Source organism: Rhinolophus sinicus, linkage group LG06 (assembly GCF_036562045.2).
Source record: "Rhinolophus sinicus isolate RSC01 linkage group LG06, ASM3656204v1, whole genome shotgun sequence".
Classification (NCBI taxonomy): Eukaryota; Metazoa; Chordata; class Mammalia; order Chiroptera; family Rhinolophidae; genus Rhinolophus; species Rhinolophus sinicus.
The window spans coordinates 10,311,972-10,598,652 of record NC_133756.1 but is presented as its reverse complement, the minus strand read 5'-3'; the positions used below and the strand labels follow the sequence as shown (position 1 = coordinate 10,598,652).

Here is a 286,681-nt window from a genome sequence, read left to right as displayed (position 1 = left end):
AGCAACTAAGTATTATCTCATTTTCAATGGTCGTGGCTGGCTGGAGCTCTGGGCTGAAGTAGTCTCAATGAACATCCAGCCTTAGCAAGAAGAGGGTCATGATCGATTAGTAATGTCTGCCACAGCAGAGTATGAAAGATGGTTGACTGTGTCTTTCTGCTCTAAAATGCTCTATAGTAGAAGGAAACATGGGACGAAGCTCCAAACACTAGCCAGAGTGAAGAAACATGTTTAAGGTGCAATTGCCAACCTTTGCCTTCTCAGGCCAGTCTCTGGGTGCACAGCTGGCTACAGTCCCTTTCAAGGATTCCTCTTTTTCAGCCTCCCCTAAACTCTCAATTAGGCCGTTTCCCAGGCCAGATCATAGCTTGCACATTGATCTGTAGGCATCTCATCGCTTAAAGTCAGCCAATCATACCCTGACTGCATTGCCATGGGGATCGGCTCTCCCATAAGTGACACTGAGATGACTTTGCTAATTGTGTGGGCTCGGGCTCTGAGGACATCGTTAGTGGATGATTGTCTCTCTGGCTGCCCTAATTCATCCTAATAGCCACGTATGGAGGGGCTAACATTGATAAAATGGGAGCTCCTGAGCAGAAGCCCAAATGATGCTTTATGTGCGTGTTCTGGAATAATTGCTGGTGTTTGTAGTAGCACCTTTTTGGCGGCACAGCTGTTAAAAAGAAACTCTGATTCCCGGATTTCCTCTTAATCAGTTAAAAATAGTCCTGAGTCTATGATTACACTGTTCCAAGAAAATAAGTAGGCCAGGTGCTGGGCAGAGCAAACACCATGGCCAGAATCACTCAGTTTCCCTAGCATTGATTGCAAATATTGGTGTGCTGGGCCCAAAACCAGCAAAGACGGGATGCACAGATGTGGTATCCTGTCCTGTCCTATGTGGGCTCAGGCTCAAACACTGGCCACTTGTGACCAGTGCCAGGACATTGCACTCCAAAACCAATGAGTTGTGAAAGTAGTTGAAAGGCTCAGAGATTTGCCCTTGATTGCCACGGTAAAGTTCAATCTGGCCTTCCAAGCCTTTCACATTGTTAGAGGTTATATTCACTTGGGGTCCAAGGCCCTTAGGATAGGTGTTGTTATCTAAAATAAAACCACCATCTAGCCTTAAGAGTACCAAGCTTGATTAGTGATGTCTGTCACAGGCAGAGGATGAAGAATGGTGAATGTGCCATCAGCTGAGCTTCATCTCCCTGGTCCCAAACCATCTGAAGCGAGCCTCACTTATTTGTCTAACTCCTATTGAGGGAGTTAGGGTCCCTGTAATCAGGGATTATTACCTTTTTTTCTGTCGTAGGTGGACGAAAGAACTGACATACTCTTGGGCTGTGTAGGATAGTCTACTCAGGGGCGCCTGTTGAATTTCACCTCTCTCTCTCTCTCTCTCTCTCTCTCTCCCTCCTCTTATCTCACTATGTCTGTCTGTCTCACATCAGCCCAGCCCAAGCCATCTCCAACCACAAGTAGCCTCAGAGTAATAGACGCTCCCTTGTCCAGGAGGAGACCTTGGGTGAGCAGACCACAAACATCCCACCTCAACCTGCTCCACCTGGGTTTCTAAGCCCTTCTCTGGGGCAGTGGGCATGAGGGAAACTATGATGTTGTATTTAGAGTATCCGGCAGGACACCTAGTCCTGAGAGGCAGGGAGGCCCGTGAGGAAGTTTCCAAGTCCTGTGACTGTGGGCTGTGGAGTCAAGTTCACCTACATGTGAACCCGGGGTGGCCATGCACTAGCTATAGAGTCTCCCAAGGTTGTGAGTTCCCTGTCATTGGAGGTTTACAAGAAGCCCTGGCAAATTGTTTCTTGGGGATTTCTCACCAGGCAGAGAGCCAAGTGCCCTTATCGTCTGTGTGTAAAAGGGACACAAGGTTGTGTGTGGATTAACTGAGCTGTGCTCAGTTCACATCGGGTCTCTCTGGTCTTGCGGAAGCTGGTGGCCCCCTCTGACTATATGGCCCCCATCCTGCTTCGAAGAGGTCACACAATTTGGCAGGACTCTCCCAAGGCTCTTCTTGTTCTCACCCTTGCAGAGCTTTTACTTAACCAACAGCAGGGCTTCTTCAAACCTCACCTCCTGCAGTCATGAGCTCAGGCCCGGCTTCTGGCTCCTTCCCCACTGTCTTCTCTCCTCCTGCTCCTCATTTTCTTCCCTCCTCCCGGCTTTAATCCTTCACCCACTGTTTTGCTTCCTCCCAGTCAATCTCCAGCCCACTCCCAATTTGCATTTATAATCAATCTTATCTACATAGAACACCCATCTGGTGGCTCCTGGATAATGGGAACAGGTGTGTGACGCTGCACAGGCCTCTGGGAAGGGACTTTGCACCTCACTCTTTCGAGCTCTGGGTGACTCTCTTTATACAAACGCCAGGAGGCTTGTTGATGTTTAAAAGATCTGGGAGGCAGAGAGGACTACAAGCTTTATGTGAGCCAAGGAAGTGATGTGGCTGTGAGGCTGTATCAGTAGAGGCCTAATGACCAGAATGATGGAGGAGATGGCCTCTTTCGGCCCTGCCCGTGCCTGGGGTTTGATGCCATATTCTAGGGCACGTTGATGGGAGGAGGATCAGGCTCAGCATGGCCAAGGCTATTGTGGCAACCCTGGGAGGGAGGTACTGTCAGGGCCTCGTTGTACAGATAGGAAAATAGAGACTTAGGGAAGTTCATATACCATGTCCAAAAGCACCAAGGTAGTAGATGACTGAGTAGGATTTGGACCTGGGCAGTGTGACCCTGGCCAGATCGGCCAGGAGAGAATCTAGATGGGCCTGAACACTCTGGGTGCTCAGTGACCCGTTTCTGGAAAACCCTGGGAGGAAAAGCACTTAGAGGTGCTGTGGAGTGCTTTATCAATGGACAGGCTGAGCTTCGCGTCCTGTCTCTGCCATTTCCCAGCTGGGTGACCTTGGGCAAGTTCCTTAACTTCTCTGAGCCTCAGTGCCATCATTGGTAAAATGTAGATGAAAACAGTACTGTTCTGAGTATTAAATGAACTAATGTGTGTTTAGTGACTGGCACAAGGTCTGGCCCAGAAACATGAGCTGCTGGGATGGAAGGTTTGTCCCCCCGCATTGTCCCATGGCACTACTGCTGCTGTGGGGAGGCTCAGAGCAGGAGCCAGAGCAGGGGAGGGAGAAAGAGGCCCAAGCTGACAGCTGCTTCTCCTTTTCTATCACGCAGGCACCTGAAGGCACGGGAAGTCTGTCTGCCTTCCTCTGAGGGGTCTGACAAGTGTAATCACGCAGTTTAGCAGTAACACCAAAGAGTCTCTGGATATGAGATTTGTCACTGGCTGCGAGCAGGGCTGGCTGCAGGCATTGCCTCCCGTAGACACCTGCAGGAGATTTCCACCTGATTCCCAGCCACTGAGCTCCCGCCCTATGCCCTGCCCACTGGGGCTGGGTGGGGCAGGCCACGTGGGCTGGGGGCAGGCTGGATGGGGCTAGGCTCTCTGAGACCTCCTGATCCGTTTCGGAAATACCTTGTCAGGAAGAGTGCTGAGAGGTGCTGTGGAGGGTCTGGGTGCTAGTGGGGCACCCTCAGGGCCCTCTGGGGTCCTGGGCAGGTGTCGGGGTGGACAGAAGCTCAGGGCAGAGGCAGCTCTGTCCTTTTTACCTCTAGTAAGTCAGGAAAGATGCAGTGTGGTCCAGCCCATGGGCTACCCAGGATGAAATAGTCTCGGGAGAAATCACCTCTAACCCCTCCCTGCTCCCCACGGTCAGCTGACAACTTTACCTTTTATTTCCCTGAGAAAACAGATGCAATCAGAAGTGAACTTCACAAACTCCCATCTCACAGCTACAGAGCTCCCTGTGCCCACGCAATCTGTCCCCTCTCCTGTGACTATGGAGAAAGCACCTGGCGCCTGTGTAAGGCCAACCCCTGCACTTTTCCCCTGACTTTATCCCTTGAACCTACTCATGGACACCCCCTCCTCATCACCTTTCCCCCTCACAGCTGGATCATTCACATCATAGACACATCTCTCTAATTATATGATTCGATTAAAAACAAAACAAAACAAAAACACCTCTCTTGACTTCACCCTCCCCAACGCTGCAGGACTGTTTCTCTGCTTCCCTTTGCAGCAGACTCCCAGAGAGAGTGCTCGGTGCTGGTGGGTCCAGGCCTTCTCCCTACTTTCTCTCTTGAGCCTATTCCACCAGAACTACTCTGCTCCAGGGCTGGGTCTCTTCCACGTCCGCGCTGCCAAGCCCGGTGGTCAGGCCTCCACACCCTGCAGCAGCAGGTGACACGTTGGCCAGTCCTCCTCCTTGAAGCCCTTTCTTTACTTGGTTTCCTCTGCTGACTGTCCCTCAGCCCACCTGTCATGCAGGGCGGCCTGCGGGGTCTCTGGTCCCACTCCCCACATAAGAATGCAGGACATAGTGAGGCCAAAAAGGAACACCCACGGATCCATAGATACGGGAGTCATGCCACTATAGTCTCGCTGGCGGCTGGGTTGGAGATGCAGGAAGCAGGAGCCATACTGTCCGCAACCCGCTGTCCTAACTACAATCCGCACTTGCCAGCCCAGCCACCATCTTCTTGCCAGTCCCCATTTGCTGCTAGCATAGCCACAGCAGTTATATTAGTGGCCAGTGGCTCACTGGTTACAGCTGACGGCCAACTAGCCACAGCTGATGGCCATCCAATCACAGTTGATGGCCATTTACTACCCGAGTGAGCACCTTCCCATGTGAGGGCGAGAGCCTGGAAACTGCACTCCTGGCTCTGTCCGCACAACCACCTTTGCAGCTTCCTCCTCATCTCTCAGGCCTGAACCTCAAGGGGCCCAGGTTCAGGCTTCAGACCATTCTTCTTTCCCGTCTGTTCCCAATCCCAGCGTGATCCAATCCAGTCCATTCATTCTACCCGCCTACCCTCTAGTGGCTTCCCCAGATCACTTACCGCATTTCCTGGAAAAGAAGACCTCGCCGGACAATCAGCTCTAATGCGTCTTTTGGAGCAAAAATTAATATAAGACCCGGTCTTATTTTACTATAACACCAGGTATAATGTAATGTAATGTAATGTAATGTAATGTAATGTAATGTAATGTAATGCAATGCAATATAATATAATATAACATAAGGCCTTATATTAATTTTCGCTCCAGAAGACGCATTGGAGCTGATTGTCCGGCTATCTTCATTTTGGGGAAACAGGGTAGAATTAAATTCAAAGTCCCCACTGTGGCCCACAGACCAGCATGATGAAGCCCCTCTCCAAACACAGATAGTTGTTAAATGGACAAATGGGAGTGCAGAATTCTAACCCCACCCTGGTCTTTCATGGGCTCCATACGACAGCTGCCAGACCAAGCCCATCCCCAGGCTGGGGCTGCTGGCTTCCTCAGTACTTCTCTGCTCCTTCAGCCTATCTTTCCATGGCGGCCACAGGAGCGGCCTGTTGTTCCTTAGCCAGGTCAGGCTTTTTCACACTTTTGCAGCCTCGGGTCTGTCTGGAGCTTGCTTTCTACTCTCCCCCCTGCTTGCACCTAGTCTTCATTCAAGACCCAACTCAGGTGTCATCTGCTTCAGGACTACTTCCCTGCAGCCCCTAATGAGAGGACCAGCTGAGATGCTGCCTGGGGCACTTCGTCAGAAGAAGCCCTAACTCACCATTGGAAATTTAGACATGGAAGACAGTTTTGTTTAGCAGAGCTCCTCCTGGGCAGAGGCCTGGAAGGCTTCCTTTGATAAGCAGCTGGGGGTATGGATGTCAGTGGGGAGTGAGGACCTCAAAGGTGAAGGAGAATGGGAGGGTCTGCTGTTATCTTTTGGGCTTTTATTTTGAAAAGTGGGATGCAAATGTGGCAGCAAAGCTGAATTGCACAGGACCTAGAGGACAGGCTGAGCCTCTCAAGACTGAGCAATAATATTGGTTTGAATAGGTACAGGATTCCGTCTTCTGGGGGGCTCCTGTGAGCGTCCATTTGGCTCTGCTTGCCTGACCTCTCCAGTCTGGGTTAGAAATCCCCAATGCTCCATTCACTTAGCGTTTCCTATCCCACTAGAAACTGCCATGCACTGTGATTTTCTGTCCATATATCTGTCTCTCTCCTAGACTGCAGCCCCTTAGAGAGGGCAGGGTCTATATCTTTTCTATCTTTAGGATCCTAGCAATAGCATCGAAGACTGACATGCAGTAGGTGTTTAATAAATGTTTGTTGATCAGGTGGCTGGATTTTTCCCTTCCCACCCACAAGAACACAGGCTGATTGTTTCCATGCCTGAGACTCGAGGGCTGGAATCCATCCTGCGCTGTGCGTCATGAGCTTGCAGTTGCACAGATTAGATCACGTATATGTCGCAGGATGTTCAGGGGCCCTGAGAGGATGCACTGGCCTCAGATCCAGGAAACACAGGGTCCTCCTCACCGTGTGGCCTTGAGATAGTAATTTTTCCTCTAAAGATCTATCTTTTCACGAGAATGAAATTGGAGTAGCAGCTTTCAAAATTCCTTCTCACTCTGAGAGAAGCTATGGGGTAGTGGAGGGCACCTGAGATTTGAAGTCAAAAGAGCTGGTTTCTACTCTGCAACTCTCAGTTTCCCCATCTCTAAAATGGGGGTAGTGGTGATGTAAACATGCTTGGGTAGCTACGTGGGGCTATGTGCATGGAAGGGATTGTAGAAAATGGTTGTTCCACATGATCACTACCTGATGTCTAGCAGCTCCCATCTGCCTCATAATCTAACCCTGATCCATGTCCCTAAAGATCTTGGAGACCTTCATTCAAACTCATTCTGTCTTCTATGTCATCATTCATTAGTTCATTCATTCAACACTTTTACTGAATGTCTGCTATGTGTCAGGCCCTGGGGCTACAATTGTACAATATTGAATGAAACTGGTATAGCTCCAGCCCTTACGAGCTAATGGTTTAGAAGGGTAGTAATAGCTATTACCCTTTACTGAGGCTTCTATGCCAGGCACTGAGTCAGGGGCTTTCATAGTGATGATCTCATTTCATCCTCACGTATTACTGCTCCATTTTGCAGGTATGAAAACTGAGGTGCAGAGAGACTAAGATTCTTGCCCAGCTACTAGTGGTAGAGATAGGATTAGAATCTTGGTCCTTTGGTTTAAGAGCCCAAGCCTCCTTCCCCACCCCCTTTAAGCTATACCACCTTACTGGGCCCATGTTCACACCTAGCAGCTAATAATGGAGGAGTCTGTGACATCTGTCTAGAGCGCATGTTCCCCACCCCAGAGGAAGTGAGGAGGGCCCAGCCCAGCTCCGGCGTAGACATTGTGTGAGGCCTCCTGTGGGATCAGCCTTACTGAGCACTTGGACACACACTCACATGAGGGAACAACCCAGGACACAGACTGAGGGGACCTAGGGCCTATGCCCTTGGGATGCCCCCATTGGTGGAGCAGCCCTGCCCCACCCCACCCACGCCACTTCTGCAGTTCCCTTTGTTCTTGCTCCCAAGTCACAAGGTGACAGCTTGTTCCTCCTTCCTGAGGAAGCTGCAATCTGAGCCAACACTGGGGCCTTTGTTAGAGCTGCTCAGAGAAGGCTCTAGAAAAATTCTGCCTCTGTGGGGCCAGAGACTTCTCCCCTTGAAGTCTATAAAAGAATTTTGGGTCAAACACCTTATACTCACAGACTCTCCGCTGACAGCAAGAAAGAGCCTCCCAGAGACGAAGGTGGGTTAAGATAGGGTTCCACTCTCACTGTTGTCCCCTACAAGCCCTTCTGTTGGTAAAGCCCTTCTATTGGTAAGCTAGTGCTTGTATTTGAAAATGTGCTTGTGCAGAAAAGTGCCTGTGTGTGTGCAGGTGCATGCATGTGTGTGCTGGGGCTGTTTGGGTGCATGTCTTTGTGTTTCTGTTCACGTGTCTCCCTGGATGTGCCTATTGGTTAGCTCTTGCTACATAACAAACCACCCCATTTCTCGCTGCCCACGCGTCTGGCTTGCCTGGGCTGAGCTGATCTAGGCTGGGTCCTCTTGGAGTGGCTCTTCTGCAATGTGTCATATCCTCCTGCTGCGATCAATGGCCTGTCCCAAGGATGTTCTTCTTATGATGTTGACATAAAGGCAAGAGGGCAAGCAGAAACATATGCGGTGTCTTAGGACCTTGTCTTAGAACTGGTACTCCATCACATCTGTCTATTCTATTGGCCAAAGCAAGTCACGTGACCCAATGCAAAGTCAAACGGCAGGGAAATACATTCTGCTCCCCTCAATGGGAAGCACTGCAGAATCACATGGCACAGGATGGGAATACAGGGAGAGGTAAAGAATTGGGGGACAGTGTTGTGTTCCGTGTATCCAGGCGTGTATATTTGCATATGCTCATGCATATGTAAGCAATATATGTGGGCATGTACCTGAGACTATGGAGCTGTATGTGTACACGGGCGTCCTGTTGCATGTATGCCAATGTATGTGTAGCTGTGTAAATGCACGAGACTGTCAAGCTGAGCATGTACCTGTTCTGTGTATGTTTGCACAGAAGCATCTCAGACACACACATGCAGCGCCCGGCCAGGCCACGCTGGAAGAAGGGGCAGGCCCATCCTGTGATGTGAGGCAAACCCTTACGGTGAGGGATACCTGCGGGACCTCCAGTGAGTCTTCTCAGGTAGAACTTGCTCTGTGAGTGGCCCTGAGAAAATTCACTGGTCAGTTGCTTTGTAGTCTATTATTACCCAGATGTCTGTGTGTTCCAAACAATTGTTTTTAAATTGCTTCATTAGTCTGTCTCGGCAGACCCAATCCTGCTACACTTGACTGGCTGAGATTCTCCGAGACAGAGCCAGTGGGAGCTGGGCAGGCTGCTTGCTCGCTGTTGCGTCTCCTAGAAGGGGGTGCCCCCAGAGGAGATGAGGAGGAGGTGCCCCACCCACCCCACAGAAGAGGCAGCTTTGGAAAGTGTAGACTCCAGAGTTAGAGACAGCTGGTTTTAAGTCCAGAATCTGCAATTTACAAATCGCATGACCTTTTGTAAATTCCCTGAGCTTCAATTTTCCCATCTGCAAAATGGAGTCATTGTCCACATGCTGTGGATGGGTGTGGGGAAGGAAGGAGATGATGGGGTATGTGAAGACCTCCCATGGTGCCTGGCTCACCTGGCCAGTGACCAGAAGGTGGGTGTCCACAAAGAGCCTTTGATCTCTCTGCAGAGGGGGGGCCACAGCAGGTCTGAGCAACTGGGTAGGTGGCAACAGTGACCCCCAGAGGTCCACTTGACTCAGGTGAGTCATTGATGTTCCAGGTAACTTTACCTGAGGACCCACATCTAACTGATCCTGCCCTGTCCAGGAACAGCCCTGCAGGCAAAGGTCAGGACACAGGACTGAGGGTTATGTGGCCTGGGCTCGAATCCCTGCTTTCTGCTCACTGGCCGTGTGACCGTGGGCTGACTGCCTGTCTTCTCCAAGCCCCAGTGTGCTCCTCTGAAAGCAGGGATATTAATACTACCCAACTCACAGGGCACATTTTCTGCGTAACTGAAGCTTTCCCCTGCAGCCCCAAACTCCATCTTACTCTCTGGGATGGAAATCATCCCAGACGTCCCACCCAGGTCCCCACCTCCCTAGCCAGAGCATGTGGAGACAAAGTCTTTCTCGGGGACTCAGCATCAGGAGTGTTGGCCTCCCTGTACAGTGCAGGGAGACAGCCCTGGGCTTCTGGGTTGTGTTGTTTCCTTCTTCCATTCGCTGTTTGTCCTCCAGCAGCCAGCGTATGACAGAGATGCTCCCGACTCCTGCCACGGACACTTTTTCTGTAAAGAGCCATATAATAAGTATTGTAGGCTTTGGGGCCATGTATAGTCTCTGCCACATACTCTTCTTTGTGTGTTATTGTTGACTAGTTTCAACCCTTTAAATGTGTAAAACCCATTCTTAGTTTGACAGCCACCCAAAAACAGGCTGTGTGTGGGCTAGATGTGGTCCATGGAGAGACAGGTAAAACATACTAGTTAAACATGTATGTTAAATAAATGTTACCTGGGCCATGAGTGAGAACACTGCATGGCTTTGGGTCAGTCATCCCAGCTACTTAACAAAGGCATTTTCTCCTCATGTCAGTGAGAGGTTGTGCTTCCAAGGCATCTGGATGCCTGGTCTTTTCATCAGTGTGGCATGCTTGCCCCACCAACAAACATTCATTCAGCACTGAATATGTGTGGGGTATGGTCCACGTGCCTCCACATAATTAATCTTATTGTTCAAATAACCTTAATGAGTGGAAAGTCTCATCATGGCCATTTTACACAGGGGGTCTGAGCTGACATTTAAACTCTGGTCACTTCACTCCATAGCCATCCCAACAGAGAGGGCCCCTGCATGAGAATTTGGCTGTGACACAGAGAAAGGACAGGTAGGAAGAAGGAGGAGGAAGAGAGAGGAAGAGAAAACACAGACACCCTTTTGTCCCCTGTCCTATATCAAAACTAACTAAATAGCATATTGAGTTTTTGAAAAGTGTTTGTAATTTTTTTAAAATAAATATGGTCTGTGTTCATGATTATAAAAATCAGTCCCAGAAACGAACCAAGAAGAAAGTAAAAAGAATCATTTGAAATCCTACTTCCAGAAACAACCCCTGGTGCCGTTCTGGTGAACGTTCTCAGACACCTCTGATTGTAAACACATATGGACACAGTTTTAAACGAACAGGAGCAGACTCCACATGCTGTCATGTAAAATGCTTTTTATTTCTCTCGACAATATGTTGTGGACGTCTTTCCATGTCAATAAATATAGAGCGACAGTTTTGCATTAAGTGGCTGCGTACTATTTGATGGCATGTACTAACAGGACGTGTGAATGCCAAAGAGACATTCATCCAGCATGACTCCCAACGTGGGTGTCTGTGGGATGGGGCGTCCATGGCAGCCCTGGTGCCTGAGTCACGACCCGTAGCTGCCAGGGCCAGGGACTTGGATTTATCCTCTTAGAGACCAGGTCACTCCAGGATGGGTTCTAGGCGCAGGTGCGGTCTAGAGCAGGGCTCTGGAAGAGGATCGTGGCCCCTGCTTGCTCCACAGCAAGGCACTGCCATCCTCACGGACCCAGCTTTCCTGGGGTTTCTTTGTGAGGTGCCCCAGTGAGGCATCTCCATTTTCTGCTATGATCATCCAAACCCGCATGCACATCAGAAAAATGACCACGATTGCTCCTCGGGAGATTATGAGCAGCTCACAGCTTTTGTGATCCTGGGCCAGTTGTTGAAATCCCCAAGGTGCAGTTTCCCCATCTGTAAACTGGGGATAATAATAGTCCCTAAATTATAGAGTTGTGGTGAGGATTAAATGAAATAATGGAAGCAAACTGAATGCACTGTCTGTCTGGCATATGTAGGTGTTAGTCAGGGTCAGTTCCCCTCCCTCCGCAAACATTCCCTCCTCCTTCTCCTCCTTTGCATCCTCTCTGGAGACCTGCCGCTGCCCAACACCAGCCCAGATACACAAGGGTGGACAGCAGCCTCTCTACGTGGGACAGGCTCTCTGTGCAATGGCTGGGAGCTTGGGGAGGTCGGACAGGAGAAAAGAAGACTTGGGGGGATGATCTCGGTTCTTCAATCCCTGCAGGGAACAAATAAATAGGGGGGGATGAGACACTCGAAATTAAACCTCCATCAATGGGGGGAGGTGCTGGGACACCCAGCATGGGTCACCAAGGGCAGAAGTTTCTAACAGGAGAGCCTCAGTGGGCGGCCTCCAGGGGTAGTAAGCACCCAGCACTGCAGGGCTGTGGGCATAGGTGGGGTTGACCTGAGCGAAATCTTTCCAGGTCAGACTCTATGAGAACAAAGGTCAGCCGCCAGATGGTCCCCAGCTTGGAGGGAGGCAGAGGGGACGGGAAAAGGTGCTGCTTCTCACCTGCTCCCCAGGGCAGGTGGGGGTGGGGGGAGCCCAGCTGCCGCCGCTGTGATTTGCATTCAGCCTGAGTCCCTGACTAACTCTGCATGCAGCAGCCTGCTCCCCAAGATGAGCTATTTTAAGTGCTTCCCCTCCGCCCCTAAGGGTGCCATGTGTTTATCTTGCTTTCGAGTTAAAAGGGAAAATCAATTTCACTCTTACCTTAGGAAGGTTTGGGGGTAGGGGCTGTGGAGTGGCTTCATTTCATTAAAATGAAAGTGGGAGTGGGGGCAGGAAGGGCTTCAGATTCCCACCCCCAAGGGGAGTTATGAATAAACAACAGCCTGGGTCCACGGTCTGTTTCCCTGTCAGCCCTGACTGTGGGGCCCCTGGAGGCCTGGAGTTCGCCTGCGGTGGGGGACTGAAGTGTGGGTTACAACCTTGTATCTCAGGGAGGAGCCAAGCTCATGCCTGGTTTCCTGTTTTTGTTTTTGTTTTTGTTGAGAGAGAGAGAGAGAGAGAGAGAGAGAGAGAGAGAGAGAGAGAGAGATTGAGAGAGAGAAAGGGAGAGGGAAATGTCTTTGAGTCTTTGGTTCCCTGAATGCCCATTTAGAGAATAAACGCAACATTTATTGAGCACCTATTGTATTCCAGGAAGTCTGACAGTGAACAGTTTTCAGTCCCTTTCTGTGAAGAGCTGTCCGGGAGAGAAAAAGAAAGGAGGCAATAATTGCTAAGCTCCTAACGTATGCCCAGGATGCCCAGACATTTAGCGTTATCATTTCACTTAATCTTTGGGTCCCGATTACCTCTATATGAAATGTAAGGAAATCGAGCTGTGTGTTCCTGAGGAGGACAAAGGCTCTCCTGTTTATGGCTGTAGCTCCAGCCCTTGGCATGGTGTCTGGCACTGGTACGGCTAGAAGGGGAGGAGATGGGTGGAGAGGCATGGAGCGAGTGTTGTGTGTGACCTCATACTATCCTCACACTTCACAGATGAAGAAATGGAGGCTCAGAGAGATGACTTGCCTGGGCAACGTCACACAGCTGAAGTAGCTGGACTCTGAGCGCCGCTGCTCCAGGCAGCCTGGGCTCAGGCTGCGGCTGAGGGAGGAACCCGGTGCTGGGAGGATGCTCGGCCAATCCTTTGCCACTGCTCTGAGAACCAGCACCAGGCACCAGCATCAGGGCTGCTGCTGGTGGGGGCCTGGCTGGAGGGGCAGGGGGCTGTAGAATGTGAGTGGTCAGGGCCGCAGTTTGGTTCTGGACTGCCATTTCCCAAGTCAGTTTCCTAGACCTCCTACTGTAAGATGAAGGGCGTGTGTGTGTGTGTGTGTGTGTGTGTGTGTGTGTGTGTAGCTAATCGAAATATGTATGTATGTATGTATGTATGTATGTATGTATGTATGTATGTATGGGCCTGGCATCGCTCTGGGCTCCGGGCACCATTCGCTTGAATGGACATGGGCTCTGACCTAGGATCCAGGTCTTGGCTGGGCTGTTTCAGGCTCCACTTGGCTAGACTGGGTCTGCGACCCTCGCTCTCCTCCACTTTTATAGCCCCTTGGTAGTCTGCATTTCTACCGCTGATTTTCTCAGCAGCTGACAGAGGATCCCAGCTCCAGCTCTTGGTCTAAGAAGCTGTTCAGGCTGCCTCCCGCGCTGAGGCCTGGGGCCCAGGAATTGGGATTGCTCCAGAGGGAGGCGAAGGCAGCCAGGCAGAGCTTTCCATCTACAGGGCAGAAGGATCAACCAGGGGCCTCTTTTTTCTGTCTCTGGAAATTTTCATGAGAAAAGCCTTTGTGGTTGAAGATTTAGAGAATTCCCTTGGGGAAATTCTGGAGGTGGAGCCTCCTTGCAGAGTGGTAAACCCAGTGTAAAAGGTGGGTGGCAAACCTACCTGTAGAGCTGTCTCTTCCCAAAGACCACGCACCCCAGGGCTTCATTGGAAGGTTGCTGGGGTGAGACCTAGGGTTTGGCTGACCACTTTTCTTTCCCATCCATCCACTTATTTAACTAACATTTAATGAAAATACTTAGGTTCAAGCTATTTAAAAAATCTCCTTACCTTCCCATTGAATGATACTTCCCACGCATGGGGCTCACAGAGAGAGAAGCAATGAACTAGACGAGGTCACTGTCCTCAAGGAGCTTACAGTCCAAAGGGAACCAGACACAGAAACAGAGTCAACAAGGCAGATGCTCCAATGTAGACATGATCAAAATGCTGTAGGAGTGAATGTGTGGGGACAATTCATTCTGGTGGGGACCTGCAGGGGAAAGGCTCACAGAAGAAGTGGGGTTTACCTGCCCCGAAAGGATGAACAGGGGTTTAAAAGGTGCTGAACCAGGTGAGGAGTGAGCCAGACTGTGGGAACGAACTTGACCAATGGTCAGCAACCCGATGTACATGGTGGGCTGGGGGCAGTGGGTGGGCTGGACCAGGCAGGGTGAGTGGCACCGTGGTGTCCTGAGGCCACGGTGATCAGGCCTCTGTTAGAGACTTCACAACTCTCATTCTATACTCGTGGCCATTTTTCAAGGTCAACATGATCACCCCCAATTTACAGGTAAGGAAACTGAGACCCAGAGAGGACAAATGATTTGCCCAAGGTCAGGCAGATACGAAGTGGCAGAGCCTAGATTCAGACCTGAGTGAGTCTATGTGACCCCAGAGGTCGTGCAGCCAGGAACCACAGGTTTAGACATTTGGGGTTTATGATGGAGGGAGTGGGGAGGGGCTGGGGTTTGGAAGGTTTTTGAGAAGAGGATTGGAAGGATATCCACTGTTGCCTTAAGAAGACCACTTTGTAAGTGTGGTCTGGGGGAGGGGAGGGGCTCAGAGAACTATCAGTTGGCTATTGAAATAGTCCAGGCTGGAGAGAACGAACGATGGTGATGGAAATGGATTGTTAGGTTGTGTGAAGCAGGGCTTGGTGATGGCAGAGTGCATGGGATGCTTGTAGAACTGACACTGGACAGGGCTCTCCCCACCGTGTCACAGAAGCCACAGGTTGTAAGTGCCCATTACGTCATGCGGTCCACACTCCTGCCCCCACCTGATGCTTAAATTCCCTTGTAAATTACCTGGGCTTTGGGAATCCAGTGAATGACTCACCAGGATTCAAAAACATCTCAGCATCCAATCACACTCCTTCAGTTCAGTGGTGTTCACTTCCTTCTGATTCTTGGATGTTTTCAACTGTTAGAAAGGTCTCCTTTCAATTAAGATGAAACCTATCTCTCAGCAGCCGCCACCCAATCAGCCCAATTCTGCCTCTTGGGACAAGACAGAAAGGATGTGATGCATATTTCATATGCCCGACCATCAGAAACTTGATGACCATTCTCATGTCCTCCCAAACTCTTTTCATCTCTAGGCTTTATAGTAACAATGGCAATAATGTGAACATTTATTGTGCTTTTCCTGTTCCAGGCATTGTGCTAAGAGCTTCACATATGCCATCTCAGGGGCTAAATCATAAGTAGCTTTGAACTGTCTTCGTAAGGAGTGCCATTGTAATCCCAAAGGAGTGAGGGCTTATTGCAGAATTTTAAGCAGGAGAGGGGATACCTTAGGAAGACCACTCGGGTGGCCAGTGTGAGGAGTGTTCTGGCGGGAAGGATAACAGACTGGGAGGCTGTTGGAATAGCCCAGGGGAGAAATGAACAGGATCTGAACTTCAGCGGTGGTAAAGGATATGGCAGACGGGCTAATGTGACAGACATTCAAGGGTAAAAGCAATAGAACCTGGAGAGTAGTTAGACACAGGACATGAAGGAGAAAGAAGAACCCAGGTATGTTCTAATGTCTTTTTGTCCCAGGTGGATTCTGTGAGACAGAAAGTCTATGAAGATTTTCTGGACCACTCGGAGGTGATTAGAAGATGCGAGTACATTGAGCTGTGAACAGATAGAGCTGTAGATGCCAGTGGGATATTTTTCATTGACTTCTTAGCTTGTTCATGCATTCATTCATTTAACAAGCTTTTATCAGAATTAACTAGGTACCAGGCACTCTGTTAGGCACTAAGTTTACGAAAACTTGTCATCCCTGTTCTTGAAGGGCTTACTATCTAGTAGACGGAGACAGATATGTAACCTGACAAGTATAAAAAGTTTGTATTACAACTTTTTTCAGTAGGTGAATGAATAAATTGTGGTATATCCAGACAATGGAATCTTTTCCAGTGCTAAAAAGAAAAGAACTATCAAACCATGAAAGGACATGAAGGAAACGTAAAGGCATATTACTAAGTGAAAGAAGCCAATCTGAAGCGCTTGCATACTGTATGATTCCAATTAGTTGACGTTCTGGACAGGACAAAGCTGTGGAGACCGTAAAAAGATCGGTGGTTGCCAGAGGTTGGGGGGAAGGGAGGAATAAATAGGTGCAGCCCAGAGGATTTTTTTAGGCAGTGAAACTACTCTGTATGATATTATAATGGTGGATACATGTCATTGTACGTTTGTCAAAACCCATAGTCCGTACAACACCAAGAGTGAACCCTACAGTAAACTATGGACTCTGGGTGATGATGAGGTGTCAGTGCAGGTTCCTCAATTGTAACAAAGGCATCATTCTGGTGAGGGGATGTTGGTATTGGGGAGGCTGTGCACGTGTCCGGACAGTGCGTATATGGAAACTACCAGTATTTTCTGCTTAATTTAGCAGTGAGCCCAAAATTGCTCTAAGAATAAAGTTTATTTTAAAAATTAGTATTACAAGATGCTAAGATTAATCTGCATCGGGACTAGAACTTGGGGTGGTCAGAAAGGGTTTCATATGGAGGTGATCCCTGACTTGTAAACGATATTAAATGGAGATAATGGATCTATGAGTTGATCGCTTAGGAGAAGGCTCTAGGCAGGCGATAATGAGTCGGAAGCCAAGGGAACCCAAGGAAGAGGGTGTCAGGTTCAAAAGACAAGAGACATGAAGGTGGGACCCAGGCTGTGCCAACGCCTGAGGGAAGGGAAGACCTTGGCTAAGATGGAGGGCATGTTCTGAAAGGGAGGCAAAAAATGAGAAGAGAGGGACACTAGAGGATGCTGGAAAGTGGAGAAAGAGGCTAATTTTGTCTGTAGTAACACTGGGAAACTCAGAAATGAGGGAAATAGATAAGCCTCTCAGAGTTAATTTGAATCAATGGACTAAAGCAGAGATATGCTGGGTCATCTAAAAATGAAAAATAGTTTGGGGGCTTGGAGCACAGGACTGTAGCCTATTTTGTATGTCTGGCAAATCTAAAATAAGAATGTGTTGGTCAGAAGAAAGTTGGTCAGAGAGCAGAAGAGAGTGAGCTTCCCCAGAGCAAAGATGGGCAGTGCCCATCCCAGGGCTGTCTAGAAGAGAGGAAATCTTGGCCTTGTAGTCTCAGAAAATTCTGTCCCTAAGGACAGGCACAGAGGGCTCCAGCCATAAGACCTTTGAGCTATCTGGTTCCAATGGCAAGACCATCCCATGGCAAGATGGATGGATGCAGAGGCTGAGGTGGCCTCCTTTGTTCTGTGTATGTTCACTAAGCAGCCTTCCAGCCCAGGTAGATCTGCTCCTAAGATGCCAGGTCCTGAAGCCAGCCTTTCCCAGTGGAGACTAAGAAGTTGCACTTTCAGTGTTTACCTCAAGCTCCTCATACTACATTGACAAAATGAAACTCCGTCGCCATACGCCCACCAAATCACCTAACCTGCTGGTATCTGGAATCTGAATCCACACTCGGTATCTTCCCTTCAGTTGCATGGATGAAGGACTCCTATGTCGATCACGTCCAACTCATCCATTTGTGCCCTGGACGCCACCCCAGCTCGCCTTCTGAAGGATGTCATTCCTTCCACCCCCTTCCCCTGTAACTAGATAATCCTCATCTGCATATGTGCACATTCTGGAATAACCCAACTTTTAAAAACCTCTCCACGGACCAGACATCTCCCTCCAGGTGTTGTCCCATTTCCCTGCTCCTATGCACAGCAAGACCTTTAAGATATATAACTGTCTAGTCACTATAACCACTTCTCCAGCTCTGATTCTGCCCTTGAACTTTCCTATCTGGGCTTCCATTCACATAGTTCCACCAAAACTGCTCTCGTCAAGGTTACCCATGATCTCCATCTTGCCAAATCCAATGGTAGCTTCCCATTGGCACTCAGACCTGATGACTCTTCCCTCTTTGTTAAAATAGCTCCTCTCCCGGCTCCGGAGATCCCCATTCTCCTTGATTCCTTCCCACCGCATGGGCCTCTCTTGAGTGTTCTTTGCAGGTTCCCCATCATCTATTTCTTGGAGGACTGACAGCTCCCCAAACTATGACTTCAGCCTTGATCTCCACTGAGCCCCCCACTCACCTGTCCCACTGCACAGCTGACAGCATCTCATGGATGTTTATCTGCCTTGTTGGATGGCACGAGGCCAAAACCAAACTCCTCATTTCCTCACAAGAGTCTGGGCCCCATCTCAGGAGGTGAGCACTCAGGGTTACCTTTGATTCCTCCCGTGTTCTTCTCTCCTACAACCAGGCCAACTAGGAGTTTTATTGATTCTGCTTAGAAATTATTTTCTGATTCTGTCTAATTTTCTGCATTGCTACGGTATCACCTATAGTAGATGCTGTGGAGTGTCCAAGCACTCATTCCTCCAGCTTCTGAATCCGCAGCTAAGAGAACCCCCTTGCCTGATGCTATGCCCCCTCCCCAGGCCTACATCCCACATCCAGTGACTGGTTGTTTTGAGGGTAGGAAAACCTGGGCCTCTTGCCTCAATCCAGCATAGCTCTGAGGGGCTCTGCCTGCTTTAGAGCTTTCCTTGGGTTGGGATGGGGGCTCTGCTGCAAGTTCATCACAGTTTGACTTCTCCCTCTGCCCAATCCTGTTTTCCTCATTCCCCCACCAGTGTTGTTCCTGAGTTCACTCCCTAGTAAATTACTTGCATGCAAATCACAGAATTTCAAAGTCTGTCTCCTGGGAAACCTGACCTCCAACACGCTAGTCAAAAACACCATGATTCCCTGCTCCCACTACAATAGCCATCCAACTAGTCACCCTACTTTGGCCCTTGCCTCTCTATAATCTAGTCTCCATGTAGGAACCAGAGTGATATTTATAGACTAAAAATCACATCAATGACTCACCGGCTTTAAACCTCTACTGATTCATTGCTGCACTTGGAATAAAACCCAAACTCCCCACCAGGGTCTGTGGGGTGCCATGGGGTCTGGCCCTGTGGATGTTTCTGGCCTCATCTCCCACTGCTCACTGCTCGCTCAACTCACTGTTTGGCCTTCTTTTGGTTCCTTGGACACCCCCAAGATTTTTCCCACTTGAGAGCCTTTGCATTGTCTGTTCCCCCTACAAAGATCTTCCTTCAGCTCTTCCCATGGCTGGTTCCTTATTTTCATTCAGATACCAGCTCAAATGTCATCTCCTTAAAGAATTACTCTCCAGCCACCTAGTCCAATGTAGCCCTTTTCTGTAGCATTCTCTATCGCTTTATCCTGACTTCTTATCATCCTAATCTTTCCTACTCTCTGAAATCTTGTTGCTTATATATTCTTGGACTTATTTTCATCTGTGGCCCCGTGCCTAGAACATAATCTCCATTGGAAGTAGAGACCGTGCCTATGCTATTGACTGGTTTAGTATTGCACGTGCAGGACCCTGAAGGGTGCAAGTGTGTGAATGTGTGAATGAATGAATGATGAATAAATAAAAGTGGCCAGGAGGCAGGCTCTCAGGGGCTGATCTCTCTTGGGTCCTCCTGAAAGAAGTTTAGATTTAGTGAGTGTCTCCTTGGGCTAAAGCTCTAAGCCACTTCAGTCATCAACATCAAAGGCCACAGAGAAGTCAAGTCCAGGAAGGACCCAAACCATCCATCTGATGTAGTAACTAGGAGATGCATGGTGACCTTGAAGAGAACAGCTTTGGGGGAGTGGAGGAAGTAGAGGAATTAAATTGCAGAAAAACGGGAGTGAATAGAAGAGCAAGAAGTAAATACAGAAAACTATTGGAAGAAATTTGTCAGAAATGGAAAATCTCACTTGTTTCCAGTGATTTTTCTGAAATGGGCTTTGCTTGGTTATAATCTAAGGGAAAATAGCTGATCTGGTCCCACCGTGAGCACCAACTAACATCATAGCCTGCTAGCTGTGCCAGGCTCTCTTTTAAGCAATTTGTGTATTTTCATCTTTTATTGCTATGTAACAAATTGCTACAAAGTTAGCAGCCTAAAGCAACGAGCATTTATTATCTCACAGTTTCTGTGAGTCAGGAGTCCTGACATGGCTTTGTTGGGTTCTCTGCTTAGGGCTTCACAGCCTATAGTCAAGGTGTCAGCTGGGCTGCATTCTCATCTGGAGCTCAACTGGGGAAGAATTAACCTCTAAACTCACTCAGATTGTTGGTAGAATTCACTTCTTGTGGTTGAGACATTCAGGGCCTTGCTTTCTTGTTGGCTATTGGCTAGAGGCTTCCCTAGAGGTCCCAGGACCTACAGATCCTACTGGCCACTTGTAGTTGCTACAGGCTACCCACAGTCCTTAGAGGATGCTCAGTTTCCTCCATGTGGCTTTTCCAATGTGGCTGCTTACTTTATCAAGCCATCAAGGAGGGTCTATATCTCCATCTTCTAAGACACAGTCTTATATAATGTGACATAATTATGGCAGTGACATCCTGTATTCTACCAATTAAAAGCAAGTCGCAGGTCCTACCCACACTGGGAAGGAATTACACAAAGGCCTGAACAGCGGGAGGTAAGGATCCCGGGTACCACTTTAGAGTCTGTCCACCTTAATGTGTATTGACTCATTTTATTCTCACAAAGCACTATGAGAAGGGTCTTATTGTGGAGGGGAAGGCTGCTGGTGATGAGAGAGAAGGGATGTCTGATAGACAAGACCCCTAAGGCAACCAGGAAGAAGACAGCGCCCGCCATAGCTGAGGTATTCTCCCATAATTGGAGGAGAGATACGTCAGTCTTTGATGCTGGAGTAGAAGGTGGGAAAGATACAGATTAGCTTGTAAGATCTGGGGTAATATCCTAAGTATCTGCCCAAGAGAGATGAAAATATATTTCCATGCAAAGACATGTGTGTAAATGATTGTAGCAGCATTATTCACCATAGCCAAAAAGTGGAAACAACTCAAATGTCCATCAACTGGTGAATAGGAAAACAAAATGTGTTGCATCCATACAACGGAATACTATCCCGCAATAAAAGGAACCCACTACAGTTACATGTTACAGCATGGGTCACCCTCAAAAGCATGATGCTGAGTGGAAAAAGTCAGATACAGAAGGTTGCATATTGCGTAAATGCATTTATGTGAAATACCTGGAATAGACAAATCTACAGAGATGGAAAGCAGAGCAGCGGTTGCCTAGAGCTGGGGTTGGGAACAGAGAGTGACGGCAAGTGGGCACAGGGTTGCTTTTCGAGGTGATGTAAAAGTTCTAAGATTAAAATGTGGTGGTGGTTGCACAACTCTGTCAATACAATAAAAATCAGTGAATTGTATACTGCAGATGGATGGATTTTACAGTATATAAGTTACACCTCATAAAACTGTTTTAAAAAAAAAAAAAAAAAGGATTGGAGCAATAAGTTGACAAAGTACCTCTCATCTCCATAAATTGGCATGTTTCTCTCCAGTGGAGGTCAGGTCATATGCCAAGAGTGAGGAGGGAGACGCTGGGGTGAGGGCTCTTGTCAAGAAGGGACAAGAACTGAAAAAGCTGGTGGGCGGGGTGACTATTGCCAGCCGATGTGTAGAAGGTCATTGCTGGCAGAGCTGAGGGTCCAGCCCCGGGGGACGGGAATATGGACTGGTTGTGTCCTCAGTCTACAGTACAATATTTTCCATTCATGCTCCCCTCAAAAACTCAAGTCCCTAAGAAAAAGAAAAGACCCATTGGATTAAACTTTTCCCGCTGGGTAAAGTGGGGAAAAAAGGACAGAGAGGCTGAGAGTGTTGTCAACATGGGGATCAATCTGATGGCTGTGGCAGTGCTGTACGCAGGGAAGGAAGCAATGGCTCTGGGGAGGAGAGTGGGCTGAGCACTGAGGACAGTTCAGAGAGTAGAGGTCTCAAGAAGGTCAAGGGCTAAGCATCGTGGGAATGCGGGTCTGCAGGGACAGCCAGAGGGGGCTATTGCATATGCTTTACCCTTTATGGCCTCAGTTGTCAATATTCTTCCAGAAGCATGGTGCTCAGATCCCATCCCTATGTGCTGTGGCCCGAGCAGGGTAGAACTAAGGATGCTATCAATCTAAGGATGATAATAGTATCTTGTAGGGCCTTTGTGAGGATCACACGGGACATTGCTGTAAAGCACCCCTCTAAGGAGCTACCTGGCCTGAAGAACGCACTCAAACAGTGAGTGCTGTTGTTGGTACCCATGGCAGAGAGCGGACCTGCTGAGCTCACTTGTAACTTTCAGCCTTAGCGCTATGAGGAGGAGGCTGCTGTAGTCAGAAGTTGGGTTTGGGACCCACAGGCGACGTTGCACCTTTACACTCATGACACTTCATCTGTAAATCCTAGCCTCTTGGTCCAGCCTGGGGATGTCTGTTTGATCCCACCTCCTCAGCAGTGCCTCCACAGTCTCCTGCACCTGTGGACTCTGTACCTGTCTGCAAGCAGGTGCCTTTTGGCAATCTCTAAGTCATGGGTGGAAATGCAAGCTCCTGGGCCACTGGAGCTCCTGTAGCTGGGCCACTGGGATCCTGCATCCAAGAAAGGAAAATACAAAAAAAATGCAAGCCCTTGCATCCTCAAACACTTGCTTGGGGGCTGGGGCAGGGGGAGAGTGGGAGCCACCTCTTACATCAGGTGTCTCCCTGTCTTCAACCAGTGGCGCCCCTCAGAGGTGAAGGCGATTTTTCCCCAGACTCCCTCCTGGGGTGCCTTCCACTCACGCTCCAAGTCCCACAGAAGGGGGATCAATGCTTTCTGTCTCTGCAGGAGACAGACCGTGCATTCCTGCAGGACTATTGACAGTTTTGCCTCTGTCTCGTATCTTCCATACTTCATTTGTGAAAAGAACTGTAATTACCCTCGAGGAGTCATTGGAGAAAAGTGTACAAATTGAAAAGGACTGGAAATGGGCACCTCTGGCTGCAGAGAAAACACTTTCAGTATTGAACCGTTCTCTCTCGGGCCTGTGCATTCCCATTTGGTTGGTCCTTAGCATTTTCTGCTGCAAACTGTGGCAGCCTTTGTGCTCACCCTGACAATGGGGGTTTGACACGGAGGGCAGCGAGATTAAGGAAAGACCAGAGTTTTCCATTTCTTTCTTCAACAGCTAACTACTTTCTTTTCAACTCCTACTGCTAAATAGCTTGGACAATTAATAAAGCTTTGGTTGTACTTTGTTTTTTCTCTCTTTTCTTCTTTTCTTCCCACACAGTTGCTTGTTTACGCTGCCTAAACCTGACCGTCCGGTGGCCTTGTTAACTGGTCCAGAAACTTGGTTCTTGCCAAGTGTGGAGAGTTCTGGGATTTGTGGAAGAAAAGGTCCTTGTTATGGGGCAGTTATCTGAGGACAAGATGCTGAAAGCTTTGTCCCAGGCCCTGAAAGGTGACCCTGGGCCAGGGCCAACCTCTGAGCTCCCCACCCAGCTGCCTGGTCTGATGGTGCCACTTGGCCTAGAGGTCTCTCTGTCTTGGGAAGTATATTGGTTCCTAGGGCTGCTGTAACCACTTACCACAAACCTTGTGGCTTGCAACAACAGAAATGTATTCTCCCACAGTGCTGGAGGCCAGAAGTCCAAAATCAAGGTTTTGGCAAGCATGGTTCTTTCTGGAGGCTCTGAGGGAGAATCTGTTCCATGCCTTTCTCCTAGTTTCTGGGTGCTACCAGCAGTTCTTGGTGGTCCGTGGCTTATAGCCGTATCCCTCCAATTTCTGCCTCGTTCCCCACCTGCATCTCTGTGTGTACTTTTCCATCTCTTATAAAGACACTGTTGCTGAATATTGGGCTTACCCTGATCTAGGATGATGATCTCATCTTGAGACCCTTACCTTAATTGCATATGCAAAGACCTTTATTCCAATAAATTCACATTCGAAGGTTATCTGAGGACAAGATGCTGAAAGCTTGGACATATATTTTAGGGGGCACGATTCAAACTATTGTAGGAGCCAACACAATTCTTGTGTCCCTGTAACTCAGAGCCTGAGGGGCTTTAAGTCCTTATTCTCTGCATAGTGCCGGAGGATAAAGATTGTCCTGAGCTCTCCTGGGGCAGGTGGCGGTGGCCCTGGGGCAGGCAGGGATGGAGGAGAGTAAGCACGAACCACTGCGGCAGGGACTGCCACTGTCCACCCCACTCACCTACTCCCTGGCTGTCCACCCTCCATAGAGCGAACCCTCAAATACCAGCAGGGCTTGAGGCAACTGTTCAGGACCCCTCTCCCTCAACCCATTTCCTCTTCATCTTGCCTCCCCAGCTCGGAACTTACAATTCCGGGACACTGAAGTCAACCTTGCCTTTGACCTCTCCCCTCATTTCTGTCCTTGGACCTCTGTTCTTGCACAGACTCTGCTGGCCTCTCTCCGTCAGCCCTGGCCCCTTCTGTCCTGGGTGACAGCCACGCCATCAATAGCACATAATGTAATCCTCATACATTAGCTCATTTAAGCCTCATATATTAGTTCATTTAGTCCTGAAAGCAGTCCTATGAGGAGGGTACTGATAGTGCCACCCCCATTTCAGAGGTGAGGGGACCGAGGCACAGAACTCTTCAGGGATTTGCCTGAGACAGGGTTTCTCAGCCTTATCACTGCTGTCATTTTGGGCAGATGCTTCTCTGTGGTGGGAGCTGTCCTGTGCACGGCAGAGTGTGTAGCAGCAGCCCCGGCCTCTGCCTATTGGATGTCAAGAGCACCCCACCCCCTCGGTGGTCGCTATGAAGAACATGTCCAGCTATTGCCAAAGTCTCCTGAGGGGCAAAATTCCTCCCAGCTGAGAACCACTGGCCTCAGGTCCTACGGTGGTGAGTGGCCAAGCCGAGGTTAGAGCTCAGGAAGGTTACACCTGGTCCTCCCTCTACTTTCCTCTCTCTGATGCCTCTTCTGGGCTTCAACCTGTGCTGGCACTGCAAGTTCACAGTCAGGGCTAAAACTTTATACCTCATAAAATCTAATGCCCTCTGGCTTTTCTCTTAGTGCCAAGCGAGGCTAATAGGGCACTCGGAGGAGGGGTGCACACTGTCCAGAGCAGCATGCGCTCTCTCCAACCCTGCGTGGCTCCTGGCTACGGCCATGCCTCCTGGCTGCCTGGCCAGGCTCAGCATTTGGGCCTGAACATGGCAGCTCCATGTGCACTGTGACCCTAGTTCATAAGTGTATCCCAGGATTCTCCCTGGTCTCCCACTGTCAGGTTGGGGGGAGGGGATTCAACCCCACAATGGCTTCCTACGGAAAGTGCGAGGATTCCACCTTTATCCTTAAGAACATGAGAGATTCCCACTGTACTCACAGGGGAGGGGATGACCTTTCAAGGTCTCTTCACTCTGGCTTTTGTTGATTCTAGAAATGGTGAGGATTGGGGAGTCTGCAGAGAAAGACTAGTCATTAAAATGCCGAGTTAATTGCCCCTGGTGGTCATGGCTACTGCCCTTGGCTTATGTTCATCTCCTTTTCCACAAAGAAGAAAGGAAAGTATTAAACTACTAGAGCCAGAGATGGTTGTTTGTTCTGTAACCCTACCCCCCCCACACACACACACACGTAAAGCGATTGTGTAAAGCTCTGTATTTCTTTAACAAGAGCCCCTTTCTGCCTGGTTCCATAATGAACGAGAAGGGACCTGATCGTGTCATTCTCCAGAGAAATGTATCTGCACTTTCTAAACATACAGTGGCTCCAAGGCACTAGCTACTTTTCATCGTCTGCTATAATCGCTCGTTTTTTATTGGCACATAAAAGGGCTTCCTGTAAAACATATTAAAGCATCCAATTCTGAATGAAAAGCCCTTGATGTAAAATCTCTCCATGAACAGGAACCGCAGTCAATGTGGGGCTGATGGCATCTCCCTAGGTGGAAGGGACAGAGCACCCTGCAGCGTGGTCAGGCACCACCCTTCCAAGAAGCTAGGGCTTAGGAACTCCTCCTGGGGAGGGCATCGCCTGGCCAGGTCCTCCAGGAATCTGGGCATTTGCTCCTTCTCCTATAGTGGAGCCCTCCACAGATGTGTTGAGACATGTATTAAGGAGGTTCCAAAGCCCCAGGCAAACATGATACACAGCTCCCAGATGCCTGTTTTATTAGAAGAGTCAAGAAAAAAAAAGTTAATATCTTCATGTGCAAACAAACATGGCAATATTAGGGAGTAGAATATAAAATACGTATGCGTGTTTAAGATTAAAACACAGGATTTTGGAGAAACTGCTTGGCTCTGAGCAATGCTTCCGTCTAGTAGGAGTCCTTTGGTGGAAAAGTTTGAGCAGCATTGACCTCTGGATCCGAACTCTAATTCCTCAGCAGTTGGAATGCTTTATGATCTGGCTCCATCACTGGGGTGAAAAAGTCCACCCACTTCGAACATAAGCTCCCCAAAAGCAGGCCCAGGTTTTCCCCAGGTGAGAGAAGTCAGGCTCAGAGGGGAAACTCCCAGCCACACACAGCTAGCAGTAGTGTCAGAATTCAAGCCTGGAACTCCTGACTGACCCCTGTGCTGCCTCTGGAGGTCACTAGCCAAAGGTCACCAGCCCCAGCTTCACCAAACAGTGTCATAGTTAGGGCCACAGGAGCTAGGTGCAGCTTCCCTTTACTACCTGTATGGGCATGGGCAATTACAGTGTCTGCTCACGTTTATCAAGTGTTCCCCATGTGCCAGGTACTCTTCTAAGAGCTTTGCATGTGTTAATTTATTTGCTGTTGGTAATAAACTTCTGAGGGTGTGATTATTGTTGTGCCCATTTTACAGATGGAGGAACTGAGGCACAGAGTGGTTAAGCAACTTGCCAAGGTCACACAGCCAGGAAGTGAAAGAATTCAGGACCTGAACTCAGGTAAGCCTGCAGAACAAGCACAAAACTGCCTCTTAAGCTTCATTGGACCTACTTTTCTTTAGACCAGATTAGTTTTCAAAGACTAATCCCCAGACCAACCGCATCAGCATTCTCTGGGAACTGGTTAGAATGCACGTTTTCAGGCCACATCCTGGACCTCCTGAGTCAGAAACACTGGGGCTGGGGTGCAGCAGCCTGTGACTTGGTTCTCCAGGTGATTCTGAATCATGCTGAAGTTTGAGAATCACTGCTTTAGAGGGTTAAAATGAAATAATGTGTATAAAATTCTCAGCACAGCCTTCAACAAATGTTAGCTATTATCATGGCCAGCTTTGTTTGATAAGAGTGAAAAAACTGTTGTGGGGAATATTAAAAAAAACCACCTGCCTCCTTGGTAAAATGCCATATAAAGCAATTTAAACTGGCCAAAAAGAAAAAGGAAAAAGGAAAAGAAAAGTATTCAAGCAAAGACTTGGGGTAGGGGGATAGAGATATTGATAAAACCATCATGACATACCTGACACCTGGCACCTGATCCAGTCCAAATGGAAGCAGCCCACCCGAAGGGGCAAACCATTTTGTCATTTGAAAAATGCCTTTGCCTCCTCATGGACCCAATATGGTTTGGTTAATGTGCTGGCCAGCTGATTGGCTGGCTGGCTTCAGAACTAGACCCAACCCGGTTCCCTCCAGGGCACCCCAATCACTGCCCACATGGCTTCCTGGCTCAAGAACAGGATGACACAGTCCCCAGCTCCTGTGCTTGCTCATATGTCAGGAAGACCCTTCCCCTTCAGGTATTACCTGCTCCATTGTCACTGCATGTCACCCTCAATGGTGACGTGCCTTCTTTTGCTCAGGTTGGGTGTGTAATTTGCCCGGCATTACCCAGCAGTCTCTGGGGAATTGCTTCTGTCGGGAGTGGAACAAGCGTATTTGTTTAGCCTGAATTATGTCACCATGTGTTCAATGTAAATCTGACGGCCTTCCCGAAGCCCTGGGCCTGCATGGATTTGTGAATCATTTTGCCACCAACAATTATTTTACAATTTTTGAATCTTCACTGGCAATTGAATGCATAGTTTGCAGCAAGAAGCTGCCTAAATCAGGACTTCAAACAAAGGCTCTCCAATCAGGCGAGGGGCTTCCAGTCACGCCTGAGAGGCTGGTGAGCCCCCTACTGGGGGCCAGGCTTCCTGCCCCCTCCCCACCCAGGCCACGCCCCCAGCGTAAAGCTTCGGTCTGCGCAGCGACCTTTGCAGTACTCTCCAGGCTAATTTTTTCTCGTTATCTTAGTATTTTTAGTTGATTTCCACTTTTATAAATGGGAGTGGAGGGTGATGGTGGCTTCGCCTCCTCCTTCCTGCCTCTAGAGCGACCCTCCCTAATCTCCGCACCCTCCAGGACAGTATATCTGAGTGAGCAGGGCCCGGCCCACAGAAATGGTCTATCCCAGCATTTTTCAATGCCTGTCCCCTGAGGTCCCAGAAGTACTTCAGGGACTGCCTTGGGGGGCAGGAAATGGGTTGGGGAGAGGCTCTGGGCTCTGCTGTGTCAATAAGGGCAGCTCCCTTTTTATTTATTTTACATATTGAGGTTCTGTTTGAGTAAAAGGGTTCAGCTGCTAAAAAATTCTAAAAACCCAAGGTCTAATCTAACCCTTTTGTTTTATGGGAATTTGAGGCTCAGAGAAAAATGGTAAATTCTCTGTAAAGCCCACGGGTTAGAAAGTCAGGCTCTCAAACAGGTCTCCCAAACAAGCTTCTTTTATTCAATACCTTATGCAACCTTAAATTAAGGCTACTTAACCCCTCTAAGACTCAGTATCCTCATTTACTAAATGGGAATAACAATAGATTTATTCTGTTGATTAAATGAGGTCATGTGTAAAGTGCCCAGCCCAGCATCTGGCACATAATAAGTACTCAATAAATCAATGTGTTAGCTAGTAGTATTAACTTGGGTTTGCTAAATCCCAACCACAAAACGACACATCAGAAACTATTTTGTGACAGAGTCTGTAAGGAAAGAAGAAACTGGCAGGGGCTGAACGCCTAATACCTGCCAGCCTCTTATCATTTCATCTTTATAGTCAGCATGTGGGTCTTGTCTGCATTTTGCTGGGAAGGAAACTGCAGCTCCAAGTGGCAGGCTGACCTGGGCAGCCTCCCGAAGTGATTCCAACTTCCTTACTCCAGACTGGTTGGGCAGGGGCTTCTGTAACCATTTTAGCTGAAAGGATTCCGCTGGCACTCAGGCTGCGCTATTAGCAGTTCCTTTAAACCCTGCTAGTAGTTGTTTTCCCCAAATACGTCTTATTAACAGACGTTAGTCTCTATGCTGCCTTTTGACCGTGTTTACTTTTATAGCATTCTGCATCTGCACTGGTTCTATTAGCTGTCTTCTCCCTCTGCCCAGTTTTGTTTTCACACTCTCCCCACTTTTATAGGTGAGGAAGGAGACTCATGAGGGGCTTGACAGGGGGGAGGGAACACCCAGCAGAGTGGACGGTGCTGTTCTTTGCAAGTTTTAAGGCAGTAGACAAATGGAAGTTGTTCTTTCTCTGTACATATGGGGAGGGACTGCTCAGGCGTTATTCATTCAGTTATTTAACTAATATGCATCAAGCAGCTCTAGGCGCTGAGGGTACAGCAGTGGACAGGACAGACCTGGTCTCTACCCCGCGGAACTCAGTCTAGTGGGGAGTGGGGAGGGCAACTAAATGATGTGGAAGGGTTGAGTGTTGCTTGTCTTGTCGTGGCTCCTGGGAACACGTGGCTGGGCTCCACCCCAGCACGCAGCTCAGAGTATGGGCCAGAGGGGGTCTCAGTAAAGATGCTGAATGAGCATTTGTGAGAAAACAGCAGTGGCATCAGCTAATCACGCCTATGCTCAGTCCTTCCCTGGGCTCGACAGCCAGTGTCTGCTCACACGTGCAGCCTTCCCAAGGAGGGGCTCCACTGTCAGGGGTGCAGGCAGCCCTTTGGGGGTTTTCTCTGCTTGCCTTCAGGACAGTGTCCCATTTCTAGGCCATTCTGGTCACCCCAGCTTTTCTTCCCTGGAGTCCATCTGGGACCTGGGAGATCCCCACTGGAACTGGGATGAGCAGAAGAAATAAATTCCTGCCATTTTTAACACACGCTGCCATACATGTATGTACATGTACAGGTGCCTACTGTACACACCTGCAGACAGACCTGTGCACACAGATAGGTGTGGCCATCCAGAGACATGCTCCCCTACTCAGAGGCGCGCACACACACACACACACACACAGAGCATAGATTCATCCAGTCAATTCTTGTTGTAAACCTATTATGTACCAGACACTCCTGGCGAAACAAAGAGTAGACAAGCTAACACACAAATAAATATATGATAACAAATGGAAATAAGTGCACGGAAGGAAAATAAGAGGTCACCGTGAGAAAAAATAGCAGGGAATATGTTCTTTACGTTGGACGAGGGGATCGATAGCAGGGGAAAGTGTTTCAGGCCTGGGAGCCCACGTGCAGAGGCCTGGAGGCAGGAAAGCACTCCATACATTCAAGGAATCGAAAGACGGAATCATGGTTCCTACGAACCCAGACTGCACCTACATACAGGGAGAAGTACACACCAACGAGCGTGCTCAGCAAGCACACGTCAGGGGCACGGAACGCTCACACATATTCCGAGGCACATACCTGCATAGACAAGCACAGGCACGCACACGGCACAAACACGCAGAGCAGTACGCAGCAGTCCACAGAGCCGTGGAATCAGGGTGGCCGGCTAGAAATACACAAATGAACAGGAGAATGCCCGAGAGGCACCTGGCAGGCAGATGCGTGTGCACACACAAGTACTTACCCGTTTGCCCATATGTACCCAGATGCGAGATGAGTGTGTACCATAGCTGCACGGGTCTGTGCACACTCACTCTGCACACGTGGCACGCACACACACATGTACACATGATGCGTGAAGGAAACAGCACGTGCGTGCTCCTGAGCAGCAGGAAACGTGGTGATTTGTGAGCCTGGATCATCAAAGTCAATGGCCATTAAGTAGCTAATCCCTCATTCAATTCTCAGAACACTTGGGGGCAGACGCCATGGCCTCCTCCATTTCTCCCCAGCTGTGAAAGGTCTCTGGAGGCTGAGCACAAGCCAAGGGAGACTGGGGTCTTAGAGCCCTCGGCGTTGTTAAGCCTTTTCCTGCAGCTTCTCCCCTGGGCTGTATGCAGAGGGAGTTTTGCTCCATAATCCATTTTTCTCTGCCTTTCTTTGGAGATTAAACAAGTGCCCTGCTGGCCACTGAGGCCGGCCAAAGCTCCCAGGAGCCTGGAGGCTTTCTTTTTCCAGTCGGAGAAGGTCTGGATGTCAGTCTCCACTGCTGGGTGAACAGGGAAAGTCTGGGGGCCCTGCTCTCTTGGGACAAGCGGCCCAGCCGAAGGTCTAAAAGATTTAGCCAAAGTTAATGAATTCATTAGTTAATTAAAATAAACCTTAACAAAATCACGTGAGGCCTGTCTGGGAGCAGTGCCAGCTAAGGACCAGCATTTAATGTGTCTGAACCTCAGTTTTGTCATCTATAAAATGACTTCTGTCATCTGATGTTTTGGCTCCCACCTCAATGGGAAGTTGGGAAGACAAATGAGATCATGGACTTCCAGTTTCTTTGCTGGACCTTCGAGGCGCCTCTGTCACCCCACTCCTCTTACTGCCCTCCCCGACCTCATGGCTGGCCTCTGTCTCCACCCCAACCCTCTCTACACTGCAGTCCAGTCACAATGAGCAACCTGATGATCTGCCGTTTCACCCTGCTCCTTCTTGCAGTCACACCTTTCCCCAGGCCCTTTTCTCTCCTTGGAATGCCCTTCTTGACTTGCTTCCTCCATATGTTTCTTCCGACGTGCAAGACCCACCTGAGGTGCAGCCTCCCCCATGGAACCTGCCCAATCCACCCAAGCAGGGCACACAGGACGTTCCCTTCTCTGTGATCTTACCGCTCCTTGCTCAGGCCCCTGGTAAAGCACCTCCCCCTTTGCTGCAACCATGTCACCACGTTCTCCTGCCCCATTTAGAACCCCATAAGGAACTGGGGCCGTGTCCTTGCCATTTTCGTATCCCCAGGTGTTCCATAAGGGCTTGTCAGCTGCTGAATGGATGATAAAGCACAATAAAAATGTAAGGTCCAGTAGATTTTAAAAAGATAACGACTTATTTTAAAAGCCAGATGCAGAGTTTCTCTTCAGGAAAAAAACCGCCAGTGTTTGGGAAGGTGCCTCAAGGCCCTTTTGGAAATAAAAGGTGAAGCCCACTGCAGTCCTACCCATCTCAAGGCAAGATAAGCCAGAAGGAGAAAAAGAAAGAGGGAAAAAAGAGGTGAATTGCTTTACAAAGCCAAGTGGAAGAATTTGGAGTTTCAGCAGCAGCTAGGAGAGAGGAGAGGTAGGACTCAGGAGTGGCGAGGGGATAAAGCTGGGCAGAAAGGACCTAGCAACATAACAGGACCCGGGAGGAATGGCCAGTCTTTTGGACGTTAATGAGCATACTTTCAATTTGTGCACTGTGCTGGCCAACGTGTCATTCCTCTCCATTCCCACTTCTCAAACTCCAGTCAAGTCAGTACACACAAATGCCCTGTGTTGGTGGTGTCTGGAGGAAACCAAAGGAAAGGGGCTGTACTCCATGCCAGGAGGGTGAGGCCAGCAGTTCCAGAAGAGAGATCCAGGCAGAACTGGAGATCAGCAGGGAATGAGAGGGAGAGGCAGCCATGAAAACCTGTCTCCACCAATGGGCAGGAATCTAGGAACCTCCACACTGGGTGGGTGGGATGCAAGTCCAGCCACAGCCGACAGGCCTTGGGGACACTGGGCTGCTGAGAGGTCGATGAGGGTTAGAATAGAAATCACTGGTCTGAAGCAGGGCCATAATCTGGGGAGCGGGAGTGAGGTGAGAGGGGGAGCAGGGGAGATTCCCAAAGGTGGTGGGGCCTGGATCAGCCCTCAGAGAGGAGGGGGGTTTGGAGGAGCACAGCAATGCCCCAAGATCTGGAGGGGAAGCTGGCCAAGCTGAGTGTGCAGCTGATGGGGCTTGTCAGAGGGTAGGGGCACTCGGCCTGGGATCTGCAGGTCCGGGGGAGGGGCAGCCTGCCAGGGACCTGAGAGGGCCTGTCCCCTGGCCAGAGTGAGCTGACACTGTAGAGGCAGCTCTGCTGCAGCCCCTCTGCTGCTGCCACCTGCCCCGCGGCCCACAGTGAGCAGGAGGCTCCAAACATGCCCATCATGCCTGCCCTGGGAAAGCAGAGCAGAGTTCACTCGGCTCCGCCATTCAACACGTCTATTAAATTAGATTGAGCAATTACTTGTGGTTTAGAGGCAGAGTGATGGAGCGAGAGGAAGGCATGTCAGGAAAAGGGAATGCAAATGCGTCCCTCCAGTTACACGCGCTGATTCTTACTTACAGGGCCTGGCTCACACCGCGAAGCCCACGGCCACTGAGCCATCCTGCCTTCCCGATGGGCCAGCACAGGCTGAGCCAGGACATAACTTCAGAGAAGGCAAAATGAGAAAACATGAGCGATGGGCGGAGACAGCTGGAGGGTTTGACGCTGGTTGATCAGAGAGGAAGATACAAGGAGCGGGCCTAACATATGGAGCAGTTTAGAAGAAACTCCTTAGGGACTCTGTTCCCAGGAAAGCGAAGGAAAACAGCTCATTCATTCATTCAATAAATATTTACTGGGAACCGGCAAGGTGCCAATTCTTTGCATTCCTGGGAGAGTTCAGGACAGCAATTAGGTTGGGATTTAAATGTCTGCACAAAGAGCAAACTCCTGAACTTGAATAGTGAACTTGGAGTCCCAAGTTCAACTGCTCTCATTCCTCTTGATCGAGAGAGCTGGGAGGAAGAATCCTTGACTCGACAGGGAGGTGGGGACAGGGAGAGGAGCCAAAGGTGGAAGTAGGAAATGAACTTGGAGATGTCTGTAGCAGCCTGACTAATGAGCCTTCAGTGCCAACCCAGCAGACGTGCCCGTGCCTGTGGCTGGTGCCAGCTACCTCTGCAGACAGTGATGGAAGCCTTTGAGCTCTGACCAGCTGGGTGAGACCATGTGTGTGCCGGAGGAGAGGACAAGAGGAGAGAGCTGGGGGCAGAGAGAGTAGGATGACAGGATGGGACCAAAAGCTCACCTTGGGCAGTGGCAGCAAGATGAAGGCAGGGCTTGCATGAGTTTGGGGGGCCTGGGGCCGTGTCCATGGTGGGAGACCTAGCATTTGCTTCTAGCTGTGCTGCTACAGAGTCTTTGAGGTGGGCCCAGCAGGCAGCCAGAGGGAAGGGAGGTTTTACTCCTGGGTGGGGGTGGAACAATCTGGAGGAGCTGGCATCTAGAGGATGCAGAGCAGGTACGTTAGACACCGCAGAGCACAGCCCTGGCCTGACTCCTGCTCTCTATGCCAGGCCAGGCCTGGGTCAGGCACTTGGTGAGTAAGTGGGCAGAAGGGGCCAAGGAGGACGGGGCAGATGGAGAGGTGGGGAAGAGATGTGGCAAAAACCAGAGGGAAATGGTTCTTTCCCCAAGTGATGCTGTTTGGATGGCCTGTAGATGACACGAGCTCTCCCTCTCCCTCGAATAGGCTTTGACCCATTTCCATGAAAATGTTTATTTGTCTTGAGGAGGGTGAGCGGGTGACCAGGGGAGAGGGACTACATACGTCTCCAGGAGAGGAGGGGAGGAAAGAAAGAGAGGTTTTATAGGGTCAGAAGTGTGTGTGTGTGTGGGGGGGCGGATTTGAGGGGACAGGGAGCTTTTCAACGCAGCCTGCACTAAGGTTGTGGGGCCCTGGGCCCATTTTGGGTCAAGGATTGAGGGCTGGGTTTGGCAGTTAGAAAAACAAACTCAAACACTCCACCCCCAAGCCAGTGGCAGAACTGTGAAGGTGGAAAGAAGTGTGAAGCATTTGGGAAAGGCCACAGTGCGCTACCATGTATGCCCGTTCAATCGGTAAAAATCAAGATGCCTAACACCACCTGTGGAAGAGGATGTGGATTGATGCGCCTTCAAACTTTGCTAGAAGGAGTACACATTGGCACAATTACCCTGGAAAAGAATTTGACATTGTCTCATTAAATTGACCACTTCAAGTACCTCTGGCCCAGCACTCCACTCCTAGGTATATACACCTGTGCCCCAGGAGACATATTCACGAAGGCTCAGAGCAGCAGTGTTCATAAAAGTAAACATAAAGACACAGAAATCTGGAAGCAACCCTAATGTCCAACGCTGGAAGAATGGCTAAATAAATTGTGGCAAAACTCACACTACAGAATGATATAGGGCAATGAAAAATGAATGAACTGCAGCTACTCACAATAACTTGGGTAAATCCTGGTAACATAACGTAGAGTGAAAAAGCAAGTCTCCAAAGACTACATCCCATTTGATGCCTTGTTTATAACCATCAAAAAGAAGGCAAAGTAAATGAAAATATCTTTAGGCATGCATCATGTGTTAAAACTAAGGGAGGAAGGAAGGGAGGGGGAAGGAGAGGGAATGGGGGAGAGATAGAGATAGATGGGGGGGTAGATGGAGAAGGGGGAGAGGAAGGAAGAAAGGAAGGAAAGAAAAAAAGGAAGGAAGGAAGGCAAAGGGAGGGAGGGAGGGAGGAAAATTAAGGGAAAGAAAATGAGAAACAAACTCACTGTAGTAATTATCTGAAGTGGGAGGGAAGGCCGAGAGGACTAGGGAACAGCGCACAGGTAGATGCAAGTTCTAATTTGTGCTTTGAGTAGTGGATTCATGGTTGTTATATTACTAAACCAAAAATAAATTTAAAAAATCAATAAAAGAAGGTCATAATGAAACAGAGCATATCCTGAACAAAAGTTTCTGATTAATACCTTCCTGTGCTCTGAGGGACACAAATAGTCCCTCCTTGGAGGTGCCTTTTAAGACCTTCCTCCAGCCCTCCCAGTGTCCTCAGGATGCCCCTAGGTCCCACCCTGCCCGTTTTCTATGTCACCTCCTCCTACCATCATCCCATCACTTCCTCTGAGCATCTCTCTAAGCTCAGCCTGGAGGGATGCTGAGGAAGCAGGGCTGTGGAAAGAAGGGACCCCTGGAATGCAGGGCCAGCACTGTCAGATTCATCACTGTGTCCCCAGACCCCAGCACAGGGAGAGCTGCTGGACGTTCAGCAGAGAGTGGATGGAGGATTGTTGTTTCTGTGTCTGCTTTTGATCCTTCCTTCCTTATGTTCTTAGCGAATTCCTGAACCCCCTTGCTGCACCTTTTGCCCATAGTGGGGTGAGGGGACCTTACTGTCAAAGATCTACAGCCTCAGAAATCATTGAATGCCCCCCACCCCGGGTCCCTGCCCCAGCTTCATCAATAGCTCTTCTTCTGTTCATTCATGTACTCAAATATATTTGCTGAGGGCCTGCTGTGTGCCAGGCACTGCCCTAGACACTGAGAACATAACAAACTTTCTTGCCCTTGTGCTACTTGTCTGCTTGGTGAGAGGAGGGTAGGCGGGTGACAGCCAACAACAAGATACCAGGAAAAATACCTAGTGTGGTACATAGGTGCTGATACCTGCTGTGGGGGTAGAGAGGAGGTCGGGGGTAAGTTTTAAATAGAGTTCAAGGCAGGTCCTGTTGAGAAGGTGATGTTTTACTGACAACCTAAAGGAGGCGAGAGAGTGAGCTATGGGGAAAAGGGGTGGGGTCGCGGGGGGGGGGGAAGGGAGGAGCCTTCCAGGAAGAGGGAACAGCCAATGCAAAGGCCCGGAGGTAGGGGTCCTTGGACAGAGGGGAGCTGGGGAGGGGAGGAGTAGGTGATATAAGGGCCAAGACAAGGGGACAGATAAGGAGGCTAAGGTGCCACCCTGGCAGGAATCAGTGGTGACCTGAGCCAGGCCCGTGGCTGCAGAGGTGGTGAGAAGGGGTTGGGTTCAGGATGCACTTGGAAGGTAGAGCTGAATAAATATGTCCCATAACTACAGGCACATTTTCAGAGGGGTCTTCTAGAGACAGTGGCCCATCTATGGCAGGAAACTGGCACTTGGATGGAAATTGACAGGGCAGGGGTTTCGGGGGTAGGTGGCAGCGGTAGAGTAGGGTTCAGGGTGCTTGTGCTGATACCACCCTCCCCTGAGGCTGCTTGTCATTCTCAGGGAGGGAGCGAGATCTCTGCAGAGGCCTGGCTTCGAGGCAGACAGCACCTCCTTCCTCAGGGATCGCCTTCTCTTTCAGAAGGTTTTGTCCAGCCCAGTGGTTTTTAAACCTTCTTTTTTAAAGTCATGGGCCCTCTAATGGAACTTCCCTGGTGGGGAGGGAGGTTGGAGAATCCCAGGAGCATGGGACCCCAGAGTACAGTTGGAGGATAGGAAGCCAGTGTCCTCAGCTGGGCCCCAACCTGGAGACTGAGTCCACGGGTCTTCTTGCCGAATGAGTGAGCGCCTGGCCTCCAGTTTCCAATCCTGTTTTCTGAAGTCTGTGATTTGGGTGAAAATCTCGTCTTCTCTTCCTCCTGTAAAAACGAGGATTGTGTTAGTACTGTCCTTATAGATGAGGATTCGGCAAGACAAAGCACCTAAGGCTGTGACTGTTTTCTATTGTGACGAATGAAAGGCTCCTCCAGGTGGAGCCAGGTTTGGGGACAAGTAACTGGAGGTCACCACCACCCTGAGGAGGCCATTGTTGTAGGACTTCATTCAGCTCTTCCACCGTCCTCTCTGTGTTCAAGCACTTGTGTTCAGACAGCTGCGACTGCCTCTCTCCTCACCCTTTCCCCCTCCCTCCTTCCCTCCCTCCCTCTCCGCCTCTCACCTGCCTCCTCTCACCCCCACCCCCACCCCAGAGGGAGGCAGCCATTCTGTACAGCATCACCTGTGAGACTATCAGGGGCTGTGGGCACAATGGACTTCCGGGGTTTCTCTCCCTTCCCGGGGCCTCGCAGAAATTGGGGGCAGCTTCTGAAGACGCTGTTTTTTGGCGCGGGCACCACCAGCCCAAACAAAGGCATTTTCTATGGCTGTTGGGAAGGCGACAATTGTTTCCATTTAGCAAACATTTGCTGCCAGCCCCAGTGTTTTCTGTTGGAAGCCAACGTTTGGTTGAGAAGACAATGCCAAGCTAAATATTTTCTCTGCATAAAAATCCCTTTAATTTTTTAATCATTTGGCAAACCTCCCCTTCCTCCCTCCCCTCGCCCTTCTGTTCCTCTTCTCCCCCTCACTCTATCTCTGGCTGGGTATCTGCCATACCCAACATCTGGGTAGGAGGAGAAGGGTTCGGTGGGCCACACAAATGTTCACAGACCCACAGAGGGGCTTTGTGCAGACACACATCTGGCTGATGTGTTCACATTGGGTTCTTGGGATGTTTTATCTAGAATTTTGAGGTTGATGCAGACATGGCCTTTTCAGCTCCCCCCACCACCTGTCCTCTCCCTGCCCCTCCATGCTCCCCACCAACCTAGTCTCATTCTAGCTGCTCATATTAGACCCTAGTTAAGAGAGGCCAAGCAGACAGTGATGAGGCGCCCTTATGCCGCCAATCAGGGCCGGGGGTGGGGGGGGCCATAGTTCTCCATCACTGATGGCTGAAGCAGCTGTGGGTAAACCAGCCCTTCTTGCTTCCTTCATACCCCCTGAGGAGGATGCCCCCATCTCACGCTCTGTGCCATGGCCCCGGGGTACTTGGAGCTTCCGGCCTCCAATTTTCCTGGATTCAGGAGGGAGAGTTCCCTGCTGCAGGCCCCACCATGCCTACGTCCTCACAGCACCACGGCTTGGGGATGGACCACACTCTCCCTCCTCCCTCATGGTGCAGCCTTTCTGAAGCAGCCCTCCCAACACACTGCCGGCTGTCAGGCTTCCTCCCCACCCCTTTGTATGCTAATGCAGACCTGGAATACCTCCGTTGGGACTTGACCCAGGTCCCTCTCCCTGGAAGCTTCAATTTCCATACCACAACCCAGAGGATGAAGCACATCTGGGCAAAACTTGCAGAATGAATGGATAAATGAATAAATCAATCAATGAATGGACAGGGAGATGAGTTAGTGAACATGGGAATCAGTGAATGGGTGAGTGAACAAGTACCTGAATGTGTGAGAGACCAAGTGAATAAATAAACTCATCTCTGCCTCTGTGCCCAAGGGCACAGCGTGTGCACTGACATTGGAGGTGAGTCCCACAAATGTGCAATTGCGTGGAACGCGTCTCCATGGAGCAGCTCACTGGTAAAGGGCAACTGCGTTATTCCTCATCAACGAGAAAAGTTCCGCCATCCGCAGGAAGAGCACTGGCTTTGGAACTCAGGCCGTTCATCTGGGCTTGATTTCTGGCTTTGTCATTTCTTGGCTTACGACCTTGAGCAAGTTGCTTCACTTCTGTGAACCTTGGTTTCTTCATCTGTAAAATGGGGAGAATGCGTACCTATCTTTTGGTTTGTTGGGAGAATTCGGGGATTTGAACATAAGGCATTTGCTAAGTGTCAGTTCTTGTCTCTCCAAAGGTAGGTGAAGTTTTCAGGTAAATGGGAAACAACCTTTCGGGCCAGATGAGGGGTGGTCGACGTCATCTGGCAATGCAGTGGGTGAAGGCTCCCTTTGGGCTCCAAGGGAACATCTCTTCTCTCTGTAGAAGGACATCTGGGTATGAAGATCTCAGCAGGAATATGGATATACCCAGAAGATGCAGCCAGACTCCTCTGCCTTTGCCGTCCCGCCCTAGCTCCTGGTGAATGTTTCACAGCACATGGACCAGGCCAGGGTGCGTGAATTCAGGGAAAATCCTTCTTAGTATGAAGGAGGGAATATCCTACATAGAATCACGACCGAATACTAACAGGGGCAGGTCAGAGAGAATGTTCACTGGAGCTGAGCATAAAACCACCAAAGCCAACAATCGCTGTAAACCAAAGACCAGGTGATGACGTGGAGCCAGGACAATGCTGATGAGGGACTTACTGGCTGTGGCCTTGGCCATGTTATTTAACCTGTGTGCCTCTGTTTCCTCATCTTTATAATGGTGATAGCAGCATCTACTCCATTGCTTGGAATAGAGCCTGGCACAGAATGAGCGATATATAAATCTTAGCTATTATGATAGACTGGATTATGGTCCCCATCTCTTCGCTCTCTCTCCTTGCAAGAGGATTATACAACCTCTCCCCCACTGACTTTGGGTTTGGCCAGGTGACTTGCTTTGACCAGTAGAATATAGGTGTGTGTGTGGGGGGAGGGTGAGTGGGGGGAACAAGGTTCTAGTTCCCAGAAGAGCTTTTAAGAGCATCTTCTGCTTGCTGTCTTCCTCCTGCTTCCATCATGAGAACAACATAGTCGAGATAATGGTGGTTTCTTCAGCCTAGGACCTAGGATGAAACGATACACGGAGCCTGGCCAAGTGTGGTCAAGGGCAGGTGAGCTTCAGCCCTCACATAATGAGAGCAAGAAATAAACATTTGTTAGTATACGCAGCAAGATAATGGGGTTGTTGTTTCTGCAGCAAAAGCCCACTAGTGCAGCTGTTACTATTATCCTCCTATCCATTTTATAGCTGAGAAAGCTGAGGTTCTGAGAGGGTTAGTGACTTGCTCGTGGTTCCAGAGTCCTTCAGGGGTGCAGACGGAATTCAAACTCAGAATCATTCATTCATTCAACAATTAGTGGCAGGCATTGAAAAGGTAGAGAGGGTCCCTGCTCTCTTGGAGCTTGTGTTCGAGTGAGCAGAAGTAGAGAAATACTAGTCAACCAGTAAATAAACAAGAAAATTTCAGGCAGTCATAAATGTTTGAAGGATATAAAATGGGGTGATGTGATCATGATTGGGGAAGACGTGAGGGACTGACTTAGAAAGATAGAGAGGACCCCTAAGGAAGTAACCCCCTAAGAAGGGTAGTCAGGACCCCTTGAGATGTCAAGGATGAGAAAGAGCCAGCCATGGAAGGAGACACGGAGGACAGCAAGCAAAAGGAAGAGCAAATGCAAAGCCAGGGGCTGGAACAAACGTGAGTGTTCCGGGAACAGAAAGGGGCCCAGGGTGGCTGGAGGGCAGTGAGAAGCAGAGTGGAAGACGAGGTGCAGTGAGAAAGGCAAGGTGACAGATTGCTTTGTCATTTGCTCTAAGTAAAGAGTTTGGAACGTATCCTGAGTGCATAGAGGAGTTTAAGCAGAGGAGACATGTGTTTGGATTTACATTTTAGAATGATTGTCATTTTGTAGGGAGAAGGATTGTGGGAGGCCGGCTGGAGACCGTGGCAGTAGGAGGGACATGGCGGCTGGGCCCCAAGGTGGTCAGGGTGGAAATAAGCCAGGTGAACTGACGGGAGATATACTTTACAAGGAGAGGCCACATGTTCATTGGACGTTTGGAGGTGGAAAAGAGATAATGACTCAAGGATGACCTTTTTGTGACCTTGGGTGGAGGTGGTACCAGCCTCTGACCTGCAGAAAGGTGAAGTCAGGATGGATCTGGGGGAAAGCGTTTCTACAGATCGACCTTAAGAGGCCTGTTCGCCATCCAGGGGCTGTCCTGGGCTGGAGTTCAGGCCTGGAGGCGTCCATCTGGGCTTCATGGGCACATAGGTGTGATTTAAAGGGGCAGGATGCCATCACCTAGGAAGCGAGGAAGAGGGCAGCGGGCTGGGCTGAGGCCCGGAAGTCAGCTGGAGTTAGAGGAGTCAGTAAAACAGTCCGAGAAAGAGGAGGCAGCGATGCACCTCTATCTAATACCAGAGATGGAGCTCATTATTGAAGAAGCTCTGTGACCCATGACCCCTGAGGCCGTGCTTCCTGATCCAGTAGCCACGGTAACAAGTGGCTATTGAGCGCTTGCAATGGGACAGGTCCACGTTGGCATGTGTTGTGTGAAACACACCAGATTCCAAAGATGTGGTATGAAAAACAGAATAAGAAATATCTCATTCATAATTTTGATATTGATTACACGTTGAAATAATATTTCAGATATATTGGGTTAAATGAAATATAGTGATAAAATCAATTTTACCTTTTTTTTTTTTTACTTTAAAAAATGTATTTACTAGAAAACTAAATGTACAATGGGGCTCAGCTTTGTGGCTTGCGCTGTTTTCTATTGGACAGTGTTATCTCAGAAGGACCACGATAGGGTGTCACCCCCACATGATGATATGATTGCTGAAGTTCTGCCCAGAGCTGTCCCCAAGACTTGTCTTCTAGTCCTCTAGGGTCCCTGGGCTTCCCCAACCAAGAGTACATGTCAAATGTCTCTGCAAGGACTCAACTGACAAGTTCTCACTCTAGCCCATCAGGACTTGTTTTTGCCTAGAAACCACATGCAGTTTTCATCAGAAAAAAAAAAAAAAAAAAAATGCACACAACATGAAACTAAAGAAAGGAGCAAAATTTCCCTGATGCACTGCCAAGCAACTGTTCCATTTCCCACACGCCCTGCAATTTCTTCAAACACAAAGCTGTTTGCCACATGGTCAATGAAAGCATTTGCAAAAGTGTTAACAGACCGTACATGGCGTTGGGAAGTTTGGGAGCCATGAGATTTCCCCATTCCCCACAATGGTCTTAGAATCTGTGCCTATATCTCTACCTATATCTCTAGCTTAGACCTCCCTGAGGTGGGGAGGGGGGCTTCCTGATATCACATATCTATACATTCACAGCCCATAGAACCCTGAGCTCACAAGAATTGCCACTGAGGGTCTGTATGGGGGCACCTTGGGGCTCTGAGCAATTATTTCTCATAGTTGGAAGAAATTTAAACTCAGCAGGGTCAAGCAATTTTGGGGAAGTGACATCTTCCCAGACTGGGCATGTCACCTTGGCCTGGGGCCATTAAACAATGTGGACCCTCAGCAGAGCAAGGAGGTACTCAGGCAGGGCCAGGCCCAAAGAAAACTCAGAGGAAGGGAGTGCATTCATTTATTCACTCACTCACTTACTCACTCACTCAGGAAAGCATAGCTGAGTACATTCTAGGTGCCGATCACTGCACTAGGTCTAGTGACAGTGAGAGCACTAGATCTGGTATCTGCCCTCATGGACTTATAGGCCAGTTGGGAAGACATTAAACAAAGAATGTGTGGGTGTGTTTATCATGAAAACTATAAGAGCTGTGAAAGACAGGGATATTCTGCTCTGAAATCTGCAGCAGAAACATCTGAGCTAAGCTGGGAGACCAGGAAAGCCTTCCTTGAGGAAATGGCATTAGAGTTGAGATGTGACAGGTGACTCGGGGATAATTGCACAAAAGGGAAACTGAGCATGCCAGGCAGAGAAAACAGCATGTGCAAAGGCCCTGTGGCAGAGGGAGCAGAATGAATTTGAGGACTAGAGAGCAGTGTAGCTAGAACAGAGACTGTTAAGGAAATCATGGTAGGAGATAGACCTGGAGAGGAAGGCAGAAGCCAGACCACAGGAGGCCATGGAGATGTCAGAGTCAGGCTGGGAGGTAGAGTTGATACCATGAAGCTAGAGGCTGGAAAGAGCAAGAGACTTGTCCATTGCCAAGGTGAGCTGGTGCATGGTAACCCCCGGTTGAAGCAGTGATAGGGGATGGTATTGAACCTCAAGTCAACCGTGAGTCCCCTGAAGCCAACCAGATCTGAGTTCATACCCCCAAGATAAATTTCACTTTGTAGGGGTATCGTGAAGATTCCATGAAATAATGCCTGGGATGCACTTAGCAGACCATTGGCAAATGGTGAATGAATACTTTATAAAGCTACGATTTCTCTATTATTAATATTGTGGAGATGGGATGGGGGACCCAGACAGGGAGCTCCATAGCAGAGCTGGGACTTAGGGACAGGACGGTTTAGGTCCATGGAGGACCAGGGTTGGTGAGAGGCAAGCCATGAGTCAGGGGCAGCATGCCTGCAGGGAACTTTCAGGCGCTCCAGGCCCGGCCACCACAGCCTGGGACCACAATCCCCATCTCTGCTCCTACCTGCCAAGCAGGCAGGCAGGTGGGCAGTAGGCGGGGCTGTTGGCTGGTGTTTCCCATGAAGGAGGTAGACAGAGGGCCTCCTGGAGCTCTGTCCTGGTGTCTTCCTTCCTCTGACTAAGGACCTCAGCTTTGGAGCTGGAACTGAAGGAAGAAGACCCTTGTTTCTCATGTGGTGACCTTGGCATCCACTTCAGTGGCTGCCTCTGTGGAAAGCCGTCACCCTGGAACCTCTGGGCGGAGCCTTGGGGGTGGCCAGGGAGATTTGCTTCACAGGACCCTGGACCTCAGGGCTGGGAATAATGGGGTTTAGGGTATTTTAGGCTTCTAAAGATTCCAAACTCTTAATCTGTCTTAAAAAAATTTTTTTTTTTCAATTTCAAAGGTTGGAGATGTTTTTTAAATGATGCCTATGTCTAAAGAAATCTAAACAAAAGGACCTGGGGATTTGGGAGATAATTAATGTAAGTGTAATATTTGTTGGGTTTTCCCTTAATCATAAAAGTAACATGTGCCCAACCTGGAAACGTAAAACACAGAAAAAGACAAATTAACCTAAAACTGCTATTCACAGATACTCACTATTAATAGCACATGTATAGTATATTTAGATTCACAGATACTCACTATTAATGGCATATGTATAGTATATTTATATTCACAGATACTCACTATTAATGGCATATGTATAGTATATTTATATTTTGAGCTCTGATGGCAATATATACCAGCCATTGCACTTGAGCTTTTCACACACGCTCTTATTTTGTCCTCACACAACTCTGTAAGGTATTATAATTATTATCCCCATTTCACAGATGAGGAAAGTGAGGCTTAGAGCAGCTTTATAGTTTGTTCAAAGTCATTCACACGAGTTGCCAAGTAGCAGAACTGGAATCCACACCCATGCCTGTCTGACACCGAGCCTGCCCAGATCACTGCATCCAGCCTCTGCCTTGGGGCACGTCCTCGCAGCCTTCCCTTCTAAGCAGACTCATGCATTTATAGTTACATTTACACTCGTGCTGACTGCATCGCCCGGACTGCTTTGCAGGCCACCATTTTCACTTTGCAACATATCATGTGTATCTTCTCCAATTGACGTATATTCTTCTACAACACTGTTTTTAATGTGTGCATGGTATTCTGCAGTTTAGACTAGCAGTGGTTCCCAAACATTCATTCCAGCATCATCTGGGAACTTGCTGGGAATGCGAATTCTCAGGGCCTACCCCAGACCTACTGCACCAGATGTTCTGTGGATGGAGCTTAGGAATCTGTTTTAACAAGCTTTCCAGTGATTCTGGTGCAGTGTAAGTGTAAGACGGGATCCTTTGGACTTTCTGTATTTTTCTTAACTGATACCCTGTAGTTAGTACATTCAGACTGTTTTCAAGTTTTGCCATCAAAACAAGGCAAAATAAGCATCCTCATTTGCCCATATGTAGAAAGTAGTTTTAAATAAATGTCAAAACCAAACCAAACAAAAGCCATAAATTAATAAATTTGTCATTTAAAAAGGAAACTAAAGAAGAGCAGGACAGATTTTAGTGAGACCTAAGGAAGTACTTCCTTTCCCGGCAGGACCACCTGGCAGGAAGAATGTCTCTGGAGCCCTTGAAGTCACCTGTGGGGCAGCTCAGTCCTGCGGCCGTCCAGGTAGCCCCCCAGCACTGCTGATGAGTCCAGGCCTTTTCTAGCCGTTTCTGGGCTTTAAGCATAACGGCTGAGATGGTTATTAAAGAGACAGCTGCTGTCTGTGCCCACCCAGCAGGGGGAGGGCAGAGTGGGCAAAGATGGATCTAGAGGGCAGGCTGGCCATTCACCTCCCAGCTGGTGATTTCATTAAGCAGGGGGCTTGCTGAGAGGCCCTGCCCCAACTCTTCACTGTTGCCCTGCCAAGCTGTGTGGCCGTTAGCCTGAGGCCAACCCAGACTTCTGAAATACACTCCAGGCTGTTCCCTGGGGTCTTGGAAGACACCCTCCATCTGATGCCAAGTGGAGATCTGTCAACAGGGCATTTTGTTGCCTGTTCTGGAAACCAGTCTCTTGCTAACGCCTGCCAGTTCTCATTTCCCTCCAGCCCCCTGGCCTGCTTGTTGCCAGAAAAACTTTCCCAGAACCTGATGGGCCTGAGGGATGCCGTCACCGAGAATTAAGAAGAGCAATTTTAACTTTCATCAGTTTTCTCGCCTGTAAAATAGGAGTAACAGTCCCCGTCCAGTGAGACAAGGCACCGAATGTGGGTTGTAAATGCTAAATCTTACATATTAGATGGGTTTTTGATGTCATTGCTGTTTGTTTGATTCTGGAAGCTACTGCTGCTTCTGGCTAGTAAGGAAAGCACAGGTTTGGGGACGTATTGGCCTGGGTTCAAACCACAACACTTGCACTTAATGACTGGGTGGCTGTGGCTAAGTCACATCTCCCTTCTGAGCTTCTACTTCCCCGTCGGTGAAACAGAGGCAGTAACATGTATCTCACAAGGTGAATATGAGAACTGTGTGGACTAATGGGGGGAGCACCCAGCACAGTGCCTGGCACACAGTAGGCTGCTCAGTAAGTGTTTGTTGAACTCAGGTCTCCATCCTTCCTGCTTCGAAGAGCTCATCTGCTTTTCCGCCTGGGAGACAGTGTGGTCAGCAATTTGTACTTTGACGTCACGTACCTGTACGTTTGGGTCCTGGCTTTTCCAGTTCGTGTGTAGCCTTGGACACATTACTTCACCTCTCTGTGCCTCCATTTCCTCATTCGTAAAATGGGGAAATAATAGCACCTCCTTTACAGGGCCCTTGGGAGAATAAAATAAAGTCATGTTCTTAAAATGTATAAGTGATTGTCAGGTATCATTGTTACTATTTTTCCAGATGTGGGAAAGTCTGCGTCCTGCACCATCAAACATCTGGAAATGTGGAAATGCCGGAAGAGCTGACTGCTTTTCAGTTTTGATTGGACATTCAGCCAGCAGATATTTACTGAGCACCCGCTGTGCAGCAGGCTCCTTCCTGGCCCATCAGTTCCTTGAGTTTGGGGTTTGTGGAGGGTTTTACACATGGCAGAGAGGCCTTGGGACAGGAGAGGCAGGGGATAGAGGGGTCATGGGGAAGGTCAGAGGACATGAACAGCCTTTTGCCACCCTCCAGGGAGGAAGCCAATTTTTCGGCCGTGTATGGACGCATCTCAGAACAGTGTCTCTTTCTGTCAGCCCTTCTCTCACTACTTCCAGAAAAGTGAGACCTGGAGAAATTTCAGGTTAAACACCAGCCCTCAAATTCCACTGTAAGTTATTCAAAGGAGAAAAAGAATAAAAATCAATGTGAACCGGGTTTCCGGTTCTGAGGAGCAGTCGCTTTCTGTTTATAACATGAAGGGATCAATAAGAGATGCTTCTTCGGGTCCATTTTTAAAGCTCAATACCATGGATGTAATTTGGTTGACAATTATGAACAATCAGTTACCTGTACAGTCTTGCTCCTACAGCCAGCCGCCCATTTGGGCAATCACGAGCTATTACCGAGGGGGATGGTGTTGGCCAGAGACTGGAGCCTGCAACACGCTCACCAACGATCACTCAGAAGTAAACGGAATTTGCTGATAAATTGAGTCACGGAAATGGAGAACTTATGAACACTTCGGTGCAGAAGCCTAGCTTCTTGAGTTTTCAGATGCATTAGCCCGGCATAGATTCCTATTGATTCAATCATCTATCTCCCCGGCTTTGGCAGTCTCAGGGGTCAAGTGTCTAGGTTAGGACTTAACAAGAGTTCAGAGAATCAAGTACCCCCTGCTACCATCAAGAATGCAGAGGGACAACTGTCTTCTCGACACAGATGTCTGAGTTGGGTAGATTAAAGTCTGTGGGTGCCTCTGGGTGTTGGTGCCCCAGAGACAGGCCTGAGCTAGAGCTGGGCAGTTCCCTTGTAGGGAACATTCCTTCAAGATTCTTGGCATGTGGCCACTTTGCTGCAGGAACCCACAGGAACAGAGCTATGCAGAGTGCCGGGGGCCTCAACCCCTTTTGGGTCATGGAGCACTATGCTGTGGGCTCTTCACTCTTTCTCTAGAAAATTGCTCAGATACCCCAAATTTTGCAAATGATTTTAGGGTGGCTTATGAAACCGGGGATAAGAATGTCAAGCCAAGGGTTTTGGGTTCAGATAAATCTGAATTCCTTACCATTTGCAAGCTGTGTGGTCCTGGGCCAGTAACCCTGGTTCTGCAGCCTGCAGTTTCCTCCCTGTCTTGGGAATGGTAAGAGCATCAACTGGATAGAATTGCAAGATGACGCATGTGCAGCAGTAATCCATATGCTTAGCATGGAGCAAGTGCTTAATAAACATTCACCAGTATAATAATTAACGTGAATAATAACTATGGGTGGGAAACAGCTATCTATCCTGCAATCTCTCGATGCTGCATCTGTGAAATGAGGATATAATAGGACCTACCTCACAGACACATTTAAGGAAGTGTTACTTAAAAGGATGTGTATAAAGCACTCAGCCCAGATCTGGTTGTACAGCCCAGATTGTAGTGTTTAGCAAATAGCTGCTTAGCGTGATTAGGGTTGTTCGTATTTTTTTTTACTAGTAAATATTACTGATTATTTCCTTTCACCCTTCACCTGCCTCGGACTGGGTTGGGGTTGAGGGGAATTCTGAAAAGGCCCTGGTGGCAGGCAACTGACAAAGATCTTGGTGTTCAAGATGGACTCTGGTAGGACGGTGGGGGATGAGGAGGCAGCAAAACAACCGCCTGATGCAAGCTGCCTGAACCCAACTCTGTCATGGATTATGCTGTGTGATCTTAGCTAAGCCTCTTTCCTTCTCTGGGCTACTTTCCCCAGATGCATGGAGGGAGATTGAACTTGATGAGCTCCAATGGCCTAGACTCGAGTTGGTTCAACACATCTAGTTAGTTGCTAGAGAGATTTCCTATGGCTGATCTGGGGTCTGAACAGGTGTGGCTCGATGCTAAGGGTGGACCCGGAAGCAGTGACAGATTGGGCAAAGACAAAGCATCCTTCTCCCTGGCCTTCTCCTTTCCCTTGGAAAAGCAGGGTTCGCTGCTATAGGCATTTCCCCAAACCTGGTCGTGGCGGATCTCCTCCCATCACATTTGGAAGCTTCCATGAGGCCAAGGGTCATATGAATGTGTTTAGGTCACCCTTGTATTTACAGCTGCTGTACATGCTGCCACAGAGTGGGTATTCAATATTGATTTATTGAAAATATGTACAGATGAATGGGTGGTTAGATGGATAGATGGAGAGGTTAAGAGGGAGAGTAAAGACTTTCTATAGAGCCAGCCCCTTACAGGTGTGAGTTCAAAGGAAGTTAGCAGGGGGAAGGGCCCTATATCAAGAGGTCGATGTTTTGTACATGTCTGCGAAGAATCCCATCTCTGAATCAGAACCCAGGTCTCCTCCCAGCTCAGAGCATTGCCGGTAGGAACAGGACGGACCACAGGGTCCAGGTGTACCCCACCCCCCTTTTCTACTGCCCCTATTTTTTTCCCATTGGATGGCAACCTTGTGCTCTTGTGTGCTTCTCCCAAACCATCTTGCTTTTAGGAAATGATCTAATCCTTTCAGGAGCACCTGAGACTTCCCTGGATTCCATTTTCGGGGTTATCTGCATTTTAATGACCAGGAAAACACACTTTAAGTCCAAGAGGTGAAGCAGGTGGTGAGACAGCAAGCCCTTCTGCGGAGGCTCTTCCTGGTGTTTAGAGAGAGGTCTTTGGTAAGGAGGGCTTGGCCCCTGCTGGTTGATGTCCTACTGGCAGGTTTGTGGGCCATGCAACTTCTCTTTCCACCCCGTATCTCCAACATCTACTTTCCAAAAACATTATTTCCAGAATAGGACTGTGCTTTCAATGGTGGGCATCCTGGAAGCTTACAGAACCCAGCTGCAGGCTTTCCTTACCTGCCTCTCCAGCCTAGGGTCCCTCTACCTGCCTAAGCCACCCAGCCTGGCTGGAAGCCCCAAATGAGCACCCGTCACCCCAGTTGTAGCTTCTGCATAGAGACTGCAGCTTCTGCAGAGGTGGGACTGGAACAGCCAGTCTGTGAGGGAGCCAGAACTGGGTTTGCAGGCAACCCCCAGCCCCTCCCTGTGATGAGGCAGGAGCTGAAGGCGAGGAGGAGGGGAGAGAGAACAGACATGTGGCACCAGAAGAACAGCCTGTGAAGTGCCTGTGGATTCTTGGTTTAAACAGTCTCCAGAAGGCCCAGATGGCTCTTAGCGACCCCAGGGAGAACCTTGGGGTGGAGGCAGTGGGTGGAGATGGGTTGAGAGGAAAGGGGCCTTTTCTCAGCCTCCCTGGCATGGGGAATTGCTCTCCCGATAAAAAGCAGTCCCACTTTAGCCTAAGTAGCTGGCCTGTGCGATGCATGCATCTGGTATTCATGAACCTGGCATTAACTGTAATGGCAAGACACCGCGGGCTCTGGCAGTGATACTCAGCACGGCTTTGCCACTCCCTTCTCGGCCACTCTGATTTCCCATTAGTGAAATCGACATGCAGAACTTAGATGACAGTAGCTCAGGCTGCCAGGTACAGGCACACACACACATGCACACATGTCTGCACACATAGGCAGGTCAGGCTGCGTTCTGACCCAGTGCCTGGATGAAGGTGGCAGGAAGGCAACTCCAAACCCAGCTAAGAATCCTCAGGGAGCTGGTTGGACACTGACGCATGACAGAAAAGAGCTACAGAGCAAACACACTGATCTGAAGTCAAGGGACCCAGGTCAAGGCCCAGCTAAGAGCTGAGATTTGCCGTGTCACTACACCCTGGCTCATACTACGTGGAGTGTGTGCCTTATCTCCTCAAATTCTCACAACGGATGCTCAAGTAGATATTATTATCCCATTCTACAGATGAGAAACTGAGATCAAATAACCTGCTTGATGTCCTACAAGCTAAGAGACAAAGCTGGTATTCAAACCAGATCTGTCAGATTCCACCCAAAACACGAGGCAGAATTCCCACTCCACATAGCAACCCTTCCCTCCCATCGTCTATGCCTGAGCAAAGCCACAGCCACCTGCCTGGTGGGGTGGAGGGGTGCCCAGCTTGCTGGTCTGTCCCATCCACACGAAATGTCCCAGCCATGGGCGCCTGGAGATGTGTACATACCAAGTGAGAAAGGTGCCGGGAGAGAGTCATGTGATGAAGTTGATCGGCTGGGGCCCTGGTCCCAGACCTGGAGGAGGCCACAGGAGACGTGAGTGTGGGCCCTGGAGAGAGACGAGCTGGCTGGAGCCATGTTTGGTTGACGCTCACTGACACTCCCTTATTTCTGCTCAGGCCCCAGCAGCAGAGGAGCCAAGAGCTTCCTCCCCTCACTTTTCCTGCAGGTCTCCTCTCACCGCTCTTTGTGAGAGGTTCTGGCCGCGTCCTCATCTGGTTACACCTGGTGGTATGAGTCAGAGAACATTTATAAAGATACATATGTGTATGCATACACGCATATTTGTACATGTGCATGTATATGCATATGTAAGCATGTGGCTGTGTATGTACAACACGTGTAAGTAGTGTGCGTGCATATGGGTGTTTGATACAAGCACGAGCCCCTGTGTTTGCACATGTGTATGCATTCTTAGCCCTCCCTCCTCCCGGCTGCTTTCTCTGCTGGGTATTGTGGCCTCCCAGGCCCTGTTTTTGCTTTTTTCTCCCAAGCCTGCGATCTCATAGGGGATTCCATTCTTGTTCATGGCTTCTTTTCCCCATGAGGATAGAACTGCCAACTCTATACCTCCAGCCTCTGACCTCTTCCAAGCTCTAAAGCCTTGTTTCCAATGGATGCTCTGTGTTCATCGATGTCCCCAGTTGTCCCTTATCACCTTCTTTCCCAAACCAGGTTCCTTCCAGTCCTAACTATGCCTGACACTGGCATCATTGCCCTCCCATCTTCCTTCGTCCCTCACATGTTAGAGGCATGTGGCTCCTTCCTGTGAAATGTGACCTTCTCTATTTTACCACCGTGGTCCTAGGCCAGGCTCTTCTCAGCACTAAGCAGCCCCTCGCTGGTCCTCCTGTGTCCAGGCCCTCTGGCTCTGGTACACCCAATTCAGGGAGAGCAGAGCTCTTCTTAAAAGCGTGAGCTTCCTGCTCCAAACCTTTTGCTGGGATCCTGTGGCCTTGGGAGCCAGTTACACCTGAACGCAAATTTCCTGTCTGATGTTTGCTATGTGTGGGAAACTGGCCGTGTCCCCAGACCTCTCTGAGCCACACCATGAGTTTCAGTTATGGTGAAAGAGCAAGACAATATGCTAAAATACTGCAAAGTGTCTTTTCTATAATATGTATGTTATATAAATATGTTTTATATGTATTGTATAAATATCTACACGTATTATATAAAATATGATTTTCTTAATTTCAGTTCCTTGGTTTAGGGGGAGACGTTTGTGCATGTGTGTGTGAATTTACAAATATGTAGGGGAATGAGTGTTGCATATATGAATAGTTGCATGTGCAGAAATACTTTTACTTATCTATTTTGTTATTCATGCATTCGTTCCTTCCGCAAGCAAGCATATGTTGACCCTACTATGTAACACGTGTTGGTTCAAGTATAGAAAGACCCAAGTTCCAGCCACTTAGAACTCGGCATCATATACTAACTTCCTCTTAAGTCGTAAGCCCTGAGAAAAGTCCAGATTCACCTGTCAAATCCTAGTTCCCTTGTTCAGTCAGAGTTCACGGGAGTGTAATAATGTTTTCAAGGAGGCCTGCCGGTCTCTGTCTCTCCATCACTGAGGGACCCCTCACCTGGAGTTATTTGCCCTGGAAACCACCAGGCTCCACGGAGTCCTCTTTGCAGCCCGACAGGCCTGGCCTCTGCCCTGCTTTGCTCTGCTGAACGTGAGGCCCTGGTCAGCGCAGAGGGTGGTGGCCTGAGCGTCGGGGCAGAGGTGAGGCAAGGCTGCTGTACACAGACCCTGGAAAAGCCATGCTTGCCTTTGTGGGGGGCGGAAGGTGGAGGTCGCTGAGACTCCATCAAACTGAAGTCTCTCCAATTTACTTTCAGGAAGGAGCTCTATTAAGGCGAGCGTTTGGGGGAAAAAAACAAAAACACTAATCACCACCCGAAATGTACATGCTATTTCCCATCTGGTGTGCGGAATTGGATCGCCTTGGAGTCTCGGGGAAACGTGGCAGATGGGCTGGGTTTGGAGCTCATCTCCCCACAGGCAGTAGGGAGAGAGGCAGACTTGGCACGAGGAGCTGGCCTGTGTGAGGGATGGTGGGCCCTGCTGGGCCCCATCAACGGGGTCCTGGAGGAGCCCTCCCCACCGTCAGATGCCTGATGCAGCCAGAGCAGCTGTGTTGGCTGCCCCTGTGGCTTCTGGTCCATTCTGGGAATCAGTGGCTCATGCTCTCAGTTTGCAGAAACTCTGCAACTCAGGCTGCGGTGGTGCCAGGGGAAGATTCGAGGGGATCAAACGCTTGATGGTACTGCTTCCTAGCTATGGAGAACAGGCCAGTCCCTCACCAAGGACCATAGTTAGTACCTCCCAGAGTCACCAAGAGGCTCACTGAGGTTGATGGGAAACGCCTAGCACTGTGTCTGCACACGTTATTTCATGGTTCACCTGTCCCCAAGCAAGGAATTTAGGGGTGTCCCAGAGAAGATGGAGGCACAATGATAGACCCCTGCTGGCGGGGAGGGTCCCCTTGAGCTTCTGGCCTTCCAGGCTGAGAAAAGAGGTTTCCAGGGTCCCCACACTGCGTCACTGCAATGGGGCGTGTGTGTCACAGGCAACAGCTCGTCCTGTGGCCTTTCAGTGGAATCCGAAAGGAGAGGGGTATGTGCAGCAGGCAGGAGGCTGGAACAGCTCCCATCAGGTGGAAAGAGAGAAACTGGAAGAGAAAGAATTGGGTAGGAAAACAGGGACCCTGGAGAGAAGGACCCTGGAGAGAATGCAGGGAATAAACTATGCTCTTTGAATTTTCCACTTGTGGGACCCCTTCTAGAGAAGATGGCCCCCTCCTCCTCCTCCATCTGACCCCACTGGTGACTGCTGTCCTATCAGATGGCAGGGTGCCACCCGCACCTTTCTTGTCTGCAGTTACTTTCAGTCTCCCTCTCTGAGGCAGCCCTCCCCTCAACATCTAATTAAAGAGAGGAAAGTAATTAAGAAGGGCATGTAACATTCTCTGTAACACTGAACTGAATAGTGCCCCCGGCCCCTCCCCCATTCCGATCCATAAATATGACACGTACAACAACTTGCCGCAACACCAAGTTGTTTATTGCTTGCTAAGCTGGAAAGCACTTGAATTAACCTCCTACATAAGTGGAGTTAGGAAAGATCCCGGCATCTGTAAGTGGAAAGAGGTCGTGAGCCAGACAGAGTCCTTCAGGGAACTCAGGGGATGGAGCCTCGCTCCCTCCCTCCCTCACTCACTCATTCATACAAGCATTTGCTGAGGACCTACCATGTAAAAGAGCGTCTGGTAGTGCTCAGAATATAAAGGAGAATAAACCAGTGTCGCCTCTGTAGTTTGAGACATGTTGTTCTTTGCAGTTTTAAATGTGGAAGCTGTGATCCAAGGAGGAGAGGGCCTGCTATGTTGGGAGAGGACCCTTCCAAGCCCCTATTCCTGGCTGGACCACTGCTGTTCAATAAGCCTCTTACATACACGGGCACTGTGGGGTTATAGCGATAAAGCAGACACTGCCCTGACCTAGAGAATGTCCCAGTCACATGGGGAAATGGACTGGGCCGCAGCATGAATTGCAGTATTAAGAGAGCCACTCCTTAATGGAGATGTGTGCCAAGTGCAGGGAAAACAGTGACCAGAACAGGAAGATAACGTACAACCCATGAAGTATGTATAATATGGTCTAGCGGTTGGGCTGCCTGGATTCAAACCCTGATCCCACCACTTCCTAACTGTGTCTCAGTTTCCTCAGCAGCAGAGTGGAAAGAATAATAGTACCTACCTTATAGGATAGTTGTGTGGAATAAAAGCGTTAACACATGTGAGGTACCTGGCACGGTGCCTGGCATGTAGCAAGCACCAATGAATGCTTATGATGGCTCTTTACTTCTTATCACCACCTGGCCTTGACATACTGGTCCAGGAGCCACTGGAGGGTTTCGAGCAGAACAGCAACACCCTCTCTATGGGTGTTGCATTTGAGAATGATCCGTCCAACACTGGTTTGGATCCAGTATGTCACCAAACACCACTGTCCCAGAATCTCCCGGGGAAACGTGTTCAAATACGCATTCCCAGGTCTGCCTCAGAATTACTGAGTGAAAGTTCCCAGATAAATGACCATGAGGGAGATCTCTGGGGTGATTGAGATGTTCTACAACTGAATTGTGGAGATAGTTACACAACTGTAAGTTTACTGAAAATCATTGAATTGTACATTTAAAACGGGTGAAGTTTATGGTATGCAAATGATACTTCGATAAATCCATTAAAAAAAATATCCCCCTGGTAATTCTGTAAGACAGCTCAGGCTTAAAGCAGGGTCATGCTGGTGTGGGGAACTCAGAGCCTGACTGTGCAGGGCTGGTGGACGAGGTGGAGGGAAAGGGACAGGGAGGTCCAGTAACTCCTTTGGGCACGAGGCTTGTGCGGGGCTCCCTTGCGTGTGAGGCCGCTTCTCTAGGCTTAAGCTGCTCTCTCATCTTTATCAAGGAAGCCATGGGATTTCCCTGAGGGCTCTCCCCCCTCAGGGCTCCCTCAGCATCGGTGTCAGCCTGCTGCCGTGATAGCCCTCGGCCCCATCTGTGGAAGGCTCTGCTTTCAGGCCTGGCTCTCCAGGAGTCCTGAGAGTTCAAGGGCAGGTACAGTGAGGGCACAACCGAGGTGGTCGCCTAACCCCCCATAGTTCATGCGCCCCCCCCCCCCGGGGCTTCCTCTGTGTGGGGTGTGGACAGTGCTCCAGAACCTGGGTGGGGCCCCAGGGATCTGGCCCTGCAAACATCTTTCTAGGAGCAGATGCTAAACTTGGCCTTCAATTCCTGTTCCTTAGAAGCCACTCTTGGGAATACACTTCTTCATCTCCTCCTCTTCCTCCTGATGTCAGCCTTCAGCTGTGTCTTCTCCTCTTCAGGCTGGGAGCTGATTACAGGGGACATTTCTCCTCCTATATTCCCAAGCCCCTGACTGTGTTTCCTCTACTCTTCCCTGGGTCATCACAGCTCCTACGTGTCTTCTTCCAACTCTGGCCTGGGTTCCAAGAGCTCCTAGCTGTTCCTTTTGTCCCCTGTGTGGGTTCTCACGTTCTCATCTGTCCCCTCAAGCTCCCCACATATTCCCTTTGTCCTTTTCTGTGACCTACTTGTAGCTCCCCTGTCACTATCAGTGCCCTGTGGTGTCAACCATTTATCCCCATGGATTCCACTTGTGACCCTGTAGCTGTCCCCATGTCACCTCAGCCCTTCCCTGTCTCCCCATGACAGTGGGTCACCAGCAATGCTTGTTGAAAAAGAACAAATGAATGGATGAGGGAAGCAGCTATGGAGATATTTGGTACTAGCTTGAAGGTGTAAAAGTGTTTTCCCTTGAATTATCTGGAAAATTGTGTCTATTTTTCGCTCAGTGGTATGTGCGCAGATGCCCGCACGGCCCTCTCTCCCCATCATGAGCTTTGGAATTCTTGTCCACACGCTCTCCTTCTGTTCTGGCCTCTGGCCATGGGAGCAAGAACCAGCAAGATAACCATCTAGTTCAGGGCTCCTGACGCCCTGTGGCACATCCCACACGTGGCTCTCTCAGGGGGCATCCAAAGGGGGAGGAGGGTAGAAACCCATCCGGGACCCCAAGCTAGCTGCCTTGTCATGCTCCTCTCTTCCCTGGGGCAGTGAGGCCCAAGTCCCCTGATTGGATGCCGTGGGGAACGTCCTGCTCTTGGCAGGCAGAGCCAGAGGGCCATGCGACATTCCCTTGTTCCCCTGAAGAACAGCCATCAGCATGATGTTCTCCTCCCCACGCCCAGGTTCTCACGTGTCCTCAAGATGCTCAGAGCTTCTGGGCTGGTCTGAGTGTTTCTGAGCATCCTGGTGCTTGGAAGGGATGTCGTGCATGCTTGAGAGCAAAGGGACTCGGCTGGCTGAGTCAATAGAATGACATGAAGCCAAGTCAGAACAATGAGGCAGTGGCCACTGGCGCCTGTCACTGCCTGCCCAGTGACTCAACCCAACCCAACACAGGTTGGGGGCAGGGGGCTGGAAGTAACTGATTGGTTACCCATCACACAGCCTTCTGGCACCTCAGAGATAACAGAGAGCTGGGTCTGGCTTCTGTTGACGGGCGTCCTCCATCCCCAGTGCACGGCTCCTGCCCAAGCCACCTCTCCCTGCTGCCTTTGGCAGCTGCATGCTTCTGTTCTCCGGGAGGCACAGCAACATTCACAGCTAGGCAACAAGGCTCTGGAGCCTCGGGACCCCAGCCCTCCATGAGGCTTCTGAAGGCTCTGGGTCAGGGTGGGGAGGGCGTGTTCTCTTTCTAAATGGGATCTCCTGAATTGTTTTTCAGACCAGAGGCTGGGAAGTTCCCCTGGGGATAAGAGGATGCTGGACTGAGATGCAGAAAGGGGTCAGGTTCATCACCAAAATCAAGACCAAGAGGAAGCCCAGGGGAGTAGAAGTGGGGGCCGGATGGGGAGGAGGGAGACTGGAGAAATGTAGAAACCCGGCAACAGGTCTGGGGTACAAGCCTTAGACTTCCCTTCCCCCTGGAAGGCAGCCAGCCTGCCCACTGCAGGAACACAGAGATCCCCCCACCCCTGACCCCGCCCACACACACTTAGCAACCATGCAGCTTCTGTGGGCATGTTCCTTGTAGTGGTGGGTGGGGGAGGGGAGTAGATGGGTGGCTTGATACCCATCATTCCTTCTGAGCCCCTCTCCCCGCCCCACACCCGTCCCAGTGGGCCCTGAGAGGCCTGGAGTGACTGTGTGTGTGTAAACACACTGCCCTTCCCATCAGAAGCTTGCAGGAGAGAGGGTTGTCTCCCAGAGTCTGTGCAGGAGTCCAACGTGTTCAGGCACCAGAGAGTTAATCAGAGCACAGGGCGCCCTCTCTGTGTGTGTATGTGCCATTCTAAGCGCATTGCAAATATGTGTGTATTTATTTAATCCTCACAACAACCCCGCAGGACAGATACTATTATTACCCCCATCTTACAGACTGGAAACAGAGGCACAGAAGATTAGGTAACTTGCCCAGGAGTGCTCAGGTGGGGGAGACAGGGCAGATGTGAAGCCAGAGGCCTGGCTCCAGAGCTCGTGTTTTCACTAGTCCTAGGTGGATGCTAGTAGCTCTGTGTTCATGTGCGCGCGCGCTCACACGGAGTCCTGTAGGCCTGTTCCAGTACTCGAGGGTTTGTGTGTGAAGGCACAGCACGAGGCACAGGTACCCTGTCCTCAGGCCTGCCCAGCGAAATGCAGTGACATCCTGAGGAATGTGCCCCTCCCCCTTCCCCAGAGGAGCCTGCAGCTCTCGTCAGCCCAGCAGCCCCTGCCTCTGTCCAGCTCCCTGAAACTGGTGCTCAGCCTCTTCGTGCTCTTGTGCTGATGGGAGGCGCCGGGAGTCGGAGGAATTGATTTCCAGCACCTGCTACAGCTGGAATTCTGGCCACTCCCAGCCCATTTCGGGCACTAACACCAAGACTTCATTCCACATTTGGCAGTTACTGAAGAAAAATCTTCTCCTCTAGAGCAGGGTGGGATACGGGCTGTACCATGGGCGAGCCTCTGTACCATGAGGTGGGGCTAGGTGTGACATCATGGGGAGGTGGGGACCCAGTGTCCACTGCCCTATGGAGCTGGGCAGCGAGGCAGCATCTCTTCCCAGCAGCCTGCCACCCCCCTCACCCTCTGGGTCCTCCTCCGGAGTGTGGAGGGCACGTGCTCTACTCCCCTCCCGGCCTGGCTGCCTGCCACCTTGCCTGTCTTGCGGGCAGAGAAGCGCCGTACCTGTGTGCCAGAGAGGCACAGGTGTGCTTGTGCCGCCCCCACCGTGTACCACCTGCTGGAATCTTGGCGGAGGGTGGACTCGGGATGGGATCCACGGGAGAGACAGTCTGTGGCATAATTAGGAGGGAGCAAAACACAAAACAAAACAGTGTTTTCCTTCCTCTCTCTTTTCTATCGCTTGCCCTGATTATTTTCCCACTTTAAAATTCTACACCAACTTTAATTAAGCTGGCCTTTGGGCAGGAAAGTCTGGCAAACTTGGAGAAGTTCACTTGTTTATTTTCTTATCACTGTGTGATTGGATTTCCTCTCTCTCTCTCTCTCTCTCTCTCTCTCTCTTTCTCTCTTTCTCTCTCTCTCTCTCTCAATGGCAGCCGTCTGCCCGCGGGGGGACAGGTGCAGATAAGAACTGCTCATTGTAGCCTCTGAGGGAGGCACTTCTCTAGAAAAATCTACCATTGGCCAAATTTGCTCTAGTTTTGGCCCACTTCCCCCTCCAACCCCTGCCTCCTGCCAGACACTACAAGGTCAGGGTGTGGTAGAGAGGAGCTGGGAGAGCTCCAGAAACTTGAGTCAGAAGCTGAATTTTGCCTCTTATTTGTTGGGCACAGGTCATTCATGTAGTTGTTCATTCATTCACTTGTTCATTCCTTTGCTCACTCATCCACTTTCTCCCACCACCTGCCTGCTTCTGTCATCACCACCCCTACCCCCAGCCCCAGAAAATTATTTGTGGGCAAGTTATTTGACTCCTCTGAGCCCATTTCTTCATCCCTGGGTTGTTTCGAGGGCAAAGAGATAAAATGAATGAAAGTCAGTGTGGCTCAGAGTGGTGGCATCACGTGGCACCTCTAAGTGACATCTGTCATCATCAGACCTGGCCCTGGGTCTCAGTCAGTCTTCACTTTGCCGGCAAGTCAAAGGCTGAGACCATCTCCAGGGTCAGGGATGTTAGCGGATCCTGAAGTGTGCTGAATTTTGTGATAAAGCGCTGGATATGAGAAGTGGAGGCTCTGAAAGAGCCAAGAAGCCTGGGTGGCTGACTGGGGAGCTTGGTCCATCGCTGGGGCATCTTGGGCTGTACCCTGAGGTTGGAGGGTGTGTGAAACTCAGTTTGTAAAGTGGCTGAGGACAGGAGAAGCAAGCAGGTGACTGCTCAGTCTGGTGGGGAGGCAATGGATGAGTGAGTGAGGGAGTGATTGGGCAAAGGACTGAATAGATGAATGGATGAGTGACCAACTAACTATGTGACTGAATAAAAGAGTAGATAACTAAATAAGTGAATGAATGAATAAATGGAAAAGTGAGCGGATGAATGTGAGTGAATGAACAAGTGAGCATAAGTATGGGAATGTGAGTAAAAATTATGCAAAGGATTGAGTGAATGGATAAATGAGTGAATTATTAAGTGATTGGATGAATGACTGAATGAATAGGTGAGTGGACAAATGGGTAAGGGACTGAGTAAATGAATCAATGAATTAGTGAATGACTGAGTGGGTGATCCTATGAACAAATGAATGAATGTGACTGAATGAATGTCTGAGTGATTTCATGAATAAATTAATTAGGGAATGAATGAACGACTTGAATGAGTGAACAAGTGACTCTGATCCCCACCCCTTGTATAAGAAAAGGGCACCTGCTGCCAGGGAATGGGGGTGGGTAGTGATGTTTTCCTGTAGGCAGTCCGCCCCTCCCCCTCTGGCAGCAGACCATCGGTGGCTGTTCCATTATGTATAGACACAAACAGGATTGCCATGTATCATTTACTCCACCTAACTGCACCCGAACTATTGAAACGCAGATGTCAGTAAAATAACATATCTCTGGTGGCTTGTCTACCTGTCTCCCTCACTGCTGAGAAATAACTCGCAGCAGCGGGTTAAGCTGACAATAAACACAGGAATTGACTTCAATGGGAATGAACTTGCTTGACTGTTGACAAAAATCTAAGGTGATGCAACCTTCACTGGGCTTGTTGCTTGCTTAGGTGGCAGCTGGCAGCTGCTGTGCTTCTTCTTTCTTGGGAGAGGGATGAGGGACAAAGGCCCAGGCTGCTAAAAGTGTCCCTGTTCCTAGGCCTAGAGGCAGGTCACAGGGTCCTGAAAGGACCAAGGCTTAGCTGTTGTGGTTGGCACAAACTCTGATGGGGAAAGAATGCTGTGAAGAGTGGGTATGAGGAAGGCCTCCCTTCCTCTCTGCTCAGGCAGTTAGCAAAGCTCACAGAGGGGATGGCAGCTGCCTCCTTCTATTCCTGGCTCCTCTCCAGAGTGAGATGTGGAGCCTCTCCCTCCGTTCTCACCCAGGCACCCCAGCACAGGTCTGCATGGCTGCCACGTGAAGGCCATAATGGGACACTTAGAGGTGTGGGCGGAGACCCTGGGTTTCAGTGTCCGGTCACTGCCAGCAGCCTGCCCGCTGGGCATCTTGAAGGGAGACGAAGGTAGGCAGGCTTCAGCAGAGGGCACTCAAGTCCTAGGAATCTGCACTCAGCTAACGGCACGCATGTGCTCCGTGGTTTCCCCGGGAAGCGGAGATCATGAATCTCGGTAACTCGAGCCCAGGGTCTCATCACTCACCGTGATTGTGGGGGGATTGAGAGCTGAAGTGGATCAGTCTAAACAAAACACACACACGGGGGACTCGTCCAAATGAGCCCTCTTGGCCACCACTGGAGAGCCCCTCCGACCCCGCAGAAGCCAGGAAGGGGTTTGGGTAGGGGGCTAGGAGGGGCTGGCAGTCTAGGCTTTCTTCCTCCCCCTACCCCCACCTGTGAGCCGGTGGGAGACATGAATCTCGCTGGCAGCGACTTGGGCCAGCTCAGCCATTTTCAGGGATGTTAATGAAATGCGGGAGCACTTGTCCTTTCAGACAGCGGCCCCTTTTATTTTGGAATGAAAAGCTGCATTAGTCTGAATGAGGTTTGGAGGCCTCATAAATCCGGAGCTGGCTGCCTTGTGGAGGAGCGAAGAGCCCAGACTTGGCTGGTGGGTACACTTGTTTACCAACAATTCGAAAAGCCAGGATTGGTGCCTCCCAATCCCCAGAGATGCAGCTTGAGATCTATCATGCCAGCCCCAGTGCCTGCTGTTGGCAGGACAGCCTGGAGAGGCACACGATGACAGGGAGAGAGGGATGCAGGTTTCTGGGGACAACGGAGCTTCCCAGTTTGCTCTAGTAAAGGGCCCAAATCCTATACTACTCTTAGCCTTTCTATAAGCAGCCAGAAAGCCCTGGTGTCCTCCAGCAGAGGTGAAGGACATCTTCTGCTAGAGCCTGTCCTCTGCTCATCCCAGGTGGGATAGGACAAGGCTTAAGCCTGCAAGCTTACGAGGCAGATAGGCCTGCATTGACATGCATCCTGGCTCCTTACCCGCAATGCCGGGCAGTGATGGCCAATACATATTAGAGGGAGGAAGGAAGGAAGGAAGGAAGGAAGGAAGGAAGGAAGGAAGGAAGGAAGGAAGGAAGGAAGAAGGGAGGGAGGGAGGGAGGGAAGGAAGGAGAGAGGGAGAAGGTCGCATACTAGCTGTGTGACTTTGGACTTCTTAAGCTCTCTGAGGCTCAGAGTCTTCATCTGTAAAATGCAAAAATCACACAGATCCTATCACAGCCAGCTGTGGAGAGGGTTAGATGAAGTGATGCATGTAAGGTACATGAGTGCGTATACTGTCTAGAATATGGAAAACATGTAATAAATACTAGTGGTCATTATTATCATTGCTGTTTTTGTTTTAATGCTTCCCACCCTCCCCTAGACTGACTGGGAGGGAGCAGGCTGCTGTCAGTTTGGGGAGATCTCTGTGTTACAAAATGGCTTGCAGCTAGGTCCAGAAGAAGGCGCAGTCCTGGGCTGGGGGCAGCTGGCTTCTGTCTGACCCCAGGGCTCCAGATGGGCTGCCAAGCCCAGGGGCTGAGCCCTGCAGCCCCTGCAGCTGGAGACTGTTTCCCACCGCAGCCAACATGGCAGCAGAGGACAGCCTCCCTCCACAGTGCTAGGTAATTCCCACCCGCTCTGAAATGTGCAGGAGCAAGGCCCAGCCTGTGAGGCTTTCCTGGGGGAGTCAAGGAGGCCCCATGTGACAGGGCCACACTCTCATGCCCTGGGTGCCTCAGATTCCCCCTCAGCCTTCATCCAGTCACTTCGCTAGTACCACTCTCGTGCTGGTTTTCTTGGAGCCTGCTCCTCTTCCCCCTGCTCCTCACCCTTCACGTCTCCCTCCCACTGGCCTTTCCCAGAGTTCTGGTTCAGGGTGCGGATCTACCCTTTCCATGAGTCACGCCTCTGCTCTTCTGTTTCTTCAGTACCCCAGCCAGTCCACTGTTTCCTGCACCCTGCCCGTCTCATGGCAAGAGGCTGCCTCCAGGATAACCAAAACAAAACTAGCGTCCAGGCGCTCCCCTCTTCCCCCATCCCCTAACCATCCTAGGGCACTGCTGGTGATGCCTTTTAAGCCCTTCATCCTTTACCTTGAGTTCAAGTCCTGCCAATCCCCTTTCCATTCCCCCGTCAGGGCACAGGAATTTTCTTCTCTAGAGAACAACCAGGACGTTTTGGTTTCTTTTAGCAACTAAACCAGCTGTGGAAGCTGATAGATGATGGAGATGGGTGTTCAGTCTTGAATGAAGACACACCTCCAGCTTTATCCTAGAGGACGGGGCCTTCTGCTCCCCTTTCCTGTGCTTTCTCCTTGCTGGTACCCACTGGGACCCCGTTACTCTCTATCAAGAGGTGGCAGCTGCTGCTTCTCTGGCTGTGGTCTACGTGTCCTTCCCTCTGGTCTCTTGGGTGACATTTTCCAATGGCTGCTTGGGAAACCAGCCACTCCTGCTCCAGGGTGAGGAAGGCCCAAGTCTGGAAAAGACAGACAGCCAGTACCCTCCCTTTGCTGCTGGATCTTTGAGAATGGCCCCCAAAGTGGCACACCTCTTTCTCTCCTTGGGAGAACCCCAGGACTCTCACCTCATCCTCCCACAGCCACAGCTGCCTCCACTTCAGGTGGGAGAAAGTCCCCTCCTAATTGGCAGGAGTGGCCAAGCTGCAATATTCACATCCCCACACAATGCCATGGTCCCCTAAAGGCAGACAGGGAGGAAAAGAAACGACCTGGAAATTAACAGGCCAGATAGAACTTGACTCATAGTCTATTTGTAAGAAAATTAAAGATTTGCTTCTCAGATGTTGGGGGCCATACTCTTACCAGACAGCTGGCAAATGGGAGAGATTGGGAATGATGGAATAGATCAAATTATTTAAATGAGAAAAATAAATTCACACACAGCCTAGCCGCTGCCGGTGACAGATCCGTTTATTTATCTACTGTATCGGCACCGCTTTGTCTCTGTCAAAAAGGTCATTAAACTCGCCTAACTGCGTAATTCGCAGCCTCCTGCTCCAGACTCGCTCCACAGCTCTTCCCTTCCCTCGACACCCAGCGCCACTTGAAAAAAATTTATTATTGCTAATAAACAAGGTTTTGTTTTTTTTGTTTTTAACCCTTACTAGCTTGCTTCCCTACGGGTCCTGCTCCACCCCACGGAAAATCACAGTCTCTCTTCTTTCTCAGGAGGAATGCAGGAGGGAGGCCAGCGCCTCCTGCATGGCTGGGGAAGAGGGTGGGAAGGACCAGGGTACGTCTCAGCCACCCCTCTGAGTCTAAGGGTTTAGCGGTCTTCCTCCGACGCCCCTGTCGTTGCACTGCGTGCTCAAGTCTTGCCTTCCACAGCAGAGGGTCCGGCCTGGCTCTCTCGCCCCTACCAGTTCCTGCAGCTCCCCTAGCCCAGCTTGGACAATTCTCTTTGAATTCTGTCTCCCCGAGCCACAGCCCCAACTCTGCTTCCACGAGGGATGGGGTTAGGGAGGGAAACCGGTTCCTGAGTCAGTCTCCAGCCGCCGCCGTCCAGCCACCGCAGGCGACATGCGAGCTGGAAGGCGAGACTCTGCAGATCGCGGGCTCCGGGTCCCTTTGCTCCTGGAGGGCGCGTCTCCTCCAGCTGGTCGGGTCGCTAGGCTGCCGCGGTCTTCCAGCTCGCGGTGCCAGCTCTCGTGCTCCACGCTCGGCTCCTAGGCTCCGCGCCCTCGCAGTTAAAGGGACTGGGGTTGGCAGGACGGATGGGGACGTCTGGGAAGCGAGGAGAGTCCTCGTTCTCCGGGCGTCCCCCAAACCGCGTCCAGGGTCCCCTTCCCCGCCCCCTGCGCAGGTGTGAGCGCGCGAGTGTAGCCTCAGCGGGTGTGAGTGTGAAGTGTGTGTGCGCGGGGGAGTGCGCGGAGGGAGCGCAGGCGGCGGGTGGCGCGGGAGGCGGGAGGCAGGGCGCGGGGGAGGGGGCTGGGAGTGTGTGCGCGCGTGCAACTCCACTCCGGGGCTTTGTGCGAGCCCGGGCGATAGCATCGGCGGCGGCAGGAGGAGGAGCGGCCGGAGACGCGTGCAGCCCTCCCGCCAGCGCCCGGCAGCCGGGGCAGGTGGGAGCCCGCGCGGGAGCGGAGCCGACGCAAGCCAGAGCCGAGTCCGAGCGGAGCCCGGGCGGAGCCCAGGAGCCTTGCTCGCGGGCGGCCCGTGGGCGGCAGCCGGGCGGGGCGGGCGCCCGCGGGGCGGCCCCCCAGTAAGATGTGCGCAGCGCCGCGGGGCGCCCCCCACTCGCAGCGGCGCTCAGGAGCTGGGCAGCTGGGCCAGGCGGCGCCTCGGGGGCTGCTGCGCGCCCGCGCCTAGAGCTGCCGCCCCAGGGAGCCCGCCACGGCCGCGCCCCGGGCACGCTCGGCGGCGCCCAACGATGACCGCTCCCTGGCGGCGCCTCCGGAGTCTGGTTTGGGAATACTGGGCCGGGCTCCTCGTGTGCGCTTTCTGGATCCCGGACTCACGCGGGATGCCCCACGTCATCCGGATCGGTAAGAGCTCCCCAGAGCCGGGGGTCTCCGTGCACCTGGGCGGGGCGGGAATGGGGGGGCGCTGAACGCGAACCCAAGAGATTTCTCCAGTCTCTCCTTGATGCCGGGGCCGGGTGACCACCAGGAGCTCTTTCCTGTGAGGACAAAGTTCCAAGGCCGGGGTCACGGGCCTTTCTTATCGGGGAGGAGGCAGCCGGGCCGCGGCGAGTAAGAGCCAGGGGCTCTGGTCGCTCTCCTGGGAGGCCAGACTTGGCCGAGTGTAGCGAAGCGTTCAGCCCCAACTCGAGTCGCGGGCGCATTTCCCGGCTACTGCCAGCAAGACCTGCCGCAGACCGAGTTCTGGGACCCGGCTTCTCCGCGGAGCGGGAACCCTGGGGAAAGGCGCCAACTTCGTTTCCCTCCTCGCTCTCCGCGGGCCCCTTGCCCTCCGCCTGGGGCTTGGCTCCAGCGGCCGCAACGGGAACGCAGGGTACGGCTTCGCCTGTCGGGGGCAGCCAGCCTCCTCTCTCGGTGGCCGCCCTTGGCCTCGGTAGCCCGCATTAAACCCTGTGGCGTGGGGCAAGGGGAGGGCAGCCCGTTGGTCGCTCCAGCCACTCCTCGCGACGGAGCCCTCTCTCCAGCCTGGGGCAGCGCTGGTTGGGGGAAGGGAGCAACGGAGCCTGCCCAACGAAGCCAGGGAAGGCGGCGAGAGGGACGCGAGTGGTTTTTAAAGTTAACCGAAATCCCTCCGCAGCTGGCGGCGGCTGGCGGGGCTGCGCGCGGCTTTCTGGGGCTCTGCCGTCTCCGCGTCTCTTCTCGCCGGAGACTCTTACTTTGGGGCTTTAACTTTGTTGTGGCCGCCCCCGGCACCCTGTAGGCAGCGCTCTGGGCTGTGCGGGGCGTGGGGAGGGGGGAGCGGTTCTGCGTGTCCCAGGCTTGCGACTGCTGGGGCTGGGCCCGGCCTGGCCACGCTGGAGCCTCCGCCACGCAGGCCCTGCACACGCCGCCAGGCCAGAGACCTGGGCCGCCTGGGTTCGCCAGGCGCCACCACCAGCATCTGGCAGAAGGCAGGCAGAGCTCTGCTAAGCCAGGGCCACTTTCCTTCCCTGTGGCCCTTCTCCAGGCACGGTTCCTGGGCTGCCAGAGGCGTGAGGGGTGCAGGGAACCAGTGTCAGGCTTGGTTTCATACTTGAGGTTTTCCTAGGAGGCAGTCAGAAATCCTGGGGGTCTCCTCCGAGGCTCTCTCCTGGATCCCAGACCCTCTTGGACTCGACATCTGGAGGGGGGTAGAACACGGTCCTCAGCTCTGCCAAGGCTGGGGTCTTTCAGCCCTTGCCCAGGATCCTGGCAGGTGCACACCTGGAGGCAGAGGAGTCTAGTCACTGGACTCTGGGGACAGCCCTTAGGGTCAGATTTAACCCTTTGCATCCTGGGGTGTTCCTGGCAAGTCAAAAATATCTCCTATCTCTGCCCCACAGCCTCGTTTAATCACCATTCCAGGGGCAGGCAACGCCTTAGTAGTGGGCCAGCACTTCCTTTATTCCCTGCTTCTCTCCTTTTTTGGGGGCCTGCATGGTAGGGTGCCCTTGGGAGAAAAGACAGGAGACCTAAAAGGTGCTCTTTGCTCAGCCCATGCATTGTAGTTCCTCCTCTGTGGTCCTTCCTCTGTGGGGGTGCGATGGGCATGCTCCCCGCCCAGCCTCAGGGATGGAGATCTTTGGGGGCCCAGGAAGGCAGCAGTAGGTGAGGGCAGCCCCAGAAGAATTAGTGTAGTGAAAGGATGATATATCCTCACCTGCCTCCTCTTACTGTGAAATCGACTTGCACTGGGGGACTCCGCACTGCCCTGAGGGGAAGCCCCAAGCCTGCCTGCCCTATCTTGGGTTCAGCGTGTGATAATGCAATTAAGGATGGCAAAGCCCTCTTCTCTTCTAATCTTCTTCATATTAAGCCCCAGGATTAATTAGCGTGTTGGCCCAGGCCATTTATATCTGAGAGCCTGGCCCCATTTGATTCCCAGCCCAAGGAATGGGGTGCTGTGCCCATGCCAATGTGACCACCTACCGGAGCTACGCCAGCTGGGACAGAGGATGGGGAGGCCCTGAGGCCCCTGGGCTTCTCTGGGGAGCTAAACTTCTGTCCTTCTGAGCTCAGACTGGAGCCTCAGCTGGAGCCAGGGAACTACAGAGGACGTGGCAGAGAGAGGGAGAGAGAGAGAGAGAGAGAGAGAGAGAGAGGCTGCCTTTCATGTTGAAACCCAAACACACCGCTTTGGCTGGGCCCGATGCCGTCTTCCTTTCCGCATCCTTTCCCACCCCTGTGTTCCCAGGGCGCTGGCTCCAGGAATTGAGGCCCCAGATATTGGGCTCCAGAGTGTGCTGGGTGCTTCTGGTTTCTGAGACTGGTGCCTGAGCAGGCTGCTCTTGGAGCCAAATCCTTCTCCAGCAAGCAGGCGTTGCCGAGCACCAGCCAGGGAGAGGGTTTTCCTGCAGGTGCGCAAAGGGCTTCTCAGGGCTGGGGAGCATCTTACCGCCCCCTCTCTTTGTGCCTCTTTTGGGGGCTGAAATTTCCTTTTAGACAAGGAGATGGATAGCTCAGCAGTGTGACAGAGTGTTCAAACAACCCTTCTTGAATAGATGAATTGCATTGCTCTGTCTTTTTGTAATTGTGTCTATCAGAGGGAGAGGTCAAGGCATTGATTGCTTGGATGGTTTGCAAGTAACAAAGGAGAGAGTGAGGGAGAGAGTGAGGGAGAGAGAGTAATTGGATTGTAGTCTGCGGAAAAAAATAGTCATTGATTATTTTATATGAATATGTGGAAGATGTATTCTGCGTGTGATTATCGTGTTGCTCATTGAAGGTTTTCAAGGCGTATTGTTTGGCGTTTTATTATTATTATCATCGTTATTATTGTTCAGATGGATCCCAGTCTGAACTCATAGAAAGCAGTTTAATGCATGGGTCCTCTCAGCCAAATAGGCTTCAGTCACCTCATGTGGGGACTTGGATTCTCTTGTACATTACCTAGCAGTTGAAGTGGAGGGGACCCAGGCTGGGAGCCAGGAGGCCTGGGTTTTCTGCTCTGTCTTCCCAGCTTACTGGGCCACCTTGGTCAAATCACACGCTCCCCCAACCTTGAGCTGCAATTTCCTCATCTGTAAACTGTTGGGTTGACGGTGATAGTTTGGACTATTCTGTGGCTTCAGAGTTCCTTTCAGTGCAGGCTGGTGGGGATCGTCAGCGCCATAGTAGATTTCATGTTAGATCCGTTGTGTTTCATGGGGCTCCCTCATGTTACAGACATACTGTAGGATCGAGGGCCAGCCTAGGATTTGAAAGAGGAACCAGACAGCGGTGGCAGCAGCTGGGAGCTCCAGTGGATGGTGGTGGTCTCTAGTCAGCCAGGGGGAAGGTTCAGAGCCAAAACACTGCAGAGACGTAGAATAGGTGTCAGTGCCTGTGTGGGGATGGGGGAGGGGTGCTGGCTCAGCCCCAGACTCTCAGAGGCTCTACAGACAGAGCTGATCTGAGCAATGAGTCCCTGAGCCTAGGCTGGGGGGCCCAGCAGGCAATTGCAGTCTGTCCCCGGGGAGTGAGGTGCCCTCCCCCACAGTTCCCAAACCAGTCCTGTCTGCATCTCCTCCCATTAGTTCACCCAAATGGTCCTGAACTTTTGTCTCCTCAGTTTGGGAGCCGCTTAGTGTAAAACAATGAGAAATTTCTCACAGTGACTGGTGATGCGCTGAAACATCACGCCTTGTAGGAGCAGACAGGAGCTGAATGAAGATCAATAGGGTTTTCCCCTCTGGAAGTAAATAGCTTCAGACAAGACCTGGGAGTGGCCCGAGGGGCCTTAGAAAGCATTAGCTTGAGGAATTTCTGCCTCCACTTTCTAGCCCAGCTGTTCCTGTCAGCGGAGGCTTCCCTCCTTCTCTGAGCTGGAGTTTCATTTCTTCTCGATGGCTGCCTCGCACTGCGCTAAACAGTCTTTTGACGTCAGGATGATCTGGGGTTTTTAGAAGTTGTTTATGCAGGATAATCCAGGCAATGCGTCCTGACTACGCTCTTCCAAGGTCACTTGCATCCCCCTGCCACCAAGCAGGACAGCTGACTTCAGAAGTCCAGCCCGCTGCGCTATTGCGAAAGGATTTTGAGGAGCTGCTCTTCATCCCCACCCCTTCAGGAATGCAAGCCTTCTTGGCTGCTTTTAAGATCCTTTGTGGGGTCTGTGAGCCTCCCTGAGTGTCTGCGTTCCCACAGGCACTCTCTGTTCCCTGCCCGTGGGGGAGGGGGCACAGATGCCCCTGTGGGCACTAGAACAACCTTTCCTCTTGGGGGAGGTGCAAGGCCATATGCAGAGGTGGCTGCAGGGCTGCTGGGGATGCTGTTTTAGGGGGAGACCTGGTTGTGTCCCACAATGGAGGCCAAGCTTTCTCCACCCTGTCACAGACCTCTGCCTTTGCCGTTGCCTTCCGCAGTTGCAGCCTGAGCCCCACTTTGCTCGCTCAGGACCCTCCAGAGGGAACTGAGAAAGCTGACGCTCCACTTGGCTGGGCAGCAGAGAGGAGCGCGGAGCTCCCAGGCCCTGCCTGGCAACAGGGAGGACGGAAGCTCCAGGATCAGGGACCTTCCTCCGGGGCCAGCACCCAGCAGACCCTGGCTCATCTTCTGGAGGCTGGTGTGGTGGGGCTGGTGCTTTGGCTGGGCGGTGGGGCTAAGGGCCTGGGGCCTATGGGGGCTTCACATGGCCTTGTCGCCTTGAACAGCTCTTCTCCCAGGTGCTGATGCCCAGCAGGGGCACCAGGGGGCAGTGTGCCCGTGCTGAGGTGGCTGCGTTGGTCTGGTCTCCTTTCTGGGCCCCCCTGGGTCTGGAGCACAATCAAACTAATGAAACAACACGACAACAACACACTGCTGGGCTGCAATTCATTCGAGCACTTACTGCAGGTCTTGTGCTAAGTGCTTTTCAAACAATGACTAACAATGTGGGTGAATAGTAAGTGCTCAATAAATGTAGCTGTTGTATTTTTCCCATCATCTTCCTTAGTCTTCATTGCCTCAAAGGCATTATGCCCATTTTGCAGATGAGGGAACGTAGCTTGGTGAAGTCACTGGCCAAAGACCACACGGCCAGTGAGTGGTAGAGGCAGGGTAAGAACTTCTCCCCTGTCCCCTGACTCCAGATCCAGTACTTTTAGCTGTCTGTGTGTTTGGAAGACAGAAATCAACAATTTTTGTAGCCGCTGAGTGCAGCGCCCCACCCCCATGGTTCTAGGTGCCGAGCGTGGCCTCACTGGGCTGGGCTGTTTGTCCTGCTATGGGGGTGGCTGTACGGGCTCTGTGACATTTAGCCCTGCCAGTGCTGGTTTTCAGAGTCAGACTGTCCTTGCTAATGGACCACGTGGCAGATATGCTTCCTTGAGAGGCAAAGTATGGATGGTCTTTCCCACCCCTTCCACTAACACACATTCTGATACTGACTGCACCCCATCTTGTCTGGGCTTCTGCCCTCTGCCTCATGCTTTAATTCAAGCCTGAAAGAAATGTGGGACTCTCCTTTGGGTGTGGTCCATCGGCCCACAGGAATCCCTCTGCTCTGGGGACTCCGCATACATGTCCCCTTAGCAGCCACTGGGCTGTTCTCAAAGATAATGTCAGAGCCTTGAGGAGGCCCCAGGGCCCCATGTCTCTGTCTCCCCCTCACCTCTATCATCTTCAGCTAGTGACCTGGCCAGAGAAGGTGGCTGGTGAATTAGCTTTGTTCTCCCTTCCTTCCCTCACCTCCCTTTCCCCTCCCCAATTCCACACCCTAATCTACCCTCCCCCATGAGGAAGACCCCATGCTTCTTTTCCTCTGTGTTCTTTCTCCCGGGGGACACAGGGATAATGGTGGCTGCCAGGGACTGAACTGTTCTGGAAGTGGGGTAAACGGCAGTGCTCAGAGCCCTTTCAGAGGTGACAGATTTAGGACAGGCTCGATCAGAGGAGTCATGGTATTTTCTAGGGCCTCAGTTTCCCCATCTGTAAAATGGTGATGGTACTGCCTGCCTCATAGAGTAAAACAGGTGTGATGTCTTTTCAAAAAAGCTTCAATGCTGTCAAAGATGAGCGTTTCTTCTTGCTGGTCAAGGAGTCTGACTCACACAGGGCCAGGACCAGGGTGAGATAAGTGAGGCCGCCAGGGAGCAGGCTGTAAGGAGGCGCTCAAGTGGTGACCCTGCACTTGAACAACTGGCCCTGAGCGTGAGCGCCTCCTTACATTTTGTGCCTCTAGGCGCCTCCACGGGCCTGCACCAGCACTTGTGTTTGCTCCTGGAGACAATGTTTTCTTCTGTTTCTCTTGTACTCCAAAGGCAAAATCCTAATTAAGGGTGATTGGGAGAGAGGAGCCTGGATTGAGGGCAAGGGTTTGAGGACAACAGGTCATTCTGAGTTTGCTTTTGTTTTCCAAGGGCCACACGTTGTAGCAGCCATGCCCAGAGCACTTGGCCCCACCTTACCTTGTTGTAGTTCCCTTGGGATTATTAATACCTCCAGGGTCTATATTGTCTCCTGCTCCATCCAGCCGGCACTCCTCTCTCCCGAAGCTCATTTTCCCACCTCCTTCTCCTTGGTTCCTTTGACATTTAGCCCTTCTTCACTAATGCTTACTGACCTTGGCTGTAGTTCTGCTTGTGTCTAGGGCTTTCTCTAGTGCATGCGTGTCGTGCGTCTCCCATTAGACAAGGAGCTGCCCAAGGGCGCCTGAGGCGCCTCTCCCCCATCACTACCCAGAGGTAGAATGAAGATTTTGGAGCCACGTAGTAATATATCTCTTTGATTCTGAGATGGAGGCCCCCATTTTCACATCACTAAAATCAGTATGTGTCTCACATGTCGTGTCTGAGTGTACTGTGGTTTTTTTCTCTCTTGGCACTTCAAAATATAATGGTGTGTCTTGGGTTGGATGAAATGTGGTGGATTTGAGTTTGAGGCTAACATATACTGGCTGTGTGACCTTGGGCAAGTCGTTTCACCTCTGAGCTTCCATTGCTTAAGTATAAGATAGAAATATTAACATTGGGTTCAGCCATAGTCAGCTGTTTTTCACCTACAAAAATTTCATGTGGTTGAACCTTGTAGTATCATAGGGTTAATGTGAGGCTTAAAGTAGATAAAGTGTATAAAGCTCTTTGCACAGTGCGTGATGCTTCACAAATGTTAGAAGAAAAGGATTCCCCAAGGGTGGAGGCCATGTCTCCGCCATCAGACTGCAAGCTGTAAGGCTGTCTGCTTCTCATGTCTCACCCGCCTTATGCCAACCCTGGTGCTCAGTACTCTGTGCAGCTCAATATGTTGCATTGCCCATTACCCACACACCCATGTGCCTGCAATGCGATGGATGGGTCCAGCAGCCTATGGCAATTACCTACCACGCTAGGGAGCAAGAGAGGTGCCCCTCCTAGGAGGTTTCCTTGTGTCAGCACCCAGACTCCTCCTGGCCTATTATTTGTCACATATCTGCAGCCCATAGGATGCTGTTTCTTTCCTACATTTGCAGTGTTTTCATTGAAATGCATTTTGCATGTATTTGGAGCTGGGAAGATTCTGGTTATGGGACGCTTTGGAGGGTCCAGGGAGTCTTGATTGCGCCTTCTTGGGTGGGGAGTCCAATCTTGCTTCCTGGGCAGGCAATAGGTGCAGCCCAGAGAGGGTCTGGGCCAGAGGCTGGGCCCCAGGGCATAGACACTGCTGGCTCTGCCGGGAGACACCAGGTAATGAGGCTGCGGCAAAAGCGGTGGAGGAGAGAGCCCCCATGATGATAATTCAGATTGGAGAAAATGAGATGGAGCGAGATCCGGGGGGAGTGGCAGCTCTGACTCCAAATCCTTTGGTGCCACACTGACTGGTGTTTAAGAAAGGCAGAGGGGAAAAGGGGATGGGGAAGGAGCTAAGAGTCTAGTTTGTGTGAAGGGGGTCCCAATCCATAGGAGACAATTAAGTCTTGCGTTGTTAAAGCGACTGACGCAGACAGGCTGCTGATGGAAGAGGGTTTATAGAGTTCTCAGAACAACTGCAGGGATACGTTCTTTAAAGATGGGAATGAGGGAGACTTCTGCAAAGCCTTCCTGCATCTACTTTGCAGAACTGAAATATGCTATTCCGAAAAGCCTGCCCAATTGGGCGGAAAACCAGGAACAGGCAGCCAAGGGCTTCCCAGGGCTCCAGGCATCACATTTCCTGTATGGTGAAGAATCACAGAATGGAAGCTGAAAAGAACCCCAGGGGTCATTCCAGGCCTCTGGTTCCCAAATATTAACATGTATCAGAATCCCCTGGAGCTCTCAGTAACAGACAGATTGCTGGGCCCCACACCCACAGCTCCTGATTCAAGGGGTCTAGGGTGAAGCCCGATCATTTGCATTTTATCAGGTTCCCAGACAATGCCGACAGGTTCATCTGAGGACCACACTTTGAGAACCATTGTTCTGAACCCCTCCCCTGCCCCTGTAGGTGCATATCTAATCTCTGATTGCATATCACCTGTAACAGGAAGCTCACCACCTTTTGACCCTGCCTCTTCCTGATTGCAGATGTTTTGGCCCACTCCAATCTTAGTTGCAAAATTTCTTCTCAAGTTTATCTCCCTGTAGTTCCAGGGAAGGCAATATAACTTGGACGTTGAGAGTATAGGTTCTGAAATTCATCTGAGTTTAAACTCTCATTACCTCCCTCCAGGTCACATCACTTAGGTTAAGTCACTTCATTTCTCTAAGCCTAGATTTCCTCACCTGTAAAATAGGGATAATAATAGATTTGGCTTCATGGGATCATTGTGAGCCTAACATGCTTGGCCCAAAGGAAGCTCTCAATACATTTTAGCAATCTAGCATTGTGGGTAAGCTCACAGGTTCTGGAATCTGACGGCCTGAGTTTGAAGGCTGTCTCCATCGCTTCCCACCTGTGTGACCTTGGGCAAATTGTTTAATCTTGCAAAATAATAACAATAATGATACTACTACTGCTACTATTAATAATAATGCCTGCTTCGTAGGGTTTTGGTAAGGATTAAATAGGTAATGCATGTGAAGTGTTCAGATCATAACCGTGGTAAGCACCCAATAAGTGTTACCCATTACGCTTACTGTTATGATCACCCTGCTCACTGATTCTGGTTCAGATTTGCTCCCTGTCTGTCCCACTATGCAGCTCTACAGAAATGGAGAGTCGTTTCTCCGGATTAAAGATGCCCAGTTCTCCCGCTGTGGTGTCAAGAGCTAACACAGTGCTGCTCGGGTATTGAAACCAGTAAGCCCATCACCTCCTCAGATCTCAGCTTTGGTGTCTCGTCAGACAACCTCAGATTATTTCAGCCTTTTCAGCAGCCATTTTGCTGTGTTGATTTATACTGAGTCGGTGGTCTCCTGAGGTAACGAGGTCTCTTCCACAGGCGTAGCTGCTGATCTATAATTTCTCTCCTCCTCTCTTTGGCTGATCTTTTGAGCCTAAAGGTAGGACCTGTCATTTATCCCTAGTAAATCCTATCATTGAACCTCAGGCGGTTATTCTTCTCTTTGTTTCTGGACCACCACAGCCTGTTCCCATCTCCCCATCCTTGGGAGGTAGGTATAAAGTTCACCCTCTTCTTCTTCCCTGGCCTCCCTGCTTGGGTCTGTGATAGAGAGGTCAGGTGGTTGTTGGCTACAGTATGGCTGGGGCTGGGAACGACTGCTCTAGGCAGTGAAGCTTCTGTGGCTCCGTTTCTGTGACCTGGCATGCTTTGTCCCATCTGAGCCTAGAATGAACGTGCCTTCCCTCACTTGAGCTATGTCCGCCATGAACACACAAGGCAGGAAATGACCAGTGTCAGAGTCTGTCAGCTTTATTCAGTGGTCTTGGATCCACTACTCTATACTTTTTTCCCCCACACAAATATTTATTAACTTTATTAAACTATTTATGTTGACATGTTCAAAATAAATAAATAAATAAATATTTAAACAAAATTTAATATTTATTTTTATAAATCTTTATATTTATAAAAATAAATAATTTTAATATTTATTTATTTATTTAATTTCAGGGGTACAAAACAACATCATGATTAGACATTCACACGCCTCACCAAGTGATCACCCCCAACACATTAACCAACTCCAAAATCCCGCTGGTTTCCTTATGCTTCCAGGCCCTTTACGACCTGCCATGGGTGGCATCTCCAGACTCATGAACTGTCCCTTGTTGCCTCACACACCCTGTCAGCTCCTCTGCACCGAACACCCAATTCCTCAGGAGGCATGGCGTTCCTCACGCTTGGGGCCTCTGCTCTTGCTGCTCTTTCTGGCCAACTTCTCGTCACCCTTCAGGTCTCAGCAAGCATGTCTTTTCCTCCAGGAAGCCTTTCTTGACTCCCACCTCCTTCTATGAGTCCCCACAGTATTGCTGTAGCACTTACTGTACTGTAATTCTTAGTTACCTTAGAGGTAAGCGCTGTACAACCATGAAGCACAGCTGGCTGGCTTGCTCCCCGCTTTGTCCAAAGCATTGTGCGTGGCACATAGTAGGTGATGAGTAACTATTTGTTGCATAAATAAATGCATTAATTAATAAAGTCCTTTGAATGTACGTCCAACTGCCTTGTCATTCAGCTCAACACTTTTTCCACGTGGTCAACAGGATTTCATGGAAGACATTGTTCGATTCTTCAATGACGTTAGTGTCCTAATGGTGTCCGTGGTATTCTTCTGATATAGCAATTCAGCACCTTCTATACCAAGACCTTTTCCATGTAGACTCTTGGGAAGAGCTGGAGTATTTAAAGGAGTGGCCCTTCTTTCTCAGGCCGAGGACTGGTCTTTACATTCATTGTCTGGTTCATATATGATTCTCCTGTCGAGAGACACAAACTGTCTACTTTAAGAAGAGACAGAGGAAAAGACCATGACCTACCTGCCTTTTCTGGCCTCATCCCTCTTTCCTTCCCACTTGCCCCTCAAAGAAGAGGACGTCTGCTGTCCCATCCTTAATAGGCTGGTCACTCAGGACAGCTGCCAGGCAGAACTGTAGCTGTACCTATGTGCTGCCACCAGTATTAGTGTAGGGCTCCTTTTTTCCTGTCTTTACCACATCACTGGATCCTGCTAGGATGTGTAGACAACAGGTGTACATGACAGCTTTCTGAAAAGTGAGGGGCTGACAGTGAACCTGGAGCTTCAGGCTGTGTAGACAGTCAGCCGGGGCCATTTAGCCCTGGGGACATACACATCATCCACACCGGGTTCTGGGGAGTGTGAATGTGTGTGCATGTATACGTTTGTGTACCTGTAAGAGATGACCAATTGGAGGTTTGCTTCTCTAGCACAGGCTTCCAAAATTGGGGCTCAACAGCCATTCTTTATCCCAAGCCTGATGAGTAAATACAGTGACTTTCGTTTGGGTCAGTAGAGCAACAGAAGACGTAAGTGATGCTTCCAATTCCTGACTGGCTGGGCTGATCTGTCTGTCATCTTAGTGTACTGAGAGTGGGGGTGGGACAGGCTTGCAGCGGGGCCCTGAGCATCCCCTCCTGAACATGGCAGGACCGGGATCTTCCCTGAGGCCAGGCCCCCCCTTTCTTGCTTTCCTCCCCAAGGAAATAGATGATGCATTATGAGCAGAAAGAGCCTGTTGCCTACATGGCCATTTTTTCCTGCCCAGTTTAATAGAGGTGACAGCCGTCTATTTTTGTCTCGTAACATCGAATCAGTAAATAAAATATGGGTGAACTCTCAGGTTTAGCTGAATTATGGCTGGTCCACGGGGACTGAGGGCTGGGGGGGAGTTGAACAGAGATTGAATCCCTGATTTCTTGCAAGAGAAGCTGAGCTTCGTGTCTTTCTCTGGATCCAGAAAATCTTTCCATGCTGAAGGAGGCCAGATGCAGATGAAGTCATCCTGTTGGACAGTCTCTGAGTCCATGGAAGAACACAAGTGGAGGCACCCCAAGTACTGGAGCTACATGAGTACAATACCTGCTCCCACTCTTTTCTATCACAGTTTAGGATATTTAGGACTGAGAGAAAGAAATGACTGGTGCCACAAACCTTGGTGAGCCATGGGAGAAATCAGATAAAAACATGGGCCACTGACCCCTAGTCTATATAAGAAAATCTCACACACCTCCCTAGTACAGACATACACACACACGCGCACACACACACCTGAAGCTTTAAATTTGCAGTCTTAAAAAAGATAAGACTAGATTTTTCTGGTATGGCAAAACAGACTTATAAAACCCTTCTTCACATTGAGGGAGACATACAAATCAGATTCAGATGTGTTTATAAAAGCTCCCAGATGATGATACCCCCTGTGTGGCTTGTGTGGTTGGGCAAGAAGCAGGGAAGTTAAGGTTCACCCCTCACTCCTGAGTTCAGCACCACGGAGAGCAGCCAGGCCCTGGGGTAGCGAGCAGGCACCATTTGCACGCTGACTTTTCTCCAGTAAGGGTGATGTGGTTTTTGTAAGGTCTTGCTAAACAGGCATTCTTTTTCCAAATGCTATTCCTCTAGGACTCTAGTGTTTGTTAACGGGACTGAGGTGTTTAGCAGGCACACAGTAGGCTCCTAAGAACTATTATTTGTGGTGGTTCAAATTGAGTAACTCACAGAAAAAGAAAATGAAGTGAATGGATGGAATTTCCTCCTGCTCCCCCCGCCCCAATAAATTGTTCTTAAATCTTTGATGCCTCGTATGGCTTGTCTGCTAGGGAGCAGGAGCAGATGACTAAACGAGTGAACATTCCATTGTCAAATAGCACACCTGACACCATGCGTCTTTGCTCAGCTTCTCAGCAGCATCTTTCACATGGCACTTGGCAAGTAGGCTTGTGTTGTGTGTCTTTATCCTGCTAAATGTGATTTCTTAAAAGTATTTTGGGGGGTTATTACTTCCTGCGTGTGGAGCCCAGCATATCCGTAATAGAGCTGTATTTTCTGCTGGTAAATAAAATGACTTCTTGTTCAGGCGATGGGAATTAAGTGTGTCGCAGTTTTGTGGCATTCCCCAAAGAAGCCAGCAGTACCGGGTGCTCCTCCACCACCTGGATGTGTCCCAGAAGCTTTGCGATTGGGCTGGCCATTGACAAAGGTCTCTCCCAGATGGGAAAGTGACCTTAGCATGCCTCACAGAAAGGGGGCGCTTTTGTCTGTCACTGGGGTACTGTGAGTTGGCTGGAATACCTGGCCTAGACGCCAAAGGGCAGGAGGCTAAGCGTGTTAGAATGATAGCGTCAGAGGAATTGGCTTTTGCTCTGAACAAGGAGTGAAGTTTAGGTAAATTGGGCTCCAGGGATTTAGGAGGCAAGATGGCACCTTGAAGTCATACAGCAGCTAGAAAGATCTGGAATAGGCAGGGAGGAAGTGAGTCTATCAAGTAGGGCATTCTAGGGGCTCAGGCTTAAGACAACTCAGTAAGAGAGGATTGGGGTTTTTGCTGTTCCTGCTTGTATTCGCAGAATCAGAGAAATCTGCTTTGGAAAGGTGGCTATTTTTATACTGGTTGTAATTTAGTGTTTATTTCCTGTCTTTTTCACATGGACTCTGGGCTGACTCATTGATTCACCGAACATTTTTGGAGCATCCCCTCTGTGTACTGCAGAGTACAAAAAGCAGGGAATTGCAGGGGTCTGCGGGAATGGGGCATCATTCCTGGACCTGCTGGCATCTGAGTGACCTCATGGATGACTTTCAGGGGTAGCCATGGTTCCTTGAACAGTTAGGTATGTGCAGTTCAGAACACAGCCCTACCTTTGGACCTTCCTCATTCTCCTGTGTGCTGGGAGGAGTCCTGAGGCCCAGAGAGAAGAAACAAGCTAAAGGTTACCCAGTAGAGCCTCAGCTGTTTCCTTTCACCCTTCACTCCCACCCTCCTTCCTGCCCTTGCTTCTTCTCAATCATTCTATCACTTACATTGTTCCGAGAATTCTTTCACTCCTGAGCTGTCACACCCATCCTCAAGCCCCACTCAGCATTCGTTTTGACCAGTTCTCCATCTCCTGGCAGAACTAGACCTTCGCTTTTCTAGATGGAGTGTATGTGTGTGAAATGAGGAAGGGGGAGGTAGAGGCAGGGGTTAGTATCCAATTTTTAAGTCTATGAGGGATATGATTCTGTCCCCTGGGTGTGAAAGTTCTTCTTTCTGGCTAATTCAGATTCTTCCTGCTGCAATGTAAATCCATCTTATCCATGACCTCACATGGCAATTGGTGGAATCTGGGAGGGAACATCTAGATTGGAAGCCAGTAGCTTCAGGGACTTTCCTTTCAGAGGCCGAGCAAAGAAGCTCTCAGACAATTAAACTGAAGTGGCTATACTTTTGCTCACATGGGCTTGGACAGATTTATAATATTTTCTTTTTTTTAAAATTGGGACTTTTTTCCCCATGGAGACAATGATTTATGGAATAATCAATTTCTTTAGCTACATAATACATTGGAGTGATCCGTCAATGCGGGCATCCGTCTCCGCCAGAGGCTGGGGAGGGCAGACAACCTTTGAGCCTGACTCACCCGGCAGAAGGCAGCTTTTTCTGTGAACTACTTTCATCCCAGACCTGGATCTGAGGCCCTTAGTAAGAAAGGTCTGGGGCTCCTGCAGCCTCACTCTTTGAGCAAAAATGCTAATGCTTTCTCCTTATCAGTCTCAGCCTTACCCAGGGAGGAGTAAGGTGCAGCACTGCTGTCCCCATTGTGCAGATATGGAGATTAAGTGCCAGAGAGGGTGCGCAAAGAACTAAGCTTGGAGATGTGAATGCAAGTGTGCCTACCTCTAAATCTCTGAGGGCTGCAGTGTGGAAGAGGGAGAAAATTGGGTTTTAGAGGTTCCAGGAGAGAGAATTGGGACCATTACCAATGGGATGATGGTCCAAGAAGGCAGAATTTGGTTCAGTACCAGCTATGTCATATTCAGTAGTATTTGAAGGTAAAGTAAGATATCTTGTGGAGTAGATGTCTCCTGCTACAGGAAATATTCAAGAACAGATTGGCTAAGGATGTTACAGAGGGGGCTCTGGATTGCTTTCACTGTGATATTCTAGGCACCCCCAACTGAGCAACTAGAGATGCTATAAAAGTCCAGGCTTTCTGAGTTCCCCGGAAGGCCAGGGCCGTGGCTGCTTCATGTCGACAAACTCCATGAAGGCTGAGCTCTGCGTGGTGGTTACAAGGAATACTCTTAACATCAGACTCTTCTCTGCAAGTCTGTTACAGCAGTTCATCCCTTGGCAGTGCCCATGGGTTAGGAAGGAGACTGGGGTTGCAGCCAGCTCCACAGAGGGCCCGTCCACATTTTTGAGCAGCATAATGCCAAATATACTGGCGTCTGATGTCATTTAATTTTCACATCTGTCTGGTGTAGGTATGATTATCTTATTTTGCAGATGTAGAAACTGATGTCTAAAGGAAGTGGATGGTCCGAGGTCATACACCTGGTGGGGTGGAGCTTTCTCCACTCATCCTCACAAGCAGTTGTTGACTCAGCAAGCCTTTACTGAGCACATACTATGTGCCAGCGCTGTGCCCGGTGCTAGGACTACAAAAGGGAGCAAAGACATGATCTTTGCCCTCCTGGAGCTTGCAATCTGGCAGGAAAGACTGACGTCAAAGAGTCATTCCAAGTTTAAAGCACGTTACAGAAGGGAAGTGCAGGCTGCTGGGGGAGCGTCAGGAAAGGATTTCCTGAGGATGCGACATTTGGGCTGAGACAAGGGACCGACACTTAGGTGAAGGCCATAAGGGGGCGTGAAGGATGTGTTCTAGATAGAGAGAATAGCATGTACAAACCCCGAAGTGGAAGACATGTGCTAAGTTGGACCACATAAACTACCAGCTTTGTAAGTCAGACATGGTCAAATGGCAACAATTTCTTGTTTCAAACAAGTGTTTCAAAAACTCAAGGAAGTCCGGTGTGAACAGAGTGAGCAGAGGGGCATATGGGACAAGAAAGGCTGAGTGGGTCTCATGGAAGGCTGTGTAAGTCAAGGAAAGGAGGTTGGACTTTATCTCAAGGGCACTGGGGGCCACTAAAGACTCTGTGAAGGGGAGAAACGTAACCAGATGTGTACCTGAAAAGCTGTCCTGGTGGCTGTGTGATGTGATGACAAGGGGTACAAGTGGAAGCTGGGGGACCATCGGGACACTGTGTAAGTAGTTCAGGTGAGAAAGGACAATGAGATGTGGGGGCAGAATGGAGGGTTGGTTAGAGACCAAGTTCCCGGACGCCTGGTCCAAGGCTCTCTGAAGAAGCCTGGGGTCCCCGGAGCCCTAGGCCTGAGCACTGGAGGCCAGGCACATACGAGTGGTCCGTTCCTGGAGCCATGCATCTGTTTTGTGAGATCTGCACTGACGCATGCCACAGTTGGCTGTCCGCGAGCTCATCGGGATCTCCAGCACCATTCCACGGTTCCCTGGTTTGACTAGAGTCCCCTAGGAGTCTTTCCCCTGGCGTCAAAGGTGGGGTAGCTGCTCTCCCCACAGTCTCCTCCAGCAGGCAGGCGGGTCCTGAATGTCTGTCTGCTCAGCCAGGCCTTCTGTGGGTTCTCGGTCCCTATGACCACCTGGCAGGGAGGCCGGAGAAAGGGGCTCTGTCTGGTCTCAGCTTTTGCCTTAGAAGTCTCCAAGTGGTCAGGAGCTTCCCTGTGGCTGAGCTGAAACCCCTTCGCCCACGGAGGTGGAGCCCCCCTCCTTCTCCTTGGCCGACTTGGAGGGAGGAGGGAGACCTCTGCCTGCGACACAGGACTGCGTGGCAGGGGTGGGAGTGGCAGGCCCACGCAGATCGGTTGGGCTACGCTTCCCTTGTGGTTTCAGTGCAGCACCCTGTGCTCTCACAATATGACTATATTCATAAAAATACCAAGAGACCCCTCGAAGGCTTACAATGTGCCAGACACTGTGCTAAGCATCTTTCAGACATTCAGTCCCGTAATCCAGCAAATCCAAGAGATGGGGACCCTATCCCCACTTTATAGATGAGGAAACTGAGGACTTAGGGTAATGCACACAGGAAAAGCACTCCGTAGATATTAGCTGATATCATCATCATCATCACTGTGGTCATTGTCACGAGTGCTGTTGTTATTTTAAATGATGGATGCCAAGAACTATTACAGTGACTGGTACACGTTAGGTGCTCAGGAATATTTGTTGAATCTGTTTATACAGATATAGGCAGGAAATGGAGTGAGTGGTCTGGGTTGGGAAACCAGCTTGGGACAGGGCTCTTCTCAGCTCCCTTGATCCCTGAGGATTTTGGCTCCCATTCCCCTCGCCCAGGCCTTTCTTAGTCTTGTCCTGCCCCTTTCTCATGCTCCTTGCCTGTCCCCCATGCCTCTAGCCAGGACACCTGGATTCTCTGTGCCCTTTCCTGGCAGCTGCAAAGAATGCATGGACAACCTCGAGTGCCTTCTCCTGGGAGTGGGGGGTTTGCAAGACCCTCCTCCTTCAGAACTTCACCTTGTGGTTGTTCTGCCCACACAGCCCTCAGCCACTAGCAGATCCCTTCCACGGCCCCACCCAGCCAGGACTCCACGGAAACCACTTCAGAAAGAGAACCATTATCAACTCAAGGCAAGGAACGCTCTCCGTGCTTCTCCATTCTGTGCTTCTCACTTGGGATGCCCTCCATCTTTGGCCTCCTGCTGAACGTCTTCTTTCTCATATTTCATTCCTACTGTAAGTCTCACCTCCTCCAGGAAGCCCCCTTTCCTGTACCCAGGTCATGACCACCTGCGCCTCCCTGGAGTCCTGCTCTAGCCTCCTTTTCAGAGCACTTCTTACTGGTACAGAAATGATCTCCTTCCCCTCTGCTCTTCCTCATGATCCCAGAGCTCACAGTGTTGAAGCTCGTGGGCCTATTGCATTTACCTCAAATTTGTGTGTGTTTTTTTCAATTTTGTTATGGAAACACCACCACCACCAACAATGCCTTTTAACAGCTTACTCTCTTGAAGGCAAACTCCTTAGCCTAGAATTCAAGGAATTCCCTTTCTGAACTGTGTTTTCAGGCTCTGCCCCCACCCTCATCAATTTAATTTTAAGTTGAATTAGCCAACATTCAAAAATTGGGATGTTTTATATAAAATTTTGGATTTCCAGCGTTTTACCCCACATGCCCACATGCCACAGCCCCCACCTCTCCTTCTAGTGCGTCCCCTGTGTCAGGGCCGTTCACTGTCATGCATGTGCTGTTTCTCGCAGGAGAGTTAGGAGGGAAAAGTAACATATTTTGTGTACCTGTGTTTTTATTATCAGGAGTAAACAAAAGACATAGTCAAAGCGTCATTCATTTCAAATGCTTTTTTTTCACCAGTTCTGCTTTACTTTAGGTTTCCTGTTGCCCGCCCCCACCCGCCCCATGGACCAGGAACTTCTCAAAGGCCAGGACCTTATCTCATTCCTGTTTACCATGGTAACAACTATCATTTAACCCTCACAACTACCTTAAGGGATATCCAATCATTCCCACTTTCCAGAGGAGGCGTCTGAGCCCTGGTGAGGTCAAGCCACCCCTTTAGTAAGGGATGGATGGTGTCACCAACATTTGAATGCTGGTCTGCCTGGCTCCACCTGGGTTCCCCTGTGTATTCCCTGCAGCCACCCCAAGCAAGGAGCACAGTAGGTAATTAATAAGTGCCCCAACGAATCAAATGGAATTCCAGAGTCGCCACAGGTGGGATGGAGCCAGGTGTGACTGCCCCCCCCCCCACCACAGTGAATAATGGCGGCTTAGGATGCTTCTGGTGTTTCCTTCCTTTTGGCACCTGGCTGGCTCTGAGCTGATGCTATATATCGCTAGGGCGGTATTACCCAGAATTAAGTTAACATGCGCCAGGCAGAATATCTGCTGTGAGTCCCTTCGCATTACCATGTCTTTGAGGTGCCAGGACATGGTGCGGGCATCCGAGCTCTGCAGGAGCATTTTAACAACCTTCACAGTGGCCGCAGGCCCATCGCTCCCACACAGTCCCAGCAACTAATTGGGTCTGGATAACAGGCCACACAGACATGTGTCCTTTCCCATCCCCCTCCAGGCTCTGAGGGGCGATACAAAGTCGGAAGCCCCGTAAAGCTGCTCCTTCTGCTTGGCAGGGTTTGGGGAGAATGAGGAGGAGGGGAGAGTCTGTGCCTCTACCCAGGGAGGCATGAGGTGCTGGGCTGCTGGCCAGGGCACCTATAGTGAGAGTGTGGGCTGTCTGATGTCAGGAGTCTCCTATGGACAGTGTTGGGAGGTGGCTGCACAAGGAAGATTTAGCAAAGAACGAAGCGAAACGCGAGCACCACACTTAGAATAGTGTTTGTAAGTCACGCCTCGCCCAGCTCCTGCGATCTCATCATCCCACCGGCCCCTTGGAGCCAGGTGGCAATGGGAAGCTTCAGATTAATTTAGGAGATGTTTTCTTTGGAGAACCTCCAGCTTTCTGTGCGAGTGGATTAAGTTCTGGATCAAATGGGGGCTCTTACTTACTTTGTATTTGGGGCTGGCTTTCCCTCCTGCTGCTGAGATGTGCTTTGGGCATATGGATTATTCCCTATATCCCGACTCAGGGGTCCCAAGACTCAAACTTGCTTCCAGTTTGAGATTCCAGACATCTGGCCTTCCTGGTTCTGGAAGCGGGTCGCTTTCCAGGGAGAGAGTATCCTTGGTGACAGTGTTGAATGAGGAGTGGGTGACTTACTCCTGGGTACACACTTTCCTGGGCTGAGCTTAGATCCACCCCCTGTGGGAGGTGAAAGGTCTCGACTTACTAGAATTTGCAGTGACCCTAGAGGTCAGATGGGGGCCTCAGCTTCGGTGAAAGTCTATCTGAGCAGCCTTCATTCTTCCCAGCTCTGGGGGGTCATGCTGGAGTCATCGGCCCCACCCAAGGGTCAGCAGATCTAGTTTTTCCATCTCCTGGGTAGTTAGACCCAATAGAGGACAGAGGACCGTGAAACATTCGGCGTCTCTCAGGCTCAGGGGTTCCTGTGCCAGCTTGAAGTGGCTTTCCAGTGCTGTCCAGGGTAAGACAGGGGCCTCCTGGCAGGGACAGACCCCCGCCCCCTCCAGGGTTTGGTCAGCGAACAGTCCAGGTTGGGGCCTCCCAGACCCCTCAGCCCCCTTTCTCTCTGTGCCTTTCTCTCTCTGCTTTAGCACATGATCTCCAGCGAACTAGGGATTCCCTCGCTCTCCCACTCGGGGTGGACAGCACTACCTTTCCTCCTGGCCCCAGCCTAGGAGACGGGCTTACACTAAAAACAAACAAGCAAAAAGGGAACTAAAAGACTACAGCCAGAAAAAAACACTATAGCCAGTATTTACTGGGCACTTACTATGCCAGAGAGTGTTCTAGGTACTTCTATGCATTCATTCTTTAATCCTCACAATGACCCTAAGAAATGGTCCTGGCACCCTCACTTTGCAGATGAAGAAATTATGGCCCAGAGAGATGAAAGGACCTGCCCTGAGGTCATGCAGCCAGTAGGTGGCAGAGCCTGGATTCCAATCTGAGGTCAGGCCTCAGAGCCCTGGCCCTTAGCCATTTCACTCCAGGCAGTCTCTGCTTACTTAGAGAAAACCTAAATTATTGTTTAGTGTAAGTTTTCCAGATTTCTAAACCTAGAGTCCTGATAGAATCTGGGTAGGAGTTTCCTGGGCTTCAGGATCCCTTGATCCTGAGATCGGAACAGGATGTTTAGACTCTATTTTGACCCCAGTGTTTTAACCCCTGAATGAACCAATGTGGATGAATTCTTACTGAGCGATAAAGAGAAATAGGGAGCCACTGATTGAGACAGATACTCAGAGACAGAGACACAGGAAACAAAGAGAGAAGAGAGAGAAGAAAGGCAGGTTAGATGGGTTCTGGTACTGGGAGACCAAGCTCTCAAGTGCCTGGTGGGGTCAAAACACCCTCACAGTGAAAACAGCAGGTTTAAACGTGCTTGGGCTCATGTCACGCTGCTCCTGTGTTTCTGGCCTCCCTACCTGTCTCTAGCTTCTCAGCAATGAGGCCACTGGGTGTGGCTTATCTTCTATTGGTGGACGAGTGCCATATGTCCAATACTTAAGGTTGTGCCAGCACAGAGTGGGGGTCAGTGAGTTTTCCTGGAGGGACCAGATCGTCTAAATGGAATCCATGTGAAGAGATATCCGAGAATCGGCCAGAAAAGGAACTCTGTAGATGGAATACACCCGTCCCTGTTGGCTCGAAGAAGCTGTGTGCAGTTCGTCTTGCCTGGCTCGCTTCTTTCCCCTTTTCCTTCCTTCTCCCCTCCCATCCCCTCCCTCTTCCCCTCCCCCCTTTCTTTCCTCCAGTAAATGCTGCTATGTGCCAGGTATACTGGATGCTGGGTATAGAGCGATCACCCAAGAGATGTATTCCCTTCTTCATGGGATCTTGTCTGCTCTACTTAGGGTGACAAATAATAAACAGGTAAGCAAACAAATAAATACGTATTTGTATTACAGCAAATGGTGTGCCTGAAAATAATTGAGGGACTCCTCTTTGGTTTGGCCACAGGCAGGGCCTCTCTGAGGAGGTGGCATTTAGGCTGAGTCCTGAAGAACAGGAGGAATGTGCCATGTGAAGAATGCAGAGAGAGCATTCCAGGCAGAGGGAAAGCATGTGTGAGGGCCTCGAGGTAGGAGAGAGCCTGCAATGGTCAGAGAACAGAGAAGGTCCGTGTGCTGGACTTGGAGTGCAGGGGGGTGGGGTATTGTCATAGGCTGAGGCTGGGAGGTGGTGTGCCCAAGCGCTGCCCTGGGGCTCTCCTCAGCTGGTCTAGGTTCTGGTCTGAGCACACGCCGCCCTGGTACTGCAGACCATGCTTCCTCGGGCCTTTGCAGGCTTCCGGGCTTAGCTTCCTTCTCCCTTCTCTGCATCTTTTTGTGGAGCTGCTCATGGTGAGTGGCACCCTCTCCCTGCAAGGGACCTCCTCAGCCAAGCCTGTCCCAAGCATGCGCCTGCTGCCACCGTGGAGGAGCTGACATTGCGCAGGGGAGGGGCACAGCTCTCTGCAGGGGAAGGGCTGCTCTTCTAGGGAGACTTTTGTCTTCAGGCAAATCCCCAGTGTCCAGGTGAGTGGACCCATGGAGGCCTAAAGGTGTCAAATCATTATGCGGGCAGGTGGGGATCAAAGTAGCAGAGGCTCTGATTGGCTCCTTCCATGAAGCATGTGCCCGAGTCTGTACCTATGCATGGCCCACACTTCTGGGACACCAGGCCACCTGTTTCAATCCGTTGATGAGTCATTCCACACGTATTAGTGTCTGGGTCCAGGCTAGGTGCTTTGGGTGATTCTAGGAAGAGAGACTGCCACCTGAGTCGTAGAATTCTCTTTGGAATGCCAAGTGCATTCATATCTGTGTCCTTCCTGCTCAATGTTCTCAACAGTGAGCTCAGCAGGTGAGGCAGAACTGGGGCTCCCGACGTTGCACATGAAGAAACTGAGGTTCGGTGAGGCCGAGTCATTTATCCAAAGCCACACTCGTAAGAGCTGGGTCAGGAAAGCCTTAAAGACAGAGCTGCGTGTGAATCATTCCTTCACCTTTTAGTTGTTCCATGACCTTGGGAACACAGTACCAGCTTGATTTTTCTCATCTGAAAACACAGAGAGACATGGTATGTTTTGAAGCACTGAGCTCGGGCGTAGTAAACAGTAGCTGCTTAGTAAGTGCCCAGCTCCGTTTCCTGGGCGTCTTCTACTCCGTCACCTTCTTCCCTGCCGTGAGGGTGTCAGGTTCATGGCTGTGACCTTGCACAGAAACATCTTGATATTTGCTTCCAGGTAGACAGAACATCTGGCAGATTGGCCCATCTTTTTTCTCTCCACCCCAGTGTTTTGGTGTCATGAAGATTAAGCCACAGAGATGTAACTGCCAGGGCCCACTTCCCAGAAGGCCATAAAACATGGGTGATTCTGCCTGGCCCCGCTCGCCACAATCCAGTAAAGTACTCCTCACATCCAACACATGGTTATTTTTTGTTTCACAAAATCGCTGAACTCGCCATATTAGCTGTATTGATCAATAAATTATTTTGATGAAAACTCAATAGGCACCGGCCCGCTGGCACTCATTCCAACACAAAGAAAGGGCTTTACACTTTTTCCATCTCAAAAACCTTTGTGTCATTTTCCATCCCATTTTTCTCCTCTGCCTACCTCTCCCAGGGGCCGTTGCCTGAGACAGACAGAACTTGCCTGTACAGGGCTCAGATATTTCTGGGACTACCAGCAAGGTTTCTTCTGGCCCAGGCCATCGGGGCTCTGGGAGGAGAGTTGATCCATCCACCCAGGCCTGAAAGAAGAGTTTTGCTTTCCAGGGCACACTGGACCCATAGCCACCACTGCTCCTGGGCATCCTGTTAGATCCCTGAGACCATAATTAGCAGCCCAGCTCCCCTGCTTGGAAGAACCAAGAGCCAGAACAGGCCCATGGTCGTCCCTTAAATTCATTCATTCATTCATTCGTTCATTCATTCATTCATTCATGTGACTTTTTTGAGCCCCTGTTTTATGCTGGGAGCTTTCCATATGTAATCTTATTGAATGTTTGTGCTTGAAGTTAACTTTTCACCTCCTTAGGCACAATAATGTCCCATACTGTGTGCTTAGAAAAGGCAGGTGCTGTGTTAAGCGTATGAGCATTGGGTGAAGCAGCAGGGCTGGCTATGAGCCCAGACACTGAGGCCTCGCTGCCTGGATTCAAATCCTGGCTCTTGACCTTGGCCAAATTCTGAATTTCTCTGTGCTTCAGTTTTTCTGTCTGTAAAATGGGGATGACAAGGGGTTGTAGAACAGACTGAGGTACTGTGAGTAAGCAGCACATGCCATACGAGTACCATAGAAGTGTTGGCTGCTTTTAGCTGGTGAGGATTAAATGAGCTAATATGTGTAACGTGCTTAGAACGGTGTCTGATACACACAGCTCGATGCATATAAGCTAATATCATCAATGTCTCCTTTAATCCTCCCAACGATGCTATGAAGCAGAAACTATCAGTCTCTCCATTTTATAGATGAGAAAACCAAGGTCAAGCAAATCACCTGTGAGCTCAGAACAGAGATTTAAACGTGGCTGGTCTGACTCCAGCCCCCGGCATTTTCCTATAGTGCTGGACTGCTTGGTGTAAACATGGTGTTTTGAAGTTAGAAAGCACCTGTGTGCTGTGTGGACCAGCAGAAAAAATGTGGCACAGATGGGAAAACAGGCCCAGAAAGCCACGGGCAGTTGGTCAGATCAGATGACTCTTGCGTGCCTCCTACACACATCATAGCCGGTGTCCACTTGTCCTGAGGTTGTCTGGGTTGTCCTGGTTAGTCTATTGTCCTACGTAAGTGTGAATTGTGCCACTTCCCTCCAGGTGCGTCTTTAAGAGCTCTCTTAGCATAGCTGTTAAGTGTGAAGGTTCTTGAGTCAGACTTGCTGGGTGTGAATCTGGAGCCACCATTTCCTGTCTGTCACGCTTTCTGTGCCTCAGTTCCCTTGGCCTGTAAAAAGGATCGAGTTGGATAAGATGCCTGATGCATAGACAATACGCAGTAGATGTTACCTAGTATTTATTCTTTTGAAGATGAAACATTAACATAAAAAGAATAAATGCCCATTTGTACAGCTCTAAACGTGCTTACAACTCACCTGACCCTCAGGCAGCTCTGGAAACTGGAACAGGTAGAGTTTATCTTTTCTAATCTGTAGCTGGGCAGAGACAGGTCCAGCTTCGGCAACTCAGGTCACACACCTGGCTGGTGAGAGAGGCAAAACTCAGACTCACATATACCGGTATTAGGATCTACAGAGCAGCCCTCTTCCCTGCACTACACCTGTCTGCTTTCCAAAGGCCCAGCCGCAGGGACAACCCAACAATCTCTGAAGAAGCTGGAATCCAGCAGAGCTGGCCTCGCAGGCGACTTTTCCCCTCTTCCCAGGCGTCGGTGCTCTCTTAGTAAGCACATGGCCGCCATGTCACTGCTTACGGCCCTGCTGGGCAATCCCAACACTTGGCTTCTCTTCTTCATCATCAGGACATTGGCCACCCAGTCCACACTCCACCCCCACCCCCAGCACCTGCCCCTTCCCCCCATCAGCATCCTCTGGACTGTGGCTGCAGGCCAGGGGACATTATTCCCAATTACTGCGATCACCCAGGTTCCTGCCTCAGCCAGGCCCAACTCGATTTGCATACCATTAGCTATGATGCCGTGCATTGTGAATTCATATTTAATTTTGGTACTTTTTGGAGGCAACTCTAACCTAATTAAAATGTCCTTCTCTGAGAATCTGACATTTCTCCGAACTCTGGTAACATGGACTCTGCACAGATGGAACACACACACACACACGCACACACACACACACACACACACACCTCCAGCCATAGACACATGCTGCCATTGCAGCCCCCATTCTGTGGATTCCCTTTTTTAATGAAAAAGTAAAACTGAAAAAAGTTCTTTCCCTCCGAGTAGATTTGTATGCAGACTTAGCTCTGTGGGTCCCTCCAGCGTGAGCCTGGAGAGCCAGGCTCCACAGAGAGTCTGGGGCTCGGGGATTGACGGGACCCAGGCTCTCGCCCAGCCTCCACCTGCCTCCGTCTGGGAGTCACCGAGCTTGCCCAAACCTCAGTTTCCCTCTTTCTTGAGATCATCGAAAGATAAAAATCTCAAATCCCACATCATACCATTATCCTTAGCCCAATTCCACTCAGGCAATGTGAAACGAAGTATGTGGAAATCTTTTTCTTTTCTTTTTTTTTTAAAGATTTTTTTCTTTTATTGGGGAAGGGAAACAGGATTTGTTTTATTGGGGAACAATGTGTACTTCCAGGACTTTTTTCCAAGTCAAGTTGTTGTCCTTTCAGTCTTAGTTGAGGGCACAGCTCAGCTCCATGTCCAGTTGCTGTTGCTAGTTGCAGGGAGTGCAGCCCGCCATCCCTTACAGGAGTCGAACCGGCAACCTTATGGTTGAGAGGACGTGCTCCAACCAACTGAGCTATCCAGGAGCTCAGCGGCAGCTCAGCTCAAGGTGCCTGTTCAATCTCAGTTGCAGCGGGCACAGCCTACCATCCCTTGCGGGACTCAAGGAATCGAACTGGTAACCTTGTGGTTGAGAGCCCACTGGCCCATGTGGGAATCGAAGCGGCAGCCTTCGGAGTTAGGAGCATGGAGCTCTAACCACCTACTGGACCAGCCCCTGGAAATCTTTTTCTTTAATCAAATCAACATCAAATAGCTGGGGTGAGGAAGGGCTGAGTAGATGGAGTATGGGATATTTAGGACAGTGAGACTGCTCTGTGTGAGACTACAGTGGTGGATACATGTCACTGTACAGTAGTAGTTCCCTCCTTACCTGCCAGGGATACGTTTCAAGACCCCCAGTGGATGCCTGAAGTCACGAGTACCGAACCCTATATACATTATATTTTTTGTACTTATATACCTCTGATAAAGTTAAATTTATCAATTAGGCACAGTAAGAGATTAACAACAGTAATTAATAATAAAATGGAACAATTATAACAATATACTGTAATAAAAGTTAAGTGAATGTAGTTTCTGTCCCTCAAAATATCTTACTGTACTGCACTCACCCTTCTTGTGATGGTGTGAGATGATACAATGCCTAGGTGATGAGATGAAGTGGGGTGAATGGTGTAGACGCTGTGACGTAGCGTTAGGCTCCTATACGGGTGTTGTGAACCCAAACGCTGCGACACCATGACAGTCAATCTGATACCCGAGACGGCTACTACGTGACTAATGGGCAGGGAGCTTACGCAGTGTGGATATGCTGGACAAAGGGGTGATTCACATCCCTAGTGGGACGGAGGGGACAGTTCGAGATTTCGTCATGCTACTCAAAATGATGTGCAATTTAGAACTTAAGAATTGTTTATTTCTGGAATTTTCCATTTATTATTTCTGGACCATGGTTGACTGAGGGTAACTGAAACTGTGGAAAGGGAAACTACGGATAAAGGAGACCAGTTGTCTAAACCCACAGGCTGCACAACACCAAGAGTGACCCCTAAGGCGATAGACTCTGGGTGATAATGATGTGTCCATGTAGGGTCATTGATTGTAGTGAGTGGACCAGTCTGGTGAGGGGATATTGATATTGGGGGAGGCCTGCATGTGTGGGGGCATACTCTCTATACGTTCAGTTTAGTTTTGCTGTGAACCTAACATGCCTCTGAAAAATTAGGTTTATTAAAAATAATAAATTAAAATAGCTTAACATTTCTTGAGTGCTCACCATCTGTCAGGCACTTTACATGCATTAACTAATTAATTCTCATGACAACAGTTTGAGGTTGACATTATTTTTACATCCCCACTTTACAGATGAGGAAACTGAGGCTCAGAGGGATAATAGCTTGCTCAAGGTCACACAGTGAGTAAATGGTGGAGATTGAATTTGGACCTAGACAGCCTGACTTCAGAGCCTGTGGTCTTAACTGTACTACTGCTGCCTCTTCCTTTTTACCAAGGAAAGCATCAGGGAGATGTGCTGCAATTACTTCAGTGCGCTAATTCTATGATAATGACTTAATTCTTGCCTAACTCAGGGGCAAGGTGTGGGCCACCATTCATCTCTCTGACATTTCTCAGAAGTCAGCAGGTCAGAGTTTTCTGACGGAGCTACATTGGAGGTGGTGGAGCTCAGACCACACCTGGGCAAAACGGATCTTCCTCATCTCGGGGTGGGGGTGGTGAGAACACAGAGCTTCCCATGGAGGGAGGACCCTGGCCCTGCACCATTCCCAGTCTCTCGCCATGACCTGCCCAAACTCCTATGTCACTGTTTCCACATGTGGGGTAGCCAGAAAGATGCATCAAAGTGGGTTGCTTTGTCTGGATTTGACCTGGGTTTGTAGTGTCAGGGGAAGAAAACATGGTATTTATTTTCCTCAACATTTCATGATGAGAAATGTTAAACATAGAATAGTTGCAAGAATGTTACAGTGAATGCCCGCATTTCACATGGTGTTTCTTCAACCGTCCTCTGCCTTGTGCTGTGGCACCGTCCTGGGTGATTTGCATGCAGGGTCGTTTCAGGCCTGGTGGAGTGGGGCTTCTCACTGGCATTTGACAGGTCAGGATGCTGAGGCCGAGGCAGATGAAGAAAACTGTGCAGGGCCACCCAGATGGGCAAGGATGGGGCCAGGAATTGCACCCAGAGCTGTCGGACCCCCCAAACCTGCTCTTTTCACTACTCTGTCCTCTGATATCCCCACAAGACTCCAGAAGTCTCCTTTACAGTGGCAGGCAAAGCTCTTCTGGCCTCGGCCCCTCTGGATGCTTGGGGGAGATTCTCACAGTGGTCAGAAGATACAATGAGATGTGGCGGTAAGATACAGGGCTTTTCTCTTGGGCGAGCTTGCACTGGGCACAGTAACCTGTAAGCAATGGTTACTACCTGTGGGGCTGCTGGCCCAGGTGGGACCCACAGCTCTGAGGAACAATTGATCCTTCAGTACGGCTGGGAGGCTCCTGGGCCCCAGGGTCCTCCCTGCCCAAGATCCATTCCCACCTTCCCATGGCTGTCTGTATGGTTTGCTGCCCAAGGAAGGCTGGATTAGAGCTATGTCCCATCACGCCGTCCTCAGAACCCTTCCATGGCTCCCACAGAGCTCAATCTCCGACCTGGGCCTCCTTGGACAATTCACTTCACTTCTTTCCCAGGACTGCCATTGTCCAAAGCGGAGCAGATAAGTAATCATTGAACCAATGCACGTGTTTGATATTGTTAAGACAACTCCTCGAAAGTGCTCAGCCCAGGGCCTGGTACACAGTAGGTACACAAGACTGCAGCTGTTCTTGTGTCTTCTGCCTTGAGCTTCCCAGCAAGATGTACCCCTGTCTTCAGCCAGGCCTTAGGTTCCCCAAAGCCACCACACACTCAGGCCTCCTTACCTTTGTTCATTTGGTCTGCTCTGCCTGGAATGGCCTTCCCAACATCCATCCAGGTCAGATCCCACCTCCTCCAGAAGGTTTTTCAAGGTCCCCCCATAGGAATGACTCTTCCCCTTGTCCCTTTGCCTGGCACTTGAGCTGGGTCATTAGAAGCACAGAGGCTTACACCAGCCTGTCTGGTGTGGCTTTCAGCTCTGTCACTTCAGCTCTGTTGTGTGACCTTGGACAAGTGGCCAATCTGTTCTATACCTCAGTTTCCTCATCTGCAAAATGGGCATGATGATAGCACCTACCTCATCACGAATCCTGAATGACATACGCTATTAATAGAGCACTCTCATGGCACGTGCACATAGCATCTCAGAGCCGCGCGCATAGTAGGGCCACCCATGCTTGTTGGCTGAGTTGAGACGACTCTATGGTCAGCCTCCCTGTGTGAGACTCAGCAAGGAGGAGGCACCGCGGGTAGCAGGATGCTTGGAAAGGCAAAGCTCAGGGCAGCTGGCAGATTGGGGTGGGGAGTGGGCATAGCGCTGAGGCAGGGGCTTCTGTCCTGCATGGGGGGCATCTGAGTGAACGAATGGGCTTGCAGGGCTGACGTGCCAGCGGTTAGGGGCTGGGGAACACTGTTTTGGCCATAAGAAGCAGCTCTGGTGACAGGTGAGCCTGAGTTCAAATCCTGGCTGCAGCACTGGCTCACTGCCTGGCTGTGCATGGTTCCTTAGCTCCTCCCAGGTCTGTCTTCTCTCCTGTGAAGTGGGACGGTGTCATCCCCAGCGCCTGAGGTACTCAGCACAGCAAAGCCACAGCCCTTCCAGCATTCATGCCATAGCTGCTCACTTCATCACTAGCCCTGTCTTGACTGCTCCGCCTGCCCCAGCCCACAGCCCCGCAGGTGACAGGGAATGGGCCTCCGCCTCTCAGCCACGTGCCTGGTTTGCATGGAGACTGTTCTTTGTCCAGAAGGATTTAGATTTTTGACGAATAAGTTCACCTGAGTCCTGTGGGGCATTGACCAGGAAGGTCTTTGACACGAACCTCCCATTAGCCGCGCTTCCTCTCATGCTGTGGCTTTTGCAGAAAATCATTTAATGTTTTCTCTGTTTCAAGGAGGCTACGAGGGCCCATCAGGCTTTGCCTGGCTGGCCTGATCTTGAAACAAAGTGCAGTCCCCAGAGGAACACGCCAATCTCTGCTCTTAAGTAAATTCAGGGGAGCATTTCTGCACGTGGCCTGGTGGGCTATATTTAGGCCTTGCCAGGCCTTTGAGTTCCTCCCCCACTGCGTTATTAAGGGCTCTGTGAGCCTGAGAGTGCTGAGGTCTGGGGGGCAGGGAAGAAACCCTCCCCCTGTGAGTACAGCTGGAGTTTGCCCTGCAAGGTCTGGGATTCAAACTTGGCTCTGACAGCTGTGTGTTTGGAGGGAGAGAGGGTCACAGGCCTGGATGAAGCAGGGGGCCTTTCGCGTGAGGAGGCTCCCTCAGCCTCAGGTCTCCCGTCGTCATCGCTATCCCCACTCACTCACAGCCCTTCCCTTCTCTCTGTTGCTGCATCTTCTCCCTTAGCTTGGCCTGTGTCACCTTTCATATCCATGATTCTCAGTCTCCCTTATGTCCCCGCATGTCACCTTACCCTCACTCAGGAACCCTCAAGGGCTCCCCAGTGCTTGCAAGATAAAGCCCAAGCTTCTCAGCCTGACATTCGAGACCCTCCTTCCATGATCTGGCCTCCACCTACCTTTGCATCCTCATCAGCAGCCATGAACCCCCGTACGTGTGAACTCCTTAGGGCCAGTGCTTTTGTCTGCTGTAGTTACCACAATATGCCCCGTGCATGGAAGGGACCCTAGAACCTTGCATAGGTGCTCAATGAATATTTGCTGAATGAATGAATAAATAAATGAACGAACGACTAAATGAATGAATGAGTGACGCAGTGATCTACAGCTTCTCCACTTTCATGCTTTTGCTCTGGCAGCCATTTGCTGCCCTGCACTCCCCTGTTTGCTTACCTGAGTCCCACCTTTTAAGTCCCTGATCAGATCCTGCTTCCTCTGTGATACCTCCCCGCCCCCAGTCCCCGTAGCCCAGCCCCCGTGGTCCCTCCTGCTGGCCTCAGCACCATCTGTTGTCAGACTGTTAGTTCTCAACCTCCTCCAGAGCTTCCCGGGTGTCTGAGACCAAAGAGGCAGACCACTCCTGATTGGTAGGTGGCAGGTTTTGATAAATGAGGAGACTTACTCACAAGGCTTGTTTGGGGCGACCACAAGATGAGTAGATCTCCCCACCCGACTGCCAGAATCTTAAAAGTTCATATAGAGTCTCTAAGTGAGTTCAGTCACGTACACCATCCAGATAGTCTCCACACCACGTTGCTGTGTCATGGCTGTATCCTTGGGGCAGCTTCTGGGGCTGGAGAAGACAAGCAGAACACACATTCCAAAGGCAACGGAGGGGGTGGAAAGCCTCAGATTGCCCTGGCCCAGCTCAAGGGTCAACTGGCGGTCATATCTTCTCAATGACCTCCTCTAGCAGACACCCAGTGCCTCCTTGTTTGGCTTTCTTGAGACCACATCTGCTCTTAGACTTGGCGGCACATCCTGAGGTCCAGGACGGATGAATGTGCTGCCACCCCTGGCCCCGTCACAGAAGGCCTGTGTGGCCTGCAGTGGATGTGGGAGGGGAGATTGGCAGGGTAGGATGGCACTCGGGCTGTCCAGTAGGCAAAGACACAGACACAGGCAAGGCAGGGCCTGCTCCTTCCAGGGCAGAGCGTGATGCCCAGCTGGGCTGGCATCTGACATCAGGTGGGGCCTCAGGCAAACAGGGCCATAAGGGAAGTACAACATGGGGCAGTGGAGTGTCCAGAAAGTGACAGAGCCCAGAGGGGGAATCCCAGCATAGGTAAGGTCCAGAGGTCCAAGGTAGCATGCAAAAGTGGGCCATAATTGGGGGTCCTATCATTGGAGAAATTTTCCTTAGAGGGAAAAGGCTATTAGGCAGATGTCAGAGACAGGAGGTCAAGGCCAGCAAACAAGGCAGGAATCCTGTGCCACACCCAGGGGCCTGCAAGTGAGAATCCAGTGGTCTCAGGGGGGAGGGAGATGAGGACACTCCAGTTACGCACAGTAGGTGTTTTATAAATGTGGACTTCAACCCCTGCAGATAGATAATTGTTGTCCCTTTTATGGTCACCATGCCTAAGCCACACATGAAATCTCCATTAGAAGGCTTTAGAGGACATACACAGACACATATGTGCACAGAGATATACACAGGCACACACACATGTACACAGAGGCACACACAGTTCAGTGACAAACAAAGGGGTGACAAACAAAGGGACGCCAAGTGTGAAGCATGGGGAGGGACCAAATGACCTCCCAATGACCTCTGGGGACCCCCCTCGCTGAAGACTGAAGCCTGTTGATTTAAGGGTACAAATGAACAAGGGAATGGTGATTCTCTTTGGGTGAGGGGCAGGGAGGGGGCCTGGGAGCCTCTTAACCAGTGTTCAGACCCCCCCACCCTGCCCACTCCAGATCCTGAAGCTCAGTTTCTCCCGGTTCTTCTGGGGTCACTTAGCTCTCAGAAGGAACAATTGCAGTAACAATTCTCTTTTGCTTTGTGTGATTCTTTATCCTTTTCAAAGCCCTTTTGTGCACAGTTTTCCATTTGATGCCCCCCTCCCCCCTGTGAGATAGGCTGGTATTCTTGTCTCTGCTTTATAGATAAGGAAATGGACGCTCAGAGAAGGTGCCTGGTTGCTCTGAGCCCCTCAGAGGCTGGGCTGTGGAGCAGGGATTAGAGCCAGGCGCGTGTGACTCTCTGCCCTGTCTCATTTTCCTCCGCCCTCTGATGTGTGGTGTTTTTCAAGATAGCTTCCTTTGGCCCATAGGAGTCCATGCTGCCGTGGTGATTTCTGCGGTATGTGTGTGTCTGTCTGAGGCAGAGCTGAAAACAGAGGCTGGTCAAGTGCTGCCTCAAGTATTTCATCTCCTCCCCCTTCAACCTTTCCTTAAGTTGGCTTTGGGGATCCTGGTGGGTAGTCGGCACTGCTCCCAGTTCCCTCCCTCCTCTCCCCTCTGCCCACCTGGGGCAGTGCCTGGCTGAAGAGTGTGGGAGCAGGGGAGCCAGTAGGGTGAGGAGGGGAAGAGAGACTAGAGATGGCCCCATCTGTCTAGAAGGATGGCAGCTGATGGGCTGGACTCAGAATTTGCCAATGTGGAGAAAGCAGAGAAGCAGAACACCCCAGCTCCTTGGTACCCACAGAAGGGGTCTATCTTGGGACTCCAAAGGACAAGTTTCAGGATAATTTCAAAGGGTGGGGGGTTAAGAAGAGTTGTGAGAGAGATGTGGCTTTATAGTCAGTTGCTCAGAAAGGCCAGGAGTTGATTCAAGGGTCCAAATGAGAATAAAGGGAGTGGTGATTCCATTTGGTGAGGGGCAGGGAGGTGGCTGGGAACCTTTTGGCCAGACCCTGGACCTCACACTCAACCCCATATCCTGAAGCTCAAGCACCTTCGCCTCTTGAGGCTGAAATCATGGAGGTCGAACAAAGGACCTTTCTCTTTCTCTTGTCCAAGGCAGACTCAGTGTCTGAAATATCGTGGCTCTGACCCAGCAGGGCATTGTTGATGTTTCGTATTTGTGTCCAAAAATGCTATTTGGGCCACCAGCTGGGCTTAATTTTTAATTAATGAATTAGTAACAACATCTCATTCCACAAAAGTAATTTGAAGTTGTTTACAGGAGTTACATTTAATAAGATAGCTTCTCATTCAAAGAATTCAGGACTAAGAAAAACACAAATTAGAAATACAATGTTTCCTAGGAGGGAAAAGAAATGTTATGTTTAAGTCATAATGTCGATTACAGTTGCTATAATTGGGCCAAGCATTTGAGTCTGTGCTCCCTGGTGGCCAGAGGGAAAAGAGAAATACTACTAGTTACATACATTTTACCTTTTCTGTGTGAAAAAAAAAATCACCCTAGTATCTCTGGGACTAAATTAAGCTTTTATTAACCCTTCATTTAAAATAATTGTTTTCATCTAGCGCTTTATATAGAAGATGCTGAGACATGCAGCATCCTTTTAACAAATGGCAGTAGCAGATTTCCAAAGACTGTGTCTGGTATTGTCTGTTCTCTGTGTCAGCTGAAGGCATAGTGACAAAACACATAATGACGAAACCAAGCCAGAGGCCTAGCTACTCGGTCCAAGGAAACAGCTTGACTCAAGGATAAATCCTAGACTAGCTGGAGAAATAGGCGGCTGGCCTGCTCTTCTGTCTGTTCTCCAAAATGTCATTTCTATCCATCAGCTTTTTGATTCGTGCAGGGCGGTCTGTGGTTGAGGTGACCATCTCTGGCAAGGCAGTTGTTTGGTGGTGGTGGTGGGAACCGGTGGGAGCTGCTCCCATTTAATTTGGAGCAGTGATCATCACGCTTCTTTGATTGATAATGGTCGCCCATTAGTAACAAAGCTTAGCGTGCACCCTGATAATGTAGTTTATTCTTTACAGGTTGTATGTACGTATTACCCAAGTCAATCTACTATGTACCTTATAAACCAATCCTACATGAAAATAAGCAATTAAAAGGGATGAGATTCAAATCAACACAGGGAGAAGTTAATACTTCCTTCCTCTCCCCAGTGGGTCCTGTCGTGTACTCCTTAAATTAGGCACCTCCGCCTCTGGGTTCCTCTGTACACCTGGGCTCCTGGCGGAGAATACCTGTGGCTCTGTGAGCTGCAGGGTGGGGTGAATGCCACCTCCCGCGACAGGTGAGGACGTGCCCATCGCCGTCCCAGCTTCCTCACCCTCAGTTGGGCTAACCCTGAGGCAGGTTCTGCACCACCTCCCGAGGTCCCCAGTGACAGTGGCATGGTAGCTGTGGTAAATTTCGGGATAATGCACCCAGCATTAGCTGCCTGCTTTTTCCTGTCTCTCTTTCCTCTCCCCGACCAGTGTATCCTGAGATGATATCCCAGATAAATTACTGGCACTCAGCTATCTTGGATTCTGTGTCTGGGGAAACCCAAACTAATACAGGTTTCTTTGGTGGGAAAACCCATCAAGACTCTTATTTTCTCACTTCATGGAGAAAGGCCCTGGTTTTTCCTTCAAAACTAGTCCTACGGCTTTTCCCACAAATAGACAATCCTCTATCTGATGTGAGGATTCTGGTCTGGAAACATTCCCTGTCAGCCATGCCGGGCCCCCACCGTGAGGAGGAAAAGTTCCATGCAGCTCCTGAGCATGGCCAGGATTGGGGTCCTGTGGCTTCCCGCCAGGGAAACCGGGTGCAGGATGTCCCCCAAGTAACTACGTTAAGCTTCCTGCTGTACAGGCTTATTGAAGATAAACTCATTAAGTTGGAGAGGACAACTGCCAAATGCCATTGATTTTTGCTTTAGAACAATTGATCTCAGACAATTCTTTCTGACAATAGGAAGATGGAGGACCACTTGTCTGTCATGGATACTCCTGGTTTGTGACAACAAAGTAGAACCATGGGCTGATGGGAGCTCATCTTCCTGCGCGCTATGGGCAGTGGAGGTGGGGGACATGGGACATAGATTTGCAGCATCTGAAGGCATTTTGATTCTTTAAGTTACAAATGAAAATTACTGGCTGGTCATCCCAGGAGTATCCTTGGATCATTATTGACAGAAATTGAAGTAGGAACCACTGTATCCTTACGTGTTTGAGTCCCAAACCTCTGCAGCCAGGTACAGGTGCCAACGTCCCTGACTGAGGATTAAATGCAAACAGAGCCCAGCCCAGTGTCGTGGTGTATGCCAGTGGGTATTCATCGAACGTTGATTTCAGAGATGGAAGGCTCCCTACAAGCATTTTGGCCCAAGAAAGGGTTTGGGACCTGGGCCACTGTTTATGCCCACCTTGATCTCAAGTCTCTCTGAATGCCCACTGCTGACAAGAAGCTTCCTGCCCAGCCGGGCATAGAGGAAAGGAGGCAGAATTTGGGTTCAGACAAATGTGGGGTTGAATCTTGGCTCGCTGGGTGACTTTTGACAAGTCACTGCATCTCTCTTCACCTTCATTTCCCTTTATGTCACATAGCCTGGTAAGACCACTGCAGGCGTGACAGGATATAAGCCATGTAAAGCCTCAGCATGGTGCCTAGAGCGTGGCTGTGTGACCTCGGACAAGCGACTTTGCTTCTCTGAAGTCCATTTTCCCCACCTGTCAAATTGGGATACTCGTACTGACCTCAGAGTGTTGTTGTAAAGACTAAATTATTAGACTTATATGTGTGAAGCATTTATCATAGGACCTGGCTCACAGGAAGTGCTCAATGAGAGTTAGCTATTATTACTGTAATTATTATTCCTTCTTACACAGTAGAGGCAATAAAAGTAACACCTGTCTTGTCAACTTTAACCATAGGAGACCTGAAAGATCAAATGAGATGATGGATTTCTGAAGATCACTCATTCACCCATGCACCCATTCAATAAATATTTCTTGAGCACTTACTTTGTGCCAGGCACTGTTCTCAGTACTGGGGAGTAACAGAGAGCAACACAGAAAAACCCTTGCTCGCAGGAAGCCTGCCTTCCGGTGGGAACACTAACCCCAAGCACAATAATTACGGTAAAATATAGTGTGCTTGATAATATTAAGTTCTAAGGGGACCGAATAAGCAGAGGTGAGAAATAGGAGGCAGAAGGAGGGGTCGTGTGAACCGTGATCTGGGTCCCCAGGCTTCAGGCTGGTTGAGCAGAAACCTGAAACAACGCTTTGAAGCTGGAACACGTCGTCCACATGTGAAGGCCTGAGGTTGGCCTCTGCACTGCAGATGGCTTCCGTAGGAGTGGACTGAGGTGGTGCTCAAGGTGTAGCCAGACGCTGCCCTGGCCTGGGATGGGCTGTGCTTCTGGGGAGGAAACTGAAAAATCTGGGCTGCGCTGGGCAGATTAAGGGACCAATCCTGAAGGCCCCTTTCCAGCTGCCTCAAGCCTCTTTTTGAGTGGCGAGTGGGGAATGAGGCTTAGACTTAGGGCTTCGGGGTGCTTTGCAGAGAGGACCATTTCAGAAAGCACCCTAAAGGTTGGATGCTGAGTGCTGTGCGCTCTACCTGTCCTGGTACTCACCTGGCTCCTCACACCTGGCTCCTGACTTATGGTTTCCTTCCTCCTGAGAAAGCACGGTCTGGTCCTGGTCTGAGAGAGATCATCTTCTCCTCCACCTGCCCCTGCAGCTGCCTCTCCCACATCGATGCACCTGGGCCCCTCCCCTGGACTATGCACCTCAGCCCCCAACTCTGCTCTGCGCCTCCTCCCTGATCCCTGGGGTGTCCCTCTGTGTGCAACTGACTCACCTTTCCCCACCCCCCACTTTATGCACTCAGGCTCCAACCTGGGGCACCTGAGCCTTCTATTCTGTACCCCGTATCCCAGCAGTTCACTGAGCGGCCCATTCAGGTCTGGTACCTGTGGGGCCCACATTCCCTCAACCCCCTGCCCCCCACTTCTGAAGTTCACCAGAGTAGGGCAGGGCAGAGTTAGAGGGGTGTGATGGGAACTACAAACCCTGCAGACAGACATCCAAGGATATAGCAGGAGCCAGAGAAGCCCCTTGGGCTTTAGCTACTGGGAGGTGCCCTTCAGTGGTTCTGGGGGCCTAGAGACTTGCCTTGCTCCCCTTACTGCCTTGAAGCGAAATTCAAGCTGCGTTCAGAGGCTGGGAGAGGGGCTTTCACACTAGCAGGATACGAAGCTTTGAAAGGAGGAACAGAGTGGAGTCAGGGGGATTTCTTTGAGATTTAAGCTCCTCTTCTATAAAATGAAGATGGATGATAACCCCGCATCGCAAAGCCATCAGGAGGGCTGTGTGAGATGGTACAAGTGAAACGCTGAGCACAGTGCTTGGCACGTGGTAGGGAATCTGATAGATGAGAAGATGCTGCTGGTTCTTGCACGTCAGGCCTCTGCTCATGCATGAATTCCCCCCATTGAGAGTTATCGAGTATCTTCTGCATGTGGACCCTTGGATGATGCTGGAGACACAGAGTAAACCAGACATGGGGCTGGTTCTTGGGGAGGCCACAGTCTTATGGGGAGGCAATGTTAAGTGACAAGGCCTTGGGGTCTTGCCCTAACAGAGTAAGATGGCGTGCTGGGAGACCAGCAGTGGGTCATGGTCAAGGAAGGCTTCCTGTTTGAACCTGATGGAAAGGGCCCCATGGGGCTGGGGTTTTAGGCCACTTTCCTAGCAGGAGGCAACATTTTGACCAGGGCCTTCCATCCCCAAGTCTGGATCACAGTCATGACCACCTGTTTTACGGGTGTTCTTGGGTCCTCCAATCAGACTGGGCTTGAGGGAGTGGGATGGCCAGCTTCGACCCTGGTAAGATGGGCCTAGACACCACTGCCCCTCCCATGCATTCATTCAGCTGTGCCCACTATGTGCCAGGCTCTCTGTGCTTTGAAGCTACAGCAGCGAGCAAAACAAATCCTGGTCCCTGGATGGATAGCGCTTCAATTCTAGTTGGGGGAGAGATGGTTGATAAAATGGGCCTGTCTCCTCCCTGGATGGGAATGGCCATTGTTGGCTGGATTTGGTCGCATCCCTTCCAGGGCCTAGGCTGGACTTGGCTGGACACCACACAGGTCAGGCCTGGTTTGGGACCCAGACTGGAACCAGGGCACCGCTCAGGCTGGGTGTGACCCCTGGCTCCTCCCAGGCTAGGCCTGGTCACTGTGATTTTCCCCAGAGGCAGCCTAGGAGGCAGGAGCTGGCAAAGGCTTTGGACCGAGTCCCTCTGTGAGGGGCACCTCCACCACCTCTGATGTGGTTGCAGCCTGCCTCTCCTGGCCAGTGCTGCAGTGTGTGGGGTGGGGGCTGACTTCCTCTCGCTGTGTGTGGCGTTGAGCTCTGAAATTATATTTTTTTCTGACTTAACAACTGCAAGTGTTTGCTGCAGCTTTACTGCCTTAAAAATGTTTTCTAATAATCCCCAGGTGTTTCTCTCGCATACAATAGCCTGGCTTGTTACAGCCCAATTAAATCCTTATTTGAGACGCTTAATTAAAACTCTGAACAGAACAAGCCATAAAGCTTGCTCTTTGCCAGCCTCATGCCAAAAGTGACTTTCCCAGGCCTGCCTCTGGCATTTGCAGTTTCCCATTTTGACTTGGTAGGGAAGGGGACATGCAGTTTCCCACCTGAGGGGGGGGGGGCATGGATGCTGAGCTCCCCAGGGATGGGCTCCTTGAACCCTTGGTTCCCAGTTCCCCAGTTGGCCTCTTCTGGCTCCCCCAGCGCAGGATTTCTCAGCCTCTGCACTATAGACATTTTGCGCCAGATATTTCCTTGTTGTGAGAGCTGTCCTATGCATTGTGGGATATTTAGCAGTGTCCCTAGCCTCTACCTACAAGATGCTAGTAGCATTCTCCCCCCACGTTGTGGCAACAAAAAATATCTCCAGACATTGCCAAATGCCCCGGGGGTGGGGGCAAAAATGACCCTCTGCTGAGAATCACTACCTTAGAGGGAGGCATCGTCCCAACACTAGGAGCCAGGGCACAGCTGGGCAGCCCCCGGAGGCTAATCCCACTGCCCACCTCACACTAAGTTCTAACAGAATGGGGAGCTCTAGGCAATAGAGAAACCTCCGTTCGCCCTTCAGGAGCATGGATGCCCCAGGACACCAGGAGAACGCCTGGTGGGGAGGCTGAGAGGGGAGCCCTACCTTGGAGCCCACACACACACGCATCTCTGAATAAAGAACCAACTTTTCTTCGTATCTCTTGGTCTTCCCCTCTTCTCCTACCCCCTACTCAGCTTAGGACAGAATGGAGTCAAGTCCCTTTGAGCAGAAGCTCAAGGTAGGTTGACCAGTTTGTCCCGGTTTTCTGTGACTCCTCCAGGTTTAGTACTGAAAGTCCCAGGTCCTGGGAAGTTCAGTCTGAGCAAACTGGGATGGGCGGGAGGCCTGCTCATTACCCATCTCGTCAAGTGCTCCATAAGCGACTGCCCTGGAAGAATGAGTTATTACTGATAAGCCATGTGCTCTGCGAGCATCATCTCATTTCACCCCACAACCCAGTGGGTTTGGTGTTAGCTTCGTTTTATGGGTGAAAGAACCGAGGCCCAGAGAGTTGCCCATATGACACGGCAGTGGAGAGCCGGGATTTGAACCAGTTGTGCGTCTTCTCACTCCACTCGCAGAAGCTTTTTCCACAAGATCCTGGACGGGGAGGACTTGTACACTTTAGATTCGGATCCATGAAGAGTCTCTCTTTGGCCTTGGCCTGGCCGTGGAGGAAGTGGAGCCACTTTCCTGGTGCTGACCACAGGCTGACGCAGAAGCCCGGTAGTGGAGAGGGGAAAGCTGGACCTCAGACATCAGCTATGAGATCCTTGGTCCTTCACAGAGCCTCTGATAACTTCTTTACTTGCGGGGTGACAGTTCCACCTCCCATAACAAAGACAATGTGACCAGAGGGGCTGCTCAGGACCTAATTCTGACCAACAAGAAGGTGGTGAAGAGACATGACAGGAACCAGCTCTGTTCGTAACGTCCGGGGAGCGTGCAGGTGACATATTGAAGCTCAGAGGACACATGGGCAGGGCTCTGTGGCCTGAGACGGGAAGCTCAGAGAACTGGGAAAATCGCAGGCTCCTGTTTCTGACAACGTCATTGCAAATTGGCCCAAGGAAGTAGAAGGGGTGTGGGGTGGTTCCTACCATCTGTGTGGTTGCACAGGGAGCTCTCTGAAGAGATTGGATTTATAGTGGTCACATCCAAGGATGGAAAGCAGGGAGGTTAAATCAAGAAGGCACATCGGAAGGGTATGATTCCTGGGACACACAACTCCCTAGGAGGCGTTCCAGATGCTGCAACTTTCAGGCAGTATATAGAATATGCTTAGAAAAAATCACCATAAGTCATAATAATGGCTGTTATTTGTTGAGTGCTTACTATGTGCCAGACACAGTGCTAAACATTCTCCATGTAATGTAGGAAGTCTGGGTCACCTGTGCTTTCTGATGAGAAAGCTGAGGCAGATCATGGCACCTGCCCAAAGGCACACATGTTGTCAGTGGTGGAGGCAGGATGCAGAAGCTACGCAGACCTGGGTTCAAATTATGGTTTGGCCACTTCCTCGCTGTGTGGCCTCTGGTCAATTGTCGATTTCTCTTTTCTAGAAAGGAGGTTGTGAGACTTGAAAGAATTCATCCATGTGATAAGTCAACACAGTGATGGGCGTGGAACTTATGTCCAATAAGTAAGAGTTCCTTTCCCTCTAAGAGACCTGTAATAATAACGCAAAAATACCTGAATGGGCTCTGACGTGGGAAAAGAAAGGAGCCAAAGGCAGGCCAGAGAAGAGGACGATGTCTTTTCAATTGGTATTGAGAACGAGAAAAGGATTTCATGTTGATGGGTGACAAGGGGCACAGAGGTGACACTTTACTCCTGTTTTGCTTTTATGATGGAAGGAAAGGATCATAGGCCTAAAGGGGGCAGTCCAGACCTCGGAGAGAAATAGCCCCAGGGTGGGCTGGGCAGGAGCCCCAGGCCTGGGCCCTGAGACAACTGAGAATCTTGAACCACTGACTTCTGGAGAAGAGGATGCGAAGGTCCTGGGAGATAGGGTGAGCACATTCCAAAAGGGAGAGTGGTTTCCAGAAACTGCAGATCAGGGAGCTTGCTGGAGGCCAAGTTTGTGAGCACCTAGACCCAACATGGGTTCACCATAAACAAAAACCGCGCTCTCCTGAAGACCTGTCATGTGTCACGTGCTATGTCAGATGTGAGGGCCAAGCCCTGCCTGTCCAAACTTTCTTTCTTGAACAGGATCAGTAAACTTCAGACCAGGGAAATGTTTATGCCTGAATAATGCATGGGTATGCCTGGATAATCTCAAGCTCTCCTTGTGGACAAGATGGAGAAATGTAGATATCAAGAAGGGCAGTAAGGTGGGTCAGGAACTGGCCCAGTGTTTGCCTTCCAAGGGTGCTTGCTCATTAATGATTCTGTCTCCCCGTAAAAGGGTTTCTGCTGGCGTGCCACATGGCTCTGTCCTTGGCTCGTGGCATAGGGGGTGGGTTGCTAGGTACATGTGCGCAGGACTCAGTAAAAGTGAAGGCACCAGGGCTCGGGCAGAGCAGAAGCTGAAGGGTGGGTTGGGTCCAGGATGTGCCCCATTGATAGGACTTAGGTTCCCCGGTTTCCACCCTGGTTTCCTGATTCCCAATTGCCTCCTTACCCTGTTCTCTGCCTCAGCGCTTATACTCACACGTTGTTCAAGCCCTTCTGTGCCTATGAATTGCGTGTGGTCTGTCGTGACCTCTCCATTCTCTCTAACCTCCCCCTGCCAATCGCTTCATGCTCACCATTGCCTAGTTCAGATTCCAATGAGAAGGTGTTTGATAGGACCATCAACTTTTCATATGAGGACATTGTCATGGGCCTTGGCCAACCCGTGCATCAGCTGCCAGCCTCCACCAATCATTTGAAGCCCCAGGGAGGTGGGCTGGGTCACAAGATGCGAAAAAGAGGTGGCCAAAGGCTGCCCTTCCAATAGATGAGGTGGATTGAAAATGACCACCATGAGCAGCAATGATCATTGTTGTGATTCACGGTGTGGCAGGTGTAAGGATGCTTATTAATTTCTTGTGTAACATGAAATTGTGGGAATTGCAATTACATTGGATGACAGCAGCGATAGTTACAAGGATTTTGATGGCTCTGTCGTTTTTTGCAACACCGCTCCCTCCCCGTGGTGGGCGTCTGCACAGCTTCCGTCTTCGGCAGCTTTCTCCATCCCCACCGCTCTGCAAAGGTCACTGGCAGTGTCTCTCCATCGCATTTGTGACTTCTCTCTGTTCTTCTGTTTGTGAAGGGCTTTCACCAAGCTGAAGCCAATCAAAAAGGCTAACGGTAACAGAGACAAAGGTGGTGCCTTGCGCAAGGGTTCAGATTCCAACCTGAGTCAAATGGCAAAGACATGCTATGAGAGAGTGTGTGAAAGTTTTAGGGGTGCTTATTGTTTTGTTTGCCAGGAATCGTAGAATGACGCTGAGTGTGGAGTGCTGGCTGAAAAGAATCATTCCCCAAAACTTCTGGGCAGCAGCATTAGAAGTAAAGAATCTAAAGCAGGTGGAGATCGGACCACATTGCTTTGCATGGGAGAGACCATAGCCAGTCGTATTGCATTTAGCTCTTGGTACCAACTGCTAAAAGAGTTCTGGAAGATCATAGGTGACATTTATTGAGAACCTACTGCATGCAAGACACTGTTCTACGAATGTTCTGTGGATTAAATTACTCATCCTCACATAACTCTCTGAGATTGATGCCATTCCATAGACAGTGAAACTGAGGAACAAAGATTGAGTAACTTGCTTAAGGTTGCTCAGCTTTAAATAACTCGGCACCTGGACATTTGTACAATTATTTGAGAAACTGGGAATGAGAAAATGTAATGGTCCCTTGGTTTGAAGGCAGAGCCTGTGTTATATACCAGGCCATGCATGGAGCGCTTTAGAAGTGTTTCCTGTTGTAACACCACACCTGTGTGCAGTAGGGGTTCTTATGCCCATTTGATGGGTGATGAGACCAAGTCTCAGAGAGGCGAAGTAACTTGTTCAAGGTCATTGAGCTAAGAAATGGCCAGGGAGATAACTGGTGTTGACCACACGGCTGGACAACACGTGGGACCCTCAGAGAGGTTGAGGCAGCTCTCTGGGCGGAGAACGAGATAATGGCCATCACCGTGGACTGCCCAGGGAGGTGGAGTCGCTGTCACTGATGGGTGCAAGCCTGGGCTTGGTGATCTGTCCAGGTGTTTATTAGGAAGTGTTCACGGGACCCATCCTGAGGGGAAGCAGGATTCGGCAGAGAGAAATGCTGCAGTGCTGTGGCAGCAGGGGCTTCTGCGAATCCCCAGGGGAGCTCTGGAGCTGGCTGGTGCTGCTGAGTTGAACTGCACTGGGATGACAGCACCCAGCCATGGACCCCTGCGCAGATCAATTATTCCTTCTATACGTGCCGCCCCTGGAAGGAAGCATGGTGGTGGGGGAGGCCATGTTCGTTAGCTGACTCAATCTCCAAAGCAGGTGGCTGGCTGAAGGCCATTCCGGCAGTGGGGGAACAATCTTCCTCCTAAAGGGGATCTGTGCGGTGTGTCACAGATCCACCCCCATCTCGCACGTGTCACTACACGTACCTTGCCCAGACTCACATCCCATTACCATTTCTGGGAGGGTGCTTATTAATATCCATTAGATTTCTTGTTAACAAAAGGCTTTTGAATGTTCTGTTGCATTTTATCTTCCTAAATGCTCAATGAACTGTGTATTTTATTACAAACGCCCCCCACTTGATGGAAGATGGGCTCAAATGCTCAGAGAGTTAAGATATTGATTCAAGGCTGCAATGTAGGACTCACCAAATCTGGCTCCCTGACCCTGACCGCTGCTGGAGTGCTCCTTACACCAGGCCTGGGCACTCTCCTATGGCACATATGCAGATGGCACCCTCCATTTGCCACACTTGGTCACGCTGCCTGGCTTTCCCTCTGTGGCTGATCCCTTGAATGTCCCCAACACGACCCCACCCCAGGGCTTCTTCTCTCACGTTCGTGCTAATGCCTCCAAAACAGCCATCCCTTCTGAGCCTCAGGCCCATGTTTTCTCCCTGTTCATCCACTCGGATGTCCTGGGACACCTCAGACTTGCCATATCCAGAACTGACCTCATCTGTGCCGAGGGCTACAGGGTAGTCAAGTGGCATGAGCTCAGGTCCCGGGATCAGATGGGGGTCTAATCCTGGCTCACTACTAATTAGCTATGGCCCTGGGAAGCTACTTACTCTCTTTGTGCCTCAGCATACTCATCTGTAAAATGGGGATAAAGATGGTGACCCCACCTCACGGAGTTGTGAGGCTCAATGGGGCGAATGCATGTAAAATGCTCAGAGCAGGGCTTGGCACACAGGCAGTGGTCCATGAATGTGAGCTCTTTTCATTATTGCGGATGATAGTGCTTGAAAGTGCCGCCCCCCATGGAGTCCCAGGTAGGAGCACATGCTCACTTACTCTTGACATCAGATGGGTCTCTGCCTCCCATGCCTTGGGCATGCATCCCCTCCTGCCGCCCTATCACCACTGCCCAGGTGTGGCCGGCTCTGTCTTCCACCTGGACTCAGTACATCCTCGGAGGTCCGCCCAATCCCTCTTTCACTATTCAGCCACCAGAATTTGACTTTTCTAACGTCAGTGTTTGATCATGGCCTCTTCTGCTCTCAATCCTTCCATGGCTCCCTATTGCACTCAGGTTAAGGACCAACTTCCTAAGGCCGGCATTCGAGGCCCTCTGCCATCCTACCCGCAGCCCCCACTCCAGCCGCTTCCTACTCCCGCAGGGCCTGGGCTTCTGCCTCACTAAACGCCTCACGTCTCTCTTGTGCCTCCTGCCTTATGATGTGCTCTTCTCTCACCCGAGTGCTCCTTCTTGCTTGAGGTCAGGCTCCCTTACTTCCTCACACTCCAGGAAGGTATTCATTTCTATACCTTGGGGTCCACTCATTATAGGTGTTCAATAAAGTTGGACACAAGGAAAAGCAAACAGGAAAGGTGCCAGCTCCACCGGGGCAAGAGTCAGGCTTTCTCTTGGGAGCCGCCCTCATCAGGCTCCCCTTTTCCTGCCAGGCCTCATGCTGCCGCGATTCCCAGGCCTCATCCTAGCCCTGTCTGCTCTCCCTGGCAAGGCATATACTATACTGTCCGCCACTGGGAGCAGCTGAGGACCAGCCATACCAGCTCTCCCCGGCATGTGGCCCCAAGCCAAGCCTCTCCCATGAGGTGGGCATGCATCCCCTCCTGCCGCCCTATCACCACTGCCCAGGTGTGGCCGGCTCTGTCGAACCACACCAGGATACAGTACCTCTGTACAGAGGCTTATACACTGGTCCCGGGCTATCCCTGCCACCTGGCTGACAACCTTTGAGTTTCCATCACCTTTTGTTTCCTGGGCCTTGGCTGAGCCCTCAGCTGACACCAGGAGAGGCCAAGAGCCTGAGGCTGCAGCCCTCAACATCTTAGAGTTCGTTTGAGAAAAAGCACTTTCCCACAAAGAGCTCCTTTTGGAGTCTGAGAGACTTGGGTTCAAATCCCAGCCTCTCCCCTTGCTAGTTGTGTGGACCTCCCCAGCCTGGTTTTTCACTGTAAAATGAGGGCTGTTGCCAGGAAGTTCATAAAGCCGCCTGTTGGGAGGTGAGCCAATGCGGGCAACCAGGGTGCCAAGGGGAGGGTCAGGACCTGAGTTTGAGTGTGGCCTCTGCCACTGTCCTACTCTGGGACTGGGGCTGCTCACTTCCTCTCTTTCTAACTGTCAAATGCAGGAGTTAAAGAAGGTGGTTTCTGGGGCCCACTTCAGGCCTCAACCAAGGGTGGTCTAGGATTCCTGAGAAAGTGAGTCCAGGAGAGAAGGAAGAGTAAGGAACTGACACTTATAAAGCACCTACAAGGACTAGCACTGCACTAGGCACCTCATGTGTATGAGCTCGTTGAATCCTCCTGGCAACTGGATGAGGTAAGGGCTATTATTCCTGCTTTACAAATGAGAGGACAGGCTCAGAGAGGTGCAGTGACTTGCCTAAAGTCACACAGCAAGGAAGTGGTAGTGCTGACTCTGGAGCCCATGTACTTCTCTTAGGCAGCTCAGGGTAATCTGCAGCCTCCCTTATCCCCCCACACACCAAGGAAGGGGCAGCTGGGAGCAGGGTGATGGACAGGGGCGTCTGGGCCTAGGACCTAGTATTTGCACCCACACATTGCCCCTTTCTAGGAGGCTCATGGCCCCAGCAAGGCCTGGACTTGTGTCTACAGATAAGAACTCTCCTTCTCATTTGATCCCTGTGGCCCTTGGGGCTGCCCTCCCCACCCCCTGGATCTCTGACCACCACCAGCAGCCAGGGCCCTGGGCTTGGCGGTTTGCAGCTGCCCATCTGCCGCAGACCTCACACCAGTCCCTCGTGATTGAGTCCATGCACACCCTCCCTTCCTGTAACAGTTCTCAAGATCCGGTAAATGCTTTTATTTGCCATCAGAGAAGGAGTTTTGTTTTCCTCCTTTATAAGTTGGGCCCCAGCCCAGGAAGCTCCCTGGAGCTCAAATATTAAAAACAGCAAATTAATGGGAACTTGTCTGGGTGGAGCCTTCAGGGGTCCAAATGCTTCTCTGGACCTTCGGGCCAGTCCTCCCAACAACCCCAGAGGCTGTCTGAAGACAGCAACTCCTGGAGATCTCCCAGTCCCCAGGGATGTGCGGAATATTGCTGGTGCCAGGGTACTGGTCCTTCCAAGCTGAGAAGCAAAGCAGGATCTCATGATGGGGGACGCAGATAGTGCAGACGTGGCTGTGCAGGGGAAGACTGCCTCCCTCCCTGTTACTTGGTCAAATCCCCACTTCCCTGTTATTTGGTCTAAGATTTTCTTCTTTTTTTTAAACAGGTTTTTTGTTTGTTTGTTTGTTTGTTTTTTAATCTGGGGAAGGGGAACAGGACTTTATTGGGGGACAGTGTGTACTTCCAGGACTTTTTCCAAGTCAAGTTGTTGGCCTTTCAATCTTAATTGTGGAGGGTGCAGCTCAGCTCCGGGTCCAGTTGCCATTGTTAGTTGCAGGGGGCGCAACCCACCATCCCTTGCAGGAGTCAAGGAGTCGAACCAGCAACCTTGTGGTTGAGAGCCCGCACTCCAACCAACTGAGCCATCTGGCACTGGCCCATGTGGGAATTGAACCAGCAACCTTCGGTGTTAGGAGCACGGAACTCCAACCTCCTGAGCCACTGGGTCTGGCCCACTTGGTCTAAGATCTTAAAACAAGTCACTTAACCTCTCTGTGTGTCAGTTCACCCTTCTGAAAATTGAGGATGAGAAAAACAGTACCTACTTCACAGAGTGTCAGTGAGACTCAAAGAGGAATGATGTCTGAAAGGGGCTCAGCGTGGGGCCTGGGATGAAGTAATTGCTCAGTAAAAGGAGGGTGTGCTTGCCACTGCACTGGGGTGCCAGGTAGGAGAGGCTGTGGGTTAGTACTACTTCAGGCTGGGCCGTGGTTGGGATAAGTTCTGGTCCCAGCAGGACATGCAAGGACCTGTGGACCCCAGGTGGGTGAGCATGAAAAGCAGCCTAGCTTTTCTGGGCCACAGGGGGACCTGGCCCATGTCCACTGTGTGGTGGGCAAGGCTGGGCCAAGAAGTGGTGGGGGCCCAGGCTTGGTCTCCCCGAAAGGATCCCAGAGATGAGCATGTGATTCAGAGGGGCCATTTTGCTGACAGCTCTTTCCCCCACACCAGACTCCAAGCAATTAACTAGCCAGGCCCCTGGGAGGAATGCTCCATGGCAATCAGATGGTAACCTTGACCTCCTTTGCACACTGCCTCAGCCTCCTACCTCCCATCTCCAAGGTGCTCGAGTCTTGTTGAAGGGCAAATCCTCCCCAGCGTGGGGAGCACTCCTCTTCTGCCAGCCAGATCAGCGGGCCAGGGTGCCTGGGTCACAAACGCTGGCACTTGGGTCTCCCATCAGGACAATTGGCCTCATTTGGCCTTTAGCCCAGGGCAGCTTTTTTGGGTACAACATCCTCAGCTGTGTGTGTGTGTGCGCGTGTGCACGCAAGCACAGCACAAGCATGGAGAAGGAATGGAGGGTGCAATGGACGCGAGTGTGGGGGTGGAGACACCTGTATGCGTATTGTGCAGGTAGGGGGCGTGTGTGTGCTCAGCTGCAGGAATTTGGATAAAGTGTGTGTGGGGGGTGGGGAATAAAGGGGGAGTGGGGTGTGTCTGTGGGGAGGGTGGGGCTTGTGGGGAGGGTGGAGCTTGTGTTGAAGGGATGGGGGCCTGCACTTGTGGGGAGGAAGGGGAGCATGTGTGAGCATGACAGGAGCAGGAGGCTGGGGAGGGGAAGATGGGTTGAGGGGTGTGTAGTGCTCGTTTTAAGGATGTAGTGACAGTAGGCTCTCCGCCACCCCCTCTCCACCAGCTCGGGGCCTGTACGTTTCAAATACTTCATTGTCAGTCCTGGTAAAGCCTTTATTTATAAAGCGCGGGTGTTTCATTCAGCTTAACTGAAAAGGCCTTTAAATCACCGCAGCTGGGAAGGGCTAATTGCAGTTCGAGTTGTCAAGGAGTCTCTTGTCTGCTTTTGCCATCTGTGACACCGTGAATGCAAAGATCATTTTAAACATAGGCAGTTAATGTAGAGAATAATTTGAGAGCTTTAGATATTTATGGTAAATTATTTAACTTTACGGTTGAATTTTATTGCCTCATTATTCTGTGTGTGAAGAATCTTGGCGTTTTCTGTGACTCGGCACTTTGTGGAGTTTCACTTCGTGACACTCAGGAGGAAAGTTGCTCTGCACTTGCATGAGATCCAAGCACATTGCTTGTCCTCCCACGGAAAGGACTCTGTGATCTTTGCCCATCTGGCTGACGGCCACGGCGTCGTTTGGCCCTGCCATCAGGGTCTCTGAGTGGGCTTGGGTGCTCAGCAAAGCTTTCGGGTGCGTCTTAGTACCAAACCAGCCCCACTGCTTCCTGCTGCCCCATAGGATAGCAACTCTACCCATGGCACATTGCCATCCTGTTGTGAACTCGGTAGGGAAGCCCAGGCGACCAGGAGGATGGGGGCTCTGGGAGGATGGTACCCAGGCACCTTTCTCCTTTGCTTTAAAGCTCTTTGGAACCTCTGTCTTGGTGCTCGAGGGCAGGCACTTGACAGCTAGATGTCATTTATCTGCTTGAGTTGTCACTGGTCCCTATTCAGAGTTGAACCTTCCCAATTACTTATGTCTCTTTTGAGTGTCTGAAATTGAAGACTTCCCTCATCCTAGAAGATGACCTTTCCTCCCTGCCTTGTCAGAGGTGGTCCTGGCATGGGCACTGCAGCAGAAACTGTTGGCGCTGTGCCTGTGTCCGCATGGCACTCACCATTCTAGTCCTGCTGATGGGCTTTTGCAGCAAGCACTCCTTCCCCAGTCAGAGAGCTGTGCGCTGATGGCTCAGGAGCCAAAGGTGGACAGGAATTGGAGGATGAAGTGGGGTTTCTTTGCTCCTCTGGTGGCATCATCTTCGGGCACAGTCTGTCTGTCTGTCTGTATCCCAGAACGTACCAGAGGGATTGAGCCTGAGTTGCCCTTGGCCATAACCTACTCAGCAACACCCTTGTTTGACTTTCTTCTCTTCCTTGCCTCACTTCCCCTTTCTTCACCAGTGTTTCCTGGCGTCACCTCCTAAAGAAAACATTTGAACTCAAATCTTTGTCTCAGGGTACGCTCTTCGGAGCAACTCACCGAGGCACACATGCAGTTGGCCCACGCACTGTTCACCTGCGGGGCTTGGAGCTGTGACCTTTGAACTCTGCCTCCTCAACCCATGGGCTTGACTTTGGATGTGGCATGTCCATTGCTTTGGGCTCTGCTCTTGACAGTTTAACCTCGATTGGAATTTCTGTGAGAGGGCAAAGGAGTGCCCCACTAGCCAGAGCTGTGGCATGGCCCCCGATATGCACGTGCTGGGATTTCTAGGGGAAGATTGTATCCTTGGGAGGGGTGGGTGACTATTTTCTGTGAGGCTCCAATTCTTAGTTCAAGGTCTAAAATGACTGCGTCAGGTTCCAGGTCAATGGCTGGGGAGAATTTAGATTGAACCCCAAAGTGATTAGTTGTAGAGCTAAAACTGTCACAAGTCACCTCTGAGGAATGTCGCATGAGCCCTCCCCCACATCTCCGGCTGGAAGACTGCCACTCATTCTTCAAGACTCAGCTGAAATATCACCTCCTCTGCCAAGCCTTCTCCGGCAACTCCAGGCTTTGGCCGATGTGATTTCCACAGCTCTTTGTTCATAGCTTGGTAATTGCACTTATCACATTGTCTTGTCATTTATCTATCTCCACATCTGGTCTCTGACCAGGCTGGGAGCTCCTCGAGGGCAGTGACTATGTTGATTCATCTTCTTTGTCCTGAGAGCTCAGGGTCTGGCACAGGGACATGACCTAAATTGACTGACGGATGGATGGATGGATGGATAGACTAATGGACGAATGGCTGATGGAGAGAAGGGCTGAGGAAGGGAGGGAGGGATTGGCTGGTAGGTGAATGGATGATGGATGGGTAGACAAACTGGTGGGTGGATGGTGAAGAATCGTGGCATTCTATGCTCAAGTTGAGCGTCAGACCTAAGAAACATCCACTTTCTCCAATAACCCCATATTCTAGGGCAGTCAGCTCCTTAGGATTATCTCTGGAAGCTCAGAGAGGAGGAGAGAGTGAGTCTGGGTCCCTGGGTCTAGGTGAGGGGCCCTCTAGGCTGAAGGGTGGGGTCCCTTCCTCTTGAGCTAGGTGAGGAATAGCTGGGGTGGGAGCTGTGGTCCAGGGAGATTTCCACACTTTTTCCTGGAGCCAGCATGTTTCTCCGCCACCCCTGCCCCACAGCTTTACAAAGACACCACAGTGAGGAGGCAGGAGGGAGATGAGCTGCCCACACCCTTCACTGAGGGTCCTACTTTAGGGAAGATCAGACCGAGAAGGGTCCCAAGTGTGTCATGCGCAACGGGCCGGGAGAGGTAGCCCACCTATAATTCCAGCTTTACGCCAGGAGGTCTGGGGGTGGCAGAGGCCAGCAACAGCCTGGAGGGCAGGGAGCAGGAGTGCCTTTGAAGTTTAATAACTTCAGCTGGGAACTGAGGGTGCAGCCTCTGTAAAGCCTCCTTCTGCCATTTGGTGGTGGCTGTTGCGTGGGAAGGCCAAGATCCCAAGTCCTTTCCTCTGCCCGGAGATGCCCCAGTGGGGAAAGGTTATCCCACTACCACACCTGAGACCCATCCTGGCCACCTTGGGAATGGGCAACACGCACACCTTTTGCCCAGCAGCGATAAAGGAGGCCAAAGAGGATCAGAGGCACGGGCGCCATGTGGGTGCCCAGTGCCCATTTCTTTCTGTGCATGTCATCACGCACGTGGGTGTGAAATTTGCTGTGCCGGCTCTGGCTGCCCCTCCCGCCCCAGACATCCAGGAGACGTCCATGAAGACCGCGCTCCGAGGCCCATGTCCCAGAGTGGTGGCGGCCCCTGAGGCCGGCACACAGGAGTGAGCTGTGGCTGATACACAGCGTGTGCCACGAGCTCCAGTTGCAGGGTAAGATGAGGCTGTCAGTGCTTCAAGAAGCTTCATTAGGGACAGGCGGGAACAGCTTTGGAGCCCCCGGAGGGAACAAGGCAGGGCAAGAGCAGCACCCCACACCACACTCCCACCCTCGGCCTCATCCCTACCCCAGAGCTCTGAGGAAAAAGGCCCTGCTTGTCATCACCCTGGCCCTCTGTTCCTTTCCCCCCTCCTCTCCTTTCTGATCCCAGTCTTCTCTCTTACCCCTTCTCTCTTCCCTCATGGTCTCCAGAGCCGGAAGCTATCCCTTCCCCCAGCACTCCTGAACATGCAGCATTGGGGTAACCCTGTTTAGGGGTGCTCTGAGTGTCAGTGCCTAGCACGTTCTTTCTGCTCATGCCCTTGCTTGATGGAGCCTGTGGCCCTCGTGCTGGTCCCTGCCCAGCTTCAAGCCATGTCCCAGCCCCTGTCCAGCCTGCCCTGCTGCCCTCTTGGCTGCCTATTCTGCATGCACCGGGCTCTGCCTGAGGTGTCCCTGAGGCCCTGATTAATCCTCAGCCTGCTCTGTGTCCTGTGGCCCTCCTGGCCTGGGACCCATACCCTCGCCACCCGTATGGCCAGATGACTCTGGCATGGACGAGCTACCACTTCAACCAGGCCAGAGGGGTTGCCATGGAAGGGAGGGAGTTTGGTCCTCACCCCAGGGCAGACCCCAACAGCAATTCACTGCTTTCTTTCCCTTCCCTCCTGGCTGCCAAGCCCAAGGCTTTGTAGCTACTACCCCCAACTCATTCATTCCCACACCCACAGTTTCCTGCTAGACCCAGGCTCATTTAAAATAACATCCTCAAAGCACCTAATCATTCATACTGAATCAATCTCTGTGATTCCCAGAGGTCATAAGTCCTGGAGTTTGGGCAAATAGGAAGTAACCATTTAGGGATCTGGGGGCAAGATGTCTGTCTGCCTGAGAGGGTCACTTCCTGTGGCCATGTGCACTAACCACTAGGCCAAGAGAGGCAGCCGTTCTGAGAGCACTGGCGGCCTTTGGTGTGTGCGTGGGGGGCGGGGGTGGAGAATCAAGTGTGCCCATGCAGTCCCATGTGTGTAAGGATTAGAGGGAACGTGTGATTATGTGACTGTGCAAGACAGCGTCGTGCGTACCCCAAGAAGTGGGCTGGAGCAGGAGCCACCCAGCAGCAGGTGGGCGGGGCTGCCAGGCTCGCTCGGAGACAGCCGGGTTTTAATTGTCCGTGGAGATGATGGTGCTCTGGGGAGCTGTCAGCAGCCGCGGAGGCTGCAGTTAGCTCCATGGCCTACTTGTTGGCCAGCATCCTTCAGCTCAGCTGGCAGCCACTTCCTCTCCTTGCCCTCCTCCCGTTTCCTGCTCGCCTCCCTCTCTCCTTCCCTTTCCAGCCTCAGAGCTGACTGACGCCCTCTCTTCTCATCTCCCTCGCTACTTAAAGACACTCAGCTCCCTGTGCTGTCCCTTCCACTCTGGACCTGCCTTCAAAAGGCCTGGCCAGTGGTCCTGGGAGTGGGCCCTGCCTGCTCTCTACCCTCTCCCTGCCCCCTCCCTGCAGGCCCACTGGATGTTTCCTTTAGATAAGTGACCGAAGGCAGTGCTTCTCCAACTTGAACAAATGGATTGTTTGTTGGCAGACCTGATTCTGTGGGCCTGAGCCTCTGCATTTCTAACAAGCCCCCCAGGCAGTGCTGGTACCATGTGGTCTAAGTACCACACTCTGAGTAGCAAGGACCCGAGGCCTTCAGGGGCCAGCTGTGGACCAAGTGGTCTTTCCCAAGTGGCCCTTGTCCTCCCTGGGTAGTCGGCCAAGCCAGGCCACCTCCCCTGGCAGCTACAGGAGCAGTAGCTGCACATGAGACCCAGCTCTGGAGGACCACAGCCACAAAGCACATCCTTTCCTGGGAGCTACCTCCACCAGCACCCACCTACCGACTGTACCCACCCCAGCCAGTTCAGCTGGACAAACTGGGGCATCAACCAAGACTGTATAGGAAATTTGCCTTCTGGGGTGTAGTAACCTGTGTTGGCTAAGCTGGCTGAGGTGGTGACAGCAAGAGTGGGATTGAAGAGCTGGTGGGGGGAGTGGGAAGGATTTGGGAGTAGGTCAGGGACCCTGGGAGGACTCCTTCCCACCTCAGTGCCTCCTCCAGGCTCCCCAGTCACCTTCCTTTGCAGTCATATTCCAGAGATACACAGACATGCTGTTCCCTCACAGCTTGGCTTGGTGTCATTTGCTACGTGACATTACATTCTACGTTTTTTGGTTTGTCACCAAACCTCTTCAATGGGACTCTAGGTTACAAGAGGGATTGCGTTCAATGTCATATTCTCAATGTCACTATCAAGAATAGTGCTTGATGCATAGTAAGCGCTCAAAAAAGCATTTACTGCATAAACACCACAGGCAGCCTGCACAGCCTCCTAGAAAGAATACACAGAGTAATAAAGAAGAAGCATGTCTCACCCCATCTCTCCCAGAGGAATGACAGGCTGGCTTCTGGGAGGTAAAATGGAGCAGATAATAAGCAGAGTCTGATCCGACAGCCCTGGCTACACCCCCTAGTTTGGCCACTTATAAGCTGTGTGCTATTAGACAAAGTCTCTCCAAGACTCAATTTTCTCAACTGTGAAATGGGACCACCTCATTATGGCTATGAGGAGTCTCAAAGTATCGTCAAATGGAGCGCCAATGGTGGTTCCTTTCCCCTTCCCTTTTGTCACCCCTGACCCTGCCTGGCTGCCTCAGACCCACCTCCCAGGTCACAAGGCCCTGTGTTGATGGCAGGTGAGCACCTGGCTCCCTCCTTTTTCACAGACCCTTCAGTCAGTCACTTCCGTGGAGAAGCTCCAAATTAGCCTGAGTTGGCAGGCAGCTCAGGATAGTGGGGCAGGCATTAGTTCTGGAGCAAGACTGCCTGGGTTGAAAAACCACCACCACTTACTGAAACAGGGACACTTAAACCTTCCCTGAGCCCCATTTTTTTCATTTGGTTAATGTGGTGTTGTTGTTGTAAAAATGAGTAAAACCATCCATGTCAAACACTTCGCATGCTGCCTGGTGTATGGTCAGCACTCAATAAATTGCCGCTGTGGTCATCGTCTTCTCTGGATACAGCCATCAGCTCACGGTTCTTATGGCCAAACCAATGGGACAGGAATGGGGAAGATGGATGGATGGATGGTGGGCGCTTAAGTTTCTTCATCTGTAAATAAAAGAGCAAGACAGTCCTTCAGATGGTTCCAGGTTGGGATTTGGGGAGTGTTTATCTGCTGAGCGGGCATAGTCAATTGGGGTCCCCAGGGAGAATTCTCTGTTGCTGTGGCCCCTAAACCTACCCTTCCTATCCACTGCTATGGTCTTTGCTGTCTTCCCCCGGGATGGAGGTGGAAGAGAATGGGTCATAACCTGCCCCACTGAGGGAAGCTACACCTTCCCAGGGTCTGTGGCGGGCAGGACCGACGCCAGGTAGGCAGGGCCTGGACCTCACTTGGTACCTGTTATTAGCACCTGCTAGTGTGGGGGAGTTGAGTCCCTGAGTCTGCATGGGAACGGTTCAGGTGTCCTTGAGGATATTCTGGCATGTCCATTGTCCACACTGCACAGTAGCCAAAGGGGCAAATGTCACCCGAGGAGGAGGGTGGGTGCCCTGCAGGCAAAAGGAGCAGCAGGGGCAGGACTCTGTGTAAAAAGAAGCATGGCACATTCACGCCATGCGAAGCGAGGTGCCTGAGTGGAAGCAGCTAGCAGGGGAGGGTCAGTATAGTGGGGAGGTGGGCTGAGGGCTTGGCAGGGGCCAGAATACACTGAGCTCTGTAGGCCTGGGGAGGATTTGCGCTTACCTTAAGAGCAATGAGAAGTGTTCAAGAGTTTTAAGCCAGGCTAAGGCCTACTCAGGTTTAAATCTAAAAAACATCCTTCCGGCTACTGTGCGGAGAACACGTTGGGAGTCCATGGTTTGGTCCTGCTGGTTCTACTACAGCAGTGAAAAGTCAGCCTCATTCATAGGGAGCTTTACTGGAAAACTGAGAAGGACATTGGGAGACCCAGACACTCTGGAAACACGTGAGTTTATGGAGTGTTGTGGTCAGGTTTGTTGAGTTGCAGGGAATAAAGGCCCACTTAAGGGGCTTACTGTCAAGATGCACGTGGATTGGGACTGTAACTGGAAAGCCTTCAGAATCCACAGAGCTCTGGAGAGCAGCTGCTCCGTGCCCCTCCTCTCCCCACCCCATCTCAGGGGCAGTGTGGTTTCAGCCCTGTGAAACGTGCGTCCTCCCTGTTCTCCTGCCTCTGTCTCCACCCTCTGGAGTCCACAGCTTCTGTGCCCCCATCACTTGGGCTCCCCGTGGCCCATCATGCTCTCTGTGGCCTGATAACACCTCATCCTCTTTCATCTGCAGCTCCTCCCACTGACCAGCAAATCATTTCTCTGTTTCTTAATTCAGATTCCTAAGAGAATAAATCTGATTGGATCAAGACCTCTGTATGAGCCAAGTAATAGATTGTTTGTCTTTGGGTTGAATGACTGCCCTTTTATCCAATCACCTGTGTCTCCGGAGGATACCATGTTTCCCCAAAAATAAGACATAGCCAGACCATCAGCTCTAATGCATCTTTTGGAGCAAAAATTAATATAAGACGGGCCTTATATAATATAAGACTGGGTATAATATAATATAATATAATATAATATAATATAATATAATATAATATAATATAATATAATATAATATATATAATACCAGATCTTTTATTACTTTTTGCTCCAAAAGACGCGTTAGAACTGATGGTCCGGCTAGGTCTTATTTTCGGAGAAACACAGTATGATCCAAAATATGACCTCTGAGATACCAAGGTCCTGAATGGGGCAGCCTCCCCTTGGAGAGGGTGTAGATAAGGCAGGCACATAACCAGCGTATTCCAGACCTAGAGCATTCCTGGGCCAGCGCTCCAAGCTCCAGGCGTTCTAGATCTGACTGCTCGAGGCCAAAACCAGACCTTTGCACTCTTGGTGGGCCAGAATTGGATGCCAATCCCAGCCATAGGTAAGATGTACCTCTGGCATGTTGGTTCAGTAGCCCAGGCCATTGGTCCCAACAAGCGAGTGTAAATGGTTCTTTGCAGGCCACCCCATAGTCAGGGCTCATGATGTAGTGAGAGCAGCTGGATCTGGAGTTCTCCTCTGTCTCAGTGACTGTCCCATTAGTCTGGGGCAATTCTATTTACACCCCATTTCCCCGAAAGTAAGACCTAGCTGGACAATCAGCTCTAATGCGTCTTTTGGAGCAAAAATTAATATAAGACCGGGTATTATATTATAGACCCTGTCTTATAGTAAAATAAAACTGGGTCTCATATTAATTTTTGCTCCAAAAGACGCATTAGAGCTGATTGTCCGGCTAGATCTTATTTTCGGGGAAATACGGTAGAAGTCACCATAACCAATAGCATTTCATCTGTCCCTGACCCGCCAGCAGTCTGGACTTCTCCAACATCATGAGGTGGTGTCTGAGTATGGTCAATACCAGCCTCTCGGTCTTCAAATATGTATTGTTCAGATACCTCCAATTGATGGCGAATGGCTACAAGTTTTCATTTCTCCCCGTATCTGTGATTTATGCAAAGTGACTGCAGCATCTCCCATCAAGAGGTGAAGTCTATTTTGGCCAATAGAATGTGGTAAAAGGGACATTGTGCCAATTTTAAGCCTAGACTTCAAGACTCCTTGCAAGCTTTCTCTCTCTCTCTCTCTCAATCTTGCTACTGCCATATGCCTGCTGGATGATGAGAGATGGGTGGCTAAGTCACCCCCTTGTCCCAGTTGGTAGTAAGCTAACATCCAGTCATTAAATGAGGTCATCCTAGAAAAGCTAGCCCCTACAGACCACAGACACATGAACCATCCCAGCCTAGGTCTGCCACATAAATTGAACCATCTAGTTAATCTGTAGACTCCTGAGCAATAGCAAATGCTTATTGCTTTAAGACACTAAGTTTTGCAGTGGTTTGTTATGCAGCAGTAGCTAACTGATACACCTCCCTGCTGGGAGACCTCCAAAGATGTGTTGATCCATGCTTTCCAGTTCAATCCCTGAGCCTGGGAGGTCCATTCCTCCAAGGCAGAACTGAAAATATGGGCAGACTCAAGTTGCAATGATGACTCTGTATATTGATAGATGCTCCGTAATCTGGGTGCGGTGTGTGTCAGGCAGCTGCACTTCCTGCCACTTACAGAGAATTTGCTGTAATGCATTGTGATGCATTAGCATAATAATTGCTAAGCATTCACAAATGAATAGCTCACTGACTGATGGATTTTGTACAGAATCTGTGAAGGTTACATCGAGGGTGAAAACATTTCACTGTGTCAATGAACATACTTAATTTTTCTGGAAGTGCTGTTTAAATTGCGACGTGCTATGACATTAGCATAACAAAGACATAATGCATTCGTTTATGCTGTAGTAGGGAACACTGCCTTAATCAGCGGACATGATGGTGGGGGGAGGGCGAAATGTGCAGAGAGTGGCCTGGGAGCTTCCAGAAGCAGCCCCATTGGGTCCCTGTGGCCATGCAGGGAGGTCCCACCGAGCAGGTCCTACCTCTGGATTTGGTTCCAGGGGCACTGGGGGCTCTAGCAGTGGGTGGACTCTGTTTATTGGCTTATTTCCTTTTCGCTGATTTTTCTCTTCTCACTGTATTGGCCACCAAATCCCTGCTGATGGGTGGGTGAGTCTTGGCTATCAGAAGAGAAATCCTCAGGAGAGTTAGGAAGCATTAAAATTTGGCAGGATCTACCTGCCCCTTTCATCTGGGTAGGGCAGCCTCTCCCAAATCAGCCAGCTGGTCCCAGGAAGCTGTGCCTTGGGCCCTTGGTCTCTCAGCTCCCTCCCCTAAAAGGGCTCTCAAGGCTGTCACAGAAAGCCTCATGAGGAGGCCAGAAGATGACTCTATTATCTTAATTTTCTACATTTTCTGTATATCTGGCTTTTCAAGGGGGAAGTATTTGGGGAAGACAGAGCCTGCTAATTGAGCATCTACTGCCTGCCAGGCACTGAGCAGTCTTTACAGACACCAGCTCGGAGCTTCTCAACCAGCCATGCATAGAGGTGGGTTTCATGGTCCAGCTCTGGGTTAAACAGAGTAAAATGGATTTCTTTTATGTGAAGACCTTCTCAGAACCTTTAGTATAACAATGAATCTTACACATCTCCAAGAGGGAGGCATAAGGGTGTCAAAGCTTTAAAACAATGGAACGTGGTTTGGGAGAGGTGACATGATTTCATTTGGTACTTTAAAAGAACTCAGTGAGGTAAGGATTATTAACCCCATTTCAAAACTAAGGAAATGGAGGCTTCATGAGGAATAATTTGCACAAAGCTAGCAAATGGCTCAGGTGGGATTTTAATCCACATCTCTCTGAATCTGACACCCGAGGGATGATACGGTTTCCTGAGGAGGAAGGAGGGGAGAGACCAAATTGAGAACAACCCCAAATGCTGCTGGTCACACCTACTGTGACTCTTACAACCCTTATTGTCCCAGGAGCCCACTTTCGAGATGCGAGGCTGAGGTCAGGATAGAGATGAGTGACTCTCATGTGTTCTGTGGCGAGGGGTCCTTCTGGCAGAGGTATGTAGTTCAGAAGTGTGAGTAACTGGTGGGGGCTTGATCAGCCCTTCTTTACGCCTGAAGTAGGACTCACGGAGGAGGTCACTTGAGTGTCCTGGAGCTTTGGGACTGGGCTGGTATGGAGTGAAGGGGGTGAAAGGCTAATTGGTGTCAGACCCAGGTGGTGACTCAGAGCCCCAGGAAGAAGGGAGGATCTGGGAGATCCAGGAACCATGAGGAGGGGGCCTGATCAGTACCCCATCGTCCCCTCGACCAAAAGTGTACCCTTGAGATGCAGCTGATTTACACTCCCTGAGCCCCAATCCTCAGTCTAGATGGTTATGAGGCCTGGACAGTGGCTGAGCCTTCTACCCTCACCTGCCAAGGTCCAAGGCCCATGAGGGTGGAGGACAATTTGAGTGAGACCGTACCCAACTGGCTGTCCCCCCAGGGCCAGGAACTTCTCACTCCATCAGTGATCACTAAGTCCTTTTAGAATCTGATGAAAGTGATAGACCCTTTCCCCAGAAAAATGCACATTCATATAATAACTTGCATGCAATACAAAGGGTCACAGATGCCCTGAAAACCATCCACAGTAGTGCCTTCTGTCTTAGAGAGAAAGTAACTAGACTTGAGATTCTGGGGAAAAGGAAGAGGCAGGGAACCCTCCCATTTGCTTATAACAACTTATCCAAATGCCCTAGGTTGGTATGTGAGGGCTCATTTTACCTTCCATCTTCCTCTCCAACCACCCCAGCACACACACCCTTCCACACCCCACACCCTCTGCCAGCCCAGCACCACAGTGCATTGTCCACAAGCCACCACAGGTCTTCCTGCTTTGGGTTCCTGCTTGGGACACTCTTTACCTTTGCCACCCGAGCAAGTCGTGTTTACTTTTGGAGTCTCTCCTCTTCCAGGAGACCTTCCTGATAACTTCGATCCCATTCAGTTGAGCATTTATTAATCCAGCACTTCCCACATGCTACATGCTGGGATGCAGAAAGGAACAGAGGGATGGGTCACTGCTGTCATGTGACCTACAGGCCAGTGGGAAATCAGACAAGGAAATAAGCATTTACAGGTGTAATGAGTATTATAAAAAGGAGAAAGTGGAGGATACTCTGGGAGTGTGTGGCAGGAGGAATCTCATTTCATCTAGGGTAGGGTTCCCAAACTTTGATCATTTAAATTCCACTTCCATGATTTTTATCATGTCAGCATACCATCTTTACTATAATATACTTCTTATTTTTTTCCATTAAATAAACTTTAAACAGGCTCATGGATCTTCTTAGGCTTGTCCTAAGCAATATCTGTGAAATCATGGGCCTTAATGTGCTATTTATATATTTTTTAAAGTTTAAAGTTACTTTTATTGTGGATATATATATATATATCATAATATATGTAGGATCATATATATGTCATAATATATATGGTACTTTAAAAGAACTATGACATATACGTCATAATATATATCATCATATATCATATGACATATATCATATATATTATGATATATATCATAAAATTTACCATATTAATGATTTTTAAATGTATGATTCAGTGGCATTAACTACATTCGCATTGTCGCATTGTTGTGCAACCATCACCCACTATTTATTTCCAGAACTCTTTCATCACCCCAAACAGAAACTCTGTACCCATTACACAGTAACTCCCCATTCTCTCCACCCCTCCCCCACCACACCCCCAGTCCCCGGTAACCTCTAGTCTACTTTCTGTCTCTATGAATTTGCCTATTCTAGATAGCTCATACAGGTAGAATAATATAATATTGTTCCTTTTGTGTCTAGCTTATTTCACTTAATGTGATGTCCTCAAGGTTCATTCATTTTGTAGCCTGCATCCTAATTTCATTCTTTTTTTAAGGCTGAATAATACTCCATTGAATGTATATACCACATTTTTATTCATTCATCCTTGATGGATATTTGGATTGTTTTCACCTTTGGACTATCATGTGTGTTATTTATATTTAATGTATGTTAAAACGTATAGTACATAACTATTAAAGTAAAAAGATAGTTTTCTGTAACCACTTGTCCTGAGAGCAGAACCTGAGATAAGGTCTTGAGTGTAGGTAGATTATTTGAGAAGTGCTTCCAGAAAACAGGAGTGAAGGAATAGAGAAAGTGAAACAGAGAAGGGATAGAAGCCAATGAAATAATGAACTGGTTATTGCTGTGTGTACTGGGGCTCAGTCCCACTAAGGCCTTCTGAAGAACCAAGTAGAACTCACCTAAGAATAACCCCACCGAAGGATGGCTTATCTGGGCACGTATCTGCAACTCCCAGCACCCATTACTTTATTTCCCCCCATACTTCCTGGTTGCTCCCAAGAAGCTCAGCAAGCTCTCAAAGTTCGAGAAAATAAGGAAAGTCCATGACTTATGCTTGAAATGCGGCGTGGGCAGGGAACTGTCCACTACAGAGGTGCTGAAACCAGGTGAGGTGAGAGGACATGGCATGCTGCATCATAAATGTCTGCTGCACCATCTAAAAACATTTCATATACCTCAGTCTATGCTATGGGAGGGTTGGCCCTGAAAGATAGTGATGTCTAAGCTGACACCTGAAGACAGAGTAGGAGCTAGTCAGGTAAAGAGTGTGGGAAGGCTGTTCTTTGTGGAAGGAACAGCTCAGGCAAAGGCCTGGAGTGCAGACATAAGAAGGCATGTTCCCAGAAGGCCAGAATTACTGGAGCAGTGGGGAGTGGAAAGATGGCTTTGGGGAGGTGGGCAGAGGACAGGCTGTAGAGGGCCCTGAGTGCCTCGGTGATGTTTGTATGCTCTCTGAAGAGCTATGGGAAACCTAGGAAGGATTGAAGCAAGGTTGAGGTATGTATTATGTGACCACCTGGTGCTTTGCCTTTCTTCTGTTCTCCTGGGTCAGAGACGAGACTGTCATGGGTCATTCACTGATAATAATTGACTGTCTTCCCAGGGGACTAGAGTTGGAGCCTCTCAGGGTTTTGCACTCCCAGGGCCCAATTAGCACTTGGTACCTGCTCAGAATTGATAGTGATGATGGTGGAGACCCTGGGCCACACCCTCATGTGCTTCCGTTGGTGTCAGCAAACCTCCTCTGGACATACACGTTCAATTCCATCCTTTGGCCTCCAGTGTAGTAGAGAAGAAAGAACCCAGTGGAATTGGGTCCCCCCTCTGCTACCAGTTAGCTAAAGGACCTTGACAAGTCACTTTTCTTCAAAGAGCCTGGGGTGGCTCTTTGGACCTAAACAGAGGGGCTCTAAGGTGGCTCCAGCCCCAGAAGAGGATCTGACAGGCAATCCCCAGGGCTCCCAGGCCCTGTGGATTCCCCTTTAGAAATAACAGCCTCGTAGGGATGCTGAGCACGTGGTAGAGCCCCTACCAAAGATGGGTCAGGAGCCTCCATGTGTGGCCCGGCTGGGATCATTACTGCTGCTAAGTAAACTGCCGGCTCCCCCTCCAGCCCCCTCCTGCCTGGCTCCGTGATTCATTTCATTTTAGAGAAATTTAATAATTAGCAAAGGGTATTTCTAACAACAGATGGTGCCTGGCCCTGGGGAGTGGTTCTGCTGCAGACATACTTTGTAGAGAGGTAAGCTGGAGACATTCTCCTGTTCCCTCCAAATGGGTGTCTCCAGGGCTCTGTGACCACTGGGTCCATTTGCATAATGATGCTGCAAGAAGAGCAGAAGGAAAGGAAGGTGTCAGCTAGGGGCACATGGGTGCTGGTGGCTCTACTGGAAAGGGCATGCCAGGCAATGCTCTCTTTACTCAGCTACCCATCTGGAGGTCTTCACCAATGGAAGGTAAAAGCTGCTAAGAGCTGTGAGAGACCACTCACGAGCCTGCCTGAGATTGGGGCAGGACCGTGTGAATGCACTAGGAGGCTTCAGGAGTCTCTAGGAGATTTCTGACATCCAAGCAGAAACTTTCCCCCCAGGTCCCCTCTGAAAGCAGAGCAATTTGCTCATCTCCCATCCCCCTGATGGTACAGAGGGGAACCTAGGCCTTGGACCTCCTTTATTTTAGAGCCCAACTCAAAGTATCTTAAGTTAAAGGGGAATTGGGTGGCCCTTCGAATTGTGCAGTCCAGAGGTAGACTGGCTTCAGACAGGGCTAGAGCTAGGGGATCAGGCCATGCCACCCATGGGCTTTGCTTCTGTGAGGCCTAGATGTGGCCTCATTCTCTTCTACAACATATGGTTTCTTCTGTTTCTATGGGAAAGATGTTCCCCTGCCAGTACTGGCATAAACCCTCCGTATTGACCTGGACTCTGTCATGTGCCTGTCCTGGAGTCGATTTCTGTGGCAATAAAAACGACTGTGCTGATTGGGCAGCTTGGATGCTTGCCCATCCCTGTGGCTGGGAGAGAGCACAGCATGACTGATCCCACAAAAGCCGTGAGGAAGAGGAGGTTCTCCCATGGAAGAGCTGCGGAAGAGCCAGGCCAAGCATGTCCTGGAGCTCCAGAGAAAAAATGCCACCCAAGGTCATGCAGCAGTAGAGCTGGGATTAGGCAAATTATGCTTTGCTTGGCTGGTCACTTCTCATGGCTCAGCATGGCTCCCCAGTGAGAGCTTGGTATGGGCACATCACCACCTCGTGAGCTCCTACTGGGACTTGCCCAGTGGCCCTCAACCGTCTTGGCACAAAATACAAGGTCTGTCTTCTTCTGATAGTTGTAGGTTACTTGGAGAACAGATATGAAGAAGCAATTGCAAAACCAAGATGAATATAAGAGACATTGTAGGGCAGTCTGCGGAATCAAGGCGTGATTCATTTCCCATTACCAGGAATTAGGAGGAACAAGTAATCACTGTGTGATGGAGTGGGCGGGGGGGAAGGAAGGGTCCTGGAGGAGAAGTCTTAATGAGCCAAGTTTTCAAGGATAAGCTGGATTTAGACAGCAAATCCAGACAGAGCAATAGCTTGGATATATCGAACCATTCACCCATCCATCCATCTTTTGATTCCTTCTATAAGATATTTATCAAGTACAATTTATGTGCCAGGAATTGAGCTTACAATAGTGATCAAAATAGTATAGCAAGTAAAGTGAATGGTGAGTTGAATGACCTGGCTGCTTTAGACAGCACTGTAGTGAAAAAAAAGCCTGGAAATGTAGTTTGGGTCACAGTATGGGAGCCTTCAGCACCAAGCTCAGGTATTGAAAGATTTTCTTGAGGGCAACCAGGCCTGGCATTGTGAGGTGACCCCATTACCACTCGCGGATATGGTGGGAACAACCTCCTAGGTCAGATAAGGGGTTTCAGGAGCAGAGACCACACTGCTCTAATCATGGTGCCCTTTTGGCTAATTGCAGAAACGGCGCAGTTAGTTGATAAGATTTTCCCGATCATCCCAACCCTTATACATTTTTATTAAACCTTTGGTGCTTGCTGACACTGGTCCCAGGAAGTAGTAGCCGATGACACGAGCAGGGACTGCTCTGTTTTCAGATGTCACACTTGACATCAAGCATCCTTGCCCGGCCCACTGACCTCACTCTTCACGTTTTTGTTGGTGAGAGGACTTGTGTTACATATCCTCCCCCTGCCAAGATGGCATTTTTAACAGTACTTCATATTGTGACTTTTGATATGCTCATAAATTCCATTAGCTGAATTGTTCTAAGCTCATGTAATAGAGGTCTACGGAGAACTGTGATTTCTGTGTGCCGTGCCCCCAGATGAGTTTGAGAAGACTTGTGTTATAGCCCGAAGCCAAGACCCATGATTTCATTGAACTCTAAGGGCTCCCTGCCTCCCCTTGATGAATTCCTGCTTGTCCTTCTAGAACCTCTGCCAGTGTCCCCTTGGCTATGAAGCCATTTCTGATACCCTCAGAAAATAGTGACTCTTTCCCCACCATAAGCTCCAAGGGCATCTTACCTTAGTACTAATTCCATTATTAGGGTTTTCCTTCCTGCACCTCCAAGTTCTAGCCACAGGCCTAGTGCATGGTTGATGCCAACAAATGTTGAATGAATGAATGGATGAATGAATGAATCTATTAGTGACTGTGTGAGGAGGTTAGTTTGTCAAGATAATAACTCTGTAAACTCTATTTCAAAAAGAAAAAATCCAACAAAACAAAATCCCACTGTGTTTCCGGGTGGCATATTTGGACACAGACCCCACTCTCCTTGTTAAACCCCAGGTCTGTTCTTATAGGAGATGTAATGGAGTGAGAATGACCAGACACAGCCCCCTGTGCTGGTTGTCTTAGGCAGGGATGACCTCCTGAGTTGTTTGGGTCCATTCCTCTCCCTTATTTCTGGCTGTCTTGATGGGCTCCTGCCATTGGCGGGGACCCATCAGCCCCCAGGAGGCTCTTGGCCAGGGAAGCTCCAGGGCTGATTGCAGAGACAAGCTGGAGGATGCTTGCCTGGTTTTCTGGAATGGTTGCTTTGTCTTGGGAGCCAGAGTAATTTGAGGGAAGAGAGGGTGGCATTTGCAGGCAATTCCATTAATCGGGCCTCCTCCTGGAGAGCAGAGGGAGGGGAGAGTGAGGGCTGGCTCCACAGAGGGCACTCTGATGAGACCACTTAATTAGTTTTCCTCCCTTGGGAGAGGGTTGGAAAGGCTCTCTGCCTTGGTTTTGTCTCCAGGATGAGTCATTCTGTTTGCTCAAATTGTCGGCTGTCAAACAATAATTGAGAATGCATCCTGGGTGGGGGTGTTGGGGCTGTCCTGACAGGCACGCACGTCTGTTCCTGAGATTCCCACTGTTGGGAAATGGGGGCCTTGTTGCTACCAAGTCACTGGCCTGAATTTCTTGGCAAGGGCCCCCTGAGGGCCCAGCTGGCCCCATATGGAGCTATGGCTCAGGGGTAGGGAAGGAAGGGGTTCCAGGCTGAGAGGATGATGCAGCTACTGTGACCATGTCCCAGTGCTGGTGAACAGGTAGGGTGTCTGCATGTACATAAGAAGGAGAAGTCTCTATAAGTCAGAAGCCTTTGAAAAGGCAGATGAAGATATCTTCTGAGCTTCCAAAGCTTGACTGGAAACAGGTGAAATGTTCTCTGCTCTTGGGGGAGCTCTGGGGGAAGAATCAACCTCCTTAGCAAACAGCTTCTGACTTGCCTTATGAGAATACGTGTCAATCTCAAGGGCTACAGTTATCCTGCCCTGCAGGAGAGTGGTAATGATGGGGGCGGGGCAGAGAAAGAGAGGGAGGAAAATAAATCGAGAGAGGGAGCATGAACAGAGGGAGACAAAACAGAAGGAGACACAGAGTCATAGAAAGAGAGACAGGCAGAGAGAGAAAGACATAAGAGCAGGTGAAACGGCGAGGAAATGAATAGTAGGGCTCCCATCACGCAGGGTGGAAGCTTCTACCTGTAAGAGACAGATATACATAGGGTGGCTGGGGCGGTGGGGCTTCTGCTACCACCAAAGAGCACCTGCAGCCTGCCTGCTCAGCGCCTCATGGGATAGAGACCCTAGAGCTGAGTCTGGGCCTCTGTTTCCAGGTGCCTGGGAGCCAGGTCCATCAGAACGGGCTCACTGGACAAGTATAAGCCATTATTACTATCACTTATTGAGTGCTTACTGTGGATTATAGCTCCGTTATCTCAGTTCTCACAGCAAAGAGGTATTTTTTCTATTATTAGGCTCATTTTGCAGATGAGGAAACTGAGCCTTTGAGACTTAAATAACCTGCCTATAAGTGGCAAAGTTGGGCTTCTAACCCAGGCCCATCTGGCACCACTGTGCATCTTTTTTACCCTTCTGTCTTTCACCACTCATCATAACCTTCTTTGGTTACTGCCTAAGGAGCCTCCTCTTGTCCACACCACTCTGTCTGCCAGGCTGGATTTCTTTCTTGGTTTTCCATCCTGCTTCCTCTTTACCTCCTGTGCTGTCACCTCCCAGACCATAGGCTGTAGCTCTGCATCCTGGTGTGGGTTTCTCCAACTAGCCAGAGATAACCCTTATTTCCTGCTCCCTTATTTCCAATTACACTCTTAAGAGACCTGAGCTCTACATTGTGGAGTGGCCCCTCGGTAGGGGGCAGCGAGGTCCTGCTGGGCATGGAGGTGGGAGCAGAAAGTCAGGACAGACCAGAGGAAAGCAGCAGAGTCGGAAGCACTTTTCAGGGCTTTGTGGTCCCAGCAGGAAGGACTCAGGCCTGAGCCCCTGGTCTCTCAGCTGTCAGTGGAGAAGGGAGGTGCAGGGACTGGGGAAGAGAATGGAGGACCTTCTATGCACCTACAAGCCTCTTCCCCTCCATCACAGCACTGACTGAACTATATTGTCGTTGTCTAGAGGTTAAGAGGACAGAACCTGGAGTTAGGATGCCTGGGTTCAAATCCTAGCTCCTCCTCCTGCCAGCTTGTGACTAGATGATAATGACACCCACTTCACAGGGTTTCTTAGAAGATTAAATAAGATACTGTCTATAGAAGGGTTCAATTGACTTGATACTTAGTAAGAAGTCATCATATACTAGTGATAATTATCATCAACTTATTTGTTCTCATCTATATAGACAAGGATTACAGTCAAATCCCCAGAAACAAACACATCTTCTAGCAAACAGTGGGTCTAAATATTTGTTGAATGAATGAATGAGAGACTCGCCATGCCTGGGTCTATTATTCCTTCCCTTCCTGGGCCAAAGCCTGAAGGTCATAATCCTTATGAAGGTGAGCATGGGGGGGAGCAGGGTAGGGGGAACTCTACCGTGGAAGAAGGTTCTGCTGAGGGGGATCCTGGGACATAAGCTGCCACTGAATCTATGAGGGATCAGTGGTGTCCAGAATGAGCCATGGGTATCCAGAGACACCCAGCTTTGTGAGGAAAGAAGGGAGCGAGGGCTCTTGCGTCACTGAAGACAAGCCCTCTTCACAACCATCGGGATCTGCCTTCCCAGTTCCGGCCCTTCAAACTAGGGATTGATTCCTCTCACCTGCCGGCAGGTGTTAGGCTGACGTGGACTGGGGCAAGTCCCAAGTTTACAGTTATGTGCACATTAGCCAAGGAGCTGTCCCTGGTGCTGACTCGCAGCCCCTCCTGCTCCTGGCAAAGAGGCTGTGGTCCAGACTGACCCTGCCCCGGCTGGCCTGTTCTGCTGACCCTTCCAAGGCCCCGGTGGCTTTGCAAGGTTTTTAGGCTCAATCTAGGCCAAACCATGGCCTGTGTGTCTGACACTTCCTGGTAGCCTGTCTGGTCCCATCTCCTGCTTGAGACATCACGAATCTGCCACAAGCTGCCTCAGCTGATGCAAACTGGGCCTGTGGAGAGGGGCTTGGGGTCATGAAAGGAAAACACACTGGTTTTCCTCTGACCTCTTCTCTCAGTACTTCACCTGTGATGCCAGATGTGGGTTTTCCCCCCACACACCAAACTATCCTCCAGTTCTCTGTGGATACTCGGTGGCCTACAGTATAACTCAATTCTGACACTATCAACCTGGAATTAGCATCAGATTCCACAGAGTAAGGTCTCACTCCCACATGACTGCCCCCACTTCAGATGTCAATCTCAAAGTGTGGGTCCTCAGGTTCCCCTTCTATGAACTGGGGGTTCCCACCACCCCCTCCTCAGGTTTGATCATTTGCTATGAGAGTTCACAGAACCCAAAGGAACACTTATTTAGGTGTACTGGTTTATTATAAAATAAAGGACATGATAAAGGATACAGATGAACAGCCAGATGAAGAGGTACATAGGGCAAGGTCTGGGAGGGTCCCCATGGAGTTGGGGTGCATCACCCTCCCAGCACGTGGATGTGTTCACCAACCCAGACGTTCTCTGAACCCCATACTTTGGGGATTTATATGGAGGCTTCATTGCATAGACATGATCAATTATTAACTCAATCTCTAGCCCCTTTCCCCTTTCAGGAGTGTAGGGGTTGGGGCTGAAAGCTCCAAGCTTCTTTCTAGAAGCCCCTATCCAGAAGCGCACCAAAAATCACCGTGTTGGAACAAAACATGCTCTTATCACCCAGGAAATGCCAAAGGATTTAGGAGTTCTCTGTAAGACACTCCTGTTACCCCCAGCACTGAGGAAACTGCAAGGATTTTAGGAACTCTTGTTTCAGGAACCAGGATCAAAGGCCAAATACAGCAGGAACTGGGGGCAAAGACCAAATATATTTCTTATTATGTCACAGGTGAACCCTCAGGACAAAAGATAGGGTGCAGCAGTGCACAGCTCACTGGATCAGCACTCTTGGCTGGCGCCTCTCACTGGCCGGCATGCTCTGTGGCCCAGCGTCTCTTGGGACCATGGGCCATATTTCTCTTGCAGAGCAAAACGTGTGTTGCGGGAGGGGCTGAGAAGTGCTGTCTCAGCATGATGCTTCCCCCAGCTAATACAGCAGTGTGAAGGCTTATCCTGGAAGGGCAGATTAATCATTTCCGCCCCAAGTCACCATCCAGGCCAGATTTATGGTGGCGGGACATGGGAGCCCCCGACTTTATGGTCTTGTAAATTACAGAGCTGCTTGTGCAAGAGGAAGGTTGGGTTGTAAATCATGTGTAATTGCTTATAAATTGGGAAACAAATAGTATTTTTGCTTAAATTACTCTCTTTGCCATGTTTCTTAGGGAATTGAGGTTGCACATGGGAACTTTAACCTCCCTGGGACAAAAATTCCCATTGGGACTCAAAATCAACCATCGCAGAGTCTCTTAAAGCCACATCCCAGCAGGGCTGGAGGCCTTTGGGTCAAATGGAGAAGAATTGACTGCAGTTGCCATAAATTCCATAAATCCGTCTCTCAGGCAGGCTTAATCCGCATTCTCTTGGGACCTCCCTCCCTCTCTCCCTCCATTTTGAATTCACCCCAAGGGTCCCATCTGGCCTCTGGCTATGGCCAGTCCTCTGCAGGGCTCTGGGAAGACAAGCCCACATGAGCCCCAGAGAATCCAATTTTATTCCTCCTTATTCCCCATGCAAAGGCAGTGACTCACCGTATGCTGGTAAGCATTGCCTCTGTGTTAAGATGCTATTTGCTGGCATTTTCTCATCTTTTCCCATTTCAACGAAATTACATTTATAATCTTCTTGCCTGCCTTGGTCAACTTTGAAGAGTCATTAAATTTGCTGATTGGCAGCCTGGTAAACTTTAATTGAATCTCGAATCACAGGCTCCCAGAAGGTTCAGCCTTCAGAGGACCTTTGGGACCACATAATTCAACTCCTTCACTTGACAGACGAGGACTAGAAGTCTGGGATGGTTAAGTGACTTGCCCAAGGTCACACTCTGAGTGAGAGCAGCTCTGGGATGAGAACCAAGCCTCCTTTCTCCAGCGCTACTCGCTTTCCACTGCACTGTGCAGGGCCCTCCGGTTTAGCGGTCGCTCGTGCGGGTCTGCTGCGTGATAAACCTTAACAAGATCAACAAGCATCTGTTTTATAATTGGGAGAATTAGCAGCGTTTCAAAACCTTCCCTAGGAAACTGAGTCAGCTAATGGGCGTGGGGGGTGGTGCGGTCCCTGGCAGCTATGAGACCTTTCTTACGGGCTCCGGCGTAGGACTTTTGTCGGGTCCCTTCGGGGCTCCACTTTTCAAAGTGACACTTGAGACTTGAGTGTGATGTTGCTGGTTGTGGGGGCACTAGTCATGTTATGTGGGATAGTTTTTGGGGGGGTGGGTAGTGGAAAGGACATGAATCGAGCTGGACCCTGGCTATGCTACTCACTAGGCGTGTGGTCTTAGCCACGTCACCTCATGATAGTTTCTCCTCTGTCAAATGGGCGTCAGGAGCTTTCCCTTGCAGGGTTACTGTGAAGACTATAATAGATGAAACATGAGAAGGTATCTAGGCCAGGGCCTGCTCAGGGAGACCCCTCACCCATGCGGGTTGTATCAGGAGGGCAGAGATGTGGGGCTTTGGGTTCTAAGTCACTTGAACTTACCTGCGGAGGATCTATGTGTAAGGAGAGGATGACAGGTGACTTGTGGAGGCCGCCCCTGGTCACATGGAGCCTGTGGTCCAGTGTTCTGTCCACAGGGTCCTCATCAGCTATGCTGGCTGAGGCTGCCAGGCCAAAGCTCAAGGGCATCCTCCACAAGAAGGTCACCTGAGCTCTGACAAGTCCTGAACCCTCAGCCAGCATCTCTCTGGGTAAGACAAGGGGGGACACCATCTGGGGAGGGACTTCAGTGTCCAGTGGGCAGAGGTACAGCAGCCTGATGTACCTGCTCCGTCTGTTCAAGGCCTCACTCAGCTGTGTGAGCAGCCTGGTGCCCCCAGACTCAGGAGTAGCTCTCTTCCTGCCCAGGCCAGGCCTGTGGCTTCTCAGGACTTTGCCTCAGTATACTTTGTCCCATGGGGCCTAAAGGGCCAGGATAGTATAGAGAGAAGGTTGGGAGTCATTTCCTTGGGAGAAGAAGGATTCCAGCTCTAAACACAGCCGCCTCAATCTTATCAGCTAATTCCTTGTCCCATGGGTTGGGTGGCTGGGGCTGACGGGGGCAATCTACGATCAGATTTGACATACTGCATGCTTTGGGAAGTCATTGCCAATGACACCTATTCAGTGCAGAGTGGCTCTGGGTAGTACCCACCTGGAGAGCATGAAGGAGGCTGAGGGGCCATCTCACTGGGGATTGTTTCCTAAAGGACTCTGGGTGGTGGTGATGGTGGTGGTGGAGGAAGGCGTTCCCACCGAGGCTAGCACCTTCTCACTCCTCTTTATTGATCATAAGAAACAGAAATTAGAAGCAGAGATTCAAATCCCAGCCCCACCACTTCCCAGCTGTGTAACTTCGGGAAAGTTCTCAAACCTCTCTGAGCCTCCGATGGTCAAAGGAGCGAATAATGGTACACAGCTCAGAGTTGTGAGAACTGAAGGAGATAATGCGTAGAAAGAGGGTAACACAGTGCCTGCCACACAAAAGGCATTCTTCAACATTGTAGTTATTCATGTAACTCCCACCCTCTTTCCGGGCACACAAGGAACCATCTGGAAGCGTGACTGGTGTGACTTTCATGTTCAGCCTGGCGTCCTGAGTGTCCTGGTCTCAGGAGGTTGAGCAGGATTGTTTATTCCTGGAGCTGTTTTCTCCACTGCTCGCCTCCCCCGGACATACTTAAGGAGCCAAGTGGGCAGGAGGCACAAGGGAGGCCTGCCGTCCTGAAGACGGTGGCTGAGCGCCTGTGGACAGACAGATGGAGCGGAGGGCCCTGGCCACCAGCACCCCTGCCCGGGGCCCTGACCCCAGGCTTGGCCTGGCCTGGATCGAGCCTCTCCTCTGCTCTTCCCCCTTCCTGCTTCTTTCTCCTCCGATGCTCGCTGCTTCTGCCTCCCTCTGTCCTGTCTGTCCTTGTTATTGGCCCTCACCTCCCCCACCCCTATGTATCTGTCTCTCTGGCTGCTTCTCTTTTCTTCCCTTCGTATCCCTGTGTATTGGCCTTTTTCCATCTGGCTTGGTCCTGTCCTTGCCTCTCCATGTCTCCCTCTCTCTTTGGCCGTCTAGTCACGCCTATCTCTGTCTCTTAGCCTCTGACTCTCTGCACGTGTGTGCGTGAGTGTGTGTGTGTGCGCGTGAGTGTGTGTTTCATTGTCTTGCTTATTCTTTTGCTTTCTCTCTCTAATTTATTCATATTCCCTCCTTCCCTCCCCCAGTTTTCTGAACTAATACCCTCTCCAACCTCCCCCACTGTCCCCCAGGGTTAATCGGCCTCCACATAGGTGTGTGGGGCTCTGCTCAGGACTCCCCAGGTCTTCTCCTAGACCAGCCTGGTGACTTGACTCTCTCTGTTTCCCTGCCCCTTCCCCCAGAAGCCAGAAGCATTACTTTGATTCTTTCCTAAAAAGTGGGGTCAGGGCTGGGCCCGATCTCCAGGGGCATGTACCTGAGGGAGACCTTTGGAGCAGAAAGAGAGTGGGAGGGAGCAACAGAGGCCGGAGCCTAGGACACTGCACCTGCGGTGCTTTTCTGAGCATGGACAGAGCTTCCATTTGATGAGGGCTTCCTAAGCCTGCTGTGTGCTCAGAGAGATGCGCAAGAAATGAGAGGGTGCCTATTTGCAAGGATCTTTCCATCTAGTTGTGAAGCTAATACATGTAACTCGTTCAGAGGCAGGTGAGGGAGCCACCGCCATCCGCCATGATGGCTGGGATTGTCAGGGCGACGGGGGAAGCTCCCACTCACCCTGGCCAGCTCCAGCCCCTCACTCAGTCCTTCCTTGGGTCTCCATCCTTTAGAAACCCTTCCTGGTTCCCCTGACAGCCTGGATCCTGTGTCCTTCATCTGCATCCCAGGGCACCTGTACTTGGGCTGTCAGACCAGTTGTCACCAGTGTATTGAAATCACCTGGCTGAGTTTCTCTGTCCTCCATCAGGTTGACAGCTCTCAAAGAGCAAGGACAGTTGGCTCCCCTGGTCCCCACCAAGCCCCTAGCCCCTAGCACAGTATCTGACATGGTGGTGGGGTGATTCTGGGCTCTTCATAGGAGATGTTGGGAAATGAGATGTGACTTGAATTATTGCAGGACAACCTTGACGCAAGGGTCTTTGCATCCTTCGGCAAAATGGTTTTGTCCAGCACATACCAGCTCTGCCATCCCAGGACTCAGAACTGGCAGGAGGTCAGAACTCCAGAACTGGCAGGAGGTGGAGATCACTTTGTCCAGCCCTCCAGCTGAGATGGACCCATGAGCCCACACTGAGCCCGTCCTGCGATGGGGGTGAGGAGCTCTGCCCGGGCCAGCGTCCCTGCTCACTCTTTTGGGTGGCTGCCTCCTCAGAGGTGCCAACTCTCTTGGTGCCTGTTGCTGTCTTTGTCTCTGCCCCCGGCTGTCTCTGTCTGCTCCTCTCCTGGTTTTTTCCCCTTCCAATAGGATAATTATGCTAATCAGCCTGTCAGAACAAAGATAATTTGTGGTGGGCTATTTCAGACTTTGGAATTCAGGCCAAGTCCCCTTTCCTGCTCGTCTCTGCCTGCTCTTTAACCCCCAGCCCAGAGCCTGCGGCAGGCAGGTCTGTTGAGGGAGGGGTGGTGGGTGCTTGGGGGCAGGTGGCAGGACAGGACGAGGGTGTGAGTGAATGCATAGGTGTGCACATGCGTTGCCCACCTCTGTGTACAGGCACACTCCACACCAAATGTCTATAGAAACCAGCAGAGCACAGAGAGGGTAAGCAGAGCCACTACTCCTGGGATAGGAGAGCTCAGGGCAGGTCATTTCCATGTGTCCGGCTCCAGCTCCGGGGTGACCAGTGACCTGCCCCAAAGCTGTGATGGTAGTGACATGTGCATGGCAGTTCCCTGGCCAGGGCCAAGTCAGCACCCTTTCCTCCCTGGGGGAGGGGGTGGGATGTACCTGCCCCCACCCCAGCTCCCCAGCCAGTCCTGGGCTAGCAGGGCCTTGGGTGCTCACTCCCTGGGCACAGTTGGTTATCCCTGCGTGAGGGAAGAGGGGGCTGGTATACCAGGCAGCAGAGCAGGCCAGAGGGGCAGTTCTGTGTCCCAGGGGTCTCCAGCGGTGACTGCTGAGAGGCCAGGCTGAGCACCGGGAGTCCTGGAGGTGCTGATGGGGAGGTCCTGGGGGCCGGACATGGGCTTCTGGGCCACTCCGCCAGCTCTCCTGCTTCTCAGGGATTCTGAAGTGGGTCCAAGGAGTGTGGGCTCGGCCGAGGAGTAGGTCCAGAGACCCTGAGGCCACTGCTCAGCCAGCCAGGCCTCTTCTATACACCTCAGGGTTCCCTCAGCGTCCCAGGGTCTCTTCCTCCAGTAGCCCCCAGTCCCCTCAGCTGCCTCCCACTTTCGGTCACTCAGCAGTGTTTTCGAGCATCCAGTAGGTGCCAAACACTATATGAAGCCCTGGAGTTACACGGTCCCTGCCCTCAGGGAGCATGGGACTCATGACAGCTTCTCAGAGTCCCCAGCATTTCCTACGCCTGCTCCAGAAAGTTTCCTGTGGGGTAAACGGTTCCTTCTCTATTAGTAAGAGCGTGGGCCCCCAGTCAGTCAGGTGAGGCTCCAGGCCCCGACCCAGCCTTATCCTGCAGCCTGTTTTAGAGCCTCTGTTTCTACATGTGTGACGTGGGCATCGTGCTCCCTGCCTCCCTCCCGGGAGTGTAAATGAGGTGGTGGAGGGGTGGTCCTGAGCCTGGCTTACTGCGATGCTCAAAGGGTGGTGCTACCCCTGCCCTCCTGCTCCTGCCACCAGCAAGCTCTTCCTGCACACGTCCTGCCCCTGCCCGGTCCCAGGCCCCTGCATCTCCCTCCCACGCTGACCTCTCTGATTGGGCCGCCCCCACTCCTTACTCTCCAGACCAGCCCAAGGTCTTCTGCTCTGTGACTGGCTCCGGCTCCAGCTCCAGCGCAGGGGTCCTAGCACGCCATGGCTGCCAGGCCTCTCCCAGAGTGACACAGATGAGTCCACTGGACAGTGAGCTCCCTGAGAATGAGGTCTCCGAGAAAGTGATGGATTAGATGAGGGCATGATTAAGTGAATGAATGGCAAATGAGTGTTATCTCTAAGAGAGGGGCTCCAAAGCTTAAAAAAAAAAAAAAAAATCCACCGAAAAACAAAAAAACAACTCTTTTATTTCAGGAAACTCACAATATGCCAAAGTAGGGAGACTAGAACAGTGAGCCCTCACGCCTCATTGCCCGATGTCGTCAATTGTCAACTCACAGCCGGTCCTGTCTCCTCTATCCCTGCCTACCTCTGAGTGACAGGGGCACTTGCAGGAGCTTTTGCTCTGCCCTCCCTCTCACCTGCCCAAGGATGCTATGCTCAGGGTCAGGCTCCTTTAGGAATCTTTCAAGACCTTGCCAGAAGGGGCCGTGGAGTGCGCTGGCTGAGCGAGTGGCGTGGGAATGCACGTGGCCCTGGGCAACCCTTTTCCTGGAGACGGAAGCCCATTTGTCAGCGTTCTGATGGAAGCAGTTTGTGGCGTTTCTCAATCTCTCTGGTGTGTGATTGGAATGCCTCCTTCCCAGTAAATTGTGGTGGTTTCACAGTCGAGGTTTGAGTCATTGAAATGGCTGTTGCTGGGATGCTACACTGACTCATTTAGTCTTCCTAAGTAACTTTCCTGTTCTGGGTTTGTGCTTACGCAGCTCCGTGGACCCAGCTCCAGCCAAAGCAGCTGCGGGGCCCCACCAGTCACACCTGTCTGCCCCTCACCCCCAGGGCCTCTTCCTTCTCTGCTGCCCTGATTCAGTCTTTAGGTGGCTTATCTGGAAAGATAAGAGGTTGGGGTTGGAAAGGGTTGTTATCAGAGTTCCTTGGGTCCTGCTCCCCAGCCTGAGGGCTGAGATGGGTGAGCAGGGTGCCACAGCTCAGGACCCCTGCCCAGAGCCCTCCACATGCCCCCCTGGCTGCCAAGGCAACCCGGTGACCTGGGAGAGGCGGTGACATCCCAGACTCTGATTCTCAGCACTTTCAGCCACCAGTTCTGAGAATTCAGTCTAAATGCCGGACCTTCATCAAACAGGCCTTGGCCTTAGCCATGTCTACCCCTCAGGGGTGACCAGCCAGGACACCAGATCCTGGCCTTGTTGGCCTGGAGGCAGGGGAGGGGAGGCAGTGAGGGGACCCTCAGGCAGGCCAGCGAGCACTCCAGATGCACATGTGAGTGACTGTGTGTGCGCAAGGCGTGTCTGCACGTGTGTCTTTAGCCCTGAATGTCTTCGTGTATGTGACACGTCCATGTCCATACAACGCAGGGCAGGGTGTTTGGGAGCCTTCTGCTGTTGTGCCCACGCATATCTGTATACGGGCTTCAGTGTGTGTGGGTTTTGTGTGTCCTGTGTGTGTCTGAGCACGCACGTGTGTGTTCTGTATTGCCCGTGTGACTCATCTGTGTCTGTGTTTGGATATGCTTGTGTGTGGCTGTGTGTACATGTGCCCTGTTTTTCATGGAGCTGGGCAGCGTGTGTGTGAACCAGCGTGTACTGGGCTGCCATGGCGGGCTGTGTTCCTGTGCCTCGGTGCCGTGTGTGCTCGTGCCTCAGCCTGTCGGCCTCTGCACATCTGTCCTCATGTCTGTGTGCTTCCTCACGGGTGCCTGTGTGCCCACGTGTGCTCCTCGGCTGGCTGGGGATGGGCACATCCGCGCCTGCCCCTTCTCATCCCGCTGGCAGGGTTGTTGACAGCCCGTGTCAGGCCCTGCCATTAGCCAGGTGGGTTGTCACTTACCTATGGCTGCTATTTTAGGAGGGGAAGCAGCTGGCTGCCAGGCTGATGTGTTCACCCAGCCTCGGCGAATCGGTGCGCTTGCGGCCCATTCTGGACACCCTGCACTCTGCTGAGGGCTGCACAGGGCTGCACGGGGCTTCCCAGGGCCAGGGGCCCACGTGGTGACGCCTCTGCCTGCTGCTGCCTAAAACACGACCCTCCAGTGCAGAGCCAGCTTAGCCTCCCTGCCTGTTCTTGAAGGAAGAGGTCTTGGCCCAGGTCGCTTTTCTCTGGTTGTCCTTCTCCTGCGGGCCTGTGTGTGTGAGTGTGTAAGTGCACTTGTAGATACACACAGAAGTGAGACCCTCTGTGCACCCCTGCAGGCACTTGTCCGTCCTGCCCTTGTGTGTGGAAGCACCTTTGGCCTCATGTGTCTCTATGTCTCTGTGCCAGGTTCTATCTGTTATAGGTGTGTGTGTGCTTGTGTGTATGCAGGTGTGTGCACGTGCCTCTGCAGGCACATGTGTGTGGACGTGTGTGTGTGTACATTGGTGCGTGTACACAGTATCTCCCGGCCTCCTTACACTAAGCAGGTCAGGACAGACATGTCCTCCCACCTGTTTTCCTGTCCCAGCCTCAGCCCCTCTCTCCACTCCCGAACGTGCCGGAGACCCACACACTGTCAGTGCTTCCGCCTCCAAACCCTCCAGTGGTTGCCACGCTCACTCCAGAAAGCCCACCTGCTCTGTCGGCCTTCAGCGCGAGGCCACAGCCTCCTCCCTGCCCCCTCGGATGAGCACTCGGGCCTCAGCCTTTGCTGCGGCTCCCTCCACAGAAGGGCATCCACGAGCCTTTCTTGGCCAAGTTCTCGGATGTGTTCTGGGCCCTGGGGAATGCAGGCAGGCAGCAGTCACCACTCAGCATCCCAGGCTGCTCGGGCTAGTGCAGTGGCGAGATCCCAGACCTGGGACGTAAGACAGGAGCTCGGCCAGGCGGGGTCTTCCCAGCATGAGGGCCCTCCCTCCATCTCAGCCTGGGGAAGCCCCTCTGTCTCTGAGGGTTCCTCCCCTCTTCCGGGAATTCGCTTCTGGTTCCCCAGTTGAAGGTGCACCCTTCGCCCTTCTTGTGCCTCTGCAGCAGCCTCAGACCTCACACTCCTAGGAGATCCCTTCCTTCCCAGGACAGTAGTTTTCCTGAACCAGGGCTGGGCAGAGCGGCCAGCACAGAGGAGGGAGACCAGGGGCAGTCTGACCACAGGGGCAGCACCGTAGGGAGACAGAGGCCCCGCTTTGGCTCCTCGGTGTCCTCAGCGCAGTGTGGGGGGTCCTCTTGTCTCTGGTTCCCTGCCACCCACTGCAGTTTTCCTTATTCAGGCTGTCAACTCTCAGAGTCCCTCTTGGTACTTCCCTCCAGGGGACCTCTTCCAGGGCCACACTTTGATTGTTTGTTGAGCTAATGAAGCCCATGTGAGTATCTCTTCTGAGTTCCAAGACCCCGTGTCCCCCAGTCCTTGCTCCATGGCTCCATTTGGACACCTCAGAGGCACCCAAACCCCAGCAAATGGTACCTTCAGGTGTCCAGTTCCACCAGCTGGGAATTCACAGGGTCACTGCAGACTCCTTCCTGTCTGTCTCGCTTCCCATGCCTGGTCCATCACTCTGTCTTATAGATTTCACCTTCTAAGTATGCCTGGGCCTGTTTTCTTCTCTCCATGCTCTCTACCACCTGCCTGCCCTGGGCCATCGTGATGGCCTCCTAGGCTGTTCTTCTTGCATCTGCTCTGGTCCCCACCCCGCCATCTGCTCCAAGCGTGGTCGCTACAGATTTGATCACGGAGCTCCCCTGCTTACAGCTATCAACAGCTGGTCGTTGCTTTTAGGATAAGACACAAGCCCTGTGCTTGGCCATTAACGTCCCTTCATCCTTCAGCTTTCAGCTCAGCATCACATTCTCAGGGAAGCCTCCTCTGACTTCTTTCTCCTTCTCCCCGTCTTGTGCCCGGCCGGGTCCTCCTGCCACCCACTCTGATCACGCTGAGCTCCCCTTAGGGCTTGCCAGAGCCCGAGTGAGATGTTTCTCGGGGATTATTCATTTCACGGGCTTCCAGCACCGTCTCCCGGCTAAGGACTAGGAGGCTAGGGCTGTGACAGGGCTCACCCAGTGCCAGCAGAGAGGTGCACAGTCTGCAGAGACCAGGGGCTCAGCAGGTGTGTGCTGAGCAAATGGAGGAGCGCAAGGAAGGACACATGGAGGGCACGCAGGTGCCACCGCCTCCTCCTTTGGCTCCTCCTCCAGGCAGGCCTGGGCCGGCCTGCACAGCTGCTTCAGAGGACGTAGTGTGGACACCTGGGTGGTGACACTGACATCCTGTCCTCACCTTGTACGGTGTTGATGTGCTGCTCCCTCTACCTGGAGCGTTTGTTCCCCAGTCATATGACTAGGCTCCTTCTCATCTTTCAGATCTTACGTAGCTTTAATTGTTCCCTCCTTGAAGAAGCCTTCCCTGACCACCACATATAAATTAGACGCCCCCACCCACCACTCTCTGTCATCACATCTTGGCGTTTTCCTTTCTAGCACTTACGCAATTAAACATTCATTTGTAACCTTTTTTCTTGTCTCTCTGCTCCACCAAGCCATGAGCTCCATGAGGACACGGACCATGTCAGTTCATTCCCACCTGTTCCCCAATGCCTGTCACAGAGCCTGCTTGGCATGCAGCAGGTGCTCAATAAGTGTATAAATGAATGAAAGAAGGGTTGCATCATGTAATTCATGTTCTAACCTTGCAAGAGATCCATCTTAGAGATGAGAAAACTGAGGTTCAGAGACCTCAGTGGTCACAGAGCAAATGAGAGGTGGAGTGGGGATTCAAATCCAGATTTGTCTGGCCCAAAAGCCCAATCCCCTTCCTTCCTTCCTTCCTTCCTTCCTTCCTTCCTTCCTTCCTTCCTTCCTTCCTTCCTTCCTTCCTTCAGTGCCTGCTCTGTGTTGGGACTGGGGCACAGAGATGAAGCATCAGAGTTGCTGCCTGGGAGACACCTCAAGTTCGCAGGGGAGAGGCCCCCACTCAATGGCCAGGGGGAGGTCGTAGGAGCCCTGAGGAGACTTCCTGGAGGAGGAGATTTTGAGTAGAGTTTTGAGGGATGAGAGTTTCGTCACTGTGTAGGACGTACTGTATAGCAGAAAGGGAACTGGACGGGGAGTCAGGAGCCCGAGCTGCAATCATCTACCACTTCCACCACCCGTGACTTCAGGAAATTCACTTTCTGTCCCGAACCTGCTTCCACATTTGTAAACAGGGTCTTCGGTGCTGTCTGACAGTGTGTGGGCTGAAGTAGCTAATTGGCAGGGATGTTCATTTCCCATTGCTGAGAGAGAGAGAGAGAGAGAGAGAGCCCACCTCACAAATGTCCTAGAGGGGCTGTTCAGTGGAGCGGAGAAGCACGGGGCTTCCACATGCTTACTGGCCCGGGACACTGCCCCTCTGCATCCCGCCTCCTGCCCCACACTGCCCTTTCCTCCCTCCCTCATACCTTCCAGTTTCTACTGCCGTTTCTCCCTCCTCCGCTTCACCATCCTCTCATCCGCTCCTCCTCCTCCTCCCTCCCCCTTTTTCCTCTCCTCTTCCTCCATCTTCTCTGCCTCCTCCCCTCTCCTCTCCTCCTGCCCTGCCCAAGGGGGAGAGCACAAAGGGTAGTCAAAGTTAATTTAGGCTCAAGTACCTGGTCACCTAGAAACAAGGCCAGTCCCCCGGCGCAGGGCCTCAGCCGTGACCTCATTAATCTGCACGAGCCCAGCATTGGTGCTGACATAAGTAGGACAGAAGCCACGCTGCGTGGAGAGGGGGCCTTGGGCTCTGGCCACTTGGCCCCCAGCAGTCACATGGCCACCCCCAGGTGTGCAGTGGGAAGGAGACAAAGGAGAGGGAAGGAGAAATGAAGAGCCTAGGGTGTCTGCTGTCCCTTCCTCCGTGTGTCCTTGCTCCAAGCCCAAGGACCCCTGGGTATTTGCTGTCCCTTTCTTGCATGTGTCCTTGTTCACGGTCCACTCTTCGTTACGCTGAATGCAGGGCTATGTTGGTCCCTCCCTTTGGAGGTGCTGCAGAGGGCAGAGTCACCTGTGCTCAGCCTCTGCTTGCTTACACGGACCCTCAAAGGACTCCTGTGTCCTGCCTCACAGGGGTGAGCTTTGGCAGCAGGAGTGTCAGGCGGCCTGGAGCAGCTTGGCCTCCTGGCTCAGCTAGCTCCCTCCACAAAGCCACCTCCTCCCAGGTGCATGATCCAGACCTCTTTTCTTGGGTGCTGCTCTGGGACATTTTCCCTCTGGGTCTGAGTACCTGTGTTCTGCCCTGCCTTGGCTAATGTTTAGAAAAATCTCTGCTCCCAGCCTGCAGCTGAGGCTCCAGCATGCCCCCCAGATGTTACCTGCCCCCTCACTGTAGCAGCACAGGCCCCCGACACCCCAGTGAAGCAGACAGGGTAAGTGTGTAATTGGTAAGTGAGAACACACGATTGTTTATGAGATCAGCACCCACAAATTGTGCCCCCCCACCCCCAAAGCCACAGTTCTGTTCTCCAGAAGGGGAAACATTAAGTTGTCATCAAGGCAGTCCCTAAAGATAAACAAACAGACAAATCTTCTGGAGACTCGTGCCTTTACCAGTGCAAACTGGACATTGGCATGGAGGGTACCCTGCGCCACCGTCTTCGTCCCGCTGTGCCTCTGCTCTGTGCAGCCTGCTGGCCGCAAAGCCACAGACCGACTCAGCCAAGCCCGACACAGGTTGCCACGTCCATCCTGGCACTGTCTTCTGCAAATCTGACCTATCAGTTAGTGTGGGAAGATGGGTTTAAATACTGGCCGCAGCCGAACAGCCCAACTCTTGGGATTTGTCAAGGAAATTATGGAGCACCCACAATTTTTATGAAAAACTGGTTTATTTTACTGGGAAAAAATATTACTTTAAACATGGAGAAAACACTGGAAAGATCTGTACCAAAATGCAAACCGTGGTTTTTTTCTGGGTGGTGAAATTATGAGCATTATTAATGTTTTTCTTTGTATTATTTATTTATTTATTTTATTAGACGTGTGTTTTTGGTGAGCAGGAAGAGTATATTTAAAAATCTGAGTTGGAATGCCAGCTTGGTCAAGTCTCAGCTGTGCTATCTTTGGCAAGCCAGTTGTCCTTTCAGAGTTCCAATTTCTACACCTCTAGGACTGGGGTAATTAAAAATCATTTCATAGCATTGTTCTGAGAAAGAAAATGAGATTTTATGTGTGTGTGTGAATCAGGAGCTGGCACACATTTAGAACAACTCCAGTATCATGGGAACACACAGGCACTTTGTGTGGCCTAGATTCAAATCCTGACTCTGATGCTTACCAGCTGTGTGACTTTGGGAAAGTTGCTTAACCACTCTGAGCCCGTTTCTTGTCTGTAAAATGGGGTCTAGGGAGTGTTCCATGTTGGTGGCTGGGCCTTTCCCTGGGTCCCACCCTCACCCCTCGGGTGAATCATCCTTGGGCCCTTTTCAGCCTCCCCACAGCCTTTGTAGTGCCTTTCTTCCCAAACTGTCTGAGCTGCCCAGGAATGCCCTTTACCCATCCTCAGGGAGGTCTCAGAAGCTGCCCTCTGTGTCCTGGTCCCTGAGCATATTCCAGCTCAAGGAGTGGCCAGCCATCTGAACTCTAGAAGGAGGGAGAAACACCCCCACTGCACCTGTGCCCACCTTGGCTGTATTTTTAGAATAGCTCCTGCCTGTCTAGGTGGTGGGCAGTGGGCTGCAGGACTGGAGACAAGGAGGCTGCGTACCCCTTCTTGGGGGCAGTGACAAGTTGATGGAGGGCCCAGATGCTACCCAGAGCCGAGCTGGGCTCCTGCGCTGGGCCTGGGTGGTGACGCGCAAGCAGGAGCGGTGCACAGATGGCTCTCCATGAGCTCATAATTTGCCAGAATAAATAGTTATTATTAATCTCCCCTGTGCTTTCCTTCTTCCCCTTCCTCTTCCATTTACTGCTTGTCCCAAGTTAATTATGAGATACATGAAGGCAAGGGCTGACTTTTGCTTATTTTGCTTGCCTAGTGTCTGGTTCAAGACCTAGCACATAGTAGGTACACTCTCAGCATGAAACCAGGCACGTAGTTGCCCCCTTCTCCTTCATAGGGGCTCTTCCAACAAAGATCTACACATAATAGGGTTTTGGCTAACTCAGGTTGGCACACAGTAGGCGCTTTCTCAGCTTGGAGCCTGGCACAGATATAGGACCTGGCATGAAGTGGAATTCATCCAGCATGGTGTTAGGCACACAGTAGGGCCTCAGCCAACCCAGAGTTTGGCAGGGAGTAGGTAAATTTCAGAAAAATGTTTGCCGAATCATGTTTTCATTCTCTCTGCTGTGCTCCTGAAATATTTACTGAGTACCTAGTATGTACCCAGTTTGGTACCAGGTACTATGTAATGGAGCATGGTAGATAATTCTGATTTAAGGAGACCTATCCTTATTTAAGCAGCCTATAGCTGAGTGATGAAATACTAGCCCTTTACAAGCCCTCCATCACAAGGCGGGCCGAGGTAGGTGTAAGGAGGGTGGCTGCCTGGAGAAGGAATTACTGGAGATGGGTCAAGCTTCCCATTTCAGCTAAAGTGCAAAGGCGAGTGATCGAGAGTGGGTGGGGCTCATTAGAACAGCTGTGAAGTGTCACTGGTCACTGTAGCAGAGTACAAACCGTGGGCTAGCAGGGCAGTCACTCGTCTATTCAACAAGTATCAAGTGCCTGTGATATGGTAGCCGTGCTCTGAGCCCTGACGATATGGCTGTGAATAAAACCATCCGTGCTTTCAGGAGCAGGAGGATTGAAACTCAGTATATTATGTGTGAACTCTTAATAATGCTTTAAGGGAACACAAAGGAGGGCAAAGGAGTAAAGGAGGCCGGAGGGCGGGAGCTCTTTTGGAGGCATGACATGAATCCAGGAAGGGAAAGAGCATGTGGTACAGGGAGAGAGCCTGGCACACAGAGAAAGGGAGGGTGGAGCGGTGGGGCCCAGATTGCCAAGGGCCTTGAATGCCAGGGTGAAGGATCTGTGCTTGACTCTGTTGGGGGTGGCCAGCCTTGGAGCAGAGAAGGCACATGACCAGAGCCTCAGGAAGAGGAACCTGGCAGAACTGGAGGCAGAGGCAGTGATCCAGGTGGCAGATGACAGTCATGCTGATGAGTAGGGCCTGGACGCAGGGAGTGGCGGGGAAGCGGAAAGAGGAGGGGCAGATGCCACAGACACTTCCGGTGGAATTGTCTGGTTGTCTGAGATGAGGGAAGAGGACAAAGCAAAAAGGTGGATGAGGGTGAATGGGGCCCCACGATGGGCGATGGAAACACCAGGCCCAGGAGTGGGTTGGGGGAGCAGGCGGTCCCAACCTGCTGAAGCTGCGTTCCTTCTTCTCCCCGCCTGCCTTTCTCCCCTCCCCCACAGCCTCTTTTCTCCTCCTCCAGTGCCTTTCCCTTTAGTCTAGAAACCCCACAATCCCATCCGAGTACCTTGTCCTCTCTGCTTTCACCTTACATGGGTCCTTTCTCTTTCTCCTCTGTGCTTTCCTATCCCTTCTGAGCTAATATGTCCCCCTGGAGGAAATATTAAAAATCAAATTGTCAAGTTCTTCCTGGGGCCCCTGGCAGCCTGCTGGCCTGTGGACAATGTCAAAAGTAAAGTGCCCTGTTTTTCGTGTCAGACAAAATAGGGTTTGAATCTCAGCTCTGCTGTTTACAAGCAGCACGACGTTGGGTGAGTGGTTTACTGATTCCTCATCTGCATACATGAGAAGGTGCGTGTGCTCGCCCGGCGCTGGGCGCCAAATCGGGGTTAGATGGGCGGTGGCTGTTGCTGTTACTATTATTATCATTATTGTTACTGATGAAGCGAGGGGGAGGCTGTTCGCAGATGGAGCCTCCGGGTATCAGAGCCACCTTCAGGGACGTATGTGTGATTCAGAAGCAGGCCATGCTGCCCAAGTCACTGCTGCTGATGTGCATACCCAACTGTCCCAAATCCCCACGCCACATAAGCCACCCAGTAACCACTCGGGGGGCCTTTCTACAGCCCCCACTAACACTAGACCCTCAAGTCTCCTTGTTGAAGGCCCAGTGACACTTGCAGACGCTGCTTCCTGCTAGAGCAGCACACTCTGGATTGTCCCAAGGCTAGGACCCCAGCCTGCACGGCCCCCAGGACCTGTGTCCCCTCAGGCAAACGACAGGTGTCCCACCTATTCCCTTGGGATGCAGCCCTGCCTCTCAGCCCAGGCCCCAGAGGTCAGGGCTTCCCTGGGAGGTTCTGGATGCAGACCCCACTTCTGTCCCTGGCCTGGCCTGGGGCCCGGGCCATCCCTTTAATGATGAAGCTTCTGGCACCTGGGCCCTCTGCTGACTACAGGCCAGCCCCTATCCTGGCTGCACTTCCTCAGGCTGCCTTTCAAAGTTCTGCCCTCCCTCTCACATTTCTGGCTCTTTACCTTGGGCAGAGACCCTGCCCCCACCACCAGATAGGGACTTCCTGGGGCCAGGAGTTTTGTCACCGTGGGGAAACCAGGGTACCCCAGAAGGTGAGATTCCTTGGCAGGCACAACAAGGCTTTGTCCACGGGGACTCAGGGGAATGAGAGACACATCCCCATTCAGCATGGGATGGTAAGAAGAGCAGAATACCCAAAGCTACCACTCATCAGCTGTGTGACCTTGGGCAAGTCAGCTAACCTCTCTGAGCTTCTGTTAACTCTGAAGTAAAACTAGTAATTCCATGTCTTCAGTGTGCCGCTTGAGTGAGACTGTAACACAGAAGCACGTTTGAAGCTGCAGCCTGCTGGGGATGCCGGTTATGTATTAATGCCTGAGTCAGGAGGCCCAGGCCCTGCCTCTAACCTGATGGACAACTTTGAGCCATCCGCACTCTCTCTCAGGTCCCCAGTGTCCTATCTGTTGCATAAAGGATCAGTCTCAATGATATTGCAGGATCAGTCTTAATGATGTCACAAGTCCCTGCCAGCTCTGAACGTCTGTGATGGACACCTGGCCTTTTCCATCCCTGGCGGGAACCCTGAGGCCTGAGAGCCCATCTCTGCCCAGGCAAGGGGCCCAAGTCTGGTCCTCGAGCTGCCCAGCCCCAGTCCGCTCCCCCCAGCCCCTCTCCACTCCACCTAAACTGGCCCGTTGTCCAGAAACTAATTGCTGTGGCTCCAGTGTTTATTTGGAGACAATGTAAGTCGATTGAAACTGCCGCATCAGGAGAAATATGTTCCACTTAGATCTTTAAATTAGCTCGGCTCAGCCTTTGATGAGGCCCACTAGGGAGAGGCATCCGCCCTCGTGCTCCACTGATATCGGCCGTTGTGGGCCGTTTGCTTCACGAACAGTGTGGCCAGCGGCCCGGGGGTGGGGCCAGCCAGGCACTCCTGCTGCCCACAGGCTCGAAAGGCTGGGTGGCCTTGCTGTGCCATTGCCTTGGCCTGGTAGCCAGCCCTTCTGGGTGATGTGAGCACCGGGGTCAGCTCAGCTGTGGCTGTGGCCATCATATGAAGGTGGCACCAGCCACTGAGTACTACGTTCTTCCTGTGTCCCCTTGCCAGGCACCGGCTGAGCTCTCTGCAGACATTACCTCACTAAAGAGGTCGAAGCTGTTCTTCCATTTTACAGATGAGGAGACTGATTTAGACCCACATCTTGCTGACTCAGAGCCTGTGGAGGTCACGGGAAGAGGAGAGCAGGAAGGGGCTGCAGTGGGGGATGAAGTACAATATATGGGAGACTTCCTGCCAGAAATGCAGGGTCCCAGGAACTGTTACCCAATGTCTCCGAGTCCAGTTCCGCTTCCCTTCTGTCCTTGTGGCCTCCATCCTGGGAGCAGGCTCTCTGCAGCCTGGGAACACTCTCTGCCGCCTGTCCTCTTCCCCTCTCCCCCTTCCTCTTTTCTTCTCTCCCCTTCCCTCCCCTCACTCTGATATCCAACAACCCCCTATTTCCTGCTCTGCCTCCAGATTCCTACATTTGGGGCCACAGAATCAATAGAAGGCCTGTGACCCTTTCAGCCTGAAGGGCCTTCCAGGAAAGACGCCCCTTTGCCATCTCTAATATTGATTTCCAGGGAAGACATTCTCGATGTTCACAATTTACCTTCCAGCTGTGCCTTCCAGCTGTTCCTAGCAGGGCTGGCCCCGGGGAAAGTTGCTTTCCTGCTCCTCTCCTATATTTCCTCCCATCCTGGTTCCAGGCTGTCTTCCTGTGGGGGTGGGAGTTCTAAGCCCTCTGAGGAGTCCCCAGCCTGGGTGGCTGTGTGTATTCCAGGTGGAAGGGGGTGAAACAGGGTCGTAAACTCTTGGGACACAGTTCTCAGCTTTCCTCTGATGCCCCGTGTGAGAGCTGGGTCCTGAGCTGGTCTAGAGCTTGGGGAGAAGATGCTGAGGGGCAGGGTTCTCACCTTCCCCAGAACTGCTGTCCCCCGAGGCCCAGCTGAGGTCTCTGTCTTGGAGTCGTACCTTAACCTGCAGTTGGGTACCTGGCAAGTACCTGCAGGTCCTTCAAACAGGGAGGGGCCCGTGCCTGAGCCAGCCCAGCCCATGGTTGGGCAGCTAACAGCAGAGATGGCATCCCTGGCTTTGCAGGGCAGCACCTAGACTTTTAGCTCCTTGAGGGCAGGGCAGGTGCCTTTTTATCCTGCAGCCCCCAGGGACTGCTGTCCTACACAGGGCTTGACAAGACGAGACATGAATGAATGAACCGTAGCTACTATTATTCATTCAGCTACTAGTCATTTATTTTTTCTCTTATTCATGTGTTTATATATTGTCTACTCTTGCCAGAAAGTTTCTGGTCCAGATTCTTAACATGTAATTATCTCCAGGGTCAAGACTAAGAAAAGACTAATGAAGTGCCTCGGGCACAAAATTTAAGGAGACAGTCACTCTCGGGGTCATGCAAGTATCTGATTATCTCAGCTCCTGAAAATAACCTTGCTAGTAGGTACTGTCATATCCATTCTGTAGGTGAGGAAATAACGTCAGAGAAAGGCTAATTCCTTCTCGTGGTCCCTTGGCTTGTAAATATGTCTTCCCAGATCTGTGTAACTCCAACGCCTTTGTTCTTCCTCCGAGTGGTCCTCAGTTTCCCTGCCTTGCCTGACCTCTGAGCAGGGTCATGACAAGGGGTGGAAGGCAGAGTTGCAGCTGGGCACTTCTTTCTGTGCGTTATGCCCCCCACCATCTTGTCTCCTGCACCCTGAGTGCAGACTGGCTGCCTAGGAGCTAGTCCCGTCTCTGCTTAGCAGAGGACAAGTTACTTAAACTCCCAGTGTCTCAGCGTCCTTATCTGTGAAAAGGGACAAAATAATAGTCCCCGTTTCATGGGCTGCAGTGCGGATTCTAATGCGTAGGGGTATCTGATATGTACATCGCCTAGAACAGTGCCAGCCACATGGCAAGCTTCACGGAACTGTTAGCTATTATTTTGAATAGCTTGGCAATCTGTGATCACCCACAGGTGGGTGGAGTCTGCAAATAGCCCCAAACCCTCAGCCCGCTGAGCTCCCAGGGCTCACCTGCCTCTCTCTCGGGTTCAGTCCCCTCTTCCCCAGGGTTAACAGCACTCAGGGTGTCACCTCAACTCTCCTGGGATGACAGGTCCTCAAGAGTCCAAGGGAGGTGGAACAATGGAGTGGGGTTTGCTGCCTGACATCCCAGGCCCCCTCCAGCTCCAGACAAGGGAGCAGCTTCCCTGCCTCCTTCCAGTTTGTGCTCTCCTGGAATTCACAGGAGGTTTGGAGAGAGAGAATTCACACTTCACTGAAAATGTGTTTTACACAATTAGCAGGTCTTTACCCGAGGAGCCTTTGAAGTGGAAGCCCAGACTAATCTCAGTGAAGGATTTCCCCAGAACTGACAGGCTGGCAGACGCTGCCACCAGCTCGGCCCTTCGCTGAGTGCCAGAGGCTCCTGGCTCTGGCTGGCACTGTGGGCCTCAGTGGGCCTCATGTGAGTCCCTACATGACAGCAGCTCCAGTGTCTCCCTCTCCGGCACAGACGGCTGCTGCGATCGCAGGGAGCACAGTGGAGCTGGGCTTCCACTGGGGTCCTGGGTCAAGGCCGTGGCATTTTTCTGTTCTCCAAATTTCTCAGCCCCCAGGCTAAGGTAGCTAAAGCCTTTGACTGTGAACTTGGAACTCTTACATCCTTGAACTGTGCCTGAAGCTGTGCATAATTGTTAGTTGAATAAACGTATAGATTCTCCAGTGATTGGCCCCATGATCTAGAGCTAGCCTCCATTTCCCTATTTACAAACTGGAGACAAACAGACGGGGTAGGAGGTCGGATGGGCCAACTGGTCTCTAGGGCCCTGAGCTAAACCTCACTTTCCTTGGATGGGCTTATATTGCAGTGGAATGAAGTTTGGGTCCTGATTCTGCTCCCCTTTTAGCTTCATGATCTTGAGCAAGTCAGTTACTGCATCTCAGTTGCTCCATCTGAGAAATGGGTAAATTAATCTTTGTTTTACAGAGCAGTTGTGAAGCTTATAGGGGATAATGCCTGGCACAGTATATGCTCATGATTTATCGAATACAAGCTATGCCTCTTATTAGGCCTTTTCTGACCTCTTCTTCTGGAGCCAAAGTGGACTGTTAGGTAGGATGGGAGGAGCCCTTTGTGCAGCGTCCCCACCCCACAAAACTAGAGAAAAGGAAGGAAGGGCAGAGAGAGCCCGCCAGGATGGGAGCTGAAAGGGTCTGTCCCCACTCTTCCGCTCTGTGAAGCTGCCCCCCAGTCTGGGCTTCTAGTTTCTGTTTGATTCCTTTCCTCTGACGTTCCATCCATCATCATAATTGCTCTCCTGAAAAATGAATTTGTAGTTGATTTCTTCAAAAGAGGGAATCAGCCAACAGATAAAAAGGTTGTTTTATTTAATTTGCATGAAGAGGCTGCCTGCTGCCGCCCAGCTGTGCTGGCTGGGATGCACCTGAACATGTTCAGCGGGTGTGCACAGGTAGACAGGGCTGCTCCCGGGCTCAGGACCTGCCTCCCAGGTTTCCGGGATCCGGCCCCAGACGTCAGATCCTTGGAGTCGACACTGAGATGAAATTATTCTGTCATAGGAGATCTTTGCCTGTCCTACACCTGTCATGTCTGGGGCAGGACAGGCCTCTATCCCAGGAGGGCGAGGGCCAAGAAGCCAGACACTCATGGGGGCAAAACTCAGGAGGTCAGGGACTCTCTAAGGCCAGAGGTCCAATGCATATGCAACATCATTACATTTTCTCGGGAGGAAGGGGCACTTAAATTGCAGGTGTGCTCAGGTCAAATCAGGAACCCCAGGCTCCTCTATGAGATACGGTTCACCTAAGGGTGTCGTGTTTCCTCTCCGATTCAGCAAACACTGAGGGATGTTCCCCTGTGCCCAGGGCATAGCTGGTTCTCTCCAGAAACTTCTAATGCCATGAGTATGAGCTCTGTCTTCAGGAAAATTCCTTGGTAGGGGCAGGGGTTAACGGACAGGGCAGAGCCATGGCTGGGGGTAGAAGTGGGGTCAGGCAGGCAAGGCCATCTGAAGAGATGACTCTCTCAAACGCTTGGCAGAGTCCAGGGAGGTGGGCCTCAAGGTTTCCTGGGGCAGAATGGGGCAGGACTCCCAGTGTTGTCCAACATCTGGAGAAGATGCAAAGATTCAAACAAAGCATTTATTCTTGCCTCAGAGACTCGGGTAGTCCATGCGTGGGGGGTGGAGGGGCATGGAACTTATTTATTTTGCAAGTGAAAGTGAGTTCTGGTAAGAATATCATTCAAATATTAATAATCCATTAATAATTACTCCAGGACAACATGTGTGAACGAGGTTGGCAAAGCAGACGTGTGGTTACCGTTACTGCGTACCACATACAGTGGGGACTTAGGCTGATGGAGCATCCTGCCACAAGCTGCCAAAAAGAGCATTGGGCCTTTCTGGACAGAGTCACAGGGCACCCCCGGGCCTACCAGGGCCGCAGAATGGCGGCCGAGAAGTAGCTGGGGTACAGCGGGTGGGGGCTGGTTCCACCCTGGGGCTGCTGCTTAGGGCAAGTCTCGTACCGTCTCTGGGCTTCCGTCTCCTCTCAGGAGATGCCGAACGTGGAAGGATCCGACAAACCTGTCACAGTCTGTAATAGCCTTGCTCCTTGATTGGTTCACCTGCTTATTGCTTGTGTCCTCGCCTGTCTCATGAGGCTCTGAGGACAGACGCCTTGTTTGTCTTACTCACTGCTGTGTATATAGCTCCTAGGAGGCATAGACACTGGCTGCGTGGGATGTGGACGTGACGGGTCTCGTTTGCAAGGACGGCTGTCAGGATGGTCCAGGGCAGCGTTAGTGGAGGCCGGTGGAGACCAGTTCCCTCCTGGGAGCTCCTTCCTGGTTTCGGCTGTTGTTTCCCTGCCGCCCTCTCTGTTCACATGAAAGTCCTCTAACGCCATTCTGTGAGAAGAGCAACATTCTGGGCACAAACTCTGGGTTGCAATGATTTAGGTAGGTTTGGGGTTGAGGTGGACCACGGGGTTTCCTGGCTTAAAGCTTTATGAAGATGACCAAGGAATTATTGACAGTGACTAAGTACTATTTATAATCTCCTACAGTTAATGTAAAAAGCATTATGACCAGCAACTGTAGCTCACCCAGGTGGGGCGGAGGGGGGCTTCTAACACTGATTTCTACTTCTTCTTTTCCTCTTCCTCAGGGGTTGGTGAGAACCTCTGCCTGACATACTGTGTTGTACCAGCTGAATTGTCCCTCCTCTCGAATCATCCCTCCCATGTGGACTCTCTTCTCTGTTCTAGTCCCACCTCATTTAGGCTGCGGTGGTGCGTCCCATGCCAGCATGGCCCTGTCTACTATTTGCGGAGGGGTTTTTCCTCTGCCTGCCAATGCTCAAAGCCAAGGGCAGGGTCTTTCTCTGTTGTTTATTTTGGGAAAGTTTCCTCCTTTGCAGCAACACCCAAGAGAAAGGCTGCTGTTCTGACCGCCTTACGTTACCACTGGGTTGTTTACCCTGGGAACGAGCCTCACCCCCCCCCAGCTCCCTCTGTGATGCACGATCAGCATTTCATGTTCCACTGCTGTGCGCGCTGTGTTAGAGGGACATCAGGCTTTGATTGCAAGTGACAGAAACCTCATATCAATAAGCTCACATGTCAGTAGCAGCCTTTATTAGCTCACATAGCCAAATGCGGGAAGGGCAGAGTTGCTTTGCTGTAGGGACAGCCAGCACCAGGGACAGGTCTGTCTGTGTGTCTCTCCATCTTGCTCTGACTCACATGTTCTGCCTTTTCCTACGAGTCAACTTCATTCTCTCAAGTGGCTTCTCCAGCAGGTCAGAATCACAGCCTTTTGGAATCCCAGGCTTTCGCAGAGTGTTATTTCAAGAGAAAATGTCTTTTCCCTCCGCTCTCCTGTTTGAAAGACCCCAGGAAAGGACTCAGTTGGCTACGCTTGGGTCAGGGGCTGACCCAACAGGCTCAAGTAAGAGGACAGCAGTTCCCATTCAGAACGTGGGCCTAGAGTCGGGGTTGGGGAGGACAGAGGAGCGCTGCCCTGAAAGAGGTGGTGTTGGCGGTAACACACACATTGCTGCAGGGAACATGGGGTGAGCCGGGCAAAACCATTGAGCTTATGACTGACACAGGAGGAGGGCTTCATCTCCTGGCCTTTCCACAGGGAGGAGAACTTGCGGAATCAATCCAGGCTGAAAACACATTTCTCCAGCGAACAGAAAGGCAGGCACCAGGAAATTCCTGACCAACACTCTTGATTCCTTCCCTGGAAGCAGAAAGGCAGCTTTTCTTGTTTCATCATTGTGACCCTCTGCTGTGTGGTGGGTGATTCAACTCTGGGCTTCAGGGGGACTGGAGTGAACAGGAAACCCCCTAAAGCCCTTTCTGGGGAAGGAAATCAGGTCTCTACCCCCGCTGTGTGGCACAGAATGCATCCTGTCTCCCATCTTCTCCCTCGGTTAGAGCCAGCGCAGTGGGCCCACCGTTTCCTACTTTAGAGGGCCCACCTTCCGCTTATGCCATCTTCCACATACAGCCCCTGCCCTCCAACTCACTGACATTCTCGCATCCTGAGTCTCAGGGCCATCCCTCCAGCTTTCTGACATGCCTCTTATTTGGTGACAGGTTGGGGGAGAAACAGAAAGCTCTCCCTTAGGTCTCTCAGGTTAAGTTACACTTTCCAATACAGCACTTCTAGGGAGAATGGAGGAAGGGGGAGGAATGGGAGTGGACGGGACACTCGCACAGCTACTGACAGGTAAAGCAGTGCTTCCTTTCCTGCTGGACTTACAGGCCGTGCACGCCCTCAGCCATGAGTACCAGGGACTCGGGTACCCCCAAACCCAAGGCCCCTTCGGCTCCACCACCCAATGTGTGGATTCCGGCTCTTTCCTGCTCCCCAGGCTGGCACAGCCCTCTCTTACAGGTGCATGGGGTGGCGAGGAAGCAAGGCTTTTTCACCTGGGGCTTCCTGGGCAAGAGTCTGTATCCCGTCTATACCACGGACCCTGCACTCCCCTCCCTGGGGCTGCCCTGGGCTGAGGGGCGTGACCCTTTCCTGGCACGTAGCCCAGGCAGATGCCATCCTGCTTGCAGACTCCCGTGACCGCGCTCTTTTCTCCTGGTGACCTGAACACCTTTCTGCATCTCACCTTCTTCTGGATCCTAACCCCACAGGGTTCTCTGTCCCGGCCACAATGCCTGTTTCGGTTCCCGAACAAGCTGCGCTCTTCCCTATCTCAGGGACTTCCCAATGCTAGTCCCTCTGATAGAAGTTATTACAAGTTGTAATTACTTATGAAATTTACATCATTTTCATATATAATGACTAGTTTTAATTATATAGAAAAGGTAACAGCTCTCCCTGTGCCAGGCTGATGCAACCTCACCTATCATTGCACTAAGATGCACAAACCGGCCACGCACACCCGCCACGCACACCCGCCATGCACACCCTGCCACGCGCACCCGCCACACACCCGCCGCACGCACCTGCCACGCACCCGCCACGCACACCCGCCACGCGCACCCGCCATGCACACCCTGCCACACGCACCCGCCACGCGCACCCTGCCACACGCACCCGCCACGCGCACCCGCCACGCACTCCCAAACGAAGACGCAGACACTTAACGTGGAGACACAGAACAGAGTTCATCATACATCACCCAGCAAAGCGCCCGCCGCTTCTCTCCCCTTTGCTGTCGCCGCGTTAGCCGCTCTCCTGGCCCCTGCACCTCCGTTTCTTCTCCTCCGTGTCTGGTCCCTTCCCGTCCAGATCTCGGTCCCCATCATATTGAGAATACGTTGGCCTCTCGTGGTTCTTAAGTCCATTCCTCGCCGTTGCCCACCAGCCAAACAAACGACGGAAAAGGAGCAAGAGAGTATCGAATAAACTAATTTGCAGTCTGTTGCGCACTCGTACATGTATGTGTATCTGTTTGACAAGTGTCGCCACTAAGTGATGTCACCACTAAGTGTGGGGAGACTTTGCAAGTTCTATGACAGTTACATGGCCTCCTGGACACTGTGTTCGCCCTGTACACCCAGCGTCTAGCATGGTGCCTGGCACAGAGTCGAGGGTCATTAAATACTGGCAGCACGAATGAGTAGCATGTTTCTCTGATGAAACTCATTGTTGATTTCAATGTGAATGTTGAGAGCCCCTGAATATTGAGTCCTGGGTGTGCATATGCCCAGTTAGACTGTCACTGTGGTGTCATAAGATATGTGGTCTTTTCCCCAGTTCCTGACACACAGCTCCTAAAAAACTCTTGGAATTTCCTGAGTGATAAAGGTGATAGGGGCATCTTTTGTTCTAATGAGATGCCTTTTGGTGGGACCCTACGTTGCTTCGGGATGGGGACTGGTCTCCAGAAAGACCAAGACTTGATTAGAAGCTTGGAACGTTCAGTCCCACCCCCCAATCTCCTGGGAAGAGAGACGGTCTGGAGACTGAATGCAATCAGTCATGTGTACGTAATGAAACCTGCACAAAACTCCTCGACTGTGAGGTTTAGAGAGTGTCCTGGTTTGTGAACACTTGGAGGTGAGGGGAGGGTGGTGCGCAGGGAGGGGCGTGGAAGCTCCCTCCCCTCCCCCACACCTTCCCCCGTGTGCATCTCTTCCATTTGTCGGTTCCTGAGTTACGTCCTTTATAATAAATCAGTAAATATGAGTAAACTCTTTTCCTAAGTTTTCTGAGCCATTTTAGCAAATTATGGAACCTGAGAAGGGGGTCATGGTAAACCCCAATTTATAGCCACCAGGTCAGAAGCACAGCTGGCACAGGACTTGCAACTGTCATCTGAGGTGGGGACAGTCTTGTGGGACTGAGCCCTTAACCTGTGGGGTCTGTGCTAACTCCAGGTCATTAGTGTCAGGAGTGCATTGCATTGTTGGACACCCAGTTGGTGTTGGAGAATCAGAGAACTGGTTGAGGAGGAAAAATCCCTTCCAACACACCATAGACCGTACACGTTCCGTCCTTCTTCATCTCCTGATACAAGCATTAGTGTCCCGAATAACCAACCTGATTCTACTTGTCCCATTCTGGCAGGGGGTCCTCTGACTCTGGGATAATGGACAAGACCGTCTCCCTTTCTTCTCTCTTCTCTCTTCTCCCCCCTGCCTTGCCCCCACACCCAGTAAAGATGGGGAGAATGACTGAACAAGCATGAAATAAATGGAAACTTCCCTCCAGAATGAACCCACTAATGGTAAATTGATGCGAATGAATACATTCAAGTGGGAAATGATCCAAATATATGCTAATGAAGCTGAATATGCATTATTTAGACTAAAACAAACTAACTGCGAGTCAGGAAATAAAGTAGGTGAATTATTAGTTTGGCAACTCAAAGAAAACTTAAGCACCATTCCAGAAACAGGCAGAGGCTGGCAGGAAAATGTAGTTAATGAATTCTAAATCAATTAACTGCAAATTGATGGTGCACTGGAAGTTTAGTCACCCCCCACTTCCTCAGATTGTTTTCTGAAAATTTAAAAAGAAAACGCTGTTGCTATGCACTTTTCTTGTTTTCTCTTCCTAAATGGGCTCTCCTGGAAACTTGAGTCTCAGAAAACAAAAAAGGAAGAAAACTACAAACAGATCCCAGAGACCCTGAGGTGGGTAATGGGGCTATTTTGGCTACAGGGAGAGATAAATAATGCAAAGAGGAACTTCTCGACTCTTCTTTGTCAAAGAGAAGCACCCTCAGACGGAAGAGAGGAAAGCAAGCCTTGATGCGAGGGAACGAAAGCCTGGAAAGGAAATAGAAGAACACGCCTTGTCTGTCCAGAGGAGAACAACTCAAGTGTCCCGGCTGAATTGCAGCCCGAGGCACAGAAGATCACAGACGAGGTCCCTCTGAGGCTGTGAGACGGAGGAATCCCTAGGAAGGGGTTAGAATGCAGGAGGAGGCACAGTGTTTTCGAAAGATGGGGTCTATCAATTCCAAGGAAGAGCCTCAGGTTTAGTTCCTAAAACGTTACAGTTTGTGAGATCATAGGAGAGTAAGCAGTAACCAGTTGGACCAGCCTGGGTTCACCACGAACTAGATCTTTGCTGAAAGGGTACTTCTGTTGATGTGTGCTCTCCTGATCTCTCTAGAAAATAGCCCTGCCCATCTCACCCACCCCTCCCCATTCCCATCCCCAGCTTTATGTTTCTCTGTAACACTCAATGTCATTAACGCATATGGTGCCAAACAGAGGGTGCCAAAAAAGGTATACACGTTTTAAGACAGGAAAACTATATTAAAATGATAATACTCAATATATACCGATAACAAAAGGTGAACACAAATCATGTCTGACTTCTGCAATGACAAGAGGTGCTCACAGTGGTGACCATCAGCGTCCAGATGCTTCTGATGTCAGTGCTTGAGCAATGTTTACCAAAATGTCCACTTGTGTACATTTTTTTGGCATCCACAGTATATTTACTTATTTCTTTTCCTCTCTTCCCGCTGGACGGTAAGCTTCCTATGTCTAGGACTTTGCCTGGCACCTCAACAAATGCCTCTTGAATAAGATTTCTCCCTCATTTCACATTCACCCAGTATGGCCAGGTCCTCAAGGCAGACCTGTCCCCACCTCTCCACTCACTCACAGAGACCCTGGAACAGAGAGTCAGGAGGCAGCCCTGCACCCTGAGTGCTTAGGTCTCAACCTTTTAAGGCACATAGCCCTGCCCACTAGGAAATACGACCCAGTGGACTCTGAATACTCAGACTGACAATTCCTCATCCCACAGGGGGGCACAAGGAGGGGGCAGAGGAGAGCAAGCAGCTCAGCGGAAGGTCCTCCTTCCTCTGGGAAGAAACAGCAGTGTGGGGGGGAAGGGGCAGCAGTGGCCCCTTTGCACACTCATGACTCACCTTGTCTACTGGGATGAGAAGACAGGGAGAAGTCATAGCCGGTGAGTTCTGACTCAGCCCTGTGCTCCCTCGATACCTCGCTGTCCCTGAACGTGGTGGTAATGTTGGTGAAAAGGGTACAAGACACGTGAAGGACTCCTGCTGCCTCAAGCCAGCCAAAGCATCGCGAGCTATTCCAGCTTGGATGATTGGCCTAGTGACTCAGTTATCTGTGGCCGAATTAACTGACTTGCCGATGAACCAGCAGAAAACAAATAATAATGAGGAAAATAATGGGGGAGGGGTATATGTGAAAAAAGTCAAAGTGATTACCAATCAGTGATAACATCCTTCTTTCAGAAGATGCCAACTATTTGGAACTACCTAGTTCCCTTTAGGTCCACACTGTGTCCTTGGCAACATGAAAACATTTCCCTAGCAACAGTCTGTTCAGGCAGCACGTGGCTGAAAGTGCCACGGTGAACACACCGATGAAAATACCTTTGTGACTGACTGGCTGTGACATGTGTGGACTGAGGTCTGACACCTTGAACAAAATGAGGTCACTTGGCAGAGAGGTGGGGAATAGCACGGTCTGGGAGGGGCTGGTCACAAAATCAAGACCCCCAAGCTGCTGGGCTTTGTCACCTCCACCCATGCAGGCTGCCAGACTGTTTAGAAAGCAAAAATCTCAGCCTGCTCAGTGACAAACCATGTTAGTGTAGGCTTTGTTCTCTAGTCACACAAAAAAGATAGCTTCGATGGAAACAAACAATGTAACAGACTGCAGAATGAATGGTAAATGTGTTTCTACAAGTTGGATGTGATTGTAACACAATCAGCTGACAACTAAAATGTGTCATTTGGCATGTTTTTATTATTAGCAGTTAGCAGCCATTTGGGGTTCTCCGTGACCTCTTTCCCCCTCCATCATCCCAGTATATTCATTCCAAATAGACGTATATGCCAGCCAGTGGGGCAGAGATATAACAGCGAGCAAACACGTCTGGTACCTGGCTCACGGTGTTGACAGGCAAGAGCTGACTATAGATGCCGCAGGCTGAGTGACCAGGTGTGACCACCTCTCTACTCTTCCTCAAGTATGTTCAGAATGAAGGGATATGGTAGAGCTTGTTTAGGAGGTGGAGTAGATGGACATGAAGAGGCAGTTTGGAAAAAAATAGGAATCTTATTTCAGCCGAGAAGCTTCTTAACGGAAGAGGTGCTATTGGGTGGAATGTGGTCATTGTGACTGCTGACCCGTCATGGGGAAGAACGGTCCTGGGAATGCTGCCTCTCTGTGCTCTGACGTCTGTCCCCTGAAGGAAAAGGGCAGAGCAGACCGGGTTTGGGTTAGTGCCCAGTTCACCCGGTTTCCAGAGGTTGGGCACTAACCCAAACCCAGGGCTGGTTTTCTACACGTGGAAATTCTGTAGCATGATAAAAATTAAAACAAGAGTTAGATTAAATCACACAGAAACTAGTATCAGTCAAATTAGAGTTCACGTAAATCAGCAGGAAACTGTCAGCATCAGAATTCACAGCTGAGGGGCCCCTTTGTCGTTGCCCCAGAGAAAGACGGAGGGACAAGCTGAGAAGCCAGTAGATATGTGGGCTATTGGTCCCCAAGGGAGCTCCAAACATGGAGTAAGTTCCCCCAGGAAAGGGAGAGGGTGATGAATCCAGGCCATGACTGCAAGCATCCAGGTCAGAGCTGGGTCCGCTCGGGGGGCTGGGCAGCATGAGTGGGAGGAGGGGGCAGGCAGACGGGTTGATGAAGAGCATCTGGAAGATCCAGCCTGGGCCAGTCAAGATGAAGGTGCGATGGACAGTCCACTCCTAAGAAATGGCGACTGACAAGAGTGGGGTCAGCAAATCAGCCCCAGCCAGCCCGCTGGGGAACAGGCCAGGCTCCTTGCCAGATGCCGGAGACACAGCATCTGAGACCCCGACAGAAGGGAATGTGCTTGCCACACTGAGAAAGTGGGTTGGAGAAACTCTCATCTGGTCTTGACGCCAAATTAGGAAGATGGACGCTCCTCCAGATGTCTCAGCTCGCGAGCATATGGCAAGGGAAATGCTCTCCTACCAAGGCAAGGACGATCCTTTCCTGAGTGCCAGCATTGTGCTGGGCATTGAGGACAGAGAGGGAATTGAATGGTCATTGCCCACGGCCTCTTGCAACTTGCAGTCTTGTAAGGGATAGTAAACAAGCAAATAAACACATGGATAATACCAGACTGTGTTAAGTACTGTGAAGGAAACACAACAGGATTTACAGTGAAGAACAACAGGGTGACAAAACCTTAAAGATGATCAGAGAAGGCTCTTTGAGGGGGATGAGGTTTAAGCTGAGACCGAAGGCATGACGAGGACCCACTTACGCCTCCTTTAGGGGAGACTGCAGCTGAGATGGAGCTTAATTTCAGCAGCAAGCTCGGGCAGGTGTTTCTGTTTCTCTTCAGTCTAGCTCTTTATTGAATTTTTCTGTTTATCCTGTTTTTATTAAGTGTCATCTCAGGTCTACTGTAATAATTTGACAAATTTGCTTTCTAGAGAAAGAACATGCTTACCGAAACTTGTGATAAATACTCTGAGTCCCAACAGACGGACTGGAAGGGAGACCCTGCTAAATGTGGCTCCACAGCCACCTTTGACTGTGACCGGAAGCCAGGCCCAGTGCCCACAGGACAGAGTCCCTGGGAATATGCTTGCTTATCCAAGACATGCCAGAGATACGGGCACTCAGCTATCCCATTCAGCTCTCCTACCTACTGGGATAGTCGGTTCTACTGTACGCAGTTGGCTGAGCTCAAGTTGGGAGAGGAGGGTGGGTCTCAAGGTGCAGGTTTCAAGGAGAAAGCGCCTAACTCCTGTTGTTCCCTTGGATGGTGGTAGCAGAGTCAGAGAAATGAGACAATTATGAATGGGGCTACGAGGGGCCCATGCCATCATATTCATCCTGTACCCCCACCTCCACAAGAGTTCCACTTACACCGTCTCCTTGGCCCATTGCGGTCGGGTCTGCAGAAAGGTCAAGGCTCTGGGTAGAGATGTGCCAAACCTCTGGAATTTCAGGCCATGGATTTATAGTCACATCTTGTGAGGCATGTGTGATGGGGAAGGACCACAAACGCTGTAAGGCACGGTTTGTCACTGACTTTCTCTGTGACCCTGGGCAATTTCTTTGCTTTTCTTGGCCTCCATTTCCTCGTCTGTGAAATAAGAGTTTGGCCTACATGGCTTCCAGTTCTGACACTTAGGATGTATATTCCACAAGGTCAAGAGACTTAGGAAGTTAAGAAATACAGCTAATGAGTAAAAGTTAAGTAGCCAGTAGACATGGCTGTGATCGTTCAAAATAGAAGGCTATGTACCTGCAGGCCTGCAGAGAGGAGATGCACGCCTGTCGCCAAGTTCCAGAAGCTTGAACCAGGAGGCCCTGTGGGTAGCCAGCCTCTGAGAAGGTCCCACGGGGGTCCTTGCCTCCTGGTGTTCATGCCCTTATGTATTGCTTTCCCACATTATATCAGGGTTGCCCTGTGTGACCAATAAAATACGGTGAGTCCTGGTAGCCCGTGACTCCTAATGTTACGTCATAAAAGACATTGCCGCTGCCACCTGGCTTTCTTGGATCATTCATTCTTGGGAAGCCATGCCATGAGTACACTTGAGTCTATGGAGGGACCATGTGATGAGTAACTGAGGTGTCCTGACAGCAGCCAGCCCACTTGCTGGCCACATGAGGGCGCCATCTTGGAGGTGGCTCTTCCAGCTTCAGTCAAGCTTTCAGATGACGGCAGCCCAGACTGACATCCCGCTACAACTCATGCAAGACCCTGAGCCAGAATCATCCAACTCAGTTTCCTCTGAATCTCTGACTTATAGAAACTGTGTGAGATGATATTTCTTGTTATTTTCAGTTGCCAAGTTTGGGAATAATTCGTTACCGGGCAGTAAATAATGAATACACCATCCCTTATACACCAAAGGAGGTGGCTCAAAGGTGGTGCTTCCCAAATTTTGTTTGCTGGAGCTCTGGTCCCAGGAGATGCTCACCAGCCCAAAGAACTTAAGAATCCCTGGAGTACACAAACCTGTTTTTGTTTATCCCAGAGTTCTTCAAACTCACACGTCTATGGACACCCTTTTGTGCCTAACATTTCCAGGAATTCATGCCCCATAAAATGTGCTTTGGCAACGACTGTTCTAGGACAAATGGAAGGTTTGATTTCTACTAATGTACTGAAATCTTGCCTACTTGTTACCCCTCAGGTCTGTTTGGGTTCAAACTACATCTACATTCATCCATTCATCCTCCAAGGTAGCCATCCATGTATTCAACAACTTCACCTCTGCTGGAACCCATGCCGGGTACCAGAGTACAGATATAAATCATATGCTCCCCGTCTTTAAGGCTCACCGTCTCACGGGGTTCAGCAGAGTGATCAGAGCACAGGCGTGGGTGTCAGAATGCCTGATTCTGAAGCCCAGCTCTGGCCCTTACAAGGTGACCGTGGACGAGTCTCTTCGTCTCTCCAATTCAGTTTCCTCATCTGCAAGTTGAAACTAACAATGATTGTATCTATCCCATAGGGAAGATTTTAGAATTCAGTGAAGTCATATCGATAAAGCACCAATTATGTGCCTGGCACATAGTAAGTGTTGAATAAATGTGAGCTGTTCTCATGTTTGTGATCCATTCTGCAGAGTTCAGCTCAGGTGCTGTTCCCTCCAGGAAGTGTTCTCTCACAGCAGTACCCCCAAGCTGACTATGGTGCCCCTGGTCTTTCCTTCCTTGAGAATATCCTGATCTTACCTCCATCACGCAGCGCTTTCCTACTGCATGACTGGGGACAGGAAGGGGCCTGCTGTGACCAAAGCAGAGAGTGGGAATATGAGAGAATGAGGTGGAAGAGGTAGGTTTGGGGATTTTTTTTTCTAGGCTGAACTTCTGTGTTGTGGGAAGCTGAGAGAGTTTCACGGCAGGGTGTGGTCAGCCAGCCTGGGGCCTGGCTCACCTTCCATCAGAACGATGTCCCATCAGGCCGTCTCTACCAGCACAGGAGCAGAACACTGCTCTGAGCCCTGTGTTGGGAGCCAGTGGTTTTATGTGTCAGGGGTTGACCTCATTGCTCTAGGTCACTGCCATTTTGTTCAGACACATCTGGCAGACAGGTAACACCCCCACTTTGTTCACCTGGGCAGACACAGCAGAAGATTTGAGTGATGATGTGGAGTCCGCTTAGGTCCCCCAGGCCTGCATCCCTGGGGTGGAGGGAGCTCTGGGCTAAACAGTGGCTGTAGGAGTTTCTTGTCTTATTACAGATGCATTGCTCACTCAGAGGGGTTTTGCAGAGAACAGCTGGCAAATTTACTTCAGTATCTGCCTCCCCTGGCCCTTGCCTTTACTCACGTCTTCCTTGCCCCCAATTCCAAATGGATGGGTGCCTTTCCATCGAGACAGCCTTGAAAGAGCCTCTGCGATGACTCTAAAGCCTTCCCAGCTCTCCAGAGGCAGTTTCCAACCAGCCAGCCTGGCTCAGGGACTCCATCACCTCCCTCCTAGCCCACCCAGAGCAGGACAAGTGGCCACGTGACAGCAGCTCCTGAGGGGTCCAGGCGACACCTGGTGCCCCCACCTCTGCTCTCGTTCCTTCTCACGCACAATTCCAGAGGCGGAATTCTTGACAATCTCTTTTTCTTCTTCAATCTGTGAAATCAGGCACCAGAGGGCAAACGGGGGCTCCGGGTCTCCAATTATCTCTCTCCCCCTGCCTCTCAGGGAGCCTCACACGCTCCCACTCGGTTCCAAGCAGCCAACAGCCTCTCGGAACCTGTTGAAATCTATTACCGACCTTTGGTCCCATCACCACAAAGGAGCTTTCTGCAGCACGAAGATGGATTAAACAGAAATGAATTGACCGACAGAGGCTTTACCACCCTCTCCAGTTTTGCCTCCCTTTCCCCCCTTCTCTCCCTCTGTCTCACTTTTATTTTTTCATAGAATGCCAGCTGGGCAGAGCTGATATAAGGCAATGTGGCCCGAATAGACTGAGGTCACAAACACCTGAACGAAATTCACTTTGTTCATTTTGCAAACTAGGACGCTGGCGGTGCGACGGCACGGGGGCCGGTTAGTGCTAAATGCATCGCGTCTGGCAAAAAAGAAAATAAAACAAAATGAAAAGCCCATAAAGTTGAACCGTTAAATATTTAGGGCTCGTGATAAACAGGATGTCATAATATTTGTTGAATTGCATTTGCTAGTCGATGCATCTTTTCCACTTAAGGCCCCAGTTTTTGGAGGTAGATGGAGAAAACTAGAAGAATTGGGTTGCATCAAAAAATGAAACGTGGGCTTTAATTTAACCTCAAAAGACAAATCTCGCCGTCTGCCTGCCCTGGGCTGCATGGCTGTTAGTGCTCTTGAACGGGGGTCTTTGCCTCCCTTGGAGCCTGTCTCTTCGTGCTCACACACAGCTCCATGTGTAATTAAGCAGATGCTCTTTGACATTCAACTTAAATTATCAAATGTCAGGACATGACACTTTATTTGTGTATGTTTTCCTTGCTTAGCAATTCAGGCAGTAGCTGGGGAAGGGAGATGTGTCTGTTGAGCTCCAGGAAGGAACTTCTTGTAGCCTGAAATTCTACTCTTAGATTCACTTCTGTGGCTTACTACCTTTTGTCATGCAAATTCCCCAGGAGAACCCATGCAGACTCAGTTACTTACTTGATCAGAGGGTAGGTTAATGAGATCTTTTCTCAAGAGCAAAAAATGAGAGTGAATATAAGAAATTGGAGAGTCTGAGATGTGGGGAGCCCCTTGCTCTGGCCTGGGAGACAGTAGTAGATTCCTTCTCAGTAGGCCTGGGAGATCCTGCTAAAAAAATGAGGTGGGGCTGGGGGAAGAAAAAAGGGAGAGAGAGAGAAGAAAAAAAGGGAGGAGCCTCAAGGGTGTACATTGTGTATAAATTACCGAGTTCACCTGAAGTGTATACCACCAGCACCCTACCCCGTTCTGTGGTGCAAACCATCTAGTCAGGAAGTTTGCACTGCTAGGGGGTGCTTGCCTTTTCGTCAGGAGCCCAAAGGGTCAGGCAAAGGGCAAAGTTCGGTCTTCTTAAAGTAGAAGTAGGAATGCTTGGGGCCAGCCCCAGGAATCACTGTGATCTCAGGGGTCAGCAAGAAGTGGTTTTCAGGATCTCTGTGCAATGACTACCCAAATCATCGTGCAGTGATCTTGGGTGTCAGTGAGCAATGACCTTGAAAATTAGGGAGAAGTTGGGCTAAAGCATCAATCTTTAGTGACCTTGAGAACCAGCAGGCAGTGACCTTGGAAATCAGCGACTAGAGCTCTGGTACATCAGTAGTGGGGACTCCCAGTAGAGGGCACTCAGAGAGGCCTGGAGACAACAGGGCAAGCCCTGGGTGCCCACGTGGGGCCAGCTGATGCGGGCTGGACCAGGGGCGATGCTTCAGCTTCCTTGGCCAGGCTCTCACCACACCAGCACTGATCATCCTTCCCTCCCCTGGGCTGCTAGGGCCCAACTAGCCTTTTGCTGAGCTGCTTCGGGCTCTGGAGAAGTCCAGGCACCTGAGCTGAGCCGTCCTCCTCTGTTGCCAGGCTCTTGTGACAGGCTTGACCTATGGCAGTGTCCACACTGTCTGCAACGGCATCAGAGCCCAAGCCTCTGGGAGGCCACTGCACAGGGCCAGGTTGGAGCCAAGCTCACAATTTCAGCAGGCTTGTTTGTTTCCATACAACATTTGGGACTTACTGCCACCATCTGGACTTACTCCCCATCAAAGCCCACTCTCTTATTAGCTGCCCACGCTGTTACTGACGTCAGCCAGGTAGCCTGGCCAGACTCTGGGGAGCTTGCAGGCCAATGGCTCACAGGGCATGAACTGGCTCCCTGGGGCAGTGTGTCCGGGCCCCTGGGGTGGGCAGGGCTGAGGCAGAGGGTACATGGGCAGGGAGGGAAGTGGTTGTGCTGTGTGTGTGTTTCTGTGAATGCGCAGGAGTGTGAGTCCAAATTTGCCTCTGTGTGCTTGTGTATGTTTGTGTATCTGAGTGTCATGTGCCTTTGGGTGGGAAGGTGTGTATCAGCATAGTAAATGGTGAGAGCACTAGCTATGGCCTGCTGGAGCCTCGATTTTATTATCTGAAAAAACGGGAGACTGCTACTGCCCAGCATGTAGGATCGTCAGGAGTCAGCTTAGATGATGGGTATCAGTCACTTGGAAATAATGCCTGACACATAGTAAGCACTCAATACATATGATATTATCCTATTGTCCTGAGAGTGTGGGCTTGTGTGTGCGGGTCTGCACGTGGGTACCTCTTTGTGTATTGATGGTATGTTTGCCTCTGGCTGTCTGTGTGTGTCTGGGGAGTAAGTCTGTGTGGATGCTCATATCTGTGTGTTGGCATGCTGTGCCCCATGTGAGTAGTTGTGTGCACATGTGCTAGAAAACCAGGCACCTGCTAAATATTTGTTTTGCTGGGCCCTGGGGGGCACCGTTGGCAGGGCTGCCGGTGCTGTTTGCAGTGTTTTTGACAGCTCCAGCACGGCCTCCAGAAGTGTGAACTTTCTCAGGGTAAACAGTTAATGATACTGTGATGCCAGCGCTGACCCCCTCACAGCGCCTCTTTGCAGGCTGGGAGTCATTAGGAGGCTTCTGGCTGGTGCCTCCCTCCTGCTCCCCCAGCGTGGCACTGAGAGACAGAGAGTAGCTGATGGGACAGTGGAGCTCGCACCCAACCCACACCCCTGCCACCTCACACTTCCTGCAGCTGGCAGGCCAGCTGTGGAGGAGAAAAACAACTTCTCTTGGCCAATCTTTACACATGCCTTCAGCCATCAGCACCTTGGAGAGCTCCTGAAGCCCAGCGTGGACTTGGGGGCGGGGGGCGGTGTTTGTGGGAGTGGGAGCAGCGTCAGCCCTGCTTTCAGGGCAGGTGCAGCCAGGACTGCAGTTGTGAGACTCCAGCCAGTGCAGGTCTCTGGATCAAGGGAAGCCCTAGTAGGGATGTGATTACCTAGTTAATTTATGCAAAAGCTCACTCTTGCCTGAATTGGGTCATAGCCTCTGAAGGCGCCTGAAACCCTGGCACAAAACCTGTTTCATTGATGAGAAAAGTAGCCCTTGATCCTCTGCCCCAGCAGCACCCTCCCTGCCCCTCACCTCTAGCACTGTGTCAGGAATGTGCCCATCCTGCCTGTGCCCCATGCCCCCGACCGTACACAGCCATGACGGGGCTTCGCCTTTCCTTTCAGCTGTGTTAAGTGTGTGGGACCTCTGAGTGTGTCGGACCTCTGAGTGTGTCTGTGTCTGTGTGCAGGCTTGCTTATATGTGTGGATCCCTGGAGGCAGATGTGTGCCTGTGGGGTCAGCCAGTGAATGTGTGTGTACATGCATGTACATGCATGTGCGTGTCACCACCTGCATAGACACGTGAGTGCCCTTTTGTGCGTGTGTCAGAACAGGGGTTTCCCAAAAGCCACACAAGGGTAGGGGTGTCTGGATACACCCCAGATGGGGCTCAGCTCCCCACTAGGTTATCTGCAGAGGGTAAGGACAAGATAAACACTGGGATTTACCCTAGAAGTCTGTGATGTGAAAGAAGCAAGAGTTCAGAGAGAGTGTTGAAGAGTGTTTTATTCTCCTCCCAGTTTACAGGTGAGAAAACTGAGTTCCCGTCAGGAACTTGGCTTGTGTGAAGTTTGCAGAGGCAGAGCTGGAGCCACAATCTGTGATCCTGCTTTCTCTTCAGTATTCCCCTCACCACCTCCTTGCGAGTGGCCCACTGCTTCTGCCTTGAGCCCTCTATGCTGATTTCAGCAAATCAGGGGTCAAAGACTCCAGATTCCTAGGGTCTCTAGCCAGGCTAGAGGAAGCCCCCTGGGGCCTCTCTTCCCTGTCCTGCCTCTGTGCCAATCAGTGGAGGTCCCTTTAACAGATGGATCAGGCCTCCCACTCCCAACCCCCTGCCGCTGCCGCTGAAGAGAGAAAACCTTTCCAGACAGCCCCTGTCTGTGTTTCATTACAAAGACGCAGCCATATTCCATTAATTCCTCATTTGCTGTGGGCAAAGCGCTGATATGTACATTTTTACCTGGGGTGGTTTTAATCAGTTAATTTAACCAGAAACATTATTAATGTATTTCTTTGCCACTCGACTGCCCATCTGTTGAACAACTTACCTGTTGGAGAGCAATGTCACCTCCTGTGACTTGGAGCCCTCGGCTGCCCAAGAACAAGATGAGGTTCTGCATATTTAAGAGCTTTGCAGACCAAGGGTGAGGGCTGGGGGTGCCGCTCGCTGCCCCGTGCAGACTCCCAGGCTGCAGCTGGCAGCACGGCTTCCCTTTACCCCAGGCTGTAGGCAAATGCCACCTCCTCCCTTTGATCATCACTTTGGTGGCAGGTTCTGGGTCGCAGAAGAGGATGCCTGCTCATGGCTGAGGAGTGGAAGGGGCCCTGTGAGCAGGGGTTTGCCTCTGGCGACAGATCTGAGCTCTGAGTGCAGCCTCGCTGCTTCCTGGGCAAGCAGCCCCACCTCGCGAGCCTCAGTTTCCTCATCCATCTCTTGCATCTGTCGGAAGGATTCAGTGAGAAAGTCCATGTGAACTCCAGGCCTGGGGCCACGCTAGAGTGGATACTCCATATAAGGAGATTTCCTTCCTCGAGGTTAAATGAGTTCATGGCCCCACATCATGGATGATCCCAAGGACGCCGAAAGTCTGCATTACCCTTGGGGAGTCAGGAGTGACAGTCAGTGTAACCACCAGTCTGGGAGGGGAGGGGCAGCAGCCAATCAGAGTCCCCTGTGGTTGGGTCATAGGAAGTTCAGAGAGGGGGATCCCCAGGGAGGGGTTGAAATAGTTGAGACAGAAGCAGAACTTTCATCAGAGGTTTGGAGATGCTGCTTGGCTGAGCGGGGTGGGGACTGCCACCCATTGCACAGACCTGACCTCCCCTAAACCTTGGCTCTCCTGGGCTTCTCAGCTTCCTCCTCTTTCCACCTCCTTCCTCAGAAACCAGGAATCAGCCAGAGCTCGGGGTGCCCTGTCCCACTTCTGAACCTGCACTTCTGGGACTGACACAGCCAGCTCAGGTTTGTGTCCTGTGCTCCCGGCTTTCTGATATCCTGGGGTGACTGTAGGGTGGCAAAGTCATGTGCCCCCTCCTAGTGACACAGTGAGGCCTGGGTCAGAGTGCACACCCACTGCCTGACCAACCAGCTCTCACCTACCCTCAGCAGGTGCTGTGGTCACAGGGGCCTCGCCCTCTAAGGGCTGGGTGAGCAGTATGAAAATGCCTCTCTGAGGCAATGCCTCTACCTCAGGCTCCAAGTGTCCCTGTCTGAAAGGACATCAAGGCATCACTCGTAGAGGAAAGAGAGGGCAGATGTGAGGGAGGGGCTGGAGCAATGGGAGGGAGGCTAGGGCAGATAGGACCCCACCCTCAGGACACAGCAGGGCCAGATCCTCAGTGGGAACTCTCCCTCTTGCCTTGGTCTGCTTTGATTTCATAAATTCTGTAACACCACTGACTATAAGATACATAATGGTGTGTACTTCCCTAAGGAAAAAAATGCCACAAATTAAACTATGACGCTGTGCTTTCTTATCGTCTATTGCAAAACCCATCTCCATTTCAAGGATGTTAAAATGTGTGTGTGTGTGTTGGGAAGATGATTTGGAATCAGTGAAATATGGTAATGAAAACAACACTAGCTGCTGTTTCTCAGAGTTCTCTGTGCACCAGGCTCTCTGCTGAGGGTTATATGTGCCACATTTCATTCAATCCTTGCAAAACCCTGTAAATCAAGTTCAGAGAGGTTAAGCAGTGTTACAAGGTCACACAGAAAATTGTAACACTACTTAAATAGCATTTGACTCTGTCTATGTACCAGCAAGATCACCCCCCACATGTGTAGTTAAGGACTTTGAGACCCACGGAGCATGACAGGCTTGCCAGAGGTCATGCAGCCTGAGGGGGCAGAGGAGCGAGGATGGCTGACCACTTCACCATCCTGTTATCAGCCAGCAGGGCAGAGCTGAGCCTCAAACCCTGCTGTGCTCCTAACCACTAGGTATTATTGTTTCTTTTCAAGAGCAAAGGGCGCCAGAGGGGGCAGTTCTGCATTGCTGTCTGCCCACAGGACTCAACCTCTCTCTGGCCCTCCCAGGTGGGTCCTGCAGAGGCTGCTCCCTCTCTGCCCCCCACCTCTGGCTGGGCATGGGTTTTCTGTACTGGCTGGCTGACAGACAGTGAGTCTCACCTTTCCGGCTTCCTTCAGAATTCTAACAGCCAGTAGACTGAGTGGGAGCAGCAGGCAGGCAGAGACAAGGCAGAAATGGAGAAAAGAGCGAGAGCTGCCTCTGAAAGCTCACAAATTGGTCCCATAGAGAAATGGAGCCTCTTTTTTGCCCGTCAGCTCACTCCCCCAACCATTACCAGGCAAACAGCGTAAGGGCCTTGGCTGGAGCAAAACCCAGGCTGCATGTGGGAAATGGCACTGGGGCAGTCATGGCTCCTCTTAAAGGAGCCCAGAGACGCCAGGGACAGGTCTCAGCTCAACCTCCTCAAAGGAGAACTGAGCTGAGTATGGAGCTGATGCATGGGGGAGACTTGACCCCAGGTAACTTCAGGTGGGTATGAGCAGTCAGGACCCACCTGATTCAGGGAGAAGGGGCAGGTGCTGGATAGATAGACACAGGAAGCTGGGGGACCTGCAATCTATCCCCACAGCAGATGGGGATCAGGCATGGACAAAAGGTGAGGCTGGCCCAGGAATTATAAATTCAGGGGCAGACCTTACTCTGAACTTCAGGCAGAGAGCCTCAGAAAGGGAGACTCAGAGGCCACAGAGCTCATGCACTCTGCTGGCACTGGGCTGAGGGTTTTATGTACAGAATTTCTTCTAACCTGCCAAACAGCACTGGGAGGCGAAACCCCCATTTCACAGATGTGAAAACTGACACACAGAGAGGGTGAGTAACAGTTGGTTAGTAGCTAAGCTGGGACGTGAGGCGCACCAAAGCAGTCTGACTTCAGGCCATTATGCCCTGGTCCCTCTAGGGAAACTGAGGCATTAGACAAGTGAGCCAGGCAGGACAAGATGAGCTCCCAGAGCCAGGGCACACAATCAGCACAGACGAGCTTCAGGAACTAGTTCGCTGCAGCTCCCTAATTCCCTCCCAGCCTTGCTCGGCTGTGGTCCTAGGCCCATGGCAGGGCTGAGCGGGGGGTGGGACATAGGCCTTGCTCTTGAGAACTAGGAGCCAAGCTACATCCAGCAGAAGCAAGCCCGCGTGCTTCTGTTGACGGCCAGTATGGCGCTGGCTGTTGGGGTAGGAGGAGCGTTGTATCCTGCTCTCTGCACCGTGTGCCTCTCCTCATGAGGATGCTCGACGGCAGCGGCAGGGCCTGGGAGGCCCTGGGAGGCCCTGGGCACTGTGCATTCCCACAACTCTCTCCGGTTCTCCATGGCTGAGCTCACTGGCAGACCCAGCACTTACTGGGAGATGCTGTGGAGACGTAATCCCAATGTGTCAGCTGTGAGCAGAGCAATGGAGAAAGGAGCAGCAGTTTCTCAAGGCAGCACATCTTTTTGAGTCAGGGACTGAGAAAAACTGATGCCCAGGAGGAGATGGTGTAGTAGGTGGCGGGGTGGGGGTGGGGGGACAGGGAGGAAGCGCATAACCATACCTGACCCCTGCCTGATTGTTGAAATCACCAGGCTCTTTCATGCTCCACTCCTACTGGTCCTCTGCTCATTTAGCACATTTACGCCTCTGCTCAATCAGCTTCTACTCACTTCAAATCCCAGCTTAAATATCACCTCCTCTAAGAAGCCTTCTGGGATTTCTCCTGGCCATTTTCATTTCCTAAAAAACTTAGCATTTATCACAACAGAGCAGTCATCACCCTATTTTTAATTACTTCTTTATTTGACTCTCCCTCTTCAGACTGTGAGCAACCCGAGGAGATGACGGACTCATCCATTTCATCCATTTTTCCACTCCCCTGCACTGAGAAGATACCAATAAATGTTTGTTGCATTGAACTTCCCTTGGGAGAGTCATAAAGAACAGTCCCCTCTAGGCACTCACTATCATCTCACCCTGTTTATTTCTTTCATAGCTTTTATAATAGGAAGGCTGGCAGCTGAAAGGCAGGGAGGGTGTGAGGCAGAGTGCCAGGCCCACTGAGTTGGTGCTTTGGGATTCACTGGGGCAAGTGCTTGGAGAGTGGACTGAGAAGAGGGAGGGGGAGGAGGGAGAGCATAAAAACGCTGGTGCCATGGTCCAGGGTGTGCGCTGGAGGGTCATGATGGAGATAGGAAAGGTAGGTCCCCGAGTCATTGGGCAGGGGGGCCCCAAATTCAGTCTTTGTTCAAATGAGGGAGATGGGGGCTAGAAATGACACCAAGATTTTCAGCCTGGACCCCTAAAGGGCATCAGTGCCCTTCCCTGAGATGGGAAGTCCAGGGAAAGAGTAGGTTTGGGGAGAAAATACTGCACAGGAAGTACTCACTTAACATTGTCAATGGATTCTTGGAACTGCGGTGAAATGACGTATAACAAAGCCAATTTTACCCTAGGCTAATCGATATAAAGAGGACTTAAGTTCATACGGCATCTCATTGTTATAACGAAATGCCGTTGGATGAAATGGAGCTACTTGAGGACCTGTTATATCTGAGTTCAGAAATGTCGTGTTGGAGCAACTGGGGAGGACTTGAAGGCATATCACAGGACAGAGATCCTTCCTCAGACCAACGCCTGTTCCGCCACAGCCTGGAGACTGTCAGCCTCTCATCAAAGGCAGCGTGCATTTGGGGGTGATGCTGAACACCCTTCTCCTGGGAGAGGATGACAGGCAGCCCACCCAGGCACGAACGGGGCCCATTCTGGAAGGGCACTTACTTGATCTGTCCTTCTGGAAAACAAGATTTCACTTGTTGATTCTCATGGACTAATTCTTTCTACTTGGAAATACCCGAAGGGTTTTGTTGTTGTTGTTGCTGCTGTTGTTAATTAGAACCTTTTAAAGCAATGAAAGAATGGGTTGGAAACGACTGAACCCATACGGTAGAATGAGAACCACACACCATTTGCTAAATAGTTAAACATACATCTAACAACACGAATTTATGAATAACCTACAGATTCAAGGACTCTGGGTGCTGGTGGTAACTACCTGGTGAGATCCATTCCCAGACAAGGCTTAGGAAGGGGCTTCCATGTTGGTTCTGGGCTAGATGCTCCATTTCCTCACCCGTGTACTGTTTACAGGCCTTAGGCTCTTAATCACACCAAAACAGAGCAGGACTCCTGATCTGTAGAAGCTGTGTGATTTTGGACAAATCACTAACTTCTCTGAGCTTCCGTTTCCTCCTCTGAACGCAAAATGAGAAGCGTAGTATTAATAGAATCCGTCTTATGACTCCTGAATTGCTGTTGGTACCTCTGCTCATCCATACCAGATGGTTATACAGAAAATTCTGTCTTCGCATTTGTTCAAAGTTCAGGGTTTAGCGGACAGCATCTTTAAACCTATATTTAAAAAATTCAAGCTATTCTTTTTCTCCCTGGTTGCTGACGCTCCATGCAAATTTTGAGAGCGAAACTTTGCTCCAGTTCTGAGAATGCCCCTGCTGTGCTGCCCTTACAAACCACCGTGGGCTTACTGAGGGGCTGGGCTTACTGAGGGGCTGGGCTTACTGAGGGGCTGGGCTTACTGAGGGGCGGTGACTGGAGGGCATGAGGAGTCTTGCTGGCGTTTGGCCATTCATGTTCAGCTTTCTGGTCTGGATGCTCCTATAAGAAATTCCCCCCTGCGCTCACCTCACCGTGTAAAAGCCCCGAACTATCTTCTTGTTTGTTGTGGTGTCCCCTTCTGCCTTATGGTTAAAAGCCGCCAACCATGTGTTACCTTCCCTAGAGTTTTGTTGTTTAGCCATTTTATGCTTGCTTACATTTGTATGTTTCATACATATTGACATAGTTGAGAAATGCTTATTGAGTGCCTACTATGTGTCAAGTCCTGTTCTAGCACTGGAGAGAAAGTGATGGACAACATCTGTATGCTCAAAGAGCTTATATTCTCGTGGTGGTGGGGCGGGGGGCAGGGAGAAGCAGACTATAAACCAGATAACAAGCACATTTTCAACCTACATTAAGAACTTTGAGGAAACATTGTGTTACCCAGGTAGAGGGCTCCCCTACTGTTATGTGCTGTGTGCCCGGTGCCTGACACAGGGAGGTGTTTCCTGAGCGTTTGTTGAATGAAGGAAGGGCTGAGTGGATGAAAACTTCTATCAGCGGTGTCAGTGGGGAACAAGGTGACGGGAATTCCTTTGTATGAGCTGAGAGCTTGTGAAGATGCAAGGAGTCTCATGTGCTAATGATCATAATTAAGTCAGAATCTCTATTTCAACCCAATGCCTTGGGGAGAGAGGCACAAAGCGTTGGGCTGATGAATTGGCTCCCTTCCCTGCTGTGCCCTCCCCCAGGTGAGATGTGTACCCACACCTGCCCAGGTGCACGCATGCGCGCGCGCATGAATGAAAACCTAGCGGAGTAATCACACCTTTAAGCTGTGTTATAACAAGCAGTGTCCCAGAATCAATCCAGTAACAAACCAAACCTGTTGCACTGGACCCCCAGTGTTAAGTAGATCGGACACTGTCGCTGTCATACTTTCACTCTTGTCACCGGCGCTCATGGCTGGGGACCAGGGGTGTGGGGCGGACTGAGATGTGAAGGCTCCAGCTCAGCACTTCAAATAGCTCGCACCTCAGAAGGGAAAATACTTTTGCCCAAATCACTGTAATGCAGCGATTCCCGAAGCGTGTTTCCAGTGAGATGCTCTTCCGGAAAAGGTTCCCACGGTTATCAAGTAAGTTGGGGAAATGTTGCTTGCTCTGCCCCATCTCAGAATTTGCACGAGAGCGGAGTAAATGCCCGGAGAAGTCCTGCAGAAAAGAAACCTGCTCAGCCTTGTTTAACTTCTAGTTTCCCAAGTGTACGGAAGACGTTAGACCCCCTGCACACTGACTGCAATAGCAGGGACACAGCTGTCCCTCGAGCCAGACTGGAGGTGCCCATTCTCTGTTCTACCCAAGGCAGCACAGTGGATGGAGTCAGAACCTGGGTGGGATGAGAAGAGAAAGCGGAAGGACACGTCTCCCCAGGCAGGAGAGAGCAATCTGCTGTTAGCAGCTGAGGAACCCCAGCCTCCCACACTGCGTGTGGTCCAGGCTGCGTGGGGCTGCAGCGTGGGAACTTCCAGGTGAGCAGGGAGCTGTGGGAGGGACCAGAGGACGCCAAGGCGAAGCTGGGCTATACCGTCTATTTCCGGGAGGCCAGTGCAAAGTCATGAGCTAAGACCCCAGAGGAGGTCAGAATACGTCAGCAGAAAGTGGAAGCAGCTTTAGCCCCATTTATGTGCGGGTTTTCTCTGGAGGGGTGGGGAAAGCCTGCAGGGTGGGTGGAAAGAGGGTAGACGACTGTGGTAGGTTCTGGCTAATCGTGAACTGAGCTGGTATTTTCAGCAGCATAAAGTGCTGCCTTTGAGAGTTCCCACCGGGGAGAGGTGTGGCCAGGAGGCCCACCTGGGAGAGCTCATCCCAGAGTGGGAGGAGGCAGGGAGAGGCTGTGTTTGTTGTTGCAGCCTAATGAAAACAACATGTTTTTTGTCTACCAGGCCCCTTTCTGTCACTCCAGCAGTATTGTCAGAGAAGAAACAAAACAAAATAGAGAAGTGGAAGTTGATTCTATAATTAGTGCAGTTTCTTCACTGTTCATTCAGGATCTCCAGAGATCAATTAACTTGCTTTTAAGCTAAAAGGCATCTGAATAAGTGTTTAACCTGCATAGCAATTGATATTTAAAACAGATGAGGATGGGAGTAATAACGCAGAACGGGCTGCCTCTTTCTCCTCCACTAATTTCTCCGGCTTCTGCTCCCCGTGCCCTTTGCCTCTGCCCACGCCATATCTGGAGTGGCCTGAGATTGGGCCTCCTGGCATTCTCAGGGCAGGGCTGTGGGCAGATAGGCTAGCGCGTAGGGGCTGCCAGAGGCAGGGCTATCTGTGTTCCAGCTGCTGGCCCCACTGTGTAGCAGGTGCCCCAGGGTTTGGTGATGAGCCCCAATTAGGGCTGGTTCTTCCAGCCCGGGAGAACCAGGCCCTCTCCGTACAGGCACCCAAGCACGTCAGCAGACACACAGCACTCTGTCCGTCCTTGTGAGGGGCGGGGCCTACTGCGGGCGCCTCAGCGGTGGCTTCCTCATCTGGGCAGAGCCCAGCATTGCGGGACTTGGGTTTGAAACCTGCAGGATCTCCTGGCTGAGCAGCGTCATAGGAGATGGTCTGAAGGATATTTGTGTGTTTTCTGCTTTGTCACTTAGGTATCAAAGTCCTGAACTGGAATTAGCTTTTCAAAACAAGCAGTGTGTGTGTGTGTGTGTGTGTGTGTGTGTGTGTCCGTGTCCGTGTACATGCACGTGCACTTATATTTAACAAACATGTCTTCACATCCTCTCTGCTGATAGTGTGTCAGGCACTGGGGACAGGAAGGAGACGCCAGGACGGCGAAGGGGTGTCCCCACCCTCCAGATGACCATAGCCGAATGGGGGAGGGGGGCACCGATACATCACAACACATGTGAGGGTACATAGCAGGAGGAATTCGGAGCTTGGGGAAGGTGACTGAGTCCGGGACCCCCAAATGCAGGCCCTGCCACAAAGACTAGGGTGGGAGTGGTTTCCCTGGGAGGTGCCCCCAGGAAGCATGGGGATGCCCAGGAAAGGGAGGGAAGGGCAGGAAGGTGTGTGAGTAGGCGGTTACACTGTGGGTGGCCAGGCTCAGCCCTGCTGGTGCCCTTTGAGAAACTGCAGATGGTGCCCCGAAATTGTGCCTCTGAGGGAGGGACAAGGAAGCTGGGGTTCGTCCACCTGCCCCTGGCTCCTCGGCCCATAACCCCCTGGCTCCTGTGGTCTGTGTTATGTTGGTCACGCCTCCACCATTGCCGGAGCAGGCCCGGGGCAAGCAGGGGAAATGTGTGCTGGTGGCCTCTGGAGTGGGAAAGGGCATAAGGACAGTGTCTGCTGCAAGGCGCAGAAGGCAAATCGGGAAGCCAGGTTTGCAAAGAGGAAACAGAAGAAATAGTGCTCCCGGCAGAGGAAGAGCACATGCGAAGGGTCGGAAACATGGAGGGAAGGGTGAGAAGCTAGTGTGGGTGGAGGACATGCTGCCTGGAGGAGCTGAGGCTGGAGAGAGGTTGGGCTGGACCTAGAAGGGCCTGGAAGGCCAAGGTTAGGGCTGGCCTTTCTGCTGTGGGCATGTGTGGGAGCGTGGGCTGTGTGATGGCTCCGCCCAGCTAGGAGGTGGGATGGCCCCACCAGTGTCTGGCGATGCCAGATCTTCCGTCCTCCCGCCCCTCTGGCAAGGGCGCTCACTGCTCACTGGGGCCCTCTGCAGCACCCCCCTCCCAGCCCTTTCCCCAGCAGCTCTGCCTCCTGCTCCTCCGCCTGATGACAGCCCATCGGTCATCAGGGTCTCTGGGCAGCAAAGGAAGCCTCCAGCCATCCTCCCGACTCGGTCGATTCTGCAATATTTGACTTGTTGTACAGACAAGCTCCACATATCACCAGATCAATTAAAACAACTGCCACTAGGCCCTGGGACTCAATCAGGAGCCCCTCCCCTGGGACCCCACGAGAGTGCACATCCTCTCCTAAGATCTGCTCTTTCTCTGGATGCCCTCATCTCAGTTAAAGGCCCCCCCAGCTTCCCTGTCACCTCATAATAATGCTTTACTCTTATCGAGGGCTCACAATGTGCCTTGGTTGATTTATGCCATTTAAGCCTCAAAACAGCCCTATGTTGTAAGTGCTATTAATATCCCTGTCTTCAGATAATGAAACAGATGCGTAGGGCAGAGAAGGGACTTGCCCAAGGACATTCAGCCGGAGAGCCGTGGGGTCATTTCCAAGCCAGGCCATCTGGCTGCCGAGTCCATATACTGAACTGAACTTCCAGACTCTGGAGTCATCTCCCGATGCACCCTCTCCCAGACCCCACCTCCCTCCCTCATCTCATCTCTGCCCAGTCCTTGAAAAGCAAGCCCTGTAGCTCCTTTCCTGCCTGGCCCCTCCCTCCCCCAACTGGCCCTGTCTTAGCACAAGTTCTCATGCCCCTGATACACACCCAAGACCAGCCTCTCCCCCGCTGGCTGCCATACTCGCTGCACATGTTAGCTCTAAGCAGGTCAGATGCTGCTTCCTCCATGAAGACTTTTACCCCACACTCTCCTCTCTGAGTCTCCCCAGCTTTGTATGCCATTCTTATAAGGAGAGTTGTTATCCTTATAGTGTTTCTTCATGCCCCTCCTCTCATCTCTTCTTCAAGCAATGAGCTCCTGAAGGGCTGAGAGTATGTCTGGTCTCTCTTGACTCACCCACTGCCCAGCTTGGTGCCTCCTTCACAGTGGTAGCCAATAAACTGCTTGGGGAATGAATGAGAGAGAGAGAGAGAGAAGAGACACATATACTTGTCTCCCCTTCCTTGCCTATAACCTCAGAAAGCCCATCCCTGGACCTTTTCTGCTGGGCACTGCTCACCTTCTATAAACCATATACTATGTCCATCAGGGAAAGCCAGCCAATTTGTTCCCTTACTCCTCTTCCTGCTACGACAAGAGCACAGAGAGACCCAAAAAGCAAGTTCCAAGGCACGGAGAGGGCCCCTGAAAGGCTAGCTAAGGTGCAGCAGAGAGCAGAGCCTGGCTCTTAACCCGCAGGCTGCAGAGCCGCAGGGGTTCTGGCAGGGAGAAGAGAGAACCCTGATCAGAACAGCCAGGGAGGTGGCCCCAGGAAGAGGCTGTTGGCAACAGTCTCACTGGTCAGGATCTCAATTAGTCGACGACACCTTGGAAACTTCAGAAGAACAAAGCAGACTAGATAAAGAAAGTACACTCAGGACCCAGAGGACAGACTGTGCCTGGGCTTGGTGCTGGGCATGTGAATGTCTCCTGGGACTTGACTGCGAGGCAGACGGTGGCAGCGTGCTGCAGGCCCTGCCTGAGCCTCCCTTGCTCACTGAGCTCAGAGCTGGGCTGGCCAGGCTGCTTTTACAAGGGCCAAGTTCAAGAGCACAAAGTTGTTCAAGAGAAAGAAAAATCTCAACAGACTCCAGACCGGCCCTAGATGGTCTTGAGGTCATGGGCTTAAGCAAGGGACCCAGCCTTCAGCTCCATCTGCCCTGGGACCTGTGCCTTGGGGGACCTCTAGGGCCACTGCCCAGACAATGAGGGACAGGAAGGGAGCTGTCTCTAGGACCCTTGCCCTGAATGATGAGGCAAGGCAGAGCAGCAATGACAACCCTTCCTCCTGATTTTTGCGGTCACATTCAGCTTCACACAGGCCACCATAGCATGCTTACCTGGGAGGCAGGGAAATTCCACCATTTGGGCACATTTCCAGAGATGGAAGAAAAGCAATCTTAAACATATGGGCATTTATGCTTAGGGTATTCAGAATGTTTCTCAAAACATATGACAACAGAATGTTTCTCAAAACATAGTAGAAGGAGCAAGAAGGAAGTTGATTCCAGTTGGCACAGCCAATTCCATCCCTCCACCCCCCACTCCCGGCCCTGAATTCCACTGTCTGTAAGTAAGGTTAGGTCTGAGCAATTGTCCTTATGCTGTGGTGCTTGGCAGGGCCCTGGGGACTACAGAGCCTTTTCAGGAACGGTGGCATCAAGTCTCTAAGAGCCCAGATGATAGAAATGGGCTTGGGCAGTGGTGGGCTAATGAATGTGCTCTCCAGAAAAAAGTCCTAATTTGTAGCATCTGCTTATTTCTGTGGTGTAAATACTTTCACTGTGGCCTATTTCAAGCTGCCAAGAGTTTAATAACTGTTTTTCAAAATTTCCAAAAATTTAACTATTGGCTCTCGGAAGTTGGCTTTGGTTGTAGGAGAGAAGAGAATTTGCCATTTAGTAGTTTTAACAACATCCTTAACCCCCCCGGGCCTCAGTTATCTCTTATGTAGAATGGGGCAATAATAGCTTCTAATGTGGCTGTAGAGGTTCTTACGAGTATTAAATGAAGTGGGTAGAAAGCACTCAGCATCGTCTCTGACACGATGTGTTGTTCTTGTTGTTATTATCATTACTATTTGTTTAACCATTCGATTTCCACTCAAGATTTTGTTTGAAAAAATGTTCCAGCTGCACCTGTGCTCCACCCCCTGTTTACATCTTCTGGGATCCATCTCACACACACACACACACACACACACACACACACACACACACACACACACACACACACACACACACACACACACACACACACACACACTCCCTCAGACCCTCAGACCCCATCCCTGGTGTGTCTGCTCCATTTTATTAAAGCAGAAAGCAGTGACAATTATTTTCATAATGAACTGGCTCTTCAAATTAATGCCAATTACACTATGCAATCATGATTAAGTTTATGCATTAATCAATGGTGCCAACCTACTTATTAGCCTCTTTAAATAGCGATCATGAGGAATGGATGGGAAGAAAGAAAATGAAGAGGAGCCAGTGGAATGGGGGAGCGGCCTCTGAGGCGGGTAGGTTGCTCTCTCCAGAAGCCAAGACCCAAAGCAGCCTTTGTTCCGTGAAGCAGAGCTTGAATCAGAACACAGCCCTTCAGACCCTGAGCTTCTGAAGCCCCCTGCACAAAGGAAGAGGGGCAAGAGGACGCAAAAGGAAGAGGGTAGAAAAAAGAACCCTCAACGTTTATTAATTGACCAGGTTTAGTGCCCTCTTCTCTTCCTCCATAATCGTGAAAGGCTAAATGTGGTCGGTACTTCCTCCGAAGTAATGTCTCCCCCATCTGAGGTCAGGACCCCTAGATGCAGAGCCTGAGGCAGAGATTCGGATGCATGGGGTCGATAGAGGGGAAGAGTGCTCTTTAGGAAAAGCCAGTAGGGAGGGATCAAAGCTGGGGGGCAGGGCTGGAGGCAAAGATGTGTCCTTAGGAAAATCTGGCCTTTGCTTGATGCAGTGGGGGAGGGTGTTGGGGGTTCTGGAGCATACACCCACCACAGAGTTATCTCCACTCTTTGGAGCCCCAGTATCAGTCAGTCATTGGCTGCAGACTGCCCCCAGGGCACAGGTGATTGATGTAACCTTCTGGGCAACTGAGAACAATTCTCTAGAGAAAAGGGCAGCCTATGAATGGAACTAAGATTCAAACCCAGAACCCACTCTCTGAACCTCTGTGTTGTACCCAAATATTTGCTGCCTGGGTGTCCCAAGACTTTAACACTTTTGGGGTCACCTTGCCCTTACATGTTCAAGTAGAATGACTCCGATCCTTACGCTGCATTTGGGGGTGGTGGGCGTCTCTCTCACCTGTGAGAATGCTCCAGGGCTTTCCGTTTCTCCTAAGCACCTCTTGCTCCAACTTCCTTCTCTGCTGAATTTTTCATCTCCTGTCTCAATCCGCTTCCTGCACCTCTTGTCCTCTCTGCCCTGCTTCACCCTGGGCTGGGCACTGCCCACCGCCCGTCATTTTCGCCAAAGCACAAGTTGGTGTCAGTTTTCTGTGGCAGACTTTCCTAACCAATGGGCTCCTGTAAGAAAGGGAGGTGACCGCACAGTGCAAGCTAACTGGAAAGGGAGCATCGAGCATCACTGCTAACATGCTCCTTCCCGCCGTGAAAGGTTTCTTACCTGCCTTGCCTGCCTTTGGGCCTGGGTGATATTCTCCTTTCTCTCATTTTTGGACCCACTTCCTACCTATTCCCTTTCTCTTAGGCCCTTCTGTCCCATCCTCCCCATTCAACAACGTCCCATTTTAGTATTTTTTTTTGCATAGCAATTTAGTACTATCATAATCGTATCTTCTCCATATAGGCCCTAAGGTATTTTTATCACTGAGATAAAGGCTGCCCTTCCCCTAGAACAGGGGACAAACTATAGCCAGAGTGCATGGACTGCCAAATCCCGCCCACCACCTGCTTTTGTAAATAAAGTTTTATTGGAACTCAGTCATACCCATTTGTTTACATGATGTCTATGGCTGCTTTCATGCTACAGTGGAGGAGTTGAATAGACCATCTGGTCCACAGAGCCAAAATATTTATCTGGTCCTTGTCAACCCCTGCCCTAGAATGTGGAAGTTCAAAATTCATTTTGTTTTTCTAAACAGCATTGCTTCTCTTCTCCTGTGAGAACTCTTGGCTGTGTACCATGAATTTAGTTACTAGTTTTCTTTTTTACCCATAAGAATCAACCCTTGGAAGTATGCACCCCATTTTGCAGATGGAGAAACTGAGTCTCAGAGAGACTGAATAACTTCCTAGGGTAGAACTAGGGTTCAGACTGAGGTGTGGCTGTCACTGGATCCTGAGTTGGGAACCTCTCCACTACTGCTCCACACATATGCTGGTTATTGTCGGCTGAGTGCTCTCGGGTAGCAGGGACCCAGCGCTGACTTCTCTTGGTATCTCAGTACCCAGTGACAGGTTGGTACATGGCAGAGATTGGGGTGTGTTTATGGAACTGAACTGTGGTCTGAGACTGAGCTCTGTCTCTGGGCGTGGTGGGTCTCAGGGGCTGAGATGTATCACTACCCTTGTGAGATACCAGCTTCTCTCTCTCCTATTTCCCTTACCTGCCAAGGTGTAGAGGCCTGGAAGAAGGTGTAAAGCCCTAGGAAATGGCTTTGTCCCACGACCTTTGACCCTCATTTGGGATGTATAATGGCCAGACTTCTCCCCAGGCTCTCTTCTTTAATTTCTACATTTTAAAATAATAAAAATAGTACATATCTATTGTAAATCATTTGGAAATAATCAAGAAAATACAAAGAGCAAGATTCAAAGTCTCCATAAACCCCTTTGACTCAGAAATACTCACTGGTAACATGTTGATACAAATCCTTCCAGTCTTTTTGCTATAAATATAAATATATGCTTTTGGTTTAATAAATAGATATCATACTGTAGTATGATTTTGTTGCTTGGGAGGCGGGGAAGAAAAGATGAGCATTTCCTGTGTCATTAAGTATTCTTTAAGAGCTCTTTTTAAAGGTTTTTTCCTTATTACCAAAGTTATCACTCAATGCAGAGGACTTGGGGGGAAAAGCACTAAGCAGAAGCAATCCATTATCTTTCGCCTTTCTCAAATGAACCTCTGTTAAAATTTTGGTGTATGCCCTTCTGGTATGTCCTTTCTGATTTTAATTGGAATTCCATTAAATTTATAAATTAATTTGAGGAGAACTGACATTTTTACAATATTGAGTCTTCCTCTCCAGGAGAAAGTTATGCCTCTCCATTTATTCAAGTCTTTTATGTTCCCCAGTAAAGTTTTGTAGTTTTCTTGATATAGGAATTGTACATTTATTGTAAACTATTTTATTTTTTTGTTGTTGCTGTTGTGAATAGGGTCTCTTTTTTTCCCTTATAATTTCTCATGGTTTGTTGCTGCCATAGAGGAAGACTACACGTTTTTCTGTGTTTGCATCCTAGCCCTTTGATCAGCTCGCTGTTTAGCTTCTGCTAGGTTTTCATCTGATTCTCTTGAGTTTTTAAGAATGTGGTCATAAACATCTGCGAATAATATTGTGCTTCTTTTCTAATTGTACTACCTTGATTTGTGACTTTTGTCTTACTTATACTGTGATTTAAAAATAATATTTTATTGCGGAGAATGTCTGTCATATACACTTAGTGAGAATGAGTCCCTGTGTAGCCCCCACCTCACCCCAGTAACCCGTGGCCCATCCTGCCCAATTCATACCCCCTTCATAGCCACCCCTCCCATATTATTTGGAAGCAAATCCCCAACACATTATACTATCCTATACTCTGACTGTTAATGCCGCAAGTTGTTCTGCCGTATTGGTGGGTTTTGATATGTTGAGTTATCTCACTTTGGAACATTAAGTTGTTTCTATTTTTTTCAATAGCATGTCAAGACTATCCTTATCCACAAAGGTGTTTATGTATCTCTGACTTTTGCCAAATTTACATCCCTAGAAATGGAATTGCTGGGTCATGTGGTATTTTGATCATTTATTTTCCTTTAAACACACAATCACATGATGGCTTTTCTGATGAGAAATATGACACATGCTCACTGCAGAACTTTTGGAAAATACAGAACAGCACAAAGAAGGAAATGAAAGTCACCCATAATCCTACCACTCAGAGAGAAGCCCTCTTCATGTTTTGGAATGCATTCTTCTTGTCTTGTTGTATGTGCCTGTTCAGCACGTTTATGCACCTGCTGTAATACTGGTGTGTGTGTGTGTGTGTGTGTGTGTGTGTGTGTGTGTGTGTTGGGGGGAGGGGTGCAGGAGTATTTGTCCACTTTTTAAAACATTCACTATTTTTTTAAAAATTTGAAAACTATTGAAGCAACCCAAATACTCATCAACTGTGAGTGAACAACTACATCTATGGAGGTACCCAATGGTACCTCCATAAAAAATAACATTATTTAATAACAAAAGAAATGAAGTGTTGAAACATGCTACAACATGGATAAACCTCAAAAACATTATGCTAAGTGAAAGAAGCCAGATCAGAAGACCACATATTGCATCATTCCATTTATCAGGAATGTCCAGAAAAGACAAATCTCTAGAGGCAGAAAGTAAATTAGTGGTTGCCAAAGGCTGGGGGCAAAAACAATGATTGACTGTAAGTGGGCACCAGGGAGCTTTTGGGGTGATGGAAATGTTCAGAAGCTGGATTGTGGCTACACACAACTCAGTAGATTTACTAAAAATCAGTGGACACTTAAAACGAGGTGAATTGTGTGGAGTTTCTTCATGTAAATAATAAAGTTGATTTTTTTTAAAGAATAAAGTTTTATTTGGAAAATATAGAAAAGCACAGAGAACAAAATAAATCTACCACAGAAGACTATTCACTTGTGTTGTTTTGAAATGTCTCTAATCTTATGTCAGTGCTACAAGTTCCTCATCTTCCTTCCATTCTTCCTCTCCTAACATGGGGGGTCACACTGTATTTCCTGCTTTCTAACCTCTGTTTTCCACTTGAAATAGATCATGAATGTTGCCCAAATCATTGACTCTTTACTGTTATATGGAAATATATAGCCAATTGCAGTTTATTATTTCTCTGGTGTTGCCCATCTCTAGCTCCCCCTCCCCGTACATATCTGTGTGTCCATCATTGCAGTCAAGTTCTAGAAACTGAAGTATTGAGTCAAAGATGTGAGCATTTTGAAGGCTTTTGATGTATTTCTAATGGCCCCCAAAGAAGGCAGGTGTACCAGTTCCCACTTCCACCAACAGTTAAGCATGTGTTTGTTTCCAGATACATTCACCAAAACTGGATGTTATAATTTATATGTTTGCCAATGGGATGGGCAAAAAAAAACTGGTATCTCACTGTTGGTTTAAATTGAGTTTATTTGATTATTAGGGAGAATGCACATTTCTTCGTATGTTAATAGCTTCTTTGTATTATTATTATTAGTTTTTTCTTTTGTGAAACATCCATGCTTGCGTTTTACACATTTTTCTGTTGGAGGGTTTGTATTTTTTGTTGGGTTTTAAGTGCTTTTTATAAAATAAGCAGCCTTTGTACTGCCATATATGTTACCAATATCATTTACAAGTTTATTTGCCTTTTAATTTTGTTTATGGTCATTTTGATAAATACAAATTTTATATTGTTTTTATGGCGTTATCAATCTTTATCCTAGGGTTTCTCACTTTATTGAAATGCCTAGGAAGACCTCCTCCACCTCAATTTTGTATAATAATCACCTGTACTTTTTTTGGTACTTTTATAGTGTTTCCTTTCCTCCTTCCTTCCCTTGCTTTCTTGCTGTTTAATCTTTACTCCATCTGGAATTTACTTTGATATATGGCTTAAGATTAGAATCTAACTTAAATTTCTCCCAAAGAATTGAATAATTGTCTCCACACAATTACTAAATAATTCATCTTTTACCTACTGATTGGAAATAGCCACCTTTATCATGCTTTAAATACTTATCTCTACTTGAATCTCTTTCTGGGTGCTTTTTAATCTCATTCCATTGATTTATCTGTGTTTTCAAATGCCATTAAGACATGGTTTTAATTATTTTGGCTTTATGATATATTTTAAGTCTGGCAGTACAAGTCACCTCTCATCTCTTTTTTTAGGCTGTTATCTCCTGTTTAGTCTTCCAGATGCATTTTAGACTCATTTTGTCAAGTAAAATAAATATCCCTCTATGGATCTGATTGGAATTGAATTAAACTGAAAAATTAATTTGTAGAAAACTGACACCTCTACCCTTGAACCTAACTATCCAGGAACATGACATGCTTCCTCATTTATATCTACTTTTATGTCTATCATTGAAGGTGTTTTCTCATTTTTATTACTAGCATTGGACACCTCTTATTTGATTTAATATTATTTAATATTTTTGTTAGTATTGTAAAGGAAATTATTTCGCCATTAAGTTTTCTTACTGATTGTTGCTGATATAAAGAAACACTCTTAATGTGTGCTAACTGGTCCTTTAACTTGACTCTCCTACTAGTTCCTACTAGTTTTCATGTTTAGGGATTATTTTGAGGGTTTTAAGAAGGCACTTATGCCATTTGCAAATAAGAATTTTTTTTCTTTCCAGGAGGTATGCCTCTAAATTCTTTTCCTTTCTTATTTCATTGGTTAGTAATGTGGTGTGAATCCTTATCATGCCCCCTTTTCTTTAATGAGACTGCCTCTAGCGTTTCACCATTAGTGTGATATGAAAGGCTGATTTGAGCTAAAGATGCTTCAAGGAAGTATCTTTCCTGGTGCTAGTTTATTAAGCGTTCTTAACAGCATTAGGTATTGGATTTTATTAAGTGCCTTCCTGCATTTTGTAAGTTGGTTATATGTTTTTTTCTCCTTTAAACTATTGATGTGATGGAGTGATATTCATATTGAACCACCCTTACATTCCTGGAATACAAGTCTGTATGGTCATGGTATGTTATCCTTATAATATTCTGGGAGATTCTACTTGCCAGCACTCTACTGAGAATTTTCATAGCAATATTAATAAATTGGTGATTTTATTTTGGCTCTGTTTGTCAGTCTCTATTATCAGTAATTTTCTAGCTGAGTGAAATGAATTAGGAGGGTTTTCATAATTCTTATGCTTCAGCACAATTCCTGTGTATGGGAATTATATAGGATATTATTGAACATTGGGGGTGGGGGATCTTGTCCATAAAACCTTCTGAGCCAAGCATTTTTGTTAGCGCCCCTTCCTTCCCCAGCATACACAATCTTACCGATCTCTCACAGGAGGAATCTTTGAGTATGCAGACGGCCCCAATGCCCAGGTCATGAACGCTGAGGAGCATGCCTTTCGATTTTCTGCCAACATCATCAACAGGAACAGGACTCTGCTGCCCAATACAACCTTGACCTATGACATCCAGAGGATTCACTTCCACGACAGCTTTGAAGCCACCAAGAAGGGTGAGTGTGCAGTTCCATTTGCTTTCTTCCAGGCCTGGGCCTGAATAGGGCATTGTTTGCTGTCCAAGGTCCTGAAAATGGGCCAGAGGTTTGGGTGGGCTTGGGGCTTAGAGCCTTTTCTGCCGTGTTTCAGAACCTGCGACTGTCGCAGTTCAGTTTAGGCTGTGTGATCTCCCAGGAGCAGTAGGTTGTCCATCAGGAGTTCCCAGGCCACTGGCAGAGGGAATGAGGGGCCATGGGAGGGGGGTGAGGGGTGAGGAGTAGGGCGTGTGATGGAGCTGGGGAGGTAACAGTAAGACAGCCAGCCCAGGCCTCTGACACCTCTAAACCAAAGCCAACATTTTCAAACTTATTTTTTATTTCATTGAAATCCTACCCAGACTATAAAAATGCTTAAGGCGTATAAAAAAGAATATGTATAAGTTCAAATATGCAACATTTGCTTGCCACAAAAAGAATTACTGAAATCAGCAAAGATGCTTCTGTAACTGAAAACAGTGTGACTCCAAAGGCTGTGGTGATGACACTTGAAATCTGACATTGGCCTTGGCATTCACTATGTTTTCATATTTTGTTTTGGTTGCCCGACAATAAGAAAATCATAATTCATAAAAATAATTTGTAGTAATCCAATCAATTTTTCCTACAGCTGAATTTAAAAAAATTTCTTTTAGATGTTGGGCTGCATCCTTCCTCATTAGTGAGACATTTACAATAAACTCCAATGACTATACAGAGAGGACTGGAGAACTTTATTCCAAGATACACACACACACACACACACACACACACACACACGCACGCACGCACGCATGCATGCACACCCATACGCACCAAACAAGGTAACTTGTCGATACCTGAATGAGCTAACAGTTTCCAGCATGGCATATAGCACATGTGAGTGTACAAGTATGCTCTTTTGTTACGGTTTTAAAAAATGTAGTTCATATATATACATTTAATTTAAATTTAACTTAAAGGCTTAGATAACTCAGGGAATAACATCCATAGTTTCACGGAACTCCATTTAAAAATCTCGGGCCTAACGACTCTCATTCCCAGAGAAGACTTAGTCATCCTTCCTATAATATGCTGTAATAGTCCCTTGCTTTTCTTCTGCAAGGCTCTTATCACATTTGTAGTTAAATAATTGTGCGTGTTTAATATCTGTCCCCTTCTCTCCAACGCTACTGAAAGGAAAGCTCTCTCTTGTTAACCAGTACAGCCCTGGCACCTAAAAGACTGGTGTATAGTCAGTGCTCAATGAAGTGATCTTTGAGTAACTCAATGAAGGAATGGTGTGAGGATGGGGCATGGGAGTCTGAGCACCATTGTCCAAGAGCCCTGTCAGTTGAGCTTAGGGACGCATCATCCACGCATCTGGGGAAAACTGAGACCCATCCACAGGGGACCCTTGGTTTTTCTAAGGGGTTCCAAGTAGCTAATTAAGGACTCCTGGGATCCTAGGTGCAGACCTGCCAAGGTGCTACCTTCTGCTAGCTCTGTTTTCCAACACTGTGGGTAAACATTTCAGTACAGAAAGGCAGCTGAGCATGGGCTTATAGCCAGGACTGCCTGGACTTGCCCCCTGTCCGCTCTGATATTAGTGTGTGACCTTGGACAATATGTGCCTCAGTTTTCTCATCTACAAAATGGGCACACCTTTGTGAAGTACTTAGCACATATGAAGTACCATATTGGACTTTGTCCTCCTTACATTGGCTGACTTGTTCTCCACGTGTTGAGGCATCAAGTCACTGGCCTCACACCTACAGGTGCTTGCCCGTTGCTGGCTCTTGTCCCTTCCACTTGGCTTCTCCTTGCCTTGTGCACTGAAGGTTGGAGTGTCCTTGACATTCAACACAGCTAACTCTGACATTTTTGAGGTCACTGCCCTGAGTTTCAGAGCCAGCCTGCACCCAGATTAAAGGCACCCCACCCTCTAGCCACCCCACCCCAACAGCCTGAAAGAGTGGTCTTCTGTCCATCACCCCTCTCCCATGCTGGCATGCCCTCCCTGCACACGTCCTCCCCGCTCTCTTCCCAGCATGCCCTGCAGCCAACACTGTGCAGTCAGGTATCCACCTACCTGTGAGCGTCCATGCTGGCACCCTCTGCCCAGCCTTGTCCATCTAGAAAGTGACTGAACGCAACCAAAACTGCTCAGTAAAAAGATCAGAACACAGAACAAACACCTAGAGTCGGAGCACAGAGGCCCACATGGGCAGAACCACCCCTAAAGGGCTAGGCTGTTTTCTGCCCATTTTTTTCTAAAAACCACTAAAATAACACAATGACTTCCTAGTGATGCACTTGCAGTTCAGTGCTGGGACCTTCCCCAGCTAACAGCGAGCCCGGGCAGAGCTGCAGAGCCTTCTGAGTCACTTCCTCCGCTAGAAACTTACAGTCCTACATATGTGGAACTACCCAGTGGTGGGTGAGCAGGCCTGAGATGGAAACGCCCAGCTCTGGAAGTCCAGCCAGACTGGTCCAAGTGATCAAAGCCACAGCCCCTCCCCACCTTACACCAGATCACGTGACTTAAACCCTGGATGGTATGTCCCTGCACCAGGTCACGTGACTTTACTTAAAACCCTGGATGGTATGTCCCATCTTCTTTCCCTAAATCATTATTAGAGCCCGTGAGGGCCTGTCCAGCCTGGCCCAGTGTGACCTTCCAGCCACATCTGTGCCACTCACTCCCTCAGCCTCTGGGTATGAGCCATACCTACCGTTCTCAGGGTGTCATGCTTCCTCCCACCTCAGGGCTTTTGCACATGCTGTGCCCTCTGCTTGTAATTTCCTTACCCTTGTAAACCCCACCTCTGCCCTGCCCTTGGTTTAGCTAACTCATCCTTCTCAGGGGAGCCCTCCCTGAGCCCCCAGTTATGGTCAGGTCTTTCTGCTTCTATCTTATAACACTCTGGACTTTTCTTTCACAACTCTGAACCCTGGCATGTGTGTGATTACGTGAATATTGCCTATCTCTTCTGTCCTTGGCTTTTCTCTGCTGTACTGTAGCACCATTGCCCCGATTGCTGGTACCATACACTGGTTTTGCCTGTTTTTGAACTTTACATAAATAGAATACCAGTGTGTATTTTTTTGAGTCTTGCTTCTTTCCCCCTACAATATATCTGTGAGATTCACCTACGTTATTAAATATAACAGTAGTGTACTGTTTTTCACTGTTGTGCAGCATTCCATTTTATGAATATGCCACAATTTTTCAAAATCAAAAATGACTGTTGGACATTTGAGTTGTTTCCATTTATGGCCATAGAGTAGTGCTGCTATGAACATTCTTCTAAATGTCCTTTGGTGCACAAATGTGCACATTTTTTGTTGGGCGTATACCTACGAGTGGAAGTGTGAGGTCATAGGATGTGTGTATATTCAGCCAAATGGTTTTCCTAAGTTGCAAACTGCCCAGTGATGGGTGAACAGGCCTGAGACAGAAACACCTAGTTCTGGAAGTCCAGCCAGAGGGGTCCAAATGATCAAAAGGTTTTCCAACACCGATTTGCACTCCCTCCAGCCACGGATGCCACTTGGCAGTGGCTCCACATCTTTACTAACTCTGGGTGAAAATCAGTTTTATTTTAATTTTGGCCGTTTTGGTGGTTTACATGGTGGGCATCTGTGTTGTGGTTTTATTTTGTGTTTCCCTGATGACCAGAGATGTGGAGCATCCTTTCATGTGCTAATAAATCATTTGAATTTTCTCTTTCCTGGAGTGCTTTTTGGAGACTTTCAACCACTTTAAAAAATTGGTTTGCTTGTCATTATCCTATTGATTTGTAGGAGGCTTTTATATATTCTGGATAAGAACCCTTGGTTGGATACATATATTGCATGTATCTATTGCAGTTGCGTTTGCCTTTTCACTCTCTTAGTAGTATCTTTTGAGGCACAAAATTCTTAATTTAAAGAAGCCCAATTTACCCATATTTTCCATTATGGGTAATGCCTTCTGTGTTCTGTTTTTATCTATCCTAAGGTCATGAAGATATTCTCCTATGTTCTTTTCTAGAAACTCTATTGTTTTCTCTTTCGTATTTTGCTCTCTGGTCTATCTCAAATCGATTTTCTATTTATGGTAGGAGATAGGGGTTAATTTATTTTTCTACACTATGCTGGTGGGAGTGAAAACTGGCTCATCTTCTCAGGAGACCTGTTTGGAAGTATCTACTAAAACTAAATGTAAGCCTGCCAGGCTGGTCCTAGCCACTTTGTTGATAGTCGCCAAAAGTTGGAAAAAAGGTCCATCAACAGTGAAATGGATAGACTGGAGTATACACAATGAAATGTGCATCAGCAATAAAAAAAGTACAGACTCTTGCTACGTACAACGTCATGGATGAACCTTGTAGCCGTCATGTTGAGTGAGGAAACAGCGGTTGCCTCTGCAGGAGGGAGTGGTGTGCAGTGGGTGTTAACCTTTAAACGGGAGAGAAAACCTTCTTAGGTGTGGAAATGTTCTATATCTTGATCTACATTGCAGTTACATGAGTGCAGTTCTGTGTAAAAATTCATAAAAGTCTGTGCTTAAAAATGAATGCACTCTCCTGATTTGTGTTACATCTCATTAATGTCCGTATGATAATATACCAAAGACGTCCCAACCATGCTGTGGTTGGAAGCACCACTGTCTGACCCTGGAGGCATTTCTGCTGTTGGATCATGCTCCCCATCGGGTACCCTCCACCCCTTGGGTCCCCATGTTCTGTAATCTTTCTTTTCTTTTTGATCTTTGGTTTTTCAAATTCTCAGGAGCATCAGAACTTGGGCCTAATTCTAATTAACCCAATGATAATTCATTTTCCCTAGGCAGAGGTTCCCATCACCACTTCCTTTCACACCAGCTGGATCCAGTCACCTTGGGCCATGTTGGGTGTGGGGATGTAGAGGCACAGAGCCTGGCACTGCCAGCCCTGCCAGCTCTGGTTGAATTAGTTCCTTTCCTCCACATGAGACCCAGGAGGCCTTTCCCCATTAAAAGAGACTTTCACTTATTGTCTTTCCTTTTAAATGTTTTTTTGGAGAAATTAAAAAGACGAGTGACTGCCAGGCAGCGCCTGAGCCAGCATCCAGAGAGCGCTGGTGTTTCTTCCAAGCCTGACCAGAACAGGCCTGGCATCGACCCAGCATTCCCCAGGCTCCTCTGCCTCCACTCATTCTCTGGGCTGCTCAATTCCTTTTAAGACACAAATTGATTGGGATAATTTTTGCTATAACTACAATTGCCATGGAAAGAGGGCGGGGGGAACTGCATTTAGACTGTGGACTCCTGCAATGACTCTGAACCATTGAGTTGCTGTAAAATGACCAGAAAATGGATTCAAAATTGAAGCCACAAATAATGTAATTACTGCAGTGTGTGCTCAGGGCTGCCAGAACAAGGGTTGGCTGCTGCCCTGGAAACATCTGGAGATAAAACTGCTGCTGCTGCTGCTGCTGCTGCTGCTGCTGCTGCTGCTGCTGCTGCTATAACCCCTGTCCTGGTCCCTTTGGGGAAACAATGATCTTCCAGATTGGAAGATCATCAGAGGGTGGAAGGGACATGGAGGGGACAGGAAAAGGGATGTGGAGAGAGGCCAAGGAGAAGACATAGGTGACTGGCAGGAGTGATCCCTCCTGCCACCCAACAGTGAGGTCTGATGACGGCATCTCTGGCAGAATGAACCCCAGTGTGGTCATCATTATCACATCACCACCACTGTCAACACCAGGGCACCATTACCACAAGCACTGTCATCACCATCAACAGTGGTATCACCTCCACTCTTCACACCAACGTCAGCGTCACCACCCCACCATTGCCATCTCTGTCACCTCCAGGACAGTGACATCTTCATTATCACCAATCTCATCCTCGCCAATGTCACCGTCATTCCTACTGTCATCATCACTGTTACAGTCCTGGTGTTGACACTTCATTGTTGCCAGTCTTATCAACACCATCAAAAGTGTTATCACCTCTACCCCAATCCTTGCCAGAATCCCCACCCCTACTGTCTTCATCACCATCACAGTCCTGGCATCAGCATCTGCATCATCACCAACATCGTCACCACCAACATTGTTATCACCTCCTCATTCATCAACATTTATGTCACCGTCATCATATCTACCACCATCATCACCAAGACTGTCATGACATTGACATATTTATTGCCATCAATCCCATCATTACCATCCCATATTATGTCACATCAACATTATCACCAATTCCACCCTCATCAATGCCACCACCAGGATCATAACCAGCCCCACAATGTGGTCTTCCCTTTCACCACTGTCACTACAGTTACCTTTACCATTATCCCCACAATCGGTGTCTAAATTACTTCCTTCAAGATCATTTGTACTATCTTTCACATCTTCATGATTTGTGGTTGGTCCACTCTCTCCTGCCTCCGTCAAACAGGATACCCAGACCTAGGGCCTGGTGAGGAGGCTGAGCTAGGTGGGGGTAGAGGGCAGGGCAGCATTTGCCTGCCTGCGCCCAGGCCTAGATCAAAGGGGGAAATCCAAAACACAGATTCTTGAAGGTGGTCATGGGAGGGAATGAGGCCCACAGGTCATTTGACTAAGTCATCCTTTGGAAGGTCCTAGAGGTAAAGAGAAAGAGTAGAGACAGGAGATGATAGGATGGAAACCGGAGATATCAGAGGACAGCTACAAGGTTCAAAACAGAGGGAGGAGGTGGAACATGAGAGAAACCTACAGATTTTATTGGGTGCTCCTGGCCTCTGACTTGGGCAAGGAGTGACCAGGCCTGGACAGCAGTCACTTATTCACTGTCACCATCTCCTCCATGTTGGTGTCCAGCCTCCAAGGCTACAAAGTGACTCACATGTGGTCTCTTCCCTCAGCCATCACCTGCTCTTAAGGGGACAAGTGGTCAGAGCAGACACCTGCACAGCCAGACAGCAGAAGAACGGCATGAACAGGCAGTGAGAGTAGAGGTCAGGGACTGGTCTCCTTGGGATGAGGGCACAGAAAGGGAGAACTGTCCCTAGATTGGACAATTTACCGACATGCCCAGAGTTCCGATTTTTGAGCAATTTATTATCACCGGGGTTTGTCTCACACACACACTCACACAAAGTGCAGCCAAGGTGCATTGACTCTAGGGTAACAATAGCAGGGACAAAACAGTCCTTCCCTGATTTGGCCTCTGGTCCCACAATTGCAGGAGCATCAGGAAGGCACCATGTGCCCTGCTCTGCATCCTCTGCTGCACATGGCATTGGCTAGTAAGAATCCTGGTGACAAAGGAGATGCCCTCTGCACTGGCCCCGCAGCTTCCCATACATGGCTGTCCTGTCCCATGTTCCAGGTGGTTCCAGCAGATTCCTAACAATAACTAATCCCCCCCCCCCCCCCGCCGCCCCTGCTAAGAATGCTGTATTTTTCATCTAGGCCATAAATGCCGTTCTCTGGGGCTCTTGGGGGAAGTACACATTTCAGGAAAAATAGCTGCTTTATGTACTGTCTCCTATTCCCAGGAGTGAGGGAGTGGGGAGTATGTGTCAGTGGAGAGGAAAACCACACATTGTCACTAATTCGAAACCATCCTGTATCTTTAGAGCCATGGGTACCACCCTTAAGCCAGGCAAGAGGGCCCTTTTCCCAGGGCCTGTGCTTTGGAGGTGATGTCCTCGGCCTCCTCTGGAACACATCTCCTCCTGGAAAAGGGGTCAGTGGGGCCAAAGGGACTTGCCCGTTAGGACCCTGTGCCCTGCCCGTTAAGACCCTGTGCCCCGCCCTTCTAATCTTTGCTCCAAGTATCTGGAGCCCTGAATTTCCTGCCCCGTTGGCCCTGCACCCACCTCCGGGCCTGCATGAGCCTCATCCCTGGGCTGTCCTACCGAGAGAAAGCCATGCCTCATGGTCCCACTCATGGGCTCTATCTAAGTCTGAACAAGGGGCAGATGTTTGCAGAGGTGTGGACAGAGCTCAGATGCAAGGGTCAGGGTGTCCACATGGAGAGTGCAAGGCCCTTTATTGTGCAGGGTGGAGCCAGTTGTCAAAGATAAGGGGACAGGATAGGCACTGCTGCCACCTCTCCCCATGTCACTGGGCATGAGAAGTCTCCATTCTCACCTGGCTTTCCAGGTGGTTGTATTTGTCAAGGTGAGAGGAAAGGGCTTATTTTATGTAACAGTTTGTTAGCTTGACTTAACAATGTTTAACTAGATAGGCACATGGTATATGGGCTTCCGTTTGTACTGACTCTACACCCTGCAAATCTTAGGGATGGGCCTGAGCACAGTAGGTCATTTCCAGAGGCCCGTGGGGCAGCCAGGATGCGTCGGAATCCAGTGAGCATCCGTGTTAGGGGCTCTTGCCTCCTATGTCTTGCCTCCTCCTATGTGCATCACACGGTCACACATATGCGTATCGTTCAGTCTCATGGCTGCAGGCCCGTGAGTTCGCTGATGCTCTTCAGTTAGGGCTGTTCTGGTTGCAAGTGACAGAAAACCACATCTTAACTGGCTCAAGCAAAAAGAGCATGTATTCGTTTATGTAACCAAAGTCCAGGGTTCCACTTGACCAGGGGCTCACATTTCTTTGTCTCTCAGCTCTGCTCACCCCCATACTGACTCCATTCACAGGCCAGCGCGGCACTTTCTTTGTGAGCATAAGGTGGCTACTGTACGTCCGTGTCTTACCTCCTCCCAGGTCCACTTACAGAGAGAAAATGCTCCCATCATAGTGCCGCCAGGTCTCATGGCGTCCCTTTGACTCTGTCTGGTCACATGACCATTCTCGAAACCAACGGCTGTGGCCTGTGGGAGGTCAGTGAGCAGTCAGCTTAGGGTCTAAATCACTTACCCACCCCTCATGTGTTGGTGCCCAAAGGAAAAGTAGAGATAGTTACCAGAAGATAGGGCAGTGGCCCTTGGGGAGCCCTCCCCTTGATGCCCCGAGAGGTCCATTTTATGGTTCTTTTAAGCACAATCCCTGTATGAGCCTACATCCCCCTTCGATCCCCAGATGCCCCGGGTCTGTTCATTTCATGCCATGCTCTGCCCACTGATGTTTGACCTTCCCAGAAGCATCTGCTGTCTGAACTGCCTCCCCCAAGAATGTGAACTGTTTGAAGGCAGGGATTCAGCATTCATCCACTCAGCAGATGTTGATTAAGCACCTGCTCAGACCATGTACTGTTTTAAGCACTGTGGATACAGCAATAAACAACATAGATCAAGCCATTGCCTACTTGGAGCTTATATTCTAGTAGGAGGAGAAGTCAACAAATGAATAAGACTTCCATTGTTATTTAATAAATGAAAGGAAGGAAGGAAGGAAGGAAGGAAGGAAGGAAGGAAGGAAGGAAGGAAGGAAGGAAGGAAGGAGAGAGAGAGAAAGAAGAACAGAACACGGGGTTGAGGGAGTGTGGCTGGATGGGGATTGCTATTATAGGTTGCGTGGTGATTCCTCTCTAATAAGACAGGCAGATGCAGAGACTTGAAAGAAGGAGGGAGGGAGCTATGTGGAGATCTGAGGGCAGAGCGGTCTAGTCAGAGAGGACAGCAAGTGCAAAGGCCCTGAGGCAGGAGTATTCCTAGTGTGTATAAGGAGCATCATGGAAGCCAGTGGGGCTTGAGTGCTGTGAGGAAAGGAGCGAGGAAATCAGGAAAATCATGGGGGTGGAGATGGTAGGGACAAAGGTGGGGAGGAGCTGCCATAAGTAGGGACTTGTTGGTTACTATTAAGGACTTTGGCTGAGTGAAATGGGAGCCCTTGGAGCAAAGGAGTCATGTAATCCACTTTGTGAAAGGCTCACTGTAGCTCCTGAGTGCAGAATAGATGGTGGAAAGGGTTACTGAGGACGCTGGAACCAGTGAGGAGCCTTCTGCAGTCATCCAAGTAAAAGACGATAGTGGCTTAGACCAGGGTAGGAATGGCGAGAAGTGGTCAGACTCTGATATAGTTAGAAGGTGAAGCAACAGGAGTTGATGATGGATTGGGATGTGGGATATGAGAGAATGAGAAGCGTGAAGACAAAACCAGGGTTTTAGGCAGAAGGCACTAAGGCGGTGGAGCTGCCGTTTACCGGGAGGCTGGGAGGAGAAGAGGGGGTTGTGGTCTGAGATGCATCTTAGACATCCAAGTGGCAATGTTGAGTGAGAGGTGAAATGTACAAGTTGGATTTTAGGAAACAGGTTATGGCTGGAGATTTTAATTTAAGAGTCATCAGCAAGAGTCATAGGTGTTTCATTTCTATTTGTTTCTCACGTTTCCACCCAGAGCAGGGCATGGTACAGAGCTCATGATGCTAATCACGATGATGACATCATCAAAAGTGGCCGTCATTTCTATGTATTTCACGAGCACTGTACTGAGGGTACATTATCTCATCTGACTTCCTGTGATCCCACAAGGCAGGGACTATGACACTCTGGTTTCAGAGAGATCGTCAGTCATCCACCCTCAGAGGTTCCAGCTGCTGTTTTTCCCATGTGTTTCTGGGATCATCAAAATCATTACCCCCCACCCTCATTGCCCCAGCCCCTAGATGCCTGATAAGACCCGGCACTGAGCCCTGTACTGTTCTCTCGCTCTGTTGCAGCCTGTGACCAGCTGGCACTGGGCGTGGTGGCCATCTTTGGCCCATCACAGGGCTCCTGCACCAACGCCGTCCAGTCCATCTGCAATGCCCTGGAGGTGCCCCACATCCAGCTGCGCTGGAAGCACCACCCGCTGGACAACAAGGACACCTTCTACGTGAACCTTTACCCTGACTACGCCTCTCTCAGCCACGCCATCCTTGACTTGGTGCAGTACCTCAAGTGGCGGTCGGCCACCGTGGTCTATGACGACAGTACAGGTGGGTGGCCAGTCACGGCCAGGCCAGGGTTAGGGTGCAAGGGAGGAAGAGCCCCAGGATTGGGCTCTTGACTGCTCACCCACCTCAGCTACCCCAGGGCAAAGGTCCTCACTCACACCCACGCTTCATCCAGTCACACCGACATGGGTTCCTGTACTCACAACCCTGTACACACCAGCCACACGCCCACCGCACACCTGCCTCACACCTTCCCCACCCACCTACCTCCACCCCGGCAGCATGCTCAGATCAGTACTCAGCACCCCGCCAGCACCTGTACCCACACCTGCACAGCCACACCCACACCTGCCTGCACTCACGCTCGCACGCCTCTATCCACAGCAAACGTGTCCAGCCCCATGCTGGCTCCAGGCACAGGCTTTGAGCTCAAACTGGCCAGTACATGTGTGCCAGCTCTGATGCTTAGGAGCTGGGCAGCCAGGAGCTGTTGCCCCTCTGTCCTTCCAAAGATTCAAGTCCCGAGACATTTCTTAGCCCCACCTCTTAAGAGAGAGTGTGACCTTGGCAAGTTGCTTAACCCATCTGCCCATGCGTCAAGTCAAGAGCTACAGCATGCAGCCTGGAAAGAGCCCTCCAGCTCTCAGCTGCCTGTGATTCAGTGTCAGCTCTTGATTACCTCCTAATGGGGAGTGGGAATTGTACGGAGAGAATCCGGCAGAAAAGACATTCCGAAGTTGTTGATTTAGCTTGAGATTCTACCAGTGTCTATTGAGGTCCTGCTATACCCAAAGCACCAGACCGAAGATCCTGGAGGGCAGCAACCCCCACCCCTCTCAGTGCCCCCAGCAGGAGGTCTCTGCCATTGAGAGGTTCTCCTGCCCAGCGCTGGGTCACCTCTGGTGTTTCTGAAGCCCTGTCGATTTAGCTGTCTTAACATACCACTAGCATGATTGTTTCTGAGCTTGTTTCTGCTTCCAGACTACGGGCTTTCTGGGCCTCCAGGGTTTAGGACAGGGCCTGGTACAATGCAGATGTTTTTAAATGTTTCTTGAACTGAATTGAATCAAATTGAAAATCACATTGAAATAAATGATAGTTAAATTTGCAGGAAAAAGTGTGTTGGGCACTCATAAATAAGAAGAAATGAGGATGAGGTTACCCCATCTGCTCTTGAGAAGTTATTCTTGTTAGAGGGGAGTGGGTGCCCACCCAGAAGGCGCTGGTCATTCCGGGCGATCCGAGCTAAGAATCGGGTGACATGTACATACATTCAGGGCTACAGGTACTTGGGGAGAGTGGCCTTGGCTAGCCTAGGCCGACTTACCAGAAGAGAGAGACATAATCTTGGTCTTGAAGATGGATGGACAGGGAGAGGAGTCGTGAGGGCTTTGCAGGAGGAGGGAACAGCATGAGCCAAAATGAGGAAGTGGGACTGTGCATGGCCGTCTCATTAAGGGGACAGCCCAGCTGGGATAGAGGGTTCGAGTATGACAGGAGCCAGAGGGCTTTTTCTTAATGTGACTCATGTCCCTTATCAGGGTGGAAGTTCTGTCTCAGAATCTTCCAGCAGATCACCCAGTACAGCTCACTGAGTGTGCCCGCTACCTTGAGCACAGTCAAATGGGAATGGGATTGCCACTGACTGATTCCTCTCAATCTCGAGGTATCTCTTGGGACGGACACATTGCCGCCCAAACAAAATCATGGCTCTCTTAGCATGCTAGAAGGGGGTATACCAGTTATCTATTTTTACAATACAGAGGCTGCTTGACTTATGATGGATGTCTAATTTTGACCCCGTTGTTAGCATGCTGCAAAATCCTGGGAGGGTCACTTAACCGCCCTAGGCCTCAGTTTCTTTATCTGTAACATTGGAACCAAAGTCGCTAATCTGCATGCTTTCTAGGACAGGGAGATGGTTAAGTTGGGTAATGAATGCAGAAGTGCTTTGTAAGTGAAAAGCCTGATTCCAGCAACATGATTCACTGCAGATATTTTGAGAGAGTGATTAGGAAAGCAGCCAGGAAGGAGAGCTCATCTCGGGCAAACAAAAGAGCCTAGTCTTCTGTTGGGGTTGGCCGAGAAGAGTCTCTGGTCTCCTCGGGGAATACACTGATGGGAAGGAGGTCTGACATTTGCTGCTGGAGAATGTGGGTCACCATATATTACACGGGGCAATGCACTTGGCTGACAGGAAGGCTATGGTGGCCTCTGCTCCAGCATCCAGGCTGTCCCTGTCCTCATGTCCTGGGTCCCCAAAGCCCATATGCCTGCTGATGCTGTGCGTGAGTCTGAAAATCGAGCAAGTGGGAGCAGAGTGTGCACTCAGGGCCTTGTGGGACAGCAGGTGTGAGTGGCCAGCCTCACTCAGCCAAAGAATTTCTCAGATTAGTTTGGGGAGGAAAGGTAAGCCTGGGTATGTGTTTGGGGGAAGCTTGTGGTCTCTTCCTCCTCTGCTAAGGTCCACTGATATCCTCGTCCTCTTCCCCGTCAAGGCGCCCCTGGGCCCCTGTTGGTCCAGCCACTCAGGACTCCAGAACCCTGTCCCAATGCAGTCACCTGGGTCTGTGACCTTCCAGGGGGCCAGGGCTTCCTGATGCCCGCAGCTACGGCAAAGCTTGTTTGGGAGCTCTTTGGAAGGTGTAGGTCCCAGGCGTAGCTCTCTGTCCTCCCCAGCAGACTGCAATGAATGACATTAGTCAGATTGCTTTCCTGACTTCCAGACCTCAGGAATGAGGCTAGACCGACCCAGACATATGTACCGGAAATGGCTTTGCAAACAGGGGCTCTTTGTTTGGAAGGCTTCTAAAGCGGGCTGTCTGTGTGGGGGACTCTGTCTAAAGAAGGACGCTGTAACAGTTGATTGCAAACTTTAATCCAGTACAAACTTGTTGAAGAAAAAAAAGGAAGAAAACAGAAGAAGGCCTGTGCCTTCTTCTGCCCTGTTGGACTCTTTCTCAGGTTCTATGTGGTGACCCCCAGGCTTCCTTCCTCCCTATTTGGAGTTAAATGGAAAAGGGAAACATCTTACCAATTGCTCTAGCACAGTTTCTGGAAGTCGCCTTAGTAGGACCAGTTGGTACCACCTCTTCATCTCTAAGCCCATGCCCGACCGACTAGGCTGGGGCCACATGCTGTGCCTTGGAAGCTGAGGATAGATCCTTCCTGAATCATATGGACTGAAAGAGGGGGACAAGTTGTTCTCTAAAGAAAAATCAGTGTTGTTAGCAGGGGAAGTGGAGCCTAGCTGAGTGCAGTGCAGCCAGGATGCAGACACCACTTAGCCCTGCGTAGGAGCCCAGCAGATGGGCCGGGGTGGGGGGGTGGGGGGGTGCCTGTTTGCCCCCCCCCCCCCCACTCAGCCCCATGCTGGCTCAGGTCAGGGCAGAGAGAGCAGCCAACAGGCTTGCTTCCAAGCTAAGCAGAGAGGCCTTAGCAAGAATGGACCTTGAAATAGGGACGGAAATGAACTTAATTAGACCTAAGCAATCCATTTGTCTCCAGGAAATGACATTTAGTTTTCCCTGGAAGTCCCCAGATTAAGTGGTTTTGCAAAATGCTAAGGTGGAGGATGGATTTTTCGTTGTGGGGAGAAAAAAGCAGTAAGTCAATCCAATTATGGAAATTTGTATTGAGCACCACTTAAGTGGCAGGCCCTGTGCGAGGGGGTGTGGGGATCCAGCCCCTGTTGTTAAGGAGCCTGAGACAGGAAGAGAGGAGATGAGGGCAGAGGAGGCCGGTGCTGAGGGAGGAGGCCACCAAGTTGGAAGAGGTTTGGGGTGGGGAAGATCTTGTCTGGACAGAGCAGTAGGGGTAGGCTTCATGGAGGAGGCGGTTGTTCTGAGCCTGGAAGAATGGGCAAGGTTGACGTCGGCAACCTGGCCTGGGGTGGGGGGTGGAGGCTCAGCACAGATACCACCTGGCCTTATCCAGTCCAGTAGTGGGTACAGTTGAGCCTGGAGCCACCACTTGTGCCCACCTCTTGGAAGCCGACTGCTAAAGATGTTTAGGAAGATTATGTCCATGCCTCACATGTCACAGGGGCGGGGGAATGAAGAGGTTTGGCCTCTGGGACAGTTTTCATAAGTCTGTATGCCCGTTCTGCATTGGAGAGAAGCAGGTGGGGGTGCCAGTGGGAGTTTGCTCTCTGTGATGCATACTTTTGAATCTACGTGTGTACATGTATCTGTAGACAATTGCCTTTATCTACGTGTGTACACATGTGTTTATCAGCCCAAGTGTGTGTCCTTCCTGTATCAACATGCATGTATGTGTAAACATGTGTATGTACACACATGCATGTGCCTGTGCAGGTGTGTACAGCTGGGTGCACACATCTGTGCCTGAGTGTGCTAGTGCCTGTGTCTGGACACGCGTGTCTGTGTCCGTGCACAGATCTCCATGGGCCACGCGTCTGTATCCATGTCTGTCTGCAGACCTGTAGGTACAGGTATGTGTATGCACGTGAGTCTGAAGGTGCCTGTGGCTAGGTACACATGTGTGCACACGTGTGTCTTTTGTGTCCTGGGGCCTCTCAGGGCTCATCCGACTGCAAGAGCTCATCATGGCCCCATCAAGATACAACATCCGCCTGAAGATACGCCAGCTCCCCCTGGACTCTGACGACTCGCGCCCTCTGCTCAAGGAGATGAAGCGAGGCCGGGAATTCCGCATCATCTTTGACTGCAGCCACACCATGGCGGCTCAGATCCTCAAGCAGGTGGGTGAGGGCTGGCCAGTGGGAGGGGTGCTTGGGATCTGCCGCCACTTCTCCCACCACCCCTTTCCCAGATACAGGCATGATGGCAGCCAGATCTCAGTTTGACCCCTAGTGTGCCTCTTTCTGGCTGTATGACCTTGGGTGCTCACTTTGCTCTCTGATCCTCAGTTTCACCAGCAGCAAAATGGGCACAGGGGTCCTTACAGTCCAAGTTGCTGTGAGGGTGGAATGAGATGATGAATGAGCAGCCACAGCCAAGCCAGGTGCATGGAGGGTACTGAGTAAATGCTACTTTCCATGCCACCTTTGTGCAGGTGGGAGGTAGGGGAAGCCACATAGGACAGAACACTTCAGGGAGCACAGAGAGGCGGGGGGGTCTCGGGAACAACCCTCGGAGCTCCACACCTCCCTGCCAGGCACTCATCCCTGTAGCCCACGGCACTTGGTCTTACTCTCCCATTGCTAGGAGGTTTATCGAGGTTCCTCACACCATCTGCTCAGCTCTGCGGTGACAGTGAGCGAGGAGAATGGCTCCTAGTCCTGAATGGGCCCTGGTCCCGGACACAGCCTGGCGTGGCGTGCTGGGCATGACAGCCAAGCTCTGCCAGCCACCTAAGAAATAAATAGCAAAAGTGCCCACAACCCCCTCCGAGGTGCTTCGGAGAAACCCAAACACTGACTGGAGCCAGTGTTTCAGTGTGAAAGGAAATGATGTGGTCACAGAAAGCGTCCCTGGTGATGGGAGGAGGCGTTCCGGGGAACTCCGACCCATGACCCGGTGAGATGCAGGTGGCAGGGAGGAAGCTCTGGGAGGGCAGGAGGAGAGGTGCGGAGTGGGAAGGGCCAGGAGCGGTTTTAAGGCCTGGAGGGGCTCAAGTTCCAACCTCCAGTTAGGCCGAGAAGAGGTGCCCAAGGGACAGGCAGCCTCTGTCTTCCCTGAGGAAACCCCACACCAGGCTCCTTCACATAGTGGTCAGAAAGCTCATTGGAGAATCTGAATCCTGCTTCTGCAAAGAGCAAGCGGTCCCGGGCGTCATGCCCTCCTTTGGATGGAGTGAGTGGTCCCTACCTCACACGATTATGGAGGATTCATTGGGTGGAGGCAAGGAGAGTTTATCCCGGTGCCGGCAAACAGTCACTGAGTGTGGGCATTTTAAAGCCTCTGTCGAGTAATCACACACTCCCCGGAAATACCTTCACCCCCACCCTCCCAGCCAACTGTCCAGCGCACCCCCTCTCTTCCCAGCGTGTGTAACAATAATAATGACAATCGGACTTTGGTTTACTGAGAAGTCACTCAGACCCAAGGACACGTAAATCCTCATTTACTGCCACGGTGGGAAGTGAGGACAGTTTTTCATGCCCAGTTTACAGTGGAGGAAACTGAGGCCCAAGGGGAAAGTAATGGGCCTGAAGTCATTGAGACTGCAAGTCAAAATTTACTCCCAGGTCTGTCTGACTTGAAAGCATCTAGAATTAAAAATGAAGATTCTGGGCTCAGCTAAATACTGAACTAAACAAAGGGAAGCGTGTCTGCTTACTAAGGACTTCTCTGAGCCTTTAACCTGGGGATGCAGGTTGTAAATCTCCACGAGGAGAAAGAAAGTGAAGCATTTTCAAAGTGTACTTAACCTAGTGACGTTTTTTCCCCCAGAGCACTTTGTGGGCCCAGCATTGTGAAGAACTCTGTAGAAAATGCATTATGGTCATTAGTATTATCCATTATAGGCCTCTAATAAAATACATAAAATGTATGTAATGTAGGCTTCATGGTGGTATGCAGTAATTCCACAGCAGCCACATGGCCTGCTGTGTGGTCAGATCTTCCCAGGAGACTGAGACAGAGGCTAGACCTTCCTCCTGGGCCTGGTGGCACTGGTGGGGCCAGGCTCCTGCACCCCTCTCTAGAGTCTGGATGCTGAGCTCAGCTGAGTGAAGTCAGGGCACTTGAGAAGGCGTCATGGGCTGATTCCATCAGCATTGCTCTGAGTGTGGAAGGCCCAGAGAGGCGTCCGAAAAAGACAAACAACGAGGCCCTGCCCAGCCCTGAATCTTTGGAGAGTGTGGCCCAAGCATCTGCGTTTTAGTGATTGTTTATTGCTCACTCCCATGTGAAATCCACTGCTGTGTGTCAGCCAGTCATTCTCACCATTCAGAGGGGACCTCCAAGGAACTGCCCACCCCAAGCCGCCACCTCCCCTACCCCAGTGCCAGTGTGTCCGGACGCCCAATCCTCACCCCAGGGTGGCGAGGAGTAGGGCCTGCGCGGTGTTTCTCGTGAGTGGCTGATGCTCTGCTCTCCCACAGGCTATGGCTATGGGCATGATGACCGAGTACTACCACTTCATCTTCACCACTCTGGTAAGGTACCTCCGGGCCCTGCACAGGTTGGGGTGGGACTCCCTTGGGACAAGGTCAGCCTGGTGGGGACAGGGGCTGCAGCCAGAGGAGGTCCAGGCTGGACCTGCCTTCCTAAGGCCGTAGGTGTGCCCCAGGTAAGGGCACAGAGATCCCTTTGTGGCCCACCTACTTTGAGAAGTGCCATCGTGTTGTGTCTAAGGGCAGGGACTCTAGAACCTGCCGGTGTGAAGGGAAGGCCCTCGCTTACAGGCTGTGAGACCTTAGGGAAGTCATTTAACCTCCCTGCCTCAGGTTCCTTCTCTGCAAAATGGGCATGGTAATGGCTTCTACCTCCTAGGATGGTTGTGAGGACTCAGTGAGTTAATAAAGTAAATGCTGAGAGCAGTGCCTGGTTCATGTGAGAGCTATAGAAGCATTAGCTACCATTATTATGCTGACCCTCAGCTCCTGGCCCACACTTCCCCATGCATGTCTCAGGCCACTTTCCATTCTTGTAGCATCCATGCTGAAATGTGCCCACTCACTGTCAGCCAGGCCAGCCCACCTACAGGCTCCAGATGGGTCCTGTCCAAACTCTGAGAACATTTAGGGCCATTTAGACCCATTAGGATAATGAGTTGTGGCCTGAGATGAGCAGAATAAAGAGATCCCTCTGCCAAAGGGACACCAACACCCAGACACCCTGCTTTGGAGCCAGACCCCTTGTGACCTCACTGGGGCCCTGGGTGGACTCTTTCACCCAGCCCAGGTCTGGGACAAGTGACAGCATCACTGACCACCTTGTTACTGAAACAAGCTCCTGCAGGCCCCTGACTGGTTCCTTCATTCATCTGACACCCAGTTGACAGTCCTTACCCAGCCCTGTGCCCAGCCAAGTACCTCAAGATGATGGGCACTGAGGCCCTGCCCTCAAGGAGCTCACATCCTGTCTGGTCTACAGCGCTAGGTGTAGTTCCTACGGCAAACTTGAAGCATCACAGGCCTGGACAGATGGCCACAGGGGCACAGTCGAAGGAGATGCCAGGTGCTGAAGGCCCAGTGGAAGATGGGAAATTTGAGGCAGGCTTTACAGGAAAGCAGATGCTTGAACTGGGCATCAAAGGGTCAGTAGGAGTTCACCAAGGAGCGAGAGGAAGGGTATGCCACGTAGAGGGACCAGCATAAGCAAAGGCCAACAGGCAGCTTCGCTCTTCAGCGGAGGGCTGGAGCTGGCTCTTTCTGGCTGATTGCGAGAGCGATTGTGTTCATCTCATTTCGCCTCTGCCACTTATCACCTCTTTCTCCGAGTGTTACCCACCTTCCCCAGGTCAAATTGCTGACTGGACAAGGACCAGTCAGTGTTTCGACGGGGCACACTATCTGAGCATCTGGGGCTGGACAATTAATTCACCATTCCAGAATGCCCTGTCCCCACTGACTAATTTCCAGGTTTGGTGACAAATAAATAAATCCCACCCCACATTCTCAAATGTCCCCGAGGTGGGGGCTGGGTCATAGCCAGATTGTAGAAACCACCCTTGGGACACGCAACCACTCCTTGGCCAATCAGCTGGTCTCTGTTGATGGGAGGACGAATACAATGGGCCTACAGAACCCAAGACACGGTACTCAGCAGAGGGCGTGGGGCAGTGGGCGCTTTCTTCAGAAGTGGCAAGAACAAAATCCACACATCTCACTTAATTCAGCCGCCCTGAGTATTGCCCCTTGCCCACTCTGCCCGCAACAGGGCCTGTGGTTAAGCCCTCTCTGGGCCTTGTTCCCAATCCTAGCTCCAAACAACCAATAAAAGCCATCTCCACCTGCCTCATGCCTCTTTCCGAAGCCAGAGGAGTGTCCCCTCAGAGCTGAGGGAACGGCAGAGCCTGAAGCTTTGGACCCACAGCCCTGCAACCTGGCCCGACCTTCCAGGCAAGACTCTGGAGAAGGCCCCACCCCAGTGCCCTCCACATTAATGCCATTGCCAGCTGGGGTCAAGGCTGGAGTTCTTGGAGGGAGTCATAGGGCAGAACCCTGGTACCCTGGGGCCCTCCTCTACCCCCAGACAGTGTCCTCTTCTCTCAGTTTTTTATTTCCTTAATTTAATCATTCATCGACTCACTTATCCAGCAGCCATATACAAATTTTCTCGCTGTCTCAGGTACTGAGCTAAGCACTTAGGTGGAAGGAGTGTGTAGAGATGGGCCCAACACAAAGCTCACCAGCTCATAGGCTTCCTTCATGCATGTAAGGATCAAAGACTGTGCCTGATTCACCTCTGTATCTCCAATAGTGCCTGGCATATAGTAGGTGCTCATGAATGCCTGAATGAATGACCACAATACAAAGTAGATAGTAAATAATCAAATGACCAACATCTTTGTCATAGCAACAGCTAAGACCATGGACTCTGGGTGCCAGTCTGTCTGCCTGAGTTAGAATTGAGATTCTTCCACTTCCTTGGGAAGGTTACTTCACCTCTTTGCACCTCATTTCCCCATCTATAAAATTGCACAGTAATAGTACGGCCCATAGGATGGTTATGCTGGGCATTAAATATGTTCACGTCAGTAAAGCACTTAGAAAAGTACTTGGCATTTGGTTCTCTGTAAGAGTTAAATCAATTCATTAATTAACCCCTGCTTATGTTTTCTGTGTACTCAGCATCCCTCATCTCATCCATAGCAGGTAAGGCTTCCCCAGTTTTACAGAAAAGTAGAAACTGAGGCTCAGAGAGGTCACTGAGGGACCTCTCCGAAAAGAAAGGGGCCAAGTAAGAATTGTCACTGTCAGCTCCAAGCCCTCTGCTGAAGCCTGTCATGCTGCGATCCTGCAGGAAGTGTTGCCTGGCCTTGTCTGGCTGCCTCTGATTCCACGTAGCCAGTCTTGATGGTCCTGGCCCGGTGATTGACACTAATGGGGCCACGGAGCCTCCACAAATCCCAGCAGCGCCCACACTTCACAGGTTCCAAAGCCCTTTCTCCACATCGCTGATTTTTCCTCTTCACAGAGCAGAGTTTGTGCTCCCTGTTGAATGATGGGGAAATCTGGGACCAGAGAGGTTGAGTGACCTGCCCAGAGCCTCCCAGCATATCAGTGATAGAGGCCCCGGCTCCTGACTTTCTTGCCCCTGCCGTTACAGCCAGTTACAGCCCACTACCCTTCCTCCCCATTCCTCTCTGAGAGTTAAGGAGAGCAGATCTCTCCAAGGAGGCACAGCCCCTGCAATACAAACAGTTCTGCAGTGGAGTATGTGGGGTGGGGAGCTACCAGGGTATCTCCCAGGAGCCCCCCACATGCCAGGGCATCTGCTGTGTCCCCTGGATCCTCTCCCCTAGCCTGTATCCTGCTTCCAGCTCCAACTCCAGGCCCCTCTTCCAGCCCTGTTGGCTTTGGAGTCTACCTGACAATTCTGCCTCTGTGCCTATTGGTCAGTCGTGGCTGTATTGGGAGGGCAGTGGCACTTGGCATTTATCTCCTTCCCTTTAGGAAACCCATGTCACCAACTCTTTGCCTCTAAAAAATTCTCCAAACTTGCTTCTTCCATGCAGAAGACATTTTAATTACCCCAGCTGCCATTATCTGTTCCAGCCAGCTTTGAGCCATTCCCAGATAACCCCACGTTAATCAGCCCCAGCTGAGCCCCGGGTACATGGCATGTGTAGGTAAAAGCCTGGAGGTGAAAAAAGAATTATAATAAATTAATAGATAAGCAATCACAATTAATGCCACTTCCCAGCAATAACAGTTATATCATGGGGAAGATATTTTCATCTGTCATTCCTTAAGGCGATGCTTTCCGAGCCTCAGCTTCTACCCAGTCAGGCCCATGGGGTGCTAATGAATTAGTCTATTATGTTATGCTGAATGTTTCTAAAAGGTCCCTAGTCGATACTGAATTCAGTGTGTCAACATTTGGCATGGAGAACAGCAACTTTTTGCCAAGCAGCAAGGTTGTACACAGTTCACTGTGTGCAGCATTTGGGGTCTCAGCCTGGGGCAGTTTGGCTAAAAAAAAAAAAATTGGAGCTGGACAAAGAGATCTCTCTACCATCTCTCTGTTGTCATTGCCCTCATGTCACAGGGATGGCGCACTTGGTGCCACAAGCCCTACAGCCCTTTGTAGCTAAGCCCAGGCTTGGGGTGACAGGGAGGAAGTTGACCCTAGCACTGCTACCCCATCAGGCCCTCTCCCAGGCTGTGACTGCCTACAGCCACAGTGTAAGTGTCAGCAGTCCAAAAGCTGCCCCTGAAGGCTGGAAAAGCTGGTGTCACCAGCACCCAAGCCCCCACTGAAGCCAGAGATGCCACCCTTCCCACTGAGTGTGGTTGGCCTCTGGTCCTCGAGTCACAGAGGCCTTAGGCAGGCTAATTCTTGGCATCTTTCAGGCCTTAGATGTCAGGTCCACATTGAATTGGAGAGCCCTGTGCAGGGGGAGCGCGAGGAGGGCACCCACTGGGGGCAGAGCTCAGCTTGTCTTCCCTGGCCTGCAGTTCAGCTCTGGCCCCAAACTTGCAGACACAACTTTGCAAGACACAATCCCTCCATCTTCCCAGACGCGCCTCCTTCAAAAGTAATTTGGGTAAGATCTCTTGTTCCTGAAGCCGTATTCTTAAGGGTCTCATCCACCACCCAGACAATTTACCAAACCACTCTTAACCTCCAGCCCCATAGACATCTCCCCCTGAGAGGAGGATGTGAAGCACTAGTCTCTCTACCCCAACTCTTCCCGGTGATGTTTAGGTGCCCCAGAGAGCTATTCAGCTGGCTGACCCTTCTATCTACTTTGGTTGACAATAATATTTGGCTCAGGGGGTCATAGGGGAGACAGATGCAGACACAGACAATTCTTATTAATGGGGTGAAATCCCAGAGGCCCCAGGATAAGAACAGAAGCATCCCTGACCCACCCTGTTGTGCATGTGTAAAGGAGTAGTCAGGGGAGGCTGCCTGGAAGAGGTGACACTTGAGCTGCATCTCAGAGAATAGCCCACCCAAGAAGGGTTGAGAAGACAGGCGTTCCAGCCTGGGGATAGACCACAAACAAAGGCACTGACTCAGGGATGAGAAGCTGCATGAAGGGGACAGGGTCCAGTGAGGAACGGGAAAGGGAGATGAAAATAGTTTGGTGTTCGTGGGCCACAAGGAGTGGGACATGGGAAGGGGTGGGAAGGAAAGTGAGGCCAGAGGGGCCAAGAGCTCTGTAAACTATACTCAGGCATTTGCCCTTTGTTCTGAGAAGGCAATGGAGCCATTGAAATAGATGAAGTAGGGCAGTGACAGGGCTGGGTCTCTCCTTCAGAAAGACCCCTCTGAATGCTGTGTGGGGAGTGCCTGTAACCATGCCCAGTGGGTGTGAACTGGGGGCCAGGGGGCATATGCGTCATTAAAGGGCCGACGGTTTGACACCATTACTCCCCTGATGTGTAACCTTGAGCAAAAGATGTAACCTCAACTGAACCAAATCCACTGTGATGGATGTTACCCCTGATGGCTGTAGCCGTAGAGAGACAAGTGGTGTCCCCAGCCACTCTCTCCTGGCATGTGATGGAGTGACAGAGTCTAGGGACGAGGAGAGAGGATGGACTGGGGTCGGGATGGAAGCGGCTTGATGAGGGGAGAGTGTGGAGAAGAGACAGGGGATGAGGCGCTCAGACAACGACCTGAAGACTCAGTTTCTCCATGAGTGGGATGGGGCCAATCTGGAGTGTCAAAGTATATTTTGTCAGAAAGTTGAACACACAGAATGAAACGTGTGTCAAAGGCAGCAGGGCACCAGCAGGGTGGCAATGCTGGCTCAGAGAGCTTTGAGGGACTGAGTATTTAGGTATTTGATGGGGAAACACTTAGAATGAGGCTGCTAGGTTAGATACAAAATTGATTCATGTCCTCAGGGAGATAAAACCACAACCCTGGGGATTACCTTTTTTGTGGACAAAAATCTACAAGTGAACCCAGAGTCTGGGCCTTTACCCAATAGCTGAGAGTGAAGTCAAACCCAGGTACGTTTTCCAGGAGAATCACATAATCCTGGGTAGGCTGGGAAACCAGGTTCCCATACGACATCGAAAGGACATGCTGCTCTCCTGCCTTATTTCCAGGCTGGGGGTAGGTTTCCTTAGCAGGATGGAGCTCTGCTCTGTTTCTCATGCTACCCCCCACCCCCAACCCCTCTTTTCAGCTTAGCACCTGGCTTCTTCCTCTGTGTCCAACCCCTTTCCGCGGAGCTGCAGGGAGAGGCTACAGCTGGGCTGCCCCATGTAGTAAGGCCTGTTTTCCTAGCCCTTAGGCCAGGGCCTGCCCATCGCACCAGACTGGACGTGACCTGCCCACAGACAGATAGGCTGACCTCTGGTCAGCTGCTCCTCGGAGGCAGGGGTGAGGAGGCCCTAGCTGGTGATGTGGGGAGGGGGGAAGAAAAGAGGGCCAGGGCAGGCGTACTCTTTGAGTCCCAGGCAGAAAAGCCTTTGAAAATACCCTCCTTTGGGAAGTAAAACACTCCCTTCAACTGAGATGCTGAGACCCAGTGCCTCCCCCAGAGAAGGAAATGACCATAATGACCATTTGCAAGCTCCTTTGATGCTTGAGGTTGGGTGTCTTATATGAACTGCTTCACCAGGTCCTGTAAAGGAGGCACAGCCCCATTTGGTAGGTGAAGAAGCAGGCTGAGCGACTTGTTCAAGGCCTGGCCATCCGTGGGGTCAGCCACCAGGGGGATGGGTATTCAGTCAACTCCAAGTCCAGTGCTCAGTGGGGGTTCCCACCACTGGCCTCACCGCCTGTAGGGCTCTGCAGGAAGCTGCAGCGAGAGCTCTGGGGCAAGCAGGGCATGTGGAGAGGGGACTGGAGCTAACAGTGGACACACCTTTATTTACACGAACTTCTCTCTGTCAGGATCTTTACGCGCTAGACCTGGAGCCCTACCGCTACTCGGGGGTGAACCTGACAGGGTTCCGGATCCTCAACGTGGACAACCCCCATGTCTCAGCCATCGTGGAGAAGTGGTCTATGGAGCGGCTGCAGGCGGCTCCCCGGGCAGAGTCCGGCCTGTTGGATGGAGTGATGATGGTATGGCGGCAGGGCGGGCCAGACCAAGGGCTCCCCTTGCCCTTCCTTCTTTTCTCCTTCCCTTCCTTCCTTCCTTCTTTCCTTCCTTCCCCTTTTCCTCCCTCTCTTCCTTCCTTTCTTCCTCCCTATTACTTTCTCCCCTCCGACTACTTCCCTCCTTAAGACTTGCCACGTGTCAGCTGGATCTTAGGCTAGGAGCCAGGGACACAAAGGAATCAGACGTAGTCCTGTCCCAAGGGTGGGAGAACAGGCATGTAAACAGGTTACAGGGAGCTGGGATCAGGACCAGAGGATCCTGGGCATGGGGAACTTCCGGCTATGACCGGTGGAGGCTGAGGACGCAGGAAGGAGAAGGCATGGGCAGGGCCCAGGCAACAGCAGGGAGGTGGGATGGCGTGGGAGGTGCTGCCAGAGGTCTGAGCTGCTGAAGGTGGGAGTCAGGTGTCTGCAGAGCAGCAGAATCAACCCAAGCCTGACCTCTCATCAGGGGCATGGACAAGGTCATTTCTAGGGCCTCATGGCCCTTCCCTTCCCAGGACCCCATGTGTCTGGTGGGGAAGGGGAAGGGGCAGGGCATGGTGGGCCGAGGACACTCTAGAGCAGCTCTCAGCCAGGCCCTGGATGTCCCTTCCAGACTGATGCCGCCTTACTGTATGACGCCGTCCACATCGTGTCCGTGTGCTATCAGCGGGCGCCCCAGATGACCGTGAACTCCCTGCAGTGCCATCGGCACAAGGCGTGGCGCTTTGGCGGCCGCTTCATGAACTTCATCAAGGAGGTGAGTGCCCCTGCGTCCCCCACAAGGGCCATCTCCCTGGGGGCCGTTGGTGTTGCAGAGCTGCAGAGCCGTCAAGGGCCCAGGTTTGAGAGTCAGATTCGATTTTCAATCCACATGAACTCAGGCAAGTTGCCTCACATCTCTGAGCCTCAGTTTCCTTGAGTAAAAATGGGCTTGATGGGACCAATCTTGCAGGGTGATTGGGAGGCTAAGTCCTTGGCACAAAGTAGGTGCTCAGTGGTGGTCGACATTGTTGGCAGCAGCAGCATGGGCTTAGAGTACAGCAGATGAGGTTCTTCGCCTCCGGCTGTGTGACCTCGGGCAGGCCCGAGAGCCTGTGAGCGTTCATTGCCTCATCTGTACCCTGGAGTATGAAGCATGTCGGCCTCACGGGGATGCTGTGAAGATGAAAGGAGACATCAGTGGAAAGTGCTTAGCGCAGGACCCGGGGCAGAGGAGGCTAAGTAAATAACAGCCCCACAACTTCCTCCTCACGTCACGGGCCATCGGCCACTTCCCCAACTGGGCCCCCGTTCTCCTGGTACCATGACACTTGTAGAAAAGTCCCATCCGTGAGGCTGATTCCGAGGAACTGGAGAGCAGAAACCTGTCCTGCTGCCCAGGTGACCAGGGAAACACACACAGTGCCAACTTTTCATTTCAGGGGACTCTCTCTAGCACCGTTGTCCTTGTAAACTATGGATGGCAGTTTATTGTTCCCATTTTACATATGGGGGAAGCTAAGGTCTGCGCTTGTATCCTGGCTCCATCCCAACTGGTTGTGTGACTTTGGGTGAGAAGACTAACTCTGTTCCTCAGTTTCCTCAGCTATAACATAGAGGTAGTAAGCGTGCCTGCCCCAAAGGTTTGTTGGGAAGACAGTGGAAAATTATGCACAAAGCACCTAGCCCAGGGCTGGGCAGAGTCAAATCCCAGTAAATGGTAGATGAAGAAGGTTCAGGGGAAGATCCTGGGTCACAGAGAGCAACACCAAGTGCAGTTAGGGGATGCTATCCAGGAGGGCTCTGTATAGGCAATCTCTGTGTCGTGATCACAATGGACCAGAAAGGAAGCCAGCTGCCTTGGGAAGCCATTTATTCAATAGATGTTTGTGTGGGCCTGGAGGGTGCCAGGTACGGAGCTGAAACAGGTGAGCCCCTGCACTCACAGAGCTCATAGCCTAGGGAGGGAGGCAGACAGCAATCAAGGAATCACATTAATGACTGCAGTCCTACACCAAAAGGAAGGCAGTGCTAGGAGGGTAAATAACAAAGGGAACCACTACCTTATACTCAGCATACAGGACAGCTTTCCCAGTGGGCCCGCGTTCACCGTTACTGCTTGGATGAGGCCAGTGACAGCTCCTGCTGCATTTTGGAAGGGCACTAAGGAATATAGATGAGATACAAGCTTGAGAGTTTGATGCACGTGCCTTTGGAGTTTATCTCTATCTTTTCCAGCTGTGTCTTTAGACAAGTTCCTGGCTATCCCCAAGCATCAGTGGCATTACCTGGCCAACACCATCTCATCGTCACCGTGAGGGAGCAATTAAGTCTTTGGCCCCCTCACCCCTGGAAGGGACTCTAGTATCGGTTGTTTTGCTACGAGAGGGCCATAATGCTCCCTTCTCATCCATCCCCTCAAAATTGCAGAGGAAGTCCGATTGTCCACTGCCCCAAGGAAGGCCTGGGTGGCCTGGGCGGCCTGGGCGGTCAGCAGGTCGTTCTCAGGGAGCTCTGAGGCCTGGCTTTTACCCCCCATGCCTCCTTCCTCGGCAGGCCTCCAACTCAGTAGCCAGAGGCTGGCGTGAAGGTCTTGGTGACCCTTGGGAGCCAGACAAAAGTGGCTTTGAAGCTTAACCACTTTTCGGCTGTGTGACCTGAGACAAGCTACGGAACCTCTCAGAACTTCCTCTGTACCATGGAGACAATAGCAGGGTTGTTGTAGAGTTAAGTGAGTTATGGTGTGTGTGAAACACAGGACGCCGCCTGGCACAGAGCAAGTATTGAACAGATTGGCTGCTATTACTATTGTTTCTATCAGGACTGTCATCATTATGGCTTCTTGTTCCGTGGTGGTTTTTAGCTAGAGAGGATCTCCAGACCTCATAGTTTCGGAGCCCCCAACTCTGTTCACCCCCTACCCCTTGGAATGGTTGAGGCTCAGTGGTAAAGCCCAATGAGATCAGATTCGTCATTGCCCACACCACAGAAAGGGGAGGCCCCTTCTCCCTCCAGGGGCTGACAGGCTAGTGTAGGTGTGCATGGCCCTCCTGTTTCCTGGTCCCCGGCCCAGTGTATGGCCCTCATCGCTCACACACCTTTACAGAGCCCTTTCAGAAATATCTCTGTCTTACCTCCATTTTAGGGTGTGGAGACCAAAGCCCAGAGCAGCCACGTGGCTTGCCCACGGTCCCACAGCTGACCACGACCGGGTTCCAGGTGCCCTGCTGGAGCCCGGCACAGCCTTCTTTCAGACCATTTCCACATTGCCCATCTCCCCATCTGACTGCATGACAGTAAATCATTTTAAAGACTTGGCATTTCTGAGAGGAGCTGGAAAATGCCAGGCCGGAGTTCAGAGCGTGTGAAGCATCTTTCATTTAGCGAGTCCTGAGCTGAGGCTGGAAGGGGTGGGAGGGCTGGGAAATGTCACGGGGAGGAGCTGCCAGTGGCTCCCTGCCCTGGCCCTGGCCCTGCCCACCGCCCACAGTCAGGCCGTGCCCCTGCTGGCATTTAATTCCTCCACAGCTAACAAGGAGGAAGGCTCCCTGCAAAAGTGCAGGTTTGAAGCCACCTGCTGTGATTTCCCCTGGGGGCCAGGAGAGAGCCCAAGGATGTGGGAGCCTGCAGCGGAGGGGGCGGTGAAGGGAGCTGGGAGCCAGGCTGAGAGAAGCCGAGCCTCTGTGTGAGGTCACAAACAGTAGTCTTCACCTTCTCTGATGCATGTTGGACCTCCGTCCTCAGCCTCCGGCTGCAGCTCCCTGGGCTCCATAAATCTCCCCACTTGGCTTGGCCATGATGACCCCAGGCTCTTCAGCTCTACTCCTGCAGAGAGGGGTTCTGCAGCACCCCTGCTGGGGGCCTGCACAGCTCAGTCTCTCTGGAGCCTCAGTGTTCATGAGTATAAAATGGGGTCAATGGTGGCACCCACCGGGCAGGTTCGTGATGAAAACGGAATGAGCTCATGCCTTACAGCTGCCCAAATGCTTATAGATTCCCAAGCATTTTAGTTTGGGATCTACAGCTAGGCCTCCAGGGATCTGTGAACCCATGAACTTGTGTGTCAAAGTGTGAGGGTACTTACTCCAGGGGTGCTGGGGACATTCAGGGAGCCTTTCTCAGGACCTGCAAGGGATTATGGCCCCAGCGTATGAGGAACCCAGTGTGGCCAAGCAAGAACTCCAATATTCAGACCTTTCCCTGTCCCCATGCTCTGGGCCCTCAGACCAGGAGGCTGTTCCCCAGGGCTCCAGGAAGTGTGGGTTTGTTCTTCCCCCAGATACAGAAAAGCCACACATTTGGGCTTTTACCTGTGTGCCAGCTGCATCCTAAAATCATGGAAGAGGGAGAGGAGGGAACTGCTCCAGCCTGAGGGGTGGGAGCCCTCGGACCCCCACCTCCACCCCACCCCGCTGCAGTTTGACTCACCCTCTTATCTCCTCTGTGAGCTTGGGGCCCCTCCGGGCCTGCTTCCTCATCTGTGAAATGGGAATCATTGCCTGCCAGGGCCACTATGGAGGATGCATGACAGGCACAGTGTGAAGTACCTTGTAGAGCTAACACTCTGGGCCCACGGGAGAGAGATTATCTAGAGCAAGAGTCAGCAAACGTTTTCTGCACAGGGCCAGATAATAAATAGTTTAGGCTTTGAACCCAGATGGTCTCTGTTGCAACTATTCAGCTCCAAAGTTGCAGCGCAAAAGCAGCCAAAGACCATAGGTAAACACATAGGCATGGCTGGGAGCTAAGACACTGTTTACAGAATCAGGCAGTGGGTTGGTTTGGGCCTGCCCATAGTTTGCCAACCTCTGATCTAGAAGTTGGAGCTTTCCTTTATTTGGGTCCTGAGCCCTCCCTGAACCTTTCCCTGCCTCTGTGTTAACGATGCTCATAAAAAGTTTATTCAGTGCTCAGTTTGTACCAGGCACCATTCTAAGTATTTTACAGGACTTATTTCACCCTCCTCACATTTTGGTAAAATGGGTACTATTATTAGTTCCATTTTATAGATGAGGAAACTGAGGCACAGAGGTGCAATGAAATTCCCAAGGTCACACAGCTAATTGCAGTTGAACCCACCATTCTGACGCCACAGTCCTTAATCACGATTCACAAGGCTGGGGGTGGCAGGGGTGACCTTCTCTGTCTCCCCTGGCTCTCTGAGGGCCACCCCCAGTGTCTGGTCTTCCAGCCAGGGCACACTTGGTCCCTTGGCTTTTCTGCCTCTCGGTAGGTCTCCCTGGCCCCCGCTCTGCCCACCCGCCTCCCTGCCCCTCTCTGGGGATCTGACGCGGGCTTCCCCTTCTCATGGCTTCAAGGCGGGGGCTCATTTGAGCACGTCCGAGATCAATGTTGTACACGAAAAGGTACAAATGTAAAGCTGGCTAAAGAGCATAATAGAATTTATGGAAATCGCTGGCTCGCACCACAGCCCGAGCAATGATGGAGGTGATTATTAATTAATCATGGTCTTGGGGGAACAGTATCAGTGCAAGGAGTAATTAAAGTGAAGCATTGTACAGTTGTACCGAATGATGATTTATGAGCCCGAGGAATTGCTGCTCTGCCCTCTTCCCTCCGGCAGGCTCAATGGGAAGGATTAACTGGACGGATTGTTTTCAACAAAACCAGTGGCTTACGGACTGATTTCGATCTGGACATCATCAGCCTGAAGGAGGACGGCCTGGAGAAGGTGTGTGGGCTCAGGAGAGGGAGGGGCAAGACCCAAGGCAGCCGCCCCTTTGGGGCTCGACGTGACCCAGTGTGGCCTCTGCCTTGGCCCTTTAGACAACATGAAGCCCTAGTTAGATGAGGGGTGCAGAACCCAGTGGCCTGGTCACAGCTAACACCCAAGCCAACGGAGCAAGAGCCATTGGGGATGCTTAGCCTGGAAAAAGTAATGGAAGGTTCATGGGCCAGACAGACTATCGCTAAATTCCTGCAGGGCTGTCATGGGACAGTGGGACAGACATGTCTTTGGGTAAGAGAAACTTTCTAAGGCCCAGGGAGATGTCTGCCTGGGGAATGGTGAGCTCACTGTCACTGGAGGCATTTAAGCAACGATTGAACAAAATAATTGCTTGTCTGGGAATCTGAAAGTGACCCTTACTCTTGGAGAGAAATTGAAACACATGGCTTCTGAACTGCCATAGGCTTCTAAGACCTCTATGATTCCACGGAGTTTGGACATGGAAAGCAGGTCTGCCAGGGCCTGGGGATCCCACCTGGCTACCATGGAAATGTCTGTACTGGGGTCACTTCTGATCCCTGGGAACCTTCAGCATATTCTGTCAGAGTCAGGCTGCTGGACTGAGCAGGGGGATTAAACACTAGCCCCGATTCTCAGTATCCCCTGGGACCTCGGGGCCAAGAGCGCAGCCACTCTCTTCCACAGCAGGCTGGTCCCTGGGAGCCACCAGGGCACCGCTCCAACCCTGGGAGTGGGGTGTACAAAATGCAGGGAGCAGAGGTCAGGAAGTGGAGGGGCCAGCTCTGATGCCGGTGGGCCTTCAGGAGTCCCTGGTACCTCTCCTCTCCACCCTGCCCACTGTGGTTCAGGCCTGTTCCTTGGATGATTTTGGCACTCCCACCTCGTTTCCCACCTCCAGGTGAAGCGTCCCAAAGCACAGCTCTACCCTGCTCTGAAACTGCCCATGGCTCCCCAGTGCCCCGTCAGTGAGCTGCAACCCCTCTCCCAGCCTTTAAGGTTCTCCAGGAAATGCCCCAGCTTGCTTCTCCAGGCTTCGTCTCCACTGCCTCAATCGCTCTCCCTCCCTCCTATACTTCCAGGGCCTTCACGCATGTGACCCATCTCCATTGCCCTGGTTGCAGGAGTGACCTCTGTCTTCTTGGTTCATTCCCTCTGGCACAGATCTGGCTCTGCCTGGATTGCACCTTGTGGCCAAGGCACCTTGTGGCCAAGGTTACTCCATTCACTCCTAAATTTCCCACGGACCCATGGGGCCACTGTGCTGGGGAGGGCTGGCCAGGGAAACCTCACCATAACTCTGCAACTCTTTCCTGCCAAATAATAGCATAGATCCCTTAAGGATGGACTTGTGGCCTCTGCTCCTAAAATCTTTGAGGCCAATCGGTCCAACCTTATACAAACTGTATGAGTTCTCATTAAGCAGTCTTCTGCTTCTATTAAACTCCCCAGTGCTAGGGATCTCCCTTCTTCCTCGAGCAGTACTGCTGTAATATAGTGTTCACTCCAGTAGCTGTCTCGTTTCTGTTCTCTCAGCTAGCCATCTCTGGGGATCGCCTGAAATTCTAAGGGTGGCAATTAGATGGCACACGTGCCACCACTTCCCACTCCTGTACCTGTGGCTGGAATCAGTCATTGGTCATCAGAGCGCTCTTTCCCTCTCAGCCCACCCACACCATCCTTCTCCCAGGAACTGGTACAAACTAACCATAGATAATATCCAGAAAACTTGTACTATACCTGTACTAAGGCCGACCTATAGAGGCTCCCACCAGGGGCTCCTGGTCTCAGCCCTCCAGATTCTGGGCAGAGAAACTGCATGCTAGGTCCTCCTCAGTCCTAACCATTCTCATGTGCCCGTGGCACCTGGTGTCTAGCAGGGCATACAGTTGGAACACAATAGCTGCTTGCTGCGGCAAGGGTTCCGCTATTCATTTGGCCTCTAGACGGATGTTGGTTGAGTGCCTCCTGCACCCAGGCATGCTGCTAGGGACCCGCAGGCTGAGCTCGGCCCCCTTGAGAAAAGAGCCTCTTTCACACTGTCTCTGTCTCCTCTCGCCCTGGGAGGTCTGCACAGACAGAGATCCTGCCTGGAGAGGGTGCTGAGCCCCCAAATGCAGCCACTCTGCCTCTCATCATCACTTGTGTTTGCTAAGCTGGGTCATAGCTGATCCAGCCAGCTCCAGCCAGTGGCTTTGGGAGGATTAAGGCAGAATTACCCGAGCATAATTACATGTCTCTCTGCTATCAGCCTTGCACAGCTCTCTTAATGGGGTGTTTGCACTTGGCCTCTCTATTTAATTGATTAAATTTCCTGAGGAACCCCCTCCCCACAACTGGGCCAAGGACAGAATGGGCATCCCAAAACTGTCCTTGAGAGAGGAGCTGAGATGGGGGCAGGGCTGGGCAGAATTGGGTCCAAAGGGACCTTTAAGAGGCCCAGGGCTTCAGAATGCTTTGTAAGCTTGATCTTCTGTTGCCTCCCTCCAGCCTCACTGTAGAGACAGAGATTCTGCCACCTTGGCCAGGGTGTCTGCCAACTTTAGAAGTAAAACCACAAGGCAAACTGCCTGCAAACCCAGTGGCATCCAAGGCCCCCACCAAGGGTCATCTACTCTGTTCCGCCACCCCCGAAACAGCTACAAAGACCAGCCTCCTGCCCAGACTGCCTTTGTGCATGTGGCACATCTCCTCGTCCCTTTACTCATCCCACACACGCTTAGTGAGCATCTCCTTTGCGCCAGGCCCTGTCCTGGGCTTTGGAGGGTATCTGGCCCAAGAGCTGGCACTGGGCTGAGACCCTGTGAGTGAGCAGCTGGGTGCCCAGGGCCTTCCCCAGGAGGTGGGAGGCCCACCAGGCTGAGAGTAACTGCCCCGGCGGAGGGCCTGACCCTGACCCAGGACCCCTGATTTCCTCAGGGCATCAACTCCACACCAGGTCAGTTTCCACTGGGCTCCCTGGGCTTCCCTTGTGTTCACCTCTCCCTCTGCATTTTCCCCTTCAGCTGTGAAGGGTTTGCTACCAAGGGGGAGGTGGCAGAATTCAAGAGATTCAGCACCTTGAGGGCCTCCTCCTAGCAGGAGGGAGGCAGCAGAGCTGTCAGAAATGTTAGTTCAAAACATGTTAGCCATGGCAGTGATGGTCATGGAGCAGGGGATTGAAATGGGCTTGCTGGTGCGAAGACAGGATGGAGAGACTAGGACTCAGCACTCTGTTCTCTGTCTGTCTATTCACCCAGGTTGGGGTGTGGAGTCCTGCCGAGGGGCTCAACATCACAGAGGTCGCCAAAGGCCGAGGCCCTAATGTCACTGACTCTCTGACAAATCGGTCACTTATCGTCACCACAGTGCTGGTAAGAGCCTGCAGCCCTGCAGACGAAGGGACTATCTGACCTGAGGGTAAGGTGGCCATCGGGGCTGGAGAGACCCCTCCATTGCCCCTCCCAGTATCTGCCGGTACCTCTTATGAGGCTGCTGGCAGGCTGGGCGGGGAGGGGGGGGGGGTGGAACTGCAGGACGGTGGGAACATTGAGGGTCGCTCGGACAGCTCTCCGAGAGCTTTTGGAACATAGCAATTTGCTCATGGCCACAGGCCAGAGACCCCAGGAGGTGACTGAGTGGCTTCCTCCCAAAGGCAGAGCAGTCAGATGTCATGCCTGTCTGAGAGCTGCTTGGCCAGTCCTTCTGCAGAGGCCTGTGTGTCTGTATCTCACCCCCACTCACTCTTGGAGCCTGAAGTCTGAGTAAGAACCACAACGGGCTGGAAGGAAGGAGGGTTGACCTGCACTCTGCAGCAGGACTCAGGACCCACCCTTTCAGAGCACGGCTCCTGGGGACCCACACTGGGCCATGTTGGGGGAGGCAGCCAGGTCACAGCCTGGTGGATTCTGACCAAAGACCCTTTGAGGACAATTCTGGCCCTGGGCAGCTTCTCCTTATAATAAAGCAAAATGTTTATAAGGACCAGGTGGTGAGGTCATTCTCTAAAAAAAGTAGGGGAGCTCAACCTATTTGGAGTGCACCTAAGGCTGCCATAGGACAGGATGGAACCTGGGAGCAGGGCTGGGCACCCCACCCTGGGCCCTTCCTCGGGGCTCATACAAGGCTGGCCCCACCTGCCTCCCAGCAGAGGGAGCTCAGCCAGGCCTGACTGGATGGTCCTGTGTCTTCCCTCTAGTGTGATTCTAGTGTGATTGGTGGGCAAGGAAGGGATGTAGGAAGGGGTATAATAGTTAAACCCCATTCTCCCAGGAACCCCAGTGAGCATCAGACACCAGGGCCACCATTGGCTTCTAGCCAGCAACTGTAGCCTGTGGGTCTCAGTCCGTCTCCAGGGTTATGACTATTGAGAGGATCTACGTTAAAAGTGATGGAGGCCTAACGGGGGTTCTGGACACGCTGCGGACAGAGCCAGAATGAGAGGCCTGGGGAGACATCTTCCCCTCCCCCCAATTTGGGATGAGACCCCCCCCAATGGGATCTTCCAAATAATTATACATCCTGCCTGCCTTTATTGATTGACTTTTTGTTAACTAAAAACATAAAAAAATCAGACTGCTAAAACCAGTGAGTCAAAAGATCTCATTAAGAACAGGGGGAATATTTGTAAAAACAAAAAAAATCTAAAAGATTAAAAAGAAACAAAGGAAGCAAAGGGATTTCTAATCTGATGTGAAGCCCAATGAGCAATTAAAGGAACATTGATATGGATAAAAATAGAAATGATAAAAGGAGAGTTGAAAGAGAACAAAATAAAAAGGTTAAAAGGGAAATAATAAAGAGAAAGACTGAAATAAGGAATGAGATAAAAAGGAATGCTATCAAGAAAGACGAAAAATTAAAATAAATAATTAACAGCCCTGGCTCGACAAGGTAAAAAAATATAAAACCAGAATGTCAGAAAGCAAAAGGATAAAAGTGTGACAAAGCAAAAATATAAAAGGGTAAAAATAAAATAATAAAAAGGTGGTAAAAGATTAAAAGCAGAGCTGCATAAAATGTGAGATATAAATAAATAAAGCACATTTCAGAAGACAAGATTTTAAAAAGGTAAAACTAGTATGTTTTAAGAGATTAGGAGGAGAAATGATTAAATGAGCTAAGATAATTTAGCCACAAAACAATATTCTAGCAATAAGAGGTGAGCTAAAGATAACATGCCAAAAGAATGCAAAATACACACCCTTTGAAAGAACACAGCGTTACATTTTATTAAAATGGCAGCAGCCTGATTTCAAGGGCATAAGACCCTTCTGCAAAGGCACAGGGGATTTTTTCCTACACCAGCAGAGGCAGAATCCAGCAGACATGCCCTGCTCTTCTAGCAGTTTCACGGTCAATAACTCGCAGCTTCTTGCAAAGCTCCCAACCGACCTGCTGTACTCAGTCGCTCACAGGAGGTCCCACCTGGGAGCCGGCAGGACCGGGAAGGAGAGAAGCCCCTCTTGGCCCAGAGCCTGGACACAGCTCCATCTGTCTCACTGCCCCTCATCCAGGCAAACATGAGCCCAAAGCTCCTGGGGTCACGCCCTGTGAGCACGCAGGGGACGCAGGGGCAAGACTGATGGTTAAGAGCACAGACTTTGGATTTGTCTTGGCTCTGCTGTGCACGAGCCGGAGGGCCTGGAAAATTGCTGGACCATTCTGTACCTCAGTTTTCCCATCTGAAAAAGAGGTGATAATAATTGTACCTACTTTACAGAGTTGCGAGGAATAATGATTCATCAATATAGTGCCCGCTGTCTAAGTGATAGCTGCCATTGTTTTCAATTCCTATTGTTATTGATTACAAATCCAGTCCCCGGGAAGCTCGGGTTGAATGCAGTATGCAGAGTGACAGTTCTAGGAAAACCTCTGCTTCTGTCCACAAGCACAGTCTGAATTTCACTGAAGACTGACACCTGGCCCTGGGCACAGGGCTTATCTCTAGCAACAGGGTGCATTATAAACTTTGAACTTGTATTTGATGCCCAGTGGGCATTCCCTGGCTCACCACAGACCCCACTACTCCCTATTGTTTATAGAAGGCTTCCTTTTATGTGGTTTCCTGACTGGCCCCTGAAGGCAGTAGGGTTTGTGACCTCCGAGTCCCTGGTAGCTCTAGTCCTTAGAGTATGTAAACCTCCGCATCCCAGCCACCACTTCATCCGCTGCCTCGGCCAAGGTCTGAGCTCCTGGCCCTGACGTGTGATTATTCCCTACCTCCGGCCCCCATGGCCTTGACTTCTCAATATGGCTGCTGACCCAGATGTTCTTCCTGGGAGTCTTCTGAGAGAGATGCCCACTCAAGGACTGGCCTAGGGCCCCCTGAAGACCTAGAACTGCTCCAGACACTGGGAAATGTGCCAGAATGTCTCAGCATGGTCAGCATGTCCCTGAGCCCTGGGGATGCCCCAGGCATGGGCTCTTTGGGGCAGCTGCACCAGTTGTGGGCAGTGGCCCGGCCCAGCTGCCCTGGCAGGAAACCCAGCCCAGAGCTTGGCAACCTGAAAGCAGGGCCAGCACCACCCGCTGAGAACACTGGGGTCCTACAGTTCTGGAGTGTGTTGTCAGGGCAACAGTGCTTTGAGTGACAGGCAGGTAAGTATAAGGCATGAGTACGGGAAGATCCAACAGCTTTGTGCTTAGCGAACAGGGCTAGCCCCAAGAACCCTGGAATCTGGAAGTGGTACAGGGCAGTATCTCTGAGTGGGCTATATCCAATCCCACCTCTCCCCTATCTTGAACCCTGGGGTTAGGGGTGTCTTACCGTGGACACACAGATGGAAAGAGCCCTGACCCCTCTCTCTCTGGCCCCTCACTGCCGCAGGCAGCCTTGCCCGTTCCTATGGCAGTCACAGTAGCATTAGGAGCCTGGAAGCCTGCCCTCCCCCACCCTCTCCCTGCCTGGCCCCTACCTCTGTTCTGGTTCTGCTCTTCCATGAGCTCATGAAAAATTCATCCGCCCAAACCTCCGCTCACACACCGAGAAAGCACACCCAACTCACTCCTAGGGGCCTCGCTTTTGAAGGTTCAGTGTTCTTTTGACTGCTGAAGTGAGCAGCGGTGTCAGCATGTACTTGGGCATGTGTGTGGGTGTGAGACCGCTATGCACGTGTGTCTGGATACGCACCAGTCGGTGTATTTGTGTCGTGTGCACATCATGACCCACGTAGACTCAACTTTCAGGCAGGTGGAACCCCGGCACCCAGCCGTGAGACAGGAGAAGTTCAGGGAGGCTAAGATGTGGGCTGGGAGAGCCATCCCAGGCAGGGGGAACCATACTAAGCCTCACCGCTGGGAGGGCAGGACACCTATTACTCTGTCCTTGTTTTAACTGGCAAAAGCCAAGGTCTTGGGTCCAGGGTCCTCGGCCTGTATGTCTGAACAGGGCTAGGCAGACAGAACATTAAAAAATGTGTTGTATCTGTGCCAGTGGCATTGTGTGCACATGTGCATGCGTGTGTGGATGTGTGTGGATATTGCCTAGGTTGGAAAGGGGTTTAGGAGCATAGCTGTCAGGTAGCTAACCCCTGAATCCTTCCCCCAAAGACCCCCCCTCTTCCAACTCCACAGGTCCTGTCACTTAGCACAGGGTCCAGCTTTCAAATGGGTATAAGCGATCAGAGGGAAACTAGACTAAGAGCCCTGGCAACAAATAGTCAGAAAAGGTTATTTTTCTGGACCCCTGTTTCCTGTGACTTGTTGAAGAGAAATATTACCCCTGCTCCTTCAGCTGTTCTCCCAAAGCAATAGGAGAGCGTGAAGTTATGAAATTGAGGGCACCTTCACCGAGCAATCGATTAGCAGCCGAGAGAGCTTGTGAATTGGCTGTCTGGACATTTCCAGTAATAAATTGTGAAATAGTCCATGAATAAGTAGTTGGCGGAGTTCAGAATTACCCCCTAGGAAATGTTGCAGGTCTAGAGACACATTACTAAGGCGAGCACCGTTTTAATGCTCTGGGCTTTGGCTGTTAAATATGTATGCCATCCGCACAGCACTTCCCGAAATTAATGGCATTTTACAGCTGCTCCAAAAGTAGCATATTTATATGGAGATGTATAGATTCCGGGGCCGGGGTGGCTTCACAAATGAAGGGCTAATTTTAGAGGATAGGGCCAGGGAAGGCATGGAGAGAGGGTCAGGAAGTGAGCTACCTCAGAGACCTTCCCAAAATGGTTTTCTACTGCCAGTGATGATTTTTAACCTTTGGTGACTTTGGGCATGGTCTCTAGGCTGGAAAGTTCACTGTGGTGACAGGCCACCCCACACACAAAAAGAAGGTGATATAGATATTAGTAACAATAAAATTAAGTAATAACGATAATAATACTAGCAGTTTATATTTGCCAGGCACTGGTCTAAGTGCTTTTCATAGATTGACTCATTTAATCCTCACATCAACCCGGTAAGGTAGGTTCAAGTCTTATCCCCATGTTACAGAGGAAGGTAGATTTTGCCCAAGAATCTGTGTGTGGTTGATAATAGCCCTGGGAAAGATGATACCTTCTCTGCAAATATTTTCTTGAGCTTCCATTAGGGCCACCAGGTGTAGTGGTGCAATCGTTCACTGCACAAGAGCATCCAGCCAAAAGGATGAGTTAGGGCTGAAACTCCAGGCCAGCCTTGCTCACCAGGCCCCATGCCAGGGCTCAGGGCAGCCCCTTCCCAGAGACGAATTTGCACTAGCCAAAGTCCCCATTCCTTCACGAAACCCCAGCACCTTTCCTGGCCCCACGTGGGAAAGGAAAGGACTGTTCTCCAGTCCTGTCGTCAGCCTCCTTGGTTGGAGCGTGGGAATAGGAAGCTCTGAGGTTCAGCATGGAGTCTAGCCAAGGGACCCAGCTTTCTACCCAGTTAGACTGAGAAGTGGTTTTTTCAGGAGCCTTGGAGAGGCAGGGACGTCTTGGGGATTCAGACACTCCCTAGCTCCTTCTCTGAAGCAATCCAAAGGACTGTTGAAAATCTGGAGTAAATCGGTAGTGGGTGAGATGGGATTTTGAAAGTCAGCATTGCTGGGGATCCAGGGCCAGAGAATGGAGCCCACCTGCCATCGCAGGACCCTGGCAAGAGGCTGCTGGTGGGTTTCTGCACCCAAGGACCTCCAATGAGGGTCTCCACCAGGGTCTTTCATCGCTCACCCCACACTACCATGTCAGAGGAATGGCCATGCCAGTTGAGAGATTGGTGCGATACCTCCATAATTAAGTGTGTGCCCTTCCTGTGGGCTTGTGTTCATGAGATTCCCAGTACACATGCATTCGGAAAGCTACTGGTTGTTGCCCATCAGCTGCAGGCTTGAGGCATTCTGACACATGGATGTGCCATGGTGACTTTGGGGAAAGTTAAGCCCCACGGAGAGACTGAGGAGCCACAGGCAGGAAGAATTAGAACTGAACTCTATCAGACTGTAGTTCAACTCCTGTGCAACCTTGGGCAACTTACTGACCTTCTCTGAGCTTCAGTTTTCTCATCTATCAGATGGGAATAATGTCACCTATCTTGCAAGCTTGTGAGGCTTAAATGAAACAGCCTGTGAGAAAGATTTTAAATTGGTGCCTTGTACATAGCAGGAACTCAATAAATGCTGAGTTTGCTAAGAGTTCAGCTTGCCCACCACAGACTCAGGATGGGGATAGGTAAGTGAAGCCGGGTGCATGGAACCAGCAGAATCATGGACTTGGATGTGGGCCTGGATTCTGGAACAATCCCGTGGGCCTGGATTCTGCCATGTTGGATCCCTCAGCTCCTCACTCTGGGTTTCTCCAGTGGGACAAGGTCAATAGCTACTTTCCACTGTTTTTCCTGCCTCCTCTCCCAGTGATTCTTTGCAGGCTTACCACGGGTTTGCGTCTAAATGAGATACCAGAGTTGTGCCCTGTTCAAAACCCTTCACTGGCTCCCCATCACCTAGGACGGAGGGAGCCTGACATGCAGTAGCTGTCACCTGTGCTCTGCCCCACAAGCTATCCTCTAAGGACCCCTGCCCCTCAGGGAGAGACTCCTGGCAACTCAGGGCCTCTGGCACAGAGAGGCGACACCAGTCTGAGTCCAGGTCCTCTCTCTAGAGGACAGGTGAGCTCACACCAGTCCCTTATTCTCGTGAATTCACTTTCTGCTCCTATAAAATGGGATTATTAGTATCTAACCCCAGAAGGTTGAAATTAAGGTTAGATGAGGCAATACCAACTACTGTCTCTTGAGCCCTCCTGCTCTGCTGGGCTGGCTCTGTGCTAGGCCCTCCACCCTTGCTATCTCATTTGCTGATTTACTAGTGCCCAGCACACCCACTTACAAATGCAAGCTATCATGGTTATCAGGAACCACTCACCTGGCAGGTCCTAATGCTGGGGACTGATATCCTTGGAAAGAGAGCAGTATCAGGGAGTGTATAGATCTAATCTTTTAAATAGGAGTTGGGAGAGACATCAGGGAAGATACTTGATGATGGGCCTTCTGCAGCGGTGTGCTCCAACTTGAGCCAACATCAGAATCCCCTGGAGGGCTTCTTACAACACATACTGCTGGGCCCCGCCCCAGAGCTTCTGGTTCAGTGTCTGGGTGGGGGCCGAGAATGTATCATCCTGACAAGTTCCCAGGTGCTGCAGACGCTGCTGGTCCAGGGAGCACACCTGAAGAACCACTGGCCTGTGGTGATGGTGCAGCAGACAGAGCATGGGATTCAGAATCAGTCTTGAGTTCAAATCCCTGTTCCACCACTTACTAGCTCTGTGACCATTAGACAATTAATCAATAAATAGCTCCTGAGCCCCTACCTCATGCCAGGGATGCCAGTAGGTGGAAGCACAGAGTTGGCTCTCAGGAAATGTGCTTTGCCATCAATCTAAGCCACCCAAAGGTTTGTTTTGCTTTTTAGAACAACACAGGCGCAGAGCTTCCAGTCCCGGCCGGCCACCCCACCCACTCAGCCTCCTCAGCTCCTCCCCTGTCTGTCCCTGCAGGAGGAGCCGTTTGTCATGTTCCGGAAGTCCGACAAGACCCTGTTTGGGAATGACCGGTTCGAGGGCTACTGCGTTGACCTGCTCAAGGAACTGGCCCACATCCTGGGCTTCTCCTACGAGATCCGGCTGGTGGAGGACGGCAAGTACGGGGCGCAGGATGACAAGGGCCAGTGGAACGGCATGATCAAGGAGCTCATCGACCACGTAAGTGGGGCTGGAGACGCCCGGAAGTCATGGCCAAATCCTGTGTGCACATCGCATGTGGCATCTTGGCAGACGAGGGCCCTGGGGGGCAGGGAAGATAGAAACAAAGGCTATGACCTGGGTGAGGGAGACCCAGCTCTCTCAGGCCTGCCTTGTTCATGGTCCCAACTTCCAGATACTTGCCTCCATATAAACGTACACACACACATACACACACACACGCACACACACACACTGGCCACTTCTGACTCACAGCAGGTACCACCAGTGTCTTTGATGAGCTCGCTCTGGAGGTTCACTGCCTCCTGCTCCTTTAAGAGCTGCCAAAGGATGCCTCTGCCATGTGGGCCAAGTGGCATTACAAAATATTTCACCAAACTCTGAGACAGAGTTTGATCTGTCATTGTCTTGAGTAACTTTGGGTCCAGTGGGGAGACAGAGGTCCAGGGGACCAAGGGCTGGAATGAATGGATGAACAAGGCTCCGCAGGGAGGTGCCAACAGGGCAAATTCGTACTCTGCCGGAGATGGCAGAGGACCCTGGGAGGAAGGAGTCGAAGCAGCAGGCAGAGCTTTCGGGAAAGGGAGCCGGTGGTGGGAGGCGCCTGGGGTTTGTGGGACCTGGGAGAAAGACAGAGAGAAGCCACAGTCTAGAGACACCACAGCAGGGGAGGCAGGAGGCCCTGGGTTCGAATCCTGTTTCTTCATTCATTGGCTATGTAAACGGGGGCACGTTCCTGGATCTCCCTAAGTGGCTCCCTCATCTGTCAATGGGTATAATTCCTCCTTTCTTATAGGATTGTTGTGATGCCAGACATGAAGCGTTCGGTGCAGGGCCCAGCCCACAGCCAGCCCTCAGTAGGAGGGAGGTTTGTAAGATGCAGGGAGCACACATATCACTGTAGGTGGGAGCCCAGGCTGGACTGGGGTTCAAGTCTTGGCTTTACTGGCTAATAGATGTGCAACCAGATAAGTTCATCAATGTCACTGAGCCTCAATTTCTTCACTTGTAAAATAGAAGTAATTAGCAATTACCATAGCTCCTGTGGTTGTTGCGGGAATTAAATGAGGTGCCATTTATACAGGCTCACCTGGCACATGATAAACATTACCTGCCTTCCAGCTCAGGGCCCTCAACTCTCCAGAAGCATTTTCTATCAAAGACCTGCTGAGGACGGCATGGACCTGAGCTATACTGGACCTTTCATGTTCCTTCTGTCATTTATCCTGACAATAGCCCAGTGAGGCGGGTACTGTTACCACCACCCATTGTACAGACCAGGAAGCTGGGGCAGAGAGAGTTGAAGGTCCCAGCTACTAGTAAGTGCTCTTTGGAGGCTCTCTGCTTCTGAAGGGCTGCGCTCTGACCTCTACAAAGAGCCAGGCCAGAGGAAGGTTCATGCTGTAGGTCAGCCAGAGGGATTATGCTCACTTAGCCTCTGGGTGTGAGAGCAGGCAGTATGTGGGCCTTGTGTTAGCCTTCCTGCCCCTGTAGGAGGGGAGCTGCTTCATGGGGACCTTGGAGGTTGGAGTGGGGAGGAGGCTGGAGCTCAGAGCAAAAAGGCTCAAGCAAAATGTGACAGATGGAGTCGTTTCCTAGGCCCCAGGGAATCAGGCTCCATGGGAAGACTGACAGGAAATGCTAATGTTAAAGTGTATGAAGTTGGGCTGGGCTTGGTTCCTACTCTGCCACTTACTAGCTGGGTGCTTCTGGGCAAGTGTCTTAACCTCTCTGTGCCTCCGTTTCCTCATCAGTAAAATGGGAGTGATAATAACAGAACTTCCCCCATAAGGCTGTTGTGAAGACTAAGTAAGTTCATTTATGTGCATTGCACTGTCGGTACCATGTCAGTACTTGCTCTTATTATTTTTATTCTTATCATTACGGTTATTCCTTTGAAGTTGGGGAGAGGGGCTTCAGGAATTCCCTTTATTGCCCTGAGCTTGTTTCCTAAGTCTACAGTGAGAGTAATAATACCTGCCCTGCGTTCCTTCCAGCTGGTTGTGTGACTCTGCAGAGACAACTGATGGGGAAGCAGCTCCTAGGTTGTGGAATTCAGTATAAATTAGAAGGAGTGGTGTTGTCACTGTTATTAGTAATAACTGTAATTATTATGGAAATTAGTCAGCAGGCCCCAGAGGCATCTCCATTTATTGGCTCCCCATGCACTTGTGAGCGGGGCTCTGGAGTATGGGGCTGCAGGTGGCTTCTGGGCCTGCTGGGGAGGAAGAGGGTGGGGAAGGGAGGCCACATGCTGGCGTGAGCAGGGCGGATACCAGTCTTGTCACCCACAGTATCTCCAGCCATCCAAGAGCTTTGAGGAGCTGCTTGCAAAGGGGTGAGGCAGAAAAAACCCAGCAGCAGCCAGCCCTTCCTAAGCTGACACTCAGCTAGGGAAAGGAGGCGTCATTCACGGCCTCCAGGCTGCCCCGTCTCCGTCGAAGCCACAGGCCCTGAGAGGACATGCAGGGGACCTTGTTAAACCTGATTCCTTACAATTGATGAGCTTATTAATCCTAGCTTGGTGCCAATTTTAATAACATCATAACCATTTATTAGTGTCGTCAGATAATTAGTCTTCTCACTAGCTCACAGAAAGTGCGCTAAAGGCTTGGCAATATTATTACTTCCTTATTAGGGATCTGAACGTAGACGTAAAAGTGATGAATGCTGCCTTGGGACAGATCTGCCCCCGGAGGCCCATGTGGAGGCCCTGGGTGGCGCCTCTGACCAGCAGGACGTAAGAAGTCTTTCCCTGACACTCTGCTCACCTCTGTCCCATGCCACGGGGCCTTCCAAAGAGCCAGGTTATGGAGGAAGATGGGGCACCTAAGAGTGTGATCCGCCTCCTGCTGACACCTTCCCCAAGTCATCTCCAACCATGGGAGCAACAAATGAGATTGGACAGAGCAGTGATTTCTCCATCACCCTATCTCTCTCCCAGATTTCAGTCTCTCCATTTTTACTGCCTGCTCTCTCTTGTTTCCCCTCACTCAAAAGCCTTCTACTCACATCCATGCCTCTAAATTGCTCCCATGTGTTTTGATATTCAAATTCCAGGTTTAGCCCATTTTAGCCAACAGCGGGAAAGCTCTTCAATCTCTCTGGCCTCCATTTCCACATCTATGAAATAGGAATAATATTAATAACCCTTCTGCCTAGGGTTCTTGGGAAGAGATAATGAAATACGGTGCAAAAACCACTTAGCAGACTGCCTGACACCCAGTAAATGCTCAGTACGTGGGAGCTGTCCTGCTCATCAGCATTCCTACCAAGAGCAGGGAATGTACGTGTCTAAAGTATGTACACGGGTGAAAGTGATAGCATTGGGAAAGCTGGTTCACCAGCCATGGTCACCCTGGTGGCCACAATGATCTGGGATCTAGGCCTTGCCCCTCTGAATCCATCTAGGAGCAGCTGACTCACATTGATCCGACTCACAGGGAACTGAGGCACACACCAGTGCATCACCCCTTACTTTACTTGGGACACTGGCCGGTCCCAATGGACACCTGCCACCTAGAGTTTCTGTCCTGGCACCAGGTGCCCAGGATCCTGCTGGGGAGTGTAGAGGCAGAGCTATACGCGTAGAGAGTCTAAATCTAAGCGGAGAGGCTGCTACTAAAGAAAGGGGGCAAGAGACAAGCCTTGAAGAGTCTTGGGTGCTAAACTGGGGGATTTTATTTTAATCCTGAGAGCTACCAGGCACAACTGAAAGGTGTGAAGCAAGGGGGTGACATCAATTGGCACTTGAGGAAAATCACTGTGCTAACCCAGAGCCAGTCCGGAGGCCATCGCTGGACCTAGGTGAAGGGGAGCATGGTGGCTTCAGCATTTTGTATTTGGAAAGGGGGAAGTAGGTGGCACAGAATGGAGATGAGCAGGTAGAATCGATGGGATTGGTGATTGGTTGAGTGAAGGAGATGAGGGAAAGGGAGGACTCAAGGACAAAGTGTGAAGTTCTAGCTTGGACAGCTGGGGAGCTAGTGGTGTCATTGCCAGATAAGAGCCTCCTGGAAAAGTAGAGATTTTAGGAGAGGTACTGAGATCATGTTGGGCTTGGGTTCCCACTGGGTGGCTGGTCATATGGCTGGGCACTCAGAGAGAGATTTGGGAGTTATCAGCACAGCCTCAGGGAGAACCTTGAGAGACAGAGACTGAGACGGGGGTTGCTGGGGGAGAAGAGACCAGGACCTGGGGTGGGACCCTGAACTGCCTGAAAGTGCGAGGAGGAGATGAAAAGGAAAACTCCACAAGACACCTGAGCTGGCAAGGTCAGAGGAGGGAAGAGAACCAGGAGAGCATGGGTGACAGAGGCCAAACGAGAGGCCACTGGACAGATATGAACAGAGGGTCACAAGTGGCAGGGAGTTCAAATGGACAGTGTCCACGAGTTGGCATGAGTGTAATCTCCTGAGGGTACAGGGTCACCCTCTTGTGTGCTCCTGGCCTGGCCTCCTGCAGACTTTGTTCTCAGAGACCCAGGAATCCTGTCCTGGCTGCTCTCTTGGCCCTTGAATCAGAGGGGCAGAGTGGGCAGGGAGGAGAGGGAGCAGGAACCTGTCCTTACGGGGATGCAAAAATGTCCTCCAGGCCACAGGAAGCCATTTGTTCTTTTATCTTTACCTGTTACATCTCACTATAGTATGAGGTCTGACAATTAAATTCACAAACTTGTTGCAACGATGTTGCTAACCTTTTTTGATATCAGAGGGATTATTCATGATGAATTTGTACCAACTGGACAAACAGTTAACCAAGTTTACTATCTGGAAGTGCTGAAAAGACCGTGTGAAAAAGTTGGATGACCTGAACTTTTCACCAACAATTCATGGCTCTTGCATCATGACAATGCACCAGCTCACACGGCACTGTCTGTGAAGGAGTTTTTAGCCAGTAAACAAATAACTGTATTGGAACACCCTCCCTCCTCACCTGATCTGGCCCCCAATGACCTCTTTCTTTACCTAAAGATAAAGGAAATATTGAAAGGAATAAATCTTCATGACATTCAGGACATCAAGGATAATACGACGACAGCTCTGATGCCCATTCCAGCAAGAGTTCCAGCATTGCTTTGAAGGGTGGACTAGGCACTGGTGTTGGTGCATAACTTCCCAAGGGGAGTACTTTGAAGGTGACCATAGATGTTCAGCAATGAGGTATATAGTACTTTTTCTAGGATGAGTTCGTGAACTTAATTGTCTGACCTCAATATGTAAGGAGGGTTCCCCGACTCGTAGACGGGGCTGAACCAAGATGGGAATAGGAATGGTCCTGGATAGACTTGGCATGTCATTCCTTTCCCTATGAAAAAAATGTCACTGCTCAGCTGTCCCCTCTGCCTCTCCATAACACAGCACAGAGCAGAGAGGGTCGCCAATCTTGAAGTGCCATTTTCTCGGCCTGAGCTTCTTCCAGACAGTGAGTGCCCAGTGGACTCTACTTGGCTCCTGCCCCGTCACCTGGCACAGGGCTGGGCACACACAGAGTGGGCATTGATGAATGTGTGAGCGAGCACGCAGCCTTGCACATCTTCCCCAGAGACATGGCTGTGGGGTCATGACCATTGAGCTTCCCCTCCAAAGTGAGTGAGGGAAGGGTCTGGGGTCAAGGCCATGACCCCATCGTCCACTGTGTCCCCTGCCTTCCAATCAAGAACCAGATTTAGTTCTGGCCTGCATGAATTGGTGTTAGGAGGGTTCTCAAACCTCTGTGTGGCCAGGAAAGGCTCTGCCAAGCCACCGCCGTCAGGCAGCCAGTACGCTTTGAAGCGAGGCATGTTGAGAGCTCAGAGTCCTAGATGGGACAAGGTGGTTGAAGGCAGGGGAAATGGATGGACTGCAAAGGTGGATACTTGTCAGGGTAGCCAGGTTGCCCAGAGCTCTGAGGAAGCTCAGGGTCTGCCTGAGGATGACCAGGTAAGTAGGTGAGCGATGCAAGAAGAACTTGGGGCTGCACTGAGATTCATGGCAGAACTGTCCACTGCCAGGACTCAGCAAGCAGAGACCAGCCTGGGAAAGGACTAGAAAGAGCCTGCCAGGGGTTTAAGGGCCAGACAACCAGGTGCAAGAGAGGACAAGGCACAAACTAGCAATAGAGCTTCAGGGGTAAAGAGGGAACCTGGGGTCAGAGGGAGCAGCTAGAACATGCCAATCTTCGCGCTGAGGGTCATCTGTTCCTTCCTTCACTTCACAAAACTTTCTGGAGCAAAGTCTCAGTCTGGGCTCCTGGCGAGCAGAGCCTGAGGCGGAGGCTTAGGTAGTGCTACTTAGTTAGGGAGTATGTAAGACGAGTGAGAAGCAGGGAAGTGGAGCAGGAGGGAGGGGAAGCCAGTGTGAGGACCCATTACTGAGCTGTCACCACTGAGTATGACTAATGGTTCGATGCACGAGTCTGCCCCCCAGAAAAGCCTTTAAAACTGTGTCTCAGGACGATCTCTCAGGGTGAGAGGATGAGGAACAGGTTTACGCACTGGTCCTGACTTCCATGCATTTCTGGGCTTTGCATGGGGGACATGGGAGCCAATCAGGACCCTGCAGCAGCGTCCATGGGAAGTCATAGGGGCAAGAGGTACCCAGGTGGCAGGAGGTGAGATGCTGTCAGCTTGTGCCTGCATGGGGTTGATCACAGCCAGAGAGTCTGCTATGGAGCTTGAGAAGGTTCTGAGCCAAGCACATGGCAGCCCTGGATGGTGACTAGAGATATAGGAGCAACCAAGGTAGACATGATCCTTGCCCCCTGGAAACAATGCACAAACAAGTTAAATTTCATTAAAATGTTGATCAGTGCTACAAAGGGATGTATGGGAAAGGGACTTTGAGAGTGTCTGACAGGTTTCCCTGTGGAAATGACTCTTCAGCAAGACTGCAAGAATGGGGATGAGATGCCCAGGGCATGGATACAGGTACCTACCTGGGTGGGGGTGCTGAGGTAGCTGAAGTCTCCACCCTCATCAGGAGTTCTGTAGCTTTGGCAGGACTGCATTGGGGCAGGACCTGGGCAGATACCTGTCTTGTGGACACAGGGAGTGGCAGGAAGGGGGATTCTCTTAGAGATGGGAATGGAGGCTGTGCTGAGTGCATCCCTTGTAGTGTGCCCTGAAGCACAGAACACCTGCGGAGCCACCCTAGACAACAGACATAGGACAGCCCTGGCAAGGAATCAGGTGTTCTCCTTGGCCTGGGTAAGGCCCAGGCTTCATTTCTCACCACCAGGTATCCATCAGCTCAGGAGGCATATGTGCGAAGCACAGATACATGACCCCTCCATCACACTTAGGAATTTTCTAGCACCTGTCATGTTTCTTCAGACACATGTGAGCTGTTCCAAAGTTGTCAGCGGTATCAGGGCTGATTGCTAAGTGTGGCGGCTGGCTGATAGGTCATCAGCAGATACCCCCTGTGGCTCGGTGCACCCGACCCCTGAAAACTGCTGTGCTGCAGCCCCTGCGAGAGTGCTTGCAGGAGCGCTTGAGCACTTCTAAACCTCCACTGTTCCCGTTGGTCAATTTATTCATTTATTCAATACATTTATTAAGTTAAGTGCCATGCTAGATGCTATGGATACAAGCGGTGAACAAACAAGCAGGAGCCTTCCCCTGAGCTTCAGGATCTGACATTCTAGTGGAGGAAATAGACAGTAATCTACGAACATACAAATAGATGTAACTATTCGGCCAAGGTAAGTGTTCCAAGGGAGGAACGTGGCCAGGTAAGGAGGCCCGGGCCTTGTTCCTCACTGTTAGGCAGTGAAGCTGCTGTCCGCTCAGGAAGCCGTCATGAATCATAGGTGTTAGTAGCTGAGTCGTTCGTTGACACTCATGAATTTTTTAGCTCTCATTTCCCCTCTACTCAGATGTGTGGGTTGTTGAGGCTGTTGGGTGTAAGGGTAACGTCCAGGGCCTTTCAAGGGGCACTGTTTGACTTAAGCTTGGAGGCCGGGGGTCATCAGCAGACGCCGTCTGTGACTTGCTTTACTCTCTTATAATCTGCCACGTGCTCAGACATGCTTGTTGGATGTCTCTCCTCAGCCAACAATATCCCCATCTGTTCAGTCCCCAAATCTCTACCGAGGGCCCGCACTGTGCCAGGCGTGGGGTGTACAACAGTCAAAAGACACAGGCCCTGGCCCTGCGTACGGTCTGTCTAGCAGGGCAGAAAGACCCAGAGAATCACCCAGTATCTCTAAAATCATAACTCTGATCAGTGCAAGGAGTGAGACAACCGGGTGCTATAAGGGTCACCAGCAGTGAGACCTGATGTTATCTGAGGGTGTTGTCTGCAGAAATGATGTTTGAGCTGACATTGGAAGAAGTAGGCATTAGCTGAACAAAGAGTTTGGGGACGAAGGACTTTCAGGTAGAGAAAAGTACACGTGCAGAGGTCCTGAGGTGAGAGAGAGCATGGCCTGGGGTCTGAAAGAAGCCGGCAGGAGGAGAACAAGGGAGAACATGGTGAAAGTTGAGGCTGGAGAGGAAGGCAGGGCGAGAGCTGTGCCTCCCAACACAGCAGCCCCCAGCCACAGGGGGTTATTTAAATTTAAACTTTAATTAAAATTGATTTTAAAATAGTAACATTATTTCATGTAAAATTAATTAAATAAAAGTATAAATTCAGTCCCTCAGTTCCACAAGCCACATGTCAAGTTGTTGATGGCCACATGCGACTAGTGGTTCCCACACTGGACCACACAAATACAGAGGCTTCCCCTCGTTGCAGAAAGTTCTATCAGACAGCACTGGCTAGGTCATGAATGGCTCAAGAAACCCACAAGAAGAATTTCTTATCCTAAGGGTAGAGGGAAGTCTTGACAGCCAGTTAAACAGCGTTGGGAATGGGGAAAGACTCTACTGGAGAAACACCACCTTGGGAGACGAATGGAAGGGAATTCCATGGATACCACATGGCAGACGTGTGGCCAGAGAGCCAGCAGACAGAGCCCTGGGAACAAGTGCTGCATGTGTGGTGGAAGTGAGACTGGTGTTCTTGGGTGGCTGTGGAAGCGGAAGCAGAGGAATCTGCAGGGAAAGGAGGGGTGAATCAGCATGTTCCTCGGCGATGGGGCTCCCGAGCCCCACCGGGCGGTGTGAAGTGCATGCTGGGTAGGCCCATGGCAGGCATGGTCAGGAGCCAGAGTCAATTCAGATCTCTGGGAATGCAACCTGGGCTCCGGACAGGGCAGGGTGGGTCCAGCCATAGAAAGCCCGCCCGTCAGAATGGCACAGACGCTGGAGAGGGGCTGGCAGCAGGAGGAGGCAGAAGCTCCATGCATCTTGCCCAGGGTCTAAGTGGCAGGTGTATGAGTTTCCTAGGGCTGCCACAAGTGACCCCAAACCAGGTGGCTTAAAACAGCAGAAATGTATTCCCTGTCAGTTCTGGAGGCCAGAAATCGAGGTGTCAGCAGGGTTGGTTCCTTTCGGTGACTGAGGGAAAATCTGTTCCATACTGCTCTCCTCGCTTCCGGTGGGGCTGGCAATCCTTGGAATTCCTTGGCTTGTAGCTGCATCACGCATATCTCTGCCTCCATTGTCACATGGTCTTCTCTGTGTGTATCAGTGTGTCCTCTCCTCTTCTAAAAGGATACCTGTCATTGGATTTAGGGCTCACCCAAACTCAGAATGACTTCATCTTAACTCGATTACTTCTGTAAAGGCCCAATTTCCAAATAAGGTTGTATTCACAGGTACCAGGGGTTAGAATTTGAACATGTTTGTTGGGGGTGGGGGTGGACTCAACTCAATCCACTACAGGTGGTTTGTATGGTAAAGCATTGGGCTTTGAGGTCACGGTGAACTGAGTCCTAGTACCGGCTCAGACACTCGCCGTCTTGAACAAACCTCTTAGCCTGATTGAACCACAGTATCGTCATCTGGAATGTGGTGAGAACGTTTACTGCCTCGTGAGAGGCCGGGAGGATCTCATGTGGCAATATGCTTAGCACACTTGATGCTTGGCGTATACCGAGCATCCTGGTGGTATGACTGATAGCAGGTCTTACTATTTGGTGGGTGCAAAAGTAATTGCGGTTTTTGCAATTATTTTTAACCTTTTAAACTGCAATTACATTTGCACCAAGCTGATATTTTAACTACAGTAGGTCACAGTCTGAACAAGCAGGTGCCCTAGAGGATCCCAACCAAGAGGCAGAACGCGGAGATGGGGAATCTGGTGGGGACCACACTTGGGAACCCAAGTAGGCAGGTGCCAACAGGGATAAGAGATGGTGGTAGCAACCTGGGACTCAAGAAGGCAGGTCTGAGTCCCTGGGGAGGACCCCTGTCCTAAGAGAAGGCCGATCAGTGGTCAGTTGTCAGAACTGGGACCACCGTCACAAGTCTGTTCTTAGGACCTGGTAGGAGATTGCCCAGGTTTCAGTCTGGGATACAAGGCTAGGGCCCGACCAGCACCAAGGTGGCTGGATGCTCAGGGCCAAAATATGGAGCTGCAGCTGGTTGAGTTGAGTTGTTCTTGCCTTCAGTTCTGGTTGCTGGCGATTTGATAGAGCAGGTGGGACCAAGTGGCCTCATACAAGGATAAAGTAGAGCTGGAGACAGGCAGGTCCTAACAGATTCTTGGTAAGTGGAAAGCAGCTTATGGGGATGAAGTAATGTCCTGGAAGGGCCATCCTGCCTGGTCCACAGGTTTAGAGAAGGTATGGAAATGTTCTCAGCGAGGCAGGATTGGCCACCCAATCACCTATAAGACCAGTGAATGTGTTGGACAAGTCAGAGGTTTAGTTTATTCAATGATGTGATTACTGTAAATATGATGGCAAAGACCTTGGATCTTCTCTGAGCCTCAGTTTCCCTCCATAAAAAATAGAGGGTTGGAATATATGTGCTTGAAGTTCTCTTGTCCAGCTTTGCCGGCATGTGGTCTTATGAATGAGCCTCAAAGGAAACTTGCACAAGTGGAAAGAACCTGTCAAGATGGGGCCTTTCATTCTGAGTAATGAACTGAAACTGCAAAGGCTTGACATCTGTTCTGCTCTTTTAAGGGAACGTGGACAAAATAATGCCTTTTTCAGGGAAATCATAACCAGTGGTGAAATGTAGTATTTCCTGCCTAAACCAAAATTGAAGCGAAGCACTTCAGCCCTCCTGAAGCCCGAGCAAGAACACATATAAAAATTCCTCATGAAGAAGGTCAGGTTGACCAGTTGTCTTGCGGCTGTAGGCACAGAATGCCATAAATGCTCCTGCCCCCTAACTGCCTTATAGCAGAAAGGCTGGTAGGGAGATGCTGAAGGCTCTGCGTGGGCCTGGGGGAAGAAAGAGGCCTTTGGCGCTGTGGTTGGCGTCCTTACCAATCCCGAAACACTTCTTGTGGATGAAACAAGTTGTGGCTGCAGACACCTTCATTCCCCCCCCCCCCAATAACTAATACTCTCCTCCAACTTGCTATCAAAAGCCAAAGGAAGATTTGCCACCATGGACATTGAGGTTCTTCCCAAGACTCCACTTCAGGCCCCAGAGACCAGTTCCAAGTGCATTCTGAATAGTGATGATGAATTTTGGGTCAGAACAGAACCCCCCACCCCAAAGCAATGTGCATTGAAGGGAGAGGGCTGGGGGAGGCCAAGTTCTAGAATCAAAAGCCCACTACACCCTTGTCATGCCAACATTATGGAGGATCCTAGAACTTCAGGCCTAAAAGGGACCTGCTAGGGGGCCTGACCCCGCTCCCACCCTCTCAGCGTCCTATCCATGCCTCCAAAAGGGGCTCACTTGACAGGAAGCTCCAGAGAGCAGGGGCTAGGTCTCTTGCTCACCTCTGCATTGCAGACCGGTGCACAGTAGGTCTTGAAAGCTACACCTGAGTCCCCCTCGTGAACTTCCCTGATAATTCTCTCTCCTTTTGTTGCTTTCCTTTATACACAGCCTGAACTGAGAGGGCTCTGGGGAATCTAGGGTGGGAGCAGCTGCCTGTGTCTTCCTCCTCTGCCTTCAAAACTCGGCAAGTTTCAGCTCACACATTCAGAAATTTACAAAAGGAAGATCCCAGTATGAAATAACCCTTGTAATAGGCTCCTCCTCCCTGTCTTTCCCAAGTTCTGAGGTTCATGGAATCCTTGGGCTCCAGGTGTCAATAATTGGGTGTGGGGGATGCCGTCAGAAGGAGAAACATTGGGGTGAGCAACATCATGGTTGTGTTTCCCAGTGACCCCCAACCTGGGACGTCTGCAGAGCCGTTTAGAAGCTGGGATTCCACCCATGCCAGTCCTCTCCTCCATGAGGTCTGATTTTGACTTGGTTTCTGATTCCTATTCTAGGATTAGTGAAGTCAGACAGAGTGGTAACAACTACCATTTAGTAAACAGTTTGACTAATGTCCATCTTTCTCACTACACTGTCAGCCCCATGAGGGCATAAACATAGTCTAGTTAGCTCAGCTCTGTATCCCTAAGACCTGGTGAGTCTCATAAAATGGTGAATGGATGGATGGACAGATATATCTGGATCAAACCAGTGGATAGCTTTCTAGAGGTTATTGTCTTGGGAGGGGGTCTCAGAGGTAGCCCCCCCACACCTGAGCAAAATAGTCCTTAGAGATAGTATTTAGGACCCAGCCTCCCTTTCTGTCCTGCCGCATCTGAGGAACGGAGGTGATAACTTGGTTCATATTCTGATGTGTAAATAGCCACAGGAGCCCGAGGGGCAGCCTCTCAGAGGGAAACACTATTAATTAAATATTACAGAGGCTAAGATGGGACTTGAAAACTGAGAAATGAAGTGGTGAATCTGCCACAGTCCCAGAGTTCTGTGCTTAGAAACTCAACGGTAAATAAGTAGATAAGACAAAAGGTCACATGGCCACATACTGCTATTCAAACTGAGCAGGCTAGGATCTTACCACGGACAAACTGGATTTCACGGGAGTTTAGAATTGGAGGCTTCAGGGAGGGCTTCTTGGAAGAGGCAGCACGTGCAAAGGAATATGGAAGATGGTCAGAGACCACAGGGAGAGAGCTTTCTCAACAGGGCACAGGTGTGCAAATCATGAAGGTGGAGAATGGATGTGGTCAACAGGAAACAGTTAGATGGAGCCTCCTTTAGAAAGAGAGCAGTGGGGGAAGGCTGGAAAGATAGGAATGAGAGATTGTTGATTTTTAATCCAGAAAAGCTGAGACCAAAGAGGTAGAATTTTTATCATTACCCTCATTAAAATTGTTATGGGTAAAAATGTATCCATATAGGAACATTCCTAACCTTCCCTACCACTTTCCTTTCCTCCTCTGCTCTCTTCCATACCCTCGCCTATTAAACAGGACTCTGAATTTTCCTCTTCCCTGCCTTCTTCCTTCAAGGAGGGCATTATTTTTGCCCGACTGGTTTTGGTGGCTTCTAGGAGATTTAGAATATCCTGAATGGGATAAAGCAGTTAAGAAGTGGAGAGGATAAGACATTTAAATAAGGGTTGTTGTGGCAAACACTTCTTCATGATATTTGAAAGTTGAAAATAAAGAACCTGAGTGATCGTTAAATGTTTATAAGTTGCTGAACTGTATTTATTCGACAAAACACCTTTTTGGGAATAGACCATATGGTTACAGCTTTCATAGGGATCCATTCTGTGCATGCTTATGCCACTGTCATCTTCCCCAAGGTCATGAGCTCTTGGAGAACAGGGGTTAAGTCTAATTTATCATTGTCTTCCCAGCACCCCAGGCATGGCCTGGTCCTGAAAAACGGTTAGTAAACATTGAAACTGAAGAGTGGTGAAATGATTCGGGGCTCAGACAACAGACTCCATTCCAAGAAGGAATGCTCTGTCCACTGCTAGTCTTAGGCCTTGCTCCTGTTCTGTCTGTCTCTCTCTCGTTGCAGAAGGCAGATCTGGCCGTGGCACCCCTGACGATCACCCACGTCCGCGAGAAGGCCATCGACTTCTCCAAGCCCTTTATGACACTCGGTGTCAGCATCCTGTATCGCAAGCCCAATGGCACCAACCCTAGTGTCTTCTCCTTCCTCAACCCCCTGTCCCCAGATATCTGGATGTATGTGCTCCTCGCCTACCTGGGTGTCAGCTGTGTCCTCTTTGTCATCGCCAGGTAAGGGCAATGCCTTGGCCAGAGCTCTGGCCCGCGGTTGGAGGTTTAGGGAGCCATGCAAGTCCCCACTCAGACCACTGCTATGCATGCTCCTCTCTCCTCAGATCCCTTCATGTCCTGCAGGGAACAGTCCATGGTCCCCCAAGCTTGCACCCCCCCCAATGTTTACCCTCGTCTATGTCCATGACTCTGACAGGCAACACTTGTACCCCAGGTCCTATGAGCAGGCTTGGAGAGGTTAGATCCCTGCCCAGAGCTTCACCTCCTCAACCAGGCAGCCCGTACTGCAGACTCAGATACATTGGGTGGCCCAGCAGGGAGCTGGACACTTGAAAAAAGGACTGTGTCCAATCTGCAACAGCAGGGGAAACAGTATTATATAGAATCACACACATGCACACATGCAGAAGCATGACACATGTACATACCTACCGGTCTATGAGACATGCTAGCAAAACCCTTGCACAAGTCGTTGTTCACATGAAAGATGCTAGGAGAGAAAGTCACTAGGGGACAAGTGGAGCTCAGTGGTTACTAGCATTTACCTAGTATTTGCCAAACACCATGCCCTTTACAGCCATTATATTATTTAATTAAATAATTAGAAGAGGACACATCTGACACTTGCTAAGGCAATCCTAGCAATAAGGGACACATCTGGCATTTGAACTTGAGTCACCAAGTATGTTATCTGTGACCCACATCTCTGGTCCCCTAGACATCTGTCCTCTGCCTCTGCCCCAAGTGGGTGGCTATTGGGCCCAGTTCCCTCACCCCTTCCTACCTGGGCCCTCGTCCCCCTCCCTCTCGGCTCCAGCCAAGCCTCTGCCCTGGTTTTTTTTTTTTCCACTCTAAATCCTAACAAGATACAAAGAGAAACTTCTCTAGAGAGGCAATTTGAGATCCAAGGACTTGGTGTTTCAGCCTTTTTTTTTCTCCTGGGTCTTCTTTGAAAACCTTCCCCCCAACCCACTCCCTTTCACTCCCTCCTCCCATACAGAGAGAGACCAAAGAGAGGGATGGGAGACATGAAATTGTCCTGCCTCTGAAGCCCTCTGCTGCCTGCCGGCCTGGGGCTGCCTGCCTTCTCGGCCCGCCCAGCCTGCAGCCCAGCCTGCCACAGAGAGGCCTTCATTACGCTTCTTGTCTCTAAAGGTCGACAAGCCTTTGAAAGCCAGGAGCCACTCTCCACAACTCTTGCCATACATTTAGCGGCTCCAGCCATCTTCTCAGCTCCCCAACCCCTTGAAAACAGCACAAGCTTTTCGAGTATCAGTTCTGCCCATTTGACGTGTGTCCCATCCCCCTCCCATTCCTGCCTGCCCTTTCATCAGCTACTGGCAGCCGAGCCTGCTTTTTTCCCCCGTCCCACCTGGCCAGGAAGGTAGGAGCCCGCTTCCCAAGGTTAGGCTGGGGAGACATTTTGAGAGAGACTGGATTTCTGGAGCTGCTGGAATGACACGAGACACATGAGGCGAGAGGAGATGGCAAGGGTCTGGGCCACAGAGCTACAAAGAACGTTATAGTACAATTGTCACATTGTGTAGCACTCACATAATACAATTCACACTACTCATCCTGTGAAATCCTTACACAGTCCTGTGAGGTGGGTATAGTTATTCCCACTTTACAGAGGCAGAAACTGAGGCTCAGAGAGATTAAGTCATTGCCCAAAGTCAGAAAGCTTTTCCTTGGCAGAGTTAGGTTTCAGACCAAGACCTGTCAGATTAAATCATGGGTGGCACATGGTGGTGCCTGCCAGAGCCAGACAGGAAGCATGAGAAAGCGGAGCAGGCTGAGTGGTAGGGAGTGATAGAGGCTGGAGCAAACTGGAGGGAACACAGCTAGCAAAAGGGACAGCCGCTGCTTGGCTCCCCCAGATACACCAGGCAGGAAGCAGTGCCAGCACTGCAGAGTTCATGATTTTTAGAGAGACATTCAGACTTTTACACGACACCTCGTGGCTTTTATATGTAGCCACCAACTTGCTTTTTCACAACATTGTCAGAGCCAAACACAGCAAGCACATCTGTATGGTGCACGTGACCCTCCGTCCCCTTCTCCATGTGGCCCGTGTCCTTTGGACCACTCCATGATGGCCGCTGGAGAGCTGGACAGCTGCCCAAGAAATGGGTCTGCCAAGGTGGGCAGGTTCCCAGAGCTACTCCACGGCAACCCCAGCATGGCACAGGGCTTGACCATCTTGCAAATCGGTCTGGCCTGGCTCGTGGCTGCCTAGCTCCAGGGGTTCAGCATTGAGTAACGCATTTTTCTGCCACCAGGAGGTTCTGCTTCATGCCGTACCAGCCCCACCAGCCTCTCGGAGACCTCTTCCCGGGTCTCTCCACCTCTCCAGAGTGCTCCAGCTTCCTCCACAACTTACATTTCCTCAGTTGGCACTCCGGCCAAAAACAAAGACCCCTCCAGTTATCAGGACTTCTCTTCCTTAGAAGGCAGTGGGAGGCTTTAAGTAACAATTTTTCCCTGTCATACACACATTTGTACATTCAGAGAGAAAAACCTGAAAAAGCATAGCTACACGTTGTTCTCTGTAGGGTATAGGATCATGGAGTAGTTTTACTTTCTCATTGTATCCTCCCAAATACTGTTGGAATATTTTATGAAGAGTATATTTTACTTTTTTTTTCATTTTAAGGTTTTTAAGTAATAAACAAGTAATTCAAAAAGATAAATAAATATTAAAATAGTAATAAATAATAATAAATAAATAATACAAGTAATTCAGAAGCCCGTTCTCATTTTTTTGTAAGGTTTTTTATTAAAATACAGCTAACATACAATATTATATTAGTTTCAGGTTTACCTCATAGTTAATCATCAGTACCCACCTGGCACTATACAGAGTTATTACCACATTATTGATTTTATTCCCTATGCTATAGACATAATCAGCGTGGTAAGTCCAGCAACCATCTGTACACTGTAGCTATCATAATATTATTGAATTTTTCCCCCACTTTAGAAAGTTTGCCATTAGAGTTGACATTCAATATTATGTTACATTAGTTTCAAGTGTACAGCATAGTGGTTAGACATTTATATAATTTAGGAAGTGATCCCCTGACTAGTACAACCGGTCTCATTTTTTAAAATTCATCTAATACATGTAAAGCAACAGGCGTCCCTAAAATTCCTTGTGCCGTTCTAAACGCCCCTCCCCGGAGGACAACACTTTTTTTAGATACGGATTCTTCCTGACTCATTATATGCATTTATATACAAGTGTACGTAAAGAAGTGGATAGCTGTGTCTTTAGAAAGCTATTTATATAAATGTGATCATATTGTTCTTGTATTTATTTTTATTTATTTACTTATTTATTACCAAACAGTATGCATTGAAGATCTTCCCTGTCTCGTTCCTTCTATCAGCTGCATGGTGTTTCTAAGAGCGGTTGTGGCAAAGTTCATTTCTTCATTCCTCTATTGACGGACAGTTCGGGTTCCTGTGTTTTGCTATTACAAACAATGCTTTGGGAAACACCCCCGTGCCTTCTCTTTATGCACATGCAGGCGTGTTTTTTCAAGGATGGATAATGAGTCACAGAATTGCTGGGTTGAAGGGCATGTGCACTTTTAATTTTAAGAGCTACTGCTGAGTTACTTTTATAACCAGCAAAAGGCACTAACAATAAAGAACAAGGAGCAAAATGGCCCTGATTTCCCATTCCCTGCCTCCCCAGCAGAACAGTGAGGAATTGATGCTAACGTGGTCAGCCCATCAACGCTTGCTAAACTGCCGGCTGGTGTGCCATGGACACCCCTTCCCTCCATCGCCCCACAGCTCAAGCCTCACTGCCCCCCTCTTCCTGCTGCAGGTTCAGCCCGTATGAGTGGTACGATGCTCATCCCTGCAACCCTGGCTCTGAGGTGGTGGAAAACAACTTCACTCTGCTAAATAGCTTCTGGTTCGGAATGGGGTCCCTGATGCAGCAAGGTACGTGCCCCCACCCCCAGGGGGCTCACGTCTCCCAGGGGCCCTCCTCTGCAGGGAAGGGGGGCTCAGCCTCTATGGAGTCAGTGGAGTCAGCCCACACTTCAGGGTAGCCTCAGACCTGCCGAGCCATCGCAGGAGGGAGACACCTAGACACCCAGGTGTGTGCCCTTGCCCCACGTCCCCCCCTTTCCACCACTACGCTTTCTGGGCCAGCTCAGGTTCTAAGGCTAAAGCAGGTGAACCACCCCCAACCGTGGTACGCAGGGCTTATCCGTCTCCTCCTGCTCCACCTGAGGTGGACATAGCGCACCCTGCTTGCTGGGGCTGACCCCACCGATGGCCTCACCATAGCATCTGGCTGAGCAACGTTGGGCTGAGGATGGGGGGAGACGAGAGGCAGGGAGGCTGGGGGGGAGGCCATTACAGCAATGAGATGACGAGACCTGAATGGGGTAGTGGCCGTGGAGGTGAAGGACTAAGAGAACTTCAGGATGCAGCAGGAGCAGGACTTAGTGACCACCTGGCTGTAGGGAGCCTGGGGGTAGGAAGGGCCATGTCTGCGGTAGGGACTTTAGCCTGAGGGCATCAGAAGGAGACCATATTCTTACATCCTCTTGAGGGAGGGCCAGTGTACTGAACCTGACCCTGGGCTGGTAACCCTCCCTTTAGAAATACCTGTAGCTGCTCAAATCTCTCAGAAAGCAGAACATCTGCTCTGGCTTCAAGGAGAGTGGTGAAGAGACACCACAGGCTGGAGGTGGGCACCGGGAACAGGGCCCGCAGCCTGGAAAGACCTCCACGGAGAGCACCCCCTGCCTTCGCCAGCTCTGCTGACCAGGAGCCATGTGGTCACTGCTTCTGCTTCTCAGTCACATCTCCAGAGTCTCTTCTCTCAGGAAATGGGGGAACCAAAATCTCTACCTGTGTTAGGGTCCCAGTGAGGGACAATGGGTGACAAGGGGCCATGAGAGGGAAGGGGATCCAAGGGCAAAGAAAATTTCCTGGTCCCTATCCTCAGGACCCAGCACAAACCCTGGTCTTCAGTAGACACCCACCAGCCAATGCCGAAGGAAGGAAGGAAGGAAGGAAGGAAATTCCATTGTGTCCTGAGTGCCCACCTCCTTCCAAGTACTGTGCTGGACACTTGAATGAAGGAGGAAAACAAAAGCTAAATCTATGCCACCTGAATGACCTCCCATGCATGGCAGAGGCCAGGGCAGGGACGTGGGCCACGGTAGGGGTCCAACAGAGCCTGGTGGAGCTCACCAAGCAAATAACTAAAATAAATCCTCCTTCCTTTGGGGGAGGGCAGCTCTAGCCCTCGCTTGGAGCACTCTGGGGGAGGGCCAGGCAGGTGAGGCTGGGAGTGGCTGATTGGGAGACGAAGCTGAGGCGCTTTGGTGGGAAGTGACAGGCAGCTCTCAAGGGAAGTGCCTCATTCTGTCTCCGCTATTAATGAGTGTCCTGAAGCTTCACCTTGCTTCTTTGTCCATCATATTTGTTCAGTGACAGTTGGGATAGACCTGGAAGCCCCTCAATGCAGTAATAGCTTCTTCTTCCATCTCCTGCTGCTATTCAAAGCTCTGGCCCCTGATATATTCCCTGTGAGGTTTTGATTAGGAGGGAAAAAAATAGTTGTGTATTTGAAAACCTCTCCCTTGAGTGATTTCTTTGAGAAAGAAAAAAAAAAACATATCAAAGCAGACGCTTTTCAGATTGCAGGTCCAAATATTCTGGAAAGTTCAGGAGTCACTTGCTATTTAAATCTCTTGAAAGCCACCTAATTAATTACTTCAGTTAGAAGGGTTCATCTAAATTGTACTCCACACCCAAGGTCATGGAGGAGAGTGATCTCTTTCAGCAAAGAGCTTCAAAAAATGTTGATTTTCTCCTCCTGCAAGTCACCGCATAGCAATCTTGTATTTGTATACCACTTGTATTTCCAACACAATTTCTGCTCAAATTATATCATTGCAGCATCGCGGTATATGTGTGAGGCTGGGACAGAGGAAGGACGATTCCCCGTGCTTTGCAGAGTCCCAGCGAGGGAGAAAGTCTGGCACCCAATCATACAGAGAGCTAGGAGCAGGACTCACTCAAGAACCCAGGGGTTCTGAGTCCCAGGGGTTCTGAACATGGGACCACACAGGGGTCCATGGAACCAGACATCAGAGGGTCTGACAAGCCTGTGAAATGCTGTCATGTTCTTCTAGAGCAGCAGTTCTTAAATTTTAGCCTGCATCTGAATTTCCTAGAGGGCTTATCAAATCCAGATTGTGGGGCCCCACCGCTGAAGTTTCTGGTTCAATAGGTCCTGGGTGGGGCCTGAGAATGTGCATTTTTAACACGTTCCCAGGTGATACTGCTGCTGCTGGTCCAGGGGCCATAGTTTGAGAAGCACTGGCCTAGGGCAGGGGTCTTAGCTGATGTTAGATGGTCAGTGGAGTCCACGACCTGGAGGACCCGAGCCGCCCTGGCCTGGACATTGTCAGAGACCATCTGTCTCCTCCCTTCTCCCAGGGTCTGAACTGATGCCCAAAGCCCTGTCCACCCGTATCATCGGTGGCATCTGGTGGTTCTTCACACTCATCATCATCTCCTCCTACACGGCCAACCTGGCTGCCTTTCTAACTGTGGAGCGCATGGAATCGCCCATTGACTCTGCTGATGACCTGGCCAAGCAAACCAAAATCGAGTACGGGGCTGTCAAGGACGGGGCCACCATGACCTTCTTCAAGGTGAGACCCTCTCCCTCCCACTGCAGTGCCACAAGCTGGCCCTCCCGTGCGCTTTGCTGCCCTTCCCTAACCACACAGAGCCAAGGGGCGAGAAATCCCCAGGGCTCAGCCCCTCCCTGGCGGGGAGCTGTGGGATGTGTCACCTGGGTTGGTCCCAGCACAAATCCTAAAAGTGTCCATACCAGGCACAAACAGTGTGAACGTGCTGCCTTTGCTTAAATCATCAGAGGAGGACAGGTGGGGAAAGGGCCTGGAGAACAGGAGAGGGAAAGTGCAGCCAGACACACAAACAGGCCCTGAGGCCCGTGGGCTCCTTCCCTGCCCTTGGCTTTGGGTCTCAGCGGCATCCATCTCCACAAGGCAGGCCTGGGCTTGGGGATGAGCTCTCCACCACTGAGGGTGGAAGCAGCTTCTTAGCTCTCCGCCACAGCAGGAGACACATCCTCTAAGGAAGGGCGGAGGCTTAAAATTGAACAAGCGTTATATGAACACTCTTTAGTATGTATGGTGTCCGGATAAAGCCCGTCACCTGCTTATGTTACTGCTCTTATGGGGATCTGGCCACGACTTTGCTTTGTAAGGTGTTGGCTCAGTTCCCCAATGTTTTTATATCTTCTACTAGAGTAGCTGAGGGTTTAAGAGACTGGCCGACCCTGAGAACCAGTAGCTGTAAATGTTCTTCTGGAAATTAAAGTAACAGTAACAATGGCTACTGCCACCAAGAGCTCACAGTGAGCCAGGCGCTGTGCTGAATGCTTGCCTTATTTTCCTTCATGACAAATCCTGTGAGTAGGTACTACACTTACTTCTACTTCACACATGTGGACACTGAGACTCAGAGCCGCTAAGTGGCGTGTCCAAGGACTCACAGCTGCAGAAGCCAGAGGCTGACCCAGGTCGGCCTCCCTCCCAGGCCCACGTCCTGCGTCATGATCCTCAGACTCGAGTGACCATCCACATCACCTGCAAGGCTTGGGCAAAGCCTGCTCGCTGGGCCTCACGCTCAGAGTGTCAGGTTCAGTGGGTCTGGGTGGGGCCAAGATTTTGCATTTCTAGCAATTCCCGATGTGGTCCTGATGCTGCTACTCCAGGGACCATGCTTCGAGAACCACTGTCCTAACTACTTCTCAGAAATGGTCAGGACTTGAGATTCTGTGGCTATAGGTCCACTTATTTATTTATTAGTCAATTGCTTGCTATCAGTCTGGAAGCCTGGTGTCTGTCCCTTTCCCCTGGGCCCTGGATCCCTAGCCCCAGCCCTTGCCTCCTTCTAGATTAAGCCTCTGAGTGATGGATTGAGCTTCCATTGGGGCCTGAGTGAGAAGAGAAGGAAGGGGCTGGATGGGAAAGCCTTTACCGCCTGGGCACTGGAGCCCCTCCAGCACTCTCTCTCACCCCGGCCTCCCCCGTGTCCTTCCTTGAGGGTGGAAGCAGCTTCTCAGCAAAGAGAAAAGAGAGGAAAAGATTTCACCTCTTGCATGTTGCTGCTGCCACTGAGAGGCGGCAACGGCGGCCTTCCTAAGAGAAAAGCATGGTCATGGGCTCGTTAGGAGCTCTCTGGGACCCGGTGTGTGTGTTCATGAGTGTGAGTAGTAGTGTGTGATACATGAGTGTGTGCGTATAGCAGTGTATAATACATGTAAATGCGCATTCATGTGTGTATATAGTGTGCTCACGTGTGCCCGTGCACAAGAGGCTTCCTGTGTGAGTGCATGTGTGTTTGTGCCGAGACATGAATGTCTGCATATATGTGTGTATGTGCTGATGAGCATATGTGTGCATGCATCTTTGTGATCTGAACATGTAGAAATGTGTCTATGAGTGTATACAAGTGTGTGCCATGTGTCTACCTGTGCATATGTACGGAGAGTATATGCATTTCCGTCTGTTTACATGTCTGTCTGTTTCGTTTAGGGTATGCCTAACTTAGTGTGAGTGTGTGGGGAAGGGCCTGTGTGTGTAATGCCTCACGTGTATGTGTAATAGCTTGTGTGTGTGTAATGGCCCCTGCACACGAGTGTCTGCATGTGTGTGCAATGGCCCGTTCATATGTGTGCCTGTGTGTGTGTGTGTGCACGTGCCTGCCTGTGCGTATCCCCAGGCTGTGGCCCCACCCTTTGACTGTGCCAGAGCCTCTCTCATGCATTACTCATGAGCACGTCTCTAAGCAGGGTTCCCGATCAAAGGGAAGCGGCATAAATAAGGCCGGTGCAGGCTCATTGCCACTGATTGGGTGCCTTTGCCTCCCTCCATGCTAAGATGCGCAGATTGGCTTCCCAGAGCCAAGCCCCAGCTCCCCACCAAGCCGCTGTCCTCGGCATTAAGCAGCACCTTCTGCAGCTTGCTCTGCCCTCACCCACCTCCCCTCCAAATGGTACGGTGAGAGGGCGGGTGGTGGGGGATGTTCTCAGGCACTGCCACCCAGCTGTGGTGCTGAAGTTCGGGGGCCCATGCTCACCAGGGCCTTCCGCCAGAAACAGCCACTCCACATCCCCCTGCAGAAGCAACTCTGCTTCCTTACTCTCCTGATCACCAATTAATTCCTCTTGATGTCTGGCCACCTCGTCTCCTGCTTTAATTCCAACGAAGCTGTCCTCGCCCGGGCTCCCTTTCCTTAGCAGCAGCAGCGGGACTGTCATGGAGGCAGAGAGGCCCTGAATGTGCACACGGTGACCCAGCCGCGGAGATGCTGGGAGCACAGCACCCTCCCCAAAGAGCCCTGGACACACTCCTCCGCTGCCCCACGTCCCCTGCCCTCCCCAGCCCCGGGCCAGGTGGTAGCCTCCTCATTGTCCCTTCCAAGTCAGAGCTGGAAGGAAACCTGCATTGAACCTAAAGAAACAGAGGCCCAGGGGGGCTGGGTGACTTACCCACGATCACACAGCAGATGGATGGTGGAGGAACCAGGATGTAAGGTCAGAATTCTTTCTGCCCTCTCCCATACCCACCCTCAGGTCTTCTTCTAGAGAGGCGGTCTCCTTCCCTGCCCCTGAGTGTCTATGGCAAGGCTGGCATTAGGGTTGAGGAGTACCCATAGGATGTCTAAGAGACATTGGCAAAGTCAACAATAATGGTAACATTTATTGAGCACTTACTAGGTGCCAGACAATGTTCCAAGCCTTTTATCTGTCCAGTAGGCCCCCTTATCCACGAAGGATACATTCCAAGACCTCTAGTAGATGCCCGAAACCACATATGTATAGGGTTTGGTACTATCTGTGGTTTTTCTCCTATATATACATACAATTTATGGCTTCTCTTTGGCACATCCGAATTGCCTGCATCTCTGCTCTTGCCTTTTGGGCCCATTATTAAGTAAAATAAGGGTCACTTGAACACAAGCACTACGACACCATGACAGTTGATCTGATAACTGAGACGGCTACTAAGTGACTAATGAGTGAGGAGCTCACACAGTGTGGAGACACTGGACAAAGCGTGACTCACGCGCTGCACAGGGTGGAGCAGACCACCATCAGATTTCATCATACCGCTCAGAACGCATGCAATTTAAAACTTATGAATTGTTTATTTCTGGAATTTTCCATTTAGTATTTTCAGACTACAGTCGACCATGGGTAACTGAAACCTCTGAAACCTCACAAAGTGACACCGCTGATAAGGGGTGGGGGCGGAGGGGACTCCTGTATTCACTCGTGTCATCCTCATAACAACCCTAGAAGATAGAGACTTGAGAAGATAGACGTTATTATTCTTTCCATTTTACACATAGTGAAAGCAAGACTCAGAAAGCAGCCTAAGGTAACACTGACTGGCCTAAAATCAAGCGGAGCTGGGATTTGAACCCATGCCATCTGGCTCTGGTGCCTGTGCTCTTTGTCATCATGTCCATATATTGCTTCTTTAAGGAGCCAGCCAGCCAGTTCAGGAGTCAGGTGGGGAAGAGAGAAACCATAGTCAGCTGAGGTGTATCCCCAACTTACAACAGTCCTGGTACGTTGTAGTTGCTCAAATAATAAACAAGACAGTCTGTCTGGTAACCCAGTGTATGTGTGTGCTTGCGTGTGCACGCGCGCATGTGTGTGTGTGCCATTGTTGAATGAAATGATGGAATTAAAAAATGACAGGAGCCAAGGGGAGCCAATGCAGGAGACAGTGCTGAGGCTAGGAACCAAGCAGGTGGCACCCCTGAATGTCCCCGAGTACAGGGCAGATGGACTTCACTTCTGTGATTAGCCAGTGTTCCTGCTTAGGCTGCAAACCATCTTAAAAAGCCCCTCGGCTGAGAGTAGAACTCAAGGGAAAGAACTCATTCCTGTCCAAAGACAGGGACACTGGGCTCTCAGGGGAGCTCCAAATCCCTCCCCATCCCCGCCCGCTGCAGGCTGGGAGACGCATGGCTAGCAGCAGCCCCATCATTCCAAAGGAAACTTCATCTGAAGAGTTGTCAGGGAGTAGCAGACATCACAAACAGCGTCTCCTGTGTTGTCCTCCCTCCGTCTTGGCAGATAAAAATTAATTAGGAGATGAAAAAAGAGGCCGTTGAAAGCACTGTTTGGCTGTAAAAATATGTAAGCAAAATGTAAAGGAGAACGGAGGGAAAGCGTGTTCTTTGCGGGGAGGGCCAGGCAGCTTGGAAGGGAGAGGATGTCAGAACACAGCTTCTCTCAGGATTGAGCCTTCTTCATGTTGTGGTGGGGGAGGCACAGCACATGTGGGTGGGGCTGTGTGTGAGGGACAGCCGCTTACAAAAGGGATGGGAGTGGGGGTCAAGAATTCCAGGCTCCCTGGGTCCCGGGCGTTATCAAGCCCTCCCCCGGCACAGCCTTGCCCCATCCTAGCACCTGAGCTGGAAGGCCTTGGAGAGGCCATCCCGTCCACACCCTGCCTTCCAGCTGCTCAGCAGACTCCTCTGTGAGCTGGAGGGCTCAGGAGGTCGCTCCTCAATCTCAGCTTTCGGTTTCTCCTGACCTAGCTGCTGGCCTCTCTGATGGTATCTTAGACCCGCCTTCAAGCAGAAGTAGGGTTAGATGACCATAATACAATGACCAGACAGAGCTCAGTGGGGTGCTCTGGCATAGTCAGATTATATCAGTCTTAAAATCAGACAGACCAGGATTGGAGTCCTGGGTGTTGTCTGTGCTGGATGATCTTGGGCAAGTAACTACTTCCCTGAGCCTGAGTTTGCTTACTTGTATGGCACGGATACTGATTTCCCACCACGGGGCAATGAACAAGAGGTTTCAATGAGCTGCAGTATGTTCAATGGTCAGCCCGGTGCCAGGCACACAGGAGCACTTAAATCCAAGGCTCTCTCCTCTGGATGCCCCTCCAGTTGGCTGACCCAGAAGACTGGGAAAAAGGGTCCTAAAAGGGACCCCATTGGAGAGGGACCAGCCAGTGGACACCTGGAGACTCTCCCTTCTTCCCGGTCCCTCTGGATTGGGCCTATGTGGAGGTCACTGGTGCCTCTGTCATAGGGTGGCCATCTGCCTCTGCATAGAACTAAGCACTTTAGGAGGAGCCCAGAGGTCCGAAGAACAGAAGAGACCCCAAGCAGGCAGGCAGAGAAGTGACAGGGGCAGGGGAAGGGCCAGTGATGCTGGGAAGTTATTGAAAACCACACAGTTATTGAGGACTGCTCTGTGCCTTGGTTTTCTCATCTATTAAATGGGTATAACAATAGTACCCACTTCTTCGAGTTATTGAGATGATTAAATGGAATAGTTCACATAAACAGCTTAGAACCACACCTGATACAGAATACATAAGCCATAAATGCTGACTATTTTTATTGTTGAAACCAGTGATACACAGGCCTCTTCAACCCACAGATATGATTTTGAGGACCACACATTGCTTATATTTTTTAATTAGTTGCCAGCATTTTTAAATTGGGATATTTTTGCATTTAAAAACATTTGCATTTCCAGCTTCTTGAAAATGAGAAAGATGGAGCTACACTGAGCCGGCTTTCCTGTGGTGCAACAACTGGCAGGAGCTGAGCCACCATGGCTCTCTCCAGTTTATCAGAATTCCACTCAGCATTCTTGACTTATTACAGTACCCTGCGTGGCCCCTGTCAGCACTGGAGTTTCTAACACTGAGCATTGTGTCATTTAATTTCTAGAAGCAACTCTGTGCCATAGAAATTATTATCCCCAATTTCCAGATGAGAAAACTAAGCCTTAAAGAGAATTAAGGAGCCTTGGAGAGAAATAATGATGGCAGGCACTTACTGAGCTCTTCCTAGGAGCCAGGCTGTGTGCTAAGCTAACCCCCATTTTATAGATGGGGAAAGTAAGGCTCAGAGATATGATGTCACTTGCCTATGGTAGATGAAGGAGCTGGCATTTAAACCCAGGTTTGTGTGACACCAGAGTACATGCAATTGAGCTAATCTCTCCCACCACCGCCTCTGCCCCCAACCTGCAGCTCTCACCTCCTGACACCCCCTGTAGGTACCAGCTTACAGCTCTCACTCCTGGCTCCCCCCTCAGGGCACAGCCTGCAGCCCCACACAGGCAAGCCTCAGGGGCTTGTGCAGACAGCAGGGGCTGCTGCTGGGCCAGTGTGGTCAGCAAGTCTGTCCTGGCCAGGCAGGTAGAGGCAGCAACCTTAGGGAGGCCTCCTGGTCCCCACGGAAATAAGCCAAGAGACGTGATTAACTGCTCGAGTTTGGGGATCCAATAAGGCCAAAGACTCCAGACCCGGGAATAAGAAAGCCAATTACTTCAGGAAAGGTCTCCTTTCCAACATGGAAAATACCCCTGGTCTCGCATGGAATCACATTGCCGCTTCCTCCCTGTACACGTTCCCCGGGATTCAGCTCCCTTTAGAATATATATATATATATATATATATATATATATATATATATATATACATTTTCTTGTACAGAAATGTTAAATTCTCAAGATTAAGTATCTTCAGTTGGGGAAAATCAATTTACTTCTTTGAGGAGGCTGGAATTGAAAGTCGTGAAGCTGAAACTTCCTTTCTTGCCAATTTTACTGATAAAAAAAGTCTCTTCATCCTGGCACACGGCCCTGAATTGACTGCTCCAAACGATTCCATTAATTGATTTGAGTGACTGGCCCTGAAGCAATGCTTATTAAGGTTCCCCCCGATGCTGGGATGGGCGGGATGACTCAGGAGCCAGAGGATGGGAGACTCCATTCCCTGGGATGGAGACTCCAGCTCAGGCAGCAATGGACACTCAGGCTTCTGGTGACCGGGCCCAGGGAGATGAGAGAGGGGCCTGAGACTCCAGGAGGGGCCCTAGCTATATCCCTCCGTGCCTCAGACAAGCCAGAGGGAAGCTTTTCAGGGTTGTGCCCTGAATCACACAAGGATAGAAGGACAAAACTTAAGGGGAACAGAGATCGTGAGTGGATGTGTTTGAGCATGGGGGCCCCAAGATATAGGACAAGTATAGTGCGTGGTCATTCTGGGAAAACAGATATCAGACCCATCTGCCTTAGGGTGATGGAGGTAGTGAATTTGACACTGGAGCTGGCACAGAAAAACCTCTTGAAATCATCGTTATAGCCAGCTTCATGCCTTATTGTCACCTTTTATCTTAACTGGCCCAAGCTCTTTGTTATCCTTTCCTATCTACCTCATTCTGTTCCTTTACCCACTGGAGGCTTTCATGGGTCTTTTTCTCAAAGCCTATTGGCCTCAACACTCCCTCCAGCCCCCAGCGGAAATTTCTGTCTCTATTTATGTTGTAGTGTTACTGGAAAGAGCATGTGTTTTGACGTCAGGTGGGTGTGTGTGTGTATAGGAGGGATCGGGGTATTATTGGGGGGAGGACGCAGAGAGGAGTTTCCTATTCTGAGACAGAAGGAGTGGGACAGGGCTCCCTGAATGGGTCATTGTCACGTTACTTTTGCCAGGCCTCTAGCTTTTACCAGGGGCTGACTGTGTGCATAGAAGATTAAGTGGGTAAGATGGGTGAAGTGGAGAGGTGAATGGATGGTTGAGTGATGGATAGAGGGGTAAGAGGATGGATAGACAGACAGATGGTTGGATAGATGGATGAATGGATGGATAAATAGGTAAAAGTCCAGATGGATGGTCAGACAGTTATTTGAATGAATTAGTGTATAGATAGTGTGTGGGTAAGTGGGTGAGAACATGAACATGGTGAGTGAGGAGAGGATGGATGGATGGATGGATGGATGGATGGGTGGGTGGATGGATGGATGGATGGATGGATGGGTGGGTGGGTGGATGGATGGGTGGGTGGATGGATGGATGGATGGGTGGGTGGATGGATGGATGGATTGCATGCATGCATTGGAGGTATAAGGGGAGCCCTGATGGCTTCATCAACCCCTGGTTCCCAGCTCTGGGAGAAGAAGGAGAATTTGGAAAGCAGGAGAGACTGGGATGGAAGGAAGCCGCTGATGGGAGAATAGTATTTAGTTACAATAAGCAGAAGGGCAGAATGTCTGAGGAGTGTGTATACCTGGTCCAATCAGCAGGGATAATTGGACTTGGAGGAGCTGATTAGAGGAATAGTTAGGATTGATTATCTGAAAAAGCAACTATATTAGGAACAGAAGTCACTTGTGTGAGTATGTGCGTAAGAGAAAGTTCTCTATGGCTGCATAACAAATTAACAAAACTTGGTGTCTTAAAAAAACAACAACATTGTGCTCTCACAGTGTGTGGGTCAGGAATTAGCACAGCTTCCCTGGGTCTTCTGCACAGTCTCTCACAGGCCGCATTCAAGGTGTGGGCTAATTATTGCAGTCATCTCGGGGCTCAGCTTCCAAGCTCACTCGCATGGCTATTGGTGGGGTTCAGTGCCCCCTTAGCTGTTAAACCGAGGGCTTCAGTTCTCTGCTGACTGTTGGCTGGAGACTGCCCTCCATTCGTTGCCATGTGGGCCTCTTCTTGGGGTGACTCACAGCATGGCAGACAGCTTCCTTCAGGGCAGCAAGTGAGAATGAGTGCGAGCGAGACGATACTCCAGTCTCATGCAACCTAATCTCCAGAGCGACATCCCTTCGCTACTGGGGGGAGTTGAAACTAAGTCTCTATGTCCAGCCCACGTGCAGGGGTAGGGGTCACACAAAGACATGAGTCCCAGAGACGGGGATCCCTGGAGTCATAGAGAATCTGGGAAGGAAAAGTAACAGTGAGAAAGGACCTAAAGGATAAAAGAAGCTGAAAAGGGGGTGTGGGGAGAGTCTTGCTGTCAGAATTATCTAGAAAATAAGAAGTGTCTGGGGAGTCAGAAGAGCTGGAAATTGGAGATATTTGTGAGGGCAATAGTAGCTTGTAGGGGAGGGGCATCGGGCTGCAGGAAACGCTGAGGTGGCGGAATAGCTGGGAGGACGGGCTCGCTAGAGAGCGCAAAAGGTTTGGAGGTAAGAGTTGCAGAGGTGAGAGAGTTACTGTGGAGGTGGAGTAGCTAGAGAGCAGGAACTGCTGAAAATAGGACAGGCCGAGGAGTGTGAGGAGCTTGGAGCAGCCAGCTTGCTGCTCTGGTGGAACCCATGGAAGCTCCATGCATCTGAGCCCATCTAGGCCTTTAGCTTTTGGGGGCAGATAAATATGCAGGAGGGAGTGGGACTACTTGTTTGTGAAGGTGCCCCCAAAGGAGCCATCACTGGTACTTGACAGATTCTGGGCTCAGACAGAATTCCCAGTGGGGTCCTGCCTGCTCTTTCGGGTCCTCCCCTCCCCTGGTGTGCCTGGGTCTCCAGGAGCCGGTTTCAGAAGGGACAGTCCTTACAGAGCTAGGAAGCACCAGCAGAGGAGAAGATGTGCTTTCTTCTCAGCCTCCCCCCACTCCCACTGCCCTGACTCCCGGCAGACGCAGCTTCTTCCCCACCCCCTGCCCATCCCCCAGCCTGCACCAGCTTGTGCAAGCACACCCATGCCAGCACACACACCAGAGCTGGGCCGGGTGCCAGTCAGACAGGCTGACACCACAGGCAGGCACAGCCAGACTTGGAAACTGCTGGGTACAATGGGGTGTGCAAAGCCACCTGCTCCCCTGGGACCAGCGGGGGTAGGGCCGATCCCTGCTGGGAGCAGGCAGCTGGCAGGCACGAAGTTCCCCAGAAATCTCATGAACGCCATGTACCTTGGTCTTCCAAGTCCCCTCAGCAGCAGGGGACATTTGGTGTCAGACCCCTCTCCCAGCCCCAGCGCCCTCTCTGCGTCTCCCGGCCAGGCATGGCCAACACAGCAGCCCAGCCACCAGGCCTATTCTGTGGGATGCTTGTTCCATTCATGCAGCCACACCTAGCCCAGGATATTCTGGGGACATGGGGGTAGGGGGCCTGCAGACACCTGCTCTGACTGCCCCACTCTGCAATTCTCGCCCTGTTCCTCTTTCACTGTAATGAAGTAGAGCAAACAGACAAAATCTTCCTCAGACAAAACTTTGCCCTGAGACACAGTACATAAAAGGGGCCCGCTTTGGTTGAAGTGGGAGTAAGGAGCCCAGAACCCTCTGAGGTTTGCCCTCACTGGCATCCACCTCTTCCTGTCTCCCCTCACAGTGGTTTCTGTAAGGCAGTGCCACTCAGTGGTTAGAAACATGGACTCTGGAGCCAGACAGTCTGGGATTGAAGCCTGGTTTTTGCCACTTAGTATCTGAGTGACCTTAGGCAAGTTACTTAGCCATGCCTCAGTTTCCCCATCTGTACAATGGGGCTAACATACCTGCTTCCTATAATTGCTGTGAAGAATCAATGAGTAAATGCAGGTAAAGCACTTAGCACAGGGCCTGCACATGTAATTGTTTAATAAATATTAGAGAAAGAAAATTAATTTTTTAAAAGTCAATGTGAAAACCCCTTGTGCCATGGCAAAGAGCCAAGGGTTTCCAGGTAGGTGGACCCGAGTCTGAAGCTCGGCTTTATCACTCACTAGCTGTGTGTTTTGGGACCTACCTTCCCAGAGCCTCTGCGTCCGCATCTGAGCAGTGGGTGGTACTCCCTCACTCTGAGGACTGTAGACAGAGCTCAAGCCCCACAGCCTGTCAGATGGGGGTGCCGGGCTTGGCCCCGGGTATGCTCAATAACTGTGTGTGCATCACCCCTGTCCTCCTGGCCCAGAAATCCAAGATCTCCACCTTCGAGAAGATGTGGGCCTTTATGAGCAGCAAGCCCTCTGCGCTGGTGAAGAACAATGAGGAGGGCATCCAGAGGACGCTGACGGCGGACTACGCACTGCTCATGGAGTCCACCACCATTGAGTACGTCACCCAGAGGAACTGCAACCTCACCCAGATCGGGGGCCTCATCGACTCCAAGGGCTATGGCATCGGCACGCCCATGGGTGAGTGAGGGGCTGCAGGCAGGGGGCTGGGGGAGGCTCCACGTCCACTCCCACACAGGCTCCTGCCCCTCCTCCCAGATCATCCCACTGAGCCAGAAAGGGGGCGTTTCCTCAGCCCAGAGACAAAGTGGTGGAGCCACGTACCCTGTGAGGTCAGCCCTGGCCTGAGCAGAGAACTGAGGCAAACCCTGAGGTGGCGGTCAGGTCAGAGGTGACGCCTGCTCTCCTGGCCTCACCGCTGTTGCTGCAGCCCAGATACAGTGTGCCTTTCAGGGGTCTGTGGAGACAGGGAGTCACAGGCGAGACTCCCCACTACGAGTCAGGATGCTTCCTCCCACCCAGATACCATATATAGATGTAAAGAAGTAATAGGGTCCCCCTTTTTATGAACTTACTGAGAGGGCACGTGATGGTGGCTGGCCCCAACCAGGGTGTAGGCAGGGACACACAGGATGCACTGACTGCTGCTGACCGCCGGGGTCCCCTCCCCCTGCTCAGGCTCCCCGTACCGGGACAAGATCACCATCGCCATCCTACAGCTGCAGGAGGAGGACAAGCTGCACATCATGAAGGAGAAGTGGTGGCGGGGCAGCGGGTGTCCCGAGGAGGAAAGCAAGGAGGCCAGCGCCCTGGGGATCCAGAAGATCGGGGGGATCTTCATCGTCCTGGCCGCCGGGCTGGTCCTGTCAGTGCTGGTGGCCGTGGGCGAGTTTGTGTACAAGCTCCGCAAAACAGCAGAGCGAGAGCAGGTGAGCCCCATAATCCGGCGCCCACATGGGGAAGAGAGGGAGACAGAAGGATGAGGTTTGCATGGGTGTCACACCTCCTGCGTGCCAGGCACACGGTGGTGTGGTGTCTGAGCCCGTCCTCCCCACAGCTCACCTGCATTTGATCCACCAGGAAGCCTGGCCAGTCCCACCTCTGCACTAACTCTGCGCACACTTTCCCATCATTGTGGTTCCCCGCCAGGCCAAGCTCCATCATCTCCAGCTGGACCATGCAATGGCCTCCAGTTTGGCCTTCCTGCCTCCACTCTGTCTCTACCGTCTGCTCTCCATCCACAGCCAGTACCCTGTCTAAAACTTGATTCAAACCATTTCATTCCCCTGCATAAAACCCTCCAGGGTAATTGTTGAAGCGGGGTGATGGTTACATAGGGGTTCATTATACTGTTCTCTCTACTTCTGCATATATTTGGAAATTTCCATAATCAAAAGTTTAAAAAAGAAAAGGGTTAAGAGGTTCAACCCAAGCGTTCAGATGGGAGAACTAGACTCAACCTGTCTGATTAACTCAAGTGTGGTTGGGCGGTGGTTCTGGGTCCCGGTAGCAAATTGCAATCACAAGGAGAGAGTTTTTTAAATGCTAATTTCCTGGCCTCTCTCCTGGAGACTCTGTTTTAATTGGTCTGTGGTGGAGCCTGGCATTGGCACTTAAGAAAGTGTACAGGGTGATTTCAGTGTGCACCTGAGCTGAGGGCCACTGGGCGAGGGGAAATGCCTCTCACAGAGTTGAAAGTGACAGAAGGCCAGTGCAGAAGGAGATTGCAGTTAAGTCATATGTACAGGGACCATTAGAAACAGGCAGCTTTTCCATCCATCAAAAATGAAATGGAATTTTTTATAACCAGCAAGCCTGAGTCAGCAATACAGGCAACGGAAGTAGCCAAGGCTATGTGTGGTTTTATTTACAAAGATGTTCATTGAAGTATTAGTGAGCACATGGAAAAATAGGAAAAAAACTAAATGTCCAGTAATAAGGAACGACTGAAGAAGTTATGATACATTAAAAAAAATTCTCTAGGAATTCCCATTACAATTAGAATGAGCTCCAGATTCCAACAAAAAGCCTACAGATCTGGTCTTTGCCCAGCTAGCTCTCTGACTTCCTCCTTCCCACCCTCCTCTCCCTTACTCTGTTTCACACACACCGGCCTCCTTTCTCGGTGTTAACACACCCAGCACGTTTCGGCCTCAGGGCCTTTGCCCATGCTGATGTATCCACCTGCAGTGCTTTTCCCCCAGAGTGCCATGTTCTTCCATCCCCTCTCTATCCCATTTCACTGCTTTATTCTCTTAATAATAGTTATCACTCTCTGAAATTCTTTGTTTGCTCACATGCTCATTATCTGTTTCCATCCCATCATTAGACCATAAGCTCCCTGAGGGCTGGCACCTTATCTGCCATTTGCACTGCTTTATGCCTAACACCTGGAATAGTGCCTGACACATAATAGGAGCTCAATAAATATTTTCGAAGGGAGAAAGGGAGGTGAGGAGGGATGATGTTCTGTGTTTAGTGGGTGAAAAAGGGGCACTTGGAGAGGTCACACCACTGGTAAGAGGCAGAGCCAGAATTGAAAGCCAGGTCCCATTCCCCTGCACCATGCAGCCTGTGTCCAAGCTGTCTGGGTGCTGATGCCCTGGCCTCACTGGGTAAACTGAGGCATCAACAGCCCCCACTGCCTTCCAGACAAGCTGCAGGACAAATGCTGCCATCAGATACCTGCAGGCAATGCTGCACTTTTGCTGTTCCTCACCAGTACTCACAGGGACCCAGGCCAGAGGAGGCCACTGCAACCCAGCTGGCCTACAGGCACCTGCCTCCCCGTTGCCCAACCTGAGAAACATATGCTGGACTTTCCTGAGTGGGAGCACAGTGACTCACCCCTTAGTTAGAAGCCCTCCCAGAAGAGGGGCCATCCACATATTCAGCCAGTGTTTCTTAAATCCTGACTCTGGGCCAGAACTAGTGCTTGGGGGCTAGGCTCACAAGGAGGGAACGGGCTGGTTCCTGCCCTCAGAATCTAGTGGAGAGAAATCAGACAAGTAAACTCCTCAAATGTTAATGTGCATGTCAATCAGAGCCTCAGTTTGCTCGTCTGTAAAATGGGGATGATACTACCTACCTTAGTGTCCAAACAAGAACGTGATACTCTGTAGGCTGCTATACAAACTAATCATTGGGCAGGGGACAGAGGGTGGGTAGGGTGAGGGGATGGGAGAGACCACATGGCCTTAGCACAGGGTCGGGAGGAAGGGCTGGAGTTGCAGGGCCAGGCCTCACCCATGTACCCCTTTCCTCCCACCCCCTACCCTAGCGTTCCTTCTGCAGCACCGTAGCCGATGAGATCCGTTTCTCCCTTACCTGCCAGCGTCGGGTCAAGCACAAGCCTCAACCTCCCATGATGGTCAAGACAGACGCCGTCATCAACATGCACACATTCAATGATCGCCGGCTTCCGGGCAAGGACAGCATGACGTGCAGCACATCTCTGGCCCCCGTATTCCCCTAGGCACAGGGAGGGGAGGGACCACAGGCCTGGGGGCATGGCGGAGGAAAGCAAAGGAGACTGGAAGGAACGTCCCCTGACCCCATACTGGGCTTGGGGACCAGAGCTGCTGCCTGCCTATTGGGCCAGGAGCCATCTGCCCTTACCTACCAGAAAACCAGCAGGCCCCCAGGCCAGCTGCTTGGGCTTCACTCTCCTCTTGTTTCTTCTATGGGTTTCTAAAGCTGCCAGCCAAGACAGCCAAGGCCAAAGGAAGCACATGCCTCTCTCAGGCCAAACTCGCCCCTCAACTCTCCTCTACAGTCAGAAGTTTCTACCACGGCCCTGCAGAGGCCAAAGAAAATAGGCAACAGCTCTTTTATTGCCACTCCTTCCCCATAAGCCCAGGTCTCCTGGGGCTTGACTATGAGACCAGAGACACAAACCTTGGGCATCTTAAGGATGCAATAGTTTGGCTTCCAATGGGAGCTGAAGATGGAGGACGGCCACCCCACATGCGTGGGGAAAAGGAACAATTCATCCCCCAGGGGCTGCTCACATGGTCCTGAGATCCTGGACTTGGAACCACCCATGGAAGCCCCTATGTTTGGCAAAGCTGAAGTCAGAGAGCCCCATACGGTGAAAGAGGAGTTTGGGGTCTGAGAGAGAAAAGAATGCACAGGGGCCACCATTTTGAATTCTTACAGACAAAGTGCAATGGCTCCACATCTGTAGAAGGTCTCTAGGAGTATAACATGGGCAAGTAGTCGGAGTGTATTCTTCTCTACTTTCTGGCCAGAGGCTAACCCCTGAATCTCTCACAGACGATGCACAGAGACTCAGCCAATATTTGAAGCCCAGAGGAACAGTGATTCCATGGAAATCCCACAGGCCCTCAAGCCATCGGATCTTACTTTGCTGGTCACCCACCTGTTTTCTAAATCCTTTCGGGAGCTTAGGCTCTTTGCCATCTACTCAGCAGCAACGCACCATTCCTGGCCAGTTCACCTTGAGCGGCTTCTGTCATCTTGGAAAAAGAATAGCCTGATTAAAGTGAAAGCCAAGTCACCCCTCCTCGAAAGAGGGGTCTGAGCCCTACTGCACGGGCTAATTTTGGGGTAGAGAGGGAAAGCCAGAGGAGCCCTAAAGAACTCCTGGCCCCCTGGATTTGCCAAACCTAAAGATATCCCCCAGAAAAAAGAAAGTTTTTAGGAGCAGGATATCGTGGCTGGTAGAGGACCCAAGGGTTGGAAGAGAGAAGCTGCCTCCTGGAGAATTAACCAAAGACCCCATACAGACACAGAAGGCCATCCTGGCCCCTGGTCTCTTGTCCAGAGTAGCTGGAACCTTGGGGGGCTTGGGGGTACAGCAGAGAAGTAGTAGATGGGGTAGCAGTGAGGGACAGACCAAGTGACCTGTGGGTTCCAGCTAGCGGTGATGGATACTCTAGAGGTCTGTGACTTTAAGATTCTGGAAAAGAATGACACATGGAAGGGTTAGGAGCAAAGTGTCCTTAAAGAACATGATGGGGCCAGCAGGGCGTCCCATGGCCAAGGGCAGAGGGCAGTCTTTGAGCAGGAAAAGGGGACTGGGGATTCTGGACAGAGACCCAGAAACACCAGCCACCCGCCTCTCCTTTCTCTCCTGTTTCTGCTTGGGGAGGCTGATTAGGTAAGAGCTGCATTTTAGGTCTCAAGGACCGTCTCAGCTGGGGTGAAGGGTAAACTCTAGCTCCCCCAGGGACTCCCAAAGCAAGAGAGCACAGTGGGCTCATGTGACAAGTGCTGCCCCTCCTACAAACTGAGCTGCAGGACCCAACCAGCTGGTTCCCAGAATCACAGCAGCTCTAACAGGCTGTGTGCCCTGGAGGTGGGAGAAGAGGGCCAGACATGCAACATAGCTGACGCATGTAACGATAGGAAAAGCCATGCTGTTGTGAGCTTCTGGGTGCAGGAGTGCATGCGTGTGCGTAGATGTGTCTTTGTATGTGTGAACTTTGGGGGCTGGGGGAGAAGGACAGATTTGGACACATACAGAGTCCAAGGCACGCAATAATAGAACCCTTTGGGTTCTGATGTATGTGTGTACGTGCGTGTGTGTAAACTGGGAATGAGGGAGATAACTCTGGACAGGCAGCAGAGTCCCATACATGTAAAAATAGGAAAAGCCATGTCATAATGGGGTTCTGGTGAGTATAGATATGTATACATGCATGCATGAGAGTGTGTGTGTGTGTGTGTGTGTGTGTGTATTTGTGCACCAAATGGCAGAGGGTAGAGGACAGGATAAAACCTGCAGCATTGCCAAATATATTTCAAAGGAGAAGCCATGTCATCAAGGGATCCAGACGTGAGCATATGTGCACACATGTGGGGCATGTGTGTGCAGTGGAGACCAGGAGGGAGAACAGAACTGGACAGACATGCAGCACAGGTCAGGGTGCATGTCATATGTGAGAAGCCATGTGCAACTGGAGTTTGTAAATGTGTTAGCGTATGTGTGTGTGCTCACATACATGTGTTCAAACGCACACATATGTTCCAGCTCACTACAGGAGCAGAGACAGACAATCAGGAAGGCAGGGAACCAGGGTCTGTTTGCACTTCTGCCATGAGGAGAGATCAGCTTCACAAAGATTTGCCAAGATTATCTCGGCATAGGTGCGGGGAGACTGGCCAAGTGGGGGCAAAACTCTTCAGGGACTCATGGCTGGTGGCTCCTTTGCTCTAGGCAGAGTGCCCTGTTTTAAGGGAAAATGACCTATTTTTGCAATTTCCAGATAACAGGATTCTAATGAAGGTATTTGCCCATTCGCTCTCACCAACGACAGATATTAACCGCTGTCTTTCTTTATCCAATATAATTTCTTAGCACACGCCCACCTCCATGCTCATCTCACACACACGTGTGTGTGCTTTTGTGTATAACGCTCCATGAACATGTTGCGTTCGTCTGAGGCTATGCACATAGTCAGACTGTAATGGGAGAAAGAGATTTTTGGGGTAGGAAGATTTCATCAATGGAGTGAAGAATGGATACCAGAGGTACAATTCGGATAGGGAAGTCCCCCAAAGGCACGGGAATGATTTGGGGCTCCTAAACGGAAATAGATTACATGCTGCCTGATCTCCCCTCCCATTCGAGCCTTATGTCCATCCGTGTGGCTAATGTTCAACTTCCGGCTGAAGTCCTGTGTTTGTCTTTGAGATCTGCCCAGGGTTCAAAGTGCAGTAGAAGCCACGTCCGCCCAAGTGTGAGCTGTGTCTCTCCCAGAGTACTAAAGGTGCTGCTACATCTTGGGGGTTGGGGGTGGGAAGAAGGTGTTCCCAGCAAAGCAGATCATGTGGAGTTCAAGTTTAGGCCCACCTGCCAGGGGATGTGGACCTGAGCTGCTGTGGATACATGTGGGTGCACACACACGGGCACTCGGCCAGAGGCTCGGTGTGATGGGGAGCGGAAAAGCTAGTTTGGATGGAGCGGAAGATGGGGCTGGCCTAAATAGGTGCTGGACTGTTTCTGTCTGGCCCCACATGCCAGCCCTAAACAGAAGAGTGCCCCCCACCTTCCACCCCCATCTCCCACCCCAAAATGTCAGTGCCTCCTCTTGACCTGCACAAACTGCCCAAATTGAGGGGCAGCAGTGAGGAGATATACGCATACCCCAGCTAGGCCCTTGGGCTTTTGGACAATGAGCCCTCCTGATCTCTTTTCCCCTCACCTGTTACTGGTATCTCTGCTGTAGATGGCTAAGGAAACCCTAAGAGCTTTGTAACTGTTCAGGTGGCCCCACTCTGTGAGTGCCTCTCAAGAGGGATAATGCCCCCTTGGCTGGTGAGCTGCCTCAGACTCTGAAGGGTGAGCAGACCTCCACGCACAGCCAAGACACTGCCTCAAGTAGAGCAGCACACTGGCTCCTCCCCAGGCCCGGGCACTGGCAGGTGGGAATTTTGGCCCGGGGTGGGGGAGGGGTCTGGCCATGTTGGGTGAAGACTCCAAGTGCTAGAAGTCACGCCGCCTCCTTAAACTCTCAGAGGGCGGAAGTCAGAGCAGGACAGTCAGAAGCTGGTGCTGTGTGGGGTTGGCCGCTGCTTGTTCATCACTCAACATGACGCTGATCCCTTCCCGAGCCTTCCCCAGCATTATGTACAAACATCTGGAAACAGGCTGGACTCTGGCCCACATCTGGGATGGTCCTGTGTGGAGCGCCATCTGGGAAAGGCCTAGCTCTGGTCGCACAGCGATATGGACTTAATATCTAGGATGGGCCCAGCCCCCGAGACAGATACAAAAACATGAGCCCCCTCCTGTAGCCAGGTCTCTGGAGTAGACACATCTGGAACAGTCTCCCACGTGGGGTGGACACACCTGTAATGGGCCCATCTGCTTGCCACAGTGGAAGGGTCCCGCCCTCTGTCCTCATGCCGGTTTGAATCAAGCCTTCATTTCAGTCTTGAGTTTGCCCTGGAGTTAAAATTTCAGAGCTGAGGCCATACATGAAGTCACAAAACTTGTTTTTGGTAGAAAGTGAATGTTCTGTACAATATATATATGAATGTAAAAAGATATATATATATATATGCTGTATATATATATATATATGCACAGTGTATATATGACCTGTAGCCCATGTGTATACACCCCCCCGTCGCACGTCTGCACACAGAGTGTACATAACCCAGCCAGTATGGGTGGGGACCAGGTGAGAGATGGGGGCTGCAGCAGCAAAGGCTGGGATGGAGGCTACTTGGGGCAGGGGCTGCCGAGAGCTCCCTGGGGATGGGGAAGGCCCTGCATACACCAGAGCTGCAGACCCTGAGGAAGAGAGCAGAACCGTGAAGGCTGGCAGATGGGCCCTTGCACAGCCCGTATCTCCTGCAGAGGGGCAGGAGTGACGAAGGAGCCTTGTCTCCGTCTGAGAGTGTCTGGAGCCAGACAGCAGGGCTTGTGTCTGGGGAGCAATGTCGTGCCAGTACTTGGCTCCTGAGATCTGCCCTAACACCTGTCTGTACAACAGCCAGGTAGATACCAGGCTCCACCTGGCATACCCTAAAAGTCTGGAGTATTGTAGGGGGCAGAGGCCTATGCCTCAGATTCTCACCCACACATAATGGCATAGCGCACGGCTAGGGAAAACACTTTGTAAAGAGACTGACCCTGAGGACATTGCCAGCATGCCAATATGATGTCCCAGTACCCTAGTTATTGCCCCTACACCCATCGCCTGCCTTCTGGAACAGACCTCAAATCACCCCGCAGTGTGGCTCTACAGATCAAAACTGAGGCCTCAGGAACCAGGAAGCAGCTGTAGACCCAGTAATGCCAGCCAAGAGTTTGCCCCACTTCAGACGACCTCCCCAGCCCCCTGTGACCCAGAGGCCAGCTGTCAGAGAATGACCAAGGAGCCAGAGACGTGAGCAGAGCAGTGACATGGGTGAAAGATGAGAGGCCAACAGAGCACTTCCTGTCCTAACACAGCCCATGCCCTCTGTCTGCCTTCTCTCCCCTGCAGTATCTCTCCCAACAGGACAGTTGGCAGAGAGCCTGCCGCAGAACCCACAGACCTCCATCCCTGCCCCTCCCGGACCTGTCTGTTCTTTCTTATTCTGATCCTTAGCTAGCAGTTCTGCCCTGTTGGGTCAGAGCATCTCTGGAGCATGCAGGAGAGAAGAGATCTGGAGTGGGCTTCCGTGTGGTCAGCGACCTGCCCTCAGCAGCCCCATGCATCTGGCTGGTCTGCCACTAACTCTGGGTCTGCCCCAGGGGCCCTGGACAGAGCACATCTGAACCCAGCCCCCTGAGGAGGGGCCTGTCACTGTGCGCCAAACCCCTACCCCATCTCTGCCAGGGCTGACATCCTGGCTGGGCCTCCCAGCCCCTGGGTGGAGCCCCTAGCCAGCACCATGCGAGACCCCTGGGCTGTGCCACCACCCAGACCAGAGTGCCTGGATGCCCCCTGCTCCCACGTCACATGGTTCCCACACACTGGTCTCTGGGCCATTCAGGGGATGCCCTTTGTGGACATGCAGAATTTCTATGAATATAGTTTTTTGTAAACATTTTGTAACAATTTGGGTTTCATAGTAACTGTGTTACTTGCCAATCATTCTAGGCTAATGTAAATAAATTTCCAAACAAATCCAATTATTTTCCTTTCTAAGACACTGTGATATATCAAAGTGCACAGTTTGCTGTATGAGGTAATATGGTTTTAAATTTTAAATAAAGAAATGTTTCTAGAAAACAGCATTCCCTTGAAAAGTGTTTTCTGCTTCTCTTCCCTCCTGGGCAGTCGAGTTGTACCATCTTCACCCAGGGCTGCCTCCCAGGAAGGAGACCCTCAGGATGAGCAAGTGGGTGGCTCCAGTCCCAGCTCCTGGTTCCCCTTTCGGATATGGAGGGTGTAGTATCTGTTCTTGACATCAGCTGACCTCTGTCTTCCCTTCTCGTGGGCATGTCCTTCCCCAACTCATCTCCATCCACATGGCTGCCTATGTCCTTATGTGACTCTGTCCCTTTGGCCGCAGGTGGGGAGAATGGGTGGGCCTCTGATCCAAGCTTGGCCAATCAGAGATCTCACCTGAGCTTTTTTAAACTGGAAATGAGACAGCTCTAAGCCGGCTACTTTCAGGAGATGGAAACTGTACATGTAATACAGAGTTCAGAGCAGAGCATTACACGCAGGAAGAGACTGAACACAGATGTTTACAAAACCAATGAAGAGATGAGGCAGCAAGGCCAAGCTGGGCCGCCAGTGGCTCCCAGAATAACACAAAACTGACCTACCAGGGTGGTGGCCACCGCTGAGACTGGTACTAGAACTGAGACAAAACCCCCAGAGCTACAATCCAGGGCTCAGAGAGCCTGGAGCAAGCATCTGCTGCCGTTACCGCCCAGAATCACAATGGCTCCTCATTACCCGGAAGTTGGAGATGGATACGGTAGGGATGCTGCTGAAAAACCTCACGTTCCCACGACAGAAACAGCCCTAAAGGGGGCAGGAAGGTGGCCTCTGCCTCACTTTTGTTTTCGAACTCATGCAAACAGATTTAATTGGTAGAGACTAATTTGCATCCAGAACCCTCCATGATCCCCTGTGACATCATAATCATAGCTAATATTTATTTATTTTTATATTTTTTTAGTTAAAGTTTATTGGGGTGACAATTGTTAGTAAAGTTACATAGATTTCAGGTGTACTGTTCGGCGGTAAGAAAAGATGAAATAGGACCATTTGTGACAACATGGATGGATCTTGAGAGTGTAATGCTGAGCGAAATAAGTCAAACAGAAAAAGCAGAGAACCATATGATTTCACTGATATGTGGTATATAAACCAAAAACAACAGAAGAACAAGACAAACAAATGAGAAACAAAAACTCATAGACACAGACAATAGTTTAGTGGTGACCAGAGGGTAAGGGGGGAGGAGGGTGGTAGAAGAGGGTAAAGGGGATCAAATATATGGTGATGGAAGAACTGACTCTGGGTGGTGAGCTAATATTTATTGAGCACTTCTTATGTGGCAGGTGTTGTGCTAAGTCCTTGACACATATTATATATCCTTTCACTCTCACATCAGACCCAGCACAGCTCAGACCCTGACTCTACATGACCTTTCATTCCAAATGTCCACCAACATTGACTCAGCCTCTTGGTGTAATTCCCTGTAGCATGACTATGACTGGACCAGCTCTCTCTCTCTCTCTCTCTCTCTCTCTCTCTCTCTCTCTCTCTCTCTCTCTCTCTCTCTCTCCAAGACTCCTTAGGAGGCAAGGAAATGATGCTGGGCCTTGCCTCTCTCCCACCTCCAAGAGCAGCAGGCGTTGCTTCACTCCCTATGAAGGAGGTTCTCACTACTCTATCCCCAAGAAAGAAAATGGAACTCATGTTACCAGACACTCAGGAGCAGCCAAGCGTCACTGCCAGCACTTTATACCCATTTCCCAGGGATTAAATAATGACCCTTAGAAGTAGGCAGTGTCACATCCCATTTTACAGTTAAGGGAGCCAAGTGTCAGAGAAGTGAGTGGACTTGGTCAAGATCACTTAGCTCGTCAGGGCGGCCTTCCACACCAGAGCTGGAATGCCAGATGGGACTGACTCCTAAACACACTCTCTCCATTCTGCCCTTCCCAGACTCTCCCCTCAAGAGATAAGGCCCTGAAACCCCTCTCAAGCCTGCCACCTCCTGAAGGAGGAAGGGCCAAGAAGGGAGGGCAGGGGAATCAGGAGGACAGAGCTGCAGGTGGGGGTGGGGTGCAGGCAGCCATGTGACTGTCATGGCTCAGGCCCCAGTTGCTGGTAGCTGAACAATTTCTGCCTCAGTATCTCCTTGGTCAGTACCTTCATTCTCCTCCCATCTCCAGGGACCAAGACCCTGGCTCCTAGTTCAGCTGCCCCAGGCCCCCAAGAGCAGAAGCTTCAAGGTCCCTCAGTCAGGGATCGTTTTGGCAAGAACAGAGACCTATCTAACTGGAGCAAAAAGGGGTTTCATTATAAGAGGTCTGAGGGAAGCACAGTCAAGCTTCTCTCTCCCTCCCTCTCTTTCTCCCTGTCTCTTTCCCTTCCTCCCCTCTCCCTTTCTCCTTTCCTTGTTCATGGTAGGAAAGAGCCACCCCAGTCGTGTTCAGGTCCCCATTCCATCGCCCAACAGCAGCTACCAAGAGTGGAAATGTCCCCACCCACGTCGCCTGCCCACCCCTTCAGCAGAGGGCACTGGATAGGGAGGTTCTCCGTGGAGGCAGTGTGTCTGAGACCCGACTGCTCAAGCTTTAACATGCGTACAAATCCCCCGGGGACTTCGTGTAAATGAAGGTTCTGGTTCAGTGTGTCTAGGAGGGTCTGAGACTCTGCATTGTTGACCAGCTCCAGGTGGTGCTAGAGAACACCGCCTAAAAGCACAGTAAGTAGCCAAGCTGTAGAGAGGGACAGCACGGGCCTCAGGGGACACTCCTACTCCAAGCTCTGAAGGCCCAGGCCCCATCCACCCTGTTCAACAGCAGCAGAGAGCTGGACCTTCTGCCTTTTAACCCTTGACTCTCCCCATCTGAAATGTTAATTATCGGAGCCTCCCGCTGCACACCTGTCTTCTTCCCTCTCATCTAACCCCAGATACTCCCTGGGGTCAGATACGTCCATCTAACCCCAGAGCATGGAGGCTGCAGGGGTTGCCTAGATTCCCTTGAAATTCAAGCTCAGTCGAGGTCCCTCTGCCCTGATGACCAGCCCCGCGAAGCAGTGTGAGCAGGGATTCTGGAGTTTCACTTCCTGGGAGCTGCCCCGTGCTGTGTCTTCTTCAAGCTTCAGTCGCAGCGCCTGCAGAACGGGAGACTCAGACGTGCTTCTGCACCCTGAGAATTCACTCCGTCCCTGTTCTCCCCACCCCGTGTGGCCTGGCCCTCTTTCAATGAATCAGGAAAGCAGGGCTCTTACACGGAAGCTGGTAAGATGGCAAAGGACCCCTAGCTCAGTGGGACTAGACTGGGGGTTCCTCTCTGAGCTGGGAGAACAACCCCCTTCTTTGTTATTTTACTCAGAATCATAACCATCATCATCATTGTTGTTATTTCTGCTTCAGAGCCAGTCATTGTGGAGCCCTAGTGTCTTGGAGGTGATGGGACCAGATTCTGGTTGCCTCAATGTGGGCCCTAGGTCTGGGGTTGTCCCATCCCAGATACCCTTGATGTCAAGGGCTCCCTTTCGTTTGACCTTGGTCATCTCACCAAGAGCTAAGAGCATAGAAGTCTGAGAGCGGGTGACCTGACTCCCACCTGCCCCCTGTCCTCACCACCATCTGGGTCAGGGGTCCGCCCTTCCTCCTGCCATACTCTGTACAAAGGGTCCCCTGTCACCCATGTCAGGAGACAGGGACTACGAATTGGAGACAAGCTTGAAGATTCCCTCTGCCACCTTAATTTAAGCAGGTGACCCTGGGCCATTCATAAGCCTTAGTTTACTCACCTGTGCCCATTTTGACTGCTGCGAGAGCTCATGTGACAATGAAAGAAAAAGCTTCCTATGAAAGCATATGTTAAGCATCAGACTTACTGCTGGTGAGGGTCCCTCTGTGCTCTTCTGCCAGTTTCCCCTTCTCCTACTTCTATCCCCACCAGGTCTATCTGGAACGAGCCAGGAGCAGAAGGTCAGGCCTCAGGTGCTCCTGGGGCTGCAGAGAATTAGGAGGGACCAGGGCACAGGCTCCCCGGGGCCTTGATGGCACTTCCTTGAGAAACAGAAGCTGCGTATTTAAGAAGCATCTGTCATTATGGAAACAAAGTTGCCAGGCCATTTTTTCTTTTACTATTTTTACTGCAGTTTCATTATCTTATGCAAATGAGGCCGCTGATGAAGCCTTTCTGCAGGGTGGCCCATGCTGGGACCAGCTCTGTCGAGGGATTTATTGTCTGCCTCGGCCTCCAGACAGGATCTGGGATGAGGAGACCCGGTGGAGATGGCTTCCCGAACAGACGCCCTGCCCTGGAACACATGGCTTCCTGCCAGACAAGCCCCCAGGTGCTGCCTCCAGCCCAGGAGTGCCCTGGTCCTTTATTTCCAAAGACTCAAGTGTCAGCTTAGCCTGGCTCAGCCTCTGTCCCCAATTCCTCAATAGTCGGAACCCCTTGAAGACTGAGTTGCCAGTAGCCAGCAGGACGTAAGAGAAAAGATGGGAAGCAATAGAGCTTCATCTCACTGGGACCTCTGGGAGCAGCCTATAATGTGCTACTATTCAGTTTCCCATTCAAGGGGAGAAAGCTGAGGTACGTATACACCAATCTTCAGTTTAGGCTGGTCCCTGGAGGTTGTTAATCCCACATACTCCGGCATGCCACAGGTGGCAAGGTAGGCTCTGGGACAGAATGAAACTTCAGGGAAAGCAATGCAAGTGGTGGCAGCAGGAAGTGGGGCATTTTGTGCAGAAGTGGTAAGGGCAAGAGATACGTGCAAGACACTGACAGCATCTGCTGTGACCCCATTTTAGAGATGAACAGCCTGAGGCTCAGAGAGGCCAAATAAGTTGTCCAAGCTCCAGTGAGTAAGTGGCAGGCAGCGTTCACTATCTCCTGACCCTCGGCCCCTCCCTCGCAGCACAGGTCCCAGGTCTCCTGCCCAGGTCCCCCATCCAGGCCTCCCGCGTGCTCCTTCCTGCAGCTCTGGCTTCGCTGAGAGCCCCCACAGTCCCTGCCTGCTCCAGGCTCTCTCCTGGCCGCTTTCTCCCAGCGTGAGGTGAGTTGGTGAAGCACACTCTCTCCCCTGTGAGTCCAGCAGCTTCCAGATGTGGAGAGATTTTCTCCAAGAGGTTGCTGGTCTCTGCCAGTCCCTCTGGCCCAAAGCCCTTACTTTTAGTTTGCAGTGAGGCTCAACTTCTCCTCCTTCTCCCTAGTTCAGTCTCGAGTCACTAAGAATTCTCTGATAAGCCGTCCTCCAGGACAGAAACTGGTCCAAGCATTTCAGAAGACCCACTGCCTTATGTGGGGACTTTTGCCTTTGAGGAGAGCTGACTCGGCCCCACATTCCCAAAAGCTGGGCAGTGGTGAGATGAAAGATGTGGAAAATCCGAAGTTTCCCAGCCCTACTCACCTGTGGGTGAGCATTAGTTCACCACAGTGGACATAGCCCAAATGTCACCCCAATTCTGTGCCCTCTGCACAACCCTGACCTGCAGCCCCCTGCAAAATCTAAGGGATAGATTCCCCTGCACTCAGAATTGCCCTCTCATGTGATGATCAAAAGTTTGAGAGCGCGTAGTGCTCTGCTCTTTCTTTTCCAGGAGAAGCTGTCATTGATAATAATGATAATAAAACAATAATGGTGATATGGTCCAGCTAGAAGAGCAACAACTCCAGACCTGACACTGTACTTCGTACACCTCATCTCATAGAATTCTCACCATCACCCTATGAGCTCAGGCAGATCGTCCCCATTTTACAGATGTGGAAACCGAGGCTAGGAGAAGTAGAACAACTCTCCCACAATCACCTGGGAAGCATCAGAATGAGGCCTCCAGGCTGGACCCTCCATTTCATAGATTTGATAAATAGTGAATGAATAAATGAATCAGGGAATCAGAAAATAGTCCATAATCAATACTGTTTCCAGACCCTAGGGCACTTGTATGCTTATAGAAAAAAAAAAAGAAATCTAAACTTGATTGGGCCCAAAATGAGAATAACTAATTACAGTCCCTTGCCGGAACAACCTACCATTTATGCCTAATTGCAGTTCAGTCCAATAACAATTATGCACATCAATAAATGTGTCCGATTAACGTGGTTGTAAGTTTTATTTGATTGCAACACTAAACCTTGTTTGTGGTTGCTCAGACTTAGGAGCCCATGGTCGATCCCGCCTGGTCCCCTTGGTCCCTTCTGGAAATGAGGAGTACCGTTGGTGCTGAAAGGGAAGTGAGAGAGGAAAGAAACATCTCTCTCTGCTGCCGCAGCATGTCTGCCTTGGCAAGATTGGAGAAAGCAGTTTGCAGGGGGTCTTTGCACGGTGTGCAACGTCACAAGCCTCCCCTCCTTTCCTCAATGCCAAAGGCAGCTTCCTAATTAGAACATCCATAACCCTCAGCATCTGCTCCAAGAGAATTCAGCTGCTCTAAGATGGAGAAGTCCATTAACTTTATTGCACAAAACGTCGGACGTGCTTTTAGACAGAGGATCACTGCCAAGTGAGATAAACTGCAAAGACCTGCCAGAGGGACAGGCCAGAACTTCCCGCAGTTCCCAGCTGGGTCCTTGGGACTCCCTCCTCTCTCCGCCCAATGCCCTGGGTGGTGCTGTTTCTTCCTGGGCTGCTGGAGCAGGGGACATTATGAATTTCAAGTGCAGGTGCAGCCTGAGTGGCCTGGCCCTTGTTGTGCAAGCCGAAAGCCTGCTGGCTGTCAGTGCCAGACAGGCACCATCTGACTCCCAGAATGCATCAGGATTCCCACCCATAGTCGGGGCGGCTCGTTCCGACATCAGCAGGAGTTGGATTAGCTGGTGTCACCAGAAGCAGTGGAGCGAGGCGGCTAAGAACAGGCTTTAAAATCAGATATTTCTGGGACTGTCTCTCAGCTTTGCCACTTAGGAGTCACTGTGTGACCTTGCAAAAGTGGCTTAACATCCAGACGCTCGTCTATAAACTGGGCCGAGTAATAGTCATCTCTAGGAGGGTCAAATGAGATGCCAGAATCTTCAGCGCAGTGCCTCACGTGAGGGCTCTGTAAAGGAGAGCACCCCTTCCCGGTCTCAAGTGTGGAAAGGAAGAGAAGGCAAAACCCAGCAAGTGTGTGGGGGAGAACAGACACCCGTTTGGAGTCAAAGAGCCCTGGGTTCTCATCCCAGCTCTATTTTGTGCCTTGGTCCCCTTGGCCCTAAGTTTCATCATCTGTAAAATGGGTTGATAGTGCCTGTCCTCCTTTCCTCACAAGAGAATCAAGAAGGCATAGAAGTGCTTTGAGGCCACTAAAGGGATGTTCAAATGTGCAGCATTTTTGCTCCTGTGCCTTTGGTTGTCAACCTACTGTCTAGTGTTCTCTGGGATATACCAGGCCTAAGGTGGGCTGCTGGCTGGGCCCTCCCCAGCTCCCCAGCTCCCCAGCTCCCCAGCTCCCCAGCTCCCCAGCTCGGGCAGCCCAGATTCCCACAGGGAGTAGCCACGACCTCCCAGCCTTCATGAATATCTCACCAAGTGGCCCTCCTGGGCACCCTTTCTCAGATTCACATTGTTCTTAATATGAATAATTAGCAGAAACAGTCTGAGGGGGAGGCAGCAGCCACAGCAATCGACCCCGGTGATTTCCGAGCCTCGGGGAGCACCCAGTTTCGCTCCAATCTGGGTGCCGTAAATTCCCATCAAGCTAAGAAAATATAGTGCAATTTAGAAACACTGATACGGCAATAAAACACAGATCTCCAGCAAATGGAATTCAGCAACATCTAAAAATGGAGCCATACATTACTCCGCTTGCTAACTCCCCCCAGGGACATGAGGCTGGGAGAAGCTGGGGAAGCTTGTGTCAAGTTGATCTTTCTTTTCTGATGAAGGCAGGGCTACCCGCAGCTGGGTCCCAAGTGGCCCTCTAGGGCAGGTCTCCTCCATGCGTCCAGAAAAGGACCCCAGGAGAGCTCCCCAGCCAGAGAGGACCTGTGGCCAGGGCTCTGTTATCCAGAGGCTGCTGGAGGAAGCATCTCTAAAAGGGTGGGATGGGAGGGAGGAGGAGAAACTTACTGTGTGCCATTTAATCCTCACAAGTGGCCTTCAAGGGAAATGTGATTGACCCTATTTTATCAGATGAAAATACTGACAATCAGAAATAAAGAGACTTGTTCAAGATCTCCCAGGGGCAAGTGGTAAAAGCTGGATTTGAACCCGTGTCTGTCTGCATCTTTCTGTTCTAATGCTATCTTATCCCCAGCTCAGGACTTGCCCTTCACTCTGCAAAAGCTAAAACTAAGCCAAACCCCACGGCTCACTGCCTTCTGGGAATATAGATAGAACCGCAACCCACAAATGGGTTTATCACCCTGCTTATCAGGGTCATTAGCCTCACTTTATAACCCAAGAAGCAGAAATAGGTACATTGGTACAGTCCCCTGCCTCCTGTAGGCGCAGAGGTCAGGGAGACCAGAGTCCCCTTGGGAAAGATTGATGGGTAGAGGGCAGACCCCCAGTCCTCAGTAAACCCAACACCTCCACTTCTCCCAACAGAGGCCAGGGGGATTCCATTTGATCTCTCTGGCTTGGGACACACCCTCTTCCCTCCTCATCGGATGTCCCTTCCAGCCAGGACAGCGTCGTCACTGAACCCGTCCCATACCACCCTCACTCATGTACACGTACAACACACACCTCATTCCAACCGCCTCACTCTTGCCTGGCTGTTCCTTCCCCCAGACTGTGAACTCCAGGTGAACGGCAATCGGGAACGGAAGCTGGTGTGCCTGTGCCCCTTGACTGACTCTACTCAGGGACTCTGCTAATGAGTGGAACATGCTGGAGGCAGCTTTCCAACACTCCCCTGGGTCCTCCCAACCCCTGGAGCCTAGAGGCCAACAAGGGCACAAAAAGTCAGATGGTGTCTCTGGAATTTGTGTGTTAAGAATCCCAGCTCTGGAATCAAATAGGGCCAGGTTTCACTTCCAGCTCTGCCACCTACTAGCTGTGTGATAACTTGTGGAAGTCACTTACTCCTTGTCAGCCTCAGTGTCCTCATCTGTAAAATGCAGTTAATAAAAGGTCCTGCCTGGAAGGGGAGCTGCAAGCATTTAGTGAGATGATGTGTGTGAAGCACTCAACACAATACTTGGCACATAGTAGGTGAGCAATGAAATGCGATTGCACGAGTCAGGGTAGGACACGATATGCTGCAACAACAAACAGCCCCAACGGCTTGGTGGCTTAACATAGCAATGTTTATTTTTCACGTGCATTTATTTCTCTGGAGTCTAGCAACCATCTGGACAGCTGACCTCCATTGTGAAAATCGGTGATACAGACTGCTGTGGCTCCAGCACCTCCACATGAGGCCTTCTCTATAATTCCTTGACAAAGGAATAAATGAACTGAGGAATCATATAAGTGCTTTTTACTGCCTCAGCCTAGAAGTGATACACAGTCCTTCCACTCACATTTCATAGACCAGAACTAGGCACATCAGAGGTGGGAGTGTGTCTCCCTTGGGCCTAGTTGGACAAAAGAACTGGATATTGGTGAGCACAGTAACATCTTCCACCACCGTAAGTGTTATTGTCCCTTTTCTCCACCCATATCCAGTGTGTTTTCCTAGACCCAGAGCCAGCTCACCCTCTGCCCAATGTTTTCATAATCCCTCCTTCATTTCTGCCGTGTGTCCTGCAAGTACCACTGCTACCCACCCCCCCAGCTGAAGTGAAGCCCTAGCCCAGGAGGCATGGTTCCTGCAGAGGATGGGCTATTTGAAGTTCTCCCAACCCTTTCTCTGGCCCCTTTCCACTGACTGAAGAGCCCTCGTCAATCTGTTGACAACACAGAATTCAGGCTTCCAGCATCTGATTACAATTGTGCCTCTGACTGTCAGGGATAGATGTCTGTTGTCTTTAGGAAGATCTACATCGATGGAGGTGTCAGCAAAGACAGTGGTGGCAGAACTGGATCCCTCCCCCTGAAATGTCTCTGTCATTTGTGGGCAAGTCAGATAGTTCCAGCGGCCTCTGAAGGTAGTGGAGGTACAACCAGGGGGCAGATATGTGAGGCTGCATGGGG

General features: G+C 50.7%; 1 protein-coding gene across 2 annotated transcripts; it reads left to right on the top strand.

The window, feature by feature from the left end:
- The first annotated feature begins 64,649 nt into the window (after window positions 1-64,649).
- GRIK3 (glutamate ionotropic receptor kainate type subunit 3) lies at window positions 64,650-276,699 on the top strand. Of its 2 annotated transcripts, none has more exons than XM_074334406.1 (16): window positions 64,650-65,645; window positions 193,207-193,383; window positions 203,969-204,226; window positions 208,726-208,907; window positions 211,215-211,268; window positions 218,140-218,313; window positions 218,948-219,091; window positions 223,898-224,005; window positions 227,260-227,373; window positions 234,964-235,167; window positions 248,996-249,219; window positions 253,058-253,176; window positions 255,697-255,914; window positions 266,960-267,182; window positions 267,681-267,931; window positions 270,283-276,699. In XM_074334406.1, the coding sequence occupies exons 1-16, from the start codon at window positions 65,531-65,533 to the stop codon at window positions 270,475-270,477; spliced, it is 2,760 nt and encodes a 919-aa protein (XP_074190507.1). In that variant the 5' UTR covers window positions 64,650-65,530; the 3' UTR covers window positions 270,478-276,699. The 2 variants fall into 2 exon arrangements, with proteins under 2 accessions (XP_074190507.1, XP_074190508.1); XM_074334407.1 differs by lacking the exon at window positions 64,650-65,645 and adding an exon at window positions 181,061-181,163.
- Window positions 276,700-286,681: the final 9,982 nt, after the last annotated feature.

Excerpts from the sequence above, each read along its gene's own strand:
- GRIK3 (XM_074334406.1), top strand. The coding sequence starts at position 65,531 with ATGACCGCTCCCTGGCGGCGCCTCCGGAGTCTGGTTTGGGAATACTGG. Across the intron at positions 224,006-227,259 it reads AGGAGGACGGCCTGGAGAAG|GTTGGGGTGTGGAGTCCTGC; the intron begins GTGTGTGGGCTC and ends CTATTCACCCAG. Across the intron at positions 255,915-266,959 it reads CCACCATGACCTTCTTCAAG|AAATCCAAGATCTCCACCTT; the intron begins GTGAGACCCTCT and ends CTCCTGGCCCAG.